This window comes from Rissa tridactyla, chromosome 2, assembly GCF_028500815.1.
Source record: "Rissa tridactyla isolate bRisTri1 chromosome 2, bRisTri1.patW.cur.20221130, whole genome shotgun sequence".
NCBI classification, from domain to species: Eukaryota; Metazoa; Chordata; class Aves; order Charadriiformes; family Laridae; genus Rissa; species Rissa tridactyla.
The window spans coordinates 37,969,540-38,197,068 of NC_071467.1; the positions used below are offsets into that span (position 1 = coordinate 37,969,540).

General features: G+C 37.8%; 4 protein-coding genes across 21 annotated transcripts; 3 read left to right on the plus strand and 1 right to left on the minus strand.

Annotated features, from left to right (window-relative positions):
* Window positions 1–11,043: 11,043 nt before the first annotated feature.
* ARFGEF1 (ADP ribosylation factor guanine nucleotide exchange factor 1) lies at window positions 11,044–106,959 on the plus strand. Its single transcript, XM_054192994.1, has 39 exons — window positions 11,044–11,818; window positions 42,783–42,813; window positions 46,945–47,101; window positions 48,078–48,224; window positions 56,369–56,548; window positions 58,617–58,890; window positions 59,429–59,542; window positions 60,154–60,326; window positions 61,431–61,564; window positions 64,973–65,207; window positions 69,609–69,708; window positions 69,829–69,968; window positions 70,073–70,181; window positions 71,210–71,411; window positions 72,459–72,570; window positions 73,772–73,977; window positions 74,073–74,157; window positions 74,846–75,017; window positions 75,899–76,050; window positions 78,260–78,388; window positions 81,595–81,753; window positions 82,140–82,290; window positions 85,780–85,870; window positions 87,053–87,093; window positions 87,200–87,369; window positions 88,009–88,160; window positions 88,322–88,494; window positions 89,422–89,582; window positions 90,230–90,360; window positions 91,898–92,027; window positions 92,831–92,966; window positions 93,051–93,189; window positions 97,161–97,230; window positions 99,340–99,469; window positions 100,295–100,434; window positions 100,830–100,998; window positions 101,935–102,073; window positions 103,013–103,130; window positions 103,855–106,959. Exons 1-39 carry the CDS (start codon window positions 11,695–11,697, stop codon window positions 104,017–104,019), a joined length of 5,541 nt encoding a protein of 1,846 aa, XP_054048969.1. The 5' UTR covers window positions 11,044–11,694; the 3' UTR covers window positions 104,020–106,959.
* A 531-nt stretch (window positions 106,960–107,490) lies between these two features.
* Window positions 107,491–173,131, minus strand: CSPP1 (centrosome and spindle pole associated protein 1). Of its 18 annotated transcripts, none has more exons than XM_054189798.1 (33): window positions 173,066–173,131; window positions 168,062–168,165; window positions 166,581–166,677; window positions 163,141–163,241; window positions 162,422–162,445; window positions 159,861–159,941; window positions 158,642–158,722; window positions 156,646–156,747; window positions 153,048–153,217; window positions 148,683–148,784; window positions 147,954–148,036; window positions 146,203–146,296; window positions 145,187–145,244; window positions 143,140–143,154; window positions 142,035–142,207; window positions 141,209–141,327; window positions 139,198–139,276; window positions 138,781–138,901; window positions 136,709–136,856; window positions 131,831–131,983; window positions 129,990–130,102; window positions 128,750–128,899; window positions 127,384–127,530; window positions 126,437–126,541; window positions 125,244–125,310; window positions 123,645–123,765; window positions 122,799–122,944; window positions 122,108–122,248; window positions 118,844–118,884; window positions 117,509–117,572; window positions 113,329–113,438; window positions 113,011–113,161; window positions 107,491–108,346 (listed from the first exon to the last, which is right to left on the minus strand). In XM_054189798.1, the coding sequence occupies exons 2-33, from the start codon at window positions 168,161–168,163 to the stop codon at window positions 108,123–108,125; spliced, it is 3,483 nt and encodes a 1,160-aa protein (XP_054045773.1). In that variant the 5' UTR covers window positions 168,164–168,165; window positions 173,066–173,131; the 3' UTR covers window positions 107,491–108,122. The 18 variants fall into 18 exon arrangements, with proteins under 18 accessions (XP_054045773.1, XP_054045760.1, XP_054045761.1 ...); XM_054189785.1 differs by having other exon boundaries at window positions 152,772–153,217; XM_054189786.1 differs by lacking the exon at window positions 173,066–173,131 and adding an exon at window positions 172,532–172,878 and having other exon boundaries at window positions 152,772–153,217.
* Window positions 173,132–173,176: 45 nt separating this feature from the next.
* COPS5 (COP9 signalosome subunit 5) lies at window positions 173,177–187,277 on the plus strand. Its single transcript, XM_054189804.1, has 8 exons — window positions 173,177–173,476; window positions 173,603–173,837; window positions 176,537–176,665; window positions 177,872–177,937; window positions 179,422–179,507; window positions 182,341–182,452; window positions 183,278–183,426; window positions 186,877–187,277. The coding sequence occupies exons 1-8, from the start codon at window positions 173,319–173,321 to the stop codon at window positions 186,959–186,961; spliced, it is 1,020 nt and encodes a 339-aa protein (XP_054045779.1). The 5' UTR covers window positions 173,177–173,318; the 3' UTR covers window positions 186,962–187,277.
* An 11,712-nt stretch (window positions 187,278–198,989) lies between these two features.
* PPP1R42 (protein phosphatase 1 regulatory subunit 42) lies at window positions 198,990–223,853 on the plus strand. The gene is made up of 9 exons (XM_054191830.1): window positions 198,990–199,093; window positions 200,549–200,751; window positions 203,803–203,969; window positions 204,411–204,549; window positions 206,669–206,785; window positions 212,675–212,792; window positions 214,088–214,216; window positions 215,533–215,683; window positions 222,800–223,853. Exons 2-8 carry the CDS (start codon window positions 200,578–200,580, stop codon window positions 215,664–215,666), a joined length of 978 nt encoding a protein of 325 aa, XP_054047805.1. The 5' UTR covers window positions 198,990–199,093; window positions 200,549–200,577; the 3' UTR covers window positions 215,667–215,683; window positions 222,800–223,853.
* The last annotated feature ends 3,676 nt before the right edge of the window (window positions 223,854–227,529 follow it).

Here is a 227,529-nt window from a genome sequence, read left to right on the forward strand (position 1 = left end):
GACTAAGTGCCTAGCTTTTATAACTGTTAAAATTAATTAAGACAAATTCCACCCTAGGATGAGACGTATCCTTTAACTTCCAGCACATCAACCATGCTTACATACCAGTTCTGGCTGAATTCAGATGCCTGAAGTTCTTTCTCTCAGGGTTGCCCACAGCACATGGGACATTCAGGGAACAAACAGCCTTCTTAAAAAATAAAATTTATTTTAACTGTAAATATTTGTCTTATAGAAAATAATGTACACGTAATCAGCAAACTGTCTACATATATTTCTGGCATGTAACTTCAACTGTAATTCAAGCAGACCTAATTTCTTCAGCCACCACAAGTGAAGCCTGGCGTCTTTCAGGTGCTGTGGACCATGAACGCTTCTCCCTTTCTGTCCCTCTCTCTCACGTCTCTTTTAATACTGCCAGTTATTTTTGTTACTCTACATTCGCATTTCATTTTGTGTCCTTGTAGTTTGCTGGAGAGAGAGCCAAAAATGTAAGAGCCCTCATTAATAACAATTAGCTCTCTAACTTTGAGTTAGCTGCTTGATGCATTCTTTTTCTTCTTTTTTCCTGCACAGATTTTTTACAAGTTAAACATACAGCATTCAGAAAATACCAAAGACACGCGACATACCAGTACATGAATAATCAAGCAATGCAGAGTATTCAAAATCTATCATAGGGCAGTTCCAAACCCGTCACTGAAAATAGCAAATTCCAGGGTTGGTGAGACCCTGTGGATTTACCCCAGCAGCTGACTGGCTGCCAGCTGCCTGCTAAATCCATAGGAGACACCCCTTTAAGCATTCAGTCTCCTCTGTTAATTATCTTTTTCCCGCTTCTAGCTGGCATTATATGATATTTAAAGGCTACTGAGTTTACAGCACTCCCTAAATTTAAAGGGAAAACGTTATCTTATTTTTATAAGAATGTGTAAGAACTTCATGTTTGATGCAAATGATCAGTAACTGAGACCAGGAAACAAATACTCAAAGTAAGCTATAGCCTCTTCAGGCTCCCACTGCAGAAACCAATCTTCTTATAAAAGCCAATACCTTCATTAGAAACAAAATCTGCTCTGAGCCTTTCATGAGCAAGTAAAACAAAATGCAGTCATAGCTTCACAGTAAAACATTTATTAGAATTGCATGAGTGAACTAAATGCTTTCTAGTAAATGACATAGTAAAAATAACCTCAGAATTTATGCATAGAAATAGTGACTACAGATTTCTGTGTTCTGTGATTTTTTTAAATAAACAAATGCTTGCAATTATTGCAACAACATTTAGGTTTGCAGATACAGCAGAATGTTTTAATACTGTATTTCACACAGTGACCACATTTACCATGTGCACAAACAGACAAAGCCCAGTTATAAGACATTGCTGTTATCTCTCCGATTTTTAAAGCAGAGCACAGTCAGCTTCCATAAAAGGCTCGCACCCATTTTGAAGGACACAACCTCATTCTGATATGGTACACTGTGAATCTAAAGTCAATTTGGATTTTAATCTTCTACATTTGATCCAGCACTACATTGAAAAGAAGTGAAACCATTAATTTAAACCTCCACAAACTGCGGGGAAATTCTGGTGAGGTCCCACATTTTGTGACATGAATGCCTCAATTATTTTAAAATTACGCATGGTTGTCTACCCTCCTTTGCATATTTCTCCATGGCCTATTATGCTTTAAGATTAAGAAAGCTATCTTACAGGCGCTATACATACTTCTGCACCAAAAAAGGCAGAAATTCCAGTTGCCCATGCTGAGCGTTCTGGTTTCTAAGTATCCAGATTTGGGTTGACCTTATCCATGTGAGAGCGCTTATTGCCAGCACACTTAGTTTTGAAAAACCGTACCATATTGTTTCCTTCTTACGTCTGTGTTCATGCCATTTGCGTGCAATATCCCATGTATTATTTCTGTTCTAAAACGGTGAGCAAAGGAAAAGCAATGTGCTGACAAGAGTTTAACCCAAGAAAAGTTAAGGAAGAACAAACTAATGACCAGAAGTGGTTTGTCAAGTGAGCATTTTAAGGACGACACCTGTGGCTACCCAGAGGTGCGACCTGCATCCCATGCATACACAACTAGACCAATTCAAGTTCCACTGACATAACCTGCTAACAAATTCATGTAAGTAAGCTTTTATTACAAAATGTATTTAGTCCCAGTGCTAGCAAGTTTGGTCCAAGCAGGTATAAAACACCATAAAAATTATCATTGTTTGCTTGTATCATTATGTATCTATTATAAGGGCCTTGCACAAAGCCTCCTCTTTACAGACCCTGCATTTAAGCAAAGGTTGCAGTACTACTAAGCACAACTTACCTCAAATCACATTTGTCAGGAACTGAGAAGAGAAGCAGTCATAAAAATCAACAATGGCTTTATGGATTCAGAGGAACTTGGCCCTGTAGAATTACCTGCTGCACGTCCCGCAACTATGATAAATGAGATTCGTACCAGCCCAACAACATCTGTTCGTTTGGCCTTCTCAGCTACAAACAATTAGAAATTACACGTCAGCAGTCTCACCAGCGGCACTGCAACATTTTCGGATAGCCACTGTCCCTACTCCTGTATGAGGAGATCTAAAATTATAAAGCTTTTAGCGAGAAAGAGAACAGAATACACGCTTTCAGATATCAAACCTGAACACTCCAGGTCTGCCTGGATCTGAACCCAGACAGCAGCAGTTTTGAATGTCATGAGAAACCATCCGTCCTACGTGCTGTGAACCAGTCAGTCCAGTTTTTTATGATCTGGATTGCACGTCAGCTCTTACACTTGACTTGAAACTAGGTATTTCAAGATGTCTTGTAAAGATATTTGCGTGAATACACATTTAGTAAATACTTAGTGAATTAATTGGGATACTAGAATGAATCACTACAGTGCTTCTTTAATGTCTTTCTTCTAGGCAAGAATATCCATAACTCCCATTCAATTTTATTTTTCTAGTTATTCATATTCAAAATCTTTCATTCCTGCCATGAAGCCTGCGGTTTATAACATATATGCTGAAATATCAGTTATTGCATTTTTTACAGGAAATAACCCACTGCAGTTGCTGAAGGAAACAATCAGGCAGATTCAAAGATCACATCCTGGCAGTTAAAAGTGGTTATTGCTCCAGCCTCATTGCTTCTCACCTTAATTCACATGACTTCTATAACCTCTCTGTCTAAGCTTTTCAACATGGATATTAAAATACTTGGAAACCATCCTTGTTATTGATTTGACTTACCCTACCCACACATTAAAGGGATATTTTTCTCCAACTGAATTCCATTCAACTTCTCTCAGTTCCTTTTCATTTTCAAACCTTCTTTTGTTATTATCAGCTTATTGAAAAAGATCTGCATAAACCTTTGAAAATGCACAAGTTCTAAAGTCATACGTTGAATTCACCTCAGATCAAGGGCAAGAGAGTCATTCATCGTGTAAAAAAATAGGTTAAAACTAACACTTCATGCTCCCAATATCTAGGCTATTTAATGCCTAATCTGTAAAACAACTCAGCATGTATTACGCTGGTCATGTCACATCAGTTACAAAGACCGGCAGGAGTCTGAAGATAGGATTTAAAGGTAGGAGAGTCATAATTTTCAGTAAATGTGTTACTTTTCTAATTTGTTACAAGTCAGAGTATTCCCATTTTGTAAACCGAAACTGGAGATTAAGAATTTGGGATAAACATAAACTATGGTAATCCTTCCTGTTATAGGTGTTTGGGGAGATAACTAATTAAAGCAGCTCACACTCACAGAGTAATCTAGGAAAGTCGTAACAGTAGGGACAGCAATCCCAAGAAAGAGGGCGATCATGTTGTGGCTGCCCCCTTCAATAGTTTCTCCTTAAAATCCAATAATAGTTCCTTAGCAATTTTATCTGCTGGAGTTGGCTAGCAGAAGCAATACATCAGTGGATCTTATTGCTACCTTTGCTGTACATCTCCATACATCTTCTTTTGCAGTGCAAGGCTAACAGGAAATTGCCAGAACTTTGTATTCTTGGTATGCATATACAGAAATTTTTGCCATTATGAAGGGGTCGATACTGGCTTGGATTTACCTTTGCATTTGCATAGCCTCACATACACCAATAACCATACAGTAGGTTTCTGGTTCACGGTGAAGATGTGCTATTCATTTTTATGTTCCCCAAAAGAAAGACTCTGTCTTTTCTCAAACAGGGTATCTCAGAAAATCACCTTCTCAGACAGTTATGGCTGATGCATCCATAATCAGGTCCTCAGGTTTGAAAAACTACTAAAGAAGCTTTAAAAAAGAACCCTATGTAGCCGATTTTTTTAAAAAGTATTTCCCCATGTCTTTAAGATGGATACTCGTATTCCTTCTTCATTCACAATATTAGGCAATGATATGCTGAGGTGCCATGGAAACTGGGAACTGAATTATTCATCTATTAGCAGGATCAAAATGCTGAAGAAAGAAGTAGTTGAAAACTCCTATAGGTAGGCTAGGAGAAAATGTATTCCCACTTTTCCCACTAGAAAAAGTCCTAGCAAAAAGGGATCACATTCCAGCAAATGCAGCGCTATAAGCTTCCAGCACATAAATGCAAGCTACAGCTGGGAACGTTTGATATGCTCCACGGTTTCCAGACACAATTCAAAACTTTATCGCATCAACCACATGAGCTGGGATTTTTTTCCTCACTGCTATCTGACATTTTTCCTGCAGCTGTCACAAATTGACAAATACTATGCTTTACTAGGAGCATGCATCCTCGCTTAACTGTAGTATCGAGAATGTATTTCAATACAGCAAGAGCCTGTACTTTTTAGCTTTAAGGAATAAATTTGTCACCTTGCAAGAGCCTCCTCCCAGTGATGGATGTTTATGTCATTATTGGTCACTCCAGGGTGTCATATCCTTTTGTACAAATATTTGGAAGCAACCTAGGAATTACCTATTGATTAATATTCCCTGTGCTAATAAACATTTGCTTTTTGTTCTTTCAGTGCAGCGGTGGATATACTGCAGCCTGTTTCAACCTCTTAGAATACTCACTCTATGAACAAACTAAGAACTCTTCATTTCAGCTCCTGAATTTATCTAAAAAAAAACTTTAAAAAATATTAAAGTACATTTATAGCGAGTGTATCTCTTGCGGTTTGGTTAACAGATTGGGATCCTTTGCCTAATGGAATATAGTGGATATTCTGAATTATGCTTCACTTACTTTTACAAGGGTGGCAGGCCTTGGACTCCACAAAGGGACAGAGAGAAATGCCACCTTTATACCTCAGTATTACATGATCAAGCACCACCAGCAGACCTGTTAAATCTTCTGCATTCAGTACAAGACTTGGGAACTTCTCCACCAAGGTGCCTGCAGTTGCAAAACAGAATCACAGCTTCTCTCCTGTTCCAGGTTCCCATTTGCGGGATCCATCTGGATCCTGATCCATCACGCACTGATTATCTGCATCTGGTACATTAAAACAGAACAGGAGCAAATGCAAAGTACTACACTGCAGCTAAAGAAGGTGCCAACAAGTGAGCCATCGCAATTAAAGACACTAATACACTGGTCCCATCTATTGACTCATCTATCCCATATATGGGGTCGCATACAGAGATAAGGCTGAGTGGTCTCTTGCGCAATGGAAATACTGAAGAAATTTTATATAAGAAAAGCAGTAGTTTAAACAATACTTTAAGTTGGCGTAAACTGGTACTGTTGCCAAAAAATGTAAGCCTGCCCTCTTCTTGCCTGTTCTGGTGTTCCTGTCCTTGTGTTATCCCCTCCCTTGAGCTAACACAAACATTTGTGAGGTTGGCTTATGAATCAGGAAATTGAATATATTTAGATTAAAAATCCTCTGTTTCTCGTCAGGTTAGTTTCAACCTAATTAAATTCTGACTATTATTCAGCCCATAATTCATAACATGACAATGTAAATGCTTGTGCTGACCAAAGGAAGCAAGAAACATATAGGCAGGAGCAGGAAGAAGGATTGCTTCTTTCAGTGGCAGTTCTGTCTTATTCTAGCTTAAAGTGATCGCAGTCTAACTATTATCGTGCTGTTTCAAAGCCCATCAAGACGATTTAAGAAGACAGCGCCTCCATGAGCAGCAGACCGGCCCTCCTCATCACCTCTGAACGCATTTTCCCCCCTCCTTTCTTGTGTAAGAATTACTGAATATGCAGATAAGTCTGATCAATCCACTGATCCCACTGAAAAGTAAATTTCTTGTAAGGCTGATTTTTGGCTGGCCCAGTGAGCTGAACTGACTGACAGCAGGGTTGTACAACTGCACCAACACACGGAATAGGGGGTGAGCTCATACAGGTAAAAGAGCTCCCTTTGGGAGCCAGCGCAGCCATAGATCATCAGCTTGTTCCAACCATGAAACTGCACTTTTACTATCACATTTTACTGTCATTTGGAAGCAAAGGCTTAAAAGTCCTAGCTTTTCAGCATTTTCATACAAGCACTACATGACAATTGTACATAAACACACCAGAAGCAGGTGCTAATTGTTCCCTCTCAAACAGAAAGTTTTAGTTTTTTACAAAACAAGTATCTAATACTCACTGAAAACATTTTAAATATATGAAACAATATAAAGGGCTTTGGGAACACTCCCATTAACTTGTAAATAAAAAAGTACCAGGTAGTAATTTTGGGGGTGTTTCTCAAATACATTTTTTTTTCTTGTGCTGTTTTGTGCTTAAACATAAAGGCTCCAGCAAAGCAGTTAATGTTTTTGTGCTTTAGCACACACATACCAACATGTTTCTTTTAGGTCTGTCAGAAAACGTTTCTCAGGTCAGATAGCACAACTATAATATTTCATACACGTTGCCTGCAGACTTAGCGGTTTGGGCAGAAAAAACAATTATAAGTCCTTTTCCACATTGTCAGGACTTCACCAACAACCACACAGGGATCTCTGCAGCTCGGAGGGTTACAGTCCTTGTCTCAGCCATCGACTGACGCCAATTACCAGTAAAGCAGAAATCTGCATGCTGAAACCAAAACAATATGGATGTTGGAACCACTGTATCTAACAAGCATTTTGGAATTCTTTGCAATGCACTGCTGTGGTATGGCACCAGTGTGGCACCATCTGTTCCTCAGGGCTCAGTATTGGGGCTAGTTCTCTTCAATATCTTTATCGATAATCTGGACAAGGGGATCGAGTGCATGCTCAGTAAATTTGCAGACGACACCAAGTTGAGTGGGAGTGTTGATCTGCTTGAGGGTAGGAAGGCTCTACAGATGGATCTGGACAGGCTGGATCGATGGGCTGAGGCCATCTGCATGAGGTTCAATAAGGTCAAGTGCTGGGTCCTGCACTTGCGTCACAACAACACCATGCAACACCACAGGCTTGGGGAAGAGTGGATGGAAAGCTGCCCGGGGTAAAAGGACCTGGGGGTGCTGGTCGACATCCAGCTGAATATGAGCCAGCAGTGTGCCCAGGTGGCCAAGAAGGCCAACAACATCCTGGCTTATATCAGAAATAGCGTGGCGAGCAGAACTAGGGAAGTGATTGTGCCTCTGTACTTGGCACTGGTGAGGACTCACCTCGAGTACTGTGTTCAGTTTTGGGCCCCTCACTGCAAGAAAGACATTGAGATGCTGGAGCATGTCCAGAGGACGATGAAGCTGGTGAAGGGTCTAGAGAGCAAGTCTTATGAGGAGCAGCTGAGGGAGCTGGGGTTGTTTAGCCTGGAGAAAAGGAGTCTCAGGAGAGACTCATCACTCTCTACAGCTACCTGAAAGGAGGCTGTAGAGAGGTAGGGGTCTGTCTGTTCTCCCAGGTAACAAATGAGAGGACAAGAGGAAATGGCTTCAAGTTGCACCAGGGGAGGTTCAGATTGGATATTAGGAAAAATTTCTTCACATAAAGGGTTGTCAAGCATTGGAAGAGGCTGCCCAGGGAAGTGGTTGAGTCACCATCCCTGGAGGTATTTGAAAGACGTGTAGATGTGGTGCTAAGGGACATGGTTTAATGGTGGACTTGGCAGTGTTAGGTTAATGGCTGGACTCGATGTTAAGGGTCTTTCCCAACCTAAATGATTCTATGACTCTATCTTTAGTTAGGAACCCATCTAAGACAGAAATAATCTAAATCTTTACCTTTTCTTTCTTGTGAGTTTTCTCATTCACCTTTCAATAGAGATAAAACCCTAGCTTTTAAAGTAATCAGCAAAAAGTTAAATATATTCCTTATGGTCTTTAGTTTCTGTAACAAAATCTGCCTTCAAAAACCTTCCTTTAAGTCCATAAAATTCTTCATAATGGACCAAACATTATTTTAATACATGGCTTCCCTAGTAAATAAAGCTGTCATAACAACTGACTCTATTCAGAGCACTGAGACCCAGCACACAAGATGACAACAATTCATATCTTGGCCCTAAATGAGGGCACTGGACTGTCTTTTTATCTCCAATGTTTATATCATAGTTCCCCTGTGATTTCTATCCTTATTGGCTCAGCTCTTGGAAAGAAACTGGATGTCAACCTGCTGGACAGATGATTTACAATAAGATCTTCCTGTGCAATTTCAGCAGTAGTCCTTCGATAACATACAGGCTCTACACTGCTGCGGGGTTTAGGCAGGGTTTGCCTTGTGACTAGCACGTAGATGTAGAGTACCAGCTGGACCAAGCTATAAATTTGATGAACTGAGCAGCAGTTGTTTGAACCTAAGAACAGAAATTGAAAATTCAAACCATGTAGAAAAAAAAACCAACAACCAAAACAAGAAAAACCAAGAAGTTTAATCTATTCGTATTAGAGCAGGAATGAAAGACATGGAACTGAGTGTCTCTTTGACAGGACCTTTCCTATATTACATGTAAAATCACCTTGCATACAGCACATGAAAATAGACATTAATAAGAACAAAACAGGTAACTGCAGTCCTCAGCGCTCTTTACATACAGATATGCATTGTCTTCATGATATTGTAATTGCAAGTCTATTTCTGCCAAAAGGACTGTGAAAATCAATAGCAAACTCCATTTGCTAAATAACACTTGCAAGCTCTGACTTGGCTAAGGAAATTCGGACTCAGGTGGTTTGTGCAAAACTACCAGTAAGACCTCAGTGGAAATTCTTACTCCTGCCATGTGGTCACTAGCAGGCAGCTTTGAAAGACCGAAGTCATTTCGACATCAGAATTTCTGAACTTGCACCTGTGTAGAAAAAAACCTGAGATTAAACCAAAAGGCAAAAGGATTTTCCCTAAATAAATTACTAGAAATAATTAAATTATGCTTAGTAATTGTGCTGCTGAAGATGTAGTCTTTTCAATAAACCAACCTGAATATGGTCATTAAAAAAGCCTTGTGTATTTTTTTCAAGAATCAACGTGCTTGAATCAAGGTGATGTGACTTCTAACTCTCACAAAGCTGTTATAAAGCTAAAATCAAGTCTATCCTCTTAATATTTTCAGTATTGTTTATCAGTTGGGTAAGAAAATAGCCTGCAAGTTCTGACAGTGACTAGAAAAAGTCCCTGGCACAGACCAAGTCATTTCAGCAAAATATGTGTTTTGCTCTAACAACCAGGCCTGGTATTCACCTATAGCTTTAGCGGAATTCCCCATGCCAGGGTATTCCTTTAAAAGCCCCAATACAGATATCTGTAAGGCATCAAGTCATTTTGGCACAAATCATTTTTCATATGGGAAGCTGGTTAAAGCAATACTGGTCAGCATTAGCTGCCTCTGCATTAGGGGGACTGCTTTAACAATGCAGTTACAACCGCTCTGTTGTACACAAAGAAACATCGGTGCTCAAATAAACTGTCCAGTAAAGAATGCAAGGCTGCTTGCAAGGCCTTAGCACAGTGGCACGATAGCCTGGCCAAGCTCTCTCAAATTCTCCATGAGGAAAGGATCAGGATTAACTTCCTTGGAAGGCTGTTGTCCTGACTGACGCAGCAGGACCAGAGGAACAGACAGGAAAAGTTAGCAGGGGATAAGCCCCCTCCCATGTACTGGCTCCCCGTCCTCCGAGGTCAGAGATGGCGCCTGGTTTCCACAACGATCTCTGCTTTCTGCACGCTGATCTATAGCCTTGTCCCATCCTGCCTGAAAGGCACATCGAGAAATCCAGTCCTTTCATTTCCAGACTAATTTTTAATTAATATTTTTATATCAGGTAAAATTTTTCTAAAACAGACCTGGCTTCAGTTAGTGCCATGTTCTGCTTTTAAAAACTGGAGTACCACCTCCAAGTGCAAAAACTTGCCCCATTATGTTTTTGCTGCTTACCGGTTAGCCAGTGTCCACCAGAGCTTTTCTTGGCCCTCAGCCAAGCATGAGAAAATGACCTCTGCGCGCTCTGGGAGGGGAAAAGACCAAACAACGCCCCAAAAAACCCCAAACCAAATTTTACAAAAATTTGTAACAATAAAATAACAAAACACAAAAGCCACTGTTTAGTTATAAGTGAAGGTGGTTTTTTTTTTTTTTTTTTTAATGCTTTATACTCCTAGTGCCTGTACAACGGGGAAGAAGGGCAGGTGGCTGTATTTTAAAGGCAGGGGATGAAGGCAACAGGGGAAGGGGCACCATGAAGGCGCTCCGGCGAAGCGCTCACCCCACGCCCGAGAGCGGCCAGGATGAGGGAGGGCAGGTAGCCCGAGGGCGCGCGGCCGCAAAAACGGCACCGGGGCTCCGGCACGGCGGAGGCCGGGCCCCGTGAGGGGGAGCGGGGCCTGAGGGAGCGACCCCGCGGCGGGCACCGCGCTCCCCGGGAAGGGCGGCAGGGAGCCCGGTCGCCTCCCTGCACCCTACCGCGCTCCTTCCTCCCTGGGCGGCGGAAAGCTGAGGCAGGGCCCCAGCGGGTTCTCCTCAGGAGAGGCCGCGGCCGGGGATGGGAAGGCAGGTCCCCTCCGAGGGAGCCTCTTGCCCTACCCCCGTCGGAGCCCCCCCACAAGGGGCAGGTGGTGCTTGCCGGGGGAGCCTTCCTCCTCCTCCTCCTCCTAGCGCTGGTGGCCCGGAAGGGAAGCCCTGCCCCTCCTCCTCAGCCATCTCCCAGGTGGTAGGAGCCATCTCCGTACCTCCCTCTCCGCGGCCCCGCTCCACCTGTAGCGCGCCGGCGGGGCGGGCAGAAGGCGAGCAGTTCGCCCCCTCCTCCCGCCTTCCTCCCTCCCTCCGCCCGCCCGGCCGGGGCACGGCTGCCGCTTCCTCCCGTTCCGCAGCCGTGCGGCCGCGGCCCTGACGTCGTTTCCTTCCAACATGGCGAGGGCAGGTTGTGGCTGCAGCCGCCACTGCCACCGCCGCTGCTGCTGCCGCCGCCGCCGCCGTTGCTGCTAATGGAGGCGGGTGCGGGCCGGGGGCGGCTCAGGGACTGAGCGCGTTGCGGGCGCCGTCCGCGCAGACACGCAGCAGGGGCGGGGGGGAAGGAGAAGGAAGGAGAAGGCTTCGTCCTCCCTCAGCCGCGGGGGTTGGCTGTCGCCGCCGCCCGGGCCCACCCCAGCCTCTCCTCGGGGGGAGCCTCCGAGCGGGTGTTGGGACGCGGCGGCCCTCCCTCTGAGGGAGCTCTTCCCCCGCGCCTGTCGCGGCCCGGTCCCGCGGCCTCGCCGCCTGCCCCGGCCCCTCGCAGCCCTCCCACGCCGGGAGCGGCCGGTGCCCCGCTCTCCCCTCTCCACCCCACCCCTCTTCCTCCTCCTCTCCCGGCTCGATCGCGCCCATGTATGAAGGGAAGAAGACGAAAAACATGTTCCTGACCCGGGCCCTGGAGAAGATCCTGGCCGACAAGGAGGTGAAGAAGGCGCATCACTCCCAGCTGCGCAAAGCCTGTGAGGTGGCCCTAGGTGAGGGGCAGCCCGGGGCGGGAAGGGGCGGCCGGCGGGGACTGCACCGGGGCGGCCGGGGGTGTGCTCCGGGGCCCCCCCTTCGCCACATTGCGCGTTTGTGTTGTGGGGAGGGAGAAGAGGAGCTTTGGGGCCTCTCTGGGCAAGCGAGCCTGGAAGGGCTGGGGGAGGTGGGGCTGCGGGCTGAGCCGCGGCACAGGTTTTGGCATCGTGTGGAGGAGGATCTGTGTGAGACTCGGGGTGGGCGCGCAGAGAGAGGCCGAGGCCCGTCCGTTGTTCCACTGCGAAGCCCGGCGGCAGCCTGCGTGCCCCCCGGGCCGAGGGGAGGGAGCTTCGCCCCTCGGCGAAAGCAGCCCCGCCGCGCGCTGCCCCTCGCTGGCAGCAGCAGTGAGGGCGCTGCGGCGCCCGGCGGGCTCTCCCTCCTCCTCCTCCTCCTCCTCCTCCTCCCCGCTCGCAGGATGAATAGGCAGAGAGACAGAGGCGCCGAGCTGAGCTGACCTGGAAGCAGACGGCCGGCGGGGAGGGGAGCAGGTGACAGGCAGCGGTAAGGGAGGAGGGACGGGGGAGGAAGCGGGGGTGGCGGAAAGCGAGAGACAATGACACCAGGCCACGTCTGGAGTTCAGGGACCCTTCGAAGTCGGGACGCTGTCCTCTAGAAAGGGAGAGGATGGTCCGGGAGATGTGCGAGGGCAGAGCCTTAGCCGTGCCGTTGCTGAGGGAGAGACAGCTGATGAGGAGGGGACCTTCCTTCCTGCATGGCAGAGCTGGTGCGGCCACGGAAGATGGGGGAATGTTTGCCTGCCCCGGGCTGAACAGGGTGTTGAGTTTGTGGTGCAGCTGTGTCAACACCACCTCTTCTAGAAGCGTGACAGAAGTAACCGGATAGTACAAAGCATACATACACCTTCAATAACAGGCAGCATAAAAGGAGAACTTGGGCTTTAAAATTGTGGCGTGATGGGTCCAGGCAGGGCTTGAACCTATGTGGCAAAATATTGGCGTTATTTACTGAAAGACTTCTGGAGAAAGGCCTGCTATATTTAAATAATACATAAACGCATTATGTCCCTCCCATTCTTGTGTAATTGTTTCTGGTTTTGGAGATAATTATCTTGATTTTGTGCAGTAATAATGTCTGTTTAAATGGATTTGTTTGAAGAGATAATATTAAACTGAAACTTGCTTGTTTTAAAAATGAATATAAGTAATTTCAAGCTCTCTGTTTTTTTTGTCATTCTATTCTTCTTTTAAAATCCTTTTTTTTGAAAAAAAAAAAGACAATCCTTTGCTTGTTTTCTTTATCTGTGAAAGACCCTGACAATTGGAGGGGGAGAATTGTCCATCGTTCAACTATTTCTTAATAATTCAAATAGATTGGAAAGAGTGTTTTCTTACATTTCGAATTTATCACTAGAATTTTAATAATAAGATTTAGGCAAATGTGATTAAACTGGTATCCCTTTGGCTTTTCCATTGAATTTAGACTGTGTATCCAAGTTAGAAATAAAACAGAGAAATGTTTTCTTATTATTAAACTGAATTTGTATCCAGCCTGTATGTCATCCATAGAATGACACTGGTATTAATCTTGTGTTTCTGCCGTACTGTATTTCAGTAGCTTGATGTGTCTTAAGTATCATCCAAATCTCTCCAAGCACGGCTCCACTGTGTTACACAGATTGTAAAGCAAGCTGTCTAGACTGTACAGTCTGCATCTTTTATCTTGTAAACTCATTTGTGCAAGGAGACCCCCAAGCACACATCCCAGTGATTTCTGCGCTAGCTACAGCTTCATTGAAACCTTCTCCTGTGGATCTGATTGCGTGATTAGGGCTTAAATAGGAAAACAATACAGCGTGGGTATAAAAGCCAGGAAGCAGGAAAAAAGAAATACAAGATTGTGTGTATTAGCTAGTGTGTATAGAAGGGCTTCGTGAAGTTGAAAAATATCAGATGTGATGTTAATTACCATAGAGTCTTACTGAAATGAATCTTTTTTAGATTGTGGCTCCATGAAATATAGTTGGTGACTGTAAATGCAGTATGGTCCATTGTCTGGTTTTGAGTGTGATAGACAAAATTAAATTCAAAATTCAAAAGCGGCAATATATAACTCTTGTGTAGAGTAGTGCTCATGTCTGCTTTTCTTTGAAAGGTTTTCTTATAGTTAAATACAATCCTTGTTTCACATGTGGGGCAACTGGGTGTTAAAGCTGAGCTGAGATTTTTATAGCAGGATTGGAAATAGGATGCGCATGTTATGCTCTCTCCATCTAGCTCTTCATCTGTTGAGAGAATACTCCAACTGGCTGTTCCTTTGCCACCTTAAGCAAGGAGTGGCAATAAAGAAATTGTTTTGTTTTAGAGAGCAACAACATTGATGGTAAAACTTTAGAAAAATAGTAATTTAGGGTTAAGTTCAGTTTGGAGTTAACTCTGGCAAAGTCTAACTTTGAAGCTTCATTGGATTTTTAAAAATGGTTGTCAAATAAAAGGTAGCTTTTAAAAATCAGGGCAGTAATTACATGTCCTCAAATCAGCATCATGTTTTTTCAGTCTGAATATTTAATTGATTAGTCTTCACTGAAATTATCTGATGTGATACAAAACTCTGCCATTGAGATCATTTTTGCCAACTGCATGACTGTAGTAAAGTGTTGCTTACTATTAGTATATCGGATATTCTAACTAGTAGTTGTTGCTAATCCAGACTCTTTTTTTGTTTCATTTTTTGAGGTGTTTTCTTCTTTTTTTGTCTAAATCCAGTGTTTACATTGTTTTGCATTATATAGGATGAGCTGCTGTTGAAGTATTTCAGCAACAAGCAAGCAGTGCCAGAAATAATGGTATTCCTGTACCACAAATAAATAAAAACTCTGCTTTTTAGATCGAGGTTGACAATCAGTATTTTAAGAATCTTTAAGAATATCCCTTTGTCATTTTTAATCTCTATATATTTTCTTGTAAACCTATGAAATTACATTCCATTAAGATTATACTTCAGCTATTTTTGATTTGTGAATTCTGAGGGAGAAAAACCCCACAACATTCCTGGTACATGTTACTGTGGAAGTCTGACCTCTGAACAGGTGTTAAGATGAGGTCCTTCTAGCATGACAATTTTTCTGGGATATTAGAAGATAAGACAGCAAAATATGAATTAAATATTGCAGCTTTAATTATGGATGCCCTTTGGTTTCTAACAGGGACAAAATTAAGCCTGATACTTGTTTCCTATATCTAATGATTCACCAGGTTGTGGCTGGTTTAATACAGAATAGTTGACTCACAAGTTTAACGTTTTTTTTCATGCAACATTGTCCTTTCTGAGAGATGTTCTCTGTACGTAAAGAAGTTAACATTTCTTTCTCTAGTCACCTAATGAAATACAGCTAATTTAGAACTCCATGTTGTTTACTTGCATAGCAGCTGCTCTTGACCCATGTAAGGAATGAGTTTATCTTTAAAATTGTCCGCTTGTAGAGCACATCAGGCAGCAAGCTGACAGCAGGATTAGATTTAGATGTTCTTTTTCCCAGTCAGTTCCTTGCACTGCTTTTCTGTATTGTTTTTCATCCATATTACAGTCTAGGAAACTTTACAGTAAACATACATAGTCCATAAAGGCTCTTGGGTAAAAAAATAAATTCTCAGCTGAATTTAAAGTTTTTAATAGACTGAATAAAAACTGTTAGTGCTTTGTGTCAGAATCCAGAGTGTGGATTTGTCTGCCTGTGGAGGTGAGCTCACCTGTGGAAAGGTGAGCAAGCTGAGCAAACCAGAATTCCCTGCTTGTATAAAGGTTGCTAGTTCAACTGCAAATCGGGAGTCAAGCAACTGTTCTGTAACGGTCCAAACTGCAATAATGTAAAATGATACAGATGTGTACCTGGTATGTACTTTAAACAAAAACATGCGTGTGCTGCTTGGAATTCTGGAAGTACCAACTGAAGAGGGCTGAAGCTTAGTTTTAAAAGGTTCTTCAGTGCTCCTTGTGTTGTTGAGTCTGTCCTGCAAAAATCCTGATGATGATGTAGGTCTCGTGCAATGTGAAAGTAACAGCTCAATTCAGTTTGTGCTGCCATTACATGCAGGCGTAGGATGATGAAGCAGCAGGATATAATTAAGCACTGAATCTTAGTTTTTCTGAAAACAGGTAACGTTTGGAGTAGAACAGAACGCAGAGGTGGCAAGATTCATCTGTATCTTTACCTGTGCAGATCTGAAAATGGCCTGGGAAAGTCTCACCTACATAATATTTTCTCTCTTACTCTTCCTGGTTCCATGTTCTGATGTCCTTTGCATATATAGATAATTGTGTTATATTATCAGAGTAAGCTAGGTTAACAGTCAATACAGAAACGCATGTACGTGTTGTGAGTGCTGGGTGCATTGAAAAAAAAAAAAACCTTCCTAAACTAGCACAAACATTTTGAAGACCATTGTCATGTTACTCCATTGGTATTACTTTTACTGGGGGATTGTTGGACAAGCTAAATTTCTGTTTGCATTTTGGATAATGCTGTTCTCGGTAGACTACCTTCAATCTTTCATCAAAATTAGTTGTCCTGTTTTAGAAGCCAAAGCCCAAGGTTTTTTTTAGTCTTTTCTATGCTGAATACAAAGAGATCGGTATTGTACCATTGTCTGTTGTCTGCATGTGCTATAGGCATTTATTTTTACAACATAGAAGTCACCATTGTCCATACAGAATTTAGTTTCTCGTTGTAATTGTTCTTCTGAAACACTTCAAAGTAAGCAAGCAGGATAAATAGAGATTTTTTTGCTAGTACAAACCAAGTTGTATGTTTAGAAAGGAAAAAAAAATAAAATCCCTAAAAGTTGCAGCTCTCCTTCCCTCCTCTTGCTTGCTTTGCTAAGCTTGGTCTTTAATTAGCAGGGTTTCAATGTGGTTAAGATCTCATCTAGTTTTGCAAAGATTTAGAGCCTGGCTTGGTAAGAGTAAGGTTTGGTTGGCCCCATAAACTGCTTTCCAGGTTGCCTTCTGCATTTGAGGTGTAAATTGCCATTTATGTTGAATTTATGGGGCTAATTTGAGAGAAGTTGTGTATAGTGGGATGATTTATTGTCTTAAATGTAATCAGTTCTTGTCTGTGTAGAATGGCAACACCGAGGAACTTTAATCTCCCTTGGGAAAGGGGATGGTTGGCAGGGGGCACATAAGAAACACTTTTGTAGAAAACTAGGTAGAATGTATTTGGGTTGGGAAAATGTTAATGGAGAATGAATATCAAATATTTGCCTTTTGCCTTGGAAGGAAAAAAACTGGTATTTTTTTTTTAGGTGGAAGTTTGACTCCATCCTGAAATATGTCCTCAGTTAAAGCCTTTGATGTTTTGAAAGTTTTAACAATTTTCAGTATCTTTTAAAACTTAAGCTTGAAAGACTTCAACGCATGTTTGTGACACAGGGCAGCTTTTAAATATCTCTGTTCCGCTGTGTATTTAGAGCACTAATTGAAATGTTGAAGCTTAAAATGGAAAGTTGTTGCCTTATGACCAGAGTGCATCTGTTTCTTATAATGAACTATCTTTACTGGTTTGTGGGGTTTTGTTCTAGTTGATCTTTTTCTGTACCCTCTTCCAGTATGTTAAACTTTTAATTGTCATCTTTTTCTCTCTTCTGTCTTGGTTCTTTTCTCCAATTAACCACTGCTGCGTTTTTCTAAGGATGACAACAGTATCCGTTCTTGTGCATCTTCTTCATATACAATTAAAAAAATATTATCTTGGACATTGACGTCAGATTCCAGACCTTTTCTGGAGTCTTTCAGGGAATAATTGGTATTGAGCTAGTATTTTAATAATATGTTGTTAAACATGCTAACTTATTTAGTTGTCAGGGAGGATTGTCACGGTGTTTATAGGGAGGGAAGCATCAGCCAGTGGTGTTCTAATTGGTTTCTCTTACTTGTTTTTGGTGAAACCGCTGGCTGAAATCAGGGACAAAGCTAAATGGGGAAGCCTCGTCTTCTTTTGGGGCACTTGCCTGCCAGTTTTGTGTTTTTCACCGGGGTTGATATTTTTATCAAGTTGCTGATTAGTTAGTACTTTAAAGTAAACAAATGCTGCCAGGAGCCTGGGGAGCAAGACCAGCAAACTTGTGTGTGACTCTCATTCAATTCTGCAACAGCCAGCGGTAGATAGGCGACTCTGACTTGAATAGGCAGGGGGAAGGGAGTTTCGTGTATTCTGCCTCAAGCCGGAGAGTTTTCCTGTGTGATGTGTAAATTGGTGGTTTGCTGGGAAGGAAACAGTTTTGTCTGGGAAGGACAGTTACTGTCAGTGGAGCATCAGAGGCTGAAGTGACCTGGGAAACACAACTTTGCAGATCTGGAGGAAAGAGGGAAGTATGAAGGAAATAGACAGAATTGAGTACAAAGCGTGATAGTTCTTATTGTCAGAGGAGGCAGAACTCTATACTGTGTGTCTGAAAGCCAAAAATATGTGACCTAGCTGTGCTAGTCGAATACAGACCAAGAACTATTCTGTGCGTAGCTGCCAGATTATTACCATGTCCTTCCCATGAGTAAATAGTAGAAGAAACTACCGGTTACTGTTAGGCAAACCAAACGTTTAAGAAAAATCACATACATACAAAAAGTCTCCAAAAAACCAGGGAAGACATAAAATACTTCTGTGGGATTTTATAGAAAGAGAATATTGTGCAAGGACAATTGAACAAATTGTAACCGGTGTGTTTTGTTTCTGTGAAAAACAGCTAGTGTCAGAATTTAAAGTTGAAACAAAAATATCCCACCCCCCCAAAAAAAAAAACCCAGCATATATATTTTATAGATATCTTAATGGATTGCGGCGCAGCGTTAAAAATACCTGGTTTGAGGGATGGGATAGATGATACTTGTTATATGATACTTCTCATTTTGAGTATAAATGTAAAAGAGCTGCTAAAAATAGCCCTGTCAAATACCAAGAGTTTGAAATACCTGGTAGAACTCCCTGATTGATTTCTAATTAATCTTAGGACACTGACAAAATTCCAAAGGGCTGGAAGACATCTACTACTGTGCCAATGTTGTTACAAGGATGAATAGGATGACCTAAGTAATTACTACTGTATTGGCCTAATGTTGATCCCAGGCAAGGTAGTGGAGTAGCTGATGTGAGTGAGAACAAAAATGCCAGTCAGCAAGGATTTGAGAAAGATTTATTTACTTTAAAATAAACAAGCCCTCTACCAGTTTGTTTTTGGGATAGATTATAAGGCACTTCCCCCACATTTTAGGCTTCTGTAACTCCTGTGTTCTTCAGTTCTTTTACATGATTAGAATTCAAAACTGCCAAACTGGTAGGAAAAGACTTGATAAAATTTAATTTGAATGGATAAATATTGACAAATTTTGTTAGCCTTTTTCCTCATTTTTCACATTGCTTCTTTCCATTGTATACATGGTTTTAGCTTTTAGGTATTATTCTGGTGTTGGGGATTTTGCTTGGGTTTCGTTTGGGGGTTTCTGGGTTTCGTTTTCTTGGTTGTTTTTCATTTTAGTTTTCAGCATGGACGTATTAGTAGAAGGTGGGGTTTTGGTTGGGAAGCAAGAGCTCTTAAAGAACTGGAAGTTTTAAGGAATCTGAGCTCTTGGTATGATGCTGTAGTCAAGAGCAGCTTCGAAGCTTGGGTAGGGAATGTGGAGATTATACTGACTCTGCACCTTAAAACTTTTAGAGTAATGTTACTCGTGGTTTCAGCAGTGCGTGGGTTTCATTATCAGTGAGATACACTTGAAAAGCCATATGAATTAGGAAGTGAAAAAAATAGAGCAAGTCTGTTGCTTCTGTTCAGAAACAGGTAGGACAACAGTGGGCTGGTTTTATTCTCTGATGTTGCAAATCTTAGTATGACGTATTCTTTTCCAAAAATGTGTTTTAATTCAAGCAAAAATTGTTTCAGAGATGCCTTACATCAGGCTGTGCTTTCCAGGAGTCTGTAACAGGCAGTCACACTGGATGCTTCCTCTTAAACTGCAAAAAGGATGATTCTGTTTTGGAAATTCCTGTCTCTTGAATTAAAAAAAAAAAGTCATACTTGATTTTATGGGAGTTTAAGCGAAACTATGTTTGTACTTTTAAACATTATACCAAGAAGATTGTGTACTTGGTGTGTTGTGGAGGTGCTCTTTGTGTGAAAGCCAAAAATGACAAATAGAGCTTTCATTTCAAGAAGGGATTTCAGTTCTTCCACCTTCATCACCTGCCCACTGATTTTTTTTTATTTTTTTTTCCCTTTTCAAGAATGATAAATTGCCAAAACTTCCTGAACTGAGCGATCATTGCTCCATTCTGATGGTGTTTATTCTCTGAAGGGGCTACTTGTAGCTTTTCTCTAAGCTGTGATTGAATGTACTCGTGCTAGTGAAGGATCCCAAAGTAATGTATTTGGTTGCAACATTTGATAAGATTCTTTCTGCTCCGTTGTTTTAATCTTTTGTTTCCTCCTCTGACTTTTTTTTTTTTTTGAGCTTGAACGAAGAACGGTTTTTCAGTAGCATTTCTGGTAGATTTAAAAATAAAAAGACAAACCCAACCCTGAAAAGCAGATTTATACTTGACCTAAGTAGTGGACACCAGTCCCTGTCTAATTTGATAAGCTGACGTGGCTGCCTGTTTCACTGGCTCAAATTCTGCTTTTTGCAGGTGTGCTCTTCTTCTGTTCTAGTATTATTAAATTTTTCTGCTAAACAGGTTTCATTCTAATTGTATTATCTAACTAGCTGTTTTGTCATGCTTGGGTAGGTTTTTTTTTGTCTTTTATCCCAGCTTTTTATTTTAGAATCGTTTACACATTCTTAAGTAAATTTTACCAAAACCAAGGGAGTATTTATTAAGACATCTAGGGCATGATGATTGCTGTGGGCTTTTTCTTTTTTAATTGTTGATTTCGGTTCAGAATGTTTTACTTCTGTTTTTTTTCCCCCACCAGCATTTCTGGTACTCGTATCATGTATGCTAATGTGGTACAAGATTACATGGTTATTGATGTTATGCTATTTAATACTCGTTTTGTTCAAATGGGTAATATCTGCTGTCCAGTGCTCTTTAATCTTTTTTTCATTTAATGTATTTCTTGTGTCAGAAAAATATTAAGATATTTTTAAGACAGTTGAAAATACCCACTCTTGAGATAAATGGGTTTATTCAAGCCCTCTCCTGTCGGCTCTTAAACACAGACAGAGATAGGTTTAAAAAAGATGATCCATTAATAATACAAATTCTGCACTCTCTTTAGCACTTGCTGTTCTAATAATGTTAACAGGTTTTGTAATGTTATTCCTTCATTGAGAAATAAAAGTATAGTTAGGTTTGTGAATATTTCACGTCAAGAGATTTTAGTCAGTGCTGGATGCAGGGGTGTGTTATTGCTGCTTTGTGTGTTTACTTGACATAAATGTGGGACTCCTGAGTGTCAGTTGGCACTGCAGTTAGTTGTCAGGAATGTTTGAATGACCACTGTACTTCAACATTGCAATGTGCAACTTTGCAGTTTGAGAGAAACTGGGGAGAAGGTATTTTTAGAATTTTAAATTCAGATAGAAATGTTGGGTTTTACTGAAGATGTTAAATAGCATTTTATACTGCAGAGCTCAGTTGTCCAGCTGAATAGTATGAGACACGCTATTCCTAAAGTTTCAAATCTGTAAATTAAATATAAGTAGCGTGGCACTGGTTTGATTTCTTTGTTAGCTTCCCATTATGTTTTAAATTTTAAAGCTGTGCTACAAATCAACGCAGATGTACTTGCACAAAACAGTGTACTTCTAATGCAGGTATTAAGCATAAACTAATGGGAATGCCTCTTCAAATAAAGATGGTTTTTGCAAAGATGTGTGTAAAACTTAAACAAACCTGTGCATGCCTGGCAAGCGACCTTGCAGGTTATAACAGCGTGCGTAAAGGTCTGAGTGGTACTTTTGCACGGACCAAGAGTGCAGCAGCTGGCATAAAATCAGTGTTTTTCTGCAACTCAGAAACCTGGAAAATGTGGAGTCTTAACTCGGCTGCCTTCATTTGGCTAATGGACTGTGATTTCTGCAAGAATGCCATACTGGATCTTGTGCAGGGTATGGGAAAGTGGATAGGAATAAATTAACCTCTGTTTTCATTATCCTGAAATGGAAACAGACCTTTATAACTGCTGTAACTAAAATTGCTAGAATAGGACAGTTGCATTTGCATGAAAGTTTGAAACCTGGATAAAGACTGTGTAAGCGCCTGAGAAGTACAATTAAAATTTTCTTCACCTGCAGTGAAATGAGAGACTTGGATGTTTTCCACTTGTGATTTAAGACATGACACCTTATTTTGTGTGATTATGTGTGCATAAATATGCATATAAATTGAATGCTTAGAAATTTTCCTGTAAAAAGAAATAAGTTTTCTTCTTTAAAATTGTCTCTAACACCATGGGGAAAAAAGAATGTGACGATTAGCGATGTTTGAGGGGGAGAGAAGGAAAGAAACAGAAGGGAGCTAAGCTTGAGCGCCGTCCCTCATGTTGCGTTGTAAAGCTAGAAACAAAATTCTGTGTTTTATTAACACTGTCTTTTATGTTGAAGGAAAAGCAGTGCTTGGGCCATTCTTTCCTTGATCGTGTCCTTTTCATGTGAAAGCAGAAGCTGCTCTGTCTCTGCTTGGTTGCTCTCCAGGCCTTTCAGTGATGAGCTTGAGGCAGGTGGGATGTCACTACGATGTTTCTTACCTCTACCCTTTGGGTAATAGTTTCTTTTATGCTTCTTTGTAGGATTTGACTTTAATAACATCCTCCACCTCCCCTACCAAACCAAAAATCCCCCCTTCCCCTTGGCCCAAAGCTGCTCTCTGAAACTGGACGAGAGGGCGGGCTGGGTCAGGATGAAATACTCTCACGAGGAAGGGAAGCATTTTAAATTTCCTTTTTAAAGAACAATAAAGTGTAGTTTTGAGGACCTTTTAAAACAAAGTTAGAGATTCTTCTACTATTTATTGCGAATATCTGTAAAACTTAAAGGATACATGTAACTTTCGAGGTTTATTTTTGTATACAGCTTGCAGGTGTGGCAGTACATGCACTAATAATTCATAACACTAACTTATGTAACAGATTTCTACCTCCGCAGAGGTAGAAATGGCCAAGATACTTTTATATACCAATGACTTAAAGTTAATAATAGTAAATAAAAAAGCCTTGAATAGTACAGATTAGATGTAGTCTAATTAGATGCCTTATGAGTACTAGCTGGTGGTGGAAGATGTTCGCAGTTGATCACAAATAGATTGCCTAGAAATAGCCAGAGAGTTATGTGCTGGCTTCTGAAATATGAAGAAACTTCCATTATTTTGATAAGACCAAATAGTTAGAAAGACCAAGTATCCTTTTATAACAGAGAAAGTGATTCTGAAAGTTCTTTGACTAACTGTTGCAGTTCATAAGGGCATTTATTTAATCACATGTCCTAAAATGCTCTTAAGGAAGAAGTAGGAGGGGCACGATCTCAGTGCAGCAGAAAGTATTACTGTTAAATAAAAATTGTACACATATAAAAAACTCATTTGTATAGTCAATGCAAGTCCACTTTTGCATAATAGTTTATTATGAACTTGTGGATCCAGTAAATACTGAACCGAATACCTTCATTATCTTGTTCTTCATAGCTTTGGTAAGCAATGGTAAAAGAAGCGCTTCCTTGTAACAGCGCGCAACATGGGTAGAGTTAACGATATTGTGTAGTGGTGGCCTTTTAAAGTAGTCTTCCATTTGTCTTCTGCTCAGCAACTGAGAATTTAAGTAATTAAGTAATTACTTAAGAAATTAAGTAATTAAAGTATGAGTAGTTGTCTTAATTTAAGCAGTCTGCACTTTCAAAAATACTTCTTTTGGATATAAATAGAAGATAGGAGATGGAAAATAAAGGTTTCATTGTATTAATAATCTAATGTATACCTGCTGTACTGAAGGCAGCCACACTGGAGCTTTCAGAGTACTATAATACTCATATTCTTACTTCTTGTGTCCTTTCAAGCATCTTAGCTTGAGCTACTTCCTATATCAGAATCTAATGATGAAATCAGGACTTTAATAATAGTGTGATCACTTTGAAAGCTTCATTTGAAAGATCTCACATCAGGACTTCTGATTTAAAGTTTGAGCTTTCTATTACAAATACAGATTTTTGTTTCAATGAAAATTGCAAAGTTGATATGGTTGTAATCTTTTTAGGGGAGCATAATATAGATGTAAAAATAAACTTAAGTCCATGCTTTTTTGTTTTCCAGATTTTTTTTTTTCCTCTGTCAAATTATAGAGAATCATTAAATTGTTGTCTTCTAGCTATCTTCTTTTATCTGGAAAAGATGATGATTTTCTTATGATTCAGAGCTACGGCGAGAGGGAAGTGGCATAATGCTTTTTTAATTAAAAGGTTGCCAGTAGTATAATTCATGTATAGACTGACATGTGACCTTTAAAGTTGTAGTACTTGAAATGGCTAAGAGACTTGCAATGTCATGTGCTTTGCTTCTTGTCTTTTTATCCCTACTTGCAGATTGCTTTTGAAGTTACTGTAGTGAGAAGGCTACTTAATAGGAGTATGGTGTTTTTTTGACCACTTCTCAAGGTACCATGAATTTACAGGGATCTTATATTTAAGCCTGAAATAAAGCTTAGTAATTTCCAACTTCTAAATTACCTTTTAAACTACCCATTTCCAAAAGGACAAAAAATAATTGCAGTCAGATATCCACAGCAAGGATGGGGGTTAAAAATAAAATGTAGATTTTTCCCATATTACGAAGGGATCTTTTAGTTTGATTCTAGCTGTTCTTGGAACATCACGCTGCACCAAGAGCTTACTGTCCTCGGTTGTATCTAATCTTTGATGATTCACAGTATGTGAAACTTTCTCGTAGACATTGAAAACTTTATAGCAAATGATTGCACCTGTCATCAGGATGATAGTCAAAAAGCATGAAGGTTCACTTTTTGCAGGATGTGGGAGGGGTTAGTATGTACATAGTTTGATCAGTTTTAACTCTGGATTTATTTTTTTTTAAAAAGATTCCAGCAGTCAAAATAAACACCTACTTTGAGGTATATATACTCACACACCTGGCTTAGAATAATCATCGTTATATGCTAGGATTTATTTTATTCCATGAGTGTTTTGTATGTGTATCACACCCATTTAATGCTTTGTATGCTTGCGTTCATGGAGGGGACAGCAGAGGTGTACTTGCTTTTCTTACCTTGAGTAAACTGTGAAACTTGAGTGGTGACTTCAATGTATGTGACAGTAGTTTGTAGTAGCTGGTTATACTTTAAAAAGTATGGAGTAAGTACGCATCATCATTGCTATGCATATGTGCCTACTCCTGAAAAAAATCTTTTAAGAAAAAATAAGAATATTTGAAGGATTGTGTTACATGACAAAGTATTACTGAAGAGGTGGGCTGTGTGAAAAGTGGATGTGTAGCTTTTGTTCATACTGCCAAATCAGCTAGAAACAAGACTGAGAAACATAATGACGGTCTTGTTCTGCGGCGGCAGCCTGTCCTTGCCAGAATAAATAGAAAGCGTTAGCAAAACATTTATTTCAGTCTTCACCAAGCGAATGAGCAAGTAGAACACAGTAGAAAATAACAGAGAAGTCTCAAGAAGTAGTTTCATCAACAGGTATCTATGTCAAAACCAAATGTGTGCTTGCTTATATACGAATGCCAGAAGTCTTTGAAAATGAACAGCTGAAATATTGCTGGTTTTAGTATGAGGATGCTGTCTTAACAGGCCAGGAATGAGGAGGGATAATCTGTGGAAGAGTCTTAATTTCATAGCATTAATTATATAGGTATGAATGTTTAATTTGCTGTACCATACAGAAAGCTTAGTCATGTTGGGTAAATAAATCAACTGTGTTGACAGGTAACGTTCAATTAAGATGTATCGAGCAGCTCTTGAGTTCTTATTGAGTGCTACCGAGGAACTGGTTTAAGGTGTAACAATTGAAGAGCTGGTCTGTATAGTGAGCATTCTCATCGTTACATGCTCAAACATATGCTCAAGTATGTACAAATTCAGCTTCATAGTGGTCATGAAAAAGACTCAGCACATATTTTTTATTTCAAAAAGAGTAGTACAGGATTGAGGACCCATGGAAGGGAGCAAAATTGGAGCTAACATGGTGATTCTTTGTCACATGTTTTATTAACAGAATAGGTGTATACTAGCTACTGATAAAAGCGTATGAAAAGCCTGCAATAAAGTCGGTACGAACAAATAACAAAGAAGAAAACACACCCATATCTGTATGGCTTGTACATGATAATGGTATCATAGAAGCATTTGGGGAACATATTGAAGGAGACCAAAATATATTATTTGCCTTGTTGATGTGTATGGAAGCTGAGGAAATTTCCTATAGTGGAAGCACGGGGAATGAGTGAGAAAAAAATTCCCAATTTGAAGTTTAAACCAAAGTTCATATTAACTCATTACGATTAGGAGTTTTTAAAGGTTCTCTAATCTGAAATTGCTGAACTGTTTAATAAAGCATGTAATATTAAAATTTCATTAACTGCTAAGAAAAGAATGGGAAGTACGGAGAGGTGTCTCAGTTCTGTAGACGTTTGTGGTTTTTCGAGGTCAATTGTGAGGTGACAAAGATTGACAAAAGAAAATATTTAATAGAGTGAAAACAACCTGTTAAAGCCCACAGTTGTGCTGTACTGACCCACTTCTTGATAAAATGGCAGAAGCTGGGTGTTGATAAATACAAACTCTTCCATATGAGTGGAAGAGGGGAAGTGGAAGAGGAAATCAGTCTAAATTGTACATGCACAAACACAGGCTCTAAGTAAGACTTTTATCATTGAGGGGGAAAGAATTGGATGATGTGAATGATTCCATCAAAATACTGATTCCTTTGTCAAAAAGACAAATACAAAAACAATGGAGAAAAAAATGAAGCTGTTACCGCTTTATAAAGATACCGTGCATTCCATGTGTAGTTACGTTCTCTGCTGCCTTCGGAAGAGGCAGTGGACTTAGAAATGATGCATTAGAAGTCAACAGTGATGATTGAAAATATGGAATGTCTTCCAGAAGAGATCAAGCAGACTATGCCTCTTGTTCCCTGAGGGGAAAAAATGAAGAAGATGGACGTAAAGGAAGTTTGTAAGATTTTAAGTGAGAGAGAGAAGAGAGAATGATTGATTGTAATTTCTTGTCATGCAGATCTGGAGATCCTGTAAAGAACTCAGCTTATTTAAAGTAATGCAAAAAAAATACTCTTTTCTGCAGCTTATAATTATGTTGATCCCAGAAGTTTAAATGGTTTAAGAAGTGATTAAATGAAAATTTAGCGAGAGTTGTCAAACCTGCAGGAACGGTCTTCGTGCAGGAAGAGTATAAGCCGCAGATGGGTAGATGCTGGTAGGAGGGGACTATTGCAGCATTCTTGCCCTGCTTTTATGATCTGCATTTAATTAAGCATATGCTGTTGGCCACTTGTGAAAGCATAATATGAGCTAGATATCAAAGGTTTAAGAAAAATTTGCTCTTCTTGTATCTTTCTTTCCAATACAGTCTGGTGGTTTTAGGTTTGATTTCTGTGTTTGTTCCCCGGTTCTCAAAGTTTACATGAGCTTTTGGGCTGGGTAGTGCAAAAGCTCAAAAATGTTTATGCTAAATTTTCTTTATTATTATGTTATATATTAAAATGCATGTTAAACTACAAAGGAAAAAGAAATCTGTGTTCTTAACTAAGTGGACTAGAGCTACTGCATGCAAAGTGTCTTATGACATGGAATGATGATGAAAATACCAGCTTCCTCGGAATGGCATCATGAACTGAAGATACGCTAATTCTGGAATTAAACTTTGTGAGTAGGTGTAAAAAGCTGTGTTATATCTGAAGTAGGAAGAACAGAATGCTTGTATAACACAAGGAGAGCTCAACTGCTGCAAAATACCCTGCAGCTTTATTTTCCAGTTTATATTTGGTTAGGCCTTAAAAATTTCATACATAAATAACCCAAGTACATAAGTGAAAAAATAGTCTTTTTTCTTTGTTTGAATTTCTGTCATAATTCCTGTAAATACAGCACTTTATGTTTACAACTGTAATAATGTTGTTAAAATGTGAGAGTATTGATGCTGAGGAAAAATTGAGAAAGTGGCTTTGTGACATAAACTAGTGTTTCTCGTTCATCTGTTACGAGGTTGTTGATTCTGTGATGGGAGCCTAAACTCTTGAAACAGGACTGAGTTAAAGAGTAAGATGCTTAAGGTTAGGGGCCTTCGTATGTGTCAGATCTCTTGTATTCCACTGATGATATTGATCAGCTCTCTGCTGGCTTTGGAGAATGCCTGGTCAATCCCGAAGCACGCCTCCCTGCTGCTCTGCTGCACACCTTCCTCCGCTGTTGATTGCACTGACAACTGGCACTTAGAAGAGGTCAGGCAGATAGCACACATAAAAACACAGAGGTTCAAACATCTTATTTATCAAACCGAATCCTACCTTGAATAGGACATTTTGTGTTTTTAGATGTAGCTTCTGTTGGATGTTTGGGATGCCAATTAAAAATGTTAATTAAATTTTAAGAGTTACTCAGAGATCTGTTCCTGTTAAACCTCTTATTTATCACATTGTATGACTGCAAGTGACTGCTGAAGAGGTGTTCGCGTGTAACAAGTCTTTTGGAAACGTGTAGAGTCAAGTCATAGAGGCATCTAGATTGAACGGGACCTGTGGAGATCATGTGGAGATCATCTGCTGAAAGCAGGGCCTTAGATCAGGTTGAGAAGCCCCGTCAAGCAGTAGTGGAAGTAATTCCAGTGAGGCAAACTCTACTGCTTCTCTGTGCGGCCTGTTCATTGTTTAGATGTTACCAAAGGTAATAAATAGGCAGTGGTACATCAGACTGTGCAGAAATTTCTCTCTTGCAGGGACGGATATGGTGGAAGAATCAAGCAATTACATTGCAGAGGAGTGAGATAATTTCTTACTATCAGGTCTTTGTGTTTTTGAGTCAGGCTGTTCGTGTTTGCCTGCTTTGAACTTAAAGGTCAGACTTAGAGATGATCGTCAGAGAGAAGCTCATTGTGTCCTTTTAGATGAGTTATAAATCACAGGATTTTGTTCTGGATATATTTAATTTCAGAGATGCTTTTTCAGACAGATGGAAATGATTTGATTGAAAACGCTTTCCCTATTTCGAATGTAATTTTGTGTCTGCAAAATTTGTTTCTGCTTCTGTCATCTTTGTATTTTGGCAGAAATTTACACTTTTCCAAGCAGTGTATGAAGGATGTTCTTGAGTTTCTGATCTTAAAAATGAAGGAGACATACTCTGTTGGGGATGGTGGTGAGGAAGGCCAGCTTGACATGAAGAGGCACAATATGCATCACCACAAGCTTCCTTTCTTTGTAAGAAATTATGATACACTTCTTTCTTATCTGACATTGATACATGATACAATTCTTTCTTATCTACCCATTTTCACCAGAAATACCATACATAATCAATTCTTCCATTTGCCTGCATTCACGAGTTGCAATTTTACCTTAAAAATAAAAAAGAAGAATCTATGGTGTGTTTGAGTAGACAGGAGTACTTTTCATGAAGAGTTTATCAGCATATCTGCAACAGTGGTAGAGGCTGGAAATTTATTAGTATTCTGATTACATGTTCAGTCATGACCTATCTTCTGATTCAAGCTATTAGTTAAATGGTTGTGGTGTTTCTTATGTTCGGCTGAGTTAAAACTTCCTCTTCGAGTTATAGATTACATCTAGGGAGTAAAAATCATATTATATATGGAGATGGGGTGTCTGTGCATGCATATATACATATATAGAAAAAAAATGAGAGATATATAGTCTTAAATTTCTGCTTTCTACTGAGAATCTGAAATGGCTATTTTATATTGAGTGCTCAAAGGGAAAAATATAAAGACATAGATCCAAGTTAATTTCTTAAAGCACCAGAAGAACTGAGGCTGCTTTTGGCCGTTCTACATTTCAGAGGGCAATGTATCAAGCTGCTGTGGCAAATTAAGATTATAGATGATTCATCATCTCTAGAACTAGGCAGATGCGTTTCACAATCTAAAACAGCAGAGCTACTGGCTTCCTTGTGGTTTTGAGAAAGCATAAACCCACCACGCTCTGGGAGTTCTTACATGCAGTACAAGCTACAATTTTGCTGACCGAAGCAAATATTCACTCAAATGAACTAGTGAATATTTTAGAAAATTGGTAGAGGAGGAATGGCTGTATTGAGTCTCTCTTCAATACATCCTATTGAGAATTTTTGCCTGTCCTGATTTTTCACTGTTTTCTCTTTGATGAATATGCTGAGAAACTGATGTGTCCCATCAGTTGGATCAGGTAAACAATGGGGGGTGGGGTGGGAGGCCAGTTATCCAGTTATCTTGCACTGACTATTCTAGGGAAAGCGGTGGAGTTACATATTATTTCAAACCATTAAATTCTATCACCCCTCAAAGTTTACTCTCCCCCCCTTAAATTTGAAAACTAATTCAATTAGTAGATTCCTGACTCTTTCTAGTGGAACTATAGGTACTTCTAAGAACTTGACATGCATAGAGTGCTTTGTAACGTTGGGCTGCAATAACAGAGGGGATGTAAATATAAACTCGCTTCTATAAAGAATTATGCCGATTATAATCCCTATTTTATGAAATTTGTAATTGGTAATTAGTTTCTTTTGCCTTGTTGTGGGTTACTTAGATGGCAATTGTGATTCTTGGCAAGAATATTTGAAAAATCAATTATGGAGGCAGAAAAGCCGGGGGAGGGGGGGGTTGTCTCCAAAGACTTGTGATGCTTTTCTTAGTCCAGCATGTTGGTATTTTCATGAGACAGTTGGTAACAACCTTTTTGTATACTGATCTGTATATTGTATACCATTGTACTCAGTTGGTAAAATTGCTTTTTCTGTAAATTACAGTTATTCTGATCTGAATAATTGTAGTATATCCTTTGATCAGACTCTTATAGGGGGTCTGTCTTAATCTGGTTGTTTCTCTGCAGTGTTTTGTCGTCCTTATTCTTTAGTAAAGAAATAAATTACCTCCCTCGACACATGGTTTCATGTTGAATTTAATTTTCTGTTCTTTCTGTGATTCCAGTCTGTTACACTTAACACCCCATATTTCCACAGCAGTAGCAGTAATCCTGGCTAAAGCTTTTGTTTTCTTCCCCATCCCACCCTTAGCCACATGGTAAAACCAGATGAAGGAACTGATCCATATTTTTTAAAAAAGTTTTAAACTTTAACTTAAAAGCTTCAACTTCTACTTTCTTAATCCAGTGTCAGTTTTCAACTGGTAAGAGCCCTCTGCAGTTTTATAGGAGGCATGCGCAGACAGTTGTGCAGGCATAATATAGATGACATAATCAGCAGGAAAGGGATGTTAATTGTCAAGATTTGTGCCCTTTAACACAACTGAACAAGTTTTTCTTGCTGAGAAGTCTTTCTTTGTTCTGAGTAGTAGCTGACTACTCTGTATACACACATCCCTTACTTAACAAAGAAACATTATTGTCTTTGCAAAATTACTTCATTATAAAAAATTCTAATGCTGATGAAACATAGTGGCTAAACTTCATACAGTTTTGCAGTGTATTTATTCCAGTGCGCTTGTGGGCATACACTGCAATCAATGGGCAATTCTGTTCCAGCTCTTCCTTCCTGAAACATGTGATGCACATGAGGTGTGGCAACTCGTGATGACGCAGCTCTACAGTGAGTTGAAATGGCTCACTGACCCATTAGAAACTAAATTATCAACCTATTGAAACTTTGTGCCTTTGTAGTGATGTGTAAGGAGTGTGCAAGTAAGCATGAAGAGACATATGGAATAGGAGGAACCACCTCTTTTCGTGGTCACCCACAGTTGGATTGGATTAAAACGTATTGGAAAACTGCACCTTTAAGCAAGATCCTTTCTATAATCTGGTTAGGTGCCTATGTATTTGGTGAGCAGCCAAATTGCTTGTATACTAATGCACCTTTTCAGCAACTCGTTCTGCGGGTTCTAAGCGTGAAACCAATATGCAGGGCTAGTGGGAAGAGGTATCAAAAAAGGCTAAACCAAGGTATTTGAAAGGTATGCCCTGCTTGATTAAATAAATGTAGATGGCTATCCTCCTCTTGTAACTGTGTTTAAAGTTGTATATACAGAGTCCACTTCCATTCTTTGATTTTGATCCAAGTATAAGAAATGTCTTTAAGGGGTGAAGACACAAGTTTGAATACTGCTGGAGTTTGCTGTACATTTAAGGATGGGAGATCCATATAATACTGAGGGGAAGCAGAGGGATTTCCTGCTGCAGAAAATGAGCTTTTCAGCCACAAGTTAGAATATAAATGCTACTAATAATGACTACAATTCAGTTATCCTGGGCAATGTGTGACCTATATGTCTGCACCCTTCCTCTTCTTCCCGAGTCAGTGAAGCAACTTGACAGTAGTTTCAACTTGGTTTAGCAAGTAGAAAGATTATTACAGAAAATCTAGTCATAAAGCCCCATTGGATCGAATAATTCTGAATTAATTTTAAGCAGAATGAGGTCCCTAGAGTAGTCTCTTCTTTTGCGTAGATTTGCCAGTGATTCTGTTTGAAAATGTCATACCTAATGAGCTGAAGGAGCAGGTAGTAAGGTTGCCTGAGGTGGAGATGGGTTGTGCATTCAGGTTTCTGAAGCTACACCAGAGTTGCATATTCCTAAATGATATTATATCACGAGCAGGGATGGCGAGAAGCTGTAGCTCTGTATGAATGACTGTCTAAAAAGAAAATTAACTGAGAAAATTGCTTCACAGATAAAAAGCCCAATAAGGATCGTCAGACATATAGTTACTGATTTTGGAATCACAGGTGGAGAAATACTTCAGTAAGATTTGCTGTAAACCTTTAACATACCTAACGGCATAAGAAGTAATAACAACATACAACGTACCTTTCTTATATTAGTACTCTCTTCAGAGGATTAGTGTCTTCTGAAATTGAAGCACCTAATCTACACAAAGTTTGTGTTCGTTGCTTTTGGGTTTTTACTTTGTACGTTCTCATGAATATTCTGTGCATGCTTCAAAGGTTGCTCCTCTGTGTTTTTCTAAGCTAATGAGATATGACTTAGTATTTCAGTTGATTAGAGGGTTTTAGGGTTTTGTAGAGCACAACAAGAAGGACCTACATGGAGTTTCATTAAGAGTTGTCAGACTCAAAATATAACTGCTGTTTGGAATGCCGCTTCTTAACTAGTGCGATTAGTCTGTGCTTCCTTAGTTATTCCCTCAATACCTGTAAACATAAAGTTGCAGCAGCATAATACATTGGAATGGAAAGCAAGTGGAAGTGTTCAAACATCTACTCTTAAAGTTGTTTTGTTTATCTGTACAAGAATTATTTGCTATAATTTAAACGCTACATGAAGACCACACCAGTGTCTTAAATCTGCATGGAGCTTTGCTGTTTTCCATCCATGTGCTGTAGCTGTGTGAGCTGCAATCTTGCAGGTAGAGGAAACCAAGTAGAATGAAAGGTTAATTGACCCCAGCAAACAACAACAGTCACAAGAACGTAGCTGAGGGTCTATGCTGAAGACTGGGCTCGGGAATTTTGAGGGGAAAGAAACACTCGTGGTATTCTACAAGGGGGAAAATGTACACAGGTGAAATTCGCACTTTGCTATATGTGCTTGTGTTTGTATTTTTTCCAGTCCTTTTTCTCTTCAGGTTATCTTGCGGGATTAAAACAAAGAACAAAACCTGCACTCCTAAAGAGGCTATCAGCCTCTTCATGGACTCCCACAAATAGGATTTTTTGTCCATTTTATAGTCACTGTGTTCAGGAGGATTTGAGGGAAGGGAGGAGAGATGCCTGTGCATCCTGGAAGCTATGATGGAGAAAGCCGTTTATAGGATTTTCAGGAAGACACAGTGCTATGATATGCATCTTTGGAATACCATTTAAGGAACAATTTCAGCTTGCATAGAGAGTGGTTTCTTCTGCAGGCTACCTGAAATACCGATCATTTCAGTACCATCTTCCTATCATGGATTCCCATACACTATTACCAGTTTTAGGCAAATTAACCTGATTTGATAATCTAGGAGAATCACAGAATTGTACTAAACTGTTTAGTTATTCTATGGTAATTTGAAATCCCAGTTTGGTTTTTTATAAAGCTTTCATTTTTTGTCTGTTTGCCATTTACTTACACTGATACGGATTAACATTCAGGGTAGATGTATTAAAAGTTACTGAAAGTTAATAACACTGCTACAGTTAAGAAAGAAACGGCGAGGAAAATAGCATAATCTAAGTTTGCTAGTTACTCTTCACTATACATCTTCAAAACAAGAAAACATATTGAAACTGGAGTAGTTTGGTTTGTCAGAGTTAGAAGTGTTGTGTGAGGCAGAGGCTCTGTCAGAGCAAGAAGAGTGATCAGCTGGAAGCCTGGAGAAGACTTCTATGCAGTGTGTGTGCTTGACACCCCTTTGTCTCTTACCAAATCCTCAGCTTTGTGTAAGACCTGTAAGGGTTTTGGATGTTATGAACAATGTTTAGGTGAGAACCAAGTGCAAATTTGCAGCATGTATCTTTATGAAACTAGCTGTTTTTTCTTAGACATACTGACGTTGCAGAAGTTGCCCACAGAGATCATCGCGTCGTCATAGTCTGAATATGGTGGACCTTGAGTTGAAAATGGCTGTTTCTCCAGTTCTGTTGTTTGGACTCCTGATACCTAATTATTTTGGTTTTTTTCTGAAGTCTGTTATTTACTTTTCATAGAATCATAGAATCTTCATGGTTGGAAAGGACCTTTGAGATCGTCGAGTCCAACCATACACACACAAAAAAAACCCCTACAATCTCTGTCACTAGAGCATGCCCTGAAGTGCCAAATCTACATGTTTCTTAAATACCTCTAGGGATGGTGACTCAACCACCTCCCTGGGCAGGCTGTTCCAGTGCCTGACCACTCTTTCAGTAAAGTAATTCTGCCGCAACTTCAGACCATTTCCTCTGATCCTGTCATTATTCACCTGGGAGAAGAGGCCAACACCCACCTCTCTACAACCTCCTTTCAGGCAGTTGTAGAGGGCAATGAGGTCTCCCCTCAGCCTCCTCTTCTCCAAGCTAAACATGCCCAGCTCCCTCAGCCTCTCCCCATATGACCTGGTCTCCAGACCCCTCACCAGCCTGGTAGCTCTCCTCTGGACACGCTCCAGCACTTCAATGTCCTCCTTGTACAAAGGGGCCCAGAACTGAACACAGTACTCGAGGTGAGGCCTCAACAGTGCCGAGTACAGAGGCATGATCACTTCCCTAGTCCTGCTGGCCACGCTATTCCTGATACAAGCCAGAATGCTGTTGGCCTTCTTGGCCACCTGGGCACACTGCTGGCTCATGTTAAGCTGGCCGTCCACCAGCACCCCCAGGTCCTTTTCTGCCGAGCAGCTTTCCAGCCACTCTTCCCCAAGCCTGTAGCGTTGCATGGGGTTGTTGTGACCAAAATGCAGGACCTGGCACTTGGCCTTATTAAACCTCATACAGTTGGCCTTGGCCCATTGATCCAGCCTGTCCAGGTCCCTCTGTAGAGCCTTCCTACTCTCGAGCAGATCAACACTCCCACCTAGTTTGGTGTCATCTGCAAATTTACTGAGGGTGCACTCAATCCCCTCATCCGGATCATCAATAAAGATATTAAACAAAACTGGCCCCAGTGTTAATGCTTAATTTAATGTTCATTGTTCATGTTCATAAATTCAATGTTAATTTAATGTGTTAGTGTTCAGTGTTAATGCTTCCTGTACCTTAGCTGAATAGGTAAAAGACTTCTTATTTTTAACACTGCTTGAAGCTAAGAGATAGCACATATCAAGAAAAGAAACAAGTTTTGAATATTTATTTAGAAATATATTCTAAAAAACCTTTTTGGGGGAAAACTTCCTCAGTATGATCTGCCTGGAATTCTGTCTCTTTGAGGGAGAGATTGTTTTGGGGACATTTTTTATTCCTGTCACATTTATATGGCTTTAGTGTTGTGAGTTCAAACTTGTTAATTATTTTTTTTAATTAAGCTATCAACATATTTGTAATAATCTTATTACATAGTTGGGAATATAGTTAATTAAAGTTCTCTTCAAATAAATATTGAATTTGTAGTTTTATATTACTTACAGTCTAGCTAACTTTATCTTACAGTTTTAAATTTAATTTAGACTGCTGGATCTTAGAGGGTTTTCGTATACCGTGACATGGAGAAGGACAGTTTCAGTATTGTTAATGATGAAAAATTTGGGGGTTTTTAATCCCTCGGTTGCCACAATGTTTTGTATGATATTGGAGACAGTCACTAGAATACTTTGATGGAAGGAAGCAAACCAAGTCAATTCAAGCAAAGCCTTTAATGTTCTAATAGGATTTCACTTTTTTTTTTTTCAAATATAGATATCGATATAATTTAAATTTCTCTTCATTGCATGTTCCTTGGATCTCATCCACCTGCTCTGACTTGAAAGAATTGTATTCAAATGGCGTCCTTCTCACAGTAGTCTTCTAAGGTATAAATGATGTGAGCTCCAAACGTTGACTTTATTTCCTTGGAATATTGCAGCCTGTGCTGCTTTGGCTGGTTCTACGTTCTGATTACCTAGGATGGTTACAATTCTTTAAAATGCTGCTCCTTACTAGCTTAAATTCATTATATATTTAATACCCTTTTTTTGTTGTTGTTATAATATGGTTATGATTTTTTGTCATCTGCATACATTTTTGGCATTAAGAAGAATTAGAAAATCCGATTTTATTTTTTTCAATACTAAGTGGAAGAGTAGCTGCTTCTGCCACTTCCCCAGTGAGCAGAGGAACAGGCGTATACAGTTTGGATGTAATTTTTATGAAGTAATTTCTTTTTTTCTTTTTTACAGTGAAAATGCAGGGTATTTTCTGTTCCAATCAATTTACTTTCAATTACGTAAATAAAGTTTAATTCTGATGTTTACTCTGAATATTAGTCTTGAGATGTGCAGATCCTTGTAGAATTGAGACTTACTCATGTGCTTCTCTGGCGGGCAGCGTCAGTTGTTTGGAATACCGTATTGTGGGAATGTAATATGCTCTTGTTTTAGAACACAATTCTGATGCAAGAATAGAAAAAATATCATGTGATATATGTATTAAATGCTTTTAAGTGTGGGGGGTTTTCCTAGCCTCATACTTTGTAATGGAATTGTGGAGTATTTTTCCATTTTATCGTAAATAGTCTACCCTTTTTCCAATAGCAAGTTCCACAAGAATTCTCCCTCTAATGTACAACTTGATATTGAGCTGATACCGTAGAACTTAGCTCTCTCTACCATTCCTGAAGGCAACCATTTAGTTATCCCTTACTTCGTGAGAATGTTATTGGTAACTCTGGCCAAAGTATAACTGTAGAATATTTACACTTTGCATGTTATTACAGCATATTTAGGTAGGCAGGAGGAAATATTAGCTGTAGATAACCTAGAGGAGAGGGTCTGTTTCAGATGTGGGGGGATGTTGGCATGGGAACCAAGGGAATAATCCAGACATAAACAAATTTGAAATGGGAACTGGGGACACCCTTGAGTGTAGTTAAGGTTTAAATCATCCTTTGAATTGGATTAGTGAGGCAAACAAGCGAATCAGTTCTAAGTTGGAGTCTGATGAGCGTTATAGACCAGTTAAGACAGTATTGTCCACAGCACCTGCTTGGGCCATTGTGACCCCGCTGATTAGGTGTTACTGTCCTTACAGAGAGACTGGTTAATTTTATAGTTGCAAATGAGATTAGCTGGTTATAAGGTGTTAAAGGGAGAAAAAGAAAACTAGAAACTCGTTTGGTTTTTTTCATCATAGAAACGATGAGCAGAAGAGGATAGGGAAAAGTGTTGAAATGACATGCTGAAATAATGAATTGAAGTTGGAGAGGTGAGAATGGAATTACGGATACCTGTTGTGGTGGTTTACCTCCAGCCAGCAGCTAAGCCCCATGCAGCCACTCAGTGGCTGGTATTGGGGAAAGAATTGAAAGGGTAAAAGTGCAAAAACTTTGGGTTGAGATAAATACAGTCTAAAAAGAAAAAAAAAAAGAAGGGGGAAGGGGGGCAAGAATAAAGAAAAACAAAACCGGGAAACAGAAATGATGCAAAAAAAGCAGACAACCAATGTCCAGCCAGTCCCCAGGCAAAGTCAGGTAAACTCCCCTCTTCCCCTGTGCCACGCTCCCCACCCCGCCCTGGTTTTTATTGCTGAGCATGACACCGTACGGTACGGCATGTACCTTTCGTCAGTTGGGGTCAGCTGTCCCGGCTGTGTTGCCGCCTAACTTCTTGTGCACCCCCAGCCTGCTCGCTGGTGGGATGGTGTGAGAAGCAGAAAAGATGCTGCGTGAGCACTGCTCAGCAATAACTAAAATATCTCTGTGTTATCCACACTGTTTTCATCCCCAGTCTAAAACACAGTGCTATACAAGCTACTATGAAGAAGATTAACTCTCTCCCAGACGAAACCAGTATACCTGTGTAAGAAAGGTCTTAGACCTTTTCAGGCAACTTCTTTGGAACGATGATAGTCTGTACAAGTGTAGGTGAAATAGCGAATTATGTTGAAACTAACATACGTCGCTCATTTTACCTGCTTTGTGGAACATTTGATGCATACCATTGTAAAATTGCAAAATAATGCGTCTCTTTGATCAGCTCTATCTTCTGTGTGCAAAAGCCACATATATTTCCATTAATTCTGTGGTAGAGCTCTATAAAGAGATCTTCGTATGGAGCTGTGTACAAAAGTAAGAGTTCAGAGGGGATTTATTTTGTTATTTCTGCTGCACTTTATTTAAGAGTACTAAATATACCCTAGTTAATTCCAGTTTAGGACACATCATCCTTTCAGTACCATAGAATTATCTGAGCTATCTTACACAGTAATTCTGTGTTTACATCACAGATAATGCTGAGAGAGACTATGGAAGCTGTACTCCTTTTTTCCAGTCTTCCCGCCCTTTCCAGTGTCTTGCATCTTCTCTTGCTCTTCCTTGAACGGTGATGCTGAGATGATAAGCTTTTCCAGTTCTTGAATCCTCTCCTTTGTGGTCTTGTGTGTGTGTTTTGGAGAGGCAGAGAGAAAAATAAGGAAGCAGCCTATGTTTTCAAGCCTGTTTTCATCTGCTTTTCATCTCCTAATCTTCTGTTTTGCACGGATTCCTTTTTCCCATTTAAAATAATGTATCAGGTAGTGTTTTGGTTCATCTGTTTTTAACAGATTATTTATCTATCATGAGAATTGTTAGTTACCTTTATTATAATCTGTTTTTCTGCTGATAATGCTTCTTGCGTTTTGTATCCTTCCTACTGGATGTGGTTGTTACATGACCATGAAATTCCCCTGTGATTAAGTTGTGTTTTGGAGTGGAGAGCAGCGGGAGCGATTAGACAGTGAAGGAAATCAGGTTTTCTCTGTTCTCAAAGGTAAAAGTAAAGCTTAAGTCTGCTGTCTACCTCATTCATAGTAACGGTATCATATTGTGTGCTTATCTGTCATTTAAAATATTTTAGTCTTTAAATAACTTATATTGGCTGCTGTAAGAACCTTTCTTTTTATTTAACAAAGGTTATAAAATCGGTAGTTTCACATTAATAGTCTGATGCAGTGCTGCTTGAAATGGGTAGTAACATTTAATTAGATTGACACTTGCATAAGCTCTTCCCTCGTAACTGTAGTATCCTTCGTTCACTTACAAAAATTTCCTTTTTCTGATGTGAATTGTTGTGACCTATTCTGAAGACAATCTCTTGTTGTATTTTAGGAAAGAATAGTGGTAATTTCTTAGAATTACAGCAGTGCAATGAGGGTTCTAAGCAACTCTGGATGTTGTTTTATTATTTTGGTAATCTTTGCGAGTACTGTTACAGTTTACAAAGGAGAGAATAAATTCAGAGATAATCTGATGTAGCATCAAGATGACAGCTAGCTGGATTTGTTATGTTATTTTAGTTCAGGAATAAAACGAGTGAGTGCAAAGCGGAACCGCTCTTTCTGATCTTTCTTTTCCTGAATGTTATTTTACGTTTGTCTGTTTGCCAGGGACTGTCTTTGTTCATTTAGTGCTTTCAGCTCAAGAAATTTCCTTACGCATATAGTTTAACCACTGGTTTGGAACCTGTAAATTTGACCGGGGTGTCTGAATACTCACCTGCTGTCACGTCCACTTTAAGGAGCGCCGGTAGAATATATGTGTTTGGGGCATGTGCTGTCTTTTACTGGAAAAATACTGTTGTTCATGGAGAGAGGGAGAGGGGTGGGGAGCTGAGAACTGCTTGCTTGTACTTCCTTAAGCAATTTTCACACTTACTCAGTACTCACAACTGTTTCTATTCTAAACAATGAACAAGTTCCACTATAATTTGCACTTTCCCTAGGGGAGGAGTAGTTAGCCTCAGGGGGTTAGTGTTCCAGTGGCATGGTGCAGGCTGAGAAGGGCAACCAGAATTGGACATGAAGTGGAGCTTCACATTCATGTTGCTTTATTTATAGCAATAGTCTGAAATAATTCTTTTTCTAGGTTTGTTTGTTGGGTTGTTGTTTTTTTTCCCCCCCTAGTCAAAGCATAGAATAACTTGTAAATGCACAAATCTTGGTGTTGTCTATAGAGTAGTTGACTCCTGTACCTAAGTGATCTTAAGTAAAACTGTTAAATAAACTATTGTGGTTTTTTCAGGTTATTAAAATCTGATGAAATTGTAAATTGAAATCTGCGCTTTAACAAGTTTATGTTGATTATTGTATCTTGAATTGAAAAGAACATCCTTCTTCATATTAAATATCATAAAATGAGTTGTAATCTTGAATTATAATTTAAATATAAAACAGAAATGTTCATTAGCAAGATTTAAGTTCAAATTTTATAACTATAAGTGGTTTCTAAATGTGTGTTAATCATTTTAAACAACTTAATGTATAAAAAAGAAGGATTTAAAGGAGTTGTAGTCACTGAAACAAATTTGAATTCAGTAAGACACGATTTCTGCTTCCGTGTTGGATGTCTGCCCCCCGCCCCTTTTTAATCCCACTACTCTAGCACCTTGTGTCATTTTATGGGAAAAATTTATTAATATTTCATTGCCCTTATTAATGGGATTACTATGTGAGCAGAGCATTAGGATTCCCTTAGTTTCTGTAGTCTACTGTGTTTTATTCTGTGTTCAAAATACTTGGGTATTGGGCAAGAATCTGCTCGGTTTTGTCGCTTTAGTTGGAAACTTTGAACTCAGAAGCTGTTCTTCAGTTGTCTCTGTTGGTTGTTGGTGGTGTTTGTTGGACAGACTTTAGAGCATCTCAGGGACGAGAGTTGCTGGGTGTGGATGCTAAGGTGGGAGGTTAAATAATAAAAGGTATGAAGATGCTGGAAGGGAAGAAGAGTTTCTTCTCCTCCCTTTCAGTCAGGACTTCAGGACTTGAAAACAGTTTTCAAGCGAAGCGAGTAAATGAATCAAGGGTCATAATTTGATAGGAAGGAACTATAAGACTTATTCTTGTTGTTATTGTTACTTATTGAGGAATATTGAACATCTGGAATATGGAATTACTTTCATGTTTTGTCTAGTCCTGGGTAACACAGATTTGAACCACTTCTGGACTGTCTGGTTCTTGGATGAACCACCAACCTCTGGGTTTTACTGGGGGTAAACAGGAGCATCAGTCATATCAGAAATAAGACTTCGATTTTAGGTTGACGTGCATTCCTAATGTTCACTTTTCTTGATGTCTATTAGTAAACATTTGATACTGGTGATTTGTGATAAAATATCAAACTTGGTAACCTGTGTTATGTAATTGAGTCAATATGACTGAAATGGGAAATGAGGGATAGGACACAGACGAAGTGTGCTTTTGCTGCATGGGAGCTTAGTTAGAAATACTCTTTTTTTTGTCAGAATCAATTCGTGCCACTAGTTTAAAGTTTATACACAAAAATCAAAGTAATTGTTGTTTTTAATTGATCGTGGTTTTGCATGTTTGAGCAGGACTTGATCTTGGAATTTATTTCCCAAGGTGATTTCTTAAAACATATATATATTTTTTCATACTTATCCTGTACATTTTATTTCAAGAATGTATTTCTGCAACATTGGAAATCTTAGTCTTTATGGAATTTAAGTATGCTAAATAACTAGACAATACAGACCAAAGTACTCTTGGAATTGAAGGTGTTCCCTAAAATTAGTTTCAGTAATTTAAAATTACTTTTAAAATGTATTGTGAAAAATTACTTAGAATATCTTGCCACAGCATCAAACTATTAGTCCTTCTGTTTTAATATATTTTGAAATAGTATGAAATAGAGGTGCTACAGACTGGTTTTTTCCTTCCTCTTTAGTCATTACTGTGGTGTCTAGTACTGTTTAAAACAAAAGATAATTATTAGTCACCAAGGTTTCATGTAAGAATCAGCATAGTGGTTTCCTTATTTTTCTGTATAATCCATGTTTAACAAGCAGTATATCCTTTATTGATTAAGAGTTTTAATACTATTTGTGTTTTCCTCATTATTTCTATATACATGAGCTGTGAAAAGAGCTTGCTAATGTCTTGGCAGAAACATTCTAGGGATGTGGTGTTTACCTGGCATGATTGGATATAAATTTAAGTATTAAGTTTTGAATATAGATTTGTAAAGTAATTTTGATACAGTTTGCAGCCAGTACAGGTAAAGAGTAGAAGGTCTTATGAAACTGCTTATAAACATGTATTTTCTGTTTTAAACTAATGCTGGTTTCAAATGTTTGCCTAAATAGTTTTGCTTTCCAGTTGTTTTCAGTTATTTAATTTTATATCTGTGGTTATGATACCATTTCCATAACTATACCTTTGTTTCATTTTACAGAGGAAATAAAGGCTGAAACAGAAAAGCAAAGGTATGTGATAGTTCATTGTATTGAGTGATAGTGTGCTTTTAACTTCTTAAAATGTGTATCATACTTATTCTGCATTGGGAGTATGGGCTCTCTCTGAAAAGTATTTTCAATGTATTTCGCAAGGTTGGTGGTATCTGGAAACGTGCTAAAAGTGCTGCCTTCTGTGACTAGCTGTTATGGTGCAAGGCATGGGGCTTGGGAGTAGAGGCAGAAGATAGCTTAGCGGGAGAAGGCAGTTTGGCTGGGGAGGGTAGGAATGGGGCTCAAGATTAATAAAAGGTCTTTGTGGATGGCACAGAAAGAAGGTATTGGTGGAGGGACCCGAGCTTAAAAGACTGTTGAAGTGGGTTCAGGGATTTATTTGCCTGTGACGCAAATGAAAGACTTGAACCAAGGGGAGGAGGTTGGGGTGAGAGAGTGGGAATGGGTAGAGAAAACTAGTGTAATTTGAAAAGATAGTGTCTGGAAAGTACCTTGTTAGGGAATAGGTGTAGATATCTGGAGGCAAGTGCTCTACAAGTGAAGGTAGAAGCCAAAACTGACATTCAGCACTCTTTTGCTATCAACAAGTAAATTTTTAAGTATTGGTAAACTGGAATCCATTATTAGTATATAATTACATGTTCCACGGGATCTTCTTCCTCATTTAGTGTACGTTGCTAACCGTGAGTCAGGGCTGTGTGGTAAAGACTGTTTATCCCACTTGGTGAAAGAATCGGATCGGTGGGTGAAACTGATGATGAAAGTGTTCTTATGGCTTAAACAGCTGAGTGCTGCTTGGGGACCTGCATTCTGCCCTGTAACTGAATTTCTGTTACAGAATGATTCAGGCAAATCATTTAAACCACAGCTGTCAAAATTGGATGCTAATGACTTCTGCTTCATCTCCTGGGTATTTGAGCTGAAATCTACAGGTTTAGGTTTGGAAAAGGTACGCGCTTCTAGCTGGAAAGGAAGCCAGAAGATGGCTTTGTTTCAGAAGATGTAAAGGACAATATAATGTCAACTGTGCTGAAAAATTTAGTCTCACAGTTTATCAAATTGGGCACATAAAAAATTAGTAAATGCATCTGACTGAGTCACTCTGCTTCAGTTTCCACCAGCAAAATAAAGTCAGTATCATCAGCTCATAGTAAGGTTGTAAAAATACATTTCATATTTGTGTAGTGTTCAGAAAATGCTGTACCAAGCACCACAAGACAGTCTCAGACAGAAAGTAATAGTGTGGTTTTATAACAGGTTTTACTTAGAGCAGTGTAAATAAAGCAGAAGTCCACATTGTGAAGCACCATAAGGAAAAAATGCTTAACGTTAGATATTCAGTGAGGGATATTTGTTCTGGGCACTGAATAAGGGAAAGGAATACCTGATCCTGTAGTTAAATACCATGCTAAAACTAACGAGTGTGCTGAATTATAATGATTTGTACAAGCATGGCTCAGACATTGCTGAACTTCATATGCTTAAATTCTGTCCTGTTAATATTCTGATATTTTGGGGGGTATAATGTGTATGTCTTACCTGCCTATGTGCATTCTCTAAATAGATTTTGTCTTCTTCACTGCTGTCTTTATTTTGACAGTAGCCTTTTGCTGGTGTGAAGGCATTGCTGGGCTTGGAAACTGTGAATGGGTTTGCCCTATTCTTACTGTAGAGTCAATTTTTTTAGACGTAGTAGAAAATACTGTTTTTTCTAGGCCTTAGAATAGAGAAACCTCTTAGTTTATCCAGTTATTTTCAGCTTCTTACTTCTGTAATTGAGATTTTAATATGCTGAAAAGGAACTTCCAATAATAATTATTCTTTAAATTTTTCTAGTCCCTGTTCAAGGAAACTGATCTCACGGTTAAGCTGGAATGCATCGAAAAATAGATCACTTCCACCTCCCAGAAATTTTGCATGGAAAACTACTTCTTTTGTTTCGTTGTTTGTTTCCTCAACGGAACTGGTGTTTGCTGGTGGGGCGGAGGGCAACGGAATAGAAAAGGACAGGCTGATTTATGTAACCATTACACAGCAAATGCTGCCAAAATAATTTTAAGAATTCATTGTTTGATACATACCTTAGTCTGTTTCTATGGCTGATGCATAAATAACAGCATAATTCATAATTTTTGTGATTGATAGATCCCTTGGTAGAAGAAAGTTTTGTTAGGGACAGTTTCTGATTTCACAGTCTGCTGGAAAACAAAAAACAGCTGAATTAATTTCTTTGCTGACATTAAGAAGAAAAGACCTTTTGGGTTTCTCTTTCCCCTCTCCCTGCTATCCTCTTCCCTTTCATCATCACCAAGGTGATGAGCTTATTGAGTTATCTTTCCAGAAACAAGTGGAGCATCATCTTCCATATTTATTGTTTTGGGCATTTTTCAATAGCTTTCAATTAAGAGAAGCTTCATGCTTCTGCAGTTGCTTCTGTGGCGTGGGTTCTTCATTTTTGTAATTTTAACGTGGCCTGCTTGTTTCTGAAAAATTCTGGTTTTATTTTCAGAGCGCTCTTTTAACCTAATTTTAATGGTTTCAATAGACATAATCACTAGATGAAGAACAGTCTTGTCATAAGACATGAGTCAAGAGATACCGCCCTTCCATTCCTCAGAGAAAGCTTTTATAGAAATTTCAGAGAGGTTTAAGAACATAGAAGAGTCACGTACTCCTCTGCAACTTATCTGATTTGCGGTTTGTCCAAAAGAGCTCTGTTTCCAGCAAAACAATATTGGGCAATAAAGTTATGCATCCAACAGAAAAACAAACCTTTGCTCTTCTTCAGAAAAAAATAAAATAAATTATAAGGATAAATCCTTAAACCTTCAAAAGAAAAATCATTTAGTAGAAAGTAGAGTCTTAACACTAATTAACCACCACTAAGACTTAGAATTTAGGTGCCCTTTTAAAAGCAGCCTAAACAAGGAAGGCTGTTTGAATGTGGTACAAAACATCTTCTCAAGGACAATCCACCTTGCTCCTTGAAAAGCTGAACTTGATAATTTATCATATTGGTCAGTTTAAGGCTCTCTCCATGATCCTTGGCACTGCATTCATTCTTTGGATCTATAGTAGACTGTTAGCAATTAATTCTTCTTTTTAAGCAACGTGAAAAACCTGTATTTTCTACCATCTGCATTCCTTGAAGCATCTGATTTAATTTGCAACAAATGCATAGGGCCTGGATTTGAAATAAGTTGTTCTGTAAAGATTTATTTTAATTACTGCAATAAATTTGTATTATTTCACTACAGAATACAAAATCATACTCTTTTTTTTTTTTAATGCCATTTATACCACTGTGTAAATCAGTGTAGTTTACCTTTTATATAAAGAATGCTTTATATAAAGGTCATGAGGTATTCTCTGAAATGAAAAATCCGAACATCTTGCTTTGAGTCATAGGCAAACTGCATTGATGCACACAAATTACTGAAAAATTACCCATTCTTTATTGTCCTGTGTAGCTAAGTATTAATGAGTGTGCCTCTTCTAAAGGTGCTTTAAGCAGTAAGAATTCACCGGCTAATAATTTTCTCAAATTTTGTACAGTTAGTCATTTTGGATACATTGCCCAAGTGAGTTACATTGGTAACCACGGAACTCTTAAATTGTGTGGTGTCATCTGAAGCACAGATAGATAGAGCAAAGTTTGGGGTTTTTTTTGTGTTGGGTTTTTTTTGTTTGTGTGTTTTTTCCCTGAGTAGGTCCAGGATTGAAGTTCAGATAGGATTTAATCTCCAAAATTGAAGTATTTTCTCTAAAGTACTGAACCAAATTCATATCGTAATACAGGGGTTGAGCTGTTCTTAGATGTCAGGGTCATGAAAATTTTTAGCAAGTTGTATTTTTGTCTTTTCCTATTTTCAGAGGAAACAAGTCTTCATGCCTTCAAACCGGCAGGGGCCACCGAATATCTACTTAGTGTGCAAATGGGTCAATTTGCCTCATCCATAAAGGAGACAGATGAAGTATAAAAGCTGTTAAGAATATTTATACCACCATATTACTGTTGTGTTAACTTCATACAAGTTACTCTTTCTTAATGTTAATTTTCTGGATGTTTTATTTCATTCATGAACATTGTGGTGGTGATAACTAGCTGTGTGATCCCTTATAGCACTCTAATACAATCATTCTGTTTAGTCCCCCTCATGGAGAAGCAAAGCCTGGTTCAAGCACTCTTCCACCTGTGAAATCAAAGACAAGCTTCATTGAAGCAGACAAATACTTCCTACCGTTTGAATTGGCGTGCCAGTCAAAGTGCCCCAGGATTGTCAGTACATCTCTAGATTGTTTACAGGTTTGTATGAAGATGAGCTTTAACCGTCAATTCTGTCTTTAACTATCACATTCTGTTGGTTTGGAGGGGAAGTACAGTTGTGTGTAAGAAATAATGTCATTGTTTTGCTGTTACTGCATATGTATTGCCACAGTTACATATTTGGGTCAGTTTTATTATGTTAGTGTACAACTACCTATTTTCATGTGTATATCTATGTGTTGAACTAACACAGCAGGTGTAGCATTATCAAATTCTTTTTATGCTATTTATAATTGCAGTAAAACATTTTCAATTTGAGATGCCTAGTCTGTCAAAACTTGTAGGCTCCTGTAATGTTTTCAAAACAAATTCTACAGCATGGAATTTAGCCATTTGCTTCTACTGAACAGTGAACTCAATTAATACATTTACATTCACAGGCACGTGCATGCCTGACATGCTGTTGCACTATGATGCCTTGCTACTCCATGTATTTTTTAAGTAGGTGGGCCATGGAGAGTTACGAATACTCTCATGCCTGAAGTGTTTGAAAGAGGATTTTGTTAATTTTGTAATAAATTCTATTTCAAAGTATTGAAGACCGAGAGAGAGAGGGATAATAGAACACTTAAAATCGGAAAACTAGCAAGCAGGTTAAATAGAAAGCATTCGCAGCTGGTTTGTCTGGTGTTAAAAGCATTCGTGTGCTGACTACATATGAAGAATTGTGTGATGTGAGTTTTTAGAGTCCTGTTTGTTTTAAAACATCAAGTGATGAACAAAAGCTTTAATGTTAAGCTTGCTGACAACTTTGTATTGCAGTTGCTGAGTGAAAACTGAATAAATCTTGAGGACATTTAAAAAAAACCCTTCATGTCCTATGAGACTTGGGGTAAAATGTACTGGTTTAATTGTTCTGTGCAAGTTAGAGCTATCAAGTGAATTTAATTATTATAACAAAAGTCTGACTTATTTTTTAAGCTTTTTAATGTGGTTTTTTTTTTCTCCTCTCCAGAAACTTATAGCATATGGGCACTTGACAGGGAATGCTCCAGACAGTACAGCTCCAGGCAAAAAATTAATTGATAGAATTATCGAGACAATATGTGGCTGTTTTCAAGGCCCTCAAACAGATGAAGGGGTTCAGCTACAAATAATAAAGGTAATGTGATTAATACTTCCAGTATTTATGGTGGTGACAGCAGGAAGAGGTTCATGGCCTCAGAGTTCAAAAGCAGAAGTGTTTAATTTGTAGATGTACTGGTAATTTTAAAATATTTTCTTGATCCTGTTTGTTTGAGATGGAAGCTCCCTGCCTTATGCTCCTTCCCCTACTGTCTCCCATTGCCTCTTGAGTGAATTCATGGTTGTGACCTGAAGTCCTGTGCACAGACCACTGGGTGAGATTTCATTCACAGCAGACCTGTGGAGCTCTCTAATTGTGAGAAACTATTATCAAATATTCCTGCACTCCCAGTGGGGAAGGTGGTAATTAAGCAGCAGATTTTTAAAAACATTTTGGAATTATTTTATGAAATGCAATTAGACCTGACAGTCAGGCGTTACCATGGTAGCTTTGTGCTGCTTTGTCATAGACTTTTGCTTGAAGGAGGTCTAGGGTTTCTTTCCATAGCTTATGTAAACATGTCACGAAGAGTTTGTACAAATAAGTGTTTCTGGGTAACTTCAGCATTTTTCTGATTGCACTCATTAGTTACGGGTATTTATTACGGGGAAATTATTATGCCACCTAAGAGAAGTTAGCCACCTAGTGGAAATACCATACCATACTCCTGTAAGACTAGTCTTTTAATGATTGTGATGATGAGCAATAGTGAAGAATACAATTATAGTTAGTTATGAGGAATGAAGTGTTTGTTACCTCCTATTCTTCTATATACATGTCATGAAGTGTTGACATTTCTTGCAGATTGTGTTTATTTGTTTTACTGCAAAGAAGGTACTTTGTTCTACTCCTTTTCATAGCTCAAATCTTCCTTTTTCTTGACACTCCACTTCTCCAGCAGATAGTTGTTACAAATGTTGGTTTATGCTGCCATTGTCTAGATTTGTTGTGTTGTTTTGCCCAAGCGTTTAAGACATTTTTCATGTTGCAAAGGGAAATTTTTGTTGATTTAGACTTTCAGTGGATGCAACAGTTGTATCTCCCTCTCACTGTAATACTTTCTCTCCGAATGCTTTCTTATTCTGATCCTCTCAGCCCTTGGTCAGGATGTTAACAAGTTAACCTCTTGCCTGAAAGGGGGTATCCGAGCTGAAATTCCTTCTGTCCAAGAAAACAGTGGAGAAAGTAAATTTTTCAACAATTGTAAAATGTGTTAAGTGTGTAAGTTCATTTAGTGCCTCCTTCTTTTGTCTGTTTAGACTTAGCTAATTGCCGTGTTATAATGCCTGGGAATGTGGAGAGTACTGTTTTGAATTTGACTCCGTGTTTGTCCAATACACTGGACACTACAAAAAGCATCAAAATTAGAAATCATCGTAGCAAAGACCAGAATTTTTGACTTCTTGTGCAGGAATAATGAAACTGCCAAGTCTCTTAAGCTTCGTAACTTCAGTTCTGGGCTGAGTGTGGACCCTGCTTCTCCCGTATGATTTGAAGGATGGATCATGTGTCTTTTCAGGCTCTTCTGTGGTCCTGGTGATTAGTACATTCTCTGAAAAATTTTAGTTCCATCAGGGGGATAGAAGGCAGGGGACCTGGGTCTCCTGCTTTCTGTGTTGGCACTCCCAGACTGTTGTTCAGAACATGAGCAGTGTTCCCGCGGGGCAGCTGCGTCACCACCACCACAGTAAAGTCTGAGAACCTTTGATCACTCAGATACTTTCCTCCCTGGAGGGTTATCTCAGTTCTCCACGCTGAATGGACAGCCCTCACGTAGCGTGCTGCCCCCAGCCTAACGTCTGGGAGCTGGTGTTGGGTAAGAGTTCACACGCAGTGCTGTTTGCTAGGTAGTTACTAGTTGGCTTTCCGGTAGTGGAGTCATTTTAAGCAGGTTCCCAACAACCAGTGCTGCTTAGGCATTCTGAAAATAGCTTCCTGCTGACTGCCAAGGAAATAATCTTGCTGAGACTGAGGAGTGTGATTTGTCTCTTTTTAGGTATCTAAGCTTAGAGGTGTGTCTGGTGGTAATTCTAACAGGGTGGCCGATTTAACTTTTCTGCCCCTTTTTCTGCTTGCATGTTCTCATCTCTGTAATCCCCTTGTTCTTCATCTGGAGGCTCCGTGATGAACCAGATGGGGAAGTTGCCCTTTTCCTTCCTTCCTCTTGTAGTTTAGTTTTATTCGGTATAATTTTGATGGGACGCCATGCAAATTTTTGTTCAGTTGTTACGGTGGGGATTGCTGGGGCAGAAAGTCAGTCAGTCATTACGCTACTGCTGCCATTAAAAATTGTTTATTCAAATTACTTTTGAAACAGTCTCTGTTGATTGAACCGTTTTGCCTTCAGGCTTGCTCTGCTAGGGCTACTGTGGCATTTGTGGTCTGTGTGTGCAAACTTCCTGTTGACACCTGCATAGTTTTAGTTGAAGTTCTTGTTTACATTTCTGTTTGGCCTTTTTGCCCCTGAATAGGGATGGGACCATGAGATTAACTGTTTATCCTCATCTGTGTTTGGCAAAGAAAAATCTTTGTGTGTGCTTGATAGCTGTAGTTGAATGTGACTGCTTTCTGAGTCTTCCATGTGCAATAGACTGTTGATAGGTCGACTCCTGTATGTGTCTTCTTACAACTAGTCATGCTGTCAGTATGACTGGTGGCCATGGAAGAAGGAAAGTTGAATCAAACACTGCTTGCACAAGTCACCTTTTGAAACTAACTAAAAATAGAGGACGACTCATTGTTGATTACAGAATGGGAAGACTGTAAAAGCTAATTAGTTCTGAGGAATAAGGAGAATTATGATAGGTTTGAAAGAATGATAACAAAACTTGTATGAAAACAGATTCCAAATTGAGAAGACTCTTAGAAAAAACTTCTTCAATTCCATATCCTGTTGCGTTTCAGTAGTGTCGAATGCTATCTTAGTAACTTAATTATCTACGATATCATGTAGTAGTGTGGTTGTTCTTTCCTATAAAAAGATTGTAGAAAGCTGAATTCCTCCTGCTGAGATGAAAAGGAGCTATGGATTATGGAATGATTTGAGAATTGAAATAACAATGCAGGAGGTTTTATTTCTGAATATTTGTATTTTCAGGCTTTCATCTTAAGTTAATGGCTGGGAATGGTTACTTAACCTGAAAGTGCTATCCTATCATTTGGAATTTTATTTTTTTAGAGAAGGATTACATTTTCAGAGTTGGACATGAAATACTTCTGTTTTGCAAAATACACATCCGTTTAATTCCATATTAGATTCCAATTCATTTTGAACATCTATCTTTCCAGTGATAAAACTAAATATAGCTTTATATTCTTATATAATTTATATTCTTTATATTCCCCTCCATAGGAGAAACTGGAGCATAGTTTTGTTCTTTCTGCAGTCTCCACAGTCATAGTCCTTCAGTGTGTTTCACGGCATTTTCAAGACCACATGCTTATGAATATGGATTATTTTTTCTTAAAATTGATTTAAGTAGAAAAAAATACTAGTTTTAAGCAAATAGTAAGTGTTAATTCATGATCCATTATTACTGAAATCTGGTGTAGAATCTAGGATATGACATGTTGATTTAAAACACTGTCTTGACTGTGAAATCATGCTGCAAGGAAGCACAATATTTTTTTCTATTTTTCATACCCTTACAGTGTATTTCCATAGCTATTCAAAGTTGGTAAACTAAGTTAGGTAAACAAGTCTTTTAAAGCTGTGGTAAATATATAACATAAGTTGCTAACTTGGAAATGGTAAAAAGCAGGAGATAACCTTATCACTCAAAAAGAAAATGTTGCTTGGAGAAGTGTATTACTGCATTGTGTATGATTTATTGTGGGTGTCACTCGTTGAAAAATGATTTATTGGTGAAAGTTATTTGATGTGTATTTTGTTTTGTGGTTTAAGGACTTAAGTCTCCTGCACTTTTCCAAAAGTCAGTCCATAGTAACACATTATTTTGTTGTAAGTTAATGTGGGGACTTCAAGTTGACTTTTAAAAAAAAAAAGTTATTAAAAATAACCCTATAGTTCTTCTCAAAGAAAATGGAATTATGTGGTTCCAGTAGCTAATACACTAGAGAGAGGGGTTAGGGCCACTGTCTCAAGTAGTCAGGAGTTCCCAGGCAACTGAGTTACAAGTATTTTACTCAAAGTAAGCCTGTGTTGAACAGATCACGGCTGTACTGTCATAAATCTTCCAAAGATAAGATGATCAGAGTTGGCTGAGAAAAAAATTACCCTGTGTTGAAAACTCGGCTTCCTAGCAAGTGTATACGTAGGTGCATCCGCCTCTTGTGTGTTCTTAAATCGTTTTCCTGGTTGTAGTTACTTTCTTTCACCGTAACCATTCTGTTCTTGCAGAATATTCAGTGTGAGAGGAGTGAAAAATTTACAGGTACAGATAGATGCTGCATGTTTTTATTAGAGAATTAATGTTAATTTAGTTCATTTTTTAAACTACATTTGTTTTGCCTCACAAATCGCGATGCTTCCTGTACTGTTCTAATACATTCTTTTTACATAATAGGGAATAATAAAGGGAAAAATAAATAAGCAAACATGCTCCAGGCTAAAAGAAAAAAATAGTATGGATGTCATACAGAGATTTGATAATCTGTAACTCAATAACCGATCCTGAAGATTTTTCTCCTTTTGCAAACCTATCTGGTAGTTGTTTATAAAAATGAGTAAGGTTTATTTATAGTAACTAGGTAGAGGCACAGAACAATAGGGTCTCTCTCAAATACAGAACAATAGGTGTGGGTGACTAAGGAAAGCCTAAGGAAACAGTCTCACAGTCAGGATGATAGCCAGTAGTTTCAGGGCAAGGAAAGCTTGTTGGCTGTTGGTGCTTTGTGACAAGGAAAACTTGAGTGGAAGGAGCCGAAGTGTAATGAGGTAGTGCTAACAGTGTTTTTACAAAGGTTTCCTTCTGTGCCTAAAGAACAGCAAAGGGGAGGTGTACAGTGAAGTAATCATCTCTCCTTAGCTCACACTGGATGAAAACAGATGAGCTAAGCGTGACCAGAGGGAGTGGGAAGTCAACTGCAAAAAGCCTTGAGCAGCGAATCTTTGCCATGATAGAAAAGAGCAACCTAATGCTGTGACTCCGTAGTTGGTAGAGCCATTGCTGTAGCTCGCTGTTCTGACCTCTGTAGAGAGGCACTTTCCTGTCCTGGCTTTGCTCCCAGATGTTGTCCTATCCCATCCTTTGTCCTGGCATGCATTTAATACTCTGAATCAAGTAACTTTTAAAACAAACAAACAAACCCCCAAACACCGTAAAACCACATGTGGGGTTTTTTTGTTCTGTTTTAATTGTATTAATGTGTTGCTGTTAAGATAGCACAGGTGACTTCATGCCCCAGAGCTGTTGCAAAGTAAGCAGTAAGAGTATGGCTGGGAGGATGGCAGAGCTTTTGTTGTTCCATCTCTCAAGGACGTGCATTGCTGTGTAGCAGTTTTGGGATTTTGTGTAATCCTGTTTAACTGGGGACTGTGGCTGAGGTGGTTGCCTTCGACTTATCTCTGTCTCCCCTGTCTTCCTCCTTGCATTAGACCTAGTAGCTGTTTGGCCTCAGAGTAAGGTCGGGGAGTAATCTGACAAAAACTGATAAAGTGAGAAAGGGAAGGATTAGTTTTCTAACATCTGAGTTGACGAGGGTTTCAGAGGAGCAGGACTGCTGCTCCTCATCGTAACCTGTGGTTTCTTGGGGTTAGCTGTCACTCCAGTTGTGGTAATGATGAACTCTGTTCTGGAAAAGAATGAAGTGATGTTGTTTAGGGCATGCTGTCAAATTGAGCCCTAAATGGAAGCTGCCAAGAGGGAAGGATGTTGTCAGAAAGTAATTGTAAAATACTTCCTGTCTCATGTTCATCCTCATACTTCTGCTGGATTGTGATAGTAGAGTAAGAGAAATGGCATTGAGACATGAAGTAAGGATGACTAATAGGCCAAGGATGGCTCCAAATTGGAAGGAACATGGAAGATATTAGCAAAAGATCACAGTTAAAAATGTTTATCAAATGCATTATCAGTTTACAAACATGTGTAGTGTTGGGTAGAGTTTGTTGTCTCTAGTGCCTGAGAAGAAAAGAAACCCAAAGAAGTGACTGTCAGCACCTCTGTAGCCAAGTTGAACTCTTTAAAGTTAGGTAACTGCAAGGAGATGCCCTGCTGGAAAGACTGTTTTCTCAGTCTGCATAGAAGATGTAATTAGTCAGTGAATTTGGATTAGTATGTTAAGGAGGTATGTCGGGGGGTGTGTGTAAACATTTCTTCGCCTCCACACCGCCTTGTCAGGTGGTGTGAAAAGAACCAAGCTCTATTAGTCATAACAAGTATACTGAAGAGACTTGGGAAATTCAGGCTGTTACGCCAATTAAAACAAAAGAGCACACAACCCATTTATAGCCTTGTCACCTTTTTCTACTAGCAGGCATTTTCTCCTATTACTAAAAGTTGGGGGGAAAAAAAAGAAGACTTCACTGAACTGAGATGGAAGTTAAAATTGGACTTGCAAATATCAAATTCTTAGTCACGGGAATTTAACAAGGAGACAGTGTGTGACACAAAGGAGTAACTTTATGAATGATATAGCTAGAATAAAAGAGATGGAGACTTCATACCCCTGCCAGTTTTTGTTAGTGTCCTAAATGGTAGGCAGTAAGAGACCCTATCTTCCAAGTGAGAAATTGTAGGTGGTTCTTAAACTGACATATTGTGTGTGTCTCAGTGTTATCTTTTGGAATTGGGTGAAAGAAATCTTAAATAAATCTAAATACTTACTGTATTGGGCCCAAACAGTAGTGCTTTGGAAAATATTTTTTTCTTTTAATTTTTAATAAAAATGCTTCTAGTGGGTATTTAAGCAGTACTACTTTGTGGTGTGAGATGCTATTTAGTGGTTATGCAGATAAGAATATATACTTTCCAGTAAGAAATGTCAGTACAGTCATCCATAAATGTACCTCCCTATGTCCACTGGTGAGAGAACTGAGGCACCACAGGTAGAATAAGAAGGGACCTTAAGCATACTGCTTATCTAGGAATAGAATTCAAGTCTCTTTAGCAACAGCTCAGCAGGGTGGGTCTTTGATTTTCTTTTTCCTGTTAAGCTGTACAGTAATTTTTAAAGGGTTTGAGTGAGCAATAGATAGTCTTTCTCCACTTGTTTGTGCCACGTGTGGACAGAGGTGCTGACAATATCAGTAAGAGAAATGAGGCATGGTTTGATGAGTGAATTACACACACTTAAAATAACTTTTGTTTGTAACTGTGATAAACTTAAAAAACTGTGATCTTTTCCAGTGCTTATGGCTCTTTCTTACTTACTGTAAACGTCTCATTAAATCATGAACTCTATCAAAGTCTTTAATGCATAAAATTCCCTGATTTCTTCTGTTGGAATACAGTGTTCAGAATAAACATGTTTGTTCTATTGTGGACCAAGCTCTTCCCCTTTCTTTCCACTCTCCAACATGCACCTCTGACAGTGTCTTCACACCCTGTACTCAGTTTTCATCTGCTATTTCTGCTCTTTAATCCTGCCTGCCTCTGTCTCACATAAAAGACCATGTGTTCCTTACTTCTCTGTTACCTGATCTTTTAGAGGCTTATTAGCTTTTTTTTTTTTTGTAAAAAAAGAGAAGCAAATACTAACTCAAATTGTAGAAATTCACTTCTTTCTTTCCGAGACGGCAACACAATATTCTAGCATTATCTACTCAAAGAGTGTTTAGAAAGGGTAGCTGTTGCACTTAAACTGCCTAATATCATACTCAGTCGCTCTTCTTCCCATTTACATTCATTTGTAAAACAACTTCTGGACCCTTTGGATTGCTTTCCAGATTTCAACAGGTAGTCTGTTGTTCATGTTTTGTGTCTAGAAAATTCTAGTATGACTTTTATTAACTACCTGTCTGATAACTCCATTGGTTACTTCTTGCTCCTAGGTATGTTGATTAAAAACACTCTGAATTTAATATAACTGATATGTATGTCTGATGTTCTGATATGGCTACAAGAGAACATGGGAGAACTTAATTAAACTGCAGTTCAAGATACGTACTTAGTTATATTTTAAATGTATAAATTTTGATATTCATTTGCAAACCGTTTGATTGGCAAGAAAAGTTTTGACTGGAAAACATACATATATATGTGTGTTTATTTGTTTAGGCTTTGCTCACTGCAGTAACATCTCAACACATAGAAATCCACGAAGGAACAGTGCTACAAGCTGTAAGAACATGTTACAATATCTATCTAGCAAGCAAAAATCTCATAAATCAAACCACAGCCAAGGCCACTCTAACACAAATGCTGAATGTCATTTTTGCACGTATGGAAAATCAAGCCGTGAGTATCTCAGTATCTTTATATAGAAACTAGCTCTGAAAAGCAAACCAGATTGAGAGATTGGTTTTGTCATTATTATTAAAGCTTTTTGGCTTTCCTAACTTTTGAAAAAAAATAATAAATCAGATATCTTACATTGTTGTTTTTCTGTTTTGCACTCTGAAATAGGTGTGAAATGTATTTTGGGGGATGTTATATAGGATTTAAACTTCTTGTACTGGTCCTCTTTATTTAACGGATGTATTCAGCTTCAGTTTCTACTGTCAGGAGATGCCACACTACCTACATAAGAGTGCATATGGAGTACATTAGTGTTTGTGAAATGCTCCAATGTTGGAACTAATCCATGATTAAAACCCAAAAAAACCCCACCCAAACCAAAAAAACCTCTGCAGTCATGTAATCGTTTACATTTTTTAGCATCCTCATGTGTGGTAGTCACTAACAGATACTTAAATGTCACTGAAATTGCTATTGTGAGTTGTCAGCAGGGACCCCAGCATCTGCTCTGTGCCTTCGACTCCTGATAGTAAAGATCAATAAGGCAAAGTAATTGTCCTAATTCCTATTTAAAAAAAAAAACAAAACAAAACAAAAAATAAACAAAAAAAAACAAAACAAAACAAACAAAAAAAAAACACCCAAACAACAAGCAAACAAGGAAGCAGATGCCCAGATTTGAGAACTGGTTGAATTCCTAGCTACCTCTAGAAGTAATTCTGCCGTATTATTACAAACTTTAAGTTTTCTCTAAGAACATGTAGTACTTTCTTACTTTCCTCTTAGAAGCAACTGCATTGGTATGTGGTACCATCACAGTCAAAGATTCAGGAGACATCGTATTTATGATAAGTCATGGCAAAAGCCATACAGTACTCGAGTGCTTTGTGAAATCTGTGCAGTTGATAAGCAGTTCTGCTTGTTTTGCATACTCAGGGCAGTTATTTTAATATAATAGCTAACAAATGCTAGAAGGAATTATTTGAGCTGTAGTTTGAAAGGTAGTGTCTACTCAGGGCTCTGTAGCACCCCAGAAGATGCAGCATAGAAAGCTTTAAGGGGAAGAGTAAAGGGCTGAGATCAGAGCAGCCAAGATAAAAGTACAAAAAGTTACAGAACTTTTGGTAAACACTAGGCTCTGTGGGAATAGAAATCCAGTCCTTAGAGCATCGCCTCAAAGAACACCGTGCTTTGGTTTGACTTTAATGTCTGTTACCTTAATCCATTAGACAAGTTACAGAAATTCTTCCCTTTCCGGAGATTCCAGATCAAGGAACCATGAAACTAAAATGTCTTTATCTTAAGTATGATGATTTCTTCCTGAGTATCTGTCTTCTGTAGTGTTTTGGAAATGCTGCTCTTTTCAATTTTAACTCCCGTTTTTGGTTTTCCCCCGGGTGTTTAGTCAGTTTTGTTTTATTTTATTTTATTATTTTATTTTATTTTATTTTATTTTATTTTATTTTATTTTATTTTATTTTATTTTATTTTATTTTATTTTATTTTATTTTATTTTATTTTATTTTATTTATTTTCATTGTATTTTTATTGTATTATTATTGTATTTTTTATTTATTATATTTTATTTTATTAGTCTTTCCCTTACTGCCACGTGTTTGTAGGATGACAGAAGGCTTGTAAGTTCTCCAATGTTTTTCTCTTAGTGAGAGCTTTCAAAAAGGAAAATAAATCTGCCTTGATGTTTCTCCATGCAGTCCTTGTATATCGTCACGTCTACTGGCTGGACTTCCTTATGGGGCAGGCAGACAACTTTTGGTCTATACCATGTGTAGTTTAGTCATGCCCCTCTTCCAGAGTGAAGGTATGGTTAAGTGTAATGTGTGTAGCTGGAAAGAAGCCCTCTTGCAAGGGTTTATCCCGTGATACTAAAATTATTTATAATAATGCAAAGGATGCGTTTTCTTAATCTGTTACAGCTTTATGAAGGCCCTGTATAAGCAGAGACAATAGAGATCTCATGTTTATAAAAATAATGTATACCATATGTATACAGCTCATTGTTTTATTTTTATAGTGAAATTCTTGTGTGATTGGAATGTTTTTGTAGCTTCAGGAAGCCAAACAGATGGAAAAGGAAAGACACAGACAGCAGCATCATCTACAGCAGTCTCCAGTAAGCCACCATGAGCCTGAGTCACCTCAATTGAGACATATTCCAACACAGACTGATCAGCTGTCCAAAGAACATGAGAGAGAGCTCGATCACAGCACAAACGATGTGGACAAGAACCTTCAAGAAGATATAGAGGCAGAAAATGGATCTGATATTTCTAGTGCTGAAAATGAACAGACAGAAGCCGACCAAGCCACAGCAGCAGAAAGTAATCAGTGTGTATTTCTGTTTCATGGAGGGAGGGAAAAGGTCTGTAAAAAGAAAGGCTTGAGGATTGCCTCCCTGCCCCCCCCCCCCCAAATCTGGAGTCAGGCATATATTTTCAAATAGGTGACTAATGCAGAATGCCTTTTGTCCTTGTTACCACTGTTAAACTTTATCATGAGTATCCTAGTCACTCTAGCAAAGATTCCTCATTGCATCTATGTAATATTGTGACAGTTTTTGAAAATACTGTCTCAAAACTGGTAAGTCTTCTGTGTTTAATGTACATGAAAATACAAAAATTATGTCTTTTGTTGGCATAGGCCCATGGATTAATTACCATTTACAGGTTAAACACTGGAATGCTTATGTTCTGCAAATACTATTTTCAAAGCATCCAAACACAGATTATTTTTTTTAATGTATACTCTCCTATTAATAGATTTGTAATTGAATTTTTAAATACGAAATGCAAGTAAAATAGCGGCTTAATTTCCGAGTTTCTCACTAATATTTGTTTGGGTTTGTTTTTCTTTTTAAAGATCTTTCTAAAGCTGATGGAGGAACATATGATGGTGAAAGCAATGAGTGTGAAGAGAAGGCGCAAGAAATTGTTGAAAGTATTGTGCAGGAAATGGTGAACATAGTAGTTGGAGGTATTAATATCTGTCTAGCCAACAGTGACTGAATCTTGACACTAAGAATTATTTTGACACTTTTAAATATTTAACTAAAATACCTCGTTATTTTAATAACACTTACATGCTGAAGAAAACACTTTCAGTTGCCTGTGTATTACTTAACAGTGAAATGGACAAGATTTCATGCATTAATTTACACTATCTATGTTGGAGACTAATGTTCTTCTTGAAATACGAATTCTTATTCCTTTTTTTTTCTGTTTAGTTTCCACATAAACTCTTCACAAATGGGCCTGTCTCTGTAGTAGCAATGTAGTGCTACATTTTTCAGTTTGTTGGAAAGGGTATATCAAATCAGTGGCTTCCCCCCGCCCTCAGTATTGCTTGGAAACTTGGTAGAATGGTGAACCTGACAATGTAAAGTTATAAGTAATTTTTTTATTGTAATTTTCACTAGTGGGAATTAAGAATATTTGGATTTTTTTAGTTGTAAATTCTGCATTAAGCTCCTCCTTATGATACTTTTCTTATGATTGTTTTAGTATTTAAATGTTAGATTTAAAAGCCCTTTTTATTTTGCATTCTTATGTAACATTTGTTTATAATTATGACATCTTTTCTGATAGATGTGGAAGGGACTGCTGAAAGTGCAGGTGGTGATGGCACAATTGTAACATTAGAGGATGGCAGTGACAGTGAAAACATTCAGGCAAATGGAATTCCAGGGACTCCAATTTCTGTTGCTTACACACCATCTTTACCTGATGACAGATTATCTGTCTCTTCCAACGATACTCAGGTACAAGCAGTTATAAATTAGGAAATACTGAAAAAAGTCATGTTTTAAATGTTGCCCAACACTTGTACAAAGAGTGTTTAATATAATTCCATAAAACACGTTACTCAGATGAATTTCAAGTATTAAATCATGTTCTAAACATTATTCTATTTTAATGTGCTATTGAAATTACTTTTTTGTAAGTAAATTTTGCATGCGATGCCTTTTTTATCTTAGCACATTTTTAGCTGCCCCATAGAGTACACTGTTACAAGATTAGAGAACTTAGTTCCCTGTTTTTTGAAGTGCTCTTGAGAAACTGTAAAACTAGCATTAAATATATATAGTGAAAAATGTAGCCAATTACAGACATACCTGTATAATTTCAGTGCGCTCTTTTCAAATGATAAATAGAAATTTGAAGCCTGTAGCATGACATTGCTGCAGTGGTTTCAGATTAAAAGTTTCATGCCTGAGAGGATTTGATTTTCATTAACAAAAGGATGTGAAAATATACTCCATCTGTTGTATCGGATATCAGCATGTGTGCACTATCAACTGAAGTGTACTAAGCAATTTGGTTTGGGAATAACAGATTTTAAGCTTAAAAAGCTACAGTCACATATGCCATGCAAATAGAAGATTAACATTAAACATGTTGCTTATATAAGAAACAATACAGAATTGTGAGAAGTTAGTAATAGGGGTGATGATTGTACCATAGATATTTTACTGAATATATCTTGCCACAGATATGTAACTGCTCACATTCTGTTAAAATGTCAAAGTTTTTGGTTGTTTAATTTTTTAAACTAGTTATCTACTGAAAATGTCTGAAAGCAATTCACCGCAAGTTACCTTACTTAAACTTGACATACCTAATTTCGTGACAGTCATTAATTAATTCTGACTTTTACTGAAATGGCAATTTTTTTAGTGAGTTTGTCCATTTTAACTGGACTGCAGAATATTTTGTTTTGTTTTAGTTTAGTCTTGAGACCGTAAAGCTATAGTGAATTGGTTATATTTGTATAATATGTTAACTTCTTGTTGCTAGGAGGTGGGGATTTCCCTACACACCCTGCTAATGCAAAATGGAATACTGAAATATGTTAACTTCTTTAGGAATCTGGAAATTCTTCAGGACCTACCCCTGGTGCTAAGTTTTCCCACATTTTACAAAAGGATGCCTTCCTTGTATTCAGGTCACTGTGTAAACTCTCCATGAAGCCCCTGTCAGATGGACCGCCAGATCCAAAGTAAGCAGAATTAAGAATTCTCATAATGAATCTTTCCTATTTGAAAATAAAACCAAATTATTTCAATATTTTTTAAGAGTCCTCAGTTATTAAGAAAATAACAGTATGGTAAAAAGAACCTAGAAGCTTTGAAAAGGTACTTTTATGTTTTGTATGTTAAATGAAAGCAACTCCTTCTAAACATCTACCTGTTTAGAAGTTTCTTAACAATGCTTATGCTTCCTGTAGGTACATCCTGTTCTTCCCAATTGCTCTTTATAGTGCTTTTCAAGAGGGTTTATGAAGAAGGTCTTCAGGAATTTTTGGTCTCAGCTAATGTTGCTCTGCTTTTAAGTAATACCTATGTTTGTAACCATTGCTATTTATGCCCCACAACTTCTTACACCTTTTTTGTATTGGATATCCAGTACGCATACCTGACTCTAATTCACCTTAATATAACTTTGAGCTGGTACTGGTTATGAGAAATTAATGATATGGTGTTTCATTCTTTTGCTCAGGTTGGACACTTTTGACAGCCTCCTTAATCTAAACACAAATGTTTTTAAAACAAAGTTTGTCTTTGGCTGTTTTGGAAATCTTGTCCTGTGACTGAAGATACCATGTTTTCAATTTGACTCAGAGAATTGTTCATTGTAAACCAAAAGAGATATTCTCCTTTATAGATGGGTGCCAGTATTAGTTGTGAGTGTTGGCAAAGAGCTTTGCTTCTCCGATCTTGGATAGAATGTATATATACGGCTTGTTTTGCACATTAGGAACAATCAGTAATAATTTTCTAAGAGGGATGCTGTTTTGTTCCTAAGATATTAAAACTAGTATGACTTCTGGTGACAGTCAAAGGCCTAGTATTCTTCAAAATCAGACCTGTTCCAAGGTCTAACTTTTAAAGCAGGTAACTTTAAGACAGTTTAATTTAATTGCCGATATGTGTCGTGGTTTTAATAAGCTGAAAAAAAATAAGATTTAGTAGAAAGGGCTTTGAACCATTTTCAAATTGTTATCTAGCGATGCAGTATGGAAAGTCAGGACATTCAAGAATGACGATGGAGGCATGAGGTTTTTCCTCACTGTTTTTGAGAATTTGTCTTCCAGGAAATGCCATGGAAATCCTGTAGGTTTAGGCAGTTCTCTGAGACTGAGACCGTCCATTTATTGAAAGCTTTAATGGATTACCTCCCTGTGGAAGAGCAGCAATAGCTATTGAGGCACTTGGAGCATTTCATCTGAATCCATGGAGTCCTTGACGTTCGTATTGGAACTGATTAAGCTCTTCATATAGAACAAAATGGAGGAAACGGCATTTAGGGTGACAAGAATTAGCTGCAACGGCTTTCGAAGACGTCCTGTGTTTGGAGAAGTGCCTAGAATTTATTGGTGGTTCTGAGGCACTAATGGCTTTTTGAACTATTACAAACATGCTGTAATTGGGAGAGGAGGCGTAGGATATCTACAGCATTTTTTAAAAGTCTTGTCTGCCTCTTTAAAAATCATCTTTCCAGTAAAATTAGCTGTGAAGTCTTCAATGAGAATATTTTTAAATTTTAGGTAACTGGACATGGAGCTTTAGCCTGAGATCAAGGTTGTGCTTCCTGGGAACCTGCCTAATGTCTTTATCTCCCTTTTCCCTGGAATAAAATAAGATGGGAGAGAAATGTCTTGAAGGTTCACTTACTAGATTTTAGTCCTTAAACTTGTTTTAAATTAAGTGGGCTTTACACATCATACAGAATTGGTAAGGCCAGCAAGTTAGGACTTCAGTTATGAGCTGACACTTGCTGGAAGTAGGCAAGATTTAATATTTTATTTATAATAGAAATTAACTTCATAAATTCATACATTTCAAAGCAAAGTATGGTGTTGGCATGTGCTGTCCGCACACTTGATAGAACATGATGCAAAAGTCAAGCCTTTTGCATCAAAGGAGATTGTTATGTTGGGTTCCATGCAGCTGTGCAGTGTCCGGAGTCAGGCATTTTCTTGAAGAACTGGAGAGCTGTTCTGGGGCATTTACTTTGACCTGCAGCCCATTAGGAGGAACGGGAGGAAAAAATTCCTCACTCAGTTTGACTGGCTATGTTTTGCTTCTCAAAAGTGCCTTCAGGGAAAAAGTCTAAGCTTGGAATTATATTCTATGAGTTTGAAATGTTTGCAGATTGATTTGCCCTCCATCCTGCTTTGTTTGCCAGCATGCAGAAATCATTGAGTTTATTTGCAGCATACTTGTTATTAATTTGCATTTTTGGTTTTGGCTAGACTGGAATTACTTTTTCTCATTAAGCTCATATTTTTTGCAGTGTAGAGCAAATGTCCAGCTACTGTGTGTGTCAAGCGTTGACTTGAAGCGCTCCTTACCGTGCGTGGGCTGTACTGTATGAAAAATTTCTTGTCATTGTTCTGTATGTTTCATAACTGTCCTGTCAGTGGGTGGTCGTTCAATGAAAACTGTGGACTGTCTTCTTGGAAAGCCATTGGTGTCTATACCTGCTCTTCAGAAGAGCTATAGCCTTTTTCTGAGATAATCACAAGTGGGAAGGAGCATCAGGAGTCTGAGGAGAGAATGCCTTCACCCAGAATGCTATTTAAATTGCACTGTATTTGCATAGATGCAGATTACCTTTACACTTGTGTGTGTGTGTGTGTGGAGGTTTTTTGGCAGTTTTTTATTTTGTTTTTAAACATAAATAACAGCACTGTTCTGACGTGAGTTCTACCTTACTTCACTCGGTAAGAAGCATGATGTTACTGTGGAGCACTTGACAACACTGCAGTTGCCTGACTTTGCTATTGCCATGCTTAAAATAGGCATGTTATGTATCTTAGCTGCTCTTGGAGTGGGATGGGGCCAGTGACTGATAAACAGCATAAAATACTGTATTTGAATAAAGAGATTTCAGTGTTGCGAGGAAGTAGGTGAGGCAGTACAGCTGTAGTCTTTATGGTCCTTCATCTTTCTTTCCATGCTGGTGGAAACGGAGGAGGAATTTCCACCTTTTGGTAGTCAGGGTTCTGTAGATGGGCTGGATATTTTAGATGGGATCTTCCGAAAAAATCCATTGAAAGGAAAGAATGCTCCCTTTGTCCTCTGGCCAAGATGGGCAGCATTGCCTACAGTTGCTGCTGTTCTGTAGTGCTGTGCTGCAGAACAGAGAGTGGCTCAATAGTAATGGAAAGAAACAGTAACTTTTGGAAAAGATTATTCTTGGCCATCTTCTTGGCTGAAGAGTGACCGCTTCAACAAAAAAGATCAACATCTTTTTGTGACTCTTTCTAGACCAGGTTGTGTCAAATTTGAGTTTATTTCATGAACATTCCACATAAAAACTCATTGTGGTGTGTATTGACTTTTCAAGAGAATGTTTTATTTATGACTTGCACTGAGCTGATATTCTGAATTTTTTATTCTAGATCTCATGAACTGCGATCAAAGATTCTTTCATTGCAATTGCTTCTGTCCATTCTGCAAAATGCAGGACCTGTCTTCAGGACAAATGAGATGTTTATTAATGCTATTAAGCAGTACCTTTGTGTTGCACTGTCAAAAAATGGGGTCTCGTCAGTTCCAGAAGTTTTTGAACTTTCACTTTCCATATTTCTTACCCTCCTCTCAAACTTTAAGACTCATCTAAAGATGCAGATTGAGGTACGTTACATGAATTTCTAATCTAAGGGGTGGGAGGGTGTTAAGTAAACATTTTTTTTTATATTTGTGTGTAGCTTCGTCTTGCTTAGATAAATTTGTTTTCCTTTCTGAACCTCAGCTTTTGCATAAGGCTTGCCAGATCTTCCCATGCGTAGAAGCTGTTTTTCACCCAGTGGCAATGGACTTGCTTGCAACAATGCCCTTGAAACCCCCTTTGAATAAAATAGCAGCATTTCCTTTGGAATACTTCAAGATTAAATAAGATGTGCTCTGTAACATCAGAAGTAATGTGACACTTGTGGTAGTTTTAAGTTGTTTGGTGAAGTGGAAAGTGATGGGAAAATTTTTGTAGGGCTGTTGAAAAAAAAATTTCCATCATATTTTTACTAGAACATGAAATTAAGTATCTAATAAAGAAGCAGGCCATTTCATCGTTTGATAATAGACATTAAAATAAACTAAGAAATTTCTCAGTGCAAAACATGCTTTGTTTTACTCTGTGATTGAGGTGAATTTTTACAATCATAACTTATTATGCCCATACTCAGTACTATTACTGTGTGAGTTAGTTTCCTTTATTTAAAAGCAGAGGTTTCGGTTGGCTGTGGCATGGTATTATTGCAGAATGATGCCGAAACTCAGAAATGAGTAGGTTTATGGATAATCTCGGTCAACCAATGTTCAATAATGTGATTAGGAAGATTTAGCTCTGCACTACATAGTACAAATCAAGAAAATGGGTACACATATATGTAATACATGGTTTTGCAAAGGAATTTTAGAATAAAAAACCATGACTTGAAATGCATTGTGGATTCTCTTTGAGGTCACGTGAACAGATTTCTTTCTCTAGGGAAATCCCAGCTATTTGATTATTGTAGCCACTCCCCTTTGTATGTCAGGGCTACATCAATATACGTCCTGAATAAGATAATATAATTTCCTCAGGTCTCAAAAGGTGTATGCACAGTTTAACTCCTTAGGCTATAAGTAGAGATAAGTCCACATTCTTAGCAATAAGAGTTATCTGAGTCCTGACAGACTTTGCGAATTTTCTCACAGGATGGATGTATTCTAAGTCATAGAGGAAAGCAAGATATATGTAGAGGCTTTGTTTTTCACTCGTAATTCTTGTGCCATAGGGTATGAGACGCTTCTTGGAATGATTCTGTCCATTTGAACCACATGGATACCCTCTTGTGTGTCCATGTGTTAAAGATCTTAATCCATGGTGAATAAAGTAGTAGCGCGCGCAGTGTGTCCCTACTGTTCATTTTGCTAATTTTGTCTTTTGGGAGTTGGTGGGAATACTGAAGCCTACATATTGCCCCTTAAGTGTGGAGGTTAAGTGTGTGACAGGATGCTGAGCGATGTTGATAATGTTGCTGTTACTAGGACCTTGAATTCAAAGATTTCTTCATCTATGGATGTCATTGTATAAGTAGATGTGTTGTGACAGCTTTGGAGGAGGAACCTCACTTTGCCAGTACCATATGAGGAGGGTGTTGTGCTCTGATCACTTACCAGGTTATTTTGATGCCTTTTCAGGGAAGAAACAATAGGATTTCCAGTATTTCTTTGAGCATAGCTTGGCTAGAAATACAGGTTTGGTGACTGATTGACTGTGCCTTGAAAATAAGATGCTTTTTGAAGACTTTCAAGACAAACTGTGTGTGCGGTAGCGCATGTGCGGTGTTCAGAACATCAGACAGACTGGGCCGAGCTGCTCGTCAGTCACACAGCCTGCTTCCCAGGCAGCATTGGACTCACTATGCGTTCGCAGAGCTTACAAGTCAGAGTGTAGGTGGTAAATGCATAGCAATCCAGCTTCCCTGACAGAAATTTGATGAGCTTCCATCAGTGACATCCTTTCCCCAAATTCCAAACAGAAAATGAAGACATAGCTGAGGAAAACGGGATATAGGATTTCCTACACTATTGTAGCAGCTTCTAGAATATGCTAAATTAGGATATCACCGCATAGCAGGGCTGCATTTCCTTCTCACAAATATGAAAGTCAAAAGCTTGATGCTGCCAAAGTATCCACCGAGGGACAGCAATTTCTCGAAACTTATTCTTTTTCCTGGTTGTGAGCTAAGAATTCCTCTTCTTTCAGCTGCTGATCCTAAAGGTTATTTACAAGATGTGGGCAGACGAGTAGATAACTTCATATTCAGTTTGTGTCTTGGAGCTGTAAGGAGAGCCATATGCTCTGATTTATAATATGCAAAATCTATATATTTTGGGATTGAGGCAGCATTCTTCATCTGTGTAAGAAATTTTTGGCGTATTTTAAAATAATAGTTTCTGATTCTGTTGAAAGTGACCTGACCTTGGTCCTTTGACTTAAACGTTCAGCTAACACTGCCCTCTGACAGTTAAAATAGTTTGAGTCGTACCTTAATTGTGTTGTAAGTGTATTTCTAAGTGGGTCAATTAATATATTTGATGCAAATCAAGTACTAGGTATCAGGGGACTTGGGGTGTCATTTACCTGTACTTACATTACCACCCTTTCATAACTGTGAATAAACTATCTTAAAACTTATTTTCAGTTGACCAAACTAAATAATTAGCTCTTTTCTGTTTTACTTTTCCGATATGCTAGGAGTAGCGTCTCAACTCTGCGATGTGAATTGCATTAAGTAACATAGCGATAGATAGCATTTTTAAAATCTGAAATGTAAATAATCAGTACGGTTTTGAGAAGCTGTTCATTCTGAGATGTACTTGTCCAAAGTTGACATCAGAAGCAAGAAGCCAGCTGTCTTGGAAACATAGCGATCTAAAGTGTCTTCGTAGTATGTAGACCTTCCAGCTAATTTCTCTCCTAGCTTAGATTTGGGTTTAATTTTTAGACTTGAAACTTCTTTCTCTGCTCCATCAGTGACTACTTTTTTTTAAATTCTCTACCAGAAAAAAAAAATAATAATTCCTGATTCCAGAGGGTATATAACATTACTTTCTTTCAGTAAAAAAATCAGAAAACAACAAATATGTAACTAAGGATTGCTCATAGCATGACCTTTATTAAAATTTTATGTTTTCCTCTGTTTGGATTACATAAAGTTGTGGCTAAAATCAGTCTAGTACTCTTGAGTGTATTTAAGCGCTTGAAAGTCTTTGATCTGTTATGTGTTGAACTCCTTATGTTTCGTAGGGAGGCTTTCCTTATAAAGACTAGTAACTGGAATTGTGCTGTGTGCCTCTTTTTCTCTAAAGAAGCCCATAAAATGTTAGTGCATTTTGCTTGAGGAAATAGCTTACCATCAAAGTTGCTTAAAAATAAATGTTGCTGTTTTTCCCGAAGTGTGTGACTTCAAGCGAAGTTAGTCTTATGCTATCTCTACCTGGCTAATAGCATAAAAATCTCTGTAAAAAATCTGTGGTATAAGGGAATATCTAATATTAGAACTAAGGGTAGTTATATATTTGGATATTTGTGTGCTGCTGTCAGGGAAGAGGAGCTTGATGGCTTGAAGCTATCATCAGCGTTCTAGAAAAAATATACGTTGGTGGATTTTGGTAGCCACAACTGGCTATGAAGAGGTGAGCTCTCAGAAGTGCAGGACGGTGATGTAATACTGTGTAGGATGGTGATGTGATGCAATGTAGCAGTTCACATTTTGAGTTCGTACACTGTTAGAGCAGTTGTTCTAACAACTTCCCCTGCTTAGGGAAGAAATGAGAAAAAGCCTGCCCTAGCTGCTAAGCACGCTCAGCTGAAATAGCCTGCCTATAATACTAATTGACAGGGGATAAAATAGTCTCTGTTCCAAACAAAAGCATCTGTATTAAAGCAATTTCAGGGAAAACTAATTTCTCTTTTAGGGAAGAGTAACTTTCCTATTAATGGACCTGCTGCATTTTTTATGCAATGCCTGACCGGTACCCTTCTTCCAATAATCTAATACCGTAGAGTGATTCTTTTGTGTCAAGATGTTTCCCTTCTAATGAAAGTCTGATACTTTAAATTGGCATAAGTGGCTGTTCGTTATGTTTGTGCCATAATATCATCATCTCATAGAGAAAATCTTTTGTGGTGAGGTAATACCTTTCCTTTCAAAATCCCAAATGAACTCTAACAGCAGCTTAGACTTCTTGTTAGGCTAAATTGTCCTTCAGGACTTCACATCATTCCCGGTTCTTCTGTTTCTGAGTGATCGGAATATAAACCAAATTTTTCAGCTGGACAAAACTCCACAAGTACATAAGTAATAATTTGAGTTCCTAATTGAATGTATCAAGCAAAAGTTTGCATTTCCTCCCTTTTTTTTTTTTTAATTGTCTCCTGGACCTCTAAAGTGCTGCTTTCAGAATTATGTCAGAATATTGGCCATCAAAGTTAGTGACTCTGTTTGTAATAGATGTTATTTTTTTTCTTCCTGGAATATTTGTTAGGTTTTCTTCAAAGAAATTTTCCTGTATATCTTGGAAACTTCTACTAGCTCATTTGATCATAAATGGATGGTTATACAAACGCTGACAAGGATATGTGCAGGTATTAAGGACTGTTTAGTTCTAGTTTTTACATTTTTATGCTAAAGAACAAAACTGTACTTGCCTTCCATTGAATAGATGAGTTTTTCTTCCAAGTTTAACAATGTCACTTTGTTTGTAGATGCCCAGAGCGTAGTGGACATCTACGTGAACTATGATTGTGACTTAAATGCAGCAAATATATTTGAAAGGCTGGTTAATGACCTGTCAAAGATTGCTCAAGGAAGGGGTAGCCAAGAACTTGGCATGTCCAACGTTCAGGTAAAAATTCCACCAAACTTCATGAAGCTTCATGTTTCTTGGCATGATAGGTTAAGACTAAACTCTCCATTCCACTAATGTATTGCTTTTGAAATCTTTTCTAGGAATTAAGTTTGAGAAAAAAAGGATTGGAATGCTTAGTATCGATCTTGAAGTGCATGGTGGAGTGGAGTAAGGATCAATATGTAAATCCCAATTCTCAGACGACACTTGGTAAGACACGAGATGTGTTTCTTCTGGCTTTAGTAAAGAGGTGCTGCAGGAGTTTAGTGCATTTTTCCACTATTTTGATACTGTCAGTGTCCAGATTGGTAAAACCTCTTGCATTGAAAAAAGAGAAAGAGAGAGAATAAACTTTTTTTTCTTTGGTAGAAATATTAAGTTTGGATTGGTGACATTTGAATGAATTGTCGAAGTTGTTGTTTCTTAATTGTATGAATTCCTAGAAAGCTACTACACTGAAAATTACTAAATCCAGTTATTTTCTGTATTTCTAATTTTAAAAGGATCACAAAACTTACTTTGAAGCTCCCCTAATTACATCTAACTTCATGTTACTGGAGAAGCAAGCTGGATAGAGAGCTTTCTTTTTTTTTTACTTATATTAATATGTAGCTATAGGACTTTCAATGCTGTAAGCAGTGAAGTAACTAAATAATTACTTGTTTTAATCTTGTTTCCATCTGACCTGAGATGAAAGGTACTAAGATGGTGCCAGAATTTTCAAATTAAGCATTTAAAGTTGGTAAGTGAAGTAATAACCTTTTTAGAGGTGGTTAGCACAGCTGGCTTTGTGAACTGGGAGCACCAACTCCTTGCCATGTCTGGTCATAAACACTCTTAGACATTCTGTTTCAAAAACTTAGAATAGTGTGCATCACTTCAGGTCAAAAGTGGACTTGAAAATGAAAGATCTGTAATTGGGTTTCTAAGGTGTCGTTGTTTTGGTTTTTTTCCAAGTGCCTACAAATTATAGTTTTAATTTAAGGCTTAAATTTCAGGTATGTGATGGACTGAAAGAATCCTCCCTGATATATTGTAGTGATTTGTGTGTGTGTGTGTGTGTGTGTTATTTTCCCAACCAAAACAAAAGCAGAATATTTATATAAAAATAAATAGGTCATTGAAGATACCCTAGTGAGTTTCAGAAGCCTTTAGAGAGGATTTGAAGAATAACCTGTGATTTTAATTTCTTTTCACTGTATGTATTTTGTATGTATGTAACCCTTTCCAATTTATAGGCCAGGAAAAACCCACAGAACAAGAGAGCAATGAAACCAAACACCCTGAGACAATTAACAGATATGGAAGCTTAAATTCCTTGGATTCTACCGCTTCATCAGGAATTGGCAGTTACAGCACACAGATGTCTGGCACTGACAACCCAGAGCAGTTTGAGGTCCTAAAGCAACAAAAGGAAATAATAGAACAAGGAATTGACTTGTGAGTGCCCTTTTATCACCCACGGGAGGGTGGATTCTTTTGGAGCTATGAAGATTCCTGGGTTTTTCTTCCTTCTCCTCATAGATACTCATCTTGTGTTAGGAAAAAAACTCTGGATGTAACAGCACTTCCTCTGGTGAAAGAGTGCTGAATGGTGTCCCCTTTGGAGCCTGTCAACAGTGTTTTGTGTTAACCTAATTCCTCACAGCTAGAAGATGAGTACTCTGAATGTTTGTTCTTTTTTCTCCAGACCTGCTTGTTTAAAAATAAGATTTTTGTATTTGGATAAAAAGAACATTGAACTCATGTGATCAGTTGAATACGACCCGTTTTCATGTACAAGTTACTTGATGAAAGGGCCTATATGCTTAAGCTGATGCTTCCTTCAGATTAATTGACTTGTCATAATTAGAACTGGAGGATGGTATAATTTCTCAGTGCAGTCTGACATGAATCTTCTGTGTGATTTTGGGCTTGTCACCTTACCTCCTCAGCGAGGTCCCTTTATGCAAAAACAAACGTTTTCTGTAGTATAGTTCTCAGACCCTGAGAACATAGTCCTTCAGGCTTTCAGATTCTTTCAGTGACCTAATTCCTTGTCTTGTATATTTCCATTCTTACAGGCAATTCGTGGATTTCTTGATTGTTTCATACAGATTAAAACAAAAAGCAGCAGAGCACAATTGTTGCTTTCCAAGCCAAGACTTCGCTGTTTCTGTGGAATGTTGGGTTTTTTTCTTCAAGAGCGCCAGAGTAAATGATAGTGTTTAGTTCTCTTTACTGGGAGCTGCTCAGATGCCATGCTGGCAGTTATGTAGCAAAGAGGAAAAGGAGGATGTTTACAGAGGAAAAAAACATAAAACCATCCAATGATGAAGGGAATAGCACGTTCCTATCTAATGCACAGTTTGATAAAGGAAAAATATTGAATACATAGATTTTTCAATACCTCATCCAAAATTATTGCATCTTTTTTCTTAAGCTGGTAAGGCTTTGTGCACGGGTAAAAGGGTTAACGCTCATTCCATCCTGATCTTGATTGTACAGATTCAATAAGAAACCAAAGAGGGGGATCCAGTACCTGCAAGAACAAGGAATGCTTGGCACTACCCCTGAAGATATTGCTCAGTTCTTGCATCAAGAGGAAAGATTAGATTCAGTAAGAAAACTGTTTTCCTGATTGTTATTTTTGCTCATGCTCATGTTCTTATATTAATTGCAAATCATGTGATAGTGTTTTAAAGTGTATAGCATTATCGTACAATGAAGAAAAGGAAACTTCTCTCTCTTTTTTAAAATTTGTAAGCTCAAGGAATTTGGAGTATGCATTAGAGCTATACCCTGTACTGTATGCATCCTGCAGTTCAGCGAAATGTAAAGGAAAAGGCTGGCCTACTTGAGGTGACTCCAAACTTGTACTTAGTTGCTCGTGTAGCTAGAAGCAACTTCCTAAACTGTATGTACTTTAGTCCAATAAGGGACTGCCAGAAATAACTGTCCTTTAGAGACAGCTAAAAAATGACCTGGTGCAACGATTTTTTGCTGCCTCCCAAAGGAAAGTTATTTAATCTAGGTTAGTTCTTTGATTTTATTTACAGCTAGCAGCTGTTGCTGGACTTGGAAGGGTCCTGCAATATCTGGCTGAGGAGGGTGGGAATATCTCACGTTGGTATTGTCATGAAAAACTTAGCTTTCTGAAATGGCAATCTGCACCGTTGTGCTTAGTAGCCACCCCTGTTGTTTTCTGAGGAAAGTCTTGCCATATGCCCATGCTTGCAGCTGTGACTGAGGTTGCGCATTTCAGTATTGGAACTTATAATCAGCCATCAAAACAAACTTTTAACCTCAGTTTACATATACAGGCATCTGGATGCACAGTATTTTTCACTGTACTATGTTGCATTGACAGTGGTCAACTTGGATGTATCTGAGTAACAGCTATTTATATTTGAGCATCAATTGCATCTTTTTGAGATCTGTACTCTAGTGGGAATAAAGTAGAGTTTAGTAGGCTGTAGTAAGTTCCTAACTACAAAAATCATTACAGGACAGAACAATCATTGGTAATATTAACTTTGTTTTGTGCACATGTGGAATTCATCTAATAGAAAAAATGGTATGTGAGAAAAAACAGAGAAGGAGGAAAGTAGGCAGATATGAGCATGTAAGAGCATTATGGCGGAATATATGGCCAAAATCCATTGCTTTAGAGAGTAGAGGAGAAGCAGGAATACGTCTTAGTTAACCGCATACAGGCCTCTCTTTTTGTGAGACACATGGGCAGTATGACTCTGTTGTTCTTATGTACTGTTTTTTTCCAGTGTAAATGCACTAGTTTGTCTTTCCTATTCTTATTTTAGACTCAGGTTGGGGAGTTCCTGGGAGACAATGATAAATTTAACAAAGAAGTCATGTATGCATATGTAGACCAACACGACTTTTCAGGAAAGGATTTTGTTTCAGCTCTGCGCATGTTTCTAGAGGGATTTCGTCTTCCAGGAGAGGCTCAAAAAATTGATCGCCTAATGGAGAAATTTGCTGCTAGATATTTAGAATGTAACCAAGGGTAAGCCATACTTCAGAACTTTGGAAAGCTGAATAATAAGTAAAAAGTCCTAATCTGTTAAATTTGCTGGTTTTTTTTCTCCTTTTCCCCTTCAGGCAAACTCTTTTTGCTAGTGCAGATACTGCATATGTTTTAGCTTACTCAATTATCATGTTGACAACCGATCTTCACAGTCCACAGGTATGTCACTAGAAAAATATTTGTGTAATCCATAGACATTTAACTTTCAGGCTTTGTGACAATGTATTTGTAAAAGCTTGACGTTCAGTTTAACACCAATATGTGTGTAAGAAATATGGTAGTTTAAGTTTGTGCGTCTTTTAAGTAACAGTATTGTTTTTCATGGGTATGGAGGTTTTTAAGCTGTTTTGGCTAGGCCTTTCTGTAAGGTGTCATTTCCCTACTCTGTGTTGAATAGGAATTATGTGGATTTGCTTTCATATTATGGCACTCACAATAGTGATCTAACCTACAGTTAAAGCTAGAACTTCTGTAATTACTTACCCATGGATTTTTAACACAAATCTGCTCCTGATTTCAGTCTGTTTGAAAAAACAATGCAGCTTTATTTTGATAAACACTGCTCACTTCTGCAATGCATAATATTCAAAGTTGCAGTGATTAGCCATCATCATTTATTTAAGCAAAATCTGGAAAGAGTATTGAACTCTTACAAGATTGTGACTATGTTTAAAATAGATAGCTTGGTGTCTCTGACAAGATAAAACACTTATACGTTATGTTTTCTGAATCAGCAGGTTTGACCTGATGGTAACTGTTCACCTGTTTGGCTGTTTTATAAGCAGCATGGTAACTGCTATGAACTTGCCTCATTTGTTCATACTAATACCTTCTGTCTGGGTTTCAGGTTAAGAATAAAATGACAAAAGAACAGTATATTAAAATGAATAGAGGTATCAATGACAGTAAAGATCTCCCTGAAGAATATTTGTCTGCTATCTATAATGAAATAGCTGGCAAGAAGATTTCAATGAAAGAAACAAAAGAATTAACAATACCCACAAAATCCAGTAAACAAAGTAAGTAGTTGCAATACTAGCTTTCTTCAAAGTGTTGACCCCTCAGTTTCATGAAGTTATGTCCTTTTTTAAAATGAGAGATGAATGAAGCAAGCACCACTTAATTCAAAATGTGTCCTAACTTCTAATTTCATATCCCTTTCCTTTATCTTTTCCTCTCTCAAATGCCGAAAATGTTTTTTTTTTGTGTTTTGCACAATGTGAAAATTCAGATGTTATTGATTCTAGCTTTTCTACAGAGAACTTTAAGAAACACTTTTTCCCCACATGGTCGAATTTGTATACTTTTAAGTCCTAGGTTAGCCTTATGACCAGATTGCTTACAGGAAATTTGCATCTGAAAAAAGAATCTCTCATTTTCAATATTTGTTCAATTAAGATAATGTTTTTATGGTCGTTTTAAAGAAGCTGATTATTACATTCTACTTGGGTTTCACTTTCTTGATGAGATGGAGGTTCCATTACTGAAATAAAAAGGGCGGATTAAGGTAGTTCTCCCTCAGAAAAAGGATGTCCACTTACTTTTATTGTTATTTTCTGTGCTGATGGATTGCTATGAAACTTCTGTTCACTTTGAATTTAGTTTAGTGGATGTGATATTTATGCTGTCGGTTGAGGTGATGGAGATGGATGTTTGTGGTGCAAATCTTAAAATTCTTTAAAGGTTTAAAATGAGGTTCATTTCGTACATAAGTTTGCCTTAAGTTAAATGTTATCTATATTGTAAAAGAAATATCTTGCTGGTGTGGTAATTCCAGAAAGTAAAGATAATACAAAAAATGTATCTGAGCATGGCACTTAATGAAAAATTTAAAATTATTATATTCCTGAAGACACCACTGCTAAAGATGCACAAATAAGAGGAAAAAATGTGTTTACAGGTGTCGCTAGTGAAAAGCAGAGAAGACTTCTATATAATTTGGAAATGGAACAAATGGCTAAAACAGCTAAAGCTCTCATGGAAGCAGTGAGCCACGTTCAGGCACCTTTTACTAGTGCAACACATCTGGAGCACGTGAGACCGATGTTTAAGGTGAGACACATGTTTAGATGTTTACCTAGAATATCACGTAGTTTTTTAATACAAAATACTGACTGACAGGATTTGTTGAAAACAAAGTGTGTTGAAAACCCAGTACTCGAGGTGGGGCCTCACCAGTGTCGGTACAGGAGGATGATCCCTTCCCCAGTCCTGCTGGCCACACTATTTCTGATACGGGCCAGGATGCTGTTGGCTTTCTTGGCCACCTGGGCACACTGAAGATCTAGCTGTAAGATTGCTGTCCGTGAGGCAAACTCTGAGTTCTTTATCACCAAATTAATAAAAGTAGGATAGTACTCAGTACAGAATAACACTAAATGAAGCTCTTGTTTAAAATCTACATTAAGGGTTTTGAGGTGTCACTTAGCAGAGGTGTACTGTACATAATTTCTCTTTGTTGACTTTTTTCGGGCTGAAATCAAATAACTTGCGTGCAGGGATCTGAAAAATTCATAGGCTATTTTTTCTTAAGATTCCAGCCCTATTACTTGATAACATTCCTAGCCTTTAGTATCTGAAAAGTACCTTTGCAAAATCGATTTTCAAAGGAGCAAAATATGAAGCATCACAGTAAGTTAACACCCTAAATGTCTTTTGTGAAGGTGCTAAGAATTAGAAATCTTCTTACTTGAGGATGTTCATCAACTAGTTAAAGTATTGAGGACAATGTAATATGTTGAACAGAGAGCTGTCTTCTCAAAAAAGTGAGAACTGGTGAAGTTAAATATTTGATTTCACATTTTTTTAGACATTTTGATTTTTTTATTTGGCAAAACTTTATGAATTTCTGGGTATATCTTTCACCCATTGATAACAACATAAAATTTTTCATTATAACTGTACTTACAAATAGATTTGCTAAATGATTAAAACAGAAGAAGAATTCAGCTTATGCAACCACCTAAGCAGCCCAAAATTGATTGTCTACTTCAGAGACTTAATTTCCACCTCTGACAACAGAACAGTCTGTTATAAATAACGGCATAAATCTAGTTATAAAGTATAGTAAACAGATCTCTGGATAGTCCTTAAAGTATTTCAGTTTTGAGATTTTTAAGATTAGTTTTGGTTCCAATGGGAATGAAAAATTAGAAGGGAGGCAAGAAACATACACTTCTGGAACGTAGAATCATAGCAGAGTTGGAAGGGACCTTTAAAGGTCACGCAGTAGGGTAAGTCTTGGATCTAGGAATTCGTCTGATGCCTTTAATACTGTCCCAGAGTTATGGTTGGGTGTGTGCAAGCGTTAAATGCTTTTGGAATTGCTGACTTAAATGAAACCAAAGCTCTGTGGTGCATCATTTTATTATGCAATTAAGTGTGAAATCCGTTGCGCCCATTGACTCTGTATTTCATCTGGGGTGACTTCAGGTAAAATTATTTCTAAAATCATTCTGAGTACCCTGGGGTTTCCTCTCCATATCCATGTGTAGTTATGACATCTTCTGATTGGTTTTTCTGTCTGTGGGAGAAGGAGCCTTGGCCACAAGGACAGGACCATGTGGACTCTCCTGCAACAACTTTCAGTCCAGTGTATTATACTGTCAGTCCCACCTAAGGCAAGGGGAATGGGAAACATCAACAGTGAATGAGATACAAAAAGATGGATGGCTGAGGGCTACAAAATTAAGAGCAGAGAGATCAAGGAAAGAGTTGTGTCCTGCCTCTTACTGTTGTTGTCTTACTGAAATTTTAGCGGAGTTAATACAAGTTTCCTGCCCTATTTTACCCTGCCTTTTTCCTTTTTTCCTTCTGGCGTTACCAGGACAAACTTATTTAACTACATACTTTTCATCATAAAGGAATCTATTATACACTGCATTGGTTCTTGCAATAATTATTGACTCTATCTTTATTTCTCACTGCAAAGATAAAGGTTATCCCGGGAATACTAAAACTCCAATAGACATCTAACTGACATAGCTTTGGGGTTTGTTTTTTTCCACCTGTCTGAAGATGGTTGGTTGTGTTGGTTGCTGAGGGAGAGGGAGGGAGAGTGCTTCTGAGGGGAGCGTCAATCTGTGTTACTTCTGTGTGTCATACCTGTTCTATTCCGTTTTCTTTTTTGGCAAAAGGCAACTTCAGAGTTAATGATGTGAGTTAGGGATGGAATTTACACTTTAGCAAGATGTTGAAACTATAACATTCCCTTCAAGTACTAGCAGTTGCTAATGTAACTTCTATTTTGCATACATTCCAGTTGGCATGGACACCTTTTCTAGCTGCATTCAGCGTGGGTCTACAGGACTGTGATGACACAGAAGTTGCCTCTCTTTGCTTGGAGGGTATACGATGTGCAATCAGGATTGCTTGCATTTTCAACATTCAGGTAAAAAATTTAAGACTGAGACAATACTTTGATTTATTTACCAGCAAAATGTTAATGAGATTCTAAGAGTCCTTGTGGCTGAAGCTATGCACTGCAATACCTAGAGGATGCCTGCTTCTGCAATTACTACTTCATCTGATATTTGACTGGAAGTGTTTTAAATAAAGTGGCCTGTATTTTTCCTGATGTTTTGTTGTAAGTGCTGCCATGCCTATGTACTTAATTTTTGTTTCCCCACCAGTTGACTACTTTAACGTCAATGTACTTTCTAGCTTTGTTACAAAGTTGTTTAGCTTCGTTATGATGTTTTATAAAATGAGTCTTTTTATCCTGTTTCTTAAGTTGAAATAGTATGTCTGTGAACTGTGTTTTAAATATTATTCTCAACCTCAGAGAGATTATACTAATCTGAGACATCTATAATTGGTTACCATTTTAACAGTTATGTCACTGGAAATGTCATTCCTGATGTAATGCATGAATGTATCCTGCATTAAGCACAATGCCAAGAATTCCAGACTCTCTGGCTCCAGAGGGTAATTCTGATTAAACTTGGGTGCTTTTTTGCATTTATTTTTTTGAATTAATTTTGAAATCATCAGTAGTGAATGTACTATTATGTTATTGTAGACTTATTAGTTAATAAATGGAGGACTGGTCTGCCATAAGTCCATTGAAGATAGCTGAAGAGAGGGGCAAGCAACATTCATGTGTTTGCATTATTTCACATATACATTGAAAACATGTTAAAAAAAAAACACACACACACAAAAAAACCCCCAACACTCAAAAAAACCAACAACCTTCTAAGACTGACTTTAAGTAAAAACTGTTGAACTATGATAGTGAATGCTTTACTTCCCTCCCCCCTTGCACTTGTATTTAGCAAATTAGATAACTTTATCACTAATGTGGAAAGGCGCATTGGGATATCTGATACGGCTGCTTAAAAAAGCACGTTTGAGATCATGTAAGGTTTCCTTCCTCTATATTTCCATTTCATTTTCCCCTACACGTCTTCCCCCCTGAACCGAACATTATTAAATTTGATTAACAAAGCCTTCCCTGGAGCCTGCAGCTGTTCAATGAAATTCACATTCCCGTTATTTTTGTTTCTAAGCTGGAAAAGTGGAACTGGTACAAATGGCAGTTTCAGCAGCTGCAGAGGTTAGCTCCCAGTCCTGCAGTGGTCTGCCTTGGGTGGGGTGGGCAAGGACACATTTGCTCTAAGATCCCCGTGCTCCAACAATGTACCAGAATCAGTTGTACCCTTCCATTGGCTTGGGACAAACTTGATGTAACAGGGGGTGTTTCAGAAACAATTCCCACTTGCTGAAACTTAAAAACTTGGTTTTGTGTTTTCAATATAAATGATATTCCTTCTTGGCTTCCTATGGGAATTCTGTTTTGTTGATACCATTAAAAACAGTACTGTTTTTTGGATGATTTCAGTACATTACAGGATGATTCCATTGCACAAGGTCCTGATTAGGTGGCAGTGTTGTCTGACTTCAGATGCCAAATAGCTGTGGTGGTTTGAAGGAGACTGGCGCATCTGTGCTTGAGCTGACGTAGGGATCTTTTCTGTGGGAAGCAGGTTTTTCCTCTTGTGGTTACCTGGTGCTGGCAACTTTTCTATTTCATTGAATAAAGGTACAGAAGTTAAGATTGGTGTCTAAGAACACTTAACATTAGTTTACACACCTTGACAGATAACAGAGGGAGCTGGAGGCTTTTAGTTTTAAAAAAAAACGCAAAGTACACAATATATTTTAAGCTATGCATGTTCACCTCTTAAAACCTCAACTAAAGATTCTGGTTTTAATTATTTATGCTTTTAATCTTAGACTGTCACACACAGTCTGGCTTTTGTCTTTAGGCATCTGGGACAAGATATGCATCAAAAGGATGTACTTAATTTGCTTATGTCATCTCGTTTTACTTTCTGGTTGATGGACGCATTGTTTAGTTGTTTTTCTCCTACTTCGATGGCTTAGAAAAAGGGTCCCCAAGGGGGAATATCTGTATGGAACAGAGAGGGAAAGTGGCAGTGAGAACATTTTCCTTTTACAGAAGATAAATAGTTTGTAGACTGTAAAGCTTCTTTGCTTAGTACTCTTTCCATGAAATTTCCATTTTTCTGTGCTTATACATCATTTGCTGTGCCTTCCAGTGTACCCTGTAGTAGTAGTTGGGTTTGGACATGGCAGCCATGCTATGTGGCTCTGTGGGAATCTCTCCCTCCTGTGATTGCCCACTGTTGCGGCATTCATGTTTTCTCCATGAAGCAGACGTTCTTCCTGGGATGTTTTGGAATTTTTTTTTTTTTTTTTTTTATGTGCTCAATGATTTTTTTTTTAATTATTTCAAAATAGTCTTAAACATCCACACAGTTAAATATATTTCATAGTTGTCACTTGTTTCTCTGATGTACAACCATTTCACTTTATGGCCTTTAGATATTATGTAACAGGAGAGTAAAATGCACTTGTGAGCTCACCTGTTAATCACGTTTTTACTGCTGTAATTGGCTCATATGAGATCTGAGGAGTTTCCTTTGGTGTTTATAGATACCCTATACATAAAAATCAAGTACCTACATGTGGAACATTCTTTTTTGTGAGATTGATTTAATCTGCCTAGATTATAGGTCCCTTGCTGTTTACCCACCCATGACAGTCTTGCCTCGCAAGCTTCTGAGGTGCTCGAAACGGTGTAGATTAAATCAAATACGTTCTGAGGAGTTTTGTGGAATTGGCAAAACGTGCCTTTTAGATATATTATTTAGATTCTGTTGCCAAAAAAATCCTACGATTTGAGAGAGTCTGCTAAGGCAACATTTTCAGAGCAGGTCCAGGTATAGTACAAGAGTATTAAAAGCTTACCCAAGGAGCCACATTTCTTCTGAAACAGCATCCTGTTTCCCAAAAAAGCACCCCAGAAATCCAAAAAGACCAAACCCAGAAACCTAAGAGCAACCTGTGTTGTCAGACATTACCCTTCGTGTTCCTGAATAGAGGGAGCCTGATTCTGTCCCACAGTTTACTACAGAAGAACATGAGATACTTTACGTAGAATGCTTTGGAAATTCAGTTCTAAGAAAAGTAAATTAAATGGATATAGTTGCTGAAATCACACAGGTTGTACTAAGAACAAGAAACTGAGAAAGTACTTACAAGATAATTTCTTTTTTCTCCCATTTGTAGCTTGAAAGAGATGCCTATGTCCAAGCGTTAGCAAGATTTACATTACTTACCGTGAGTTCTGGTATTACTGAAATGAAGCAGAAGAATATTGACACAATTAAAACTCTCATCACGGTGGCTCATACAGATGGAAACTATTTAGGAAATTCCTGGCATGAGGTACAAGAGTCATGTGTACTTAAACTGTAAGAAAGCGCGTGTACTGATTTCTAACACAGTAGTGTACTCGTTTGTGCATAAATACAGTGGGTTTTTTAGATAAGTGCCAAGTATATACTTTTGTACATACATTATGTAGAATTGCACATTATGCAGCCTGTTAAAGTAGCAAAACATGTCCAAGTGAGAAATAAAATTGTGAGACTAATCCAATAGTATTTAAATTAATATTCATTTTAGACAGAAGAACAGAAACACTTGTTTAACCTTGAGTGTTTAGAATTTTTTTTCTTCTAAAGATATGCCTAAATATTTTTTTTTTTTTTTTTTTTTACTATTTCAAACTGCTTTTTGTTGATAAACGACTTCTTTATTCTCTGGAATAGATTCTGAAATGCATCAGTCAACTTGAACTGGCACAGTTAATAGGAACTGGAGTAAAACCTCGCTACATCTCAGGGACAGTGCGTGGCAGGGAAGGTTCTTTTACTGGAACAAAAGATCAGGCACCCGATGAGTTTGTGGGGCTGGGACTGGGTAAGTAATGCGGATATGAAGTGTTTCATTTAACTGGCTTTGTTCAGACAGATACTAAAGTTTGTCCTTTGTTTTCATTATTGTTGACTGTGAGGTTTGGAGACGAGACCATGAAGTAGTCCTTGTAAAACTGTCTTAGGCTTTGAATAGACCTGTTCCTATTTCTGGAATATTTGGTTTGCTCTGTTAAGTGTTTTTGCTAGGGTGGGGAGTGGGAAATGTACAAAAATGATACATTATTAATTTCTGGTAAAATATAGCTGCCGAATTAAGAATGGGTTGCTGATGGTATCACCAGATTTAATAATATTTCAACATTAGTCCACCAAGTATTTTACCAAACAGGCAAGTTAGTATGTGCAGGTTAAGCATTCTGTTATGAAATTTTGAGAGAAATATGCAGTATGCAGACCAAGTGGGAGATGAGTTTAGCTTAAGTTCTGCAATTCTGTTTCCTCTTTTGGTTACTTTGGTACTACATGCCTTTTTTAGGTTCGCCTGAGACCCAAAATTTATTCCATGAATTGTTCCATGTTGTTTCCTGTCCTCCTAGAAATGTATATCAGTCTTACCTTCAATTATCTTAAAAAGGTTGATATTTTTTTTAATAGGAACACAGTTAAAGACATACAGGTGTAGTGTATTGGGAAACTATGTAAGCATCAAGGAAGTATATGTAACTCCACTTGACTGTTAGGAAGTTTCAATTTTATTATGATGCTCAGTATCTCCTGCTTTTTGAACAACTTCACCCCACAGCCGTGCAAAAGCTTTGTGTTCCCTCAATTTTTCATGCTTTTTTTGGGGGGGCTGGGGGTAGTGAATTATTTTACTAGTTTCCCTGATTGTGGCCCTCAACTAGTTCTAATCGTCTGGCTTTGTGTTCTCAGACAGTTTTTCTTATTCTGCAGTCAGTCCTTTTCTTTCCATTGTGCCCTCCTTTGCCCTGCCTCTCTGTACTCGCCTCACCTTGCCAAGAGCTGCTGAAGGGAAACCTTATGCCTGGAAATTTATGTGTCTGCCAACTTCTCATATACCGAGCTTCTTCCTGCCCTTCTAATATGCATCCTCCAGTTTAGTGTTCCCCAATGGCCTATTCAACTTCACTGTTTCCAAATGCTGGCAGTTTCTCTATGCTGAAGTGACTGGCCTTTAAAATTTTTCAGTCCTAATAGCTCAAGAATGTAAACTGTAGTCAGGTGTCTCTAAATCATACTTGCTAGTCGTTGGTGTAAATCCAGCTCATAAAGACTTTTTCCCCCCCTGTCAACTACATTTCTAAGGAAAATAGTCTGTGCCCAAATGCATAAAATGTTTCTGTCTGAATTGTATTTCTGGAATGCTTGTTACTGTGTGCATATGGAAACTTAAACATTTTCTTTTTTTCTTTTTTAATAATCTTCAGTCTTGTAGGAAAATGCCTAACTCAAAGGAACTTGGTTTTCATGCACTTAAGGGCTGTTAGAACATAGTCATTTTCTCAACTGTTTTGAGACCACCACTACGACTTTCAGGCAACCTTCCTATAAATGTAAATTCCTCTGAAGAACCCATAGTGTTTATGTCCATATATACAGACAAGTATTTTACAGGAAAGCAGTTGTGTAATTAGAGGACGTGAAGTTGCAGTCTGGTGACACAGAAGCTTCATCTTTCAGACCTGCGTGTAAAATCAGATGAGCATAAGCATCAGCATTCACTCTTGCTGAAATGAGAAGTGTGTGGTTTTTGAAAAAAAAAAAAAAAACAAACAACAAAACCAAACCCCAAAACCCCTTTGCTCATTTACTGCCTGATCAAGGATTCAGGTGTGCGCTTTTCAGGCATCTACATTTGAATGGCTTCATCACTCTCGCACTGTCTTCCCGCTGTGGCCCTATTCTGTTTCATTTGAAAATTCAAGGCATCACAAGCATGTGGGTTGTAAAAGTAAACAAATAATCATCTATTCCTTTGCTGCTTTGGTAGGAATGTTGTCTTACTTGAAGTTGTAACTGTGAAGTTCAGCTTTCTTCTACTCTAGCTTCTGTTCACAAAGTTGGAAGACAAAACTTGCTCCTGTGAGCGGGTCGTAGACGAAGTGTATTGCTTAGGTAACCAGAAATCCTCTTTGGACAATGGGAATCTGCGGAATCAGTTTCTCGTAAAGCAGAATTCTATAGGTGACTCTGTTTCATGGCAAAAGAGCTTATAACTGTTGGAATAGAAATCTGCTGTCCTTTTAGGTTTTCCAGCATTGATTATAAATCCTATGATAATAAGGCATTCTCATGTAAACTGGCAGAGGTGGTTAGGGTTACCTGACTTCTTGGAAATAACCCTTCAAATTCACTTCACACAGCTGCTCTTAGCTTGCACGTTACTGAGATTCAGGCTAATTGATACTGGCGGCCTGTGTGCTTACAAGAGAAGTCTTGATCAAACCCAACAGTATTATAAGTTGCTGAAATACTACTATAAGGTTATGTTTGTATGCATGTACATACAGAAAGGTTACTTCATAATTGCCCTAAAAAATACTTCAGATGGGTCAGTTTATCTAGATTTGACAGCCACTCATCTCCAGCCAAGTGTGGAGCACAGCAAGCCTCAGAGGCAGACTTCTGGGAGGCAGTCTGAAACACGAGAACTTCTCGTCTCTGCAGAGCTCTGAGAACAGAGTTGCTGGCCTTCTTTCAGTCTTCTGTTCTCACCTATCTTTCCGATAGGCTGCCTAAGAAAAAAACCCCTTAAATACAGGTTAGGTGGAATTATTGAGAATGGTTGCAAGATTCCTGCTTTTTTTTTTTTTTTTTTGATGAGGGGTAGAGGGGAGATTAGAGATTGCAAGAAATTTTGGAAATTTGTTTACTGTGAAGTTAGCATTTTCTTGACATGAGCCTTGCCCCCTTGTGGGTTACAGTTTCTAGCCTCCAAAATAAATATTGCTATTTTTATTTACAGATTTTTCTCACTATTGTTAGGTGATAATTTTGCTATACTTGAGAAGTAGCTTTATGATGGAGTTCTGGTGGGAGCTCTCAATGACAGAATGATGAAAAAGAAAACCTATCAGAACGGGTTTACTCGCTTGCTGCTAATAAATTGTGCAAAGTTCTCGTCTGTGCAGTATTCTCTATCATATGGTGTGTATTTTCAGTAACAGAGTTACCAAAGATCCATTGAAAGATGGAGGGAACGAGGTGGTTCTTGCGCTTTTGATTTTTTTTTTACCACTTGTATCTATTCAAACAGTTGTTCGAAATGTGGACAGTTTTCTGGGACTCATAGTTTATATGTGGATAGAGAATCTAGAGCATTAGGACTTAGACCAACATGCAAGTGTTCGCTGAGATGCCCAGCTCATGCAAGGGAAATTAATAATGTACTTCTCTTTTTGTGAATTAAAAATATATTTAGTTATACTGGTAGCAGCATGATTTCTCTTCCTTTTTCTTCCCAGCACTTTCTGTGTTCTCTTACGTGTTTTTCAAATTTTGTTTACTGTAGTTGGCGGCAATGTGGATTGGAAGCAGATAGCAAGTATTCAGGAATCCATTGGTGAAACTAGCTCCCAAAGTGTTGTCGTTGCTGTAGACAGGTATTGTATTAAATTTGCTGTTGCCACTTCAAGCTTTTTAAGAAATATTTGAATATCCTGTGCTAACAAGAGGACGTTATTAGTTTACCCCGATTTGGAAAAAAACTACATAAATATTACCATATTAAAGTGCTTTTTGGTTTGGTGGGTGTTTTCCTCTTTTATGGAGCAGAAATATTTTTGCAAGAGGGAACAGAACAAAGATTTGGCAAGAAGTCGTTTTACTGATTTAAAATTATTACAGGAGAGTTGCAGAACAAAGGCTGCTGTACTGTCCGGTGAATCTTGATTTGCTATATATAGTAACGTATAGCAAATCTCATTTTGCCTTCGTACAGGGAGCATTATTGACAGACCCTTTTTCTCCTAAATGTAATTACCAACTCCCTGATTTCCTCTCGGTTATGTAGATGTTGTCTGAAATGACCAAAATTATTATTCCAGTCTTCCTTTCTATGAATCATATTTATCATAACTGGATTTGATTAGGCATAATACATATCATAAACATTCCCTGTTTATATTGTAAAGTACTGATCGGACTGGAGTGCCTGGTGGATCTTGCTGTCTCCGCATTTAAGAAACGAGAAAACATCATTTTCTTAACAGTTGTTAAAATTTACAGTCACAAAGAGGGTATCATTCGGAAGGCTTACAAGCATTTCTGTGATTGACTGTAGGCAGCAAGATTGATGTTGGTTCAATGAAAGTTGCCTTGCAGTAAAATCCCATCAAGCGAACTGGAGGCTCAATGTCAAACATATAATAGCTGTTTAGGTTTGCAGATTTTGCAACACTTCATGATGGGAAGTGTTTCAAGTATCTGTGTGTCACGCCAAGTGGAAATTGTGCACCCCGGAGAAGTTTGACTTCTGTATTTGGACCAGGGCTAAATAGTTTACAAACTGCTGACATTATTAATCAGTCACTGACAGCGAGTGGATAGCATTAGAAACAGTGGTCACCTCCCAGTCTCCACACATCCTTATGGGAGTTATTTTTAAATATTAGAAATAATTGAAATATTGCTGATTTTATTTTCAAAGCTCAGTATTTTTCCACAATTACTAATTGTTTTTTAATAAATAAAAGTGTCTATATATTTTTTTAAAAATCTTGAATATATGTTTAGTAAATGCTTTTGTATGAAATTGTAACAATATCTTAAACTGCACTTTACAGGATATTTACGGGATCTACAAGGTTGGATGGAAATGCTATTGGTAGGTTTTACTTTTGTTTCCCGCCTTTCCCCCCCTGTAAACTACAAAGCAACTTTGTCTTAAACTTTGAAAAAATCTTGCATTAAAATCTGTGGTCATTTAACAGTGGATTTTGTTCGCTGGCTTTGTGCTGTATCTATGGATGAACTGCTGTCTGCTACCCACCCTCGAATGTTTAGTCTGCAGAAGATAGTAGAAATTTCTTACTACAACATGGGCCGGATAAGGCTACAGTGGTCCAGAATCTGGGAAGTTATTGGAGATCATTTTAATAAGGTATCCCTGTTAATGATTACACGGCATACTCCTTGCATTATTGATACCGATCAATTTTATGTAGAGATTTGTTGGAAAGCCACGTGCTCATCTGAATTGTACTGGTTTTTTCTGTCCTTCTGTATCAGTAGCTTAAAACACAACAAAAATTGTAAAGCTGGAAAGGCCTGCGATAAGGCAGAGGGACACAATATAATAAATGTAAAAGCAGGAGTACATGTTAAGTTATTTATCATTACCTGGGTCTAGAACTGTATGCCTCTAGTTATGTGTTTTAATTTTTGGGCGTGTTCTATGAAGCTTGGATAAGAGTGTTTTCTGTTCAAGTCTAAATGGACTATTTATACAGTGAATGTTTGACATGAATTTTTAATACAGATTGTTGAAGTCTTTCTAGACAGCTTGCTTCATTTTAGAAAGTTTCAAATGCTAGAATACATAATGTAGAAAATAGCTGGCATTGGTTATGGATTCTTAAACTTCATTAACTATGTGGTTTATGGAATTGGCTACTGATTAATATTGTTAATTTTCCTGTACTGCTTAGTTCTCCATTACCAAATGTAAAGGCAGCTTGGGCTGCCAATCCATAAGAATTCTGATGCAAGCTTACTGTTCATTTCTGTTCTACTTTATCAGGTTGGCTGCAATCCCAATGAAGATGTAGCTATTTTTGCAGTCGACTCCTTAAGGCAATTATCAATGAAGTTCTTAGAAAAAGGAGAACTTGCTAATTTCCGATTCCAGAAGGACTTCCTACGACCGTTTGAACATATCATGAAGAGAAACAGGTAATAACATGCAATTACCTGAATCGCCTGGGATCATAAGCACCACCTTTTGCAATTAATGTTACAAATTGCTTTTGTAAAATTAGTTGCTGGAGAATTATACTATTGTAACTGATTATGTAATTTAGTTCAAACAATTATTGTTTATTGTCTTAATTTAGGTCTCCTACTATTCGAGACATGGTTGTACGGTGTATTGCACAGATGGTAAATTCCCAGGCTGCTAACATTCGTTCTGGTTGGAAAAACATTTTTTCAGTATTTCATCTGGCAGCCTCAGATCAGGATGAAAGTATAGTGGAACTCGCATTCCAGACTACGGGACACATTGTCAGTGAGTATTGGTGATATTCAGACATTGTGATGGTGTATGTGTTTTATACTTTTCAGACAATCCTATGGGAAAATACTTACGAAAATAATTCAATAAGATTATAGCTATCTGTCTTCCTTTCTGCCTTTTTTAAAAAAAAAATCTGTTTGTAGCATTCTACAGTAAAGCAAGCTGAGCCTTAGATAATTTTACTGAATGTGTACATTTTCATTTAAGTGAAGAATTATTTATTTTTTTCCCCACAGAAAAAAAAAAGTGCAGTCATTTTACTATTATGTTGTTTGCTTATCTTTTTCCTTATTTCTGAATTGTGCTTGCCTGTGTCCCTGGTGAGGAGAAAGTGCTGAGCTAGGTGGCACTATGGTTTTTGGTTGTTTTTTTCTTCTTCCCATTCTAATCTAGATCTCAGGCTTTAAGTGCCATAAGGGATCTTTTTATTCTGTCTCAACCTCTGCAAGTTCCTAAAACTTTTTCAGCATTGATGAAGAATGTTTTGTGTTTTTTTTTTCTCAAAAGTGACTGTTTAAAATCAAGGCAACAGGACCATATTGCTGAGGGAAGTCCTTTCGTAGATGTAACTCCATGCTTTATGTAGCCCTCTTGAGCTCTGATCACACAGACTGTTTTTAAGCAGTAAGCCTATTTCTCTGGTCTTGCTGAGAACTGTTAAGTTTCCCTTCTTTAGACTACGTGCTACCTTGATTTATTTTAGACAGTTATTTGCTGTCAAAATAGAATGCCCTCTAGGTGATCCTTTTTTTTTTTGGTTGAGCCGTTCATCTTTTAGTTTTTATTGCTACTCAAGCATTTGACAGCACCAATCAATGAACCAGTCTCTCATGACTTCTGTTACGATCAGTTCATATTAGAATTAATAGATTTTAAAGCATGACACTTTTTTTTTCTTCTGTTCACACTTTTCTCCAGCAATTGTGTTTGAAAAACACTTCCCAGCAACCATAGATTCTTTCCAGGATGCGGTAAAGTGCTTGTCTGAATTTGCCTGCAATGCAGCATTTCCAGATACCAGTATGGAAGCGATCCGCCTCATTCGCCACTGTGCAAAATACGTATCTGATAGACCTCAGGTATAGTCTGTATTAACTAAATTATAAGTGCTTTTTCTTTATAAAGAAAAAAATACTCACACTAACTTTATTGGCATCCCTTCAAGTTTCAGAGATCAATGAGAAACATACTTTATTCAGAAGCAATAGGAGTATAAAATGCCACAAGCTTTGAAAGTATCAGCAATTTTCTTTTTTCTTTTATTCCCCGCCACCCATCCCCATCCACCAAGTTCAGCTGGTGGCTAGCTTTCCTGAGAGCTGCTGGAAATCAACGTATCTCAGGATCTGCTCTCTACTGAGAAACATTGTAAAGAATGGATAATGGCATGAGCAAAAATGCTTGACATTCTCAAAACGTTATGACAGATCCTCACTGTCAGTGCTGTCCCTATGAAAAGAAAGTAAGAGACTCAGACTGAACTGCAAGCAAAAACTGATGCTTGAATGTATCACCTTTTTTAATTTTTAGTTTGGTTTTCATAATATATTAAGTATTACTTTGAAAAACACTTCACCTTCTCAGTGTTGTTATTTTGATTGCCAGCTCAGGCAATCAGGTTATAATACTAGTACAGCAGAATTGTTATTTACAGTCCAAATTGTGTTTTATTTTGAAGAATCAAACTCTTAACGACTCTGTATAAACCCTGTGTTTTCTTCTAAAGGCATTCAAGGAATACACAAGTGATGATATGAATGTAGCTCCAGAAGACAGAGTGTGGGTACGAGGATGGTTCCCAATTCTGTTTGAGTTGTCCTGTATCATCAATAGATGCAAATTAGATGTAAGAACCAGGTAACAATCAGTATTTGTAATTCAAATTTTAAAAGGCTTACTTTACACTTTTAAAACATGAACAACTTTGTTAGTAAACATAGCTGTCTTAAAATGGCTTACGTATTTAATTTAGGTGATATCACTGTGGGAGCATCAGACTTTTTAGAAACACCTTTTAAATATGTGCTGGAACGTAGAAATTAAGTCTCTGTTCTTTACATATGAAACTTTTATCTTCCATTGTAATAAATAATGAAGTTAATGTGGTTGTGATTGCATTATGTTAAATAGATAAGTATTACATTTCCTTAAAGTTAAATATTCAAACAGTGCCTGTTTAGGATGAATAGCCGTGAAATCACAATAATAAGAACTATTCCAGTAGTTCATTTGAAAATAAATTAAAGCTTACGTAAATTAAATTATGGTGACTGTTTTACCTTTATTATAGAGCCTGTAAACTATTTAAAACAGCTCAGCTCAACTTAATCAGATGTGACGGAGGCAGTTTATGCACAGAACACAGTAAAATGTAAAAGTTGACTTTCCTGACATAAAACAAGCAAGCATTATTTTAACGTGGAAGGTCAGCTCTAAATGGTCAATATGCATTAAATCCCTCCACCTTTTTTTAAATTACATTGGATTAATACCCAAATCTGTATTTTTCCAGTGGCAATACTGATCCTCTCTCTTGATTAGCAAATATAAACGTATGATGTTTGATTCCATGATATGTGCCCCTGTTACTCCATTTCAGTGATTTGTTATAGTTGACCGGGGTAAGCCTTGTGTCACATTTCCGTTTTGCTCTGTTTAAAACAAATGTAAAAAGTTCCATGCATGGAGTAGGTTTTGTTTTAGTGGACTCCAACAGCAAAATGCTGTTGGAATCTTTTTTTGGTTTTAATTAAAACTCATGACCCCGATCCTCCCTGCCTTCCTGTGTCTTGCCTATCATACTTTGAGGATTTTAAAACTGGTTTTATACCATCGTTCATTAACTGGTTGCAGATTGCAGAAACAGTTGAAAAAGCAAAGCTGTGCTATGGTTTCATGATAATCCTGCTTATTTTCCTTGAATATGACTTTTCCCTTGAACAGTTCGTTTTGTTGCAGTTCTGATGCTAAATATGAGAGGTTGTATGCAAATAATTTCAAATTTACACATCTACACGGGACCTGTGCATCTGGACTCCCTTTATAGCTGGTGGGGATCAATACTCGTTTCTAGACCTCCGTATTTCTTACCTGGAAATACTTGTTCCTTTGTTTTTGTGGTCCTTTGTAATGTAGTTATTTTCCTATTTTACTTCGAAATTACTACAGTTCTCAAAAGTATTTTCTGGCTATTGCCTGTGACTTTTAAGTGCTTTTTAAACAAGCTGATTTTATCCTTAATTTTGGTGTACTAGTGTGACGGATCCACATCAGATCAATGTGTAACGTTCTTAACAGTATTTTGAGCTTGTTATTGCTGTTGCAGTTGGACAGATTTGGTCTAGCGCATGTCTCTTTGTAGCTCTTAATATGTGTTGTCCTTTCTTCATTTCAGGGGCTTAACAGTAATGTTTGAAATAATGAAGACATACGGCCATACTTACGAAAAACACTGGTGGCAAGATTTGTTTCGGATTGTCTTCAGGATATTTGACAACATGAAACTGCCAGAACAGCAGACTGAGGTGAAAAAGTGGGGGAAGATAGTTTACATGGGATCTATAGTTACAGTAGAAAACCTGATTACTAATGTAGCTTATCAAGTAATGTAAGGCAAACCTCAATACTTGCATGGTTGACCTGTAGTTCTAGTAGACTTATTTTGTTTTATTAGCGTTCTGTTGGAGATACTGTCACTTCCCTCACTTTTTTTTTTTTTTTTTTTTTTTAAACCATGTGTGTAAAAGGCCTAGTAGTTTATGCTACAAACACTAGAAAGGTTTTGACCTGCCAAACCAAGACCAGGTACTGTCTTGACAAGGAAGTGAAGCAGAAATGGACTTACTAATGTAAATTATGTGTAAATTATTAATATTAGAAGTTTGATCAAAATTGTCAACTCTTTGGGAGGCTCTCTCTGACTATTTTTGAAGGACGTGTCTCACTTTCTAAATTTTTATTGCCTGGAAAGGAGAATATTTAGAAGAAAAACAGAAAACTTAGCTTGGTGTTAAACTATTGAGTTACATTTAGGGTTAGATATTAATTTCAAACTCAGTATCTCATGATGGTAAGTGCTTGTCAGGCCTATAATCTGGTCTCCAAGAGTAGTTGTTTATCTGTTTCTGTAGTTTTTTAAACCTGCTAGTTAGCAAAACAAAAGTTGGGGCTCCAAGTTTTGGGCGTTTTGAGATACAGAGAGGAATTGCATGTCACTATAAAACAATTCAGATTGAGTAAATACATATATCCGTCCGCCTGCAGGGATGTGTATCCTGAAAGTTTCACCTTAAATAAAATTGTAACTTTTTTTTTTTCCCCCTCCTAGAAAGCTGAATGGATGACAACTACTTGTAACCATGCACTTTATGCAATATGTGATGTATTCACACAGTATTTAGAAGTACTTAGTGATGTTCTTTTGGATGATATATTTGCACAGCTGTACTGGTGTGTGCAGCAAGGTAGGACTGTACCAATTTCTGTTAAACAATGTTAACATTTTACTGTGAATGTGAATAAACAAATGCACTGTGTGTCTTTTGCAGACAATGAACAACTGGCACGGTCTGGTACAAACTGTTTGGAGAATGTTGTCATCCTAAATGGTGAAAAGTTTACCCTAGAAATCTGGGATAAAACATGTACTTGCATGCTGGATATTTTCAAAACTACAATCCCTCATGCGTAAGACAACTGTTAATATTTATACTTTGTAAAATAGTTTAGGTATACGACACTGATTTCAAACTGTTAGGTATCTTAGTAGGTGGGGTGAACAAAAAGCTGTTACATGTGGACTAAAATGAAGCAGAGTTCCTTGGAACATAATGATAAAGTAGGTGCTAGATATACTAGTTTCGTGTTGTAAATGATAAACTGCTAAAAAACTAGAAATACCATAAATATGAGGGTTTTTTCCCCTACCCTGCCAACACTGAAGTGAAACACTACTTGTTTTCAAATATGATAGTCTTAATTTGAATGGCTGTATTATTACTTGTCCTATGTCTGTCAGCTAGTTCATAGCATTTGCTTCTGGGTGTCACCTAGTTCAGGAGTGAAGAAAACTGAAGCAAGAGGGAACCTTCTGCACATCAGTTTTTCCTTAATTTTAGAGTTATGTATCAGATAGCACTGTGCGAGAGATTCATTCATGCTTAAAAGATAAGTTAATCCATCTGTCAGTGCCTCACCTACTTTTCTATGTGCGTAGGTGTGAATTAATTGCATCCAAAAAATAATACTAAAATAAAGCCGAAACATCTAGCTAGCAAGATAATTTTTTAGCAATTTGGTTACTGACAAAAATAAAGTTTGAAATCAAATCTCTGGATGTAAAAGTCCAGTTGAATTAGCCCTAATTTACTGCGTCCCGAAAGATTTTGAAGTGAATACTCGTTAGCAGAATATTTGCTTTGGTTTCCACATGGGATCAAAACATAGGTTTCTGGGTATTCTTATGGTTGAATATTAGAAACCCTTCTAGAGGAGCTGTTTGGATATCTTGATATTTAGACATGTTCTGTTGTTGCCTTTAGCTATATCTGATTTGAAATATGTGCATTATTCCCTTTGATGTTCATGGCACTTCCGCTTTTCAAATAGGTTATTTTTCCCAGGAGAGTATCTGACTCCTTCCATAGATTTCCATTCTTTACTTCCCATCTCCTTTTTTAATCTTTCTGTGCCTTCTTTGAGAACTTCGTTATATTATTCCTTCTTATGTTTCTGGGAGGTTCACAACTTTCGCGGGATAAAGCAAATCTTACTTGGATTTTATACGTGAGTAATCCCTTGAGCATATGTAATCAGTCGTCTTTCGCACAGTGAAAGTACGTCTGCTCTTTTCCAAACAATTGTTGGGTGACACAAAACTGCTCAAAACAGTCTCTTCACTTTGGCCATATTTGATTAAAACTGAAGCTTTTTAGATGGGTAAGAAAAAAATTATAAAAATATACAGGTATTCGTTCATATTTTTAAAGGAGACTTTTTACTCATTTTCTTTCCTTCTCTTTCTGACCCCTAGGAGGATGCTTCTTTCTCCTTCTGTACTGCTCCTCCTTTTTTTTCCTCTCTTTTTATGGGATCTGGTTCTTTTTCTGTGACTCCTGATTTGACTGGCATTTCATATTTGTATTTCTGAGTCCCTCTATTGGCAATATTTTTGCAGTAGAGCTTTTCCTGCCCTCCCAGCCTTAATGCGTGGGGTTCTTTTGACAACACAGTTTTAATACCCAGCTCGTTGTGAAGGCTGACCCAGTACTTAAAGAAGGGGGCAAATGCACCTTTTACATTTGTTTTCCCATGTCTGGAAATAACACCCCAGTTAATGTTGAAATGAAGACAGAGACAAATCACACAGTGGTATATATGAAAGTTTTGTGGGCAAGTGCTTTACTGCTAATTGTCTTGAAATAGTCAGATGCCATGAACCTCTGGGATGTAAAGTGTCTTCTGGCAGAGGTTTTTATTAATCTGATCAGGTAGGATTACATCCGTTCTTTTTTAGCATTCATATAAAACATCTTCCAGGTATTGTGTAACTTATTTCTTCAATTTAATAGTTGCAGCATTGGCTGCAGGAGTTCTTAGTTGCAGTCCAAGCCTCTGCTGATTCTTGGCAAGTTACCTTTTTGCAGAGAGAGGTGATCATATTATTTCCTTGCTTGGAAAACTTAGTACTGAACAGTGCCAGCTCTCTCAGCCTTTCTTCACAGGAGAGGTCCTCCAGTCCCTTAATGATCTTCATGGCCTTTTGCTGGGCTCTCTCCAATACATCCATGTCTCTCTCATACTGGGGAGCACAGGACTGGACACAGTGCTGAGTAGAGGGGCAGGATCACCTCCTTCCACCTGCTGGCAACTCTCCTAATGCAGCCCAGGGTACCATTTGCTTTCTTGGCAGCAAAGGCACATTACATGTCCAACCAGGTGTCCACCAGGACCCCCAGGGTCAAATTTTCTGCCAAGCTGCTTTCCAGCTGGGTGGTCCCCAGCATGTGTTGGTGCATGGGGTTGTTCTCTCTAGGTGAAGAATTTGCACTTCTCCTTGTTGAACTGCACGAGGTTCCAGTCAGCCCGTTTCAGGTGGCAGCATGACCCTCTGGTGTGTCAGCCACTCCTCCCACTTTTGTGTCATCAGCAAACTTGCTGTGGGTCCGCTCTGCCCCATCATCTAGATCATTAATGAAAATGGTGAGCAGAATTGGACCCAGTATTGACCCCTGGGGTACAGTTGTTGCTGGCTCCACTAGACTTTATGCCCTGATCACCCGTCTCTTGGCTTGGCTGTTCAACCAGTTTTCAGTGCACCTCACTGTTTGTTTATCCAGCGCATACTTCATTAGCTCATTTTAATAGTTCCTTTGATTCTTCTTTTTATTTACTTTCTATTCTGTTTATAATTTTTTTTAATTGAAATTTTCTGAAGCTTCATGAGAGCAAATCTTGCCTCGCTGGTCCTGAGAAAGCCAGGGTGAATGCTGTCTTGTCCTCAGGAAATTCAAGAGTTAGAATTGGTTCCTTGCACAGATTATGATGATCTGGCCTCTACTGGCTCATAATGGCTCATTATTCCAATACCTCCTTTGGCAGATGGTAGTTTAAGACTTTACAGCCCAAAATAAATTACACTGTATTTAACAACAGAATGATCTACAATTTGTGTCCTGGTAGCTTTCAAGAATCAATTCAATTCTCTGCTCTACTTTATTTGTTGTCTCATTACATGCCTCAAGATTTTATCTTTCTTATCTCTGATGTGTCTTTTTAGTTGCATAACGATCAGTGATAGGTTAATTTAGGATCCTTAACACAATGGGAAAGATCTCACTTAGGATACGCAGACACAAATGTCCATTGAGCGTTGCCTCACACAGATGGAGGCTAAACAGTTTGAAATCTTAACAGGGACAAATAACTTTAATCTTACTTTGTAGCAATAGGATTGATAGAAAAAGAGATGATGGGTTGTTTAATCCAGTTTCCCTCAATTCTCGGAAGGCACAGACAGCCCCAATAAGTTACAATTAATGTAGAAATTTTTTAGTGCTTAAGGCGAAGATCCTCAAGACAGCAACGTGCTATAGGAAAACGGCAGGGAAGAGATCAGAAGCATTGTCAGTGACTTGGTACCTCGTAACAGCAGTGAATCCTAAGGGGAAGTGTTCAATCCGAAGTAGAAATAGAACCACAATGCTGGATCATATCCCAAACGTAGAATGCAAAACATCTACAGACGTTCGTGCTGATCTGTCCTGGGGCAAATTCATTCATCATTGCAGGTAAAGCTTAAGGCAGCGTGAGAGAACAAGGCCCCCACTAATGGCATTAGAGCACTGCCTAAAGCCAAATTAAATATTTCTGAGAAAAATTAATCCACCTCCACATAATCCAGTTGTCCGTCCATGGCTGAAGTTCAAAAACCACAATGCTGAAATTTTTCAGTATGTGTGAAAAAATAAAATGTATACTTAAAACTGAAATTAGTTTATTAATTTGTGGGAGTATCTATATCAGACTCTTTTTATGTTTGGCTTCCATTAATTTAAATTAAACAATATTTCCACCATATTGAAGTGGACTTCTTAGAATATCAGTCCTGATTTGTATTTCAAACTTATTAAATTTGGTACTGTTTTTTTGTTTTCAAGGCTGCTGACTTGGCGACCAGTCAGTGGGGACTTTGGCTCTGGATCTCCCTCTGATGCAAAAGAAAAACTGGTAAGCAATATTTTGAAAGCTTGCCAGGGTTTGTTTCAAATGTGTTGTGATGTAGACTAAGGGAAAAGTATACCTAGTTGAAACCCAGTTTTCAATTTTGATTTATGTGAAGTTTTTTCCAGCTAAAGTGCTATTTAATGCTTAAAGATGACAAGGAATTAATTGAGAAAGAAAAGTATGTATGTGTTTGCAGCAAAGTTGGCTTCCAGAAGTTGGCTGTAGGTCGTTACCTGTGTACGGTTTAGGTAATGTCCTGTGTCTGGTAGGTCTCTGTAATACTCTATTTAGAGCTTGAGTACTTTTCTGGTCTGGGGTGTGGTTTTTGTTTAATTTTGTTCAATATTCTCTTTGATATACTGGCACGGTGAGAAAATGCTGGAGGTGGAAAGATCGCCAGTTAGATTGACACTTTTTTCCCTTTAAATTTTCTCTGGTAGTAAAAACTTAAACATCAGTGTTTGTGGTATTTATTTTAGAAAATATATGTAACCATCAGATCTCTTAGTACTGATTGAATAAACTGATGTAAAATTTGGATTTGCCTACAAGTGGCAGCCCTGTAGCTACTTTACTACTGACGAGAATTAGTTTCGCTTTTTGGACATTCTCACAAGATTGCTGCATGAAGTTCTTTATAGATTAATGAAGCATTTGATAAAAATTGATAAAAATTGTTCAAGGATATGGTCCTATGGTTCTACTAAGAGAGACCAACTCCCTCCATTTATCTTTATGGAGTGTTAACATAATTTACTTACATCAGGTGTAAGTGTTCTCAAAAATCTTTTTTGTCTTCAGCGTAAAAAGACACTTTATAATTTCAAAATTAACAGAACTTGTATAAAAGCGTTAAAGGAGATGTATTTTGGATCCTTTCTTTTAGCAGGATAGAATTTTTGCAGGCTTTAGATATTTCCATATAATTTTTCTTCAGGCAGTTCAAATATAATGAAGTGTTCTACTATCTATAGCCATAATACCTATTTAAAGTATCTTTATACTTAATAGAGATGAAAACCTTGGTTATTTACTGGTATGAGAAGTCGATACGTTCTTTATAGGAACTGTATGTGTAGATTTAAACCTTGCTAACAACACAACGGAGGGAATTAATGTGCAGTCTCCAGTGGCACTTACGGAACAAATGCCAATAGAAATGCTGGGTTATTGAAAGGGACAGTAATCACTCCATATAACTGCTTTGCAGTTAATGATAACGTATTTTGTTATTAATTACGTTACTCTTTTAACAAATGCTTTCTGAAATGAAACCAGTCGGTATTACCATTGATTTTAATACTTTACATTCAGCTAATGAAGGAAGATATTTATTAACAATATCTTAAAACCAAAACCCCAACAATTCGTCTTGCAAAGTCATTGGGTTCTAGCTCACAAAATAACACGATACAACATGGAGAATCAGAACGCATTGCAGAAGTCTGGCAAAAGGATTTGGAATTAGAGGATTTTATTGATAGGCTTAAAAAAATTAGAGGATTTTATTGATTCTTCTCCTCCATCATTTTACCGTGGTAAATTCCTGTAGCACCTACAAACGTGTTAGTAGGAGCTTATAATTCAGAACATTCAAGGGAGTAAAGGTAAGTAAAGATTGAAGTTTGATACCTCATGTTGTTTAGACTTGTCATTTGAGCTGTGTGTTCACATTTTCACCTGTTATAAAAGGAATACAAATTCTCATGGAAACTATTAGCGGTTTTTATTGTAGATCAAGGTAGATACTGCATTTCCCATACATTTCCCATAAACCTCATACACTTAATCTGGTAAAAGTCAAACTAACTATTGGCTGACGTACTAAATGCTTGGATGGCATACAGAAAACCTATGTGCAAAATACTACTCATTGACTTTGCTGCATTATTAAGAATTTGTTGCTTGTTAAATTTTCAAATTCTTTCTTAGTAGGTCATCTTTTTAGTACATCTTTCTAGAATGCTAATAGCAAATACGACTAAAGTGAGTGAAAAAGTGCAGTGCTGAAACAGCAAATGTTTTAAGCTACGAAGAGCACAGCACTATTGATGATTAGCTCGCAGAAGTTTTCTGTAAGTTAATTATTCTGGTTTTTTGCTTTCTTTTCAGGATACAATCTCACAGAAGTCAGTAGATATTCATGATTCTGTTCAGCCTAGATCTTCAGATGGACGTCCATATCAACCCAGCGCAGGGTCCACAGTAGGTGAAGAAATGAGTAAAACCAGGCCAACAGCAAGTGCGTGTTTTGTAGTGATTTGGCATTTTCTATCTGTTGAGAGTCATATTTAGCAGATGTTTGATGTCTTTAGTTATAGCCCCAGCTATAACTTCAGAAACAAGATGTGAAGACAATTAAATTGGTTAAATCTGTTGGATTCTTGTGGGTCCACATTTTTGACCTGTGTTCAGCTGCTAACTTGCAGTCTTTTTACCCTAAACAAAATATTAAAAATATTACTCTCTTTGTAATGCTATGTAAATTAGTAATTTATTTTTTTTTCTTAAGACGAAAGTTCTTTCTGTGCAGAATGCAACTGATGCAATAGCTGGAAAAACAAAGTGTATTCAGATTGATTTGAAGGAAGTATATCAAACCCTTAAGATACTTGTGGGAAGTTACGTGCTGGTGCTTAAAAACGCTCATGTCTGGTGGTATTAGTACTTGCCACAAGTACAAACAAGCATCAGTGATGATCAGTGCCATCTTAAGCCTCCTCTGCCTGTGGACAGGCTCAGCCTCTCGTTCTTGTCACTGCACTGATGCTAACAACAAGGTCACTAATTTTGGTGATTTTTAGGTAACATTGAATATTTTTCCAATACATGGCAGGTGACTTTAAAGTTAGGAAATAGTGGGGTTTTTTTAAAACCTGCTAATTGTTAACACGGTGATCAGTCCTGGTTTCAGAAGAATAATTCAGATGGGTGGATTCTAGGCTTGGTTTATGTATGTGCTTGAAGTTAAGCTGTTTTTCAGCTTGCCCCCAAAATAGCTCAAAAAGGACAAAAAAATGTGCAGTTCTTGAGTTAACACTCTATTTTCTTTTTATTTCCTTTAAAGAATTTCCAGAACAGAAATTGTTTGCTGCTCTTTTGATCAAATGCGTTGTACAACTGGAACTGATTCAGACTATCGACAATATCGTGTTCTTCCCAGCAACTAGCAAAAAAGAGGATGCAGAGAATCTGGCAGCAGCGCAAGTAAGTAGAACTCATGGGTAACTCTCTGTTTAACAGCATTTTTCTCTAGTGGTTGAAGTTTCATAAACTCCTGTAACATCATCTAATTTACAATTTTTACAAGCGCTTGAGAACTTCTAGCACACCGTTGAGATGTTTTACATCTTGCATTAAATTGCATTTGCTGTGCTGGGGCAGCACACCACTGTGGAGATTAAAACGTGTATTGTTCAAAGGGATTTACTAACTGGGATGTGGATGCAACTTTTAATACAGTTTTAAATTTAAATACAGATGAAAACAGGGCAGAATTGAGTTATCACTGGAGCTTGCTGAAGAAAATTGTGAATTTTTACTTGAAATCTCTTTTTTCTTTTTTCTGTTTGTTTTTTTTTTTTTTTTTTTTTTTTTAATAGAGGGATGCAGTAGACTTCGATGTCCATGTGGATACACAAGATCAAGGGATGTATCGTTTCCTAACATCACAGCAGCTTTTCAAACTTCTCGATTGTCTGCTGGAATCTCACAGATTTGCTAAAGCGTTTAATTCAAACAATGAACAAAGAACTGCCCTCTGGAAAGCAGGTGAGTCAGTCACCTTGGAGAAATATTTTGCGAGAATGTATTACTCTGCTTTGAATTGACCCAAAAATAGGTCAGAAGTACTTTGGTGGTGAATGTAAAATTGAATATCAGGCTGTAACTTCATAACCCTAGAATCACTAAGGGGGCGAGACCTCATCTGTGCGGGTGCAAATATCTTTTTCAGTTTTCTAAAATTTAAGGTTTCACTGGGTTACGGCAGCCAAGCTGACCCCTGGCTGTAGGTGTGAGTCCCATGATTGGCACAAAACCCCAGAACTTGTCTGGGGGGGTTGTTCTACCTACCAGTGTTTAAGTGAAATATATGTCATTTGCTGAAACAGATGGAAAATGGACTCTCTGTAGCATTGTGTTTAATCTGTTCCTCGCACCGGAGGTAGCTGTATTAATATTTTTAATGGTGAATGCATACTGGGAATATGCAGCAAGCCGTTTTGTGCATTGATGGATGCATACACAGAACCACTTCACCTTGAGCGCGGCAGTATTAATATTTATGGGTATGCTTTTTACTAGTGTGGACCTCCACTAGCAAACTGAGCTTATACAGTAACAGCTTTGGAAACAGTAGAATTGTAGACATTTTTATCAAAAACAAGCAATAAAACGGTATACACTGTAGATATTTGATTGTGACAAAATGGTCCATTGTTCAGGTGCCCTTTTATCGTACACCCAGGTTTCACATCCATTGGGAAGCTTATATAAAAATGGATGCCAAACACAATTACGGTATATATACATAGGTTAATTCTTAGCAGTATTCCCTTGTACTAAATGTCGTGACAAATTAATTACATGAGGTGGTTCTTCTAACTGTCTACGTGCAGAAGATGCTTAGAAGGAGAAGTGGGGGACTGTAAGGAAAAATGTCAGATGAAGCAAAAAACCTAAATGGACGCTTGGAATTTGGTCTAGGTTTCAAAGGCAAATCAAAGCCCAATCTTCTGAAGCAGGAGACCAGCAGTCTTGCCTGTGGGTTGCGCATTCTGTTCCGTATGTACATGGATGAAAGCCGTACCAGTGCGTGGGAGGAAGTCCAGCAAAGACTACTAAAGTAAGGTCCACGTGGCTGAACCTGTTGATGTTATTTCTGATGTTAAAGAATTTTTATTTTTATTGAAAAGGATAGACCTCCTCTGTTCGCAGTAAACTTCCTCGAGCTAACACAGTATGGTGGTGGTCAGAGCTAATAGGAAGAGGTTTTGATGTTGTGTGGAGAGCGCAGTGCCTCCAGCTACTACTAATGCTGCCTCTGCTTTTTGTTCTCATTACATGTTTTGAAGGAGAGAACAAAATTTTGTCGCCTTTTTTTTTAATTTAGCATGTGGGTAGGTGGGGGATTGTCATTGCTCCTCTTTAAAAGGTAAAGCAACGATCCCCTAAACCCTGCTTTTTTTCTTTCGGTAACCTCAGGTGTTTTAGGGAGCCGATGCTGTTTGTTCTCCTCTGCAGAAATGAGCGCTGGGCTCGGGGAGCCTGTGGGCACTCAGGAGCTTTTGGCGTTTTGGTTATTCGTTACTGGGAATACTAAGGTTCACCTGAATGTTTTTAGTTTATAAAGTTGTTTGAGCAACAGGAGGCTTAAAACTATGTCAGTAACACAGTGAAAGTGTTCTAAGGTTTATAGACCAGTAAGCGGAGCTGAAAACTACCTGGTGACATCAGTGTGAGATTAATTTTTAAAGTCTGCGTATCACTTTGTCACATGCATTTTAATACCTCTCAAAGAGCACTTGATACACTGTAAATATATGCACGAACAGCGCAATCATCTTTTGTCGGCGCGATTGATACTGAAGTCCTAGACTTTGGTTTTGAGTTGAGCAAAATCACTGCTTTCTGTTACTAATGGGGCTTACAGTAGCTTTCATAAAACGACGCTGTTCTACACCAGGGCTCTACGCTGGTACAGTTGCAAAGCCAAAGCTCCCTCTCTGCAACAGAGCTCAAAATAAACCGTTAAGTTACTAGTTTTTGTGTCTTTTCTCTCTAGTGTCTGCAGTGAGGCTCTGAGTTATTTCCTCACTCTTACATCAGAAAGTCATCGGGAAGCCTGGACTAATTTATTACTCTTATTTTTGACTAAAGTGCTGAAGATAAGTGATGAGAGGGTAAGTAGCTGTTCGGAATGGTATTTAAGACGTTTACAGATAAGAAGTAGTTGCAGCCCGGTTCTTCACACGTAGTTACATACTTGATTTAAAAGCTCCTGCTGCTCTGTAGATGCTCTTTGTTAAGGGAACGTACCTTGAAACTGCACGTGACGGATGCTGACAGTAGTAATGCAGAGTGAGGGCCCAGTGAATGATAAAATAAAATGCGTCTGAGAAAATTTAAAAGATGCTAAAATCCTGTAGAAGTGTGCGTGGAGTTGCTTTTACCCCTCTCCTGCTGAGGAAGAGGATTAGTGGCTGATGCTTTATTCAAAGAAATGATTCCCGGTTCTGCTTCCAGCGCTACACGTACATCACCGTGACCTTCTCCAAAGCAGCTCTGCAGCAGATAAATCCATATTTACATCTCTCTCTATTCCTAACAAAACTTGGCTGAAAGACGAAGTGAAAGGGGCCAGCTACAGCAAAACACTTAACCGATAATAGGAAAAGTCTTCCTCTTGAAAAAATAAGCATTAGCAAGGAGCTGTGTGTAGGGAGCATCTGTCAGAGTACACCACAGCGTGCTCAGCCTTCTTCGAGCACTGCCAGCTTCGGCTATAAAGGTGTTTCTGCTTGTCACTTTGGGCGTTTCTCACCTTGACTTGGGAGAGTATTTAAAATTCTTGACTTGCAACGCGCTGCCTAATAGAATCGTTTCTTCTGTTTGTTTTCTCCTCAGTTCAAGGCTCATGCCTCATTCTACTATCCTCTGTTGTGCGAAATCATGCAGTTTGACCTTATTCCTGAACTTCGAGCTGTTCTGCGAAGGTTTTTCCTGCGGATTGGTGTGGTTTTCCAAATATCCCAGCCACCAGAACAAGAGTCCGGAATAAGCAAGCAGTAGCAGATAGTGACTGATAAAACTTTCTATTCCTCAGCTGAATAAAAGGACCAGGTAGCTGAGCTGGCTATCCATAAAAATGGTTTCTTTGTACGGCAGTGTGTATCCAGGGGTTAACGGTACAGACGCTCTCAACTGTAATTAAGGCTTGCAACACTCCAGTCCCTTTATTTCCGGATGGATTATCTCTATCGGTTTCTCTTACCCGGCTGGTGCTGAGCACGGAGCCGGTTTTTAGCACAGTCCTCTCGTCAGCGTGGGCTGCAGTGCCCTTTCCTGTCCTAGACAGCAGTTTAGCAACAGATGTTTATGGCGGGTGTGAAAGTAACCTGGACCCAAAGAACTATATATGTAAAGGTTTGAGCTTCTGCAAGAAGTACAACTCAGGAGAGCTGTATTTTGAAGGATAAAATGTTTATAGTGAAAAGAAAATGGAGATTATTGTTCACGGTAAAAGATATTTAGCAACTATGTCTGATATTCTTATTCTAAGATTTTTTGCACACTCAGGCTGTCTGAGACATTGGTAATCATCCTTCTGTGAAAAATGTACAGAGATGCAGGTCTGTAATATAAACTCTTTAACACTATACAGTTCTTCCTCAATTGTTTTATTTCTGTATTATTGATTTGCCGAAAACCCATAACACTTCATTGTTTACCAAATGCACTAGAGGTTTGGGTTTTTGTTTTTTTTTGGGTTGTGATTATTTTTTTTCTTTTATTTTTTTTTTTTTTGGTTTCATTGTAGCCCAGAAGTTAGTGTTGCTGACTTGTCAAGAACGGAGGTAGAAATATCACGACTGACGTAACTACCTGTAATATACTTGTTTTAGGGCTTTTAAATATAACGAGCCATTGAAAATGATGATCCTTCAAGGACTGGAACTTGAATCACTGCAAACAAGTCTAGGTTGTGTCTGCTGTCACATGTTTTTTTGTTTGATGTAGATTTCACTCTTATGTACAGAATTTAATGTTGAATATATTCAAGTAACAAATCTGGCATGGTTTGGGGATGGTTAAATTTATTGGCAATGTATTCATACTGTGAATTGTGCTCCGATGGTTAAAAGACAAGATTGTCCAGCATTCTGTATTACAATGGATGTAGAAATTTTTTTCAGATGGACAAAATGTATATGGTACAGATATGTAAAGTTTTCTATGTAAAAAAAAAAAAATTCTGTACAACTTTCTGTACAATATTTGGTTCTCATCTGGCATATTCTAATCAGGTTATAGGTCAATAAAGTTTTTGAACTCTTTCATCAGTGCAATCAAAACCGGTCTAATCCACAGCTACTTGTTTTACAGTTTCCTTTGCCTCCCATGCTCTCCTTTCGCTGGGGGCAGAACGGGGGCTGCCCTTGGTTTGACTGGGGTCTGTCTTCTCACTGATAGGCAAATACGGGCTGAAAAAGAACGGTAAGGTTTTTGGTTTTTTTAAAAAAGGTAAATAAATAAATAAATAAAACCAGAAAAGGAGAAAAAAACCTGCTTGTAGGTGGAGTTGTCAAATGAACCCTGTAGCACTGCACAGATGGAAACTCAAATACTGCGTTTTGCTTTCTGGGAATTAAAATATTAGTACAAAACAGACTTTCAAATAAGGGTGGAGGGAAGGGAAAGGCTGGGATTACTGTTCACCTGACTGCTGACGGGGAATGCGTCAGCCAGCTAAGCCTTCTCAACCTATTTGGGTTTGTAAGTAAAAGCGGGAATTGGATTGTTTTCCAGTGTTTTCTCACAAAACTCAGGAGTAGCAAAGGAGGGAAGTGTGAAGATGGAGAAGGTGGATGAGGGAGCCTCAGCTCAGGGCCAGTGAACATGCCTCCCCCGGGGAGCTGGGGGGTGAGTGAAATGCAGCTGTTCGCAGCAGCCTCCCGAAATAAGGGTGAGCAGCTCAGGGAAGTAGCTATGGAAAAGGCAGTGAAGGGAATTGAAAGGCGTGACCGGGAACTACGAGTTTGCTCATAATGTTAATTGGGGTGGAGCAAAACCAAATGGCATTTCTCAAAGTCAGAAGGGGAAGAATTGAGGTTATTTTAATTAATTGTAATTGTACAACCTTTCCTCTTGGGCTATATATATATATTTTTTTTTTTTTTTTCAGTTTGGGTAATGTTTAAATTTTAAACCACTGTACTAGGCCCGGCCTGAGGTCTGTCTTGTCTGTTTGACCGTGATGAGTAGTAATTCTTAGTGTGATACGTCCCCTCCCCGTTGGTGTCCACCTCTCCCCCATGCCTGTGGCAAACAGTGTTCCTGGTACCATGATCAAGGTGTTCCCGACACCGTTACCCAGAGCACGGGTGTAACGGCCGTTCATGTATCTGTTACCCACGTGTCTGCCCAACTCCTTTTTTTAAATGTCCGGGTTCAAGATTCAGCATGCAGTTGGCAGCGAGTACAATAGATTATCTGAAATGTTTGGTATTTGGGGGTTGGTTTGTTGGGTTTTATTGCTTTAAACCTTACTGCTTCATTGTTCTGCTGTGTACTCATATTTTGTAATGACTCTTTTACAGCATGACCATTTCATGCCGTACTTTATTTATTACTTAGGCCTTTTCCACCTAATAGCTGTTTAGCCTTGGTTCATAGGACACGTAGTATCCTCATTACTCTTTTCTGTACCTCGCTTTAGTTCCTGTAATGGCAGAACTGCCCTCCCTGTGCTCTGCGTGTCACGTTCAACTTGCAGCACGAGAGGGTCTGCGGTGGGGTGATAACTGTATTATAAAACATTTTCACCTCAGCTGCTTAAAATTATTTTGGGATTCCTGCCTCTGGGAAGTGCGGAATGGAGCAGCCATCAGGCCTGTGCTACACGCCGTAGCCTAGGTCTTGCATTGCTGGAAGCCCCCTCTGCATTACTTAACTGGCCAGTGGTGTCGCACCCGAACTGAGGAACCTGAGAAGCCTTAGAGCTGATGAGCCAAAAGTCATGGTAAGAATGAGCCTGATGGGCCTCTGAGAAGGAAGAGGCTAAACCCATGAAGAAGCAAAGCACAACCCAATGTTGAACACCCCTCTCTCAGCATCTCTTACCTGCTGTCAGCTGCTGCTGTGGCCCTCAAGCAGGTAGACAGAAGCTTGAAGTTTTTTGTAAAAAAAAAATAAAAAATAAAAAATAATAAAAAAATATATATATTTTTACAGGTTGTTTTTGCTTCATCGTTTGTTTTTCCCTGGTGGTCAAGCTTTGGGCTCTGGCTGGGAGTTCCTAACCAGGAGAAAGTCGCATCCTCACCCCCCTTGCTTCATCTTGATGGTTCAGTTCACTGAACTCCTAGAATCTTGCATCCATCGACACGTCCTTCTTGCTAAAGCTCTGTGCTTTTTTTCAGCAACTTTTCCATATGTTTCTCCTGCTTCTTTGAAAAGAACCATAATACTCAAGTTTGTTCAGGAATAAATGTAAGCTGAAGCAAATGATAAGTTTAAGAAAACTGAAGTCTGCTTTCACACTTTAGTAACAAAATAATTTATTAACTCTTAAATCACAACCATAAATTAAATATATGCAACAGTATCTGTATTTCCAGCACATAACAAGTTAGGGAACGTAAGAAATGTTGCTAATAGTCATTTTTCCATGAAACTACTTGCTGAGCTTTCCTGCAGGATAGGGCCCATCACTGTATGAAAAGCAAATGCCCTTCTCCAAGTTATTTTCTCTTTCAGTAAAAGCTTAAAGTGCACCTCTGCTGTGGAGTCACTCTCTGTCCAGACAGTTTCGGAGTCTGTCTATAAAGAAAGTTAAAAATAAACTTTGATTTAATATCAAATTCACACACACACACACACTCTGGTTTTGTGGTAAGTCCAGCTCTGAGGCTGAAACTTAACTTGTATAAAAAGTGCAAAAAATGCCAAGGTATTCCTCTGCTTCCTACATCTTACAATAAAAACCATCCCTGCTCTACATCTCCGTTACACCGCAGCTTCTGTTACTTCATTATTGCTATTTGGAGCGACACACACGGCTCCAGGCTATGTACAGGGAAGAGAAGGGTCCCTAGAGGAGAGCTGGGACGCGCGGCAGCGGGGGACAGCCCCTGCTCTGCCACAAGGCACGGCCGGCTGCCGCCAGGGCCCCCTCAGCCGTGGGCAGTTGAGAGCCCTTCCCAGCTCAGCGGCAGCGCGTTCTCCGGTGAAAGCTTTGCCGGGCTTGTCTGCTCAGCCAGGAGGCGTCGCAGCGTCTCTGAGGTGCCTGGGCGCAGCCAGGGCTCTGTCGCAACCGTGTCACCGGAACCAGGGCGTCTGCCATCAGCTGCAGGGCGCTTCAACAGGTCATCCACGTCTCCTAAGGAAATGTCATCACCTGAGAAACAGAGCAACATACAGCTATTAAATGGGACAAAAGCTCATCACGTCTTAGTTACAGCACCTCTCCTATGAGGACAGGCTGAGAGAGTTGGGGTTGTTCAGCCTGGAGAAGAGAAGGCTCCCGGGAGACCTTAGAGCAGCCTTCCAGTACCTGAAGGGGGCCTGTAGGAGAGATGGGGAGGGACTCTATTAGGGAGTGTGGTGATAGGATGAGGGGTAACAGTTTTAAACTGAAAGAGGGGAGATTTAGATGGGATATCAGGAAGAAATTCTTTACTGTGAGGCTGGTGAGACACTGGAACAGGTTGCCCAGAGAAGCTGTGGATGCCCCATCCCTGGAAGTGTTCAAGGCCGGGCTGGCTGGGGCTTTGAGCAGCCTGGTCTAGTGGGAGGTGTCCCTGCCCATGGCAGGGGGGTTGGAACTAGATGGTCTTTAAGGTCCCTTCCAACCCGAACCATTCTGTGATTCTATGATCTTAGCACAGCATTTTGTTATATTGAAGAGGCTCATTTGTCTGCAATAAAGGCATAAACAATGCGTTTAAATTAATTACATTTGTTTCCACTTAACGCACACTTTTGATGTTCTGGGGGAACTGAGCCCGTCTACAGCCAACAGCTAACCACTCCAAGGCCTTGACGGCTGATGCCAACAGCTCGCCCCCTGCCAGATCAAGAAGGAGACCACAGAGGCAACCTCGCATGGAGCCTCCCACTACGGGGACAAATCAAATCTGTCAGTGCATATACACATAGGAAACAGATGTACAAATAAGGCCACCACATTACAGTGCCACGGCTAAACGCTGTTGTCTAGACAGTCCCTTACTCAGGCAGGAACTGCGGAAGGGGAGAATTATTTTAACACCCGTAAACTGTGCAAATGCAAGGAAGTCTGTACAGCACAGTCCAGCAGCGACGACGACCTTAACGCAAGCTCATTCTGAAATGCATAAGTCAGCATCTTCCGCCTACCAAAAACAACCACACAAGAAAAAACACAAAAAAAGGCCCCAGTTTGGGGTCATTACCATTCTGAACTCTACTGCTATTTGTTCCATTTTCAAAGTTACACCTACAACAGGACTTAAAATTGCGATGTTTTCCTCTTTAAAGTTGCCATGTAAATGAGGAGCAAGTTCCGATTTGTTGGGTTTGTTAAAGCTGGGTAGAAAAATGTTTGAACACTTTGGACATGCCCCACACATCCAAAAACACAGACGTTTTTGCAGAAACATGCTAATTCCAGTAAAACATAAACATTTTATATTCCTTAGTGATAAAATATTTGACTTGAGCAACTCCTGTCGTGTAATTTAAGTATTTGGATGATTTTTCCAAGCTTCAGCTTTTTCATTCTGGAAGAAATGACTTTTTAAAATTTCATTTTGAAACCAAAGCTTCTCTGTGAAATGTTTCTTCTGTAACAGGAAAATCTACTTTCTATCCAGCTTTAGGTTGTTTACAGTTAGTTTTAGGGCTTTTGGCCTGTAGTTAAAACGATGCAAAAAGCAAAACAAAACTCTGAAGTTCCTTGTTCCTCCTTTGTGCTCTTCTCCCCCTGTATTTATTGAGACTTGAAAGCTGATGGTCCGAGCGCGGGGGTGAGAGCCCAAGCCCTGCAGAAGCAGCAGCCGGGTGGGCAGATGGGAAGGCAAGGACGGGAACCGCACAATCCCACAGACTGAGGGCTCAGTTTTCCTCTCAGTGCCTTAAGGCAGGATGCAGATTCTAAAGCAAAATGCCAAAATACTTTGTTTAGTACGAACTCGGCAGTGAATCCGCTAGTTCTGTCACATCGCACGGACGGCGATCTGCTCATCCTCCAGGCTGCCTCAGTCTTGTTAAAACAGAACAAGTCCTCTGTAACGTTATAGGTGTAAACAGGCCGCCCTCCCTCTCTAGAGCCAGCCATCTCCTCTGCTTGATGCGGGGTTTAAAGCCGGCAGAGTCAACCTCTTGGTCTCCGAAATCCCGGGTCAGATGATGAACTCTCCTGCAGGTTGGAACCCACAGTTTTCACATGCACAAGTTCTGGCAGTGTTAACAACAGTACATGGCAGGGAAAACAATACCTAAAGAAAATTAATTTTCTTTTTGCTCCTTTTTCAAGAGATGATATTTAGAAACAATAAAAATAAGGGAAGGTGTTTGCTTAAAGAAAAACAAACCATAGCCTTTCAGACCAGAGGGCTGATTTCCCCGAGTTTAAACATTACCGCCTTCAAAGGCAAAGCCATTAGATCTTCCAGCAGTTAGAGGTAAGAACAACTTTCTTGTCAGAGATAAGCTCATCGTGCACATCACTATGTCAGACTCATTTGGTGCTGCCTTTAGAAAGCACAACCGACCAGCTACAGTATAAAACTTGCTTCATTATGCATTTTAACACTTCGTATACTCCATATAATTCTTAATTGGGCCTCATATAAAGACTTTTTCTTTGGAATCGCCACTTGGTAATTCACAGTTTGTATCAGGAGGCTGGGGACACGTAGACCTCTTTCCTTCACATGAAATACTGATGTAGAAATCGAGTGGTGTCTGGGCTCCCGCTAAGCACTGCCGGCAGCGCATCCTGCCCCTAGATGAGAACAAACCCCTCCCGTCAGCCTGCACTTAGCAGGAATCAGTGCTGCTGCCCGCTGTACATCATCACAGGCTCCAGCACTCCCCTACTTAAAGGCACAGAGGGACACCTAGAACGTCTCAAGCAATTTCAGCAACTTCCCTTACATACAGCAGGGTCTCGGCCACATCTGGTGTGCTCTGAGAATTCTCTCTTCTGTATCTGAGTCCGCTCTTGTTTACGCGGTTAGGAATGCGCATACATTGCTGCTGGCTTGCAGAAACTTCATTGCCCAAAGCACCCACCAAGTCTACATCGATGGGAATGGGTTTTTTTGGATGGGTGAAAACAGAGGAGGCGGCCTGGCTCCAATAGGTGCTAATTTTCCAATTAAGGAAACAATTCTAGGGTAGCTTTAGGATTCCCACATCAGTCCCATAAAGGAAAGCAACCTACTGTGCCAACAGGATCCGCTCTTAAGATTTATCAAAGCCTGGAAACTGCCACCTCTTGGACATTCAAAAGGGAAGATAACCAGTTAGAGTTCCTTAGTTATATATTTGACAGAGTTGTTTTTCTCCCAGCAGCGTCTCTGAGGGCGGAGGAGAAATAACAGTCCTAGCTGTTAGGAAAGGGAGAGGATGCCACAAGGTTTCTATCAAACTGCAAGGGAAAAGGAATAAAACCACGTGTCTTCACTCATTTTTCTTGGTAATGTCATGAGTAGGAGGAGGGAGCAGGAGTGTGGGCAGCAGTGCTGCCCTAACAACCACAGCTGAGCAAAAGGATCTCTTGTTCCACTTTCCAAGAGAAAATTGCTGAGTGATGCTCCCCATGTGTTCCAAAGAAAAAGCTACAGACAAACACATAAATATATATATATACACACACACAAAAAAAAATTATACACGTCTAAGGGCTGAAGCTCTGGAGACCATGACAGCAGAAGGCAAACAAAAAGTGTAGTTCACACAATATGAGGTGAAATTATAAAAGAGGTGAGACAAAAGAAGGGCAGAGAAGTAAAAGATGTTCACATAGCAAAAATGTTTGGGTGGAGTAAAATTAGTAAAGCATTTGTTTAGATTATTGAAGAAATGAATATGAATGGGATTTTTTTTCAGTGACTTAAAAAATCACAGTGAGATGTTTAAAACCAATAAGAAAAGGATTAAATGCTTACAAGAGTACCCATAGCAACAAAATCAGAAAAACCGCCAGCATCTGTACTCTCATTAAGTTTATAAAAAGGATACTGATACTGTAATTGCCTAGACAGCATAGCAACCGCCTCCTAAAAAAAGGGAGAATTCAGACTCGTATGAAAGAATCCTTAGCACAGACTGTATTGCCTGGGTCACAGTCCGTGTGAGAAATTAAAGGCCATTAATGGTTGCCATAATTGGTACCTCATACGCAAAGCAGATGGACATCAGGCTGTCAGCATATGGAGAAGCTCTGAGATAACTCCCAGAGTCTGATGTATTATAAGGTCACAAGAGACAGATACATAATAAATTCAAATGTGTGTACAGTGAAAGAGGGATCAATATCACCCTCAAATACTGAATGATCACTTACAAACCAATAGAAAATCCAAATTAACTAGAAATTGAAGTACTACTTTATACACAATTTTTTGGCGTATCTTCATTATGGTTTGACCACAGACATCTGATTCCTAGGAATGCCAATAAACTCACACAGGCGCCCTATCAACATTCATCAGTCAGGAGCTTCATTTCTTTCCACTCACAATTCCGCTATGCAGCTGGATATCCACATCCTACTGCCAGCAGTGACACAGCGCAATGCTAGAAGTGGTACGGACAGGAGGAGTATGAGTGGCTGATCAGACAGGAATTAGAGCATCTTTTCCTATTACCCTCCTCTAAACTTACTCTAAAAAGCTGTGTTGAAGTCTGCTGGGGAACCTCTTGCACCAGCTACAGAACTCTATCAATAATTCCTACGCTTGAGCCAGTTGCTCACTGTTCAACTACAGGAAGTCTATTAATATTTGTTCCTTTAATTATTGTAATTACTTAGTATTAGTATTCACTACCTCACCTCTACTACACAGAGCATACCTAAGTAAGCAGATTTCTGCTGGAGCTCGGTCAGTCTGTGCCATCGTTCTTCATTCTTGCCTTTCAACTGATCAACGTCGAGGCTGAAGTTCGAGTGCAAAGAAAAGCTGTCAGGCTGCAGCAACGGTGTCTGGTCTGGTGGAACATCCTCCTGCAGAAAACCCAAAAATGCACAAATCCTTCAGTTAAATAGCGCACTTTTAAAAGGGGCAAATAGCTATATGTGTACACCCTCCCTATCCATATCATCCAGCCGCTAAGGGACCACAGGAGGTCTACCTTCGTATTTAAGGCAATCTGAATATGTATCATACATACTGCACGCTCCAACGCTTTCTGCTTTATTCGTCTCCTCTCCCTTGCAGAAGGTGGAAGCTGGGGTGGTAAATTAACTTCTTTTAAGGCAGGAAACGTTTCCCCATTAGCACCTGCAAAAATAGAGGTTAAATCATTTTCAAAGAAATCCCAATACAAGACAGTGTTGAAACCCGTTTATGTTTTGAAACAAGCCAGTATATTGTATTTGACTTAATCACAGGAATCAGAGGAATGTATCCAATGAGGACACCTTGCAAGAAGCTAGCGATATCCAGATGCAGACAAAAGAACTAGCCATCACAACAGCAACAATGGATAAACTTGAAGGAAAGGCAAGGAATATCTTGAGATACGTATTGAAATACCTCTTATCTAGATAAGCATTTCATATCCTGCAAATCCACCAGCTACCTTACGTCACCCTATCTTGTTTGTACCTAGATCTTTGAAGACAACAAGTACTCAAATGAGTACAGCATCTCTGCTTGAGAGAGCAAATGCTTGGCAAGTTGGATGCATAGGAGGATACAATCGTGTAATAAACTGTGTATGTGAACAGACAATAATGTTACGTGGAATACATGATCATGTAATCCATGCCTTAATCGTATCTTAGTTCTATCTTCGCTTTTTCGCTTTTTCATGTAATAAAGTGTTAGAATCTGTTCACACAAAAATAAGTAACTAGGTAAATTTTTTATCATACTGCTATCACATTACAGCGGAGGGGGGGCAGGGGGGTTAATCCATTGTTGTAACATAAATGAACCCTAAGGTGATGTCACTGCTTCACGCTTGTTTTGTCTTTTCCCCCTTCCTTTGCTGATCCTTGGGAATGACTTCAAACACATTTTCAAACAGATACTGGTTTTCTCTCCAGGACCAGTAACCACTGCTTGGGGGCTGGTTTATGGCTTTTCCGCTGGCTTGGTGCAGACGGTGGGCTCTGTTTTCTGCTGCGGTCCCTCTTGTACCTCCAATGAACACAGCCTCCCAGAAAAAGAAAGGACTCTGCTTAACAAAACCAATACGGAATCCATTACCACCAATTACTCTTTGTGACAATGAAGTCACTTTTTGGAAAGGCTCTTAGTCTAGTATGACACATTAAATTACAAAAAAAAAAAATAAAATTAAAAGTGTGTAAATACATACATACACACACAGAGTACTGAACAGCTCTGCAGCATTTGTCTGAAGTTACTTGGTTTTCTAAGGGACATGCCGTGACATTAAAAATAAACCACACCTGTAGAAAGAATGGGGTTTTTGTTTCCTAGCAATTTGAAAATAAATTTTACTGAAATGTTTTATATCATATTCATGAGTTTCAAAGATCTTCAAATGAAATTTTAAAAGTAACAACTATTTTGGTTGAAAACTGAAATACTTAGGTTTGAAAAAAAAAATCTTGATTGATATATCAACGAAGTTCAAAGACACAAAGACAGGTATTTTAAAAAAATTCTTTCCTATTGCCAGCTTTTTTTTCCCTAAAAGTAAAAATTTTATTCCCCTCTCCTCTTTTCCCTCCCCAACTTTCACCAAAGGTACTCATGCTCTCATCACAAATGTTTCAAGTAAAAAAAAAAAAAACAAACATAGTTTTAAAATGGTATATGGCTAACAATCCACTTATCAGAATTCTAGTTACAAAATCAGTTGAACTTCATTATATTCAAAATATTGCTATTACTCAGAATACAAAAATTTGGTTAATCACGTGAATTTATCACAACAGAAAAAGTACAAGCTACAGAAGAATTTATTTGCATCTTTCGTGTTTCATCAGTGTTAAGATGAGACCTGTTCCTTTAAGCATCTACCATTCAGATACTGCTATGCAGACGTGCTTTCAAATCACTGCATTAACACTAATGAATTCTAGGGTCTCAAGTGAGGCAAATAAAGGGAAAAAGAAATTGATAAACCTCTTTATTCCCGACTGCCTCAAATTTCTGAACCCTAGGAGATAAGACAAATTCATTTGTAATGCTGACATCTATTACAAAATTGAGTTAGATTTTAAACCCGTGTCAAAAAAACAACGCAGAGGGGAGTGTTACGCTCTTCTTAGGAAATGAAAAACATTGTTAAAATACACCACAAGTATTTCACAAAAGACCGCCAGACAATGTGAGCGGCACAAATCACAGAAAAGGCAGCCCACCGATAATAAGAGGTTTTATTTTTCATTTCAGGGATGGAAGTCACCAGATTCATATTCAGAATTTTAATAGCTTTTTATAAAGCACAAATAATGCAAAGGGTAACAAAGTTTTAGTTAGTGCCTACAGCTTAGTATTGGAGCACACGCTTTTCAAGAGTCAGAAACGACGTGGGGAAAAAAAGAGGAAGAAAAAAAATGGGTGAATAGTATCATAAATTGACTCCATCACCTCACTAAGCTGCAAGAATCAGCAGAGGGGGAAGAAGAAGAAACTAGGAGAGTGGGCTATAAATATCATGAACCTTGTGAAAGCGGTGAATAAACCCAAGCAGCACCCCATTACACAGGTGGCAGATTCAGAACAGACGAAAGGAGATAATACACACCAGGCATAGTGTGGAAATTTATCGACCCAATACTGCTGATGGCAAACAATTAGAGGGATTCAAAAATGCTGATTCCAATTCATGAAAGACAACATATTAAAGACCCAGCTTAGCAAGATTTATTAAGTGCAGACACATGGCATTTGACTCAGGAGGCCGCCGAGCTACAAATAACTGGAGGCTGGAACAGCACTCTGCAGTGCTGCTGCACGCCTGCCCCCCTCCTCACCTTCTTCCCCATGCGCCTACTCCGTCCGCTGTTGGAGACAGGATATTTGGCCCAATTCTAGATTGATGGACTCTCCTAAAGCATCCTTTCATCATTTGGTCCGCAAATAATAAATAGTATTTCCTAACCTGAAGAAGTATTGCAGACTACAGAGTACCAAATGCACCGAACAAGCCTGAAAGCCCCATCCCGTGCCCTTCGCAAGGCCAGGTTCTATCCTGTGACTCCAGCACTTGCACGTTAACAGAATAAGCTTGAATACATTTCAAATGAAAAATTCTGCTTTTAACCCAAGCCAGAGATAAAAATCATTGGTATATAGAAACCTATCTAGTTTCATTAAAAAACACTTGCAGGAATCTACTGCATCTTCCCTACAGCAAAGAATAAAACCTTGTAAGATTATTTCCCATAGACGACTGAAGAGAATTTCAAGGTACTGTAATGCTTACTAATGGAAAATAACATGCGGAGGCCTGAGCTGGTTGGGTTTTTTAAAAAGAGAAGACAGGTTCTAGCCTTATTATTTCTAGTGAGTGGAAAAAAATCACATCTGAAACAGCACTTTTACATACATGCATACATTCATACATTACATACATTCAACCTTTATATAAAGGTTGACACCCTTTATATAAAGAGACATAAGACAATGTAAGACATGGTCCTCTATATAAAAATCTTAAAAAAAACCTAAAAGTCATCTACTTCAGATGATTAAGTGGTGACAAAGTTTCCAAGTATGGTGTTGCAAGTTATGTGAAATGAAGCAATGTGTGAACAGCAGAAAAGTGAGTAATTTAGAATGAATCACTGTTTTATATCTGTATAATCATACTTAAAGTCAAGCATGCTTGTAAAACAAAAGAATAAAAATGAAACAAATCACTGGCTGCCCAACACCTTTATATTTCACTATGGACAGCTTGTAATTGTAAGTTGTGATTGCTAATAAATTATTTTATTTGCTGCAGAACAATAGAAGAGCATTCCATATTCTACCTCTATAACATGTTTGCTGAACAAATATTAGCTTTTCTTTATCCAAAGCTGGGAAGATGTAAAAAAAAAAAAAAGTTTCTTGACAAGGCAAAATCCCAGTCAGAGCACAATGAGCAGAGGAAGATGCCTTCTCATGAAAAGATGTGAAGTGGTATAAGGCAAGTGAGCAACATCATTAACTTCAGGTGTGACCCACACAAATTTATTGCAGTACAATTCCATAAAGGTCTGCATTTTAATTTGGAAGCATGATTTTCTAATACTTTAAAACAATCACCATATCTATACCCACTGCAACTTTTAAAACAGTAATAATCATTTCAGAGACACATCATTAGATTAAATGACATGTTTGTACGCTCATGACATGGTTAAGGGGAGGTATAAACTCACCGATAAAAGCGCTATCCGATTCCAACAGTGAATTTTTCAAGAATTCATCAGATTCATTCCTGAACTACAAAAATTAAACAGAAGAAAGGCAAATTCAGATCCCTCAATATCTTTCTGGAGCCAAATTATAATTACTGTAAATTAATTGCCAAACTTCTGCAAAGCAGCTCTACAGTGTTCTGTACTATTCCTTACTTTATTGCTATGAAAAACCTATACATTTTAAAACAATTCATCTTCTCTTTGAGCATTAGGGTTTTTTTCACTTTCGTGTAGTAATCCCATTTGCTGAAATTGCCCACACAGGGCAACTGTTGTGGTGATTTGTGTAACACAGACATTTCCATCAAGAAATACATCCTCTCGTTCTGCTTCAGTTTCAGAACAGTCAGCACTAGAAGTCAGCTCTGCACCCAAGGTCTGTATGAAATATTGATCAAATGAAGAATGATTCCATATGTTTCACTTATCCCACCACACACAATCTTGGATATTAAAGCATTAAAATAACAAATTTCTTCATAGTAATAACAAGCACTAAGAGCAATACTTATAGTTCAGTGCATAGTTGCAAGCATTTGTTACAGAAATCCTACTACAGAATAATTTATGTTGAAAACCACTCTGAAATCAAAGCAGTTGAAACTACCAGAGGAAACAGAACAAGAGAAAACAAATTTTTTACTGCAAAGCATTGCTCTGAAGAAGAATTTTAGGCAACAGATTACAACTATAAGATGCATCAGTTTGTTTTGTTTTTTTTAAATATAAAATGTTTCATTTCTGTGTATAGTTACAGTATTACCCTTGAGGCTAACGGCTTTGCTCTTGCACAGTCTTCCCGCTCTCATGAGACAGAACTGAACTCTGTTAGTCTGTAGTTTGGGTTAGTGCAGAATTCCAGTTTGACAGCACTTCATTTCACGCTCTTCATCAAGTCAGAAAATAAACATCCCATTTGAGACGACTGATCTAATTACTGACTGACACGTGCATCACTTAAGCCACCTGAATTCAGAGCAACTGCTTCTGGCTTGGCTTTTTCTACTAATTCCCACCCCCAGCAGCAATCTAACACCATATGACTATAAAATAAGTACCCATAAATATAAAAAGCAGGGAGTTGAAGAATCAAACTATCTCTCTATATACAAAGATAAACAACTTGTATGTTAAGTTTAAAGAAGCTGTTACTCATTGTATTGACAAGCAAGAGAAGTAAGTTAGTTTGCTGCCTTGTTACTTCAGCGTAATTCCTCTCTCCAAATCTGTGAAAGACACAATATTTCTCACACTTGACAAAGTAATATAATAAAAAAACTGGTTTATTCTTACCAGTCGCATGGTTTGTGGGTTACCACCAGAAGCAGAATCATCTTGAGCAACAAAAGCCACATAGACAAGGGAAAAAACGATAGTTTAGACATAAAAACAATTAATACTAAAATGTATTAAAAGTTTTATCAGCATATTATTGCAAAAATGAAGACAACTATGCATTACTTCTTTAAAATTACACACATTTTAATGAATATTTTTTAAACGTTTGAATGCAATGTTTATTCCCACTTCATTATGTCAGTTTAAGTGGAATCAGAGAAATCAAACATAATTCGGTAGCATATTATTTCTAAGAACATTGAGCATGTGCAAGCCCTTCTTAAGGCTTGATTCATCAGCCCCTCTCAAAGGGTAAACACACTTTTCACACGCTTTTCACACATACTTTTTTTTTATATTGTTCATCACTAATAAAAATCAACCGTTTCCCATCTTGTTCAAAACTTGTTATCCAGCAAAAGGAAGCACGACTATTTTTGTGGCTATTGCAAACAGATATTTTTTAAGAAGATACAATCACACTTCATTAAATGCTAAAATCGCACTAAGTTGTGCTGAAGTCTGAAAAAGTTCTCTATATTGCAACAATTAGAACTATTTTTGTGCTATGTTTACAACAATATTGTAAACCCTCGTTACAAAAAGGTCATGTCCAAGCGTTGTCTGAATAATGTGGAAAACATCAATTTTGTGGGAAGACAGCAAGGTTTAAGCCATCAAAGCAATACATTAGGTCACCAAAGGCTGCTGCATGAATACTTGGTTTCTCTCTTGCACCCTTTAATGTTTTGTTTCTTGGTAGCTTAAGGAATTACTGCATCTTGAACAATATCCAGTCACACAGATAGAAATAAACGGTTTTTTCATATGTTCTGCACACTGCTGAATCCCAATGCAACTGGAACACAGTACTGAAAAAATGCAGCAGGGTAAGTAACTTCAGATGAAACAGCATTTAAACAGAAGCTTCCTTTGCAAAGCATCCTCCGTCTCAATTCCACAGCCAGGAGACAAAAAATCCCAATAATGGAGAGAGATGCCTCTAATTTATTGATTTTTGTTTAAACTTGCTATGAATCAAGTAGAAAAACAAACCAATACAGTATCAAATTTTAAAAATTAGACAGCCAAAAATGAATGATTTCTTCCATAATTAGGTATCACCTGAGCCACATATTTCCTGACCCCACTTTGGTTTTTGCCATTATTTTAATGTTCTATCAAGAGCCAGACAGAAGGAGTCAGGAGTCTCACTTATATGTAGTGAAGCTAAACATTATAACAGTTTTGTAGTTAAAACTCATGGATACTCAAAAAAATATTTATTCTATATTCCAGACATCTGTTTGACAGGAATAGGCATGTTTGTGTAGCAGTCATATTTAGATCAACAGAACTCAAGACTAACGATGTTCTCCCTTAGGTGGGACATCTCAACAATCAATTTGACTAGCAAGAACGATGCCATGTCAGAATAAACTCTGCTAGATGAAATCAGTTCGCTTGGCTTCCGTCAGGGTGTAATAATCAGAGCAGGAGACTGCAGAAAGCCCCAGGAGTGAATGTATGCTCTACATGTTGTCACTCCTCCTGGACTGACAACCAGCTGGTCCCCGATACGCTACTCCAGCCAAGCAGAGCCCACCACTGAAGCACAACATCATCAAACCTGCTCCTGCGCCTTTCCCTCCTGTCCCCCAAAATAATAATCGTCCAGAAGTCTGCAAAAGACTGTCTTATCTATAGGGACATTTTAAAAAAATCATTGATTTCTCAGGATATAGTTCCACTAATAGTCCACATATTTCTCTTTTACAAGAAGAGGAAAAAAAAAAGGGAAAGAAAAAGTATATCAGCGAAAAAACAGTATATAAAGCATGTAAAGTAAAGAACACTTAGATACAGTATGGGAAAACAGGTAAGCCTTTGCCACTACAGCCTATAATATGACATTTTGCCCGCAGTACAAAAATCCATATTGCTTTAATTCATCTTTCTTTCTGCCTTAAATCAGACAATAAAACCACTCATCTATTTTCAGTGAGAGGAAGATGATAAACTTGTCTCAAGAGGAAAATAAACTGGCAACAGAGAGATACATGGCAACTAATTAATTCTCATGCTCAGTACACGGTGACAGACTATAAAGTTAAACGATGTTGTAAAGCAGTAGGAGAGAGAAAGAGAGAAGAATGAGGGGACGTGAGCAGGCGAGCAGCTGGATGGGAGCCTGGCTGCTAGCCAAGGCTAACCCACCACAGAAATAAAGTTACTTCCTCTTCAAAAATCTAGTTAGGCCAGTCTGAATTACAGAGACAAATACTTCCCTGAGAAATTTGTATCTTGCACTCAAAACTGAGTTCATTTGTATAGTTGCAACTGTAAGTTTTGGAAAGGTTGAAGCAACTCTCATGATAATTTTAAGTAACATCTAAAATAACTTGAGGTACTGCTCTTTCGTGATGGTTTGTATAAGGTATCTAAATGAACATTACATTTGGAGTTAAGTGCAGAAAAGAAAAAAGGGGAGTAACATTTATTTTTCACTGCTTCTGCAATATGCAGCCAAAATATTTTACTATTTTAGGATGTTAATATTTTGCTGTATTAAGATGATCTCTATCAAGCGATACAACCAATACTTCATTCTAGAACCTCAAACTAGTTATGATATCTTACATGTGGTTTCTAAAGCAAAGCCTGCTTACGGATACAGATTTCTGAAACTCGGAAATAGTCAACCCAAGGCTATCAAAATAAAAGAAATTTAATCCATTACAAGGAGACCAAGGTGAAGACACCCTGGGTGCATTTTAACCGATTCACAGTTTCAAAGCCATCTACTTCCTCAGTGAGAACTGAAGAAATGCCACAGGGAATTTATTTGCTAACACTTTTATCACAAGTCAGCTGAAGAGTTTTACTGCTCTGCAGTTTTCTCTAAGAAGTACTTAAACTACTTTTCTCTTGCTTTTTTCCCCACGTATGAAGTACTAGTTACATTACTCTCAGGGAACTAAAGAGAAACAGTCACAGTAATTAAAAAAAAAAAAAAAAGGGAAGAAAAAAAGAAGGCATTCAATTTTTTTATGCTTTACATTATGACAGAATTTCAGGATTCCAGTGTTTTACACTTTTGTACTGCACTGCTGACATTGAACTTGAAATAAGTAGAACTAGAATTGGTGTTTTTTTAATATTGTCAAATGCAAAACAAATAAAATTCATTGAAATCACCTCAGACCATTCATTCCTTACCTTCTGTTTCTCTCCTCATTCTCATTCTGTCAAGTTTCTTCTGCTGCTCCCTCAACAGTGCCTGCTGTTGAATCTCTAGAGTCTGGTCATCTTTTGGAGGATCAGGATACATGTGCCTCAAGCCCAGACGTGTTTCAGAATCTAGAGCAAAGATTCTGAATTAAATTTTTCCCTAAATGAACATTTCTGAAAAACATTTTTAAAGAACTAGCTACAAAGTCGTAAAAAGCACTGAAAATAACAGTGACAATGGCCAAGAGAATGAGACACTTTAGCAACGATTTTACAATTTTACTGTACTAAAAAATATATTTTCTGGTAAAGAAGAAACAGAAAGTTACACAGAATCGTAGTTTGTTGGTGGGTAAAAAAAAAAATAATCAAATTCACTCTACTTTCAATAAAATCATAATATCAAACGCGTAAGAAGTTTAAGCAGCAAGGACTCGAAGCTAGGTGAGTGCTGTGACTGATAATTCAGCATTATAATGCCGTAAATTGTGTGCACTTCTAGAAATGGCCACACAGAGAGATATGCACATGTACAAAATGCTGCCACAGAGTATGTTGTGTATGGACAGTAGCTGCGAAGAGGCTAATTTTCGTCTTTAAATCCTGGGTGGCATGGAAGGTGGGAAGAAAAGAACAGATGTTTCAGTACCTTTCTTCATCAATAACAAGATCTACCTGCCTGTATATTTAAGTTCATTAAATTCCCAGATATTTTGTATATTCACAGGATCTTGTGCTTCCTTTGATGAAGGTCGTCTTACTGGAGCCTGCAGACGAAGCCTGGCCATCTCAAATATGTCCTTTGGATTCTTCTCTCTCCTCCCACTTGAAAAGTTTATAAAACAAGCAGAATATAATTTAACACTGTAATATGAATGAGTTGCGTGGAAATATAATATTGATAAAGGTCACATCTTTTATCCTTAAATAAAGCTATCAAAACATGAAAATAAAATTGAAAGTAATGACGCTTCATACTGTGTTATAAAAAGGGATAACCTACTTAAAAAAACCCCTCATACTCTATGAAGTGGAATTAAGACCGATGATCTGATGAGTCTTTTCTAACTAATTGGTATGATTAATAAGTTTTGGAAGTAAACCATTTTTTTTTAAATAAAAAGGGTATGATTTTCAATAAGAAACAAAGTACTTCCACAGCATTATGCTATTCATGAGCATATTCATCAGCAGCAGTACTGCCGTTTACAGACACAAATTATGCCCTAGGAAAAAGGTAATGAGATAAAATTCTGCCTTAGACATCTGCTTTGGACCACTCTCCAAGACAGAGTATTGCAATTTCCAATCTTACTAGTACAGCCATTCTTACACTACGCTTTTCCAAGACTCTTGGAAAAACTCCATACACATGTCATGCGGAAGAAAATTTTAGATACGAGTTCTATCTTTATATTTTCATTTGACTCATGTATAATAGCCAACTAATACTAGCTACTAATACACAGTAGCTTTGAGCTCCTGTGCAAAATCTAACTTTTAAAACTGAAGATTAAGTTCTTACCGTGTAATTGGTACATCATCATCACTGGCCACATTTAGCAACTGTTCCTGCAGTCGCCTCTCTTCACTACGAAGCTGTTTCCTCATCTCTGATAATTCATTTATCACATTCTTTCTTTCCTCTGGAATTTAACACAAATAATTTAAAAATACAGAATGTCAGAACACTTTTCTGCTTACCTCATAAATGTAAGGTGAAAAAAAAACCCCGATGATGAACTGTTAATTAAAGCAAGGATTATATAAACACAAGAATCCCAGCATTTCATAAACTAGAAATTAGGTCAGAGCTTGTATTTTGGGACAGAACAAGAACCAGATCCCCTGAACAGCAGAAAGCATCCAAACTTCAATGGAAACATTTTGCTGTATTTAAAAAAAGGAAAAGTGACAAAATACCAGCAAGTGGACACTGCTGGTAAATAACCTTATTTTGAAAATAACAAATCTACAGAGTCCTCAGAGTCCCAGAGGTAGATGACAGGAATTGAGGTGGTATCAGCAAGCACACAATCTAATTTCTTTTTCCTCTGACTCAAAGTGGGGTATCTGTCTGCTCAGTGCAGACTCTCTTATTACATGTTTAAGAGTTCTGCCTTCAACATTTATTTTTAGTATGTGCTTACGTTGACTTTTTAGACCTACTTAGGGTCTAAGCTAGTTTTTTGGGGTGAGGACAGCATTCCTCCACAAGTTAGAACAGTTTAATAAATACCTTATTTTCCAAACAATATGCTTAAATAATTTGATATTTTACTGACTTTTAGTCTGAGTCCAGAACCTAGCAGGCAAGCAAGCTTTACTGTCTTAAATCCTCAAAATTTAATTCATATGCCTTTACTTCTCTCAAGACAGATGGGCTGAGACAATCCAATAGCTGCATTAAGAACCACTCTGCCTTCCATTTAGTGGAAGAGCCATAACTTCCCAGCATGGATCCAGGTACTGACTGCTGGGGGTTAGCATTTGTAGGACATCATTTACCGCTATATTCCACGTGTTCTGCTTTCCACCCACATATTGCCAAGATAACCAACATAAAAAGATCAAAGATTGAGATCCGCCCAGCACGTCTGAATTTTTAAACCACAAGTGAAAGCCAAGAGGAACGAGCAGAGGATTAGTCAGATTAACAAAGGAAAGCAGAATTTAAGAGTTATGACTGAAATGCTCGACACATTGTTGGTCTAATCCATTATTCAGCTAATCCAAAACTCTCCCATTTTGCAATGATGTGGTCACAATGGTCACCGCTGTCCTGACTGAAAGATCCAGCACTTCCCTTGCAGACTATTCCATTATCAGAGTTTTTACAAAAAAATATTTCCTGATGAAGACACATAATAAATGCATTTTTATTTTGTATTAATACTCCAGACATACCATACTAATATACTGACAATGTATGGTATTACATTACCATACATTATCAGTGTATTAGTAGATATCAGTATATCTACTATATACAGAGAGACAGAGAGAACACACGCATAGAAATGCAAACTTTATAAGACCATTCCTTTGCAGCCAAGAGAGAGAACTGTAACCGAGACAAATTTTGTTGTAATAGAAAGTGATCTTGCAATAAGACAATACCTACCAAGCGCACGCAACTGATTTCTTCTAGCAGGGACAGGTGGAGAAGGAACCCTTGGTTGTGGAGGATCCTAGTGATCATAAGGGATATGAAATGTTACTATGTCAAAGGAAGAAAACGTAGCAGACGTAAGTACATTTTATTTCCTTATTTTATGTACAATTTACATTAACTACCACTACTAATGGAAGACAGAATAATAACTTTACGGGTTGTTAATGCCTAAGGTTTTTTTAAATCTGATCTTTAAATGCATAATTCAAATTATTATGATAATACCTATAACGCACTATTCGGAGATCTACACAAAGCTAGACCAAGTACCGCAAAGACACAGAAATTAACTGACCTTCTTCCAGAGCATTCTTAACATTTAGGGAAAGCAACAGTTTAAAATAAGGTTTAAAGTCTTACTTAAAACATTTTCTGCAACGGCGTTATAAAGTATTTTTCCAGGTTATAATTTTCATGGCAAATTCGTTTTTTAAATTTTTAGGCCAGTTCATCCAGACAGTTGGTAAAAAAAACAACATTTCCAATAAAAGTTGGAAGTGTAGCCTGAGACTAAATAATCATCTATGATATTTGAATCTACTCTTCACAGGAGAATTTTTTTTTTTTTTTTTTTTTTTTTTTTTTAAACTGTCCCAGGGAACATTAAATCAAGTGAAAGAAACAAATGGTCTGGGGCCACTACTGTAACTCATTTGTGATGCAAAGAAGAAAGTGAAGTACATTAGGAGTTATAATCTTTTTGTACCTTCTAGAACACAAAGATAAAATAATAATGTCTGTAGCTAGGAATCAACATTAAACTTCACACGTGTGCTAAGTTCTTCTATAACTGAACACAATGAATTGCTAGATTAGATGTACACTTTCTTACCCTAAACATTAAGATCGTTAAACCCTTGGTAAGGGTCTGGACAGAGTATGTAGACTCAAAAATGAGGAGCTCATCTTTACAGAAAGTGAGCATGCAGAAAAAAAACCTAAAATAACACACCTCAAAGAATTTCTTCAATACTTTGAATAAAATTGAACATTAAATTTCAGAGCTACAACACTGGCTAATATAAAGACTGTCTCCAGTTATTTGTAGTATTCCAGTAATAACTGGCAAACATTAAAAACCTGGTAGGATTTCATACACTGTACTGTCTTAAATCAGTAAAAGTTGACTATAAAAATCATACTTGTGCATAGTAAGATATATGGCTCTCAGCAGAGGGAATCCGTTCCTCTTTTCTTATTGATTTGTTCTGAAGAGCAGGAATGACGGGAGAAGGCTGCCTTGAAAACTGCAAGGAGGAACGCAAGACTGAAACCACATTCCCATAGATTCTGAATAAGGTATTATTTTGGAAAGGAAGAGTTTTGTTAATATTTTTCATTTGACAGAAAAATGCTTTTGCTTATCGCAACTGAATTATTTTTGTATTTAATTTGCTTTCAACTCTTAACAGTATAAAATTACGGCAAAAATTATTGCATGTGATTTCATTTTCTACCTATAGTAATTTTAATACTTTTTTTTCTATGACATAGGTTTTTTTAATTTATGGTAAAGTTACATATCTTTTTTTGCCCCCTAGACAATTCCATTGTATTTGTCCATTTTAGAGAAATGACATGTAGAATTTTCTAGAAGAGGAAAAAACAGTTCTGTAATTTACTTAGATTTTGTCCATCAGAATTCTATGTGATGGACTTCTTACATCATCCAGCTCAAAAGAAAATAATTATATTACAAAGAACATCACTGTTAAATATGAACAATCCTCCAGTCCTTCAAATTATATAAGTTTATTTTTATTTGTATTTGGACCTCAGCAAAAGCAGGCCATAGTACTTCACAGTAGATATAAAAATCAACTACAGAGTGCATCTTTTTCTTATTTATCTTGTTTTTACTATTTTTTTAACACGTACTTGATCAACAAGATAAGTTTCCACTGTACTATGTCTGATTTTTCAATCAGCTGTTCTGTGTGTGTGAGCTAAGTGTACCATAACTTGATAAACTAAGAGGCGAACAACACTGAAGGTAGAGGTCTAAGAAATCATGCAATTTCTTTAAAATACAATTATTTTTAAAAGTCAGGGAGAAGTATTTGTATCTTAGAAAGTCACTGATGCATACCATCTTCTTTTCCTCTTCCATCTTTTCTTTCTCATAATATTGTCTAAGTTGTTCTTCTTGCTTTTCTTCTTTTTCTTTCCTTCTTCTTTCTGCCTCTTTTTGCCTCTCTTCATCTAATCGAATTATTTCTTTATTCTTCAATCTCCGCTGTAACATAAACACTATTAGTACATAAAAAAGACTCTACTTCAATAAAAGTTTTGCTTTGGTTTTCTTTGAGAAGTTAAAATTACACATCAAAGTGATTAGTCTGAAACAAAAAGCATATTTCATTAGGCTGACTTCAAACATTCAAATTAAAAACTATGCCATGCAAATATTAAACATCTGCAGTCCTGCCTCTGCTAGCATCACTTAACAGAATTCATAATAACTTCAATAAACACCAGTTTGTGTGCCCAGATCTGCTGCCAGTTAAGGTTAAATTGTAGGAGTCATTTCCAAAAATTCAGATTCAAACAAAACGTACTGCAAATGTGTACCACCCTATCACAAGCCCACAGAGAAAATTATCATCCAGTCTCAACTTTAGTTTTGTGTTAGTTAGCGATGATACCTGTTAGCTTCCTACTTTATAACTATACTATTATCCAGAAGACAAGACTCATCCAACTAACTTGCTCATACTAGGGAAGAGAATCTAGAATGCAAGCCCAGCGTTCTGTGTTAGAAATCTTGAAGTCCTACATCCTCAACTGATCTTTGATAATCCCACAGGGTACTGACAGATTTTTCCATCTCTGATGGCCTTGTGTCCTTTACCTACAATTATTTATGAGATTCTGAATGACGCAAATTCATTCAGTTGACGATAAATAAAGCTTTTGAGTTTGAATTAAATTGCAAGTCTACCTCTACGAAAAGCTTTAATTAGATTTGCTTGGCATTCTTCCAAAACAAGCTGTATTCTTACCTCAAAGATATATCCTGCCAATTCAAAAAAAGGCTTTAAGAAATCTTCTTGTATAGCTACATTCAGAATACAAATAATTCCCTAAGAGCTAGATGTAAGAGGCTAACAAACAACAAAAAAAAAAAACTTTAATTCACCAATTTGACAAAGCTTTTTTTTTTTGGCCTCACAAACAATTTCCTTTAGAAAGGAGAGCACCACTGTATTATAAAACTATACAATTTTTCTTAGAAGAATTAACAGTACTTCAAATTGGTAGTATACCATAAAGACTGAGAAGAATGTGCTATTTCATACTGACAATTTTCTGCCTCTCCTCTGGCTAATGTAGACCCATTTAAAAACAAAGACCAGTTCATAGGACACTTCTCAGTTTACCTTCTTAATCTACAGGACAGATATTACAAAGGGTTAGTTTAGGATGAAAAAAGTCAAGGTACGGAAATACTACACCTCCTCCTCTTTCTTTCTTTTCTCTTCTTGTTCATCTTCATATGCTTTTTGAATTCTCATCCTCTGTTCAGCTAATCTTTTTTCTTCTTTTTCTTCTTCCATTCTAAGTTTTTCTCGCTCTGCTTCTTCCCTACGTCTCTTTTCTTCAATCTAGAAATAAAGCAAAGAAGTATTCAATTGCCAATAGCCAGCAATAATCTGATGAACAACTTTTACCATTGTGATCATCTATGGACTTTTGCAGTACCTACTTGTGCAATCAAAGATTACATGGAACAACTGAAATAATTCTAGGGCCAGACCTACATTTCAGCCTCAGAATTCCTTTGAAATGAGCTGGTATTTTGCTATTCCTTTTTGGCCACTCTTTACTGAAACACCCTCCAGTAAGAACACTAATTACAAATGCTACTAAAGCTTACTCTACTCCACACGTGCTGGAATAACACTTTTCTTCACTGATTAAATAATGGAAGATGGGAAACCAAAACAAAAAATACATAGCAATAATCTGTTTCCTTTCCACAATTACAACATTTTTAGATACAGCACTGACTTACTGAAGCCAAAGGTCTGCCCATTCTTTATTCTTTTTGGCAGCACTGTACATGGAAAAGGCCTTGATCTTTTCTTTTTAAGAGATCCACATCAAACGACCACATGACATTCGCACTCTTTGAAATTATCTAGGACTATCTTGATATTGATATTTAATTCAACTGACATTTAAGTCTTGTGACATAAGATTATATGCAAAGTATTATGGACAGAAGACAGAAACTGCTAGAATAACAGTCACATTTTATATACCCATCAATAAATAGTTACATTATTATTCTCTCACTGATCACCATTTCCTTCTGATGAACGCGCGTTTGTAGCATGTAGCCTTCCAAGGGCAAACATCTTTGTTTCTTTACATATTTATGTACGTAAACTTGTACTGTATGCATCATTTGAGAGCTCAATACTGTATTTAGATAGCTGCACTCAGGGGAAAAAAAAGGACAGAATCTAGATTAATAAAGCCAACTATTAATAGCATCACTTTTATAGGCATTTCTTATGTAAGGCAAAAATCTGAGACTACATATATATATATATGTCTTAGTCCACATCTTATGTACAGAAGTGGCTATGACTGAATAAGGTCTTTGGTCATCAGTGATGATTTTCTTTGACTGTAGTCTCTCTTTTTTAAAATTGATTTAACAAAATGATAACTGGTGTGTGCATTCACCTGTAGACGAAGAAAGTTCTTGTATGACTCTTGTCGCTTAAGATGCTGTGGAGATGGTGGTTCACCAAACACATTACCTCGGGCAAAAGGAGAGGTCTGTGCAAACGTAAAACCTAAGGAGGCAGAGAGGGGAAGAAAAAAGTTATAGATAATGATTAAAGCAAATTTAAGACAGCAAGCCAGAGTGAAGAAGAGGGAATATATGAGACACTTGTTTCAAAAGTTAGTTTATGACAGCCATAATTCAAGGGTATAGCTGAAAACAATAGCTGTGATTAAAAGTTCATCCATTGTCTGCCTAGAATACTGTCAGGTTTTAACTGCTCAATTAACAATGTCCAAGCCAGCCGTCTTTTTACAAAAGAACAGCTATAAAAGTCATATATCCTATATCTAAAAATGTTACCTCTAAGTTAATTCAAATAGCAAAGATTTTACATCCCATAACTTCACTGCTTGCAATTACTCTGACTTCGCACAGGCAGTTCTGTTCCTTAGGTTTATTCGCTCTTTAAAAACAGAAGATCCTAGCAGAACAAATTTTTAGGTAAAATAGCAATGGATGCTACAAAAAGCAAAGCCCAAAACTGGCAAATCAAATTTTAAGCCGTCAAAAAATTGAATTCTGCCAGTGTAAGGTGCCTTCCACACTATGAGTTTTGAAGTGCCAGGTCTCTTTCAGCTCAGTTTCCTCCCCTGTATTGGAAGCAACACCACTGGTGAGAGGTTATTAAGTTATTCTCAGCCCTGAGTTATGAAAGAGTCATAACCATACAGTCCCAAAAGCCCTAGAAAGGAGGATTAACTCAGATACCACAGAGAACAGTTTTTGCAGAACAGGATTCCTGACAGGACGTAGAGGAGAAAGGAAGTAAGAGAAAGAAGAGTAAGCTGTGTTAACTCTTCACCTGACACAGCACATTCTTCGTTCATATCATGTCTGCTTCAAAGGACAGTGCAAGGATGTGCAAGAGCCACAGCTCCACTGAGCTGAGATGGATACAGCAGTAGCTGTTCTCATGTTTCCCCTTTACTTTACTTACTTTACTTTACCTTTTACTTTTAAAAGGCATGGACAGAAGACAGACAAGTTACTATGGAAAATATCGCAGAATGAACTTACTGTGTACCAGCTACTATCCTAATTTTTTTTTTTTTTACGCAAAAATGCAACATTTCAGACCGGAGAAAGAAAAGCAGCACCTAAGCTGACTTGAGGAGACCATCACCAATCCTGACCATTGCCCATCCCAAACTGGGGAGAGTTCTGCAGTACCACAGTTCTCTCATTTAGATGTCTAACAAAACATAAGAAGAGAAAGATGAACTACTTTTTAAATAAGAAAATAAAATAAAATCCCTAAAATTTGGAGGCAGCGCACAGGGCTGCATATGTACCCTATTTACCTGCAACTTTTTAGAACTTGTTAACCTAGTTACTGTACTGGTTTCATCTTAACCTATAACATCATACATCTGCAGACTTTCCCCCTGCTTTTATTCTGTCTTCTCTCCTTCTATACTCTTGTGTTTTACTGTATCATTTAAAAGTAAAACAAACGTGTATGAAGATTTGATTATATAACATTGAACCTGGAACTGACTGTTCAGTGCTAAAACACTTATTATCTATCATAACTGACAAGACAAATAAGAAAATACATTATTAATGCACACAGTGACAGCAATGAAGAAGTTTGGGAAAGAAGCATAAGATTGACTTCACAGGTAGAGAGAACTAACACTATCACAGGACTACAAGAAAGGAGTAAAGAAACTAGAGAATTTTGATTACTAAGACCTACGAATAATTAGAGCTGTAATACAGTATTCTTAAAAACCTGCTATTTTATTTGTAGATGCTTCTGTGTTCTCAGGTTTCGGGGAGGCCAAACTTAGGTCAACAGATACAATAGCCCTTTTATCTTCATATAGTCTTGCCTCTGGGTTATGATATGCATCTTCGTTTTGCTTGTGCATCATATTCAAGTCCGCTAAAGGAAAGGGGAAACAACTGTTTATAATATTTTATTCTCATAAAAGGCATGTTCACCATAGATTCTCAAAAATACAGGGATTTTGGAGCAGACTCCACTTTTCCTGGGCATACCAACTATGGGAACAAAAAATTTAAGCAAAGACAAGAATATAGAAGCTATAGGTTAAATACTAGTCATTAGGAATTCACTGATTAAAAGATTTATTTTGTCTGGTTTCTTTTGACAGGAATGAATCTTCACAGCAAACCTCCCCTCTCCCCCACCCCAAAATGCTATGAAATGGAAAGATAAAGAGCTCAAGCACAAAAATGACTGACAAGTCTGTGCTGACAACCATGTATTTAGAAACCACCTCTTCTTCCATTTCCTTAAAGCCGTAAAATACTTTTAAGTTTAGTATCAGTATTTTAAGTACTGAATCTCTATTTGATTACTCTTAAGGGCAATAAGCACAATGACCATAAAGTGTATTTTGGTCTTCAAGTCTTCAGAATTAATCCAGATGCAGATTTCTGTATTTAAGAAAACAACGCCATCCAACATTTTCACCAAAATTTACATGGTGCCTCTCAGTTACCATAAAAGTCCTGATCAAAGATTTTACTTTCAGCTCATTTTGAAGTATTCACCATACTATACCTAGAAGGTTCATTTCAAGACAAAAGCATACTACAGTTTTCAGATTATCTTTTTAAATAGTGCTTTGATAATTATGAATTACTGTAGTCATTTAAGCACAAAGATTCCAAGAACTTTAAATCACATCCCTCTCTGTAAAGCAGCCTTTGCATACATCTGAGTCTCAAAAGCTACTTACAGACATTTTCAAGAGGATAAAAAGACAAGTCACACTGCACTAAAAAAAGAGACATGGCAGAAACAGCATGTTATGTTTCACAACATTTGACTCATAGCTTATCCATCATGCTGCTAAACTATGGTGGGAAAAATAACTTTACATGTGTAAATCTGGAAAATAGGCTAAGAAAATTCTTTCTCGTGGTTCCTTATTTATAGGCAGAGATAAGCTTCTCAGGAGGTATATACAGAGCTCAGGCTAATGCAAGCAACATAGTTGGTGAGTAAGCCAACTAGGGAAGGGGCCCTGCGGGACCTGTTGTTTGTGAACAGAGGACTTGGTGGGTGATGTTATGGTTGGAGGCCATCTTGGGCACAGTGACCACAAAATGATAATAGTTTTCAATTCTTGGAGAAGTTAGGAGTGGGGTCAGCGGAACTGCTACTCTGGACTTCCAGAGGGAAGCCTTTGACCTGTTTAGAAGACTTGCTGACAGAGGCTCTTGGGAGGCAGTCCTGATGCCAAAGGAGTCCAGAAAGGCAGTACATTCTTCAAGAAGGAAATCTTAAAAGTGCAGGAGCACGCTGTCCCCATATGCCAAAAGGCAAGCCAGTGGGGAAGAAGACTGACCTGGCTGAACAGAGAGCTTTGGCTGGAGCTCAGGAAAAAAAAAAAAAGGAGAGTTTCTGACCTTTGGAAGAAGGGGCAGGCAACTCAGGAAGACTACAAAGATCACAGGTTATGCAGGGATAAAATCAGAAGGGACAAAGATGAACTAAACTTAATCTGGCTACTGCCATAAAAGGCAATAAAAAAGTGTTTCTATAAATACATTAGCAACAAAAGGAGGGCTAAGGAGAATCTCCATCCTTCATTGGATGCAGGGGGAAACATAGTGACAAAGGATGAGAAAATGTTGAGGTACTTAATGCCTTCTTTGCTTCAGTCTTCAAGAGTAAGACAAGTTATTCTCCAGGTACCCATCCCCCTAAGCTGGAAGACAGGGACAGGAAGCAGAATGAAGCCCCCATAATCCAAATGAAATGGTTAATGACCTGCTACACCACTTAGACACACATAGGTCTATGGGGCCAGATGGGATCCACCCGAGGGTACTAAGGGAGCTGGCAGAAGTGCTCACCAAACCACTTCCCATCATTTACCAGCAGTTCTGGCTAACCAGGGAGGTCTCAGTTAACCCTAGGTTAGCAAATGTGACACCCATCTACAAGAAGGGCGAGAAGGTGGATCTGGGGAACTACAGGTATATCAGTCTGACCTCGGTGAGCAGATCATCTTGAGTGCCATCACACAGCATGTACAGGACAACCAGGTGATCAGGCCCAGTCAGCATGGGTTTATGAAAGGCAGGTCCTGCTTGACTAACCAAGTTATATTCCCCAGGGCTTAGTATTTGGGCCAGTTCTGTTTAATATCTTTTCAACGATCTGGACGAGGGGATTGAGTGCATGCTCAGTAAGTTTGCAGATGACACCAAACTAGGTGGGAGTGTTGATCTGCTTGAGGGTAGGAAGGCTCTACAGAGGCATCTGGACAGGCTGGATCGATGGGCCAAGGCCAATGGTATAAGCTTCAACAAGGCCCAGTGTCAGATCCTGCACTTGGGTCACAACAACCCCATGCAACACCACAGGCTTGGGGAAGAGTGAATGGAAAGCTGCCCAGCAGAAAAGGACCTGGGGTGTTGATCAACAGCCACCTGAATATGAGCCAGCAGCGTGCCCAGGTGGCCAAGAAGGACAACACCATCCTGCCCTGTATCAGGAATAGTGTGGCCCAGCAGGACTAGGGAAGTGATTGTCCCACACATTGAATACTGTGTTCAGTTTTGGGCCCCTCACTACAAGAAAGATATTGAGGAGCTGGAGTGTGTCCAAAGGTGGCCAACAAAGCTGGTGAGGGGTCTAGAGAACAAGCCTTATGAGGAGCAGCTGAGGGAACTGGGGTTGTTCAGCCTGGAAAAAAGAAGGCTGAGGGGAGACCTTATTGCTTTCTACAACTACCTGAAAGGAGGTTGTAACAAGGTGGCAGTTGATCTCTTCTCCCAAGTAATAGCCAACAGGACAAGAGGAAACGGCCTCAAGTTGCGCCAGGGGAGGTTCAGATTGAATATTAGGAAAAATTTCTTCACGTAAAGGGTTGTCAAGCACTGGAACAGGCCTCCCAGGGAAGTGGTTGAGTCACCATCCCTGGAGGTATTTAAAAGACACGTAGCTGTGGCGCTAAGGGATGTGGTTTAGTGGTGGACTTGGCAGTGCCAAGGTAGGACTTGATGATCTGAAAGGTCTTTTCCAACCTAAACACCACTATGATTCTACACTTTCCTCTGGCCTGCTCTACTCACACCATTATAAAGCCTAGAGAAAGCAGCCAAACGCTTAAATGCAGTGCCTGAAGCTAGGCAGTGTGAACACCTCTCTCTGCTCTGGGGATAAACACAAACCTGGATCCTCAACACAAGCTTCTAAACTTGTTATTCGGGCACACAATCTTTAAAAAGCATTTAAGCTTTACCCCCTGCCCTCAAACTACACTGTGAATTTAGACGTATGTTGCTCAGGTATCATAAAACTGAAACTAATTATTCATATATAAACTGTTATCCAGTAAGTGTTCCATGCTTTGAAAATTATCATATTCTATTACCGGAAGACATATTTTAAAAATCTAATCAGATTTCATCATCATACTCCAGTAACAAGAAAATCAATTTGCTTCACGTGAGAAATGAATAGTTTTAAAATTTTAAGACTGACTCACTTTAAAAGTTACCACTTCTAGTCATTTTGGACCATAACTACTACCGCTTCCACTAGTGTATTCAGCTTTCCAGAAGAGGAAACTGACTGATACCCCTGCATGCACATGAGGGATGCTTGTCTCAAAGACCCCTCTTCACTTCCTCTGGGTAATTCATTAGGTATTATCTTTTTTCCCAGAATAATTGGAAGCATTCAAATTCCTGGGGGTGGGAGAAAGAGCAAAAAGCGTCCAGTCCATTTGACTTATCTTAAGTGAGACATCATTAAGCGGATTTCCAAAACTGTTCTATAGACTATGTGGGAGAGTGTTCAACAAAAGAGGATCTATGGCACTTAAGTTAATTTAGCGTTAATAATTTTGTTTTGAAATATACAAATCTAATTGCACCTACAGAGTTCTATTTTTATTTTAGATAAAATATTGTTTTGGGGTTCAGTAGGAACGAGAATCAGGAATCTGAGTTTTAATCTTACATCTATCTCCAATTTACTGGAGGGGTGGATGAACAACTTGCCCCACTCACAGCCATCTCCCAGCCCACTACAGTCCCATCTTCTATAAAACAGCACTTGGAAAAACATAAATCTTAAAAAACATTACTGCTGTGTGACCGCTATTTATATAGCCATTTACCAGCAGCATTACTTGGGGAAATTTAAATAGTCCACTTAGCTTTATATATTTATTCAAACACGCTTCCATTTTCCATGTCCCAAGTAAGGCTTTCTAAGCCTAGAAGCAATTTAAAAAAAAATACAAACAATAAAAACAACTGTTCCTGGAAAATGTTTAATTTAAAGTCTTCACAACAAACTTCAGCATATTTGTATTGCAGTTGTTTCTAACAGCTTGTTTTCCTCCTTCTCCCTTTACTATTGTGTTTTGAATTCATATCACGTGTTTCCCATGTTCAACTTGTACTCTTTGAACGATTCTACTGAAATCAAAATAATTACTCACTTAAATATTCCTAGAGCGTATCTGCTTGAAACAAGAACTTCTATTTGTCGATAAAGGGCTACCAGTGTCGGTATAACATATCTGAGCAGCAAGGAATAACATATCTGAATAGAACCTTTACAAGAGCAAGAAAACATCAATCTTGAAAAGACAATCCATAATTTTGGCAAACATACTTATCAGATTTCCTTTTGCATCTCTGAGAGGAGCACCACCACCACCTTTTCCCCAGGGGTTGTAATTCCTCATTTCCGCTTCTAACTTGGCTTCATAGCGTTCCTTCTCCTCTCTCTCTCGTCTGCGTCGTTCCTCTCTCTCTCTTATCTAAACCCAAACAAACCAAAGCATGAAAATATCCCATTAAGTATAATTTTAATGAAAAGTTAACAGAGCAAGGTGAATACTATAATTCCCCATTCCACCCATCTATATCAAGCAAACTGCAAACATTTCACTGCCTATACTGCAGACAGTGCATTGAATACTGCTGTCAAAACGTGCATGTACAGTTGTGCATCATCACAGAGAAACATACTATAAGACTTCTAAGTTCCAGAAATGTTCACAGCAGACACCTGCAGCAAAGTCAAGTCCCATATCCTTGGATCTTGTGATACAGAAGTTCATACTGCCTGAAAATCAAACAGGCAAAATTCTACAATATCACAGCACTTGCTTCTCTCAACCTGGCATATTTTGTTTAACCAGAACTTAGACTAGAGATGACAGGAGATGAAGAAAGACTCTTAAAAATAAATGCCTTAGTAGAATACTACACGATTCTATAATGATTCATGAAATAGTTTTCTGCAGCAATACATGATGATGTATGCAGATAACACAGAACTGCTCACGTGGCTTGTTCTTCCTTTTCTTCAAAATAAGGCTAAATTTATATAACTAAGTCTCCTAATAATTTAATGTAGCATTTATAAAGATAATAGCTGTTAAAAAAATCCAACTTTTTTTAAAAAGCTTTTAAACTATTAGCTATTATTTATGTAGCTGAAATCTATTAATGTATTTTTTCTTAAGTTTATTTCTTCTGTGCATTAGATAAACATTTCCCTTTATCAAGCAGTCAGACAATTTCATAAGACATATAATGAGTCAACACAAAGACCCATCTAGTCCTGTCAATTATTTACAAAAATGGTCAGTCAGGTTTACCTATAGGAAAAAAAAGCAGAATACATTCTGTTTGCTTTCAACCCATAAGCAGCAAAATAACTTTGAAAGACTGCGTTGTGCCACGTTTATTAGACCTTTATGTCAAATTGTGCAGTCTCTCATATGGCAAGATAAAATTTACTTCTTAAGACTATAGTAAGAAAATGCCTTCAGAGAAGAGTAAGCGCAACATCAGACACTATTCCTAAATATTTATTTTACTCTTAATTTGAGCTTGATTGGCAGCCTCTCCTTTATCCCTATGCACAATCATAATTAGAATGAGAATATTTTTATAACAATTATTTACGTCCACTGAAGAAATACATAAAGAAGAATAAGATAAGAAAATGTCAGTGACACTGAACTGGGTTCTAGCAAAATCTCTTCTGAAATAACATGTCTTATCACGGTCAAATATAGTTAATAAATAAAAACTCCCATAAGATGCAGCAGCAAAAGGCCACTAAAATGAGTAAGGGACTAGGATGTCTACTGGAAGACAGGAGACATGAAATTTATCTATTCTGTCAAAAAGGGAGCTGAAAAGAGATAAGACACCACCTACGAGCATACTAGAGATAAACATTAGGGAGGCTGTAGAATTAGTATCCAAATGATCATGGAGAATTTATTGAAATTAGAGTGCTCCTAATAATTAGAGCAATAATGCCCAAAAGCAATCTTTCAGTAGGAATATCAGAGCAAACCGACTCACTGCTTTTGTTCTGCAATAAATTATATAATTATTGCAATATAGTATGTAATTATTAAAATAATTATATAATTATAAAAATAATTATATAAAACTCCATGCCTGGAACTAATCTGTTTACTGTCAGTCTTTACATTCACTCTGCCTCTGACAAAAAAATTGAAGAGTTTACTGTCCACCTGAAATGCTAAAATGAGCTAAAGCAGGGTCAGAGAAATAGGAGGAAGGAAGTGATGAAGGGAGGGAGAGTTAAGATAGCTTTTTACTTGTAAACTAAATAAATATGTTTGAAAGAGTACTACAGTTACAACCATTATATGTTAAAAAGTAAAAGAAGAAAGCGTCAGCTTTACCACTCTGTACCTGCTGTTGTAATTCTTGTTGATAGGATAATGTTGCCTCTTTAGAAGGCTTTGTTTTTTCTTCAGAAAATACTCCTGTGCTTCTTTGTCTGTCTCCTGTATTCTTCTGTCCAAAGTTACTTCTGAATTAGAAAATCAGACATATAAAAAGGAAAACATCACAGGGTCCAGAGGGGGTGAAATTTAAAAAAAAATTGCTTGGCAATTTATAATCTCAAACATTTTCATAAATCCATATAAAAACAGGAGTTGACTGAATTATTGTTCAGACAGAAATTCTTAATTAGAACTATGAAGAGTTGTCTTTAATGGACTTTAATTCAAAGGCATATCCGTTTTCAGCAAAATACTTGCAACATGAAAAGCATATCAATACAGATAAATAAAAACCAAGAATATGAATACAGATAATACTTACACAGATTGCTCTACCGGGGCTTGGCCTAAAGGAGGATCCAGATTAGGTGTGGGCTGCATTCCCATCATACCTGTACCATCTACATAGTAAAAAAAAAAAAAAAAAGAAATTACTATTTTAACCCTTGAATGCTCAAAAATAAACATTTGCCGTTACTTAAAAAACAGAACTCACTGTTCAAGCTCTGTGACTGCAGAATTACAAACAGGACTCTCAACTTCTATAACAAATGTAGCTAATCATTAATGCCCCCTAAAGCAAGAAACACAATGCCAAGGTACAAATCTACTTCTTAAATTCAATTAAATCCCTTTTAAATTTACAAATGTCTTCATTAACTTATTCTACAACAAATTAACAAAGAGAAATAACTTTGCTTGATGTAACACTTCTCTTCATGCTTTCCAAATTGCCCTCTGTTGTGCGGAGAACCCCACTGCCTCCTGCAGAACTACAGCACATTTGGCATCTGTACTCGAAGTGGGACCTGCAGCACTCTGCCACAGCAGGGCTTGACATTACTGGGCATACTACTGTTTGTGTTCAAAACAGTACAAGATGCATCTCTAAAACAATTTCACACTTTCAAATTTTAAGCATTAGCAATGTTCCAGCTTGTGACAACAAACCTTTAGACAACCTAACTCTCATATGTGAATTTTAAGTATTAATTTATTTAATACTCTATAAACCATAAGCCATTTTACCCAAGAGGTTATATGATACAAGGGTAATAAGATTACAAAGAAAAGGTAAAAAAGGTGTCTGGAAAAAAAACCACCACCAAAAAGCTAACCCCAACTTTCTCAAACATTTCAAGATAGGGAGAAATTTACACTGGGGAAAAAAAAAAAAATCTCAAAAATTTTCTTCTTAAATCTCTAGCATTCCTGAAATTCCCCAGTTGATACAAATCTCATTTAAATCAACCAGTAAGGGTTATTCTTTTAAGTTTTTTTTTTCTCCTTTATTTTAACTTGGACCCCACCTGGAGTACTGCATCCAGCTCTGGAGCCTCTAACAGAAGGAGGACATGGACCTGTTGGAATAAGTCCAGAGGAGGGCCATGAAGATGATCAGAGGGCTGGAGCACCTCTTCTATGAGGACAGGCTGAGAGGGCTGGGGTTGTTCAGGGGAGGGACACTTTATCAGGGAGTGCAGCGATAGGATGAGGGGTAACGGTTTTAAACTGCAAGGGGGCAGATTTAGATTAGATATTAGGAAGAAATTTTTTACTTTGAGGGTGGTGAGGAGCTGGAACAGGTTGCCCAGAGAAGTTGTAGATGCCCCATCCCTGGAGGTGATCAAGGCTTGGATGAAGCTTTGAGCAACCTGATCTAGTGGAAGGTGTCCCTGGCCACGGCAGGTGGGTTGGAACTAGATGATCTTTAAGGTCCCTTCCAACTCTAACCATTCTATGATTCTGTAACTTTTCTATGAAGGTAGCACAACAACTTTTTAAAGTTTTTTTAAAAAGGAAAAAAAAAACAAACACCACACAATCCCGTCCCTCCACACACACATCCCAGTTGTTTCACTCATGAAATCATCATGAAGCAGTCAAAGGGTAGATTAAAAAAAGACTTCTTAAAATAAAAAGTTCAATTACTACATACAGTTCCTTTAAAATATTTAAAATTATATCTGAAATTGTAACAACACCTAAACATGTAATCGACTATAATATGATTTAAGCAATTTTAGAAGATAATGTTTTGATTATCAAAACTATAAAGGAAATTATCTGGTAGGAGTAAAGGCTAAGTAGCTGAGACTAGAGCTTGTTCAAGCAATGAACAAGATTTCTGGAAGCCATAGCCCCTTTTGCAGTTGGAGAAAACCACTTCATTCAAAACTAGCATTGAAAAAAGACTACTTTTCATTCAACACACATCTAAGAAATGGATTTAAATTGCTGTAACTAGATCAAACTTATTCATCATTTAACTAGATTAAAAGCAGTTACCTGAATCACTCTAACAACCAATCCGCCTAAAATCATCAACTTACAATATGCAAGATTGGGATCCAAAGGATTCCTAACCCCGTAGAAGTAGTATGCGTCATCATAAGGTGTTCTATAGTTGTCTGTCAAAACTGGTGGTGGAGGCGGTGGCATCGGCACAAGCCTTAAAGAAAAAAGGAACGCAATTTTTTTTTTGTTGTACAACTGAAAAGAGAGATCATTAAAAGAAGAAAGAAAGGAAAAAAAGAGAAAGAGAATTCACTATAGAAAAACTCTATATTTAGCTCAGCCCAAGACCTCTCATTAGTGCCATACAGGAACAAGGTACAAAAAGCCTCAGTAGGAAATTAACCTTCCCTTAGGGAGTAGTACTTGAATGCACACTATTTCAGAGATCTAAAGAACATAAAATAAGCATGCCTTATTTAACTGGTTCAGTTACTGATACTTACTGGTTACATCAGTAACAGTAAATAAAATGAGCCAAGGATTAGTCTCTGGTCAAAGGGCAAGTGGTACAGCACAGCTCCAGCCACATGCCTAACGCTCCTTCTCTCTCCCAAAACAGCTTAGTCTCAACCACAGTGTCTAGTGGAAGCTGTCCCTCACCTACACTACATTCCTGAGCTTACCCCTGGGAGATCGCTTAATTAACAGGGGCTAAAGCCATGCCATTCTAACCAGCCTTCTAACAATACAGACACTGCTGGGCACGTGCCCCAGGTACCCCCACAATGTGGTTCAATATTACAGCTATGGACATCATTTCTACAGCACAACTCTCATCCTACACAAACAGCCACTGGGTAGTAATAACATGCTTATCACTAAGCTTATTTAACATGCAAAATGAACGTGACGGTGAAGCACCTGGGCGCTGCTATTTCACCAAGAGTGCTGGCTAGCCCCCTGTGAAAGTCTTCATTCACTGGAGAGGCTGAAGGGACAGGCACCGGAGTTTGGAAAGCCACCCTAGGCCTTTCAGGAGGTACATTCTCTACAGAAGCTCTCGCTGTCAAGCCAAACTGCTTCAATCTATTTGGCTGAAGGGGGCAAAAAAATAGAAAAAGAGAAAAAAAAAAAAAGCAGTTACTTTGTTATTACTAGGAAACATTCTGAACCTCCATTTAGGCTGTGTTAAATACTTCACTGGGTCCCAACTAGCTGTTCAAATTTCTCATAATTGCATTTTTTTTCTCCCAAGGAATTACTGGAAATCTAATACTACAAGGAAATCCAGAGTGTTTATCAGATTTACAAAATCCAGCCTCTGTGGCAGGTTTCAGGAAGTATATGGTTCTAGTTACTATCCAGGATAAAAATAGTATTTCTGCAGTTGTCTGCAGTACAGGTTATCTACAGCCAGTGGTTTCTTACACGGACAGTATTATCATATTATGCATAGGAAAAGTTTCTAAAATACACTCCACCACCCCAAAAACTAAAATAGCTCATAATCAGTAAAAATAAAAACAAACACACACTGAGACTTTTTCCAATAAACATTTCCTTGCAATATTGTTATTTCATTTTTTGGGTTCCTTTGATTTTATTAGCTTTTGCAACCCCAACAATTACAAAATTTTGTGGAGTTTTTTTTTTTAAAGCATCAAATGTTTATTGATAACTGTCAGCCTCAGAAAAAAGTCAAAGGCAACATGCAAGTAACACAAAGGCATGCAAGTCGGTTAGTTTCAGAACTATCCTATCACACCCAGAAAGCCCTTATACCAGCTGCTACGCATAAACATTTTAATGTTTGTTTAAATGAGTCAATATTATAGAAGACCAGAAAAATTTCATATATAAGTAAAACAGATTTTGTTTCTGAATTCGCTGGTCCTAACATTGTAGGACTTCAGTTAACATGCATTCACAGAAAGTAATACCAGCAACCAACTAACTGTTAAATATCTAACAGCAAACCATATACCCTACAATATGGAAGTATTTCAGCAAAATATTAAATCTTTACCTCCTCATCACTTAGCTGCAAGACAGTATATACAAGGCAGTTAGTACTCACCAATCATGAGCTACAGCATTAAGATTCTCAAAATCTACTAGACATGAATATTTGTTTATAAAATTTAACTTCAAATTTCTAGATGTGAATACAAAATTAGATAATAGATATGAGCTACAGCAATTGAAAATTATAAAGCAGTCTACAGACTGTATTTTTTTAATTTGTCTTTTCAAATCCAGTGTCTTAACCCTGAGAACATTTAAAACAGCCTTTCTCACTAACAAGTTTGATGTGAACTGTTCCCAAAGTGCCTCAGATTTCAGCTCTGTAGCTAATTTCAGATGTGACTATGGTACTCAGCTCATCCTGGGGATTGTTTTCTTTTAAACAAGCAGTATATACAACAGTCTGCATTTATAGATTCTAAATCAGGCATTGCTATTTAACCAACCTGTAATTAATCAAGAAATCTACCTAATTAGAATCCCTCCCTGAGAGGCAATTTAAAGCTAACAGTGACTGCTGCATAATGAATGTAGCAATTCTACTTAATTGAAGGCTTTCAGCTAAATTAATGGTTTTAAAACATTATACATGCCCTGGACTTGCTCTGGATATAATTTTGTTCCTACAACAGGCACTTTTCAGTCTCCGACTGCGATGCGTATGGTATATAGAGTGCTTCAGCACAGCATGCTTCTGCCTAGTCAGCTTTGATTAGACAAAACTGTTTACACTGACCTTACAGCCTGCTGTGCCGAAAGAGGCGGCATCCTCTGCTCAGTTTTTCCTCTTTTCCTGCCTGGCTCCCAGCTGTACGCTCCATCCCTCTCCCTTTCACCATCTGAATCCCTGATTAGCCAACTGACCTCTCTATGCCAGCTAGAGCAGCAAAAAAGATACAGATTTTTGCCAGTTAACCAAGCTGAATCGGTTCGCAAGAGGGATCAAACAAGCACCACAGATACTTTAAAGCAGAGAGGGCAGGAACATGCAGCCAGGCCACTTGTCAGTATTCTCCCTCCGCATTTAGGAGTAAGAATTTTGGTTTAGTTTCGTTGCTTATCTATGTGCACTCTCAGTCTCCTGCCTCACACGCTGATGAATAGCATCCTAGAGCTACTTTTTCTTCATTTTCTACAAAATAAGAGCTCCTTCTACCTCTGATGAACTCTCCAGAAATGGCACAAGTTTCCTTCTGTGTTGTAGCTTCCCTCAAAAAAAGCACCATTGATAATTTAAACAGGTAACCAGTTAAATTATTAAACTGTTTATTCTTCCTTGAGAAAGTTACCCATCCTACACCTCCAACAGCAGATCTCGACTGCACCCAAGATGCAATGGCTTTGGACACTTCGCAAATGCACCCGCAAATCATACTAGTTCTGTGACAATCAGTCTGCTACTAACGTTACTAGTGCTAACAACCTACTCTTTCATATATGCTAATCAAAACTCTTAGTACAATAATCACCTTACTAAGGAAGTGGAGACAGTAGTAACTCTGCACTAAGTTTCACAAGCAACACAATATAAGCATCTTGCTTTTTATAAAATCCTATAAAAATACTACATTTGATAGTTTAAAAAGGAATTACAGATTTGAAATTAAACAGTGCTGCAAGGAGATCCACTCCAAAACAACTGTATTTTTTTTGACTGAAAAACAGCAAAAACTTTCTGCAGCATACTTTCCATTCCCAAAGAAAGGTCACTAATGTGTGCATGTACAGGCTACCACTGGACGCTAAGTATTTTTCCATGATACCCGCTGCTTGTACAAAATTTCCATTTAGTTACAGCAAAAGAAAATGTTCAATAACTTCCACGCAAATATTTTTCTCTTAAGATAAAAGCATGTGTAATGAGCTACAGCCTTATTATCCTTGGCTTCAATTTTACTCTATGCTAGTGACCTATTAGAAAAAAACCACAACATTTATCAATCTATAAATGCCCTACAGAGTTTTGTGACTGAGCGACCATGATGTACACGTAATTTAAAAAAAAAAATTACATCTATAAAGGTGAAAGGAAAATCCAAGTTCTTTACCTTCTTTTCTGGGTCTTGAGCTCCAGAAGCAGCAACGGAGAGCTCAAGTTCCTTCTCCCTGTTTTTGTTTTAAAAAAAGAAAAAAAAAATCAAATCAGAAAGCAGTAACAACTACACTCATTCGTTCAAAGCACAAACCTCACAACTCTAGTTAAAATAACTCTGAAAATACAGGATAATAGAAGACATGATTCCACTTGATTTCTTCTGGAGTCAAAGAATACTACTGTATATTATTTGTAAATAGAACTCTCAAGAAGTATCTGGCTATCATCTATTACGCCTAATAAAAATTCAACTACCATAAAAGCATAAACCACCACATGGCTTTTTACTACAACCTTTCAGGACATTTCTTAACAATTGATCCTTATTCACGTTACAGCAAGTTTATAATAAAGATACTGAAATGAATGATTCAAAAGTACAGCAATAAGTACGATATTGTAATTTCAGGGCTTAGGCTTGTTCAGCATTTTCCATCACAGTGAAACTGACAATAGTAACATTTTTAATTCCTTCTCCCTTCACTAATATCACTGTGTGTTTTTATGTACCCACAGTATCATTCAGCAGGCAGCTACTAAAAGGTAAGCAAGAAATTTGTTTTACTTTCTGCATAAGGCAGATAGTCAAGTGCTTTCAAAGTAAAAGGTAACTTTCCTATATTGGAGGACAAAACAAGATTCATTTTCAACTTTGTAATGTAATAATGTAATTAGATAATCATCTGCCACCCAGAAAGATAACTTCAGTTAGAGCTTCTTCAAGAAATTAAAAATAATTTTTTAAAAATGAAAAAAAACCCCAACCGTTTTTTCCTTTGTTCCATTGAAACCTGGTAATTTTGTTTGTTAAAAACTAAAGCTCTCATGCCAATAAGTTGAATTGTATGCAACATTACCTAGCTAGGTGGAATTCCTTAGTTATGGAAGTTATTCTTACCACATTGAATTAATGAAATTCCTTTAAATTTCAGCCATTATCTTTTAAAAAATATAGTAACTTTCCATTACCGTCTCTTATTTCGCTGTTGCTCAGCCATCTGTTCTATTAGTTCTTGCCTGTATTTCTCTTTTTTCCTTTGGAGAAGTTCTCGGTCCTGACCACCTAATGGAAATGACCACACGTTCGCGCAAATGCTCCACAAAATACGTAAAAGTTATTGGACAAAAACATTGCATTTCAGTCAATTTAAAACATGAAACACAGCAAAGTATATGAGTATATGATCTGGGAATGTGCACAGAACACTGGATCTTTATGGAGGGGGAAAAAAAAAAATACCTAGTTTTAATAGGCAGTTTGTTTGGAATATGTTGATCAAAACTACCAAAATTTTCATAATTATTTTCCTAATTTGCCTGTTTTTGTGTAGTCAGGAAGCTACAAATTTCAAAGCTATGCAATACAACAGCAACTAAAAAAATGTACTTAAATTTTACATTTTTTTTCCCCTAATGCTCAGCTAAGGAAGATACGCTATGGTGCTCCAAAATTACAAGGCATTGCTCTGTAGAAACATGAAAGTTAAAACCAAAGAGAGTAAAACCCACAGGGAGTGGGGTTGCTACACTTTTAGGACGGTTCCCATGGCTATTAAAAATTAGCAAAGTATTGGCAGATACGTATATGTAACAGGAAATAGTGCTAACATCTCATGTGGATTTTAAGGAACCCAAAAAACTTTCAACTTGTGGTAGTTCCCCCACAATAAGCATGCAATCTTCCATTATTTTAAACAGAAAACAATAAAAAACATCATCACCATGTTCTATATAGTATGACTATCAGACACAAGGACTCTGAACATATTTCTGTACACAAAGTCACTATGGGTCTTCAGCAAAGTAGACCTGAACAATAAAGTGAAGGAAACTGCAAAGAAACTAAAACAAAACAAAAAAAAACACCAACCAACCAAACAAAAATAACCCTCCACCCCCCCCAAAAAAACCCGACAAAAACCCATGATGCATGCATGACTGAATTTTTTATTCAATTATTGTGCTGTTTTAATGCTGCCTTTAAACAATTCCAAAAAATTGACCTGCCATATAGCGCACTGAAGATCAGGTAAGTTCAAATGTAAAAATAAATAGAAATTATTCTGACAACTTAGTTGCCAGAATTGTTAGTCAATTTTTCCACAATTCAAACCTAGCTTGTCTTTGAAGGCTCTGATCTGTAGAACTACGACGGTTCTTTTATTCTTGCCTTACAATTTTCTGAATTGTAGCTAGGAATGCTATGTTTTCAACAGTATTCCTCTCTACCACACTCAATAATAATGTTCCCTGCTAAATTTAACAGCTACATTTAAGCAGTATGAGATGATCAGAATAGAGATAATCAGAACTGTTTGCTCTTGCACAAGGTTGTGAACGGAAGCATTTCCCGTATTTCTGCAGCTAAAATTCAATACCAAGTCATATCTTTAACAATACAGAGGTTAATATTTCTCCGATACTTCATTTTGCAAAAAAACTTAAGAATGTATCTGGGCCTTAAAAGGTTAATGAAATCTAAGAAGAAACTTGGGCTCTTCAAAATTAATCAGAAAGCGCTGTTAAATTAAGGGGGGGGTGGAAAGGAACATGTTTTTCTTTTTTTATTTTCTCTCTGTAGCTAAGATTTATTTACCAGTCTTGGGGACAACTAGCACAAAGAACAAGCTAATTTTTCTAGTTTTTAATTATTCCCAAAGGAAAATAAATTATGCGAAGAAAGGCTAACTCAGTGTCATTAGTTAGGTTTTTATACATACCAAGAACAAGGCCTGTTGCATACGGCATTTCAGCTGCAGGCTTGGCCTGTTCATTAGCTGAAGAACTAATTTGTACCTGATTTCTGGCAAAGACATAAAAAGAAAATGGAAAGATCAAACTCGAGAATTTACTTGCAGTCTGTGTGAAGCATGACAGATGCGCTTACATCACTACGTGATACATTTATGAAAAACAGCTCTCCTAAAATCTGAACAAATATCACAAAGAAAAGAAGAAACCGCCTGGTAAAAAGGCATTTCTCACAGTTCTCATTTGCCTGCGGTTTCTGAAGCCATCAGAAACACTGACTCAGTTGAGCACTTCAACAATGTTGACAGACTGAGTGGTGCCAGTCAAGAATTTATGTAAGGGCTTTACAAGTGTTCTGCTTCTGCCTCATCCACTTAGATCACTTCAGGACTTGCAAAACAAAGGGAAAAGGAAAAAGAGGAATTTTAAAACTACTATCAAAAAAGGATTCCACTTTACTCCAAACGTCTAAAGTCTTCAGTTGGAGAATTGGTGATCTAGTGTTTCAAAAAGAAAATTGGCATGCAAGCTTCAATAGCTGTTCTCAAAGGAAACACATTTTTTTTGTTCTACGATATCCCAGCTGCAGGAAAAAGTATCAGCCATTTCAGAAAACATATTAGGGATTTTAAATAAACACTTTCCTTTCATCATGATTTCATAGTGCAATTATCAGAAAAATACAGTGTATACCACACCTAGAAGTTCCAGTTCTGGAGATCTGCTGCACACGTGTTCTCTCCTTTAATTCATCTTCATAATCTGCAGGTAGATCTCTTACTATTCCATCCAGATAGGGCCTTAAAGAAATAGAAAACTTTCAGCTATGCTTGCCTAAAAACATTCAGTCCGAAACGGAAGGTCCAGCAATTTCATGCAAATAGATCCTCAGCCCAATTGCACACTGGGCAGCAGAACCAGTTCTCAAAATACTCCACAAAATTCCTAGAAATAATTCACTGTGGTAGTGCTGTCAAGGCAGTGCTGTCTGGACTCTGAATTCCCAAACCTGCGTTCATGCAACCTTTATCTATTGAGCCTAGCTTCTTCTACAACAACCTACCCTTCACTATGCACCTGGTACCATTTAAGAGAGAGATGACTTTTGATCAAGATAAAAGACATATAGAGAAAAATTAAGGAGTTAAAATTTGAATCATCTACATACGAAGTGAAGTAATATAACTTCAAATAATTCCAAAGATGCTAAAAATTGTACAGACACAAGCGAGCTTTTCCTGAAAACATGTGGGGTACTTGAATTTACAGGCTCTTCTTGCCTTGCAAATGAACTGCTCTTCAAGGAGGACTTCAAGTTATCTTGATAAAATAAGGCAAGAATAGGTATTCAATGAAAAGTAAAGTACCCAATAGACGCTAACATAGTTATATATTTTCCAGAGCTGGACAGAGTCATGAACTAACTATTCAGCAAACTACAACAACAACAAAACACCTAGGAAATCATAGGAAAAAACCTGTATCTTATTCTTTTATGTAAAAAGATCCATAGCTCTGCTCATCTCTGTAATTTAAATGAAAGCCAATAATCAAAGGCGAAAGGATGCAAGCAGATTATTAAACGTTGATTTGGCATTTTAACAACCCACAAGAACAACATGAAAGAACAACATCCACCCTCTTGGCATAACATGATCTTCTTTCATGATCAAGATCATCTTTTTGATAATGATCAATCTGCTACTTGGAAGGCTCGTCACGTAAGACGGAAACACAGTCAGGAAACAGAAAGCCTAGTCCATAGTGTGATGAAAGGATGCAGGGAGGAAGCAAAGAAACAAACCTTGGGATTCAAGAGGCAACCTTTTTGGTAAAAAGCAGCAAGCTTAGCATGGCGGGCCCAGACACGCTGGCCCAATTCAATCGAGAAGCTGTTGCATCCTGTTTATGGGACAGACCTGGTGCTGGGGATGGAGCAAAGCATTCCACTTATGAGAACCAAAACATTTTGCACTTCCTCTCACTTTCCTGTCACTGTTTCTATTTGCTGAAATATGCCACAGTCCTTGTGCCTCTGTCAAAAGAGAAACCTTTCTGAAAAGTCCCATTACAAATACCTGCCTCTCCAAACTAATAAAGCCCACTTAAAAACATAAAAACTTTAGTACAGCAAACAAAAACATTCCTCCTTAGGAATTCAGTTTCTGTCATGAATCAAATGTGTTCTGGAAAAGTTGACTTTGCCTGAAATGTAGAAAAAAATGCTAATTCTTCAGAAGCTGAGCTGTCAGTAACTAATGGATGTGTTTCTTCTTGAAGAGAGACTGAATACAGTTCATAAAAGGTTAAGTGAAGCTCCTTGGGAAGGAAAAAAAAAAACTAGATTACAAAGCACATTTAATAAAAAAAAATAATGAAAAGTAATTTTCAATAAAAATTCATCAAAGTAGAAAATACACAACAAAAAAACCCAAACCTTAATTTTATTTAAGTACAAATTTAAGTTCAGGCAACTCAGGTGATGGTCCAGCAACTTCTTTTAAGAAGATGCACCAAGTTTGCCAACAACAAAGACAAGACTATCTTCTGTACTTGCTTTTAAAAGAAAACTGGAACTAGAACTGTTTCAGAGGCCTCTCCAAACAAGCAAAGAATTGCATAGTGATATACTGGTCACAGACATTTATATAAGCACCATCAGTGTTTTCTGGAACTAAGAACTAGTATATTTCTAATCTATGTGACACTGTCTACTGTTGGTTCAAACACCATTGTTGCTGATGTTTTACATATATAATCCTATGTATATTCTTTGAGAAACAAAGTAAACGCTCAAACTTTATCAAATGGTCATTTTTATTTAAATACTAGACTGTGTGCAATTGTTAGACAGAGGCATACGGCTACCTAGAGAGAACATTATCCTTCTGGGTGTTAATTAACACAGAGGATTAACATTGCTGTTAGTCTCAAAAATATGGACATTTTGGTTACCTGTTAGACACCAAGTCAAGGTTCTAATATTTTTCTTTACGAAAAGTTGTAGGACAAGATCACCCTTACCCTAAAACCTCCTTTGCTCATTTCTACCAATATTACACTACAGGACAGAACAATTTTTGTATTTTACATTCTCTTCTCTGAACCTCATTCAGCAGAAAACAGGCAATCTTGTTCCTGCTATCTATTAAACCACTGTTTCCATTTGCTAGTCTTTTTCAGAAACACTGTATGAATAAATACATGCTTTTAGAAGCACATCTGAACATACAATCTGAAACTGAAATAACCCATTTATTTAGTCTGCATCTCCCAAATGCTTCCAGACATTTCATTTTCTCCACAGTTACTTAATTCTTTTATGAATTTTTTTTTTAAAAAGGCTGACAAAGAATATCAAAAGCTACTTTTGTAGAGAAGTTATTTTAACTCTGTTGGCATTTGAAACTGGAAAAGAAGCATGACTTCACTCAATTTAGAAAATGCTTTTGCAGTAGAAGAGCATTTTAGGGTTTGTTTTTCCCAGTTATTAATTTGCAGTACTATCCAGAAAATTATCCCTGTAAACAATGACTCAAAAGATCATTTAACAGTCCGCCGGCAATTAACAATGAAACATGACGGTAATATTTAACACTGTTGAGAGTGGTACAATTTGCCTTCTGTTATTTCTAGAAGTGTTAATTCTAGAATAAAAAAGAGGTTATTTTGCCTAACAAGGGAAAAAGACAGTTGTGTTTTCTTCATTGATGCAACTGCAGTAAAATAATTCTACATCTACATCATCTACAACACTAATGTTCCCACGATCTGTAAAGTGAACAAACGAATGCTCTTCAAGCACCTTTTTAAGATTTATGTACAAGAAACTTTACTGCTTTATGCTGCTTTACTTCATTTGAATTTAGCTGTATAAACCACATTTGTTTCCAGTTTGGTACTATTTCACACCACAACCCATCTGTTTTTGAAAGCAACTGGTTCTCGCAATGGAATAACTGAAGGTGGCCAGACTGTCAAACCGTGAATGATTTAAAAAAAAAAAAAAAAAGCTTTTAGATGAGTGAGCTAGAACAGAAAAAAATAACAACTTATGTCAAAGTAACCAAACTTTTATCAGTTCACACAGTAAAGAATATTAAATCATATTTCATAATGAAGAGTACATAATAGCAGTATTGCTTCTGAATTATTTATCTAAAACAGCCTCTTTAGTTTGATTTGGGTTTTCTTAAATGTTTATTCAAATTGTGTAGTGATGACTGAGATCAACACCTATTAACACCATCAGGATTTGGTTCAACTATGCATATGTTTGAAGTCTGCCATTTAGCCAGACATGCAGTAAAAAAGAGGATTTTTTTTAAAAAATATATTTTTACATTTACAGAACGGCATGCACCAAAAATTGAAGCTCAAACCAATTTTGGAATCTGAACTGAAAAACTGACTTGCTATAGATATTACAGAGTAAGAAAATACATGTAATCCTGGGTTCCCAGCACTGGGGTTTGCTCTCAAATAGTTAAGTTTTCCCACAAACTACTCTTCATAAAAGCGAATTGTGGGCTTCTTTTTCTGGAGAAATTTCTCTTGTATCCTTGGTTTGCCATAATATATAAAATGTTCTCTAATGTATGATGTATAGTCTTAGGTACTGGTCCAATTTTTAAATATTTTTTCTAAAAATTATTGCAAAGTTTCTTTCTAAAGTAAGTACAAAAATCCTACTTTCATGGGTGAATCCTGTCTAATTTTCAATGAGAGCAAACCATGGCTGTCAATAAGCACTACAGAAATAAAGGAGAAAACAGAATTAAGAATACCTTTCAGCATAAAAACCCCGGGGAGTTTTTCTGTCATAAGCACTTTCACATCTAAATCTAGGGTCCATTTCTTCACTTATCTCAGGATCATGGTCCATTCTGTAGTATCTTCTAGCAAAATCACGATCCTCATCAAGTCTGTGATGCTTCCTAATCGGAATTACAGATTGGCTAGCAAATCCACGACGTCTTTGATTGGGAACATCCAAATCTTCATCAAGTCTTTTATTTAATAGTCGACTTCTTAATTCAACCTCATCATTTAACCTATGATACCTGTCTTCCTCCAGCCATCTCTTATTTAGCAGCTCTTCATAACCTTCTGTAGAAGTAAAGGCATCCTTCTTGGGAGGTTCTACACCTGTATTACAGGGTTGTACTTCTGTATGGAGTTCTGGGCGGAGCCTGGTAACAGCAACAGGCTTTCTATTCCTGTCCATCTCATTCTGTTTAATGGAAAAAAATATTAAAAGATATGAATATAAGCAAATCACATTGAGCAAAAACTTGGTTTTGTATTTCTTCAAACAATCCCTAAACAGGTACTGGAGAAAAGGTAGGAAGTGAGCAAGAAAAATACTTCAACGAGGGCTTAAAAGCTAGGGATTTTGTATGGTTTTTATTGAGGGGAAAAAAAAAAAAGAGCACTCTTTCTCTTATCTATTATTTTTCAGAAGAACAGCTATCAATCCTGGAACGGCCTTTTACAAACTCCAATTTGACCTTCATATTCAAAGGTGAAAAGAATCAAAAAAACCTGAACTTTATACCTCATCAAGAGACTAGATATCTTTATTCTATCCAGATTCAGGCATGTCTGTAATACTTCCTTACCTATGAGCACAACCTTTTAACCTGACCATTTCTTAATCCATTTCTTTGCTCCTCAGGAGATGCCTCTATGAGAAAGGATAGTTTAGTGGATAAAAAACAGCCCTATGTCACACTGGACCAGTGTTAATACACAGTTCTAGCAAACAACATGGTTTGGCACAAATTCTGTAGTATTTCTGTGCACTAATCCTTCATCTGTAGAATAAAGTAACTCATGTAACAGTAACTCATACTTTACAAAATGTAATGAAAAATAGGGATGCAAATGACACCAAACTGGGAAGAAGAATCAATATACTAGAGGGTATGGCTGCCATTCAGGAGGGTCTTGACAAACTGGAGAAATATGCTGACAAAAAGATCATGAAGATCAACAAATGCAAATGCAAAATTCTGCATCTGAGACAGAATAATGCCATGCACCAGTACAGGCTGGACACTGACTGTCTAGAAAGCAGTTTTGCAGAAAAAGGCCTGGGTTAGCAGTGGGCACCTAGTTGAACATGAGCCAGCAGTGCACCCTTCAGTGATAACAGCCAACCACACCCTGGATCACATCAACAAGTGTTGTCAGGAGGTCAAGAGAAGTAATTCTTCTCCTCTGCTCAGTATTTGTCAGTATTCAGGTTCTGATATAGCACGCCCAGTTCCCCCCCCCTCCCCATGGATGGAACTGGAGAAAGTGCAGAGGATGTCTACGGAGATGGGTATGGCACTCGAGCTCATAAAGGAGAAGCTGACAGAGCTGGGTTTGTTCAGCCTGGGAAAAGAAAGTTAAGGACGGTATGTATGGGGGCAGGAGGAACTAGTGATTGCAGTCTCCACCTAATGGGTGGTTACAGAGATGCCAGAATCACGATTTTCAAAGAACCAATGGTCACAAGTTGCAGCAAAGGAAACTCTGATGGGATACAGAGGGAAAGAAATTATGAACAAGCAGTTAAGCAGTGGAACAGGCTGCACAGTGGAACTATGGATTCTCTATCCTTTCAAAACTGAATGGGACCAGGTCTGACCAGCCTGATCTAACTATGAAACTAACCTTGCTCTGAGCAGGAGACTGTACTATGTGACTTCCAGAGGTTCCTTGTAACTGAAATGTATCCTATGATTATCTAAACTGTTGGATCAAACTTTTGAGGTCACACATGTTAATCATGAGACCCATTAATTTGACTCACTCAAAATCAAATATCCCTCAGAGATGGAAGAACCTCAACAAATCCTCACCAGTTTTTTTCCCCTGTTTCTTCTTATAAATGCCTAAACATATAGAAAAATCTCTAGATATTTACAGACCCAGTTACACAAACATAAGCTGCATTTTTGCCACGTATTTCCTAGGGATCACTGTTGTGTAGCACTCCAACCCTTGAACAAGCCAATAAGAATCAGATATTGAATTCCAACATCTAAAGGATGCCTGAATACTGCCTTATAGTTGTCTTCACAAATTAAAAGAGTTTTCAACTATATGACACTCCAACGCATTGGAGGAAAAGATCTTTCTCATAAGACAACAATATTTCTGGAGACAGAGAAGAAACAGTCTTTTAGAAAGAACCTAGAAATACATGGGTATTTGCACTTGGCAACTGTTGTAAGAAAGACAATAAACTTTCAGCTGTTGTGAGTACAAATACAAGCCCCTTCATAGAATGACCCAGCTCTCACAGTATGGTACGCTTAAAAATTTCCATATTAAAAAAAGTGGAAGGCCTTCTTAAATCAAACCTGCATTAGCTGAGAGTTCCAAATTATTGCAGTCCATCACTAAGTAAGACAAAAATATTTTAAAAAGAAAATTCACCCATTTTACACAAGATTTTACAATTAACAAGCAGTACAGGGGCTTTCTCAGATCAATATATTGCATTCAGATTACTAAAAAAAGGGTCTCACAACAATGTAATTAGACCTAAAAATGCCCTCTTGGCTGTTGCACTGCTTTCGGCTGGGATACAGTTACATTTCTTCATAGTAGCTAGCATGGGGCTATGTTTTAGATTTGTGATGAAAACAGTGTAGATAATACAAGGATGTTTTAGTTATTGCTGAACAGTGCTCACAGCATCAAGGCCTTTTCTGCTCTTCACACCGCCCCACCAGTGAGCAGGCTGGGGGTGCACAAGAAGTTGGGAGGGGACACAGCCAGGACAACTGACCCCAACTGACCAAAAGTACATCCAATACCTCATGACATCACACTCAGCAATAAAAGTTCAGGGAAGAAGGAGGAATGCGAAAACATTTGGGGGTATGGCATTTGTCTTTCCAAGCACTCATTATGTGTGATGGAGCCCTGCTTTCCTAGGGATGGCTGAACACCTGCCTGCTGGTGGGAAGTAGTGAATGAATTCCCAATTTTGCTTTGCTTGCATGTGCAGCTTTTGCTTTGCCTATTAAACTGTTTTATCTCAACCCATGAGGTTTCTCAGTTTTACCCTTCCGATTCTCTCCCACATCCCACCGTGGAGGGGGAGCAAACGAGCAGCTGCGTGGTGCTTAGCTGCCTACTGCCACACAAATCAAAGGCCTCAGCTCAGAATCTGAGTTCACTCATGCATGGGTCTAGCTCTTTTTCAGTCCTAAAGACATTATTTTTTTATTCACAATTGCACAGCACCATATACATTTGACAGCTAGCGCTTGCCTTGCTTTCTCATGAACTGGACACAGACTGAGGAAAAAAGCAGCTACAAATTAAAGCTAAGGAACACTGAGTGGAGCTCAACATTCTGTACAAAGAGACAGCTTTTTTGGCCACCACTTTTATCACCAAGAACAATCCAGAGACTTGCTTCAGACACACAGAAGAATGAAAGTATATTTCTACCAGATCAACACGACTGAAGTAGGAATCAAGAACTACTATATGACTCGTAACCAGGACTTTCTAGATATATTTAAAAAACTATGGCCTAACTGAACGACATTCTTTGCTTATTTTGTCTTACTTTGTATATCTTCATCAGTAATAAAACAATTGACAAGATCATGTATGTTCTTCTTTGTATCACCTTCAGTAAAACTGTATTACCTCTGTGTTTTTCTTCCCTAATTTCCTTAGCCTTTCATTCCATTCTTCTTTATCCCTGAGAAACTGATTGTACTCCTTGTTTCTTTCAAGCCGTAGTTTCTCCTAAAACAGGCATTGAAAAGGGCATCATAATTTTGCACTTTTGAGAAGTAGCTTTTAACTTCATCGAACTGCAGTATGAAATGAATACATGTAAGCTGTGTGCTTGCCCTCCCCCTTCTTTGTGACATATAAATAAATAGGGCTTGAATTGCTTTGAGGTTTTTGTTCATTCTTGAATATAGTACTTTCTCTTAATCTGAAACCTGTAAGAAGAAGTCACCTTCTTGGGCATGAAGTCTAGCCTGCGATAACACTATTGTATATCAAGTTCCATCTAAAAACCAGTTACGTTTCCTCCTGCCAAATTTATTCCAAAATTGTTCCAAAGCCTCACTCCTTCGACAATTAGAAACCACCTTCAAATTTACAATCTGAATGTATTTACAGATGACTTTTAAACATATGATTTTTTTGTGTGTGTAAAGGTTAGTTGCGACTTGCCCCACTCATAATTAAAACAAGAAAACAAATATATGTACAGACAAGATGTGTTTTAGGATTATAGCTGATAGCTTAGGATATAACTTGAACTGTCAAATTCTAACAGGTAGTTAAGCTGACTGCAAAATGAGTCAAAAGCACAAAGAATGCAAGGAAAAGTAAGAAAACCAAGATCTATCCACCTTGTCCTAGCTGCTTTTGCAAGGTGACAATATTTAGAACGAGCTTGCTCAGGTTATATTTTGTACAAGGAGACAGCTTTTTTGGCCACCACTTTTAGGGAATACAGGAATTTTACATCAACAGCCTAATAATATAACATGAAATAAAATAATAATATAATATGAAATACAAAAGTCTCCAGGTAAAGTAAACTCTAATTTGCATTATTTCCTGATATTAGTACTTTATGTTTAAAGCATGGGACATCTCTTATACTGCCTCATTCCAACCATCACATAAACAAAAAAAGTGAATTAGATTACAATATTACAAATCATGCTCTTCTCCACTGCAGTATTTTCCAATAAAAAAAGCAAAAGGTATTAAAAAATCTGAATGTTATATATGAATTTACTTTCCCATGAACAAATTCCAAACAAAAATGATTTATATCTCAATCATCATGGAAATACCAGCTTAGTGATAGTTCTGCAAAAGAAACCAATGCTCCCCCAAACTGATTTTTTTTTCCCAGAATTTGTGTCTATCGGTTTTCTGACAGTGACAATACAAAACCTGCAGACAGCTATGAAAGCCGCCTGAGGGGTATTTTCCAAAGCTGAGAAACTAGCATTGTCATTAACAGGCGGCAAAACACTCAGCAGAAAATTCAATGTGCTGTGTGACTGCACATTTTACCTAATAGAGGAACACAAAATGCAAATGTTAACCTCTAAACATTATCTGCCCAGAGGCTAAGTGTTTAGCAGGGCAAAGTGTGACATCTTCTGGCAGCTTTTAGGTTCTACAATAGCAATAAATAAATGGGTAAAAAGGATACAATATTGCACTTGTACAGAAAATCTCAACAAATGTTGAGCTGCTACGATACAAAACCAACAATGATCAAGCATGTTTCCAGTCCAGATACGTCTTTAATTTCCACAGAATTAATCAACGATACTTTATCTTTCACTGATAAGTCCTTTCCCCTCCCTGGGCATTTCATTCTTCCCACCTCCCTTTTTTTTAAACACTAGTGTAATTTGGAGTTTTGGGCTTTTTCATAACAGCAATTTTTTATTTGAGTTCTCACCTGGCTCCTCATATGGTCAAACATTATTGACAGCACAAGAGAGGCAGAAAGCATAAGTAAGCCCAGCACGGGCAAGACCAACACATTCCATAGCCAAAGTCTTGCACCAGATTACAGTGACAGCACGGCCCCAAGCACAGAGCAACAATGCAACTCTGTGGCAACATAGGTTAAAAAAACAAAAACAAATAAAACCTCCAAGAGCGTAACAGTCCACTCCTCCTCCAGCAACAGTTTCTCTTTCTGCCTTGCATCTCCACCGGGGTTTGACCCATCCTAATAACCAACCAGTAGTGTTTGTTGAGTCATCAAAAATATTTGCTAAATTACAACGTTTCTGCTGATTCAACTTCCTGGATCAATTTACAAGCAAACGTAAGAAAGGAACTGGAAATATAAGGCCAACAGTGTGAGGACGGGAGGAGAAGTAACTCCTGTAGGACTGATTTAAGCTTTCACAGAATCATACTATGCATCAGAGGAATGGACGAGAGGTTAAGAAAATCCACACGTGCGTGTTGCATATTCATATTCTAACCTCCATGAACCTACAATAGCAGAGAGAGACTGTTATGGCTGGTATCTTTCTCCAACATATGAAAGCAAGACCATAAACTGATAAGAAACCTCAGGGAGATCAAAGGGGCTAGCTAAACACAGAGAGAGAACGTGTACTTCTTTCACAAAACACATTAGTATTGCACTCTCAAAGAAAGATTGGAAATTGGGAATATTCCTGTATTAACAGCAGGCAATACATGAAATATCAGATCAACTTTTATTTAGATTCCTGGATTTATCTGTTCAAAAACAAAAATAATCACATGAGGATAAGCAGGTAGGTTACGCATACGCAAAGACACCAAAACAAATTGTGTACAGCAGAAAGCACACTTCCTTTAGTTCTGATAGGAACTGACAAGAATATCGCCGTAGAAACAACTACAAGCAAATATGTTTAAAGTTATCCCCAAGATGCATTAAGAAGAGCATTAAATTAAAAAAGTGTATATATATATATCAGAGAAAACAGTGTTCTTTATTAGATCAATATTTATCGCTGAACAAAACCCAAGCACAGCCACTAGAGCTCCTGAACACACCAAGTGCCCTGCAGGTGTGAATTAGAAGTAGAAAACCTCAAATTGGTATCAGTATAGAATTACACATCTAATTATCTATAAATTAAGAGTACAGGTAATGTAGGATTAAAAATTTAAAAACAAAAACAAAATTTGAAGACTTTTCTGAAAATTATTCTAATGACGACCTCAAAAAGTGTTCATTTGTAAACAGTGTAAAAAAAACCCAACCGAATTAAAAAAAAAAAGAAGTAAATTTTCCACAACAGTTTAAACATCCAGGTTCATTTTCAAGTTATACACCACTTACTTAATTTCCTCCAGATATTTACCTTGGCAGACCTTCGCTCATCAATAGGAAGAGATAATCCCTGAGTATATGGATCTACTTCACCAGTAGTCAGATAATTTTTCTACATTAAAAAAAATGAAAATCATTCAATACATTTTTAAATACCAAATCTTACTTGCTAAATAGTCGCTAGGAATTATATTTTCTGAAATAAATATGATCAATTTAATGAAATCAAGACTGAAGACAACCTTCACATTTTGAAAATGCAGGATGTTCTTCAAACACACAAATGAAGTGAAGGAATGCAGAAAGAAAAGGGCTTTGTCAAGCTTTAAACTTAAGTTTGAAAGTGCTTGTCACTTCTTCCCTGTTACATTATTTCAAGGATTACACAAATTATTCTCTGTATATTAAAAAAAAATTATTCAAAAAACCCCACCATTACCCATTTCTCCCGTAACCAAGTAGTATAAGCACAAGCATCTATGCAAGCATCAGAGGAATTTTCCTAAACACTGCCTTCCTTACGATGAAAAATTGCTTTTTCTCACTGCAGAAAACATCTGTTTACCTCTTATTTTAGCAGACGGAATCCATGCTAACAATAGCACAGTCACCACTCTGCATCTCAACACTGTCTGTTTTCTACAGCAGTCCCCAAACTTTTCAGGATAATGATCCAACACCAAATCCTGCAATTCCTTATGGACCATCAGTCACTTTCAGAACAGAACTTTCCATTGAAAACACATGTTAGCGCTCCATGTAGCTCCCTGGGCCACAGCTCGGGAACAGGGCTGTGTAAAGCATCAGCCTTTCAAACCAAACACCAATGGTGGAACAGGTCCTTAGCTTCCAGGTGTAGTGGCTTCCTCATACATCACTCATCTACTAAAAGCATCCCCAGGCCATTCTTGGTCAATCAACTGTTTTATAAATCCGATTATCTTTAATAACGAGATCACCTATTTGTGTGGTATGGGCTGATGGGGGGAATGGGGTAGATACGGTTTTTCACGAGCATTATTTCCTTTCATTATCTATGTCATAACATAGCTTAAAGGCTTAGAGGCATGTCAACAGGTAAGAGCTGTACCTGGCTCCAGTACAAAAATCACATCATTATGAACTATATTTCACAACTACACATTAAAGGATTTAAGGGTTTTAACAACCCTGTAAATATACAAGCACCGAGACAACTAGATTAATATGGAGAGCTAAGTTATTTTTACTAGAAAAAGTAAATAAACTGTAATCGTCATTATTAAGTAATTATTTTTCACACTTTGAACACGTCTGTAGAGATAAACACTGATCTTAAAGAGGTATTTGCCAAAAAATCAGAAGCTGATACGGAAAATGCATTTCAACATAAGCGAGACTAAACAAGTTATTAACCACATTATCACTATGAGAGCTGCTAAAAGTTGCACTATCTCTTTGTGTGGGAAAAATAAACTAGAGATTGTTATCCTCTCTCTTCCTCAGGCCTTACAAGCTTAATATAGCTACTGTGTACTATATTAAAAAAAAAAACCAAACAATAACACCTTATAAACCTAAATTTGTAAAACTGACGTTCAACTGAGAAAAAAACCCACTAGAATTTAATGTAAAAATTATATTATTTGGGTACTTTGGTGAGAATTATGAAACGTTAAGTTTTAACACAACATTCTAACTTTGGAAATAATCTGAAGGGTAAGATTAAACAAGAAGCAACAATTATATAAGCATCATTTTGGTTAGAGCTTAAGAACCCAGTTAATTCTGCTGTTATTGATATTCAGGAATTCCACTGCATGCTAATATAGTTAATTTGCATCATATGCATGTTATTCAAAGCCCCAGAAAAAACAGAAGGTTGTGTTTCTACCACATTACCTCCCAGTCCTTTACTGAAGTTGCTTAATTTGACCAACCTGGATAGACAGTGTTAAATTTGAAAATTATACATACATCACAGTACAATGACATAAATAATTAAAAATTACTGTAATTGAACAAAGCTTGCAAAAGTGTGCCTCTGGTGTTATTTTTTTCCTCAAAATACTTCACTTCTTGCATTCTGGCCACTAGGTGCCGAATAACTGGTTCTGCTGCTTTCCTAAGCACCACTGATGAGATTTCGCAGTGATAAGGAATAAAAAAGCTCTGACTCTGGTTCCGATGACATATTATAGTATTTCAGAGTTCACTATTCTGTTCCAGCTTTACAAAATATCAAGAAAACAAAAAAATCTGAACTCATAACATCTGTATAACTGATATGCCTTGATGCACATGTCTACTGAAAGAAAAACTTCAGTAGAGTCAGCATTAGACAGCAATAATAGCAATTGCAAAGGAAAAAAGGAAATTAACAAGTGTTTTAAAAACTTAGTAATGGAAAATAATAAATATAAGCAATCATTTTGCACAAAGCAAACAATGCTGCTAATCACAACTAATTACTATAGCATGCACAAACACACAAAGCACAAGAGAGTAATGATTTTTAAAAAAAAAAAAAAAATCAAAGAGCATAAAGCTTTCAAACAAAGCAAAAGGCGACTAATTTGAAGGAAAAAAAAAAAGATATTGCAGGCACCCTACCTTTCTTTTTGCCTGTGAAATACCCTAAAAGTCAGGGAAAAGATACTATTCAAAAAGCGTCTTTCATTCAAAAATTACTTCTTTTCTTAAAGATAATACATTCTTTCATTTTTAAGAACTAAAGATACTGATAATTACCATTTTCAGACAACAGAAATTATTTAGTTCCTGATTTTTTTCCTGTTTGACTAAGAAGGGATACAGAATATTGCCAAGATTATGACATTTCATACATACCACTTCAATTTTAAATTTACTGTGACATTTAATGAATCATGCTAATCAGAACTTCAAAGTTCTTTTCTTTCTAAAACTGAAAACAAGCTGTCAAATGGAGTCACACTAATTATAGGAATATTCTTCCCTGAATTACAGGCCATAGAATATGTAAGTACTTAAGGAAGTAACAGATGATATTTTAAATTCTTAAGCAGAAACTAAGAAAGAAGTAGAGATAAATAAAAGTAGTCAGAATAAAATGTACTAACTAATATGCAGTCTCGTGGCAATGAGATCTGTAGAAGCCTAAAATATATAACCCTTCCTAGTGAGGAAATTTTGAAATTACTTTTACTTGAGTCTTCGAAATCAGACATCATGCATAATTAATGCATTCTCATAAAGATTTTCCACATACTTTATTAATTTTCATTCAATTAAAATGAGAGAGTAATTTGAAAAGACTCACTAAACTCAGGCAACCAGATAAGAAGCTTTACCTGAGAAAGATATCGCCTATAATCTTGTCGAAGTTCCTCTTTGAGTTTATGTTTTTTTCGTTCATATTCTTCTCCAAGAGGTAAACTCAAGCCATAGTCACCTGAAAGTTTAATGCCATTAAATATTATTCTACTATTCTGTATCAGTACAAAGCACATCCTGCAAAAGCTACATCTAGATTTTTATCAGACATCAGCAAGGAAAAATAAGAACTATGCAACCAGCAATTACAAAACTGCTGAAATAAAAAGCACCTTCTCTGTATGTAGTTGGGCGGAAAGCATTCTAGAAAAATGGATTGGTTTTTGGATGTTAGTTGTCCTCTAGTCCTTGTGCTTTTTCTCCCCACTGGAAAAAAATGCAACATAAACTGAATTTCTTTGGATAGTTTGATAAATACATACAATACTTAGGTTATTTTATACTATTTGTTTTGTCAGTTTAAGTTTCAAAGGATCTCCTTTGACTTGTTAGTTTCTAAATTACTATGATATTTTAAGCTGTGCTTATCACACAATAGAAAATATACTTTGCAACTAGAAAGCAACAAGCCATTTGTTTAGCCCGAAGCATGTGAAAAATATGTTGGCTTCCACACAACTAGAAGGAATCTGACCATATGATAATAATAATAATTTTTGTTTCCATCTCAGTGGTTTTAATTGTAGTAGACCCAAAACACACATTTAGTACTTTCCCAAGACTACTGTCTGGTCTCATAACAGTCGCACTCTTAAAATATAATGCTATGCGAGTTGCTTGTTGTTCCTAAAATACATTTTAAAGTACTTCATTAGAAATACCCTCTGCCCCAGAAGCCCACCTCTGCAGGCGCTTTCACCACCATCCACAGAGAGCTAGCGAATCCCACAAAACCACAGAACCAGAGACATAGATTGCAACTGTTTGGGGTTTTTTGTTTCCTTTTGTTTCTCTGACAGTATTTCTACATCTTGTGGTCTATGGATAATGAGGAGCAAGGAGTAAGTGGGAAGAGAGGGATAGTCAAGATTTCCTCTTACATCAGTCCCAATTTATTGCACAGTACATTATTTGACTCCAGTATTTTAAACGTTTAGGGCATTAATCAGTCTAAAGAGTAAAAACAACATTATATAAATGCAGAAAATTGCTAACTTGGGAATCACTCTGCTACTGAAGCAGATATAAGGTTGAAAAATACTTAGTAAAATATACTTATCTGGCTTGGATTGAAATATTTTCAGCTAAATCAGAATGTATCCTCACGAGTCAAAACAAGAGTTAGCCTGCTGAAAGGACGTAATACCTGATTAAATAGGTCATACACTGTTTCAAAACGGATTGCGGAGTTCAACGACTAACCAAAATCTGCATGGGTGCTGCTTCTCCAACCTGTAAGTTACCTTATGTGCAAAATTAGGAGAAAAATAAGTGGGACCTCCTTTAAAAAACAATGTACCGTTTCAACCTGCAAAAGAAGTGTAAGTGTAAAGAGGAATAGAACAGAGGAGAGGAAATCGTTTGTTTCAGGTACCAATAAATGCCTTTTATTTTGGCATGAAATTATTGTTGTATTAACTATAGAAAACCAAGAAAAAAAAAAAATCAAAAGCAACTAACACCTCAGAGTAAAAATTCATTCAGTAACTTCAGAGAAGCCAGTAAAATTCAGTACAGAAAAAAAAATCAGTGAGAATATGCTTTGATTCAAATACGTCAAGTACTCAAACAAAAGAGGGTTTGAAGTTAATTTTATTACAGAAGATCTTTTCTTGGTAACCGGAAAAGCACTGAGATAACAATTATTAGTAGTGATTTAAGAGAAATTTAAAAACTATCTACCTCAAAAACTTACTTTAGGAGGGCCTAGCAGGGCAAAAATACTCCAGTTAACACACAATCACCCTAATTTTGTGTACAATTTGTCTGAATTCTTCCATCACAATAAGAAATATACTTTCTTTTTCATTGGTTTTCTGCTTTTGTTTGTTCTGTGTTTGCTGTATTTATTTGACATTTCACATCGTGTTAATCACATTCAATCACATTGACAACTACTTTTTTTTAGAAAAAGTTAAGATTTTAAATGTATTTTTACATAGAAGTTTGCATGCATTTAGTATGTTGAGTGAGAAATAACCTTAACTTCATTCAGCCTGATTCGCAACACTACTGCTAGAAGTGTAGAACTTAGAACCATAATACTTAGCAGCTACCAAGGAACAAGTCCCTGTCTCGTTTAATCCAAAGGAAATTACACTGATTTAAAGCACCCCACCAGTGAGTAGGCTGGGTGTGCACAAGTCATCGGGACGGGACGCAGCTGGGACAGCTGATCCCAACAGACCAAAGGCATATCGCATACCATACGGTGTCATGCTCAGCAATAAAAATTTAGGCAGGAGGTTGGGGAGGGACCACTGCTCAGGGACTGGCTGGGCATCGGACAGCGGGCGGTGAGCAATTGTTTTCATTTGCATCACTTGTCTTTCTTGGGTTTTATTTCTCTCTCTTTGTTATTTTCCTTTTCATTATTATTATTATATTTCAATTATTAAACTGTTTTTATCTCAACCCATTAATTTTCTCACCTTTACAATTCTCTCCCCCCATCCCGCTGGGGGAAGTGAGCTAACAGCTGTGTGGTGCTTAGTTGCCAGCTGGGGTTAAACCACCACATAGCAATACCTACTTGTTGCTTTTCATTGAAGACCACCTGAATGCCCCTAATCCGTAATACTTCATTATGTCTGTCCCTATATTTAGGTGTCAACAGTTAAGTCCAATTTATAAAAATAAATACAACATGATGTGCTATTATAGCTTTCCAACAAGAGATAAAAGTATTTTAATATTAAAATAGCTTAACTATTATGTAGTGGTCTGTCATAGCCATTGGGATACTTCGTACTGCGTTCTATTTTCTGTATCACACATTCCCACAGCTAACCAAAGAATTATCAACACCAGCACTAACCTGTTGATAAAACTGACAAAAAAAAACATAAAACTGACAAAAATCTGAGGTAGACAGGGATCCTTTTGCAGTAAAGTCCAGATGAAAGATGGAATGCCAAAGCTTTTTCTCCACCCAAATACAACAGGAAAGGACAGATCCTCTATCAAGGACTGACAAGCAGCTTTTTGTTCCCCCCCCCCCCCTTTTTTTTTTTTTTGCATGTTTGTTTTGTTGTTTTGTTGGTGTTTTTAACAGAGCTACCTTTACAAGAAAAAGAAAGTGCTTGGCACATTTTCCTTATTCAAAAAAAAAGGTATAACTACAAAAGAATTACACACAATCCCAAGATGTCTGGAAGACTGAAGAATTGGTATGCACTTGAATCATAATGATAATCTTATAATTAAAAATCCAACGCAGTAATTCCCTTCCAAAAATTCTCAAAGGTAATTAAATGCTACTTAAATCTAGAAGACATCTAAAAAATATATACAATACCTAAAGGACAGTTCTGTTGACTATTTGGAGGTATATTTTCTTTAGCCATGGAGATGAACATTTTGCTACTCTCAGAAGGCTTCTCTGATTCCTTATTCTGAAAACAAAACAAAATGCTTTGCTGTAAGACAAAGTAAAAAAGAAGTATCACATATAAGAATAACATTAATATCATCATTATTAGCACCAGAGAATAGAGAGAATGAAAGTGATGCTGGATTAACACAATAAGCAACTTATACGTTTCACTAGTATTACCAAAAAAATAGTTCTCCTCTATAACACAGGAATTATTAGTTCAATATATTTCAATATACTGAATGTCATGAAATATGTTGACAGTATATATTGTGATTTATGTCATAAACCATATGTCATAACCCACAATTGTTTCATAGTTTACTCATATCCTCTCTGGTTTTTTACAGGGCTGATTTGACGTACTACACCCTGCTTGGAACTATGAAAGAATTACAGGGTATTACAGGGCAAGTTTAAAACACCTGTTCCCTGTAACTACACTTTCACCATACAGCTTAGGACTTTATCGTACTACAGGCTGGAAACATTCTCCTCCTCTTTAAACTTGCTCTGAGCAGAGGAGGCAAAAATAAAGGAAGCCCAACTCCTCACAGCTCCCTAAGAATTAACTTTCTGGAACGAATTAATAAAACTTTCTGGAGAGAATTATTGTAACTAGGTAAAAATACTTATACTACCCACAGAAGGGGAAAGACGAATTCTCATCAAGTTCTGATGAAACAAAAAAGGGAGTGAAAATGCAATATCATAATTGCTCTGAAAAGCTCAAGCTGTTTGGGGCTTTGCAAGTCAAACAACAGACAAATCAAAACTCTGAAAAAAAAAAAAAAAAAAAAAACAAAAACTTCATTTAGTTACCATAACACTTAGCTAGCTTGAATTACTTAGATACAGTTTTTTGCTAGATACTGGCACTATTAAACAACTTAATGGTGATCTGCAAATTATGTAATCTTTATAGCTTTAGAACAAGGTACTAAAAATTTCTAATAGGAAAATTGTGATAAGAACAGATTTTGTTTAACTGACTGGATTAAGTAATTTGCCTTTTATATTTCCTAGTTTCTGCAACAGAAATTGTGATGATATTTATACCTTCCATCCCCATCCCAACACCCAAGCTCTGGCGTGGGCAGAGAGCAGATCCCTGCTAGTCAGCTTCCCTAGGGAGGGGGGAAAGAACAATGATAACAATTTACAAGAGTTTTCCCACTTGTAAAATACAAATGTTACTCTGTGTGCATGGCGGCAAACAGGTTTTTAAAAATCTACATTAATACAGATACAAGTATTTAAGTTAAAAATTACTTTGAATAGACAAAACTTTAATATATACTTTAAGAACAAATAGAGTTTTAAGAGCACAGTAAAAGCAAGCTTAAATCAAGACCCTAGCAATAGAAGTGTTTAAATTCAGGAAAACTATTTAATACTCTTACCCTCATTTCCATGTAAGGTGGATCATTTTCAAGTTCTGCCTTATCTCGTGCCAACTTGGCCTTCTGATCTTCAATAGATTTGTCTAAATCATCCGCCATCATTTCTAAGGTTATAGAAAAGACATAGAACATTGCCTCTACATCAGAACCTCAAAAATTTAAAGCTTAATTACAGTTGCTTAAGACAGTAGTTAAGTAATATTCAAGTTTCTCCCTCAGAACTACATGATGTTTGCTGGGTCAACAAAACACCTGACTCTCCATGGAGGAGATGACTTGATGTTTCACTAGACAGAAAATTCAAAGATTCCAGATTATAAAACTGAAGATATTTCCCTAATCTATTTTTCTAACTTGGGTAAAATTTTGGGGGGGTTGTTTTTTTTTTTAAACTGCAAATCTGCCAATGGCCCTTCACTACACACCAGCACAAGCATATTGTTAGTGAATTATAAAATCAAAATTAGACAACAAAAAAAACTAAACAGGACAAAGGAATTGTCAGGAAAAAAAGGTACAAAAAGTGCAAAATACACTTGGATATATTCGAAAATAAGGACCAAGTCATACAATCAATTCTGTGCTTAACTTACTATCATGAGAAGTCTTAAAAATCATCATGCTTACTCAAAACCAAAAAAATCACAAAAAACAACAAAGCAAAAAAAAAACCCACCAACAAAACCCCCACAAAACACAAAATACATGCATAGTGTTTCTGGAGTTGGAGCCGACAGTGTATCATTACCTCCTGTACCAATAAAATAGCAGAGGCAGTAAAACCAGCCACAATTCTGCAATAATTGCAAGATTGTGGATATCAGGCAGCACTGACTTGCAATCAGACAAGCCACTCATCTGCAAGAAAACCTGTACTGAGGAACAGCTGATTACTTCTGTTCCATAGGTTGTGCATCTTGCCTATTCAACTGAAAGCCCTTCAGAGCAGAAATTTTAGCACCTTATTTGTGCAACTTACTGTATATTGCTGCTCCTAGATAACCTTGTAATAAAAATTAAAGTGATTCAAATTCATGGCAACAGAACTGTACAGACATGAAGGCACACACTCAGACTTTGAATATTCTTTGTTAGGATAGTCTTATCAAAACTAAAAATACTGCAAAGCTTCATATTAAGTAACCATGGAAAGAAGAAAGACAAAAACAAAGAGAATGACTGCATACAAGACTACTCATCCTAATCTCCACTCAGCATTTTCACCAACTCCACTGGAGGAGAAGTTTTGTAAAACCAAGCCTACAGATAAAAAAATCCACGTTATATTCCACACTTAAAGGAAGCATGAAACTGAGAAGAAAATTACGACCCTCAAATCCCTCTAATATTACCCACACAACTTAAGCAATAGGATTGCTTATGCAGGTTCCTAAGCAATCCCATCGCATCTGGTATCTAAACTCAGATTGCACAGCAGTTTTATCGAGGCTAATTCAGTATCTTTCTAAAGCCTACAGACTGTATGAAGTAAACAACAGGCCAACAATAAAAGTATATTAGAAAACACTTTCAGGAAGAGGATCAAAGAATTGAAAACAAAACCAAAAAAAATCACCTCAAAGACCAACAGAATAAGAGACTACATAGGTAAACATAAAATAACATGTCCAGAGAGACTGAGATAAATGCTTACTACAAGAAAGATGAAGAGAAAAAATACCAAAATTCCATCAAATAATTTCAAGTAATTGCATGCTAACTTAAGGAATACATCTACTTGGTGTATTCCTTAAAATGTATTCCTTTAAACTTTTTCTCTTACACTAATGCCATTTTTTGATTCATCATAGAAAATTATAATATTGTTACAAAGGAGGCAGAACTAGGACAATCTATTTACAACTCCTAGTGGTAGTACAGGACAATCTATTCCAAAAATAAATTCCCCCATCTGATTTGTCCTAAATCTTTAATCTCATTAGTTTTGCACACTGACAAAGGATAAAAGAAATCTAACAGAGGGTAAGTTTCCAGCCACTGGTAAATTTTATTTAGCCTATTAGGTTACATAAGAATAACAAAAACCCTTGTTCTGAATGGGTGAAACAACTTGTCATACTAAAGAATTTAAAAGTTGGTCTCATCACCTATCCAGTGCTACATAGCCACAGAGAAGAAAACTAACACACATAAAAGGAGGCACTGTGAGAAGCCTTTCCAAAAGCTCATTGACTGTAACATCTGTCTGTCTTACCTCTATTTACAATAACATTTATAAACTCTAGAACTGTTTCCAAATCAGTCTTGGAATGGTACCAAATCTATTCTGAGAAACAGTATAAGGAAAGGAATATTTGCAGTATATTTTCTATCTAGCACGAAGAACATAATGAATATTCTAGCATCCTGCAGGTCTACCATGTTGCTCAAACGAGCAATATAATAAATCAAAAAACAAAGACAAAACAGTTACAGCTGAACTACACAGGCAATTCAATTCGTGGGAACAAAGCTCACAACTCCAGGCCTTGGAGAACACTAAGACGACTAATGCTACAGCACTGTTGATTCAGCATATCTTTAATACAGCTAAATAGCCAGCAAAAGGGGCCAAATGCCTCTTAGAAAAATAGCTAGACATTTTACATCTTACATCCTTCTGCTTAAGTTGATCATCTTAAAATTTGCACGACTGCAAACTTTATGAGATAAGCAAAGAGTATATTATACTGAAAGAGAGAGAAAAAAAATCAAAAATTTTTAAATATTCTAAGCAAAAGACTGACAATTTGAATGTGATGCATACACTGCTAAGTTCAGAAAATATACCAGTACATAAGCAAAAATCTTACTTAATATTAATCAATTTTATCACCTACTGGATCAAGTGAAGAGATCATGACTAACCACAGTATAACAATACATTTCAATCTGAAAAGAGTGCTACCACAGTCCTTCGATTACACAGTGAACTATCTTGGAGGTGACACACTAAACTCACAGCAAACTGTTAACTTCAAACTGGCTTCATATGACTGCACTAACGTAGTGTGGTAAAGCCTGCCACTATAAAACCACTTCACTTAAATTCAAGACAAAATAATCTATTTGCAGTTTAGCAACGTGCCTGAATGCATTTTGTGCATTTCTAGACACTTGCTATTATTAGTACAAGTGGCAGATTCAAAACATTGCTCCATGGGCACGTGCAGAGAGCAAAAGGGAACGTCAGAACATGCTGTAAACATTTGAAAACCCAAAGATAAGCCATATGCCCCCAAAATTATGAGGTGCAAACAACGTATTTTTCATGATTTTTTGGAAAGCAGAATATTTTGTAAACACTATTTTTAAAAAATGTTTGATAGCATAGATCTATCAGCTCTTCCTGTAGTCCTTGCACCTCTAAATCTTGGATCTATTTGCATTCCCAAAACATTGTATCATTCAAAGTGAAATTCCATTAAATATACTGCTACTATATACTCAACTACTGTCTGAAAATGTCCCGTAAAGAAAATAATATATCGTCTATATTTTTACTTTCAAGATTTTAGTTTTTCATAACCTTTTTTCCCTTTTAAACTGGAAGTTTTCACAAAAGCATTTCTGAATAATTAGTCAGGTAGGTAAGCTTCAACTTAAGCAAATATACAAGGCAATAGGAAGCATACAGATATTCAAGTAAGTCAGTCAAGTTTGAACATGAGATTTTTATTGAATCTATGCCCAAAAAGAGTTAATAATGCATGTCTCTGTATTCAAGATATTCAAAACATCTATGTGCATGTGTATTATGTCAGATGAACTATATCTACCTCTATATTGTGTATCTACTTTATCATCTAAAGTAGTTTACTATGTTCCTTTTTCTTTTCCTTCCCCTATTTGTTCAGGAAAACAGGGCACAAAATTTAAAATCAGCATGTGAAAGTAGACAGATTTCACCTCTTCTGCGCTACCATAATATTAAAATAACATCAGGAAAACTGGCAAAATGGCAATTCCCATCTGTACGAAGCGCAGCAAGGGTGGCAAAGAGGAAAGTGCTTTAAAACAAGCCACTATATATTATGTTTAGTAATTGTACTTACTGATTATATGGTCACATAATTGTGTCATTAAGAAGAGTTTTTCAAACTTTCACCCAAACTTCCTAAGCTCTCTGGGCAGCCGGCACTGGCTGCTTTGCTACCCCTGTGAATGGCATTTAGAATAAGCTCTTGCTGTCAGAGCCGTGCTTCCTGTACCTTTCACCTTAATTTGTTTTCAAATCTATCTGAAAGAGCACCCAAAAAAAACCCCAAAAAAAACAGAGTCTGGACGCCCACGATTAACAAACTCTGACTAAACGAACACGACTTTTTCGTCACTGTTGAGGGCAATTAACCCTCACAGCAATCCGCCAGCAGGTTTTGCGAGTTACTTCCCCCTAGCCGTAAGGGTTTCTCTGCTTTTCGGGAACACGTACTCTGGACCCCCAAAAAAAAGACATTAATTTCGGAAAACCTTCAGAGCCAGGAGATTTATTCCTCAAAGGCGACACTTCAGGGAACCGCCTCTGCCCGCGCCCCGGCCTGCAGCTCCCGCCCTCCCTCCCTCCTCGGCCGCGCTCCTCAGGCAGCCCCGGAACCACCGACGCGACTCGGGGCAGCTGAGGGGGGGACGGGAGGCCGCGGGCCGGGCGGGGAGGTGGCACGCCGGGATCGGCCCCTTTAAGGGCGCGCGGCGCCGTTGTTAAGGCAACAGCCGCACAACAAACGGCTGCCGCCGGAAAAGGCCTCGCGGAGCCCCGCTGCCCCCTCCGGCCACCGGCACCGCGGTTCGGGCCCCAGCCCGCTCCCTGCACTGTCTCCCGCTCCGGTCCCCGCCAGCCGCCCCCGTCCGGCCCGCCGCAGAGCAGAGCGGGAGCGCCCGCCCCGGCCTGCGAAGAAGGCGGATGCTCAGCCCCCCCCCGCACCGGGCCCGGCAGACCGGGCTGCGGAATCGGGGAGGGTGGTAGGGGGACAGTTCCCGGACGCCGCCCCGTCCGCACCCGCTCACCGGCGACCGCAGCTCCCTCCGCGTCCCGCGCCTGTTACCGCCTCCCCGGAAACCGGCGGGCGGCGCTGAGCAGCGCCCCCTGCTGCTTCGGAGGGCGGCGCAACGCGGCCCTGCTCCCCAGGCCCGCAGCCGCTACGGGCCTGCGCGGACCGTACCACCTCCCGCCGCACCCCCCCCATCCCCCCTGCTTCGCTTGGTTCCGCCGGCGGCCCGGTGAGGCGGGCCAGGGCCGGGCCCGGTGAGGGGGGGGGTGATGGCGGCGGCGGGAAGCGGCGCCTCCGGGAGCGGGATGGCGCAGAAGACGTGGGAGTTGGCCAACAACATGCAGGAGGCGCAGAGCATCGACGAGATTTACAAGTACGACCGCAAGCAGCAGCAGGAGATCCTGGCGGCCAAGCCTTGGACCAAAGAGTGAGTGAGGGACGGACCGGGCCGGGCGGTGGGGCCGGAGGGGCGGGCGAGCGGTCGGTGAGGGCCTGAGGCGCTGACCGGGCGGCAGGTCCGGCCCTGATGGCCTCCGCGGCCTCTCTGTTGCAGCCACCATTACTTCAAATACTGCAAGATCTCTGCGCTGGCCCTCTTGAAGATGGTGATGCACGCCAGGTCGGGGGGCAACCTGGAGGTGATGGGGCTCATGCTGGGCAAGGTGGACGGGGAAACCATGATCATCATGGACAGCTTCGCCCTGCCGGTGGAGGGCACCGAGACTCGCGTCAACGCTCAGGCCGCCGCCTACGAGTACATGGCTGCTTACATCGAAAACGCCAAGCAGGTAAGGAGAAGTGCCAAAGAGTGTTTCTCCCCCTCCGTGGTGTGGCTGCGGATCTGGTAAGCTAATCGTGTAGTAACACATTCTGAGGTTTGCAGGCTTTCCCCCGCTCCCATCCTCCCACAGTGATAACCTGGCGGTTCAGTTGTCCTGTTTCTTATCAAACGTGGCTGAGAGAACTGTTGGCAGCAAGGAACATAGGGCCCTCTAAACGTTTTCACACATACATTTCCACGTCTTGTAGGGGGTCATCAAGTACTGGATTCTTCTTTATAAAGGATTTTCATTGCTCAGGAAGTGTTTTTGTGGCTGCAGCTCATGGCTTGTGGATGGAACAAGAAGGGAGAGTGTTTCTAAAATAACTGATATACTACATGTTTCTAAAAACAGTATGCAAAATTAAATATAAAATATGTATGTGACAGAGATACTTACTATTTGTAGATCAGGAATGTGGCATTTATTCTTACCTTCTTGCTTTCTGAAGTCTTACTGCATAGCTATGCCACTTTTCCATAAAAATAAAGAAAACGCATTTGTGAAGGAAAAGCCAATGAAGGAATAAGTAAGTTTCAGTGCAACTTAATTATGCATAGTTCTAATTTGGAAATTTAGGTGAACTGACTCAAATGTCTGTTCCCCCTCTTCATCACCCTGTATTCAGAGATCCATGTCACATTAAGCCTGACTATGCAGTAAAGTTCTCATATGCAGAAGGATAACAGAAATATGAATCTACTCTGTGGCTGATGTAGAAACCAGCATGGCACATCAGAGCACCTATTAACGTGCTTCTTACAATACAGGGCAATCCTATGGTACGACTAAGCATTAAAATAATTCTAACTCTACAAGCTCAAATAGTTTCGAGGTCCAGTTTACCCTTTGATTTTTCTTTAATCCTCAAAGTACTTTAAACCAGCTAAAATTAAAAGCCCCTACCTATGCAGTGGGGATAACAGAGCAGTATTTGGGTTATTTGGGAGAGTTGTCCTTATATTCACAGCTTTATATGCAGTTACAGATATTTAAATAGATGTGAATTAGGCTGGATCATAACATCAGAAAAGATTAAACATAATACAGAAGTATTCTGGGACCTTTTTTAATAATTCATCCCTGTTTATGGGGAAAATGAGAAATAATTTATTTAATCTAGTTCCTTTTATCTGGAAACTATAGATGTCATGATGCTAATACTGTTGTTGCAGAAAAGTACATAACTTAAGAAGCTGTCTTTACCTAAAGATATATTCGTACTATCCAATTCTTAGGTAGACATAATGGGTTTCGAAATAGTAAGTATATCACGTAAAATTAGTATTTTTATATATGGTTAGTTCATCTTATGTTTAAAGTCCAGGTTTATGTAGGAGTACTCAGGATAGGAAACATTTTTTTTAGTGCTTATATTGTACAGTTTTATCTATAGTTGGTTTCACAATTTTGAAACAACTTGTGTGCAAATATAATAACTCAGCTTTATTGGTGCTCTGGGAGAGTTTGCATGCTGGCTGTTCCACAGTTGATTTTGGCAAGTTAGCTGTTCCTGGAATAACTCTTTTTAATGTTACATTGCAAGTTTATATATTCTCCTGCATAAGTACTTTACCGATGCCTACATTCCAGTTATTTGCTTCTCCATGGGCAGGATCTGTTGTTAATACAGTCAAAATCTGTTATTTGGCTTTGAAAAATAACACGTATTTTTTAGTATTTTGTTGGCCTCTATTATGGGAGCATAAAGAAAAGTTGTAAAGAAAAGATAAATATTATTCACCAATTCAAAAATAAAATAAATGTTCCATTCAATAGGCACTTGGTGTGTTCTGTCTCATTTTTCTGGTTTAACCTTGCTGACATACTCAGTATTTGGTAAAACCAAGCAGGTGATGCATCCAAACACACAACTCTCAGTTAAGAACTGGTATATAAGTTATTCGACTTGGTGTGGAGCAGCCAGTAAGCAATTCCTGAGAGAGGATTACAAAATTATGTGCGATGGCTATTCGGTTTGCTGGGGTTTTTTGTTTTTTTGTGGTGTTTTTTTTTTTTGTTTGTCATCCAGTATTTGTAGAGATATCTGAGGGTATTATTTGGAAGCTCTTGAGGTTTTTTGATTGTAAAAAATCTTAAATATTTATCTTTTCATGTTCAGAGCATGCTCTGGCAATAATGTCTGTCACTTCTGGTGTTTGAAAACATGCCTCTCAAATTATTTTTTAAACCTACCTATATGCCGCTGAGATGTGTTACTGTACTAAATAATGAGCAGCTGTTCTCTACTGACATACCATACATTATATGAGATTATATATATTTACATCCTGTCCACCCTAAGAAATTTCTCCTCCATGCTGAGGACTCCCAGTTTACTTGCCATCTCACCATGCAGAATCTCTTCCGTACTTCAGCTGTCATTGAAGGAGCTCCTGTCTCCTTGGAGTTCTTTGTTCTGTGGTGGTAGCTGTAACAGAGAATGCTAATACTACAAGTTGTATGGTTTCTAGAAAACAGTCTAGCAAAATAAGGTGTATGTTTAGTATTTAGTTTAGTATGGGTAAGTTAGATCACAGGCTGTGTGTGTATTCTTTTTTTATCCTCTCACCGTGTTGTAGTATGCTGGAAGGCGCAGTAGATGGCAGCTGAGACTTTCAGAATGGAGATGTAACGCTGGGTTTATCTTCCTTCACTGCTGTTAGGTTGGTCGTCTAGAAAATGCAATTGGCTGGTACCACAGTCACCCCGGCTACGGCTGCTGGCTCTCTGGGATCGACGTCAGTACCCAGATGCTTAATCAGCAATTTCAAGAACCCTTTGTAGCAGTGGTTGTAAGTACTGGTTGATAGTTGATGAAACTGCATAGCAAATTATGTTGAGGGGGGAATAATTTTTAGATTACTGTCTGTTGACATTCTAGTAGTGTGTATTTTGCATGATGGAAATGTTAGATCCGAATTTTCAATTGGTATTGCTCCTTTTGCTTTGTTGGCCACATACTAGTCAAACCACTAGTATTGCTTACCAAGGATATTTTCACTGCATTGATCCAGGTATGGTAGCTCTGTAGAAATCCATACATTACTCTTAACTTAAAGTACTGCTTCTCAAAAAAATGCATTGAGCAATCCATATTCAACCTCTTGCAATAGAACAAAAATCTGTTTCCTTTGTTCTCTTCCTTGCTTTTTCTATAGAAATAGAGCAAAGTGTGTTCACAGAGTTGTTACTTTGTGTCTAAGATGCCTTTTAAATTAAATCAATGGCATAGTGCAAGGTAGAAGACACTAGGAAATCCATCTTTGAAGAAAAGTCTGAAGAAACTCTTTGGGCCCTTCAGGGTCTTCCAGGCTTCAGATCACAAACCTTATTTTAAGTCCTACTTGTATAACCATTGCTATTGAAGGAAATAAAGGCAAAAAGACTGAAATGAGTCAGAAGGAATATAGTTATGATGGAAGAATTACATTAGAAAAGGATAAATCACCCTTAAGAATTGTTTCCACCAGGTGAGCTCTCCTGTGTTGTGACATAATTTCACAGGTTCAGAACACTTTCCTTGGGACTTCTTTTTTCTTTTTCTTTATTTTTCTTTATTTTTTCTTTCTTTTTTAATTACTTTTAAAATTAAAGAGGACATTAGTAAATATGTTAGCAAGGAGATTCCTTCATTAGTTTCCTGTATTTTCCACCAAAATGCAGCAGATCACATAATACCTTTTCTTAACTTTTAGTGGTAATAAGATTAAAATGCAGATTTTTATTACGGTTTATTGATTGGTCTGAAGTACAATTTCTTTAAAGTATTTGGGAAATAAGGAAAATGAGTTTGAAAAAATGGTCTATAGAAGGCCATTGATATTCCGATCTTTTTAGAGAGTCTCATACCAGCAGAGGCCAACTGAAAAAGTACTGTTTATGATAAAACTAATAAAATTTGCACTAATTAAATTTCTGAAATATAATTACTGTAAAGTTTATTAAGCCTGTAGTAATTTATAAAATGCATATAACAAGAATTACCTGTATTTCTGCAGATTGATCCAACAAGAACAATATCTGCAGGCAAAGTAAATCTTGGAGCATTTAGGACATATCCTAAGGTAAACAGTTAAAATTATCCAGTGTGTGATCACTAAACTGTCTTTAAATAAGTAATAGATTGGTTCTAAAGATTACTGCAGTTTGATCATCTGACAGTTCGATTTGCATTGCTGTACTGTATATCATCGTTCATTCCAAAAGGAAGACATGCTGATATACTGGTTATTGTGTGTCTTTGGGTATTGATTAAATTTACAAAGGTTGACTTCTAGTTTGTTTTTCATAGATTTTTGGCAGCATTAAATCAAATAGGCTGTCTAGATAGTGGAGCTGTCCTGAAATTACATAGCTCGATATAGCCATTTTTAATGGATATAGTTGTAGGTGGCATTCATCAAAATAGATTTATGTTAATTCTTTGTTATTTTTAGGCCTAAAATCAAATGTTAATAGTGTATTTTATATGTTGTAATCTGCTTTTCCTTTTAGAAAACCAAGATTCAAAAGAATGTACTTAACTCTTTTAAATAAATATTATGAATCTTCGCAAAATAACGTATAAAAAAACTGAGTGAATTAAACAATATGGAAAACTTAGGCTAAAAACTAGGAAATCGCATATGGAGATCTAGATCTCCAAATGCAGGCTTTCATTAATACTTCTGGCAGAGATAACTGTGCTATTTAATTTCAATCTAATAAAGTTCAGTTATATCCTTCAAATTTCCAGTAACTGTTCACTCATTGCGAATTTCAGTCTGACATCTGGTAAAACTGTAATTAACAAAAATGTGAGAGGTTCCCAGTTGCATTCAAACATTATTTTTGTGTTGACAAATAAATACATGAGAGATCTTCTTAGAACAGTCTGTCATTCAGGAGAATATTAACTTCTTTAGGGAAAAACACCTCATAAATACTTTCAGAATTTTGACCAGGGAGAAAAATCCTGCACTTGAAAACCAAATCTGGTATAGAAAATGCACGTTAGAAGTGCTTTTTTAGGGAGTCCTCGTAGAGTTCCGTGGGCAGTTCTTGCCTAGTCTGTAGCTGTGAGTGGCACCACCTTGGCTAAATAAGTAACTGAAGTTTTAGGTATCCCTAAGGCATATCCAAGGCATGGATGTTTCTTCCTTCTTCTCATGCCTTCTGGCCTCCCTCAACGAAGGATTGAAATCACTTCCAAAATTAGGTAGAGAAATATTATCTGAGAAGAAGCTTACTCTTTCTTTCATCTAAGAAATAATCTAATCATAGCTAGTCATCTTACTTGTTTGAAAAATCTCAACTATGACCACTGGATTGCTTACAACATGCTTTTTGATAGACCTGTAAATGTAATGACTGCTAGTAAAGCCATATGTAAATTTGAGATCCATGAAAATTCTAAATTTCAGGCTACTGGGGGAAGTTTCATTTTCCTTAGGAAAAATAAACTGGAATTGCATAAACTAGAATTTTTGTTAAGTGCTTTAAAAGAGTTTAGGCTTTTAAAAAAGTCCCAAAATTACTGTGTCATCTTTGCCTTTTGTTGAATTTTTAGGGCTATAAACCTCCAGATGAAGGCCCCTCTGAGTACCAGACTATTCCACTTAATAAAATAGAAGACTTCGGTGTACATTGTAAACAGTAAGTAACACCAAAACTACTAATCCTAGCACAAATTCTCAATTTTTGTCTTTAGGTTAGTGATTCATTACAGAAAAGTGCATTTCTTGCAGTGTTTCAAATCTTGAAGTTCTTTGTTGCTTTAGTATTGTTGGTTTTATGAAAAAGTGTTATTGACATTATCAGGAGATACTTTAGGGGAGAACTGTTTCAAAGATGAAGATGAACCTGGTTAAAAGCTTTAACAGTTAATTCGTGAACACCTTTAAGTAGTGGTGCTTTCTTAGTGCAGGGAGGAAAGGGCCCTGCTCTTCTCAGTAGTGGCATATGTGGTGCATCTCTTCGTCCTGCATCACTGGGAAGTTTTTCCATCACTGTTAAGATTGTTTCTGTCTTTGTTAGGATTGGAAAGTGCAGCTGCTTCAAGGATAACATCAGCAACAGGAAGGATTGCTGCTTTTTTCTCTCCTGATAGATTACTTTCCATGAATTAAAAAGGTAGTTTAGTTTTAACCATTCGTTTTTTAACTATTCTGTCCCCAGCCACGTGTTCTTCACTTCATACCTACATTTACTTACTTGGCGAGGCATTTGCTTTGCCAGGTCAGTCCCCTTAATCTGGTCCAACTTGTGTCAGCACACACATTCTTGCTGGTTAACCTAAGGTGGGGTGGAAAGTAGAGAGAGATGTCGGAGGCGCAGTGTTTGCAAAGAACAGCTAAGGAAAGATGGACCACTTCTTTCAACAACGGCCTGGTTTCAATTCTGCCTTCAGATATTTGACAAGCACTACGGCTTAAGCATCTGCGTACAGAGAACTTGAAGATCTCATTGACACCAGTGCGTCCTGTAGGCTGTTGAATAGGTTTTTCAGGGTTATGGTGCATGCGTATCAGTTCTTCAGTACATTTATAGTTGCACACAAGGTCTGACCCTGAAGAGATAAGGAAATTAAAACAATTGGGAACTGGTCTTCCTATCAACTTGAGGAAAAATCTATAACAATAGTTGCACAAAAATGTTTTTAGAATTGTAATCATTCCTGACATTTTGCAGTAGTCTTTATGAGTCTGGCATTGGCCATAAACCCATGCTTTTAAGCATGAAAGGAGGATACATTTTATCCTTTCTTTTTTAGAAGTGGTCAATTTGGGAGAGTTCATTTGGTGGTTTTATTGAAGTTGGAAGTGCTTAATAGTTATTTTTATAGTCTCCGTCTCAGGAAGCTGGCTTCTTGTACAAGCCGTTTCTCTTCATCCAAACCAAGAAAATATCTTCCAGCCTTTCCTAGAAGGAAACAGCACTTAGGCAAAGAGAGGGAATTAAAACTGGAAATTTGTCACGTTACTGAATTACTAATAATACAAAAGACTAGAGTCATGGTGTTCTCTCTCAGTAGTATGGGTAGTCGGAGTAAGAATTAAAAGTTTAGGAAACTTGAATGATGATCATAGAATCATTTAAGCTGGAAAAGACCTTTAAGATCATTGAGTCCAACTGCAAACGTAACACTACCAAGTCCACCATTAAACCATGTCCCTAAGCACCACATCTACACGTCTTTTCAATACTTCCAGGGATGGTGACTTAACCACTCCCCTGGGCAGCCTCTTCCAATGCTTGGTAGCCCTTTACAGTGAAGAAATTTTTCCTAATATCCAATCTAAACCTCCCCTGGAGCAACTTGAGGCCATTTCCTCTTGTCCTATCATTGGTGCTTGTGAGAAAAGACAAACCCTCACCTCGCTACAGCCTCCTTTCAGATAGTTGTAGAGAGCAATAAGGTCTCCCCTGAGACTCCTTTCTCCAGACTAAACCCGAGTTCCATCAGCTGCTCCTCATAAGATGACTTCTCCAGATCCTTAGTGATCCTGTCTGTTTGGAATGCCAGTGACTACTAATTGCTTCATAGTAGCAATCTGGATAATCTTAGTCAAACTCCTCTCTTTTAACTGATGTTCAATGCCCAATGTGAAACTGCTTCCATCGAATCTTTTTAAGTAAGTTTATTACACTATTCCTAAAACAACTTGGATTTCTAATTTTGAATCCACCACACATCTCTTTGAAGAACTGACTTAGTACCTCGTTATTCTTAGCATATTGAAATAAGGGTATTTGTTCTGTCATGGAAATATTAAAGTGTGTTTGGTAGATTTTAAAGCATAGTTATCTCAAGGTAGAATTTCTTACAGAAATGCCAAGCAAAATAACTTTCCAGAGAAATCAAGAGATTATAGGATTATTAATAACCTACTCAAGAATTCCCTGATCAAAATGAAGTTTACTATAGCTCTTTAATGTTGCTGTAATTCACTTGTGCTAATGGCTTTGCATAGCTCAGCTTTCTATCTGCTTTATCATCTCTTGTGAATTCCACTAAAGCCTGGCTTTCAAAATAGTGTGGTAGAACATAAGATTATTTGTTTGTAACATTTACTGCTATCAAACATTCCTAATTGACTTAGAGGTGATATATGCAAAACTGCAGTCATCTTTAATAACAATTATTACAGTATTGAAGATCCTAAGCATGATGCAGGGCATCATTGCATTGCATAAGAAGTTGTTAAGAGAATAATTGAAACAGCCTTGCAGTCTCATTAAATGGAACACAGCAGTATTTGTGGGCATTACGTATACCTGTATTAAAGCTATATGTGAAATACTTCTGAAAGATCTTTTAGAGTTAGAATTGAATCTGGGGGTAGCTTTTGTATTGTTTAGTGCTTTGAATTTTTGAAGAGATTTGCCATTGATAAGGTTTTTTTGAGATGCACATACTTCAGGTGTCACAGCCAAACAAGACATATTTAGATGGAAGCTTATTTTGTTTGCATGTTTGTGTTTAAAGGTATTATGCTTTAGAAGTCTCCTACTTTAAGTCATCTTTGGATCGTAAATTGCTTGAGCTTTTGTGGAACAAGTACTGGGTGAACACTCTCAGTTCTTCTAGTTTGCTTACTGTAAGTACCACAGTATGTTATTATGTGCATATATTAATTCATTAGTGCTGAAAGCCAGCCTCTACTGTAAAATGTTTAATGGGACACTGATAGGTATAAATCCACATTAAGAATCTATTTGTCAGACTAAACAAGAAGGGAAGGTTTTCCTAACCATAAATACTTAAATGTTCCTTATAACTGCTCTTTGAAAGTAGAAGGAGGGTAAAACTTATGTTTAATTTTACTGAGTTCTCTATGCCCTTAGGTTTTTGTCTTAAACACCTTTTAACCTTTTATATCTGTAATGCAGAGATTTAGCACTGTAATGAATAGTATGCCTTAAAATAATGGTATTGAATAACTGAGCACTTAATTAAAAAAAAAAAAAAAAAACCACAACAGAAAAACACCACCAAAAAAACCCCAACTAACAGATCTGTTAAAACAGGGTTGCAGCAGAAATACTGCAGGTAGACCTTCAATGTAACAGCTTAGCATCAAAACCTTCCTTCTGCAAAAACCAATTTTATACCTTTTCTCTTGGTCAAAACCAACTGAGTTTTACTTACTCTTTCTTGGTTTCATAACTTAGGGTATGGAAAGTAATAAAGAATGCCCATTTCAGGCTTTAGGTATTGAGCATTTGTCAGACGTCAAGCTTCTGTTCTCTCAACCACCCCTCGTGCCACTCATGTCCTGTATCATTTCAATTGCAGATACAGGTTAAAACGTACAGTACTACAATCTTAAAGACTCCTTTCAGATTCTGTTTATTTTGTATATAAATGCTTGAACTTCTTATAGCTTAGAATTCAATATGTTTATTGCCTTCTTTCTCCTAAGAATGCCGACTACACCACTGGCCAAGTCTTTGATTTGTCTGAAAAATTAGAACAGTCAGAAGCTCAGCTTGGAAGGGGCAGTTTCATACTGGGTTTAGAGACTCATGATAAGAAATCAGAAGACAAACTTGCAAAAGCAACAAGAGACAGGTAAGATAATGCATTCTTGTGTTCTTCCCTGTAAAAAAAGTGTTATTCTGTTTTTAAACTTCTATCATGCCTTTAATTGTAACCTACCAATTAAATTGTAACCTACCAAGATCATAGATAAGAATGATTAGATTATAGGTAGGAATGAGACACTCCAAATATCCCCAGTTATTTTTGAAAGTGTAAGAAAATCTTGCCTTTATTAAACCTACAGTAGCTTTTCAATCTCTGTTTCTGGAATAAATTCAACTGTAGTTTATAGTTTATTAAACAAAAAATCTCTGTTAAATTCCATCAGTATACGGCAAACCAAAAAAAGATGTTTTATGTCAAATGCAAATGGTAGCATTGCTAGAAAATAGCACATTTTATGTCATTAATCAGGTTTAAACTTAACAGTAAATAGAATTATTATATAGAACATGATTTTAAGAATTAGCGCTAACAGTCCACTTAGTTTACACTTGTTGTAATACTTTCACTCACTTAAAAATTAAGAACTCCCATTTTTTCATACTTCTTAATTAATACATCCGTTTTCCACAAATGAGGAATTTTTTTGTTGTTGTTTTGTGGTTTGGTTTTGTTTTTAAGAAGTAGATTACAGAAATTCTGGCCTTTGTATTTAGCTACGCTGTCTGATAGCAAATACTTTCTATTATTAGTAAGTGAACTGGGTGTACAGCATAATTTCAAAATTGTAGTGTTTTCCCGCAGTGTTAATTATATGTTTGTTGGTAATCAGCTCTTTTATTTTTTTAAGCTTTGAAATACAAAAGTTGCTTCTCACTAATACATCTCTCTCCCAGTAGTCTTAAGAATGATACACGTGCTTAAACTATGTATATAATGTTATAGTCACTATTTTTCTAAGTAAAACCTTTAACAAAGGGTAATAGTATCCAACAAGTCAGATAGTATTCTTGGGTTGTTCAAGAACATTGTATTTGGAAATTCCAGACTCTGAAAACCAGGAAGTGCTGCACTGTACGTGCTAGTACAATCTCAGGTCCATGTGTGGAGAACACAGGACTAACCTGCATGCATTTTAGGAGTGTTCTAAGTGAGATATAATTCCATTTAATGAGGAACAATGTTGTAGAATCCTTGGAACAGACTGCAAAAGTTGAATAAAATCTAGGATGTTCTACTTTTGGTGGTAGATTGGAGGTTTTCTGGTCCTCTTCCTCATCATTTTATCCTGATCCATATAATAGTTTTCTTGTATTATCTTACCACCACCACCCAGCTTCATGTTAGTGATATATGCCATGGTACAAACTTTACTAAGGAACTGATTTTTGAGATACCAGATGAGCAGTGAGTTTAATAAGAGAGAAAAAAGAACCAAGAGACAAAAAGGAGGCCTTGTGTGAAGAGGCTGATTTATAAATAAATTACTTGATTTACATGTTGCTCAGTACAACTCCGGTGAACACGGGCTTTCCTTTAATAAAGGGAGCGGTCAGCTTGTGCTGGACAAGCTTTTGTCCCACAGCAGTGGGGGAATACCTGCAAATATGCAATACGGTCATTGCTAAATAGAGTAAGAGTTGTTGTTATGCTAGTGTTTATTTCCTTGTTATGGAAAGTTAGCAGCTCTTAAAAGTTTTCTAAGAAAAATGATCAAGTTGAGGAGGGAGCTACTTTGTAGAAGTTAATACCCATTTAGACTATTTTAGTTGCAGAATACATTTGCAATGGAGTTAAGGCTGTTGCTAACTCACAACAGCCAGGTTAGGTGATACCTCCCAGTTCCTGCAATGAAACAGTTACACTAGTGATGCTTTAAAGACATGAGAAGGATGGAGTTGCTGACAAGTTTGTTTTGATTTTGATCCCTATTTGGAGTTCCATAATACTTACCGCATTTTATTTTCACTTTACTGTCACGTGCTTACGGTTATTCGAAGAAATAACTCCTCTGATCATCCTACTATATTATTTCTTGCAGCATTTCTAGAGATTTTCTTTTCTGTTTTTATTTAGTAATCATTAGTAGTTAGTTTATAGACTAAGCTTAAGTTAGTTTAAGACTGGAAAGGATTGTTGTTCCTGAAATCATAGAATGGTTTGGGTTGGAAGGGACCTTGAAGATCATCTAGTTCCCACCCCCCTGCCACGGGCAGGGACACCTCCCACTAGACCAGGCTGCTCAAAGCCCCATCCAGCCTGGCCTTGAACACTTCCAGGGATGGGGCATCCACAACTTCTCTGGGCAACCTGTTTCAGTGTCTCGCCACTGTCATAGTGAAAAATTTCTTCCTGATATCTAATCTAAATCTGCCTTCTTCCAGTTTGAAGCCATTACCCCTCATCATATCTCTACATGCCCTTGTAAACAGTCCCTCTCCAAGCTTTCTTGTAGGTGCCCTTCAGATACTGGAAAGCTGCTATAAGGTCTCTCTGGAGATCTTGTCATCAGTTCTGCTTTCCTGTGTAACAGGCAACTGTAGTTCCCAAAATTTTACAGTTGTATGTTTTTCTTCATCTAATAATCTTTCCTAAGAAAAGAGAAAAGATAGTAGAAGACTTGCACAGACACCAGGACAATTGATTCAGGGGCATCTAAATTACTTCCAAGAAATATGGTTGCAAAGTTCGCTAAAGGATTATTTGGTATACCTGTTTTAGGAAAAACAATCCTGTAAGACATTAGTGTAAAAGTGCTTACACTTGCCTATATGTCTTCTGTTACTGCACATACGCATCTCTAAGGGCTGTTTTCTAAAAGTACATATGCATTAGCCAAACCTTTGCCTAGAATTCCTTTATTTATCTACTAGTAATTTGTCACTCTCCTCCATGCCTTCTGGGTTGGTAAATTTGTATATTCAGTTTTGAGACCTTTTTATTTGTTAGTTTGATACTACATCCCCCTAAGCCAGGCACACAGGAGGAAGCAGATCAATAGGAATCCTCTCAGCTGTTTGGGTATTTTGCACGTTACATATTTTGACTGATAACTGATTAGCTCTATAAACTCGTCCTTTAATGTTCTCTGTAGTTTCTCAGAGGAACTATAGTTATTGTGCACTACTGGCCTGAGGTTGGGGAAAGGAGACAAGGTAGAGGATAGTGAGAGCCTTCAGGTATTGATAACAGCTGCTAGCTCCATTCCCTTGGGGATTTTTTGCGTTATTTTTTTCAGTTCAGATGACCACAGAGCTCTCGTGCTCTTGTTAATGTAAGATGTCCTAAATTGCCAGACAAAGAAGTTTTCTGGGATTGGTCTTTGTGTGTATAGTGCTTGTCAGTTTGCTTTTTAAGTAACAAAAAGCTATTGGCAACAATGGCTAAATTGCTGTGTGTGACTTTTCCTTTCTGGACAGTTGTTAAGATTCATGGGGTTATGGGCACCCTGAACTTCCAAAACAGCTGAATATCTTCAAATAAAATGACAGTTCAGTTCAGTGTTTGGCCAATGTTGAATTTATGCTTGTTTTTCAGCTGCAAGACCACCATAGAAGCTATACATGGATTGATGTCTCAGGTTATTAAGGATAAACTTTTTAATCAAATTAATATAGCTTGAAGTGCATCACCAGCTGATATGCATCTCCAGAGCAGAAAAAGTCATGGTTTCCTTCGCTTGGACTTGTTCAATTTGAGAAATGAAGCTGAAGTGGAAAATTATTCATTTAATTTGTAGTACTTTAATATTTCCCACCTGTCTAACCAGTTTTAAAGAACAAAATGTTCTGAAATGTAGTGCAACTTTTTGTTCTTTATCATAAAACACAACCAGTTTGGAGAATTGTTCCAAAAGTAAAATAAATTTGACTTACTGGATTTTGCTCTTAGGTATTTATCTCGATTATCCAACTGCAATAAAACAATTTTGAAAATGAGTGAGTGTTTTGGACCTTGATTTTTTTTTTTGGCAAATGTTCATCTCCTCTTAGTCTTTTTCTTAATATTCCATAGAGAAGTTCTGTCCACTCAGTTAGATTAGAGAGGTAGCCTATGCAGTATAAGAAGTTTGTTTCTCAGATTCTCATTTCTGTGTTTAATTTTAAGAATTGAAATCCCATTTGCTCATCTTTTAACAAGTTATTAAATCTAATGGAGCCTTTCCTGATTTAGTTTTACTGGTCCAGACAGAAATGGCTTCTTCTCACAGTGATGAAACATTAATGCATGATGCAACAGTATTTTTTCTGTAGCTTCATACTTATGATGGACATTTTGTATTTCTAAGTAGTCAAGTAATGACCAGTTCCGCAGTGAGACTAATAATTTGTTTCTATACCATTATTTATTATTTTTCTCCAGCTCACCTTCTATTGCTTGTCATAGTAACTTGTTGCATACAAAGGAAGAAAATGAAAAGTTATCATCTCTGAAATACGCATTAGGCTAATTTAGGGCCACAGATACTAAAATGCATTAATCATAATTGCTGGCATACAACATGGGGCTGCTGCGGGGCTGATCTAAGTTTGTTTTGGAGGCTTTCGTACTGCATTTCAATAATTCAAGATGTTTGGATTTCTTTTAAGTTTTTGTCCTTAATACTGAGTTTCCTGGGGTTTTTGGAATGTTTACTTTTGGGATAACTTACAACAGGCTTTATATGATATACGATTACGCCTTATACCTTAAGTAACTGATAGTCCTTTTCAGCTTCAACTCTGCCTTGATGTGGGTTTTGTTTTTGTTTTGGTCTGGAAATTTTAATAGCTATTACTCATGTGGGGCTTTTCATCCAAATGGATTCCAGTGTATTTGAAGCTAAGATGCAAGTTATACAATGGAAACTTATCATTCAGCAGGGAAATGCAGATACCCTGAAGCAGAAATTAATCAAGTGTTTTAAAGCAGCAGCATTCAACAATATAGGAAAAATATATTTAATCGGAGCTAGTAAAGTTGAGATAATTACCAGATGTGCAGTTTGATAGGAGAACAATTTTATGCTTCTTCCAGCATGGCAGTGGGGAGGCAGGAGAAGAGAGCCATGGTATTTTAATATTCAAAGCTATTAATTTTCTTGGAAGTGGCAGCAATAGACTTCTGTACAAGCAAGCACAGGACATAAGCCTGCAGCAGTACCTTTTAAGTTCAAGGAAGATCCAGCAAGTGTACCTGGCCAGTAACTTCTCCTTATTTTCTTCCATGGGCGTTTGTGAGACTTTAAAATTTTAGCACACAGCCATTGTCACACTCAATGTGTTTACTTGCCTATTAGGAAATATAACCTGTGTTGCCACTTTATAGAATTCTCCTTGCATAACATGATACAAAAAGTTTTGGACATCCTGTATTTACCTGAAATATAAAATAATAGTTTAATCTCATATGAGGCTATTTAGCATATTTAAACTGTCATCATTCGTGACAGCAATGAGCTGAAATTTCATGCACGTAGGCTCAGACTGCATGGTTTTAGTCACAAGTTGGCTTTAAAGTACCAAGTTGTTTTATAAATTATAGCAGTATGAATGCTGATGTGAACAGTTGTCAGTTGAGTTACACGTGTTGCTACTTGCTGAGCATATAGTGTTATAACTCAATTCAGAATCCTACACGTAGCGTGGCTGTACCTGTGGCCTGCATAGGATCCTTTCTACAGCGTTCAGGAGGCAAAATAAGAATGCCCTTGTCTTTGATCGGACATTTTTAATGCTAGCGTTATTCCCAGTTCTGCCTTAACTGAGATCAGAATTCCATGCATTGAAGGTGGCTACCACAAAGAAGTCATCCAATACGTGTACACACACACACACACACATATGTGCCATTGCGCCTGTACAAGTGTATCCTAAACAATGGAAAATCATTAAGGGATAGAAAGTACACCTTAATCCTACCAAATAGTTTTGAGACTTTCAAAATACTAGGATTAAAGGTATTTTGGAGGACAGTACATGTTGTATATCAACAAATACATGAATTCATCCTCCCACATTTGCACCCACTTTTTATTTAGAAATTAGTTTAGGCAAATGGGTGCCACAGGTAACTATTTTGACAGCTAATGTAATTCAGGACATACTAAAGCACATGCAAATAGGCTCTCTTTAGATTTTTGAGACAAGCATGCATACAAAATTTCTGAGTGCCTTTGACATTTTAATAAATAAAAATCTAATTCAATGATCACAATTAATTTCTTCATCTAACACTATTTACCAACAGATATTATAATTATGGAATGCTGAGGATGCTGGATTGTGTTTGAACTTCTTCCCTCTCCTGTTCTATTTTTCTTTATTCAAGTTGTCCTGTATCTCACCTTTCTTATGTAAGCAAATTGCACTTTTAAACAATTTATGCATTCTAATCTCAACAATCCAAAGACAGATCACATACCAAGGACTCATCTGTAATTCCCGATAGAGTAGCAGTTCACCTTTATTGTGCGCAGGCTTTTAGAAGGGCCTTTTAGATTTATTCTGTGATTTGTGGGACAGTCAAAGATGCTTCATCGTCCTATCAGACCTCCTTCTCCTTTGAAGTTCCCTTCAAATGGTTGGTAGGAACTGGAACGGCAGCTCCTATAAATTAATATTCTTGCCTGGAGATTGAATGGTTGTGCTTCTGTTGCCACATGGAAATAGGAAAAAAAAAAGACATAATTTTTCTTGCCTTCTTCTTTTTTAAATGTACTGAATGGAGTAATGCAGCTGTGAGAGGCTGGCTTCTATTTCTGTTCAGCTGTTGTCCTGTCTCCCGGGCTACCTAAAATGCAAACAGGCCAGAGAAGGTAAGGGGTTATGGGAGGCATGCTGCTTGGCCACCTCTAAGAGCAGCCATAGGAGTGCTGCTGGGGGAAACGCACGTGAACCTGGCCGCTTTTTTACCCATTTTTAATGGATCTAGTCGCTTTATAGAGCATTTCTGGTTCTAATAGTGTGGCATGTGCTGATTAACAGGTTTTTTTGTCTTACCCTCCACCTTTATGATTTTATTAGCTTTTATCGTATCGTCACCTCAGCCTTCTCTCCACATTGAGAAGTTTAAGCTTTTTCATGCGGTTATAAAGCTGCCACTCACTTCACCCACTCGATCCCTTTAGTTGCCCCCAGTACCAAGTCTCATCCTGCTTTGTACTTTACACACAGAACGCAGAACTGCGCCGTACTCAAGATTTGAGTGCACCAAAGTTTTATAGAGGGGCAAAATAGTTCTCCCTTGTTCTCAGTACCCTTCCTGCTGACACCCAGCATTCCATTGGCTTATTTGGTTGCTGCTGCACATCAAGCTGATGATTTCAAAATCTTAAAAACTGCTTAAGTTTGAATTGGTAGGTACAACTCCGGAAAGCTTTGTGAGGGCATGGTTCAGATTTTCCCAAGCTGCGTTTATCTGCATTGAAGCTCCTCTGCCACATTTTTGCTGACTCAGTTCTGTGAGATCTTTTTGGAGCTCCTCACCATCACTATTTGAGTACCCAGAAGAGCCAAGTGACCATCTGAAAACTTCGAGATATTTAGTTATCTTAAACCCTTTGGGGTTTCATCTGATTGACGTGCTCATTTCAGAGCTGCACAGAGAATAGTAACTCAACTGTAGGAGAAACTTGAAAATAAACATGTTGGAGGACAAACACTGAATTGCAGTGATTATAAGGAAGAATATTTTGGTCTCTAAAGGCTGTACACTGGAGAAGGAGATGGTTTCAGGCCTCGCGCAGGAATGACAAGGTGCAGATGTAGGTCTCATGCATGCACAATTATTCCTTTATCTTGCGTTTGTCTGCACTGTACCTAACTACCACATATATATATATATATTTGAAAAATTAAAATAAGCACTTCAGAAACTTGCAAAATTGTTTTCCTGGATTATTTTAAAAGTAACTAACGGCAGCAGAAACAATTCAAATTTATATCTATATGGTATATCTGAGGTGTCTGGTCATATAAAGCAAGAATACTTCTATTGCTCAGATTTTATATGTAGCCAAGACATTTAAGGTAGTGAAATTTTGCATTGAAGTCCCACATAAACAATCAGATTACCTACTCAGTAGATCTATTCTTAACTAATCCGTAAAATGTAACATCTTTACTCTGGTTGTATTTGTTTTAGCAATGGTTGTGGATAGTGTTTAAAAGCTAAATAAGGTGATCAGGCTATTAGGGCCAGTTTTTTTTTTCTAAATAATTCTGCATCCAGCAGCCCCCTTTTGTACCTCCAAGCAGCCTGATCTTCAAAAACTCGGCACTTACTCAGAGGGACAATGGGAGTTACTGGATGTTAAGCGTTTCCCTAGGTCTCTTACGTTAGATGTCTGCTGGAGACCGAGCCTTGCTGAAGGATTGGCCATAACTGGGAGTTCTGAGCAATAATCTCGATACACTGAAGAAAGCCAAACTTTAGAAAATGTTTCCGTCCCCAAAACTCTCTCTGCCACCGGTATCTGCCACTGGTATCTGGATTTTGTTACAAACTCTGCAATCTTTACTCTTACAAGCATTCCTTGTACGAACAACCTCACTGAAGTCAAGAAATATTTTTGCTTTAGAGAAAGCTAATAAAAAGGCTAACCTTAATCTTTTGCTTTTAAGCAGCATCACAAGTTCTTCAGTCATCCCTTACCTCACATTCAGGCCAGGCCAGAAGAAATATTCCTTGAGCTTTTCATAAATTATCTTTGGTTCTAGTACTGGAATAACAGGCAGCTGTGAGCTGGCTACAACAGCTGTGTTCACCGTCTATCTTGGATATTCCCTGGAAAACTCCCCTTACTCCACAATGTCTCTGTTCAGACCCGATTTTACAAGAGACTCTTGTTTTCCTTGCCTTTGGTGGCAGTTTGTGCACACAAGCTCAGATTATATAGAACGAGCTCTTTAAAACATGCTGTTTAGTAAATGAAGCATAATTTTCTTGCATTTCTATCAGTTGTGCCTTTATAAAGCTTTGACTGCATCTGGTTTTGGATATTTTGTTTTTACCTTGACCTGTCTGGTGTTTCACGACACTTCAGTGCGGCAGGCCATTCCTGCAGATACAGTAGCTTTAGAAGGTGTAAGGCAGCCGTGAACTCGGGTGCTGGATCACTCCTGCACAGCCTGGTACGTTGCCCCAAGGCGTACAGTGTTTCTATAGCACTCCTCCATATATTATGAACTGTAATGCCAGCCGATTATTTAATGTCGATCATTAAAAATGCAAGAATACAAGGTGTGAAACTGATGGCTGACATCTTACTACTTTGTTTATAAGCTTAAAAATATACTAAATATAATTAAACGTGAATTATCTTACTTATTTTCTCCCCTTTGCTAAACTTTGGAGATTTTTTTTTAATTTTAGGTCAGCATTTTAAAATAAGCTTGGTATGTTACTTTCTCTTTGATAAACATACTGTTTATTTTATCTGTTTTTATTGCTGTGCCCCAAAAAGTCCAAATCAGAACTGGACTTCCATTATGCTACTAACATATAATTAACATAATTTGTTTATATACAATATTTAGTTTGAAATCTCAATACAAAAGACTTTGTATATCGTACCATAAACTAGGTTAAGATAAAATAATAAAAACAAATACTTTCAAAAGTACAAAACCAGACAAAATTTAAATGCTACAGAGTTGAGCTAGCATCATTTTAAGGGTGCAAGTCCCTAAGAGGTGAAAGTGATTAAAATAGGGCATGATAATACATAAGATTAATTGCATACACATAGAATTTTTTTCTTGTGTCGAGCCTTGAAGAACTGACATCAGAGTCTCCAGTTAGTTGAAGGATTTTTCTGGAGCTAAAAACAATTATGCTAAACCTTTAAGGAATTAATAAAGTATCTTGTTCCTCAGGGTGTATTTTTTATGAGCTGTAGTTTTACTTTTCAGACCATAGTAATAACATCCACAAGGAAATATGTAATTTAGGAAAGTTAATTTTGCCCCTCAGATGAAACTTCTAACATATGAAATATTTGCTGTGACGTTTGGTTTGTTTTTAATTATGAAAAATTGCTTCATACAGGGCTTTCTGAAAACTACAGTATTCTGGGAAGTAGCATGGTCCAGTGGATAGGTCATAGGACTGCATCCCAGGAGAACTGGGGTTTCTTCCTGACTTTTCACAAATCAGGAGTGCATAAACTTTAGCAAGGCATTTTTGCCAGAGCTTGTGTCTGCTTTCCTCTATGAAATAAGAAGATTGATCATTAGCCTTTCAAAAATACAGATGAAAGAGGATATGTAAGTATTACCCTTTTTATGCACTAAAGGTCATCACTACTCTCCAGTTTGTCAGACGTTACCACCTTAAATAGCAATTCTTAATGATGCTGTTAGCAAAGAATGTTTACTCTGTTTTGCGTAGTTTGTCTGTTTAGATCATCGCAGATAGGAAAAGCTTAAGCCCTTTGAGGGGATTACAAATATATTGTTTTAGGAACTCTTCATTTTCAACTGAAACATGCATTCCACTCCTATGTAATTTGTCCATCATTTCCTGTGTGAATTTCTGTTTGGTTTAGACCCAATTACCTCAGGGCTTGTGAAGAACTGCAGTGGCATTACTTTATTATAAAAGGAAATTAATTTGTGTGCCTGCATGTAATAGCATGAACTCTTTAGTAATTACAACCATGTGAACTTTCTTCTCCAGCTGACGACAAGTTGCATTCACTTGCCTTATCATTTGAGGTCAGAATTAAGCTTATAATTTTAATCTGTTTCTAAGGGAGGCATTTTCAGTCCGAGTTCCGCAAAGCTGGAGATAGAACTGGAGAAACCTAGAGGTTCTAAAATGGCAGATATTCTTCCAACTTGAAACAAGATGTATGCATTCTACATGGTGATACAAACTCAAAAATAGCTCCTCATTATACCAAATTTTTGTGGAACATCTTCCTTTCCACTTTAAAAATTCTTCTTATGACAACTAGGTAAAATTGTGGAAGTGGCAAAAATGGTTTAACACAAATACTTATGTAAAACATCAGCCAGGGACAAATAACATGTAAATAACATCTTACATCTATTTAAGAACAAGTAAGAATGACTGTGTGAATGCTCAGATTTGCTCTCTATACAGTGTTTGACAAAATAATTCAGGGCTACCAGTATATTTTCTGACTGTTTCTGAATAATAACAGCATACAATAATTTTTACTTTCTCTTCTTGGTTCATCTGTCAAAATTCATTACAATATTTGTAAAGCTGTTATTTTCTCTATGGTGAAAACTGTTAAAGTGCATTTTGAATTATTTCTTATCACTCATCTTTGGAGACAGGATCTTGCATTTCCCAAATCAACATTGTGGTCTCTGCTGGAGGTAAGATGCAATGTTCATTAAAAAAACATTATAAACACTATAAAGATAAAGTGTTTGTCCTAACAAACAGATAGTTTTCCAATAACTTCACTTTTATTTCCAGGCTTTAATAGATTTTAATGCTGGGAGGTGCAGAAAGGCTATTTCACTTTTTGGCATCTGTCAATAATATTAATGATGGTAACAGTTTTGTACTAATAACAGACTTTAAAGTTTTATAATAATAATTATCCATATAAGGCTTCAAGCCTTGTCTGGTGTCGGACATATTTTAACTTGGTTTTAGTTGTATTTGCAGAAGTGATTTTAGGAACTTTTGTAACAGCCAGCCTGTTATCTATCTCCTTTTAATCGCATTAGTGGTTTTCTGTCTCAGCTCTGGTTTTGCTTAGGCCTGCACAGTTCTGTTGGTATCAGCAGTCCGGACGAGCAAAAATGTTACTCCAGTCACGGAAGAAGCGATGATGTATAATCAGTGAAGCAGCACTAGCACGAGCCATGAACTGTGTGTGGTCAGCAAGGAGAAGGCAGCACCGCAGGGAAAGAACTCCAGTTCGGTGCTTCTCCAGTGTGGGGAAGGAAAGGTAGCTTTGCTTGGAATGCTAATTGTTGAATGCATAATCTGTCATTCAAGGGAAAATCAAGAATCAGGAGGTGTTGTCAAGTAGTTGTCATGCAGCAGAATGAGTCCAAGAACTTGAAGCACTTAAAGTTAGGGCTTTACATAAATAATTATTCCAGGTACCTGTCTCACCTAAACCATTTCCAGTATAGAAATACAACCATAGAATCACAGAATTGCCTAGGAAAGGAGGGACCTTTCCTATCATTGAATCCAACCATCAACATAACTCTTGACAAAAACCATGACTAAACCATGACTAAACTATGCTGCCATACACCTATTTCAGAGCAAGTTTGACACGCGGATAAAACTGAGGAAACTACATATTTACCAGAACTATTATTCATGAGCAGCAAAATACCGACGCCCTGTCTCCTGCAGTACCTTACTCCTTTGTTGACTGTAAGCAGAAGGTTGGCGGGTCGTAGCTGGAGTTCCCATCCCCACCTCTGTAACGCTCTCCCTTCTGCCGGCCCGGACGGGGATGATTGAAGGCTGTCGGATTTCCGACGGAGCCAGGCTAATGCCCGCCCGCCAGAGGAGCAGGTAACTGCTCGGGTCACGCTTCAGCCCCTCTCTCATATGAGGATGCTAGGCTAGGAATCTTTTTTTCTAACCAGCTGTTGAATTTTGTGAAAAAATAGTAGAATTTATTACCATCCTATGCCTGTCCCCTTTGCCAGTTTTAGTCAGAGTTGGCTTGATGGGTTTAAAAGTTACTACGCAGTATATACAGAGACATCACGAACGGGTAAGCATCGTGTCCTTAAGAAACCAAGCTGACAACATCAGACTTAATGGATTATAGCTTTGTTTTTCAGACAAAGACATTTCAATACAGCTCTGTGAAAGTTTTTTGAAATTAAAGCACTATTTCTTCTGCCCTATGTTTTTGAGAACCTTATATTCGCTACCTTTGGAAACATAAAAAACAAAACAAATCTAAATTCAGTGGGAAAAGTTGTTTCCGGCATATTTTACATATTAAAACTTACATACTGTGTTGATTCCATTTTATACAGCTGTCTAGCCACAAAAGAGGAAGGCCAGAGATACTCAGGAAAAAGTCTGACTGCATAAAAAAGTCTGAAACCTGACCCTGAAAAAGTTTGTCAGAAATTGTCAGGCTTTAATGTGATGTTTTATAATTACAAGAGTGATATTTTTCTTCTAAGGATATCTTTCTTACTCATTATATGACACACCCTGCATATAGAATCCATACACGCAGAAAGAGCTCTATGCAAAATGCATGGTAGTGCTTATGCAAGGGAGGCTCTTAAGGTGTTTTATGTCCTCAGAATTAAATTCCAGTTCAATGTTCCAATCTGGAACTGTAAGAAATATAGCCACCAATGATTCTACACAGGTATTTCCAAAAGCTTTTTTGAAAACAAGGACTTTTTGTACTTGGCCAAATTACTGCCACCCTGGAGAGTACACAGATGATTGTTTAATACTCTGTGCCACCAGATGAGAATCCTATTTCAAATCTTAATGAATAAATACTCTCTCTGAAACTTCTCATAGCTTTTTCTGCCTTTAAATCAGATTACTAACAGACAGCCCTAGACACCTGCAAAATCTACAGCCATGAGGGAGAACAAACTAAGTCCAAAATTAACTTTGAGAATATTAACATACTTCTTTTACAGGAACATTTCCCAGAACAAGCAGCTCCAGGGCATGCTCAGTTTGGATTCCACCACAGAAATAAGGACATCTTATGGTCTTTTGTATCCTGAGAGAAGGATATAGGAAATTTGAGGTTGGAAGGATGGGACTCTTTATACCTTGTCTGCATTTCTAACAAAGGTCAAAGTGGAATGTGCTCGTAACAACATTTTTTGTCATTTTTCCTATAAGAGAAATGAAGTCCTAACCTTGGTTTCATTGGAAGCAATATATTTTGTCACTGACCAGCTGATGCACTTTGTGTGTTCCAACACAGTGAGCACATAACATGTATGAAGTTTTATGGACTTCAGTGAGTTATTCATATGCTAAACTGATAGAATCACAGAATGGTCGAGGTAGGAAGTGGGCTCTGGAGGTCATCTGGTCCAATGTACCCATTCACGCAGGGCCACCTAGAGCTGGTTGCCTGTGTCCAGAAGACTTTTGAGTATCTCCAAGGATGGAGACTCTACACCTCATTGGGCAACCTGTGCCAGTGCTTAGTCAACCTCACAGTGAAAGTGTTTCCTGATGTTCAAAGGGAACCTCCCGTGTTTCAGTTTGTGCCCATTGTCTCCAGTCCTGTCACTGTGCACCACAGAAAAGAGCCTGGCTCTGTCCTCTTTGCACCCTCCCTTCAGGTATTTACATACATTGATGAGATATCCCTGAGCCTTCTCCTCTTCAGGCTGAACAGCCCCAGCTCTCTCAGCGTTTCCTCGTAGGAGAGATGTTCCAGTACCTTCAGCATCTTAATGGCCCTTAGCTGAACTCTCTCTGGTATGTCCATGTCTCTCTTGTACTGGAGAGCCCAGACCTTGAGACAGCACTCCAGCTGTGGCCTCACCAGCACTGAATGAAGAGGCAGGATCACCTCAACTGGCGATACTCCTCTAATGCAGCCCAGGGTACCATTTGCTTTCTATGCAGCAAGGACACTTTCCTGGCTCGTGTTCAATTCGGTGTCCACCAGGACCCCCAGGTCCTTTTCTGCAGAGATGCTTTCCAGCCTGGTGGCCCCCAGCCTGCGCTGGTGCCTGGGGTTGTTCCTCCCCAGGGGCAGGACCTCGCACTTCCCCTTGTTGAACTTCTTCAGGCTCCTGTCAGCCCATTTTTCCAGCCTGTTGAGGTCTCTCTTGGTCGCAGCATGACCCTCTGGTGTATCAGCCACTCCTCCCACTTCTGTGTCATCACCAATTAATTCATTTTAAAAGGCACCAAAAAGGTTGATATAATATTGATCTAAGAAAACCCCAAACAACCACAAATTGGAATAATGTTTCATCGTAAGAAAAATTTATTAAACGTTTGCTAGCCTTTTTTAATAGAATATTACTGTTAAATAAAACATCCATTAATTTATCCATTTAAACACAGTATCAATTTATTAAAATATTAACCCTTCTAATTTAAGCATGGGGGGAAATAACAATGTAATTTTGATTTTGCCAGTAATTCATGCTCACAAAAACGCCTGGCATGCAGGAAGAAGGGGTAACATCAGATGGAAAACCTGCATGTAAACAGAATTTAAGAACACGTAGCATTATTAAGATATTAATAAGGCAACGAGCTCTTCCTAGGGGAGATGTTGTTTAAAGTCCAATTGAATCAGCAGATTTCACAGTTTTCTACCGGAAAATTCCCTTGTTGCGACTTTGTCTTGTACAGACTCCCGAGGTGGGCTGACAGGCCGCAGCTAGCCCAGGCCGCAGGACATACCTGTGGCACAGCAACACGCTTTTCGCCTCAGAGGCATATCTAGGCCCATGACCGCAGGCTACGCCCAGCTCCCCACCCCAGCTCACCCTTGTGGGCAGAGAAGGCGTCTGGGCAGGGGAGGCACGGCCACCAGCGGGCCCGAGCAGCCCTGTCCCCACAGGGCACCCCAGCCCGCCGCCCGGAGCCGCCGCAGACGCCCGCCCGCCATTGCGCAGGCGCAGACCCCGCCCCCCGCCTGTCTCCTCAACGCTGATTGGCTGGAAAGGGAGCGTTGCGCTGGGGAGCGTTCCCGCCTCCTCGGCTGTTGGCGTGTGGTTGCCGCGGCAACCAGGGGCGGCGGCGGCGGCAGCGGTCGCGCCCGCGCCTCTCCTGCCCGCCGTCCGGCTGGCGCGCCCCGGAGGTGAGGGGAGAGCGGCGTCGGGCGGGCCGTGGGGCGGCGCGGTGCGGCGCGGGTTCCTCCTGGGACGGCTCTTGGGAGCCGTTCCTGGCCCCCCTGCCTGTCCCGCTCGGCTGACGGGCAGGGACACCGGAGCGGCCTTCCGAGAGGTTGTGCTGGGTGGTGGCTGGCTTCTGTCGTGGTCAGCCGGGGCGGGGGGCCGGGGAGGGGGGACGGGAAACGGCGGACGACGACATGGGACGGTGGCGACGGCGTGAAATGAGAGGGCTGACGGAGCTGTGGGATCGAGAGAGATCACACAGAGCCCCCACGGTGGCAGCCCGGCCCTTCCTCTGCTGCTAATGCTTGTTTTGGCAGAAGGTCTAAGAAAGGGCTCAGAAAAGTGGTTTTATTTTAAAAAGCAAGAAAGAAACGCACTTCTCAGTAAAAAAAAGACCAATGTGCTTTCAGCTTTCCTTCTTCCCCCCATTTTTTTTTTTTTTTTAAAAAGCAAAAAACCCACATGGGGAGACAAGGGGGAACTCCTGAGCTTCAGCCTTGCTCAGTAAGTAAGGAAGTTTCTGCTGCCTTCACAGTTTCAATCTTTACCTTTCCTCAGTTTCTCATAAATGTAACACTGGCAAGGAGGATTCTCTGTGCCGTGGTTTGTGTGGCTGCATGAGTTTTAGTATTGGAGTGGTTTTTGCTGTCTCAGTTGTTTTGGTACACTGATGTGGGACTATTATCTATTGGCTAAAATACATAATGTACACTGTATTACGTATTGGCTAAAAAAGCAGTTGTTAAGTTACATTTGTTAGGGTATTTTTACCCCCAGACCGTTTACACATCCAGTGCAAAATACGTGTCTTGCCTTCCTCCCTCCCCTCCATTCCCCCATTTATAAGCTCATTTGGAACAATGTCCAAAGTTTTTTTTAAAAAGTTAGTATTGTTGTGAAAGCCTTTGCAGTATGCCTCAGTGGGAAAAACTGGGGTTTTCACTGCGCACAACAAATGCGCATGCAGGTGTGTGCATGACAGAAGGGCTGTGCAGATGTCTAAAGAGTACTTCTCATGGCCTGTAAAACCTACTGTAGTGATGTATTGTCTAACTAATAATTAGGTTATGAGCTGCCACTAATTAGTTACTTATGTGTGAGAATTGCTTCCACTGTGGCCAATTGTGCTCATACTTCTATATGAAAAAAATGAAGACTACAGTACAATTTGTTTAAGCACACTGAAACAACAAATCACATATAGCAATGTATTTTAAATGTTATTTAATACTTCAAAAGTCTGAAAAAATAACAGCAAGAAAGGAGTAGATTTTTATAAGCAGGAAAGACTATACATAAATGTGCCACTGTAAGCAAAAAGGGAATTTGTGGGGAAACATCAGATTTGAAGTATACATGTAAGCTTTGTTGAAGATCTCGGGTGCAAGTAGTATAACATTTTCCTTTTTGTTTTTAAGGCATTTTATAAAACGGCTTACAAGAGCACATGCAATACGCTATTAAAAGCAGCAGTTCGGCCTATTACAGAATTATGGTTCGACTAACAGTGGACCTAGTTGCTAAAAGCATCAGTCGGAAGAATCGCAATGAAGAGGAATTTGGACAGTGTCTGCGAAAAATAACTCATCTAAATTTATCAGATAAAAATATAGATGCAATTGTAAGATTTATTTTTCTTTATTCCTTTTAACCTGGCCACTCAAGTATTTTGTAGCTACTCTTATGAAGAGTTGTTTATCGTTGGGAAGACAAAGAAGCAAAGCCAGCTTTCTATTTTATAACAGCTATATTATGTTTTAATATTTATATTGACTTGCAATTAAGCCTTAATAATACATCTGTTTAGAAACATGCTTCAGCATTTACTGCTGCTATTGTGTGGAATACTGCTTGTATGTAAAAGTGTTTAAATGGATTTTAAATGTGTGCACATTTGAAATGTGAAAATAATCTTTCAGCTGTAACTTTTCATATAAAACATCAAGGCGGGTGATTGTAACTCCAACGGTCTGCATCATTTCTTATTATCAACGTGACACTTCTTTCTTTATGCGTCAAAAATCTCGTTGAAGTATTTTACTTGACTGAAACTGTGGAAATATGTATCATCTGCGTAGCAGACAAGAAGGATATTATCTGGACACTAACTACTTTTGCCATTAATTAATTAAAATAGAAAATCCATGTAAGCAATTACAAAGAGAAATGAACTAAGTGTTAAAGCGAAGTATTTTTTGCAGTATTTCGCAGAACTATTACAGAAATCTGCAGCTCTAAAAAAAAAAGGCAAATCAAAACAATTTGCTATTTTGATTATTTTGTACAGTTTCTACATTGTAAGGGAGCATTCAGGAAGTCAACAGAATGGAAATGATAACTCCACTTGCTTACCTCTTTAGCTACATAAGAAAGGGAATATTTCAAATTAATCATTTCGACCCGACACTTTTCCTATAGAATATAGTCAGTCTGTTGCCATTGAATCAGTAGATGTTGGGCTTTGACAGCAGTGCTCTAGCCCTGTTGAAATCTTGCTATAGTGTTCTTGGAGACTTTAGGTCTGAGGTTAAAAACCAAAGTTCATATTTTCAGCAACAGTTTGTTTTTTTATTTAAAGACTTGTATTTATTGATGGTTACCTTTATAAAAATGCAAACTGTGTAATAGAAGTGGTGTAAGGAATGAATAATTTTGCAGATCAGAAATTTTTTTTATGCAAACTGTGTAATAGAAGTGGTGTAAGGAATGAATAATTTTGCAGATCAGAAATTTTTTTTAAAGGAAGTAGTAATGACATGACATATTATTAAGTGCAACACTTATTTTATTCTTGTTAATGCCAAATATTTCTAGTATTGGGAATTTTACAAAGAGTTGTTAACTCGCAGCACAATCTTTTCAATCTATCTGTGATTTATTCCTTAGATTTCAGAGGAAGTCTGAGAAAGGAAAGGAGAGTTCAGGAACAGGATACAAGCCAAGTGAGGTTAACAAATTTGGACTGGTGTAGTGGCTTTTTTAAATTAGTCAGGTTAAAATCTACATTTTTTTTTTAAATTGCTCCCTGGGGCTTACTCATTTAAAAAATAATTCATGACCTTTTCGTTTTCAAAGACTAAACCTGTGAACTTAACCCAGTCCTCCTTCCTTTGAGTTTAATAATAGGAAATTTATACAGTTTTCAGTAAGTCCTGAGTTAATTCAAATCCCCTCCAGATACGGAGCACATTTTGAAATTGCTGAGCCTGAAACAATTGAATTGTTGTGTATGGCAGATTTCTGCTTTAGAAGTGTGATTTCAGTCAAGAAGATTAAATAGCTTGTTCTATATGAACAGATCCCTGCAAGCAAATGGGTTTATTCGTCCCACTCCTAGGAATGTGCACAGCAAGTTACTAATTTGATTGGTCCATTTGGTTAGGACTTGTTCATCAGATGCCACAGAGAAGTTTTACAGAAACCCTTATAAGAACAGGTGACCTTTTACAGAAACCCGTATAAGAACAGGTGACCTTTTAGTTATTTAAAAGGATGAGGGGATTGAGTGTACCCTCAGTAAGTCTGCAGACAACACCAAGTTCGGCAGGATTGTTGATCTGCTTGAGGGTAGGAAGGCTCTACAGAGGAATCTGGACAGGTTGGATTGGTGGGCTGAGGCCAGTGGTATGAGGTTCAACAAGGCCAAGTGCTGGGTCCTGCACTTGGGCCACAACAACCCCATGCAACACCACAGGCTTGGGGAAGAGTGAATGGAAAGCTGCCCGGGGTAAAAGGACCTGGGGTGTTGATCAACAGCCACCTGAATATGAGCCAGCAGTTTGCCCAGGTGGCCAAGAAGGACAACAGCATCCTGCCCTGTATCAGGAATAGTGTGGCCAGCAGGACTAGGGAAGTGATTGTCCTCCTGTACTTAGCACTGGTGAGGACCCACCTCAAATACTGTGTTCAGTTTTGGGCCCCTCACTACAAGAAAGACATTGAGATGCTGGAGCATATCCAAAGAAGAGCAACGAAGCTGGTGAGGGGTCTAGAGAACAAGCCTTATGAGGAGCAGCTGAGGGAACTGGGGTTGTTCAGCCTGGAAAAAAGAAGGCTGAGGGGAGACCTTATCGCTCTCTACAACTACCTGAAAGGAGGTTGTAACAAGGTAGCAGTTGATCTCCCAAGTAATAGCCAATAGGACAAGAGGAAACGGTCTTAAATTGCACCAGGGGAGGTTCAGATTGAATATTAGGAAAAATTTCTTCACGTAAAGGGTTGTCAAGCATTGGAAGAGGCCTCCCAGGGAAGTGGTTGAGTCACCATCCCTGGAGGTATTTGAAAGACATGTGGATGTGGTGCTGAGGGACGTGGTTTACTGGTAACTTGGCAGTGTTAGGTTAACGGTTGGACTTGATGATCTTAAAGGTCTCTTGCAACCAAAACGATTCTATGATTCTAAGTCACACAGGATGTGATGTATCTGCTGATAATGGCTGTAGTCCTCAGCTTCTGTATGGCAGAACAGCAATGATAGATTACAGTCTTAAATCTATGCAGATGATTACTGTCAATCAGTTTTTCTGGGAAAAAATAGTTGTTAAAAGTGTTTGTTAAAGATGAAAATGTATAAATTGTGCAGCACAACTTAAATACAAAAACAATCAACAGCTTCCAGAAGCAGGCAGTGAGTGAACTCTATGTAGCATTTATTTGTTATTTTTTATTTCAGGGTGACGTCTCTTTGTGTAAAAATCTTAGAGTTCTGTATTTATATGATAACCAAATCAGTCAAATCCAGAACTTGGACTTTGCTTCAAATATAACACACCTTTACCTTCAGAACAATTGTATTACGTGTATAGAAAATCTCTCATCGCTGAAAAACCTTGAAAAACTGTAAGTTGAAAGTCATGTATTTATTTTAATAGTAAAAGAATAATTATTAGACTAAGAAATCAAAAAATTATGTAGCTAGTAATGTCCTTTCAGCTCTTAAATGTTGCTTTTCAAATAAAAGTAATTCCTTATGATTTTTTTAACAGTGTTCTATGATATAAGTGATGGCATATCATCTTAACGTATTTATCTTCATTTAAATTATTTTCATTTTTCAGACATTTAATAATAATAGTAGCAATATATAAAACCCCTAAAAATCCCTTGGATCTGTTAGCTGTATGTTCTATTTGCATGCTAGGTTATTTACTTTTTCTATTATAATTTCCAAGTATTATTCAATAATACTTAAAATATTTAATTTTTTTTTTATATATTGAGGCCTTGTGTTAGCTTTTGCTTTCAAAGGATATTAAATCTATTTTGTGTACTACTCTGCAGGTATTTGGGGGGCAACTGCATCACTGTAGTAGAGGGTTTGAATAAACTAGAAGAAATAAGGGAGCTACATATTGAAAGTCAACAACTCCCTCTTGGCGAAAAGCTTCTGTTTGATCCAAGATCCCTTCGGTCCCTGGCAGTAAGTACATTTTGAGAATTTCAATGAGCCGTTAATCAGTAGATCAGTATTTTCAAGGGAAGTGATTAGTACATGATCACTGTGTGTTTTCCTTTTCTCCCAATTGGTGTCATTCTTGGGAGATTCCCATCTCAATTCTCATATAAACAAGGAGTCCAGCAGATTCTACTACTTCATTTATTTTTTGGTGAAGGATGGAAATGGAAATGGAAATGAGAATAGAGAGAGGAAGTAAAGAAATGTGTGAATGCCCTATACCAAGAAAATGTGAATAAATTAAAAAAAGGGTAGGAATTTATTACAGTTCTCTTAGTCAACTTAGCTTGTAGTGCATTGGCTTGTTGATACTTCTCTGATTTGATTGTTACATTAGTTTATTTACTGCCTCCTGTATTTCTCTAGGGAATGCAATGGCAAAAGGTGCAAACAGCTTTTTTTCTGGGTATTAAGAGCAACACAATCAAAAGCTTTCAGTTTTAGTTCTGCAATTTTTCTATGTTGTTCTATGTCAAGATTTCAGAAAAGTCAGCTTTTGAAGTTTTCTTTCAACAGGTTAATTTCTCAGTAAACAACAAATTTTTTTTGGAGATTTTAAAATATACTTCATTTACTAATATATATAGTTCTATACTAAAAAAAAAAAATCATCTTGCTGTATCTCCCAAAGTGTTGTCAGGATTTGATGAGCTTTTTTTGTGAAGATTAACTTTTTAGTGAGTTCTTTTGTCATGTGTGTATCACGAACATTTGACCTAGCTCTAATTCTTGCTGTTTTGAGATTAAGTAATCCAAGTATTGCCATTTTCCTGTAATAGAAATGAGCCATTCTTGAGAGACCACTTTTACTTTGTTATACAGTAATACTTTGTTATATAGCTATAATTTTCCCAGGATAACTCATATATTTCAGTGTTTTTCAGCATCCTGGCCTAGAGTCACCAGTGTTTTATTCTTCGTGGCTTTTATTCATGGTCTTCTGGTGTTGTGGTTTTTTTTTGTTTTGCTTTTTAAGAAACACTTTGCATTCTTGACCATGTAACATCTTTGTGGATGCTACACATATAAGCATTCTGTTTTGATGTTTTGAGTACTAAGTGTTTTGTCCCTGTTTAAGACATCACTTCTGACTTCACCTTCTTCTATCTATTTCTGCCTCTTAATGTTGTCAGCAATAAAAGAGCCAAAAACATGGGGCTATATAGGTCTCAGTGCACTACAAGCAAATGTTTTGATGATGACAATATCATGAATCTTTTGACTGAGGAGATTAAGTTTATGAACTATGTGTATCAGGATGATACTGGTAATTTCTGCCTGCGATGTAGATCTTGTTCAGATTTTAGAAGGGGGTTACATTTCTTGTATACACTGCTGAAATAGGCATTTTCTATCTAATGGTAAATCCCGTATTTGGTATAATTCTAAATTTACGGGATTAGGTGTGCTTTTTCATCTTCTAGAGATATAGACGTCTTGTTCCTTTTACATGAAACAACATTTAAGTGTTTCCTGAGATAAACACATGAAACAGATTTATTTTTTATCTAGAATGTAAAGATCTCTCTAACTATTGTCCATTACAAAAGGCAAAGTGCATTATGTGACCCGCTAATGTTCCAAAGAAGGGGCAAGGACCAGCGGTATGTATACCGAGAGATTTGTAGGATCAAGCCTGAAAGAGAAACAGCATAGTCCAGTTGTTAAATGGGACTACATAGATATCAGATATGGATTTCAGCTCTATGCAGTTCAGATGTAACCTTGGAAAAGGCAGTCATTTTCTGTGTCTGTTTCATACTTAAAATGTAGAGTTAGTAGCACTTGCATAACTCTAAAGCATTTGAACATTTTTAGAGAAAAACAAAAATTCTCTATTTCCTAAGAATTCCTGAAATAATCAAGAAAAAAATCTTACTTTTGTTTGACATCAAAACCAAAATAAACAGCATTTTAGGACAAGAGGGAAAGCCAACATAGAACTACATGTGAGGTATGTGGTAGTTGTATTTGCGTGTTTCTGCTTCATATGCTTGTTCTTCCTTTAACAAGAATTTACAACTTGACTCATGCATGGCATGGAAAAAAAAATAATTTTCTCTTTCTGCTTTTCTTCCTCCAGAAATCTTTGTCTGTGTTGAACATCAGCAATAACAACATTGATGAATTAGAAGAACTGGCAGTTTTGGAAAATCTTTCTTATCTTAGAGCAGTTGACAATCAACTTCAACATATGAAGGTATTAAAATAGAGACTTGTTCTATTTAGTATGGGTGATAAGAAGTTAGTCATATTCATCTTTATCACTAAATAGGTGAGTTACTGAACCTCTGACTTTCCGAGCATGCTATCTTTTCTCATCCAGAAATCTTGTTGAGACTAAAAATGGAGAACTGTTTATCTAGGATGCCCAAATGTCCTTTAATCCTACGTAAAGTGGCAATTGTGCATGCGTCTATCAACTGAGTAGTAAATGCGTGGAAGTTATAACTATAATATAATATGTCCAAAATGTAGATTTAGTATGTATATTTTGGCCACCTGAGTAACTACGAGTGCTTTAATTTGCAAAGATGACACGGACATTGTTTTTTAATTAATTTGCAATATTTTACCATATTATAGTTTTTAATTCTCTATTTTATTGTAAATAAAAGACGCTTCTTGGATATCAGATCCTTTAGCTGATTTTGCAGCTGTTACAATATCAAAATGACTTTTTGACTATTGTGGCTGGAGTATCGTAAGAAGTATTCGTCATTAAAGTATACACTGAATTTCTTTCATAAATTCTTGCTAAGGAAAGGCACATCTTCATAAACAAGAGCTCTAACTTCCACAGTAGCAGCCAAAATAAATGAAATAAAAGTATTTTTGCTCTTCCTTTTGCAGTAGCAAATGTGGTTCAAACAGAATGTTCTAGACTTACAATTTCTAGCTTATCTTCACAAAAAGGAATAGAATATTGGCCTTGTTACTTCTCATTATTTTTATAAGTTATGATGTCTTCCATTTCTTGACATAAAGAGCAGTTAACAAATAATTTTAGTGTCCAGTTAGTAACTGAATATCAAATTTATGTTGAACAGTATGCTGACATCATCATTGCAGGGTGGAGGCATCGAACAAACTTTATAAGTGACTTAATAAACACTGTTTTAATTTAATATAAACCATAGGCATTTGTATTCTGCTTTTTTTGAATTTTTTATTTTTTTAATTAATAAATACGGAAATTAATTTTCTTAAATGGTACCCCGAATCACCAAGACAAAGCCTTGATTAAAATAAACTCTTTCATTACTGGTTTTCATATACATTCTATTTCCTTAGAAAAGTTAATTTTCATTGGTTAGTAATTATTAAAATAACCATTCTTATTATGTCTTAAAACACCTAATATCTTTTACATTAAATTTGGCAGTTCTGTTTACTAATGAAGAGATTTCAATATTTTGTGTGCATAATCTATCCGAGATCTAGGTCAATATACTTTATTTGGACTCTTAATTTTTTACATTTTAATATTAAGAAACGTTGAATGATACATTTCTTTTTTACTAGAGGATTATTAATGTGTCGTATTTCAAGCTGTGTTTCTGGCTGGCAGTTGTGCTTGAATTCGTATCAAAATACAATTCACATAGGCTTTTGCTCAGTAATTAAAACCATATTGAATGTGTTGGTTACATCAAAATAACGTTTTTTTTAAATAGGTAGTCTTTCCAAAGCATTCCTTTTTAAAAGGAATCATTTTCTAAATAAAATATATTACAGTATTTTTTTAATTGACTTTTTTCTTTCTTATAAATACAAAATACTTCAGTTGTGATGATCTTAAAAGAAGATTGTCTTACGAAAAAAGCAATTATTTTTAAGAATGAGGATGCCAGTTCAGAGACAGCACTTTCAGTGTCTCAGAGGAAAAAATAGTATCTTCTGAAACAGAATTAAGGAGAGGACAAAAAAGACTGCATTACTCAGTAACTGTGTATATAATATTTAATCATTATTAAATTTCAATATTTCATCATCAGGAAGATCAGAGTTAATATTTACCCAAATCAAATAGACATTTAGATTTCCATATTATTTGGTCACAGTTTTTGAAAAATTATGTGGTGAGCATTTGAGTTAGCTGCTGCTGCTGCTGCTGCTGTCAGTTACATTTGGACCAAGCTCCAGTAAATTTTGAAAGTGTGTTTTCTAAACAATCTCCAAGTTTTGAAAATATGGAGCGGATAGGGTATTTCTATTGATGTCTTTGCAGACCTGTAAAATTAATGACCATCTTGAATGTGTTTAACATATAGTGTAATGCAACTGGATATCCCACTTCCCAACTACAGTTACTGTGTTCTAGAGATTACCTTTTAGTAGGTTCTACTTATCACTAATACCAATTCTTATTTAAATAAAAAAAAATCAACAACAAACTGTTGAAAAAGCAGTAGCCCATGCAAAGTATATATAAAAAAGTCAGTTTTAGCTCTGTTTAAGAGGCTTTAACTTACAGTGAACATCTAGCAGGAGAACAATTTTATACATCCACTAACTGTTTAAAAAAAATAGCTGAGAGAAATTTTGAGTATGTTATGAGGTTTTTTGCAACCCTGAATTTCATGATTCCATGGCTTACATTATACTATGGCTGTGACAGCTCAAAGGATTTTAGGAGGTATATAATTGTACTACATATATTTAATTGCTTCTGGTGGCTGAACTTGTTACACGCAGCAAAGGCTCTTTCATTGCCACACAAGCTGCCTCCATTCTCCTCCCTCTTGCCCCTCTGTTTTCAAAACTCTGATGTATACCTCTTTTTCATGCCAAAAGCTATATGTCCCCTGATTTCCCATTCCTGCATCCTCATCATTGCCATCAAGAACATCCCCAGGAATGTCTGGCTTTGGTCAGAGACTCTGGTGGTGCTGCATGACCACCAGAGAAGTGTCAGAGAGCTCTGTACCCAGCCCTGCTTCACCTGGTGGGAAGAAGAGCTGTAGAGGAGTCATCCACGTCTGAGCAGGGCCGGTCAACAGCAGTGATCTGCGTAGCAGAGGTAAAATGGCAGCAGGAATAATACGTAGTCTTTGCAAAAGAGGGAAATGTGAAAGGCGTAAGAAATGCACGAAATACAATCTTCTCGTGTAGACTTTTCTTACTTTTGTATAATTAGTATAATTATTTTATATCTAAACATTTATCTCAGTGTTTTCACATTATTATAAAAACACATACTCCCTCGCTTTTCAGCACTGCCATGTTGATTTCAGTGTAGTTGAAAATTAGGGCTAGTAAATTCAAGCACTTAAAGTTCTGTCTAATTCAGGACATTGTTAGTGTAATTAACAGACATCAAGGCATATGGCCTTGTTTCACATGACTGAAGTTTATATAATGCAGTCTGAACAGTAGACAGAACAAAATTAAGTAATTTTTCTCAATTCATGCAAAATAATTTACTATGACTAGCTAACACATGTAAAAAGCATGTCCGAGGTCAGGTATCAAGAATATAATTGATTTCAATAGAATTGGCTTTTCTTTGTTTGCTATCATTTGCTACTTCATTTATTTATCCTATCAAGCTTCGGGTTTACTTTAGTCAGGTTCACAAGGACTTCTAGGCTGCAGTGTATTTGGGTTGGAATACTAATGGAATTTTTTAAAAACAATATTCCTATTAAAAAAAAAACCACGACTATGCCTGTTTACAAAAAGCCTGACTCTGTTATTTATTTATTAATTACATTTGTTTTGGGAAGATTATGACTTGTGTGAGTATTTGGATAGATAGAGAAAAGATAGCTAGAAATACCTATAAAAATCTGTATTTCCTAAGTCTTTAATTTATTCAACCTCTGCCCAGTATTGATTATGACAAGAGGATATCACAAAAGATGAATTCATTCACTTCAGAATTGAGTCAGGAACAAGAGAAAAATTATAGATTTTCTCAAATAGATTATGACAGGTAGTCAAAATGGTGACAAATTGCTGTCTATAGATGTAGTTAGGGCAGTTGGACTAGACGTTTCCGATAAAAACTGGAGCATACTGGTCAAATACCAATTCTTAGATGGCCATCGTTAATTGGTAAGAACGTTATTGCTGCCACTACAGCTGCCTACTAAGGCGCTTGCCCTTCCCCCCCAATGGAATATAATTTGCTCGTCAGTATTTTGTAGCAGACCTCAAAGTGATAGCATGACATGATCATTTATCAAACGGAGACTGCCCAGAAGAGTGTCTGGTCCCTCTAGTACAGCTTATTGAAAGGCTGGGAAGTGAAAGCACTTTATTAGAGACAGGAAGGCAATGAACAACTAGAGCGTATCGAAAGGGTAATCATATTTCAGCACAGGATTAGTGTGCTCTTAGATAAACATACACTGGAGTAAGCATGTTCTGGGTCATTTATCAAGTAAGTAACAGCTAACAAAAATCTACAGGACTCTCTGAATACATTCATCAAAGTTAAACTGTATACATTTTATTTCGGTAATCGACAATTTGTGTTGCAAAACTATTACTTGAAAAAATTCTTTCTAGCGAAATCTAGAACACATTACAGATTTCAATGACAATGCCTGAATGCACAGGTAAAAATAAATGAATACCCTCGCTAAATGCTATTTCTTTTTAAATAAGCCTAGCCTAAAATATTTTTTCCCAAAATTGCTGTGTCTTTGATTAAGTGCTAGTGCCTAAATTTGGGGGGTTATCGTAGTGCTATTCTGATACATGCTGATAAAGCTTTGCTGTGTCACATTACGAGATTTGTCAACGTTTCTTCATGTGGACTGGTCCTCAGTTTCTTGCATTGTTTTATCAGTCTTGCTCCTCACAGAACCTGACTTCTGCTCTCTATGTTTCTGAAAAGACATTATCATCACTGGATAACAATAGATGATAGATAATATCACTGTCATCATTGATAGATGAAAAATGATACTGTTTGGAAGTGTGAGGTTGTGCTACCAGTTGCTCTTCCATGTGATTTTTTGAAACATGCATTCTATAACCCATAGAATATTCCTAGGAGGATTTTCTACCAAGGGAGTAGAGCCTGCAAAGCCAGAATTCTCCTTGCTTGCATTATCCAGGTGATTTTCTAAATTGGAAGGAGCGAAGAGATACCTACACTGCTAGATTCTTCTTTATTGGCATCAAGCTACAAAATTCTAGACTTCACAGTTTAGAATGTCACATCATGATTAGTAGATTTTTTCCAAATTATTACAGCTGTAGAACATAAATTCTCTCTTCTTTTGTATTCACATAGATTGTTTTGAATCCCTGCTTAAGCTTTTCACACATAAAAGGAAGCCTATCAAGAATGACAGTTAAGAGAAATTTTGAAAGTATTTCAGAAAGTAGGACATCTGAGCAGAAACGACCAATCTGCTAAGCTTTGCATCCTTTTAACTTGAATTTATTGTATTTAAAAGACAGAAGAAGTTTTATTTAGGTCATACTGCCCTTTGGTAACCAGACAGAAACCCAGATGGAGAAAGGTATATTTCAAAAATTTCACTATTTGGCCAATACTAGAACTGACCACCCACAGTTAGGTAGGGGGGATATTACTGTTTCTCCCAGTAAAATACAGTTTTACATACATATAAAGAGAGAGGCATGTGGTTTGCATGATTTTTAGCTTTTTTAGCCTGTTCTTTCTTTGTAAAGTATTTATTCTTCCACAACTTTTTCAAAATCAGTCACTGGTACTCTAAGGGCTCTGTAAGACACCATGGGGATGCATTAACATACATTATGTATCATGGGAATTTTTTGGCTGGTAATTCCTCAGCTTTAAGTGCTTATGGGTGGGATTGTAGTGGTAATTTTCCATAGCTGGCATAACTGTATCCTTAAAAATGCAGAGTTTTCCAACTGCATCACCATTTCCTCTGTGCAATTATGATATATTCAGGGAATGCTACGCACAACTCTATTTAAAAATGCACATTCTTAATGTGTATATTAATACGTGAATAGTCTCACTGAAGCTATTTCTGTGTGCAGGATTTGGGCCTGGCTGAACAAATCACATCATTGCTATTGAATTTTACTCTGCAGGAGGAAAAATAAGCACAGTGTTCTCTTCTTGTATCAATTGCAGGATTTGGAGGTTGTATTAAACAAATGGACAAAGCTACGGAGACTGGATCTTGCAGGAAACCCCATCTGCCATAAACCAAAGTACAGGGACAGGATTGTAGTACAGTCATGGACTCTAGGTAAAAAATAAAACCAATAGCCAGCCCAAAACCCTACCCATAACACTTACTGTTTTAGAAAATAACCGGTACGTTAATCGTTCCTCAATTTCACTATGTATGTAAACACAATTACTGCCATATTTATGTCAAATGATGAATTTTTAATTTATGTACAGGTAATGTAGCTAAAATTGCTTATGTAATCAACTAACTGCACAAACTCTGTTGCTCAGCTTTTGCTATTAGTGGTATTAATCATTAGTTTTAATAACTGATGATTAGCGAGATTGTTATAAGACAGTAAGACTTTGCTGTGTTCGCATTCCAGATGTTGTGAAACTGATTTTCAAAGATAAGTTTAGTCTACTCCCCTATCGGCCTGTAGTAGTTGCTTAGGTGTTTTAGTTGTACAGTTAAAGCTGCACCAGTCATACCTTATGGTGTTTTAATTGTTATAAAACATTTCTCCTTAAACATAAAAGCAATTTGCACTTACATTATGAATGTATTTGTTAATCTTAACTATACTGTCATGCAGTTTATGTTATTATTTTGAGATAATTTTAGCAAAATAGGAAGCAACTCAGTCTTCCGTATGCAAGTATTCATATTGTAGAAACAAGTCAAAAAAAAAAATCTGCTCATTTTTTACTTTTTTGGATAAAGTTGGCAATTATCTTAAAAGCTGTAATTACAAAATTTGTTTTTCTTTTTTTTCTGAGTGTAAAAAATATTGGCCATTAAGAGAAAGAAAAATCCTACTTGCATAATGAAAATAACAGGGTCTTAACAACAATTGTAATGCAACCTAAATTTGTAGCCAATTGAGGTATTTCATTTGGTCTGACTCAAAAATGCAGATGCAACCAAGCCAACGTAGAGGATAAGCCTTATAGCATCAAAGAGAGTAAAGTTAATTTTACAGGGTTGGTCTGTCTGTCTTCACGATCAGTAGGATTCCTCTGCCATCTCTCATCCTGAATTTCTGCATCTGTCTTGTATAAGAGCATACTTTTTCTTCAGAACTTTCTACAAGGTGTGCATGTTAACTGAATGTGAATATATATGTATATCCCTTGAAAGTTGCAAAAATAGTAGATGCTTTCTTTTGTAATTAAGATGCATCAACTCACTTTTGCAGATAGTTAAAATATGAATATCAAGGTGTATTGGATATATTTTTGCCAAAAGACTAAAAGGAGAAAAAAAGATTTGAAGAGAGCAAATATAGACCAGTAAACATTACATACAGCTTTCTACAGCCTTTTCATTAACTTTGGGTATCACAGAAAGTGTTCTTTTTTCTTTGACAGAATCCCTTGATGGGAAAGAAATTAAAGAAATGGAAAGACGGTTCCTAGTGAATTGGAAAGCCTCCAAAGCTGCCAGGAAAAAAAACAAAGAAAGAATGACAAATGAACATACAGTCTATCTACGTTTTTGTAAGCAAACTAACCAATTACTTCATGATTATTTGAAATATAGAAACAATAAAATAGCAGCTAACAGTAAATATACTAGGAATGAGATTTGTACTGGTGGTAAGACCAAAGCACAAGAGTAGAAAGTGGACTTTTCCAATATAAAATTGAATTTTAGAACTAGTTCACGTGGTGTTTTTTTCCTCCCATCCCAATCTCCCAGAATTATGGAAAGGAATAGCCAGTGCATTTTGAATGCTTGTAAATATTCATGATTACTTTCCATATATTTAAAAAAAAAGAAAAGTGAAAAGTGTTGGGCATTCTAGAATAAATATGCATTAAATTCATCAGACTTTTGAAATCTATTTGTTGATACTTATTCGTAATGACTAATAATAAGCAATAATTTGTTGATAACTTTATGTATGTAAAATGCCATTTACAGTCCTTTTAAAGGCCTTCACAAAATGCATGTCCTGCAGAAGTAAAAGTTCTAAACTTGGAAATAAATAAAAAGTCTTGGAGGAAAAAAAGCCTTAAACCTAAAAGAAAAGGAAACAGGTTCCTGAAGAGGGAAAACAAATTCGTTTTGAAACTCAAGCAAAACCTGAAATAGACTTTGACATTTTAAAAAAATGGTGGGTAGGCATTGTTGTTGCTATAGAGTTGACTGCAAACTAAAACATGAATGACTTAACAGCATGTCTTGCCATGTTGCAGGATTTGGAAACTGCAAATTAGTCAAAATGGTTTGAATGACCACATTTATAAAATAAAATTGGTGGCAGTTACATGGTTGTTTTCAGAAGATAAACTGTGCTATGTACCTTAGGGGAGAGACCGTGTTCTTTATAGCCATACAATCTCAAATTATTAATTCATGAAATCTCATGAAGATCAGTTATTTTTGAAGACGTGAAGTGAAAAGCACTCAGCCTGTCAGCCTCAGCCCCAAGAAAGTTGCAGTCTGCTCAGTGTTTGGAAGCCATACGTGAATGGCAATGGTTCTGACAGCAATATTCTGTCTTCTGAATAACTACTGATATAAGGAGGTGCCACGTATTTGAATTTACTCCCTTTCAAAATGAATGAATGGGAATACCTGCTTAAGTATTTACCTTCATCAGTGTTTGCAGCACTTTCCATAATTTCATGCAAAGTTTTCCATTCTCAGTTATTAAATTAGAGGCATTTTACTATAAGGCTTATTATTTATAAGGCTATTATTTCTAGAACAAGACATATCGGAACCTGTGTTCAATCATACTGAATATTAAAATAGCTCTGGTTTGATTTGGGATATTGAATTAATCCTTTTTCTTTGTTTTCCGCAGCTGACTTTGAAGCACCTTATTCTATTCCCTTTCACTACAGTCCATCTGTGAAAGAAGAAACAAATTTTTTAGCTTTGTCTGAGATGCACAAAGTTGAAAGAAAACCTTTGCCAAGAATCTTGGATAAAAAATAAGTCAGATGAAAATCCAGGTACGTTCCTCAGACATCTTCCTCTTAGTTCTGTTGGTTATTGCTTATACAGCTCTTACTGAATCAGTTGGAAAATGAGTACCTGAAGGTAGAACTTCATCTGAAATCAGTTTCAGGTTTTTTTTAACCCTGTTATATTTGTTGTCTTTATTTCTTTGAAAGACAGGATAATAGATTTCAGTTTCTGGTTATAAATCGGTAGACTAGCTAATAGTAATAACTTTACTCCAGTGTTACTAGTTTCCGTCTTATGCATTTGATTGTAATCTTCCACAAAGGTGAAATAGTATCAAAGTTAATTCTTGGAAGTACAGTCACTGTCAACAACATTGGTGAAGACTGATCCCGTGCGCACAGGCAGGAGAAACAATCACTTTCCATCGTTACAGCTTACTTCTAATAGACATGTTCCAGTGTATTCGTGGCATTTTCCTGTAGCATCAACTCAAGATTGAGATAATCAAGAAAGAAAGTGCGATGTGTGTGGCTTACAGACATTTAGACATTAGATGAATTTAAACAATTCAGAGTTTCGCATATGTATTCCTTACTTGCATAAGCAGCCTTGTGAACTCTAATGCAACTGTTTGTGGAGACAAAATCTGCTCATAGGGATTTGCAGGTTGGGACCTATAGATTTCCAGATTTACCTGTAATAATAGTTTAGTTTAGTTCAGTATTTGGCACCTAATACCACTACTTCCAGGTTTTTAATGCTACTTTTAACCTAACTGGTCTATTATTTATCAGCTGTACCGACTAACAAAAAAATCATCAATGCTGTAGATAAAATGAATAAATAAATTCAACTGTCACAGGTGTTCTTTTGTAACTAAATTACTAAATGTAGTGTTTTGTTTTACATTCAAATCAGAATTTCTTAGTATGATTGAAAATTTAACTGAGCAACATTTACTACTATTTTATTCTTGACAACTTACCACTTCCCATTCCATCAGTTTTGTTCCTACTGATTATTTGTTCTGATTAAAAATAGTTCTGATTAAAAATTCCTCGACAAGGGAAGAAGAATTACAAATCATATAGATGCTGTCTTCCAAAGGATCATCTTTATTCTTCATGTGACAATGGATATATTCTGGCCTAAAAAGAAACTGAACTTGTCATATATGTGCCCATTCTTTTTTTCCTGCTGCACAAGTGGAGAAGTTTAAAAACACGAACTGCAGGAACAATGCACTAGTTATCACAAAATTGTACTACGACATGATTATTTTCCAGTGAAATTTAGAGGGATACAGCCTAATACTCATGCCGTACAAACATGCATTTTTTTTCTTTTAATTCCATTGTAAAATGAGTGTATCCACACGCTCAGTGTTCTGTCAGCCTGCATGACATCTTTATTAGCATTCTGTCTTTTGGGCCAGGCTTGCATAAAACCACACTTTTCATTTACGATTCCCCTTAGTTCTAATAAAGGATGGAACACGCGTGTACAGCACGTCCCAGAAAGTTATTTTCTTCAGTGTAAGAACTTCCTCTATCTCCTTTGAAATAAAGCATTCTGATACTACTCTACTATGTTAAAAAGCTGTCCGGTTGCTGACCTTCTTTGCTTGACAAAAATTTTCCCAGTATTAAGCTGGAGTACAATCCTGGCCCCGTTGAAATCCCTTCTTACCCTAGAAAGGCAAAGATTGCATCTTCTGTACTTGATTGGAATGAAATGTCTATATTTGTATTAATTTACATTTACAAATTAAACAATTTGAGTCATTTTGATTTTTTTTTTCTATTATTAGTCTAGAAGATTTTACTCTGGTTCACATGAAGGTTGGAATAAACTACAGTCAGATGACATGCATTTAATCTTTTAAAAAAACATTTAAGAGAGATTTTTGTCGTGAACGCTGAAGGTTGCTGTACATTACAATTTCATGTGTAATCACTGATCTTGAGACATATTCTAATCTTGTTACTAGTGGAATTCCATGGAAACCAAGGAGTCTTGGGAATTAGTTAGAGGTTTGTGAATTCTTTAAAATGTTTTTTTTTTTTAAAAAAAACAACAACTCGAAATACAGAAATATTAATTCTCAGAGTATATGCAGATATGAAATAATGACAAATCACAGTATTCCCTTGCCAGATCCAGTAATTAGGGATATGCATAAATGTGCCCACATGTAAAGCGAGGAAATCTTGTCAAACTGAAAAAATACCTGTATTGTTTAATTGAAATCCACTATTGGACCAAAGAAATTAGCGAATTTTAATCCTACCCTCTGTGTTAGTCAAATAAATTATTCCAACAGATGTTTCCTCTTTCCTTATACATGCTAGGTGATGTTTGACCTTGCCAATGAAAAACAGGCATTAAATACTTTTTTAACCTACATCTAAGATCCACTGAGGATTGCATACAGCTTGAACAATGAAAAAAGCCAGTTATTGCTAGATTACTGAAATACGTCATTAATCTTTCTTTTTTGATGATATAAAAACAATAGCGATTTTATATTGGATTTTAAGTTAGTTTTGAATATTTAGAGAGAATTAGGCATATTGACAGGAAGTAATTAAAAGAAAACAAAACACTTCACTATCTTAAAGATACCTAATACCTTCCAATGGGATACGTGATTATTAATTTTCCCAGAGCGGAGAAGTTGTTGAAATTTTGATGTTGTAAACTTAAACTATAACCAGCAGTTTCTGCCCACATTTCCTTACTCATGGAATTAAATATCGTAGTAGGTTTGCAATTCAGAATTTGGTGGGAAAGTCACCTTTTGTCTCTCCAGCGTATGCTATGTAATTGGCAATATAGTAATATCTTTAAATGATATAGTGAGCGTATAATAATTACACTGCATTGTGCCAACTAATCACAAGCCACTCTCCTCGCCACCGTGCACACCCTGTGTAGCGCAAGGTCTAGTTCACGTGGAAGGAACTTGCAGTGAGCAATGTTAGTTCTCACTCCTAGCTCTTCAGCAGGTGCTCTTATCAACATTGTATTTATTTTATTAAATATTTATAAATGCCTTGGGTTGAGGTGATTTGTGTGGTCTGAAATCTATATAGCGTAATGCATATTTGACAACAGGCAAGAATGTACACGTTCTGCTTCTGTTTATATGAATCTAACTGGCATTATAATAAATCGAATTATCGAGGCCTATTACATGACAGTTTTGGGGGGAGGGCCGATACTGAGATTATAATGATTGTATACCCAAAACATAACTTTTACAATCATATGTTTATTTCGTATTACCAAATATAGTTCTCTCATTTGAGAGGGCGCTGGGGGAATGTGTTACCTCCAGGTAACCCATGTCTTGTTATCTTCCTGAATATCAATTTCAGCAAACTCCTGAAAATTCAAAAATAAAAAATATTTTCAGCCTTGGCTTCAGAAAAAGGAGAAATATAAAGATACAAACCAGTGCAGTTTTAGCCGTGCACCCCATAGCTGGTTTTAGCCACTGAATAACCTACAAGCACTCCCAACTGTATTCAGAATTAGGTGCATTAAATATTTGGAGATACCAGCTGGAGCACCTGGGCAGAGCTGAGAGCACGTTTTGAACAGAGCTGGAGTGCCTTTTCCAGCAGTTACAGCCCATCTCACTGCCTTTCCTTGGTGGCGGTGTTGAAGGAAAAATGCAAACATCTCCTCAGTGAGGTCTAGAAAGTATCAATCAGCAATTAGTGATGAAGGCTGTGGAAGAGAAATGGAAGGAATTTGCTTGCTGTTGAATTACTCAGCCATGGTACGGGATATGAGAGGAGTGACTGTAATGCTAGATGAAGTGAAGGATGGAGAGATGAAGTGAAGTTCTGAAATTAAATAGTGCTGCCGAAGCAGAGCTATTCAAATGGAGATCAGGTGTAAACAGTTTCTTGTTACTGTGGCCCATGCAAGGTTTTGGTGGGCAATTCACCAATTTAGTGGTTGGTTCCCTTTTTTCTGGAGGATATTCACTGCCTGCAAAGGTGAGTGTGAGTTCATTTGCAGAACCATAATTAACGTTACAGTATTGTGAATCTTTGTGGTATTTTCTGTATCCATGTTACCAGTCTTGCTGAATTAATTCAGCTGAATGTGGTACTGAATGATTCTGCCCATGATAATTCATAATCTGTTTAGAAGGAAAAATACAACTCATTACAAACATGCAAGATTATGTACAAACAGCATTATCTTCTCTCTACACTTAAATTTCAGTAGTGATAATTAAAAAAAAAAACAAAACCGTTTTAATATATGCCAGATCTGTAGTACTTAACACTGCAACATCAGTCAACATCTCAAAGACCGTGATAAAAGCCATCCCTTCTTGGCCATGAATTCTGCTATTTATCTGGAGACTACTGATTTGGAAATTATCCTTTCTTTCCTATGTCCGTGCCTCCCCCCCCCCAGCACTCTGTGCTGCTGGCTGTGCCCAAAACTGGGAAAGAGAAAGGATCTGAAATACAGTAACAGAGCACACGCACTGATAGACCCCCCTGTGCCCTTCAGAACAATAAATGCTTTCTCAGATTGCTGAGAGAGCGCGCGCGTCTCCTGATGGGCAGGTTGCCAGCTAGACCACAGGTACTCCTACATGTCTGGATGGCCAGATACCATATAGCCACCTTCTTGTTGGGAGGTGTACTCCCACGGGTGGGCAAGCTGGCAGGAGCACCTTTGCTTGCATTAGGCTGCTGCCTCTTCCAGGAGAGACGTGCTTCTTCCCAGGCCTTAGAAGACCAAATGGCAAATGCAACCTGTCAGCCAGTAGTAGGTCAAAAAATTACCAGCGCACATCTGGGCTTACAGGCTGTAATACACTTTCAAGAACGTTGAAACCTTCTACATAAAATATATGAATATTTAGAATCATTTAGGTCGGAAAAGACCCTTAAGATCATCAAGTCCAACCATAGGTCAATAACGTTTTAAACAGAACACATATACGGAGAGAGCTATTCAGTGACTTTAGAGTGAGTTGCATCTTGTAAATGGCTCCATCAAAATTGCATCAGGGATGAAGCAGTACTTTAGGATGGTAAAATAAAGAAAAAGCTAACTCAAATCTTTGCATATCTATTTTTCAGGTATTACGTGTTCATTATAATAGTTATTAGATAGATGAAACAGACATACAGTATGCAGTGTTTAGTTTTCCTTATCCTTAGGATCCTTTCCTATCCTTAGATCTTTGTTGTAGGTATTTTTATAGACTACTGTTGAGATAAAAACTCAAAATTTCGTAACATTTTTGGTCTGCTGCGTTAGCGTTGCAAATTTTTTTATTGTGTAACTAATTTACTAAATTTACTAAATAAACTAATTTACTAAAACTAGAAAAATCACTTTTGTATACACAAAGTATGAATCAAATTAACAAAGTAAAGAAATAATGCTCTGCTTTCAGTTTTTTAAAACAGATACCTGCGTGGGAGATTTAAAAAGTAACTTGAGGTTAAAATAAAGACTGCTACTTGAATAGGGATATATAAATACATTCTGTAATAACTTCAGTATAACCCTGGAAGTTATTCAGTTGAAGTCAGTTCCAATAAACTAATTTACTGCACTGATATAAACACCGTTTCGATATTTCCCTCCCTGTATCCTATCACACATTCCGTAGGCACACTCCCGTCTCTGAAAAGTTGAAAGCAGCTGCTTTAACAAACCTGAGGTGAAAACTCGCTCATTGTGCCCTCATCCAGCAAGATGACACGCTACATTTTGGAGGACAGCATCACAACCACTAATCCCGTAGTAACAGCTATGCCTCTTCACATTCACTTCCAGCACCCTGGGATGCATCCCATCCCGTTGCAGAGACTTGGATATGTCAGATTTCTCTTAGTGGTTCCTAAATCAAGCGTCATCTACTGTTGGTAGTATTTCTTCCCACCAAAACCTGTTCCTAGGACCTAGGAGGTGTGAGATCGGGCCTTGCCATTGAAGATTCTGATATTTTCAGAGCAACGTGCAGTGCTATTGTAGCTTTTTGGTGTGTTAGAAGTACCAAAGGGGAAAAAAAATAAGGCATCAGTGCCTGAACACCTCCCCTTGGTGCTGCTCTGACCATAATGACAATATATGTATAGATACACAAGCTTTGTAATCACTGCGTGCACGCACAGTGTTTGAGTTACTTTTCCTTATTTTTATGATTTTTGATACCGGTGTATTGTGCAAAGTAGCTGTCCTGGCCGACAGAGCTCTGAGGGGAACCAATTCATCTGTGAACCTGCTTATTTACAGTCACTAAATGATAATTGATATATATTATGACTGTAAACATTACATTTTACTTTGCTAGGAAATAACCCAGCAAACGAGGTTTTATTTTAAGTCACGTGGACTTGAAGGATTCTAGGAGTTCACTGCTAAAAAATATGTATTTGAACTTAACTCTTCAATCAAATAACACTGTAAGCAGAGGCTACAGAAGTGACTGACTACATCTTTCTGTTCTCTTAATTCTGAGCAGAATTAATTGCTGCATCCAAACCAAGACAAATCAGAGCCAGCTGTGAAATGATCCGTGTAACAGACTAATACTTTAACTCAAAAAGAGATTTGGAGCAGTAAGATCTTCCATTCTTGGAGAGTTAATATATTGGACTGTCATAGTAATCACTCATTACATGGCCAGTAAAGTTGGGTATAATCAGTTACGCAGTTTGTAGTAAAATGTTTTGGAATAAAAGACTGAGTCTTATCTGATTTCATTTATATGAGAAATTGCTTGGATTATTCCTAAGATTTTGTTTGAAAATTATCAGTATTTGCTACAAAATTATGTGGCCAAAATTGTTGTGTGTGGAAAAAGCCGGTCAATTTTATAATGAGGGTGTGTATAATACCGCAGATTGTCAGATTATGTCACTTCAGATTAATCTGCCCTCAGGTTTGGCATCGGGGGAAAAAAAAAAAGGGCTTTCATTGCATCAGTTGACATTCTCGCAACAGGTAGAGACTTTTTTTTTTTTCATCTGCAGCTTTTGGTGACACAGATTATAACTTTTGAGAGATGTTGTGTGGTCCTGGGAAGCGTTAATGAAGCGAGAAGCGGTAGGGGCTTTGGTGTGGTTCTGACATGAAGATCTCATCTGTCTTCTCTGATCTCTCTGCTGTAGGTTGAGGAGGAAGCTGAAGTAATGGCAGAAGTAACTTGAATTCTAAAGGCCAGAAGTTACAGGATGTGAAGATTTGGCCATTACGGGATTATTTTTTTTTTTCTCAAATCTTACCAAGAAAGATATTGGCATCTCTTTGGATATGTTGTCTGCGTCTTTGTAATCTCAAAACCGGGCAGAATGGAGTACGTTGAATTTAACGCTGCCCTTGAAGAGCATTCAGAAAAGTAAGGTGACTGCCTATTTATTTAGAAGCAATGCTTTGTATTAAAAGCATGTAAAAACACCAGCTAAACTGGTTGCCTACTTCTTAAGCTTCCTGAAGGAGTTGTTTTTAACCCGAGTCTTCCACAATTTGTGACCTGAGTACCCGAGTTGCTGCTTCTTCCCATATGTAATACTCTTAGCAATTAAGCAGGGGCACGCCTATAGTCTCTTACTTCAAGAAAAAAGGAGCTATTAGCACATGATTTTTGAGATCTGTAGTGCTAAAAAATAATTTCTGTTACTTGCATTTTTGGATGTGGAATAGTTAGGAAAGAAGGCACAAGAAGATTAATGATATCTGTGCTTATTAATTTTTTAATTGGGACACTACACATTGATCTTACTTCAAATTCTGCTTTAAGTAGCTGGGACTTGAGTTTGGCTGCTTTGCACTTGTTTGAGTAATTAAATGAATGCTCAAGACTTCTGATATAGGAAAATTCCAAACGTACAGATAAGGAAAGGAAAGCCCAGATTGTAAATTGCCCCTGGAATAAAACCTTTCCTAATGGCGTTTCTCTGTATGAACGTCAGCTTGGCATCTTATGCTTGAGACCCTCTCTGAGATAAGAAAGGAATTTTTCCTGAATAAGGAAATCGGGATCTGTCTTTTTGCCTTCACGCGTTTGTGTATTTTGTTACTGTTTATATTTTATTGCCCTTTGCTAAAGACAATTCAAATAAATGTAACTCCTGCATGCATTCCCCCCTTGAATAACAAGACCTTTATCTTCATTAGAAAAGAAACAGATTTCCAAAACTAAGGTAGTAAATGAGTGTTACTATAATCTTGAGGTGCCACTTGCTTCTATTAAAGCTAGTGAGTGAATTGCCATCAGAATAAAAAAATACAAAACAACAAATAAAGCTCTGATGTGTAGCTGTAGTTATTAGTCCGTTACCAAAATTAGTGTTAACTGGGCTTGATACTTATTGTTTTAGCGCTCGTCATCGATGATATTCAGGTGGAACGTAGAAATACATACATTAAAAAAAAACTGCTTCTTGTTCAGACAGTTCCCAGAGAAGAATGCCAGTACTTTTGGTGACGATGTTTAAGTGGCAGCTGCTGGGTTGCGGGCTCGGTGCAGCGCATGAGAGAGTCACCTCCTGATCCCTGTAGCACGGCGTTACCTGAGGCAGCCTTTCCACCCTCGCGCTTCCCTCTGCCTTGCACACACCCACTTCAAAACCTGTAATGGATTTTTAGTCTCTCTCAATCTGTGTTATGCCAGTAACCCATCCGCAGTGTGACTTACTTTTCCTAGGTTCTGAATATTTCCAGCTTTTAAGATTTTAGTTTATTGTGCATTACATAAAATATTTAAGACCTGAATGAATTATTCTCTGTACGGCGTTTCACGCAGAGCTTCCTGCAGCCAAGCATCTCGCGGCTCGCTCAAGCAAACCCCCATCAAAGTCTTCCACTGGTGAAAGGGCAAAGCGGGTCTTGCTCTCTCTGGATCTCATCTCCCTCTCACTTTTCATAATCCGCAACAGTGCGGCTACATCCCAGCTGCATACACGGACGCTCGGTGCCGTTCTTTGGCCCGCTGTAAACCCCTGCATTTTAAGTCTGCGCTTCCCCTTGAGTGCGATCATTCACGCTGTCCTTCGATGCATAAATATTCACACTTCTCCTGCTCTGGCAGAGCCAGCCCTTACCCTGCTCGGCTCCCACGCCGCTCGCTCGCGCTGGCTGCGACACTCACCCGGCTGCTACAGCGAGGGCAAACCGTGAGCCAGGTCCCCTGGGGTTCCCATCCTTCACCCCGGGTTCCCTTCCTCTTCTCCCACGGTGAGGGCGGCCGAGCTGACCTTTCAAATGGATGGAATAGTTTTGAAGTAACGGGCGATAGGACAAGAGGAAATGGCCTCAAGTTGCGCCAGGGGAGGTTTAGACTGGATATTAGGAAAAATTTTTACACTGAAAGGGTTATTAAACATTGGAACTGGCTGCCCAGGGAAGTGGCTGAGGCACCATCCCTGGAGGTATTTAAAAGATGGGTGCTTAAAGATATGGTTTAGTGCTGGTTTTTGTCAGAGTTAGGTTGATGGTTGGACTAGATCTGAAAGGTCCCTTCCAACCTCGGCGATTCTGTAACTCTATTTCCTGAAATCTCTGTGGGTGTGAAATGGAATTACAGCGGGATCTCAGTATCCAAGTCTTTAAAAAGATGTTGGCCTTTCTAAATAACATAAGACTAAGTCTTAATATTATGCTCTAACACTTATGTACGCACACACGTACACACACTAGAATGGAGCCCTTCTGATAGGTAATTCAGGTAATATTTTTAAAGTAATTATTACTGAGAAAAGTGGATGTCTGCTTCTTGGCAGTAGCTGGGAAAACGGAATATTAAACTCACTTCAGCTTCCTTTTTGCAACTTGCCTCTGAGAATTTTGTGATTTTAGGAAAAAAAACCCCCACATTTATTTTCAAAAATTTGGATTTATGACCTCAGGGAAAAATCTAGAGAGACGACAATTTTGAAGGGGAAGTAGCAGAGCAAAAAAACCCTTTTTTATTGTTTTAGAGTTGTTAATGAAAATGTTCATCAAAAGACTTTGTAATTTAAAATGCAGTTTTGATTAAGACAACATTTTCGGAAGCTAAACTAAACTACTTTGATCAGCAAATTTGGAAAGAGAGATGAAATTAAAAATGTCCTGTTTCCTTTTTCAGTGTTAAAATCTTTCTTACAGCGTACTGGAGAGGCACAGATGTGTTCTAGTATTCCACTACTAGAAGCAGCTAGAAGAAGCAGCTCTACCTTTAGTAATTCAGAAAATACGGTTGAAAGTGTTTTGCTACACTGTAATATAATGCATTTAACATAACTGCAGAATATGCTGCGGTCCTACAGTACGCTAACAACATGGCATTTGAAATAAGGAAAAAAGGTATTTAATTGGAAATTTTCAATATTTTGGTTTGGGTTTGGAATGCACTCCCACTTCGGAAATGTTGAGTTTTCCCCACGAAGCAGAAGTTCTGAATTTCAGCCTATTTTGACTCTCCCGTGGCAGTGTCTCGCCTTTGATTTCTCCCAAACTACAGCTGGGATCAGTGGGACCTGACCAGATCCAGCCCTGTGGCTTTGTGCCGTAACTGGTTTACTCGGACGAGTGACATTTCTTCTGGCCCATCGGCAGGACCGATATCCACCCCTCACCGTGCCGGCAGACAAACCTGCTTGTTATGTCCTTATACAGAAATGGGAACGGGAGAAAATGAACAAATTGGGAGGAAATACCATGAATGTTCGTGCTGAATTGTAGCTGTAAAACCAGAAAATAATTTGACGTGAAGGGAACAAAATGTATCTGGAAAAACATAGCTCTGTCTCTGGTAGAACTTTTCCTTACCTAAATCACGCTGGAAATCTGGCTCTTCTGTGATGTTGGTGTCTCTCAGATTTGAAATATACTGTGGAAGGTAAGGCAGGAAAGCCATTCTCAGGCATTTGCTGGGAAAGAAGAAGAAACAGCTGCAGCAGCTTGTTACAGCTTTTAAATAATGGGTTGATACAAGAAAATCATCACTGGATCTCTTGGTGGTTACAACGGAGCAGTCGTCTTCTGGTGGGAGAAAGTCTTTATGGGGTAAAGGGAAATTATGTCTGAATTCATATGTATTTGTTGGGTGTTTTTTTTAAAATATCTGAAGCACCTTTTCTCTGGGAACAGTGTTGGCAGCCAGGGTGGTCTCTCCAAACCCTGCTCACAAACGTCACTATGCAATCTCTCTAACCACAAGCTGGATTTAGAGTTGTCAAAAGATGGTAATGGGGTTCCACCACTTCTCTTCCAACTCCTTCCACTGGCTTTCCTCCACTGAGGCTGAACGCCGTGTACGTACAATGGGAAAGTCAAAAAATATACATAATTTTGTGTAGTTAATTACATTGGAGTAGAGAAGAAGAGCACAGTACTCATGATCCGCTAATTGAGGGTGGCTGGGAAGTCTCAGGACACCTACCGTGAAGTCCTCTGGCCATCGCTGATCCATACATATTGACACTGCTGAGGGTCCTGTAGCCTTGTTAAAAGTCCTTTTGGAACAGACATTTCTTGGGCAGGCAGATCCGGGACAGACACCTCCTCGGGGCCTGGGAGAACTCATCCCCACACTTGCCTGCAGGACCTACTCAGGGGGGGTCTGGCAACCGAAAGAGGAGCTCCAGGGCAACCGTGGCGGGAAGGCAAGTCGCCCCCTCCTTGGGGAGTCTGGGATCTGTTCTCCCAAACCACGCCACGGTGTCAGCCAGGGTGTTTTCAGTGCAAGTTGAAGGACGCGTTCAAGAACTGCTTCTTGGAGCCGCAGAGTGAATTTCGAAGCGGTTTTAGGTGCAGGGAAGCGTCGGCCATGCTCCCATGCTCGCTCGCCCCAGAGGCCGCAGCAGCCTCGCAGGACAGACGCAGGTCCCCGCCAGTCCCCTCCAGCCTCGTCCCTCCC

Bases quoted from the DNA above. Each gene is read 5' to 3' on its own strand.
- ARFGEF1 (XM_054192994.1), top strand. From the start codon at position 11,695: ATGTATGAAGGGAAGAAGACGAAAAACATGTTCCTGACCCGGGCCCTG. The intron at 87,094-87,199 runs GTAGGTTTTACT...GTCATTTAACAG, and splicing joins GTTGGATGGAAATGCTATTG to TGGATTTTGTTCGCTGGCTT. The intron at 89,583-90,229 runs GTATAGTCTGTA...TTTCTTCTAAAG, and splicing joins ACGTATCTGATAGACCTCAG to GCATTCAAGGAATACACAAG.
- CSPP1 (XM_054189785.1), bottom strand. From the start codon at position 168,163: ATGATGGCGGATGATTTAGACAAATCTATTGAAGATCAGAAGGCCAAG. The intron at 146,297-147,953 runs GTATGTATAAAA...CATTTCCATTAG, and splicing joins TGCAACAGGCCTTGTTCTTG to GTGGTCAGGACCGAGAACTT. The intron at 122,249-122,798 runs GCAGGTAGATCT...TCTTTGCTCTAG, and splicing joins TAATGAACTTAAATATACAG to ATTCTGAAACACGTCTGGGC.
- COPS5 (XM_054189804.1), top strand. From the start codon at position 173,319: ATGGCGGCGGCGGGAAGCGGCGCCTCCGGGAGCGGGATGGCGCAGAAG. The intron at 182,453-183,277 runs GTAAGTACCACA...CTTTCTCCTAAG, and splicing joins GTTCTTCTAGTTTGCTTACT to AATGCCGACTACACCACTGG. The intron at 183,427-186,876 runs GTAAGATAATGC...CTTGTTTTTCAG, and splicing joins GCAAAAGCAACAAGAGACAG to CTGCAAGACCACCATAGAAG.
- PPP1R42 (XM_054191830.1), top strand. From the start codon at position 200,578: ATGCAATACGCTATTAAAAGCAGCAGTTCGGCCTATTACAGAATTATG. The intron at 206,786-212,674 runs GTATTAAAATAG...TATCAATTGCAG, and splicing joins ATCAACTTCAACATATGAAG to GATTTGGAGGTTGTATTAAA. The intron at 212,793-214,087 runs GTAAAAAATAAA...TTTCTTTGACAG, and splicing joins AGTACAGTCATGGACTCTAG to AATCCCTTGATGGGAAAGAA.